The sequence below is a fragment of the Strix aluco genome, chromosome 10 (assembly GCF_031877795.1).
Source record: "Strix aluco isolate bStrAlu1 chromosome 10, bStrAlu1.hap1, whole genome shotgun sequence".
Lineage (NCBI taxonomy): Eukaryota > Metazoa > Chordata > Aves > Strigiformes > Strigidae > Strix > Strix aluco.
This window is the reverse complement of record NC_133940.1, coordinates 28,461,257-28,692,107: the sequence shown is the minus strand read 5'-3', so window position 1 is coordinate 28,692,107 and position 230,851 is coordinate 28,461,257. Positions and strand designations below refer to the sequence as shown.

Below are 230,851 nucleotides of genomic sequence, written 5' to 3'. Positions count from 1 at the left end.
CGTGCCACCTGCTACCATCCCATGTCTGAAGGGGAAGGGGGTGAGGGTTAGGCAGTCTGTGTCATGCAGGAAGGGGTGCTCGTGCTTTTGCTGCCTGGACCATTCACGAGCTGAGCGTCACCGTCAGCTCGTCAGGCAAGTGCCCTCATGGTCCATCTGGGTTCTCAGCAAACTCGCAGTAACAGAAACACTTCATTTTCCTGATACTGAAAAGTATTTTCATTAAGGGAATTTGCATTAAGGGAATTTTCATTCATTTTCATTAAGGGAAGGGGTAGGGAAAAAAACCCCAACTATTGAAGAGGAATTCTTTACAGTGGTTTGTAATGGGTTTTCCTCCCCTGCTAGATGTGGCTCTGCTCATGCTCTTCCTCCTGAAATCCCCTCAGGTAGGTGGCAACAGAGTCCCCAGACGACCTTCCTGCACGCCAGCCAGCAGGACGGTGTTCTCAGAGGCTCTTACTATTTTAGAGGGCTGCACACATTTTAGATGTTGATATGTTCTACTAATACTTGCAAATGAACCAGTAAAAAGGTCCCGCTGGTGCATTTCCTCTCTTCTTGACCATTTTCTGGCTATTTTCAGAAGCCTACCACAAGCAGCTGGGGGGTAACACTCTGATCTCTGTCATCAACAGGAGGATGTTTATCAGCAGTCTGCACAGCTCCTCTGGAGAGCTTTGTGTTTCGCACAACCTCATGTCAGTGAAGTTTTCATTAGTTAATGAGTGCGGAGGTATCCTGCTGGGTACTTCTCTGCTGGGAGATTGGGAGGAAATCAAGCTGGATAGGGATTTGCATACACAGATATGCTGGTGGAGGCACCGCGTGGATGAAAGCTGGCTTAGAAGGGGGTGCTGCCTGTGAGCCACGCGGTGTCTGGTGCCTCTCCGACGGCTTCTGGAGCTCACAGGAGCTCACGGGAAGTCCCGCAGCCTCGGGGCAGGGGAACAGCCCTTTTTTACACAAAAGCTGGCTTTTTATGATGTTATTAGAGGGATGACTGGAGGAGGTAGGAACCACTAGCACCTGTGTGTGTATTTGCTGGCGGGGAGTTCACACTGTTCCTGGTTTATTTTCATGGGCTGCTGCAGGAACTGGGGAAAAAAGAGGCTTAAGAAATACCAAAGTCCAGGTCCTGCCATACAGCTTTGTCCTTTTCTGTGTTTTCTTGTCTCCTTTTGCTTTAATAAAGCAAAGAGGATTTCCCCAACTTCACAACCATGTGGAAGCTGTCCCTGAGGCTTTCCTGGGGACAGCTGAGCCCCAGGAGAGGGGACGCCCATGGCATCTCTGACCTGTGGTGCTGGGGAGCAGACCCTGTCCCTGTCCCCCTGCTGCCTCATGGGCTCTGCTCCAGGTTCTCTGGGGGGCGTGTGGGCTTTTGTGCCACCTTGGCCCACCTCCCAGCAGGGTCCTGGCAGCCCCGTCTGCCAGGGAGCCTCAATTAGCAAGAGCAGGAGCTACTTGGCTTGGAGAGACGGGGTGAATGGTTCTGGAGAGCCTGGCAGCATCAACGCTGTTCCCCTAGAAAGCCCAAAGGGCCTTTGTGCTTGGCCCCAGGCAAAACGGAGTTAAGCCGTGAACATCGCACAGGGCGAGGTTGATGCTGAGCATGAAGAAGGCATTGCCCCGTTTTATATTGCTAAAGATACCTATTTAATGCTCTAAGAGAGTTTCTTTTCTGATTGCACACATTGCAACTAAATATTCCTTGGGAGATGAGTCAGTATGTGCCAATATTAACGGAAATTTTCAATATAATAATTTTTTCTGGTTAGGTACTGCTGTTTTCAGAGGCCCATCCTTTCACGGCATGAACGGAGCGTCCATGGCACACCTGGTGTCGGTATCTGCTTCTCCAGCTTTCTTGTAGCTGATTCTGGTTAGACGGGGATAGCATTTGCACTCGGGGGATGACAGAGTGTCCTTTATTTCTGCCCTCTTCAACTGCACGAAGTGTCCTTGCACTTTAGGGCAGAGTCCTGAAATTATAGCACGGTAGCTATTTTCTAACTGTTCCAAAGTTGACTTTCAGAGGCACAGAAATCCTTTCTCGTATCGTAACGCCTGGCTGAGTCGTGCTCTGCCCCGTCCCGTCCCGGTGCCTGTTCTCTGGTGACGCAGCGCCTGGACGTGGCGGATGGAAACCTGCTACCGGTCTGGGCACGGCCCGGCAGCCCCGCTGCAGGCGGGGGGCTCCAGCCCGGTCGGGGGGGACGGCGTGGGCTGGGGGGACAGCGGCGCGGGCTGCAGCCCCCTGCACCCCCCCGCGCTCGCTCACCTGGAGGGACTTTTGCTCCGTTCCCTTTTCAGATGGCGGGGAACCTGCCCTTGGGGTTCAAAAAGTGAATGTCTGTGCCACACCTGAAACCACAGCACGTTTATAAGCTGCTCTCTGTGCCGGGTATTTTGTGTTCTGTGGCAATTTAATGCTGTTTTTATTTGTTAACATGTCTCTGTAATAAAAAGAGTTCTCTATATTGATATATATTATTTTCTTTGTAATAAGCCAAAAAGCTCATTGCTGGTGCCTTTTTCCCGGGAGGACTCCCAGCCCGCAGCTGTGTTCCTGACAGTAACAAAGCAGAATGTCTCTGCAACTGCTCGTTCCGCCGCAGCTGGGTGAGGTCGGGAAGCAAAGGCGCAGGATGGCCCCCAGAGGAGCACACGCAGCTGCAGGCCGGGCAGGAGGATGTTCAGGTACAACGACGTGGTTGTTGGCGAGGGCCAGGCTTTCTGCTTCCTGCACCTGACACGGGAAAGGCCTTTGCCTGGGCTCGGGCTGCTGCTCTGCGAACCTTTATCCTGCGCAGGGGTGCAGCGAGGGCGGAGCGGACACGTGCCACGTCGTGACGGTTGCGGCTGCGTTACGGTTGCAGTGCTGCCGTCTTTCTCAGTCCCCCTTCAGGAATGGCAGCGTTTTCCCCCAATTACTAGCACCTGAGGACAAATCCTGCTTCTAGAGAAGGATGTTAGTTGGATTGTTGCCGCTGCTCCTTTTTTTAAAGAATTGGAACTGACTACGTTGGCTAAGGAAAATACAGACCTACAATGTTACGACATCGTTGAGACTGGAGAGCAGCGACGTCGGCTGCCTTGGCCAGCGAGACGCAAGGGAGGGTGCCCAGGAGACCACCACCACTCAGAAGTCACCGTATGGGGACTGAAGGACATTTATTGTCGTAACCAAAAAGAGGAGCCTGTCTGGCATCCAGGATAAAGACAAAACCGATTACACTACGCTAGGAGAAATCAAAATACTCACTTCTTGACTGTTTTAGACCGTGCTTGGGTCCCACGCAAGCCCTCAGCCTGTGCTGTGCCTCAGGGCAGACCTTCGCGCTTGGTGTTCAGCTCTTTTTGTAATCTTAAAATCTGTTGTTGTTCTAAGTACAATAAAGGCAGACTCTTGTTTGTTGGAACACTGCTCTGTGCGTGTATTTGGCTTTTGTTTCAGTTATCTGCATGAAAAATGTTATCCAGTGTGACGAGTATTAGCTATTGACGATGCCAGGAGTAAGTGGGTCGTTTTTCAGTGGATGAGGCTGTATGTTGGGTCATTTGTAGGCTATTTTTCACAGTCGGATTTTGCTATTAATCACATGTCTGAACTGTTAATTCATTTACACATCAATTGACTAATCCTTTCATATATGCCTCTTTGGGTCTTTTAAATTGAATTTCATTTGATTAATGTATCCAAAGCAAGGAGCTAATAAAGGCCAGTGTCCTCCTCCTTTTGTGGTTGTTCTCGCTATCTTTATGAGCAGTTGTAAATCCATTCTGCTGGAACTTCTTTATAAAATTGACCTGTGCTCTCTAAGAAATAAAAAAGGCTGCTTATCGGCCCACTTTTTAATTCAAGGCACAGATGTGAATGCAGCACAGGGTCAAGATTTTATTTGCTGTGACACGAGCCAAAGAGCTTGGAAAAAAAACCCCAAACCTCATCAGTCCGTGGCTGGCAATGTCTAATTGCACAGCAGCGGTCCCCCGCCAGCAGTGTCCTGAGCAGCACGAACAGCCTGGCCCGTGTGGAGCAGCATCGTGTTCTGTTATCAGAATCCGGTGCCGTCCCTTTGTGTCACAGTTAAAAATGAATGTTTCGGAGTTCACCCTTAATCAACACTGAAGAACCCTCCACTGATCAGGGCTGCGCTGCCGTCTCAGGTACTGGTCACCGTTAGCCCCGGTGTCCCTGTCAGACGTTGACTTGGCCACCAATGTGTCCCGGGCGGAAAGCCGAGCACGCCCAGGTAATACACAGCCAGTGGATGTCTGGCAGGGACAGTCGCCGATGCTAATAACTGTAGAATTGGTGAAATCTCTGCCCTGGCTCTGAATTCGGAGCACAGGGTCTCCAGACAAAGCTGGCAGTGCCACTTTGGCCTGTCTGTTGGGGAGTCCTTGCGCTGGCTCATGGACACACACACAAACAAGGGCTCCAGGGCGCGTTTGCTGTGGCGGAGCGGCCCATGACGCCTGCGCAGGTCACGGCCCCTCGGCTCTGAGGGGTTCATCATCCCCCAGCCAGAGGAGGAGGAAGGCCGGGCAAGGGAGACGTGGTGGTCGCAGGCGTGGAGGGGCTCCAGGGAAGAGCCCGGGGACACTCAGGTTGGCGTCTCGGGGCGACATGTTTCTACACAGAAACGTGTAGACACACACGAACTCCTGTGGAATCTCATGAAGCTGATCAGGCAGAAAAAGACCCTCGTCCCTCTTCACACCCCGTGGCACTGCCCCGTTCCCAGCGGGACTGACGGAGGCGATGGGGCTGCCCCAGCTCTGCCCCACGGCATCGCCTCCAGCTCAGTGCCAGCCAAGCAGGGGCCAGGGGCCACGAGCAAAGTCCGAGCCCCCCAACCTGCTGTTCAGGAAGAGCCAGGGCTCGGGCAGCCCAAGGGGACGCGGGATGTGCGACTCCTGCCTGGCCTGACCTGGGCGAGAGCTGCCCCAGTCCTCCATCCCAGCGGGGACAAGGGCTCGGGGGGCTCGGGACAGCCCAGCCTCCGGAGGGAAGGGAGGGACGCTCAGGTCAAGTGCTCTGTTCTTGGCAATGGCCTCTCTCTGGAGCACAAACCCACTTAATATCCACAATAACCCTTAAATTTAGAAAAAACAACACTTCTCAGCAGGGAGGAGGACTTACTGGGAGGTCTAAGAGGGCTGCAGAGCTCCCCTTCCCCCTGCCACGTTCATTTTTCTGCAGGTCTCTGCAGACTCCTGGCCCAGTTAGCAAACAGCCCCCGGCCAGGTGCCCTTTCTGGTCCTTTGCGGTGACAAATGCAGTGGGGCCTTTTCTGGAAGGCTCCGTCAGCCGAGCGAGCGGGGCTGCTGGGGGACACGGCAGCCCACGGGGTGCAGCCAGCTGTGCCTGGCGGGGGGGCCCGTCTGCTGCATGATGGGCTCTCACAGCACAAACCAAGTGAGGAATCAATCCTGCCTTGGGTTTTTTTTGGGTTTTTTTTCTGAAAACATCTCACATCAAGCAGCCCTAAAATGGCTCTGTGCTTTAAAGCAGTTTGCTCGCCTTAGTCCTTAGAACAGCCAGTGGGAAAACAGAAGAATGGTTCCATCTCCCGCCCGCAGCCAAAGCCCCACGTCAGTGGGGGCTCCCCGCTCCTTCTCCAGCTGCCGTCACCGTCTCCCATCCGTGGCAGCCCAGGCAGTTCCTCAGGCCCCCTTGCCAGGCGGGCTCAGGTCACCCAGGTGCTGGGTACGGGGTGCAGGGTGCTGGGCAGGTGCTGAGCTGTGCCGGTGGACTGGAGCTCCCGCATCGTGCTGAGGGTTCAGGATCTGGCCATTGAACTGTCCTGGGACTGATGTGTCTTACAGCACTTATTTATTCCAGTCACAGAACAGAAAAGGGTCCAGGAGGCAGCAGGACACGGCTCTCCGTGGGTCCGAAACTGCCTGTGGAATATTTAAACACAGGAATTGTGGCCGGGGACTGACATTTAGACAAACCTGGGTGGTAAAGGGCTCCCAGCTGTGGGTGGACGGTGTGCCTGAGGCCACAGTGCCTGGCAATGAGCACGTCGGTTGTTTATTATGGAAGTCTTTTAAATTTAGTTTAGTTTCTCCAATTTGCATCAGTTTTTGCAGCTCCCCCTGGGACAGAGCGATTACAACTCCAGGCTTGACCCGGAGCTCGGCCGCTGCCCAGCCCCGTGTTGGTGCTGCTGCGGAGCCCCCGGGGCCACCCCAGCCCCGAGCCGATGGGCTCCCGCAGCCCCTGGCTCCCCTCCTGCCCAGCTAAGCCCAGCCCAAGCCCCCAGGGAGCACCACGAAGCGCTCTGCGGCGCAGGTTTTATCAGCTTCCAGCCAGCGCGGGGTGACACACCGGCCACGCCAAGCCTCTCACGTGAGGCTTTTGGGGCAGTTTTTGTTTTTTTCAGCATGTGCGCCCACACCAGCTTCCCGCAGAGCTCAGCCTGACGGTCAGGAAGAGCGTGGGGGTGAAGAAGGAGGCTGGCAGCACGCACCGCACCGCGGGAGCTGCTCTGCCCTCGCCTGTGCCCCGCTCCGCAGCCGTGGGGCTCAGCGGGGTCACCAACTCCTGTGCTCGGCCTGAGGAACCTCCGCCAGCCCCGGGCTCTGCTCCTCACCCAGAACTGCCGCCGGGGTAGACACACAAGGAGAGGGCGAGCAGCGCCCTGCCGCCCCGTCCCCGCCGGGCTGGAGGGACCGGGGGTGTGCAGGGCACGGAGCAAAGGACACCGGACCCGCGGGAGGATGGGGGGGGGGGGCAAAGGGGCACGTTTCTCTAAGCCTCGTGGGAATGGCAACGTTTTATATATGATTTCATGAATCTTCTGCCTTTTAGCAGCTCTCACAGACTCTGATAGAGGCTGTGAAAGCACTTCTTCCATGAACTTCTGAAAATACAACGAAAATAAAAAACATTGCAGCTTTCCCTGGCTTGAAGCATCTCCTGATTTTTTTTAAGCCAATCGCAGGATATTTTCTGGTGGCCCGACTTTTGATTTATGGATGTATAGGCCAAGTAATGCTGCTGACAGCTGCCAAGAAAACGTCTGGTGCAGAGAGCTGGTCCTAAATCAGAGCATTCAGCTGGTTAATTGTGCAGCGAGTTGGGCCAGAGAGAATTATGGAGCTTAAAACTAAGACTCTGATCTTGCAAGCAGTCCTGTGTGGGTGGATTCCTGTGCCTTTATGGGTCTCTGTGCAACACATAAATTGAAGATGTCAGTGCTCCACTAAGTACATTTCAATGCTAAATTTATCATATAGCTGTGTCTACTGAAGTGTGCCTTTAACCTCTCCAAATTCTTCCTCTGGGAAGCCCTCACTGAGGCTCAGTCTCCAGCTTTGAAACTTCTTGTTTGATTATCTTTCCTCTGTATAAAAAAACTACAAGGTTTTACTTACGCTGGAAAATATTTTTCTTGCTCAGATGAAATCAAAATGTTTTCCTTAAGAAAGCAAACCATGCACCTGTGGGTTGGGACACCAGAACTGTTGGGGTAGTGCCTCGGTGCACATTCCAATTTGTAATCATTTAATACAAGGGCTAATGGGAAAAAAAACCCCAGTTTCTTTCCCTGAAATGCTGTTTTGAAGGCATCCATCCCCGGAAAAATTACAGTCCTGAAACGAAACTTTTCAGAGAAACAGGGATCCAGAAAAAAAAAATGGGCAAAAAAAAGCCCTCAAGCTTCTGCTTCAGCTCGTGCCACCTGGGCGCGGGGACCCAGCACCCGGCCCGGGCAGGGGACGCGCCAGGACGAGGGATGGGGTGGCCCGAGAGAGGATGGTGCAGCGGGTGCAACGCTGGGCAGTGCAGAAAGAAGGAGAAAAAGCACACCTGGACTCTTCTTTTGTTTTACTTCATGGAAACTTTATAAACACTTGAAGTAATCTACGCTTTTACATGACAAAACGGCTCCTAGCCGTGCTGGGCTGGGTGAACCCCGCGCTCCCGGCTGCGCTCTCGTGGCACCGCAGCAGGATTGTGCCCCGCAACACCCCCCCCCCCCAGCACCCCTCACCACCGGTCCCCAGCACCCAGCTGCGCTCACGGAGGACGAAAAACCAGCACAGACACATGTGACAAATCACTTTAAAAGGACACAGTGAAGTATGTTTCTAATAAGCTGCTTCTTTCCATTGTTCACAATGTCAGACTTAAAATTTTTCTGCCCACAGACCCCCACTCGGTCCCGCCCTGGGCGCTTCCCACACCGACAGCCTCGAGGGGTGCTCGAAGCGCAGCCCCGGGGGGGTGTTTTGGGAAAGGTTGGCTTTCTGTAGGGGAACGCCCGGGTGCCACCTCTGGGACAGCCACCAGAGCCGTGATGAAGCCGCTGAAGGGCTCGGGCTTTGGAGAGGGGTCCCAGACACCACAGCCCCTGCGCTGGTCAGGGCACGGCTGCTGCCCCCAGACCCAGCTCCCCCCTCACCAGCTCTTTTAGACACCTGACCAGAAAAAGACGACGCGCTCTGTTTCGGTGCTGCGGGAGGGTGCAGCAGGACGGGCTCCCCGCAGCTCTGACAAGCCCTGAGATCCTGTCGTGTGTAATACAGTCTGGGGGTTGAAATCTTTTTTTTTTTTTTTTTAAAGCCACTTTTACGTGCCGCTGTTCAAAGCAGGAGTGCAGGAGTGGGCGGTGGGGGCAGTGCTGAAGCCCGCAGCAGCAGAGGCACTGACACAACATGCGTGTGCCCCACGAACACTAATTACACTCAGCAATCAAGCAGAGCGGCGCTGGAGGCGCACACGGGGCAGGTGTTGGGACACAGCACGGGAAGGGCTGCGGCCGCATCCTGCCAGCAAACCTGCGCTGGGAGGGACACAGCATGCTCAAGCCTGGAGCACCCTGGCAGCAGCTACTGGGGTGTTTGGTCACTGGTTTGGGAATGCTCCCAGCACCCAGGGAAAATCACTCCAAAGAGGGAAACCTGTGGGAGGAAGCAGGGAAGCTGCTCTTTGCCTATTTACAGGTAAACGTGTTGGCTGGAACCACGACTAAGCCTCTACAGGTAACAGGGGTACAGGGGGGTTCTGGCTCAGAGAGACCTTCCAGACCAAAGGGCAGCACCGGAACGGCCACCGCTGAGGAAGGAGACCGGGGCATCTCTTGGATTGGAAAGGAATGCAACAAGCAAACCAGAAACTGGGTGCTCTGACCCATATTCAGCAAGTTTTGGTCCCCACCACCTCTGTGCTGGCCCATCAGAATAACCCCAGCATGGGAAGTTCCTGGTGGGCCTGTGGGAAGTGGATCTGGTGGGAGAGTGGCTCATGCAGGAGGAGGAGAAGGAAGAGGAGGAGGAGGAGGAGGAGCAGCACCTGCAGCCTCCTTCTCCTGGCCCCAGGGCGCTGCCCGGGAAGTGCAGGCGGGGGCTCCCCCAGGAAAAGCCCCCGGCCCAGCCCCGTTCCCCAGGATGGGGACACACTGACGCTGGGGGGGTGATGAAGAGACACCCACGACGCTCCCCCAGTCCCTGCCCCACACGGGCAGCATTTCCAGTAACACAGGCAGCTCCCGACACGCTGAGATAGCGCTCACCCAGCCAGGAAACCCTCACGGACAGGAAGGAGCTTCTCCTGGCGGGGGGGCCGGCCCCAGCCCCGGTCACTCCACCCTTGCACCCAAGCGGGGAGGCAGCCCCGGCGTTGTGACCCCACGGCTGTCCCAGGTCACCCCTGCCAAGGCGTGTTTCCCCCAAAAGCGAGCAGGGAAACGGCCCCCCCCGGCCGCCGCCGTCCCTCCCGCAGCGACAAGGGCCCCCCGGCCAGCTTCCTCCTCCGCAGCCAGCGCAGAGAGGGGCGGCAGGAGGGCCGGGACACTTCGACACAAACGCGTGGGGAGGGTCTTCCCTCCGTTGTTGTCTCCCTCACTTCTAATTTCTTGAGCCACTTCTGCCAGCATGCTCTGAAATCATCGTCCGGTAGGATAGCTGCTCTCCAGGGGCGCTGGCACTGGGAAAGTCCTGGCTGTGGCACATCCATTTCACAAGCACAGAGAATGTCCTGGGTCCAGCTGGGCTGAGGCAGTTCCAGAGTCTGGAAGAAGAAACCAAGCATGCTCTATGCAGCAGCGTGAACTCCTTAGCGCTGACAAAACCAGCACCAGAACAAGCCCAGACCTCGGCACCACGCTGGCGGCTGCCCCGAGGAGGCTCAGGAGGGGCAGATCTGGCTGATTTATTCCACACTGCCACCCCACACCCCTAGTGAAGAGCAGGTCCCACCTCGAGTCGCTGCCGTTCCTTCTATCGGGGTCTCCTACAGGAAGGACGTTTCTCCTCATCCTTCCTTTGCGATTCCTGTCGCCTGCCCTGGCCTCCCACCACCCCAGAAATGCTGAGTTTATGTTACATGTGTGCTTTTGGCTTATTATTTGGTTTACTGTCATAAACACGTACCTTTAGCCTCAGCTCTCATCACCTGGGATCCTGCCTTGTGGTGATGAAGAACTGTGTATGAGGAAGCAGAAGAAAACAGAGAAAAAATTAATACCGTTAGCAAGCTCAAGCTCGGATCCACAAAGCTAAACAGAGGGCTGGGTAACGGTCAGGTCAGGGATATATTTTTCAGTATAACAAATGACCTTGCTGTCAGGACTAGCAGACAACATTTATCAGACTTACACGCAACCTGCCGCGCTTCTGGCAGAGGTTGGTGATCTTTAAAAGCAGGAAGCTGAAGCTTATTTGAGCAGACAATATTAAAACTGAGATCTACTGCCATGAAGCACAACGCTTGCAGTCCAAAGCCCTGCCGACCCCCTGGCCCCAGGGCACAACCTGTCCCTGCATCACACGGTACCTCTGGTGTGGACTACGCCCCCACCTACAGTGTGTGTAGGACCATCCGCTCTCTGGTCTCACACCTCTGCCTGGCTGCTGTGATCTAAGCAGCCCTCCTCGTCTCTGCCATGACTTATCTCTGCTCCTCGCAAAGGCTGAGAGGTCCAACGTGCACTACGCTGACTTAGATCCACGCGGGATAAAAGGAATCCATAGATATATTTAGTACTTTGCAGATTTACGTTTAACTCATCAAGTCTGTTTCTGGATTCACACTTTACACTTTGTGCTCTTTGGTTCCAGCATTTCAGCTGAGACCCATCTTCTGCCCACAAGTACAAGAGGCCAGAAACGTGGGGGGGGCTTCCCGAGGGGCCTGGCTTGGCCTCTGCAGGAGCACAGGCAGCAGGGCTGCTCTTCCTCACACGCCAACTCCCCGCTGCCGGGCTTACTTGCTTGTTCTTCGGGAAGCTGTCTCAAAGAACTTTGTCCTGGAGGCCACCCTGCAAAGAGACAAGAGGTTGCTCCAGCTATCCATCTGATGAGGTGACTTGCTAATTAGATCCCATCTGAGCCCGGGGAAAGAGCAGTAGCACTAGCAGAGACTGGAGACCATCGCATTCGAATGACACATTTGCTGCCGAGGCCGCAGCCGCGCTCCTCATGCCACCAGCTCCCTCCCCTCTGCCCAGGCAGCCCTGGCAGCCCTCAGCTCTCATCACCCCACATGCCGGCTTATAAACCCCCACCCCTCACTTTTTACGGCCTCTCCTTCAGTTTTTACGTGCTTCGTGTTTAGCTTCCAGCTCTCCTCGCAGAAAGCAAAGTTCTAAGCAGCGATTTGGGAGAGCAAAGGCTCCTCATTTTCATACCTCGTGTCACTACGGGCAGGGGGAGGCCCTGGGGTGGCCCCTGTGAGCCCCCGGGCTCTGCTGGGATGGCAGGTGAAGAGAACGCGCGTCTTCACTGGATGCATAGCAGCATCCAGGTTATGGCCCCCCCCGCCAAACCAGTCCTGGCTGCTGGGCTGAGATCCCCGTGTATTCAGTCACCCCTCTTTTCTGTTTTAATTCCCACTGAAGCCAGCGGGGTTTCTGTCTCTTTAAAATCTGAAAGATCTGAAAATGAAGCTGAACCATCCTGTTCCCTTAAGAGAGATCCAAGCTGGCCCCTGTCCTTCCCCGGGAAGAGGCTCGCTCAGAGCCAGGCCAGGGGTGCTCTCAGCTCCCAGGAAGGGCAGAGGTGGTGATGGGACAAAGCTCAGCCCCAGGGCTCTACCTGAGAAGGTTCAGAGCTTTGTTCTTCCTGCGCACCGCTGGCCTTTGCCATGGCCACGCTCCCCTCCCAGGCCGTGCCCTCGGCACAGCTCGACATGACGTCCCACCCCACGCTGGGAACCAAGGTGGCATTTCTCCTCCTCTTCCAAAATGCCCTGTAGCGACACCAGCTCCTGCTCCCACCGCTCGGGCCGAGCTGCCCACCCCGGGTACCACGCGCCCGCCCGGGGTCGCCGCCTTACACGGACGAAGGCGTCTCCTCCGCCGATCCTGCCGTCAGGTCCGGCCTCGGCTCCAGCCTCGGGGGGACGGGAGCCCTGCACGGGGGGTCCGGAGGTCGCACGGGGGGACGCGTTATCACGGGCTTGTCGCTGTGGGATCGCGGCTTAGGGACACCGTCGTACTCGCCTGCAAGGTTGAGGATTACCAACGCTGAGTACGAAGCTCTGGTGGAGATGTTTGTGGAGAGGCATTAAACAGGCTGGTGGGCTTAGTTCTCTCTGTCTGCCCCAACGTCCTCTCTTTGAGAGTGGCCAGTAGCCAGAACTTAGGGAAAGAATCCCGGGAAAAGGCCGTTCCCATTCTGCCTGCCCCGGCGCAGCTCTCCTGGCCCTAGAAAGGGGCCGAAGCTGGACCCTGGGCTGACAAACTGACACAGTTGCTGACTGCAAAGATGATATTGCCTGGGAACGACCAGTTTCCTAAACAAAACTTCTGCAGGGCGAGGGGAATAGCACAGACTGGTGCAATCGCTGCCGCCCGGGGCCGCTGCTTCACTGAGCTTTTATCTTGGATGGTGGCACTACCTGTCCCCTGCCCCTGCTCGGAGTTCCTGCCTCGGCTGCTCCTCCTCCCCCAGACCCAGCGGTTCACTGAACCCCCGAAGCCTTTACTCGAGCCCTGGTGAGCCCCCACCTTCCCGCCGGTGCCCAGACCTCCAGCAGCCCTCGTGATCCTCTCGTCTGGCCATTTATACTGCTCGAAACCATCCCAAGGGCTGGGTTCCTCCCCTTCCAACTTATTTCCACTGCTACAGAGTCCTGTTTCTGATTAGAAATAAGTCAAAGATGTTTTTCTATTTGGTAAGAACTAATTGCTGCAACAACTTAAGCAAGGCTTTGTCAACCCCTTAGTTACTGAACCTCATTATCCCCTGGTGTGCCAGCTTGAACACCAGTCCTTAACCAACTCTCCTCCATACCTGTGTGTGTAAATTCTGATCCTGAATTTTCTCCTTGGTAAGCAGCATAACTTGAATTTCTCAGCAAAAGGCCTGTTTTCCAATCCTTCAGCCTACACCACTTCTTGATTTCTCCCGTTTTTCAAAATTAGCCCCAGACTGTGCACATTAAAGCTCAGTACAGCGTTCTAGCACTGATCAGCATCAGCACAGATGTAACATAACGTCAGTGTTGTCCACACACCAGTGTCTGAGGATGGACACAGCCAGTTTCATTCTGCTGTGCCTCCGGGACACGCTGCCAGCACGTCCTGTGTGATAACACAAAACCAGCAAACTCGGAAGCACTAAGGGCTGTTGGTGTATAAGCCGACTTTAAAAGCTATCTCACTCTTCCAAAAGCAGATTCCCACCTACCGTTTATGCCACAAATTTAAATTAAAGCCAGTAGTGTCAGTCAGAGGAATCTGATGTTTGTGCTACCCAGCCGGGCCGTTCTCTCCACTGCACACGGGAGTCATTTGTCAGGGACGCAGCCCATGTTTTATTTTCTAAATACAGGACTGTGAAGCTGTCAGGGCACGACAGCATCTGAAAACCACTGCAAAGTGCACGGGAAAAGCTGGCAATGTGCAGAAAGCATCATGGCTTTTATCGTGACCGTTGTCCTGAGTGTTTTATAAACCTCAGCACCCAATGGCCGCAGTTCCAGCCCCGCGCACGGTCCTGCCGCCCGCGCCCGGCGCTGCAGGGGAGAACGTCTACGGGCACACAGACCTGCCTTCCTCCGCTGAAATGGGCAACGCCAGCTCAGGTCTGGCCCCAAACTGGTTATTTCTACATAGGATAAATGTCCGTGCAACACTTATGAGAATACAAATAATAATCACTATGTGTATCTAACACCAACGGATGAACTGCTGAAATAAATGTTCCCAGGAAAGCCTCGGTAAGCGGCCCGACAGATAAAATGATCAGAAATTAAAATGCAAAAGTGACTTTTGCCATTTTCCTTGTCTCTGCTGCAGTGAGCACTGGCAATCCAGAGCGCTCACAGCTGCTTAGACAAATTGCTTCGGGTTTAATGCTCTTTACGTATCGCTACTCAAGGCTGAATTTTAAGAGCCCACTGCGCCAGGTTGAGCAATGGCTCAGCTACCCCGGGGACAGCGGCTTCACCTGACACCTGGGGCATGGGCCGGGCTCCACACTGGGCTCTGTGGGCTGTGCCGAGACCCCCCCATGAGCCACAGACCCGAAGTACCCACTGTCTGAAATCAAACGGGATGACTCGGGAGGCCGAGGCTGATCAAAGCCCCGGGCTGCTGGTCTGTGCCCACACCCCGGGCTGTTCCGGCCTCCCAACTCCTCGCGCTGAGCTACCTCGGGATGGCTCAAGGTGAGAAGCCCCCTCACCGCCCGCTCCAGGCGCACGATGCGCCTCAGGCCTCCCCGGGGGGAACGGCACCGGCCCCCTCGCCCCGGCCCCTGCTCACCCTCTCTGCCGTAGATCCCCGGCCGGGGAGCCGGTCTCCTGGCCTGCAGTGTGTTGGTCCTCAGGGCAGGGCTGGCCACCAGCCCGTTGGCAGCCTTGCTGGCTGGTTTCACTCCTCCGTCCTGCAGCCTGGCCACCAGCTTCCCCACCTCTGCCTCGGCACGGGCGTCGGGCCGGCCCTCGGTGGGGGGACGCCCTGGCTCGTCCCCCCCGGGCCGGGGCGTGGGCAGGCGGCTGCGGTGCAACGGTCTGGGGGCCTCCACGCCACTGCCATTAGGGGTCTGGCTGTGCCGCTCTGCTGTGGAGCCAAGGGGACAGACAAAGGGACAGACAAGGGGACAGACAGACAGCCGCGGGGTTAGTCTCTGCCCCGCAGTGATGGATCCCTCCCCCAGAGCCACACAGCTCCCTCCGTGCTGAGGGACGAGCACGCAAACGCTGAGGAATAAAGAAAACTGAAACAATGCTGAACAGCACAGAAGGTACTTATGGGTTTCTTTTAAATTTCCAGTACTCTTGCTCATGAGAAATTGCGGACCATGCTTTTACGCTCCAAAAATCATCTGCCTCATCCCTCCGGAGACCCAGGCACAGGGTGCAGCAGCGCTGCTGTGAACCCGGCTGCGCGCTGCAGCCTCGGCGCCAGCACTCCTGCTGCTGCTTCCAGTTCGGGGAGACACGTAAATGCAAGGCCATCCCCAAGGACACAAGCAGTCTTGTGATTTTAAAGAGCAATTTTGAGATCAAGCACCTTTTGCAGGTGCCAAAAAGTACACTTGTGCTATTAAGCCTAAAACATCATCAAAGCTCTGAAAACTAACAGAGAAAAAGACTTCCCATCTCTTTGGTGATGATGTGATCTAGGGCACAGCTTGCAACGACAATTAGAGCAAATTGGGTGCAGGGAGAAACATGATTTTAAATTGATGTGCCCTTCGATATGGTAATAGGGGCCTTAGAATTTCCTTACACTCAAATGAATTTAACAGCAGAGTTGTACTTGGGCTAGAAAATACTATCACTGGGTCCTGAAAAGGTGCTCCAGTGTTCTCGTGGTGGGTGCAGAAGCACCGGTGGCTGAGCCAGCCCTCGGGCCTCTCGGGACTGACGCGCTCCAGGGGACAAGCCAGCAGCACACAGCCCACCCCAGCCCGGCTCACGCCCTCCCGTCCCACCAGCTCCACTCCGCAGCTCTATTCCCATCACTTCACATTTTCGCCTCTGCTGCAAAACCTTTCCACTGGCCTTCTCACAGTCGAGAACCAGCTGCAAGTACAAAAAAGAGAAATCCCCATGGAGCTTGAGCTGTGAGGTGATGCGACCTATCTGTGAGTGTTTTTTTGCTATCCTGTCTCACTGAACAACAGACCTGTGGAGCGCGGTCCTGACTTTGTTATCCACATTGCTCCTGAAACGGTGGGAAAAGAAACGGGAGGGGGGAGAGGGAGCAGGGAACAGCCGGACTCACCTCCACTTTCTTCCACGGAAGCGCCGAAGAAGACGGGTCTCTCCCTCAGAGGACGTTTGGAAATGGTGATGGGTTTGTGCCGTCGCGCAGCCACCCGGGGAGGAGGCACCGGCGGGGGGGTGGTGTCTTCTGGAGGCCCGGAGTAGATCTGTGAAGGCAGATGTGTTTTGATGCCCCAGCCTGAGACGAGGGGCTGCTGCCTCCCCTCCAGCTGAAGGTCCACCTGCCCGGCACGGAGGTGGACAGTGGCCACCTCCGGCCCCTTCCCTGGGCAGGATCAGACCCCCCAGGCTGGGCAGCCCTCCAAGGACAGCGTGCCTCGGGTCCCTTGGCTCCTGGGGAAGGAGTCTGGCAAAGACCCAGCCCCTCCGCTCTCCACCGGAGCCGCCCATGGCCCAAATCACCGTGGACTGAGCCCAGAGGGCTGGAGAAGCCGGGGCTGCTCCAAACCACCCTGACCTGCCACGGTGCATGAGAGCCGGGCTGGGTCCTCGGACCCACTGGCTCCAGCCCTCAACCCCCGCCGCTCCCCGGGGTCGGCAGCACTGGGAAAGCCCCGCTGGCGGGGCTGGAGTGGGGCCGGTGCTTTGGTTACGGCTCTGCAGGCGCGTCCTGCTGTGGGCTTCCCTACAGCCCAGCTCCTCGCACGCCACTGCAGCGCTGGGCTAATTAACGCAGCACAATCACAAACACAAAAACGCGTAGAAGCAAATTATCCTGGAGCGGGCGAAGGGAGCTTTGAAGCTGACAGTTCCTGAGAAACATCAAGATTTCCGCACCAGCGAGGCGATACAATCTACAGAAAGCACTGAACTAATCACCGCATTGTTTTAGATTTAACGCCAAAAAACCCCTTCACCTCTTGGCTTACAAGGAAGCGTGTGGCACTACGAAATTATCTTGGATGAAATACTGCCATGAACACAATGCTGCTGGGGAGTTTTATCTCCTTTTCTCACTGGTCATGTGGCACCTACCCGGTTGGGTTTAATTTAGAGGTTCTTATTTATGGCAGTGTTTTTTTTAAAGAGCTGAAAAAGAATTAAACTTCTGGGCAGTCTCTTGAAGATCTGAAACACCACATTAAGGACAAAACCAACTGCTCTTGTGTTTTTCCCATGGATATTAACTGAATTGCTCCCTCTATAGAGGGAGTTCCTACGGGCAGGGTAGCACGAGCTGCCACGACGCAAGGCTGCACGGCCCGACCGGGGAGGACGCGGAGCTGGTCCCTCCCGCTGCCGCACAGGACGGCTCCAGCCCAGAGGAGGGGAGCTGGTCCTGGACCCACCGAGGAGCAGAGTCACTGCTCGTCTTGTGATAGAAGAACAATCTTAGTGTGTCACCCAGAAAGATTTTAAAACGAGGAAATTTAACATTCTGATTTGATTAAGTACGTCATTTTCGTAATTCAAACCAAAAGCACATTCTGTCTTCTCCCAGCCAAAGAGCAGTTCTGGGAAATCAAGATGGGGATGAGAGAGAAAAACAACCCTGCTTTAACCTTCTTGATCCCAAAGACCAGGCACAAGTCCCAGAGCGAGGGTGGGCACCGGCCTCCCCACACCTCCCTCGGCCGGGCAGCGCAGGGGATGGCTGGACTTGAGCTGCAGCCACCGAAGAGCAGCAGCTCATGTTTTATTAAAATAACAAAGGATTACCTGCAACAGGGCAAATGTTTTGGAAACATCAACCTCATTCCTATATATCAAGAAGAACCCAATACTGTTTTTTGAAGAAAAAGCAGTGTTAAGCTCCCCATGGACGCTTATACGGGTACCACAGAATGCTGTTTTCATGGGATGCTTTCCAACATCTGAAAACCGTGCTGAAACCCACCGCAAACTGCTCTTTTGAAGATGTGGGTGCAGCCTCTGCTTTCTAAATTAACATCCAACTTAAACAACTTGAAGGAACAAAGATATTGACAGACCCTCATATTTAGAAGGTTTGTACAGCAAAGAAGGTGTTTCCAGAGCAATCAACTTATTTAATTTAACCATGGCACTGATATATAAGCTGTGGAAACAGTAATTATCCACAAAGACTTCGTGAATAGTTACTTTGTCCTTACAGTCTTCATATCACACCATATAAACCACCTCCCTCTCTTCCTCCAGGCTCATTTAAAGTGTTTGCTCCCGTGTGAGCTGCAGACACTTTCAGCTCTCTGACGCTGAACTTACAAGCTCAATCTAATAAACGTTACTAACTTAACCTTATCATTGAAGAAATTAAAAGCAAGCAAAGAGATGCCTGGCTTAATTAAAGATTTAATTCCAGCTCCTGGAGGTGTGTTGGCTCAGCCTGCACCACGGGTTGTGCCAGAGGGGAGGACAGAGGCTCAGTTCTGCAGCAAGTTGTGTGAGGATCCCAACGCATGGACGATTCGCTGTTTTACTGTGGGAACTTACTAAAAGTTCCTACACAGACCTACAAAGACACTGACATGTGATTTTCATGAGCTTCCTGTGCAGGTACTCAAAGGTCTCTCTGAGCTCTTTCACCCCGCTTCTCTGGTTTCAATCCTTGGCACCACAACCGACCCCCCACCACCCCTCAGCCCCTCTTTGGTTGCTCCAACCCTACATCCACTTTTGCAGGAGCCTGCTCCTTCAGCTTTGGTCTCCTCTTCCCCGCACGTGTGCTGCCCTGCCTGCTACCCCATTCTCCCCCAGCACGCAGCATCCTTTGAAGGATGGCTTCAAACCTTCCCCTCCTCCAGGGCATCAGGGATTGTTTGGACACTGTAATGTAAATTATTTTGAAAAGCTGAAGGACCAAACTCGCTCCTTCAAACCCAGTGCTGTTATCGGTAAAGCAATCTGGTCCTTGATGTGCTGACCCAAATGCAGACGCTGATCGAGCTTTTAAATATTAACATACAGCCCTGTCACCCTCTGGCCACCCCGAAAACCCTAAGCCACTGTATCAGGTATCACGAGGAGAACACGCTGATACAGCAGACAGTGGAATCTTCTGCTTTCCGTCAGGAGACAAAGCGCCCAAAGGGCACAAAGCTGTTGTCTACACGTGGATCTCCAGGACCCGTCACAGCAGCCTAACCCAGGCTGGCGTTTAGGCACTGCTCTCGGACACAAATACTCAGCCAAGCTCCCGTGGGAGGCAAAGGCCGCTGAGGCCTCACAGCCCCGCGCAGAGCCCTGCCCGGCTGCCGCCCGAACCCTCCTATGACAGTCCCACCCCAGGCAGCAGCCCCCGCCCTGGCCCTCTGGGCACAGCTGAGTTACTCCCCTCAGCCTTTCAATATTTGTCCACTTTGGGCTTTTTTCCCCGGTATTAATAGTTCTATAGTCTCAGCTTGGACTGTGCCCACTGAAACCAGTTACGCTCTGGTCTAGCTCCTGTCTTCAGCAAAGGAAAGCGTCAAGTCCTGCCATGTCCTGGCACAGAACAGGGTTTTTTTTCAATAAAGATTCCTCTTATTTAAAAAGAAAAGCAAAAACCCCTAGACTCAGGTTTCCTTCAGAACTAGCTAAAGGCAACAGGGAGGAACATATCTGCTATGCTTTGTCTCCCTCTGAAGCATTTCAGAACAGTATATGACATAAAAAAATCCCTGCCCCTAAGGAGACTCCAGGAGGAGCCAGAGCGCCACATCGTTGCCACAGCAACGGTTGGCAGGAAGAGGAGGGAGCTGCGGGAGCTGCCCGGCTCCAGCCCTACCTTCCCAAAGTGCTCGATGAGGATCTCCACTACGATGTTTTGGAACTTGATGTTCATCATCGCCGCCACGGTGTCCTCCTGTGCTCGCATGAGGGTGGGCCCAAATATCACCCCCATGTTCGAGGGTGACATCAGGTTCTCTCGGCTGTGCTCGCAGACGCTGCGGAGAGGAGGGAAACAAGGGACAGGGTTGGCTTTGGGTTGGGTTTTTTCAAGCAGGTCTTACTCTGAGCAATAAAAAAGGACACAGTAAGAATCGATCACTCAATTTTCTTCATTTATTTCAGGAGAATTTGTTTCCCAGCCCCACCAGAGATAAGACTTGTCTCTAGCCATGCCATGCATGTTTGGCTAGGACAACTGTTTGGGAGAGCAACGTGCTGACAGTGTTTTTATTTGATCCCTTCCCGCTCCCAGCTCCCCTTTTAACTGCAATCAGAAGTCATCTGCGCAACACATACACAACAGGAATCATTTAAACCAGAATATCCTATTTATCCAGAACTGACTTTTGGCTTTAATTTTTCCTCTCTCTTGACAGAGGAGGACAACGCAGGGAGCACACTTTGGAGGTTTTCAGTAAATCTCTACACAGGACCTTCCTTCTGAAAGAGCCGCTGTTTCACAGAACAGAGCGTGCTCTGTCCAGCAGCCTTCGAGCTCCGGAGGAACGCGGAGTGGCACCAACTGAGGTGGGCACTCCCTGCTTCCAGAAGTGAACCACGAGAGGGGCTGACGCTGACACGTAATGAATTCTGGGTTTGCCCTGTAGCTCTGGTGTTAGAGGCTTCTGCCAGCACGGAGGGGAGAGGGAACAGAATTTAAGCGTAAACACTTCAAGGAATAAACACGGTGACCACAAGCACAGCGTTAGCTTCATCGGACTGTGCGCCACTCAGCTCTGCCACTTAGGCAGAAAGGTTTTTAAAAACTACACAAACACACGCGGGTGAAAGGCTGGAGCTGGGGGGCAGGTAGGATCCCCCGCCAGCCCTCCTCCCCCCAAGGAGGGGCCACGGCACCGCAGGACGAGCACTCGCCTTCGAGTGTCAGGGCGTGACAATCCTGTCCAAACAGTCCAGATCTGGAAACGGCTCCTCCAAAGGTCCAAAGCCAGCCCTGCCACACAGAAGCCGTTGCTTTTGCAAGCCCTGGTCTCTCCTGACCCGCACACAGGTTGCTCCCTGGCTCTGGCGCTTCGGCATGGCCCATCTCTCCACCGCACCTCTGCTCCTCCCCGGGGTGGGTCAGGCAGAGCCCCCAGGCCGAGCCTTCACCTGCGGCGTGACAAGGAGGGAGGCAAACGCCCCTTCCCCAGCGCAGGGCTGGTGCCGTTATCCCCCAGGAAGAGGCCTTCCCAGCGGCTCACTGGGGAAGCACGCGGGACCTGCGCTGCCCGGTGCCACCCCGCGTTCAGCGCACCTGGGGAGAGCAGAGAGGGCCAGGCTTAAGCCGCTGTGCTGCTCCATGGGCTCAGACACTGAATCCACAGAGCTGGAGGTAAAACCAACACAGGCTTCACATCCAGCCCATGGGCACTCGTCCTACAGCCGCTCCCCAACCCCAGACTGAACGGCCTTGTTAACCGGAATGAGAGGGACAACTTATAGCTCTGCTGTCAGAGCTGTCTGACATTTCATTTTCATTTTATAATTATTTCCTGCTTGGTGATTGTCAGAAAGGGGATGAAAGTGGCAATTAGAAGGAGAAGCATCACTTAATGCAGCGGGTAGCAAGGGTAAGCATACATTTGTGCAGTCCAAACGCAAATTCCTTAGGGCAACTGCAGTGGATACAATTTGGCAAACCTGCCACAAAAAAAAGGCTTGTTCTGCCCATTCCATTATTCCCCTTACTTTGGCTCCAGAAAAAAATGTCTGCTTACTTGACGAGGTGTTGTATGAGGAGCTCTAACATCTCTCTGTTCTTGTCAGGTAGTTTATAGACCAGTGCGTGAATGGCTCCCAGCCTGTAATCCAGGTTGTCAGATTCTGGAAAGAATTAACACAAAGAAAAGTTTGTGCCCACCACTTGCAAAGTAAATACGTAAGAGAAAGATAAAGCCAAAGAAAATCTGTGGGAGCTGTTCCTTCTGCAACATAGGGCTGGCTGGCCAAACCCGGCTTACACAGCAACAGGGTACTCGTTGTGGGAAACAAAGTGACATGGAAAGAGGCAGAATGAAGCTTGAAAGGGAGCTCGGGGTCGTACTCGGCCCCTGAGCGCAGCCAGGGAAGCAGGTTGGGCACGGCCGGGCACCCCCTCTGCACCCTTGCCCCGCACCCCAGCACACTCACGGCACCCACGGCCTCTCTGCTGGGTACCTTATCAGCCCAGACAGCTGTGACTCTGAACTAGGCAGTAAAACATCGTGCAGGGAAAAAAAATTGAGTCCCTGACCCCAAGGGGTCACCCTTAGAAGCATAAATAATCAAGAAACAATAAAATACTGGGTGTGAAAAGAACAGTGTGGGATCTCAGTAGCTGGGAAGCTGAACGGTGCAAGTTTCTGAGGGAGGGCAGGGAAGGGGTTATGGTTTTGCACCCACCCAGCCATCATGGGTTTAACCAGTTCTGAAACTAATAAATCTCAGGCTCGAGCACAATTGGTAGGTGGTGGAAAATTCTCCTTTCCAAGAAAAAGCAAGTGCTACCACCGTGGAGGCCCTGGGGCGTGGAGGACGCTTTAATCCGCAGGGTTTTGGGGTGAGCCACGCGCTTCCCTGTGCCAGCACTCTCACGCTGAGGGAGAGGACCAGCTCCCTGTATCCCTCCCGTCTCCATCTCCTTTGAGATACAGCCGAATCAGAATTATTATGGCTTATTGGAAATGGCCAGCACAAGCGGGGAGCGGGGCACTGGCCGGGCTGGCCCTGTCACTACCCCTGTGTCACCTCTGTCAGCACTGCCTGGGGCTCAGTCCCAAGAGCTGAGCAGAAAAATGTCTTTCATGTACTGGTAGACACGTTGGATTCAACATCCCAGGACAAATGTCAGCACCTAAAGGGAGCACTTATCTATCTGCGTGGCCACAGCACATCCCATTCCCTCACAGGTTTTAAAATATATTAATACTATCGAGAAACGATTCTTCTGGGAGGCTTGTGCTGCTTTCAGGCTAACTGACAGCCCCTGGCTCTCCAGACCCTCTGGGAGCATGAAGCCATGTCAGAGGGAAGAGCACTGCAATAGCCGAGGGGAGGAGGGAAGAAATACCACCACGTCCTTGCATGATGAAGCACTCAGAAGCGAGGGCGGCGCGGGGGGAGCGGCCGGACACCCCGTGTAGGGCTGGCAGAGCTCTGCCAGGTGATTTGGGTGTCCAGTGGCTGGGGAGGGCAGGGCGAGGGGTGTCAGCAGGGCAGCTGCGGGACTTACTGGCGGCCAGGACCAACTCTTTGTGGAGCTTGTAGGTCATGACGGGCTCAGACAGGTTCCTGCAATAACCAGAAAGAAAACTGAGCTCAGGCAGGGCTGTGCGACCTGCTGGCGACTGATCTCGAAGGACCGACGGGCAAATCTGCTCATTGACTAGCACCCCCAGGTCCCGGGGGCATCTCCCCTGAGCCAGTGTTATCTAAACAGCCCTTCCCATGGGATGTGGGGTTTCTACAACAGGCGTATTTCTCAAAAAAATTAAAAAAAAAAAAAATCCATTCCTCTTCCCAAAGCCTTCGCCACTTGTTTGCCCTTTCTCACAGCCAGATGTTCACATCTGGCAGGTCACTTTTCGCCTGCACCAGCCCCACTCTGTCACGCCCCCGGGCAGTCGCGACCTGCAGCCCTACCTGAGGTAAAACTTCAGTGAGCTGGTGATCGTCTTGATGTCCCAGTCGCCGCTCTGGAGATCCACGTCCCCTGGACATTTTGGATCTGGAGGAGGGACAAAGTGGCTTTAAAATAAGGCCCGTTTTGAGGCTCTTAGTAAGCAGCAGCTCTCAGGGAGGGGGTGTTCTTGAGAGAAACGAAGCTACAGCAGCACATCAAGAAAGCTGCTGATTCTCATGGCTGGGAAAAGCAGAACAGTACCAGTATTTTGGGAAGGCTGAGGAGCGGCGCTAACCAGGGACAAAGGAAGAAGCAGAAGGTAACACTTGAGCAGTGATAAAAAGTGAGTGAGGGCATGTTCTCTAGAGTTTGTTTTTTCCCAGCACAGCCAGGACTGGCAGAAATGACACATTTCAGCAGATCCAAGACAAGCTTTCTGATACCCGAAGCAATCTGAGCGCCCAGCTCCAAGCCCTCCTTCGCAGCTACTCCCCTGAAGGCTGTTCTGGAAACATCCCACTCGCTGCACGGGGAGGAGGCAGCTCAGTACACTCTGCTCCTGCCTGCCCTTGCCAAACATCCACATCAATTCTGTGCCATGATGAGGTATGGGACGTGGCTGGACGGTGGGGGGCAGCTGGACTACAGAAATAATCCGCATGATTTATTTTAAAATAGGACTGGAGACAAAAAAAAAAATCTACCTCCTTACTGAAGTTCAGGGTGAAACCCTTCTGCAGCAGTTACCTCTGTGTCGTTGGACTTTCCATCGTGAGGTGGCAAGTGGTCAAGCAGACCAACGCACATGAATAACATGAAAAGCCACTCACTGGTGGGGTTCAGAGGAGAAAACCCCAGAGCTACTCCCAGGGCGGGTGAGAATCGAGAGGCAATAAAAACTTAAGGCTAAGTAATTAGTCATCAGGCAAGCGTAATGGGATAGCTGGCTGAAGTCATGGCTCCACGGGAATCGGGTACAGCCAGACGTCAGCACAGAGCAGCCGTTTTAATAAACAACAATAGTAAACAATAGTAAAAAACAACAGTAAAAGCTTTGGAATACTACATGAACATCAGATGTCTGTGCAGAGAGCCGGTGCGAGCCCGAGGCATGAAGGCATCGATGTCAGCGCGCTTGGAGCCCCAGGGACGGCGAGAAGGGCTCAGCCTTTGGGCACGGGGCACATCGGCCCTTGGGGCTCAGTCCCAGGGCTCGTGGCCAGCCAGGGGCTCGCCGGCCTCGGCCAGCTCCAGCCTGGAGCAACACTGCTGGGCCGCATCAGCCCCTGCCATGGGGAGGTTAACACTTCTGCGGAGAAAGGCTACCCACCAATTTACAGGTTTGTAGGAAACACAAGATTTGGTGCGCAGGCAGGCTGACAACAGAAATGCCTGCACTGCTAACTGCAATGTATACTGCAGGAGGAGGAGGAGAGGGCTTGGGCTCGTCCCTCCTGGCCGTGCCTGCGGCAGGAATGTGTCCCCAGCATGTGGCTCCACAATGCCGGAATATTTTCAGCACGCGACGGGAGGCTTGTCCCCCCTGCTCCAGGGTCACTGCCTCTCTTTATCTCGATGCTGCTCACTGAATTTAAAACACCGGTTGCACCACCAATAAATAAATGCAGTTTAAAGGGAAAAGCTCCAGGGCGGGTTGCAGAAAAAAGCCCCAAAAGGAAGGGGGAGGTGGGGCCACAGGGACCAAAAACCACGCTGGACATTTCCCACTGTGAAACCTGATCCTTGCTATCCCTCTTAAACAACACAAAAACAGGACAATCTAGTTGCACGGAATAATTAATTCTTACCAAAAAAGGCATTCAGCAACTTCTGCACCTGAATATTGCTGCCCACGGTCCGGTAGACGCCCTCTGTAGCAATCCCTGGGCAGGAGAAAGCCAAGGAGCGTCAGTCACAGTGCAGCCCGGCCGCAGGAAGCCCCAAGGCCCCATCCTCTCCCAGGTCCCGGGGATGCCTCTGCCCTGGGAACCCCCCGCCTCTGCCCCCCCCAGCACAGTGGGTTTTCTCAGAGCCAAAGATGAGAAACCGATGAACGAAACCAGCGTGAAGGTGGAAATTCCACCCTAAGTGAATTTGGTATAACGACGTTCCGGGCGGCGCAGGATTCCTGCTCCTCTGACAGGCCTTCTCCAGTTCAAAGGCAAGGTCTCGTTCCGTGGACTAACAGCACTTCGCTGCGAAAACGCAGTGCGACTCGAGCCGCGGGGAGCGACGCGAGGAGGGCGGCACCTCACCTTTCGTCTCCACCGCGTTGATGCACTTCCGCACAAACTTGAAGCCGACCTCGTTGAGCTCCACTGTGTCAGACAAGGGGAGGGTGTTAGCTGCCGCGGCACCAGTTTTGGGACCAGTGATGCCAGGGACCAGTTTTCCCACGGAAAACTACCAGGAAGGGCCCAGCCCCAGCCCCTGCTCAGCACACCGGGCTGCCGTGCCCCAGCGCACAGCCGGGTTCACACGAGCATCCGCATCCCGCCATGAAAACACAGGCATTCTGTAAGTCCTGACAGGCAATCGCTAGGTCCATATGTTCCCCGTTTTTCCTTGAATTCATTCCATGAGTTACAGCATAGCTCCCTATCTCCCTCTGTCTTTAATCATAAAAGCATAAATCAGAGTTCCGCCACATGTGAATTTGTGTCTGATAAGGAGCTGATTAATCATTTCCAGAGCACTGCAAAATCCGCAGTTAAAGCTCTTGCACATCACAGGATCGTGTAATTTCTGCTTATCTACTTGACTAGATTAAAAAGCAAAAACAATACAGCTTGATACGCTGAGTAACGCAGAACACAGGTTTTTGTTCCAGCCAATTAACCACAGGCTATCTCCATGCCTGTCTTGCAGGCACCACGAAGCAGGTAGAAAGCCAGGGGTTTTTTCTATATGCATATTTCAGCTTCTGTAATCACACTACTACTTCTGCTATTTTTAGTAGGATATATAGAAGGATTGTCCAAGTTATAATGGGAAATGTCTTTCTGTTCAGTACAAACTTTTATACTGAATTTCTCCTAAATGGCCATGCTGATGTTTGGAATTTTTTTGGTTTGGGTTATTTGTCCGGAGTGGGGGGGATTTGTTTTTTTATTTATCTTTTTAGCACAAAACATTTTACTGGGAAAAACAGCCACCGGACACATCTGGACCAAGTCCAGTGACAGCACAGGCCGCGTTGGCAGATCCTATGAAATCGCTGCGTTTTCTGCAAGTTGTTTATAACAATTCTCTCTTTGAGCAGCAGCGATGAAAAGCTCAGACGTATCTCAGCTCTCACGTAGGAACGAGTAAAGACGCCGTTAGGCACAGACCCGCTCGGCACTGAGCAGTATGCTACAACTTGGAAGTCTCTCTAGCTCTAATCTATTAAAAATAGAGTGTGTTTACTTTTGTGAAACACTGAGTCACATTCCTTCCAGGCGTGTAATGCAAACACAGTCAAACAACAGGTTTCATGCTTACGCCTCTCATCTTGCTACCTCTACACTCATTAAAGTCAACTCATTAAAGTGCTGAGGAAAGTAAGATACCGAACGCAGGTTTCCCCCCAGCTACGGGAGCCCCAGTTTTCCACAGCAGCACGCTCAGCCTGCCCCGGGGCTGCTGTGAGAGGGGGGACATGGGACAAGGCGGCAAGGTGGGAGCTCCAGGGAGCTGTGTACCACCTCTCTTTTTCCTATTATAACCTTTGCTAAGGGAAATGTCCTCAGAATTGCTCAGTGATCTTTTTTCCTCTCTGTTATTCTGGGTTTTAGAGGTGCAAATTGAACTCCACATCCTGCTAGTTCTGGCTAAATAAAAACTGCACGTTGCAGTTGATAACTTTCACCGTTTGGAACTCATTCTTATCTGGCCTCACTATCGGAGACTGTGATGGGAGGGGAAGAAGTGACGCTGCAGCCATGGGGGGAACACGCAGGCTGTGCAGCAGAGACCCGGGAGGAGGGTACGTGCAAAGGAACGCACTGCCCGACCCCCAGGCAGCCTCGACAGCCCGCAGGAACAGCAACAGAAATGACTCACTTTCTTCCTGTTTCGTGATGGGACTGTGGTAGATCTGAAAAAGAGGAGTGAATGGGAGAGGGAGAAACAAAAACATTATGCAATGTGATTCGATATTTATTTGCAGAAGAAAACGCAGCACCCTGTAAATCACCCAAAGCCGATCGCACACAGGAAGACAATCTCCCAAAGAAATGTCATTTTATAATTAAGCAAGGCACCATTATTTACACAATAAATGAGTTTTTGCTGACTTCCTACACTTCACTGGAGCACCTGTTTTTAGGAAAGAGGTCTCCCCAAAACTGAACAGGAAACTTTGTCCTTTAGGCGCCCTGTAAAAACAGCAGCTGGGTGGTTCAGCACACGGGGGTGCAGTTTTGTTGTTTGCTTGCTTTTAAAAATTCAAGTGTCAAGATATCCCTTCATCCCATACAAAAATACATTTTTGGTTTTTTTGTTGATAGTAAGCAGTGGGTGCCGTTCTTGATAGAAAATCAAGAATCCTTTATACATAATCCGACATCACGCAAACCCAGCGAGATCCAGACTTCCCCTGAGCGACCGGCTGCCTGGCACGAGCACGATGACCCCCCACACTATCCTGTGGCTTTTCCTCTTTAAACGAGGAGAAAAGAGCTGTGGAGGGGGCCTGTGTCCCCATCGCCCCTCCGCAGCCGCACAGCCCTGAGGTCAGCCAGCCAACCCTCGTCGCCAAGCCCTCCGAGGGACAGGCAGCTCTCCGAGGACAAGGGGAGCTGCCAGAAACGGGTTTTCCCGCACTGCACATCACGCTGCCCATTCAGAGGAAATTCTGTAAAGCGCAGGAGCCTGAGCTTTGCTTAGGCTGGGGGAAGGGAACACCAGCAGGCCCAGAAAGGCGGGCGGACACTGGTGCAGGGTGGCTGCTCCCAGGGGCCAGACTTCCCAAACGCTGCTCAGGGAGGGGACAGGCAAAAAAAATCACCTCTGGCAGGTCGGAGAGCGGGTTGTGAGCAACAGAGACATGGAGCGTTCCCGACCCAGCAAGGCCAGTCCTTAGGCAGCCCAGCACAGCTCGGGAACGTGTCAGAGCTTTCGAGGGGGACACCCAAGATCCCCAGTGCAAGCTGTGCCGTGAGCGGAACCGCCCGGAGCCCCGTTTCAGACGTGCCAGGGCTAAGCCGGAGCCTGCCAGCCCGTGTCCACATCCCTGCTCCTCCCCAGGATCCGCCGGCAGAGGACACTGCTCGGCAGTGTATTCGCGCCTGGGCAGCAGCTGTGGGAACACTCACTGGCTCCTTCCCGTCCATGGCCTCCATCCACAGCCTTCGGTTGGCCTCCGAGAGTGCCTGCAGCGTGATGGTCCCAGACCTGCGCAGAGTTTGCCCAGGGACAGGCAGGAAAATGAAACAAAAGTTGGTTTTAATAAACACAAGGAGCAATTTCATCCAGGTTTACAGGGTTTGGAGGCCATTTCATACTAAGCATCTCACCTTTCATTAGTTTCAATGTCAAAACAAAACCTTTTGTCTATAGAGTCAGTCTTTCTCCTTACGCATGATTTCAGTGTCAGGTCTAAGGTGCCCTGGGAGAGAAAACGAAAGCCAAGGTTAGAGCAAAGAAACACAGGAGATTTGGGGTTCCTCAGCCCCCGGCACGGCACTGCCCGCTGAGCACCAGGCTCCCAGCAGGTGCCCTGCCGCACCGACGGCACCGGCACCAGCAGCACGGACGGGCCTTCCCGCTCACACGTAACCGGTTCTGAGAACAGAAATCAGAATCACACACCAGTGACCGTGTGAACATGCAAAGGCAGAGAAATGCTGCTTTGGGAAGCGTTCATCTAGTAACTTGAGGAATTCAAGTACTCGCAGCCACTGCCAGAGGCCTACATGCAAACTGGCTGCAGCTTCACCACCCATTTGCATGGATAAATATAAAATTAGCTCATCTAGAAAGGCAGAAATTGCACACTAGACCGAACCTGCAGGTCAGCACCACTCCAATAACGCTTGCGTTACATGAACCTGCACCTCCGCTGCCAAACCCCACAGGACTTTGGGTCACTGGGGGGGAGAGGGAGGAGAAGCTTCTCCTCAGAGGTGAAGATGAGGTGGGACACGAAGCCCAGCCCTTTGCTCTGTGGCCAGGAGCCCCACCACAGCCGCAGGACCCAGCCCGCTGCCGGCACGTCCAGGGCACGGTGCTGCCAGGCCGCTGCTTCCGAGGGCAGGGCCAGCCTCTCTGGCCACGGACGGGGCACATGGACATCTGTTTGCTTACAGAGAGAGATGACACAGGTGAACCGAAGGTGAGAGCTGATCACAGAATCCCAGAATCATCTCGGTTGGAAAAGCCCTTGAAGATCCTCCAGTCCAACCATGAACCTCACACTGACCGTTCCCAACTCCACCAGATCCCTCAGTGCTGGGTCAACCCAACTCTTCAACCCCTCCAGGGATGGGGACTCCCCCCCTGCCCTGGGCAGCCCATTCCAACGCCCAACAACCCCTTCTGCAAAGAAATCCTTCCTAAGAGCCAGTCTGACCCTGCCCTGGCACAGCTTGAGGCCATTTCCTCGTCCTGGTGCTGGTTCCTTGGCTCAAGAGACTCATCCCCCCTCTCTGCACCCTCCTGTCAGGGAGTTGTAGAGGGCCATGAGGTCTCCCCTCAGCCTCCTCTTCTCCAGACTAAACCCCCCCAGTTCCCTCAGCCGCTCCCCATCAGACCTGTGCTCCAGACCCTGCACCAGCTCCGTTGCCCTTCTCTGGACACACTCGAGTCATTCAATGGCCTTTTTGGAGTGAGGGGCCCAAAACTTCGAGGTGCGGCCTCACCAGTGCCGAGCCCAGGGGTTAGATCCCTTCCCTGTCCCTGCTGGCCATGCTAGTGCTGGTACAAGCCAGGTAATGATTGGCCCAGGATACCATGGCTGGGTCGATGTCTGCAGACACTGCTCCAAGAAACTAACTCACTTGCTTAGCTCCTGGTTTCTGGTCCATGGGCGTCATCCGTAAAGTTTTTGCCTCTTTTTCGTACTGGCAGTAGTATTTCACCCAGGAGATGCCCAGCGCCCCTGCAGAAACACACGGGAAGCTGGAGTCAGAGACGGTGCTGCCGTTGGGCACAGCTGGTGAGGCCCAGCCGGTGTTCCCTGCGTCTCTGTGCTCCCCTGGGCACCGAGACCGCCAGCCCTGCGGGGATACCTCCCCCTCCCGCGCCAGCGTCTCCATGGGCAAGAGCCAGGAGGAGGAGGAGGAGGAGGAGGCGGAGGAGGAGGAGGAGGAGGAGGAGAGGAGAGCGGCGTGGCAGCCGCCTCCAGCGCCCTCCCAAAAGGCGGCTGGTGAAAGGGCGTTTGTGGGACTCTGGGCTCAAGCCAGGCTGGTTTGGCCAAGTCCAGCCAAGAGCTACACTGGCAGGATCCTACGTGTCTGGAATGCCTCTTTCACACACAGACTGCTATTTCTTCCTGTTGATGAAAACTTGGCAGTAAAGACAACAGCATCTTTAAAACACTCCAAAGTTCCTATTTATATCACACTAGATTTATTGTCGCTTTTCTTTGTTGTCTTACCTGAACCCCTTTATATGAAATACTTCAACTGATATTTTTTCTGTCATTTTATTTAAGTTGCAGTGTCAGGAGGAACAACTCTCTTTGTACTCGCTTTACAGGGGAAACATAGAGGCAGCAAACAGCCATTGGCATGCAGGAACATGCAACATTTGCTTGTGGTCTAAAACTACTACCTGTTTTTTTCTAAAAGCAGGATAAGCATATATATAAATATACGTATAAATACATTTGTATCTATAATTCAAAACTGAACTGCTCACAGAGTAAGCTGTCTGCAGACTTAGAGGCTCTGCACAGAGGCTTTTGTCCCCTGAATGTTCATGCTTGTGTGGCCATGGAAAGCCACAGTATTTGTAAAAGACTGACTTTGGTTTAATTTGATTCTGCACAGAATCACAGCAGGTTTTGCTCTCAGCAGCTTAACTCCCAGCGCCAGTTACTGCCCGAGCTGTGCTCAGGTGCCCTCAGAGAGGCTGCGCGAGGGGAGCTGGGCAGGACACCCGGTTCGTTCTGATCGAACGCAGCCACAGTGTGATCTGCCAGAGCTCTGCTCTCCCCAGCGCCTCAACAGAGTAATAAGTCTCCTCTAATTTGAGCGCAGGGCAATTACCCCCTTGCTTACACGGCTCATGTAAGCCAGAGAAAGTGCTGTGCCACCCCTGAGGAAGCTGGCAGCTAAGGCTGCTGGTGATTCCCCGGGCAGCGCAGCACGGGGGCTGAGCGCAGCCCAGGCAGTGGCCACGGGCAGGGCAGCCCAGGCCCACGTGTTTTTTACCGCGTTCAGGCACGAATAAAAGCCATTACATTTCTCCTGAGTGTACAGATAGCCCTCAATGGTCGGCTGCCCGGGGAGCTTGCAGGTTAGGGGGGCTTCCTTCATCCTCTTCTTCAGGTCTTCCAGCTCCTCCCGCGTGCTGGAGAAATGATTCCTCGTCTGTTAAGAGAAAATGAAAAAGAAGCACATCTGAACGTGAGCGAAGAGCGAGCTTCAGGTACTCCTGGTCAAATTTTAGGTGCTCCAGCAGAAATGGATCGGTTGCAATGCATGGAAGGCAGAAGCCACTCCACAAACTCACAAGAGAACTCCAGCTGCAGGAACAACTGGACTCTCAGAGATGACTGAAGAGACAAGGTTTAACACACCGTGTGGGTGTTTGAGGAGCCAGGCCTGGGAGGACACCCAGTCTTTTGGTAAAAGAGACTTAGCCCATTTTAAGGCTAGGAGGAGCAGAAGGAAGCGCCTGAACTCCCCTTTGCACCATTGTTTAGGTTACAGGCGTGTTCTCCTACATAACTAAGGCGTTGATCCCTCAGATCATGCTACACTGCTTGGCATGAAATCATTTGTAAAGAGCCACGTCAACACGGGGTACAAAATCAAGGCATTTTTACAGAACACCACTTAGACCAATTAACGAGCCAGCAGCAATCCCAGCTTGGCACAGATCTGTGGCTGCTGTTCCACGGCAATGAGGGCCAGCCATGGAAGAGAGGGCAAAAGAAACAGCCACAGGTATTTTACCTCACGAGTGCACTTTGCCAGTGGAGGAGCATGTAGTAAGCCGATACCATTAAGATCAAGATTGGAGGCCTTTTCAGAAGACATGCACAATTTCAGCCTCATGAAATAGGAAGAAATTCTCAGGCTGGTTTATGCACAAGGTTAAAGGATACAATTGCAGCAGCCCCTTCTAGACAAACACTGTAATAGCACCTGCTGACTCTCTTGTGCAGGAGGAGAAAATACATGTGAACTGAGAAGGAAATAACGTTATTTGCACCTCCCACAATGCAAACATGGACAGTCTGTTTTGCATGGAAAATCATTGCCACCAGAGGCGTTTAAATACAAATGAGAATAGAAGTCACATGCAAAAAATACTTCAGCTGGGCAGGGACTCACATTCTGCAGGCTGAGCTGAAGCTGCTGTTTGTAAGGGAGGAAATCCTGCGTGAGCTCAACTGTCAGGTTGTTGTAAGTAAAGAGGCTGTGGAGAAAAGCCAGCACCTGCAAAGGAGGGAAAGGACACAGATTAAACTTCTCTTCTATATTTTTAATCAGAGGAAAGATAGACAGGAAGCAGGGTTTCAGAAACTACATATACAATTTATTTCTTTTTTCTTTCTTACAATTTTGGAGTGATGCAAGTCTTCGCATGACTTATCCACCACAATGTCCCCAAAGCCCAGGTCTACCACCCACACATCTGTCTCAGTAAAACACACCCGAAATGAAAGACCCTGCTGGGAGAACACGAGCAGATCTGCAGCTTGCTTGTCCACGAGACCAGCACGATCCCACGCTCGCCTGTGTCCGGCGCCAGGGCAGAGCCACCCAGCCAGGGCAGGGTCCCCATAGGTAGCCCCGAGCTGGGACCAGATAACAGCCTGTGCCAGATAACAGCTCCCTCCCTCTGAAGACAGCTAATGCTTACCAAACACAAGGTGCCCAAGGTAATTCATAACCAGACCTCCAGCTACCTACAGTGTCCAGCCTGTTCCTCAGGATCGACTTACAGACGTGAGAAACAAGTCTGTGGCTTCACGGTGCTCCAGAAAACACCACTAAGGCTGTTAAGCCGCAGCAATCCAAGCGTGCAAGGTTAACTCCTGCTCCATCACAGGACTCCCCAGGGCTGGATCCAACCTGGCAACTCATCCCTTCCTGCGACTGCCAGCAGGTCAGCATATCTGAGCATCAAACAAGGCCTGAAAGAAAAGGAAGCTCCTACCGGTTCAACAATACTGAATTTCTTGCTCTCTTGTACTTCCTGGATCTGGTACACATACTCGAGGGAGGACTCAAAGAAATTGTGTCTCTCTTTGTCAACCTGAAGGTCAGCCTGGGAGAAAGAGGGAGAGGTGAAAAAAGAAAATACATCACATCTAGCTTGACAATATTCGACTAGCCCTTGTCTGTCAGCCCACAAACAGTTCTGTCCTCCCTGCAGACAGTGCCGGCTGAAGGTGTCCTGTCCGGGTTTTGAACACCTTACACAGAGCCAGAAGAGCAGAACATGGGCCGTTCTTCTCAGCTCTGCCCTTTCCTGCCTCCCTTTCATTTATGGATCCAGAACCTCACCCCCCTCCACAAGGACAAGCCTTTCCCGAGGCACGTTTTGTTATTTTAGCACAAGCTCCTTCCCCACCCGCAGCCCTGCATGGGTGGGGACAAGGCCACTGCCACGAGCCTCTCGCCTGACTCCAGCTGCGCCCCAAAACCAGCAACTGCAGAGCTGCAGCACCGGGCGGGACAAGGCGGCGTGCCGTGTTACCACAGCTTACACAGATTCTGCATTGCAAAGATGCTTGTAGGTTGATCTGACAACCGGTTTGACAGATTTGATTTGATCCAGCTACTCTGGTGTGGGCTGGAGCAGCCGGGGCTTTCCCTTCTTGCTGCAATGTGTTTGGCAGCAGCATGAGCTGGAAGGGGCACCCCCTCCTCTGCCCACCGCCCCTGCAAACTCCAGGAGCTAGGCAGGAAACTCAGCTGGCAAAAATAATCATAACCAGTCATTTTTCAGCCAGATCAGTTCCCCAAGCCAGGTGACAGGGTGGCCAAGGCCCTGCCGTGCCAGTAAAACTGGTCACTGCTGTGTACTGTGAGGGTGAGAACGAGCGGTGACAATGCACGCAGCCACCACGACCGTTCAACACACTAAGGAGAACTGAAATCTCCATTTCCCTGGTCTCATCCACAGAATCTAGGCTTTGGGTAGATTTAATTGCTTATCAATTTCAACTGGTTACTGAAAGGGATGATTTCCCTCCCTTTTTTAAGATCTAGAGCAGCTGGTGGTGCTGCTTCTGGACCCAGCTCTGAAGAAAACCTGATACACACCTCCTGTAATTGGGATTCCTTCTTTTTGGAAGACAAATGCAAATGGCGATCCAGCATAGAATAAAACTTCTCACCATCCTTCTCAAACTTTTTCTTTCTTTCCTGTAGATGCAAGAGATGAAGCAGAACCAGTTATTGGCATTTTCCAGGTAAGAACATGCAGCAACGCCAAGACCTCTTCTGCAATTCAGTGTTCCCATGGAAATATTCTGGCCGACCCACCAGAGCAGGAGGCCACTTTCTCTGCTTTCACAGCCCACTGCCTACACAGGATTTAGTTACGCCTCAAGACCAACCCTGGCAATGCCCGTGGCACTTGAAATATTCTGTCGTGTTAACAGTGTGGCTAGAGCCCCAGTGACGAGGTACTGCTCCCCCTCTCAATCTCTTCAGGGCCAGGTAGACTTCAGACATGCTAATACATCAAAAACCTGTTCACCATTCGCTAATGTGCTGATCACACAGTTCAGAAACGACTGCGCAAACATTTTAACATCAAAGACGCGTCTGGGATAAGAAAAGATTTGTTAGGAGTCTGGCAATTTTCTGTTCTGAAGTTTTTATCATGTGTTTTTGAAAAGCATCAGAACGAAAGCAGAAGACTGGAAGGGCAACACGTGGGAGGGAAGTCATCGTCTCTATTAGCCACAGAGGAACGAGAGATCACAAACCCTGCAGCCAGAACGTACCCAAGTTTTGCCCAGGGGAGCTGTTTTACAACACCCCCCGCACAGGCATCACCTCGCGGAGTCCCTGCGGATGCTCTGGTTCCTACTGACCACTGTGCCTCTCGAACGTGCCCACCACAGGCCTGCAAACGCCAAGTGCGGGCTGATTTGTTGAGGAAAAAAGACTTTGTGAAGGAACTACTGTAACAGAGGGGTTTGCACTGGCAAACCTGAAAGGGCAAATGTCCTGAACGAGAGCAAAACTAGACACTTAAGAAGGAAACCCAGAGAGAAGGCAGGGAGGAGCAGAGCTGATAACCAGGCTGTTCGCTCACACTGACTGCGGTGGCCATCAAGAAACAACCGTGAGGGGAAGCCAGGTTGAGAAACACCCACATCAGATGGTAACTGGGCCATCAGTGACTGCTGAGAGGCAGTTAAATTGCTGAAGTAAGGAAATTCCAGCCTGGCAGCAGCCTCAGCGCCAGGCCCACAAAGCGATGACTAGCGTACACATACTACAGGGTACGTATAGGAGGCCCAAACCCTCCGCCTCCCTTTTGACAGCTCAAGAAAGTAGAAAGCAGCATTCGGAAATCCCAGCCCCCTGTGGAATTAATGGTATCTTTCAGCAATTATCTCCTAAAAGCCCTGAAATCCTGTTCTCTTGCTCCCATTCAGAAATTCATGAATAAGCAAACACACACGACAGAACAGAGCAGATGGACTCTGCCAGACTTGGGGATGTCAGTTATTTTCCTCATGAATTCAGTAGTGAGCACAAAGTTTGAAGCTGCGTTTCCTACATACAGCCCTTTCTCTGTCTTTAGTCGGTTCTCCTGCCACTGAGTTTTGCCCCCCCATTCCACCTGCATGGACTATTCAGCCTGTCTAACGGGGTGTCTTCCACAGCAGGATGCCTGGGGGCTCCCACACCCATCCTCTGGCTCAGCACGGTCACCCCCTGCCCAAACATCTGCTTTCCTCTCGGCCCCTTGCTTGTTGTGCTGCTGCCCTGCTGCCTTCCTACGAGAAGGATTTCTCTGCCCCCAAGAGCGTCCTGTTTCTCTAATCCTGGCACGCTGCTACTGTGAAAGCACAATTACTACGGAAAAACACAGAGGCACCGACCTGACTATCCCTGCTCACACTGAACTGTCTGGAGAAGGGCAGGCTTAGACCAGCAAACCTTTTTACAGCTGTAATTACACTGGACCTCCAGAGAACCTGTAATTACCAGAGCCCTGAAGGGAAGTGTATCTTCTGGTCTCATCCTCTGCAACGTCAGGGATACTGCAACTCTGCGTTAGCAAATTCATGCCTTGGAATAAAAAGAGATCCCTATCAGATCCAGAGGAGAGAGAGTCCTCCAAGGGTGAAACCTAATTTAAGCAGCACTGCAGCTGCGGAGCCACTGCCAGGAAGGACTGTCAAAACAAAACACCACCCTCGTGACTAACGCCCCGAGAAGTAAACCCAAACCCAGAGAAACAAAAGTGTTTGCGAAGCAGCAGTGACCGTGGCCGTAAGGTCACACTTCCAGATTGTCTGTTTGCACCATTAGGTGCCTCATCTAATGCAGCCAGGAGCTGAGGCTCGTTTCCACCTCCAATATGAGGAGAAACCAAGCCCACTGTGGGTGGCCACGGTGCCCATGCAGATGGCCACAGGACCATGAGTCCATTGGGGAACCACGAGCTGTAGGTGGTCATGTTGCCCATGTAGATGGCCACAGGACCACAAACCCATGACAAGACCACGAGCTGTGGGTGGCCACGTTGCCCATGTAGATGGCCACAGGACCATGAGCCCATGGCGGGGACCACAAGCTGTGGGTGGCCAGGGTGCCCGTACAGATGGCCACAGGACCATGAGTCCATTGGGGAAGCACAACCTGTGGGTGGCCACAGTGCCCGTGCAGATGGCCACAGGACCACGGCTGCAGGGCTGACCACGAGCCGGGACTGATGCAGAGCTCTGCCCCCAGCTCACCCGGGCAGTGCCCCGTGGGAAGCCACGGCCCGTCCCGCGGCAGAGGGTCATCTCTGTGGTGGAGAGATCGGTGGGAAGAAACGAAAAGCGGTAGAAGAGCTTTTCCTGCAGCAGGAGCTTGGGGGCCAGAGAGCAGCTCCTTCAGGGAGTGCCCCCCTCTGGCAGCGCCCACGGAGGGGTGCGGAGCCCTGGGCTCTCCCTGGAACCGAGGGGATCGGGAATGACGGCCAAGATGGATACGGGTGTGTGGAGCACGGCTCACTCCTGCTGTGTGGAAAGCAGCGCAGCGCACAACAGCACTTCTGGCCACTAGAAGGGGCCTTGCCAATCACTTCCCACTCTGGCTAATGAATATATAACTGAAAAGCAGAAGGATGAACTACAAATCCCTCCTGATTGTCAAGCCAAGGCTTCTAACAGCTTGTTGGCTGCTGAACAGAGCAAGCCAAGATGAAAAACAACACAAAAAAACCACCCAGACTGAAGCACAATCTGGAAACATGAGTACAAATTAATTCCTCATGAATATTCAGCGAAGGGCAGCATTACCTTCCCACTGAGACTGGCCAAGCCCAAGAAGCCACCCAACTTTCACTTATTTGCTGGGCAGGAGGAAGCGAGGCAGTTCCACCCGGCTGCGGGGAAAGAGGGTGCTCTCCCACAGCTTCGCTCTGGGGCTTCAGCAGACGCTGCTCGAACCAGAAACGAGCAGGAGCCCTCGGGGATGCACAGGCGGATCCGGCACCCGCGGCAAGCTCTGCGGAGCCCCGCGGCAGCCGTCCCCTTCCAGCCTGAGCCAGAGACGGAGCAGCCGAGGACTGGGGGGGAAAAGGGTGAATGGACTTACCAAAACTCCCCCTTAACCATTAGCTGCTAATTAGGAGCCTCTGAAATGCCAGTGGGAGAAGAGGCAGAGCAAGCTGCAAGCGCGGAGCCCAGCTGCTTCTCTTCTTCTTAAAGAACAGCAAAACAAACCGGAGAGAAACAGGAGCCTCCACCTCCGAAGGCGCCATCGGGGGCTCGGGCGGAGGATCAGCACCCAGCAGGACGTGCAGGGTGGGACACGGGCGCGCAGCCGGCCCCGGGCGCTTCCCCCTGCCCGCACGGCCCCAGCCCCGCTGCCTCCTCAGAGCAAAGCTGCGACGTGGCTCCGAGCCGAGCCCGGGAAACACCGCGACTTGAAAGCCTGTAACTATCAAACGAATCCACTTCTGCTGCGTTTCCCGCCCTGGGGTGCCCCGTTTTGACGACGGCAACGATAACTCTGCGGCCATCCCAGCAGAGGTACCGCGCTCACAGATGGCCAGTAACGAGCACAAACGGTGACATGTTCACCACCACTCCATACAGAAGCAGCACTGAACAGATCAAACCCTAAATCAGTCTGGGGAAGTCACAAGCGGCTGCTGGAGAGGAGCTGGAGGCACGAGACGGGTGGCCGGTTCTGCTGCGGCTTGCAGCCTTCTCTGGCAAACGGTGCGAGGAGAAATGGGAAAAGGAGAAATATGTTCATATGGAAAAAAGTACTTCATGCCTGAGTTTAACTAATTTTTACAATGCATCAGCAGTTAATACAAGAAAAGATAATTTCCATGAAGTAAAATGCTGTTGAGGGGTGTAGAAAGAGCATTTCTGTAAAACCACACTCAATTTAACCTATTTTTTCCCCTCACCCAGAAAGTTCTCTCACATCTTGCTCCCACAGAGATGAAAGCAAGCGGCAGTTACTGTCCTCCCTTTCTTTTAAAATTATTATTAATGAAATATTAATAACAGAATTAACTAAATGCTTTCAGGAATACATGTTCTCTGCTATGTAAGAACTTTTGGAAAAACACAGCATTTATTCAGCATCCCAGAGTGTAGTAAACATTCCTCCCGCAGCTTACAATGAGTCCAAACAAGCTTTTCCCCTCTGACTTCTTTGTTTTGCTTTTTGTTTTCTTTTTTTTTTTAAAAAAAAGTGGAATCGGAATGAAACTTCTTCTATTCAAATCCTCCTAAACTTAATGACTGCTGCAAGGATTTTAACGAAAACCCCCGAGCAGAGCTCGCAGCAGTCTCGACTATGCTGGGCCCTTTACACACTCACCAAATCGGTGCTGCACCCCCTGCCCTCACCCCTTACCAGCCCTTTTAGCTTTAGGGCAGAGTGAAGTGCCAGGGCTGAAAAATGGGTCAGCTCAGGGGATCCCGGATCCTCCGCTTTTATTCTTGATGTCTACACATACAAACATTCATGATGGGTCCTGGGAAGAGCCACAACCCCACGGGCTGCGGCAAGCAGGGGAAGGGGGCTGGAGGGGGCGGCTGCGAGTGACACCCCGGGGGCTCCCCTGCGCGGGAGCAACCACCCAACTGAGGAGATCCCACTGAGCCCCGGGAGAAGGGGTTAGTGCAGGCTCAGATGTCTCGGCCGGCCTGGCTGGCTGCTCTCCAGCCAGAGCCACCACAAAGCCCCGATTCAAAGGCTTTTCCTATCTGGCTTCAGCATCTCGCGCAGAGAACAGAAAACAGCTCACAGAAGGCAACTCTGCCAAAACAAGGGAAACGAAGCAGAGGGCACAAATTCTCTGTGTCATGTCTCGAGTCTGCTCCACAGCCTGGGCCCGGCCTCTCTCCCCCTGGTGTAAATCAGGAAGGGCCTAGTTGGGCGATGCCAGTCAGCAGAGGCAGGGCAGAAGCGGAGAGGGAGCCCTCACTGACAGAGCCCCATTGTGAGGAGCCTCATTTGTATTTCACGCCTCTGCTGAGGGAGGCCAGCGACACCAGGAGCCTGGCCAAGCCCGGGAAGACTTCGTGCCCGAGGCAAGGCCCCGAGGACACAGCCCAGTGGGACCCGGGCTCCTGTCAGGAGAGCCTCGGAGGTGAGGCAAGGCTCTGGGGAGGGCTGGGGCTCACCATGAAACTGTAGGGCGTTGTGGGAGGAAGCATCATGTCCCCGCACATCCCCGGCGGCGTGGGCGCTCCCGCAAAGGTGCTGGGGCGTGAGCTCCTGCGTGGGAGCAGAGCCCTCTGCCCATCCAGCTGCCCCCAACACCTCTGCAGCTCGTGTTCCTAAGAAACGAAACCCGCAGCCCAACCACAAAGACCTCCAAGCCACCTGCAAGAGTCCTTTTATCCCTTTTAACTGCTCCTGAGCAGCGTCCTGCAGCGGTTGCCACCCCACGCCTCCACCCGCAGCACCCTGCGCTGGCAGCAGGAGGGCTGGAAGCTGCCGGGTGAATCTGTGCCAGCGCCCAGAGCTCCCCGCTGCCAGGGCTACGGCACCGGGCGTGCCGAGACACGACCGTGCTGTGACGGCAGCAGCCAGTTCGGGAGGGGATGCACAGGCGGGACGTGGCACGGCTCTGGGAGCTGAGCGCGCTCCGGGCTGCAGGCAAAGTAATCCTCGCACACCTTAAGGGCCACCCGAGAAGAAAGCAGCCTGAAGGACGTTTTAATAATGTCATCTTCACATTTTCAGGCCGTTGCCCTCTTGATTTGAAGTGTTCCATAAACACAGAGGGAAAAAGAAGCTTGACCTTGCCCCCGTGACTCTTCTCTACGCACGGGCTGGCCCCATGGTTAATGCAGACAGATCCACTGGGAGGGGGTTTTCTCTCGGCCCGGGCACCTCCCTGTGCTGGCAGCCCAGCAGCCCGTGGCCCAGCCCGGGAGCTCTCCCCTGCGCCGGGCGGCAGAGCGCGGGCAGCCGGCGTCTCGGGGAGGCGGCCGCCACGCACCGCCGTACGGCTGGATTCTGAAGGGCAGGATGGTGATCAAGTATCGCTTCTCAAATCCTGTATTTATTAAACGTCAAAGACTCCAGATGGGCTGGGCTGAATCCAAGCCCCAAGTGTTCTCCAAAACATCTCCATTTCTGAGCTGGGGCAGCGCCAGCCCCATTTCAAGCTGCTGCCGAGTAAAGTGGAACCTGGATTTCTTGATAGCAGACAAGGGAAAAATAACCTTTTCTGCTCAACATGTGCAGGATTTGCTTTTTATAGTTTTGTTTCTTTAAATTTTGGTCCATCTGAAAGACTCATTAGATGCTTTATTTAAATATTTCACAACAAAAGCCCTATGACTATAATGAAGTTCTGACTGCCAGCCTCTGCTGCTCTCCCTCCCGCTCCAACACTTTATCCAAAGAAAGTGTTTTATTCTCAACAGCCCTGAATGAACAAATGGGAGAAGAGAGGAAGAAGCAAGGAGTATCTCTTGATCACCGGTCGAAACAAGCACTCCTTGCTTAGGATGGAGACAGCACTGGAACTTGGCCAGAAGAGAGCCCAAAGAATTCAGGAAAAGGTTTTGGAGCCTCTTATGATTGAAAAATCAGACTAAAAGTCACAGCATGGACTCTCTCGTGCCAGCAGCTGAGAGCCAGCATTAGATGAGTAAGTTTCTGAAAGCATGAAGTTGAAATGGAGTACAACTGTCTACTTTTTAAAAAAAACCAAAAACCAGGAGAAAAAACTGAATTCAAACACAGAAAACAAATCTGTTAAATTTAAAAATAAATAAACAATCAAGCCTTACCTTGGTGAATCCTATTTGCTCCTTCCGAAAGTTCTCCAAAGGTTTGATCAGCAAGTCACTGGCGTTTTGTACCTACAGCACGAAGAAAGAAACAGTTTAATTACAGGAGACAGATTCATTTTGTCCTAAATAGAGGCTGAACAGGGCTGGAAGCCAAGAACTCTTAGATTTTAATGCCTCTGACTTGCAAGTGAAGTCACTTAACCCATCCGTATCCACATTTCCCCATCTGTAATACACAGAAAACCCCAATCACGGCACATGAGGCCTTGGGGACACCCTGTAAATGAGAGGTGGGCTCCCCCAGCCCAGTGCCACAGGCTGTGCTTGAGGGACAAGCCACCAGCGACAGGTCCTGCCACCCACCCTGCTCTAGGAGAGCTGGTCCTGGTCGGCCTGGGAGCACTGGACACTCAAGGTACGCCAGGCGTGGGGTGAGCCCTAACCAGGAGCAGCCCCAGCAGACACTCGTCGCAGGCCTGAAACGAGCCCTGTTCCAAAGAGAAACCATCTGGAGAGCTCAGCAAGGCCCGACAGGCAGGGGCTGCTTCTCGGAGAAGGTGTGAGGAAGGGCCCAGGCTCAGGTGAGCTGAAGGCAGGGCTGGGGCTGGCTCCCTGCCGGGGCCTTCGCATGCTCTGGTGTGTCTCACCACACAGCACTGGGCTTGATGGCTCTGAGAACATGGCTCTCAAATAAATGACGGATTTCCCTCTCCCGAGAGCCAGGCAGAAGAGTGACAGCAGGCTATCTGTCACAGAGTAACAGCACAGTAATGGCTAGGGAAAAGGAAAGCCTGCCTGTGTCTCTGCCAGTCCTGTCAGATGTCTGAAAGACGCTTTCCTGGGATGTGCTCTGTACTCCCTCTCCATGAATCCACAGGCAAACTCACCCCAGTTTACACCACTGGCTCCAGCTCAACCCTGGCACTGGGACACGACTCTTCCCGTCCCCGTTTCTACTGCGACAGGCTGTCTCCTGAGCCCCAGAGAAGGGAGAGGGGAAGAGAAGGGGATACGACTCTACACTGCCACAGCCCTTTCAGGTAATTTAAAGCTGATGAACATGGTGAGAGTGTGAAACCTTCTGAGTGAGCTACTGTAAAGGACTGGTCCTACAATGGGAGGGCAAAAAAAAAAAGATTTAAAAAAGTTGGACAGCATCCCTAAAAGCCTCCCTGAAACAGTCCCTTCCACCCACCGCCAAAGGAGCCAATTGTACCTGGGCTGTAATTAATAAAGACCGACCTTACTGCTTTCCTCCAGCTCCTTACTGGTTTCTTGGGGTTCCTTGCCTGCCTGTGTACCTGTGGAGCGGCCGGAGGCGTCCCACCGGCCCAGCCACCACTGCAGTGCTGGCCCAGCCCGCAGCCTGGCACTAGCTCTCGCTGCCGCACGAGGCAGAGAGAAGCGGAGCCAAGCAGCACATTCCTGGCGTGCTCTAAAAGCACTCTGCTGAGCCTACCCTTCGTGTTTTTCCTGGAATTAAGAGGGAAACGGGAAGCCAACGCTCGCTCCAGAGGAGCGCTGGGGAGGCAGAGGGCACAACACAGTGGGAGAGCCCTGCGGAAGCTGTGCGGGCCAGGGCAGGGCCACAGCGGCACCGGTGTGCTCGCACCCAGCAGAAACGAAGCTAAAAACACATCTTGCTCCTTTAAGGCTTCGTTTCACCACAAAACCAGCCTGTTACCAGCTCAGACACACTCTGCAGAGCCAACCTGCTGCCGATGGCGGGCTCCTGGGGCTCTGTGAGAGGTTTTGGACACTGCGGGGGACAACCTCTTCCCTCCTGGCCCAGCACCCCCAGATGTGGTGCAAAGCACAACATTCCTGGTGCTCCCAGCTTCCCTCCGACGGGAAGCTTCAACACCGAGGTACGTGGTGCTGTGATTTAGCATTTAAACATCAAGATGAGGCAGTAATTACCAGAGCACAGTTCAGATCATCTTACCATCATGGACCTCTCCAGCTCTACCTCCTGGAGCAGCTCTGCGAACTCCTTAAAGGACTCAGCTGTAAGGAAAAGAAGAGGCTGGTTGGTGGGGCTGGGATGTGGCACTGGCGCACGGGACGCACCCTGGGGTACCCGAATCTGCTGCACCCCCAGCATCGCTGTCTAAAAGTTCGCCAAGAACCAGGGAAGAGCTGCCCCTTTTTGGCAGAAACCAAGCTAGGCAGGGCCATCAGTAAGGGCTGGCCATGACCACAACGGGTATTTATTTCCACACTGGAGAGGAGGGGCTGCCTGGAGCAACGAGGGAGATAACACCCTGGGAAGGGAAGACGTGTTAATTAGCTTTCATTAGGAAAAGCTGGTAACGCAGGCAGCGGGGAAGGGGCAGCTGCCGGCACCACGGGTGGCAGCAGGACGGGCTCTGCGGGCAGGACCGAGCTGCCTGTCCTGCCTGGACGGTCGTGCCTGGGCGGCTGCGGCAACGCCAGAACGGGCCCGGCACCTCTGCCTGAGCCGTGAGGAGCTGCAGGAGCTCTCCAGGGCCAGGACGAGTCTGTAAAATGAAACCAGCCCGGAATGACAAAGATGATGTTCAGCGACAAGAAGCACAAAGTCCCTGTAACTATGAAGGAACGGTCACAGAACTGACACCACTCCCCAAAATGTTAAAAATTAAACAAAAAGATCTCACTGAGCAGAACTTTCCTAGGAGTCCAACTACAATAAAAATAATACGAAACCTTTAACAAATTGAAACAACAAGGTTTATTTAGCCTGGGGAAAAAAAAGGGACGAGGTAGGAGTAGTTGACTCCCCCCACAGCACCAGGGCTATCACTAAGAGGGCACAGAGCCCTTTCTCTGCCCACCACAGGAGAACATGGGAAGGGACTGAATTTGTAGCAGGGGAGAAAACCTCTCTCCAGAAGAGCAGTGAAACGAGCAACACTGCAGAAGGCTCCGTTCTGTGGGAGGCTGTAAGGCCAGGCTGGGCAAACCTCTGCCTGCCCACGTGTGCTGAACGCTGGCGGGGAAGAACCCGACTGCCTGGGTGTACCTGGGAGCGACCGACTGCGGAGCAGCGCTGGAGTTCTTGTTCTTGCAGCTCAGGCCCTGCACTCACTGCAGAGCAGAGAGATTTAAAGGCTGCCTGAGAATGGCCCAGAGAACCTCCAGCAGGCCTTAGCTGGCAGGGCTAACATGGGGGAACAAACCCAGCACGCACAGCAAGAGCTCATCCCACGGCCGAGGCGAGAGGATGTGTTTGTGCTCCAGCGCAAGCTGAGGGCCCTCTCCCCTCACCCTGGGAGAAGCAGCCGTCCTGCTAAACCCAGCCCAAACGCTGCTGCGCAGCCAGCAAGCACGAGCCTCCAGCGTTAGAGACTCGCTCTGCAGCTGCTGAGACAGACACAAAGGGGAGAAACCACAGCCTCGTGACACAGCCCCTCAGCTGGCACCAGCCGAACAGAACCCTCGCCAGCAGTCAGGAACTTCAGAGGTCTCTTCCAGAGCCCGGCACATGCAACGTCCCAGCAGTTCACCCCACGGGGCCGACACACTGACTTTCGCTGCGGTTACTCAGGACAATGTGAAACCTGAAGCGCACAGAGACACGGGGGAACCGAGCCAGGAAATGAATTATCACGGGGAGGAAGAGAATCCAGCCCTGAATTTACAGCAAAAATGCCAACACCTAGAATTTTCACTAGATGTTCCTTTTTCGGGCTCTACAGGAGGAGTCCGGGCACGTGTTTCCAGGCGACGGGCGGAGGGACGCGGCCGCCGTGTAATGCGGGTGTGTCTGTCACTGTGGACGTCCCTGGGGCAGAGCCCTGCTCCCGACAGACAACAGCGGCCCAGTGCCCACGTCCCAACTCACACTCACAGCCTCTGAAGCCACCACCTGACACGCAGGGGGGTCAGCCTGCCGTCTGCCGACGTATAAAGGAAGAATTGTGCCACTGGTTGTATTTACAGATCAAACACGTTCCCTGAAGTACAATAGGAAGCGCTTGCGAATGTTTTGCTTCATTCCCATATCCTGCACATCAAATGAGCTCCTGTGCTCCCACGCAGACCTCGAAGCTGCTACGGGGATGTCGACGCCCTGCTGCTGCTTCAGGAGTCAGGAGCCTTGCACAGCGGCTCGGCCCCAGCAGGCACTGCAGGCTTTGGTGGAGGAGGAGGAACACAGCTCCGGCTTTTTCACAGGGGGAACCAGGCACCTCCTCTTCAAACAGCAAAACAAACATTCCCCAACAAAAATAGAAGTAGGGAAACGCGCTGGTTTCACCACGGAGTGTTTTACATTTGCTGTGATCTCTTTTCTCTCTCCTCCACCCACAATCCCCCCCATTCAACCTCTGCCATTTCCAGCAGCCTTCCTCGCCCGCCGAGCACGGGGGCCTGCCGCCCCAGCTCACGGCACTGCCTCACGGCACGGGGCTCTTCTCCCTCCCATGAGCAGAGGCAGGGGGAGAGGCAGCGCGGGGGCATGGGATGTCAGAGCTTTGTCCCTTCCAGCCGAGAGGAGGGACGCTCCTTTCGTTGGGCAGCCGTTCGCCTCAGATCCCTCTGCTCCCAGGAGGGGCATTTATAAGGCAACGTTTTCCCCTCCCTTATTCAGATGTGTTTGGAAGTTCAGCACCTCTGTTGCCATTAGATGTGGAGGCTGACTCATTTCCAGTGGGTTTCACCTAGAGGCTTTCCAAGAAGGAAATCAGATTTTGAAGGGAGAGCTGCAATCTGCTTTAAACTGCTTTAAATAAAACAGCGCAAAGAACAGGCTTTACTTCCTTCCCCTTTCAGTGATGGCCAAGAGACCTGACATCAGCAATGTCACACTTGCAGCCGCTCCTCAACAACAGCCTGACAAAAGCTTTTTTTTTTGTTGTTGTTCTTTTTCTCTAGACTCAGCCCCCAGGAGCAGCCCGGCTAATGCCCTGTGTCCCCGGCCACGGGCAGCCCCCTCCCCTCGGCCCAGGCAGGCACCCCCAGGGTTCTGTGCCATAGGCCAGGGTCAGGCCCTTGGGAGTTGGGGGATCTCCTGTCATCCCCACTGCAGCACCCACAGCCCTGCACCAGCCCTTCCACAGCCCAGAGCAGGATTAATTTGACAAGCACTGGGTTTAGGGCATTTAGGCCATTCGGTTGAGCTCCCTGGGTGCAGCCGGCAGCTGTGTAACCTGCAGGGTTGCACCCGGCTGGCAGGGACGTAAAATGATTGTTAATCCCGAAACAGATGCGCGGGGAGTAGTGTGACACTCGTGCCACAGGCTCCCCTGGCGCAAAGGCAGAGATGGGGGATTATTTTCTGTACAACGACACATTTTTCCCAGCAGTTTGCAGCCTGGTCCCTTTTCCAGGGCAGCGTGGGGCAGCTTTGTTTCTGTCAGGTGTTTTCAGCAGAGCAAAGGCAGCTTGAGGAGCAGTGCCTGCCCAGAGTGATAGATGTGGCCGATGCCCAGGGCTACATGTGCTCCCAGTCCGCCTGCGGCACTGGGGAGCGGGACTTGCTGGGAGGCCAGTGCCGCACTGCTGTCCTGCCCGGCAGCAGGGAGCAGGGCTAGAGCCATGGAAAACCTCTGAAAATTACCCACAGAACTGGGAATGTGAAACTCTACCTGCAAAAGTCCAACTTTGTAAAATACCCCTTGGAATAGCTGACAGGCATCTGAGCAACCCAGCTCCTGATGCTGTTTAAAAACCACCAGTGCAGGCAAATTCCTAGAGGAGAGACTTTCTCAGTTACTGAAAGTTTGAATCAAAAAGAAGAAAACTTACCAATATTAATCTCATCATCCGTTAGCGTGTCACCGATAAAGTCAAACTGAAAGGACTGCAATGTCTGGGAGAATTTCTGTACTGCCGATGAGTAACCTGGAAAAGGACAGAGCAATAAGGCTGTGTACTTCTGCAATTGTTACACAGAAGCAGCAAATCTTAGAAATTTAACCTGAATGGAACAAAATTATAGTGAGGTGGTTAGAAAAATCCACAGGCATCATGAATTTAAGCACTTCAGAAAATGTTGCAGTGTGAATAACCATTAGAGGCTGCAGAGAGCATTTCTCTTGTTTTCTTTTTCTCCCTCCAGTGTTGTTGAAAATGTTTCTGCAGTACTAATGGATGCACTGAATTTTACAGCCAGCTGATCGACAGCCTCCTGCCCTGCCCCGTCCGGGAAGGGACACCAACACATTTCCCCTGCAAGAAAACATGCAGCATCCCCCACCGCCCAGGAAGGGTTTCAGAGAGGCAGATATCCCTGGTGCCACACGTGCATCAGCACAGCTCCTCGGGGCACGAGGCTGTCAGCCAGCCTTGCCACCGTGCAAAGGAATTCTTTCATTCTATGGGAGAAAAATCTGTAGAGTCAGAAAATAAACATGGGGGGAAAAGATTGGACTCTAAATAACTGCCCCTCTTTCGGGGGTCACAGAGCGTCTGCTGATGGCCCTGGGACCCACTCCTGGCTGGCTGGGGAGGAACTTCCAGTCTTGAAGCAAAGACACTTCCCGATAGCGGTTGGCAGCTCAGCCCAAATTATTTTTGGACTTTGCAGAGAAGTTTCTGGCCCAAAGGATCCTTTGTGTCTTTGCATCCTGTGCGGCTGCTTCACAGCTTGGTCAGCGGCTCCGCTGTTGCAGAGGCGGGACAGGACGGGGCAGCCGGCCCCGACGCCGCAGCCACCCCCCTCGTGCCAGCTGGGACGGCCGCAGGTAACGCTCCAGCACAGGAGGGACCGAGTCCTTCTCCCGCGGGCAGAGCACAGGAAGGAGATGGGATGGATTCAAGAGCCTCACATCTTCCCGCACAAGGTTACACGCTTGTCTGGGGGGCTGGTCTTTCTCCAACAGCAAATACCCAAGATACAAACAGGAGGAGGCTGAACTTGCCTGACCTTAGGGAATAGGACGTAGACAATAAAACAAAAGCAAAGGAATAATTTTATACTTGATTCACATTGTTATTTTCCCTAATTTTGGACTCCAGCTGTAGGCACAGCCCAGGCTGTGGGGGTGCACAGGGAATGGCACTTTCTGAAATTCAGGAAGCTGCAATTGTGGAAGATGTGACAGCACAGACGTTAACGTGCAACTGGCTTGCACAGCCCTGCTTTGCCAAACCAGGGGAAAGATTGCTGTAACAGAGAAACTCTGTGTAAACGGGCAGCTTTTAAAAATTTCTCTATTTGTTTAAAAAAAATAAGACATGCACAATCGCTTTTGCCATCAGTTGTTAAAATCTGGGAGGAAATAATGGCCAAGAATGAGGTGTGCCTCACAGTGAGGATTGTGTCTGCACAGTATAGGCTACCCCCTGCACTTCCAGCCTGAGGAAAAAGGTGATCTGGGTGTATTTTTGTTTGTTCTTTTCATTGCAGACTCAGTGACAAAAGAACTTATCACTGCGGTGGCAAACATGGGGTTTTCTGAAACACTGCTACGAAGGGCAGAGAAAAATTGGACAGCACTGAATGGGACATTGGGAAAAGAAATCAAGTGGCTGGCGTGGGATCCTGGCAGGTCCCCAGACTGCTCTGCTTCCCTGTCCCAGGGTCAGGAGCACTCAGGGGCCCCCAAGCAACCATGGCAGGTGGGGACAGCCAGGACCCCAGCCCGGGGAGGAGCGCGGCCTCGCAGACAGTCCCCGCTCTCCCCTCAAAAGCCTCGTTCAGCAGTTTCCTCTGGCGGGTCAAACCTTTGCTCCTGAATGGGCAGATTCAGGCCTGAATGTCCCTATTTAAGCACAGCTGCTGGGGGGCTGAGAGCGCGTAAACGGGTGAACTCCAGCACAGAATGATGTCATTGATTTGGTGGAAAACCTCAGCAAATAATTCACTCTCAGTCCCCACAGCGTTCGCTTCAGGCTGGGCCGGAGGCTCTCATTCAGTTGTTGCTCAGGGGAATCTTTGTTCATCCTCCTGCAAACCCTCGTCCTCTTCCCTGGGCGCTGCCGATGCCCCCGCCCAGCCCCTCGACTATGCTGATTGGGGGTGAACTTCAACCCCCGCCTTTGAACACCCATTCCGACCTAGCGCTGGGTCCCTGAGCAGCTCCCGGGGGGGCTCATCGTGTCCCACCCTCCAGCATGCCCAGCCCGCACCCATCCATCCCCTCCATGGGGGGAGGCGATGAGGGGGGGCCCAGCTCCGGCTCCTGTGTCCCCGCATGCACAAGCGCAGGCACAGCACCGCCGGGACAGGGGCTGCCATGCACCGGCCTCCCGTCGCGCACATCGGCCCCGGCGTTGGAGAAATGGGCCTTGGCAAGCTGCTTGCCTTTTGGTTTGTACAGAAACAGGGGTTTGAAAAAGACAAACACCATCTATTTTAACCAGAAAAAAAGAAATGGTATCACTGATTTAAGTTACGTTTTCCTTTCAAAGTGTTGTCTGGCCTGAAAGCTTAATTTGTCAGTTGTCTACTGAAGGAAATCCAGGTGGATGTGCTATAAACCACATCTCACATTAGCTTAGCAGTGAAGAAAAATAAAAATGAGCGCCCCTTAATTAGTCCAGTGCTGTTTCGTTTCACTTGGGACAAGGAAATTTCTTCATTTTGGGGAGCCATCTTCATCCCCACCTTCAGCAAAGCTGGGGGTTGGAAGCCCCGGCTGTGAGCGGTGACTGTGTGCCCACCAGCTGTGCTGAAGGTGTCTGTCCCTCTGTCCCACGGCAAGGTGACAGCCGCTGAGGACACCCCTGGGGTGGCTGGGGCACCGGCAGACCCCCATCCCCGATGGGGGGTTAGGAAAGGAGAGGCCATCCCCAAACAACTGCGGGAGATGGGGGGTTAGGAAAGGAGAGGCCAAGCGGAGGGAGAGCCTGTGCTGCACACGCCTGGCCTGGCTCCTGAGCAGCCTTTAATGGAAACCAGACTCCCCCGGAGCAACGTGACTCGTCCTCGTACACGTACCAAGCCTTGGCTGAACACCGGCTCCCCACAACCCCGACCCACCCGTGGGATGGGCACCATCAGGGGCCACCACGGTACGGCGGGTGTTGTTCTAACGACGGGAAACTCAAACCAGGGTGACCCCGGCAGCTGTCCCCACCACGGGCACTGGCCGCCCGGGGAAGGGATGATGCTGTCACCCGGGGGGCCCGACGCAGAGCATTGCCCCTTCCCTCGGCGGCATCCAAACGGCGGTGTGGTGACAGCGGGGGACAGGGCAGGTCAGGGGGGACCGGGATGAGCCACAGCCACAGGAAAGCGGCTCGACAGCAGGAAGGGGCCACGGCAGTCAGCAGCTGGAGCCGGGCGGGAAGAGATCTGCAGTGTGGGAAAATGGGGCGACGTTGCCACGCTGGCGGAGATGAGCCCGTATTCTCCCTCCTTTTAACAAACACTGGGATGTTCTTCCCCCCGCTGTGCACACCCAGGGGCTGCTCACCCAGCACCGGGAAGGTGTGCAGGGAGTGGTAATGCTGTGCTTCCAGGGCAGGGACACGACTGCGAGCAGCTGGCAAAGCCTCGCCCCCATCCGGCAGCCCCCAAGGACCCTGCCTGCTCTTGGTACAGCTCAGCCCGTTGCTGTGGAAACACACCAAAATTAATTCGATCAGAAATCCTCTAGGACGCTTCTTCCTTACAGCACTCAGTAAGCAATGCCAACTCTCACAATTTGTGGTCACAATAATTTATATTCTTCTCATAAAAATAAAGCCCCATCTCTCTGCACAGAACAACTCGCGCTGGGCAGGAGGGAGGGAAGGAGCCAGCTACAGCTGCACGAGTCGTAGGAGGCACACAAAGAACTTTCTGGTTGTATTTATGTACAGATAAACACACCTCCAGAGACTGCAGCTAGTGAAGGACGTGCCCCACAGTCTGCTCAGCGAAGACCTAGCAGGGATTCTCATTTCAACTGTTCACAGCAACCACAGGTAACCAAAGACCGCAAGCAAAAAAATTTTGCTCTCTTTGCAAAAGCCACACGCCTCTGAAAAAGCACAGCCAGAAGCCCTAAACCAGACTGTGGTTCTGCTTCTTCCCCTCAATGCTTAGAATTTAAAATAGAAGGAAACCATTGCCGCAGGACAGACCCCATGGGGGGACATGGCCCCGCACCACCTCAGGCTGCTGCAGGGATGAGTGGACACGGCTGGAGGAGGAGGCGCTGCTCGAGGGTCCACCAGGCCCGCGAGGCCGCAGAGACATCTCTAATGAGCCCGGCACCTCTCTGAGCCTCCGTCTGTGTGACTGCAATGGTCCTCGGCTGCCGAGAGACGAAACCATGTCCCAAAGACCATGGGAACAGAAGTGCCAGTGACAACCCACTGGTGACAGCTGCAGGGACGGCCGGGATCTCTGTGTGCCAGAAAAGCTGGGCTGTGCTTGTACCACCTCAACACCACAGCGTGATGTCGGGTGGAACGGAGAGAAAGCAGAGTGATTTTTAGAAATAAACACTTTGAAAACCAACAAAAAGCCTCCTGCTGTGTATAAGAGCAGTGGCACATGTACACCTCACACCTGCCAGGAGCAGGCTGCCTGTACCCTTGCCCAGGTTATCCACACCCAGACATCCCCTCGCTGACCCCGCCGGGTCACATTTGTTAGCTGGGCAGCCGCTGGTAAAACTGGCACCGTCCCTAGGAGAAAAAAAAAAAAAAAAATACAAAACCCTGCACCTCCTCACCACGGCAGTCATCGGCCAGTGACAGTTCTAGAGCAAATCCAGTCCTTAATTTAACCTGCCCCCAGCCGAGGGCAGATACAGTGAGGCAGGACCAGCTGAGCCGAGCCCACGGCGGGGGAACAAGTTGCTCCCGAGGCTCCGCGGTGCGGACGTGCCCTGCATGGGGCAGCTCAGCAACAGCTTCAACAGTCCTTAAGGAAAACCCCGAATTATTTTGAGCTATGGCGATGCAAATGAACAGATCAAATGTAAGGAGGAGCTCCACTTTGGCATTTTGCTTTCTTCTTCTCCAGCCTGAAAACAGAAATAGCAAAAACAGCCACAGACTTTTTTTCTTTCGAGTAAGTGAAAGACAATAAAAGTTCATTCTGTACTTAAATAAAAGAATTTTAAGGCAAGGACAAATTCTAGGGTTAGGCTCTGAACTCTGGAAACCCCTTTTTTGGGGGGAAATGTTGTCAGACTCTGATGCACAGTAGCTGAGGGTGCACGTAAATTCCTTCCCAGTGCTTGGGCACCACGAAACATTTTCTGCTTCCTCGTGCAGAGCTGGGCTACGGGACACACAGAACATGAGAAATACCATTTTTCCTCCAGCATGCAAAAGAGAGAGGGCTGTGATCCCTGAAGGGAAGAGAATGTGCCCATTGTTATCAACTCCCGCCAAAGAATTTCCCAGGCAGTTGCATCATGAGGGAGATGGAGCTCATTCACGCCGCCACTCCAGAGAGGCTGTCGTGGACATGGTACCCGACCCACCGCTACCAGGGGATTGCAAACATTTGCCAGCTGACACACACGGTGTTTTGCTCCGAGCTGTTGTACTCACGCAGCATGTACTAACTGCATGAAGCCCCCAAACACCGTCCTGCCAAAAGACCTCAACTCTGAAATCAATGAAGCTGCCCCGACTGAGCCCAGATGTGCCACGAGGAACGCGAGTAATGAGTCCTGACTCACAGAACACTCCTAAATACTCTGCAGCTGCTCAAACACAAAAACATGTGGATTTTTGCAGATGAGGGAAAGAAAGAATCTTCCGGTCAGCCTTCTAGGTAGTCCCAAATCTGCAAAGCATCTCATGAGGAACACAGCACTCTGGTTACTCCATTAATGAGAGCTGCTTACCCTTAAGTAATTAAAAAATAGCCCTGGGCTCTGCATTAACCCATGGCAAGCTGTTCTCGAGTGCCCCCAAGGCTGCCTGGATGCTGTGGGGATTCAGAAATACCGACACGTTTCACAAAGGCCATTTCTCACACACTGACACAGGTTTTCCACTTGCCAGAAGTAAATGGCTAGCATGAACTTCTAAAAATAACTTGCTATATTTAGCTGTGCTTTACAAATCTCTTGCAAAGGAATTAATGAATGTCTAATACTTCTGTTATACATTTATCTTTTCTAATCAGCCCTTTATTGACCGAGTCTCTCATAAACTGCCATTTCACCATCGCAGTCGATCAGGCTCCAGGGAGAAGGGCATGGCTGTGGTTCAAGTACAAATACATTTTTCAGTTACTCTCCCTACCTAGAGGCCTTTTGCTTTGCAAGCTGCTTACCTGCCCTCCGCACCATTACCTAAACTTATACGTCACCTGCCCACTTTTCCCCCCGCCTAGTTTCCGCCTGCTGTCCTAAACATCATTTTTTTATTCTCATAAATTCCCATCCTGGCCCAGGCAATCTTGCGGTAAGCGCACAAACTCGCTTGACAGGCTTATTTTCTTTATTTACTGTTTAATTTAAAGAAAAGACCAACGCAGCAATTCTTGACATTTATCATATATTCCTTATGCTTCTCTTCTCCTGCTGCTGACTGAAGGGAAGCCGCTCCGCCGTGCCCATCCCTCTGCAGAGGACCCAGCCGCCCTCACTCCGCCAGCTCCCAGACAAGGAAGGTAAATGCACAGAGAGGCTTTTCTGGCTGCCACGAGCAGCAGAAGACCACGGATCTCCTCCCCAACAGCTCAGAAGTCAGGCAACGTATCACCCCAAAAAAGCAACCAAAACAAAAAGCAAGCAAGCAAGGCTGGGAGGACAACAAAGTTTTGGGGTATATGGGTCCATTTTGGAGAAAACCAGAAGTGACTGAGGCGGGTTACAGCTTCTGGGGAGAATGATGCACTCTTCCTCTACCTCTGATTAAGTGAGCACTAATTATCCAGCATAACTTTTCTTCCCCAGACCTTCCCAGTGACAGATACCGCTGAGCAGAAGGACAGGCATGCAGCAAAGCCACGTTTTAAAGCAAAGACAAGGAGCACACCGTGCTCCCAGTGACACTCACTGGCTTGTACTGGTTTCCTGGCGAGTGGCTCTTGAGGTCATATTTTTAATGTTTTTATAAAGGACAGTGTACGGACTCATTTTTTATGATTTTTGCTTCCGAAATACCAGCCATGATCTTAAGTCCTGGGAAGCGCAGGACCCTTTGGCACAGCCTCCTCCCCAGCCCGGCTGGGCAGGGACAGCACAGGGGTACCCACGCTCCCCCGCCACTGGCAGCTCGACAAACCCCCCTGGCACCAGTGCTCCCCTCTGCTCCTCATGCTGAGTGCGAGGTGGAACCACACGCTGAATGCCTGAGCTCCTCAGAGCACAAATCTGCACCTCTGGCATTTTTCCGGCCTTTCAAAGTGATCTTGCAAAGCGGGAGGACTTTCTTCAGCGAAACTGGAAAAAGACGCAAGGCAGACAGCCCAGAACACGTGGCTAACTGAAATGGAAGTTAAAAAAGATCAGGAGCCTTAGAAATCAGCAAAAATGTTGAAATGCGCATTAAGAAATACTACAACTATTATTTATTTCAATTGTATAGGTCACGACATCCATCCAGTATGTCAGGGGGGAAATGACCAAGTTTCCTCCATGAATTTGAACCCCAGGTTTACAGACAAGTTGACCCCGAGAAGGGCTCCCACCGCCCCAGACCAGAGGGGCTGGCAAACCCCTCTCTGCGGGCAGCCCGTCTCCTACATTCTTTCACCCCAAACTCACAACAGGAATTCCTTTGCTGGCGATTCAGCTCCTGTCAAAGCCCAACCGTTTAGGAAATGGCTGGGTTTTGTGTTTCGGTTGAACGACGGTGGTTCAGAGAGGAACATGTTTCATGAAGACCACCTAACCACAGCAGTGGCGCAGGGAAGCGACACCTGCGAGCACCTATTAAATACAGCCCCATCTATATCACCATCCCACAGAGGCCAGCCGCCTCTCCTAACAGCCTTCCCCAATCCTGGGGAAAGGGCTTAGTGACGCTGAGTAACAAACTCCCTGAAAAATGGAAAAAAAAAAGAAGCTGAGCCATGGCAAGCAAATGAATGTTCTCCTTCCTCGGGAGGAGCGTGCTGTCGAGGAGGGGCTGCCAGCCCGTCTCCCAGGGGCATGGGGAGAACCTGGCACAAGGCGGCTGGTGGGTAAGGACATGGCAGAGCTGCACAAATCCTCGCGGCGCTTGAGGCCACCCGGAGCTCCCCGGACCCGAGAGCAGCCGCACAGGCTTTTGGCACGGCTGCTTTGGCGTAAGCGGCAGGAGAGGGTGTGCTCCAAGAGCCGTGGCTCCCTGCTGTACAAGCAGTACGAACACGGGGAAAACAAACACGAAAACAACAGACTCTTATCCGGGGCAGAGCATTAGCAATCCCCACAGAGATATCTTATGATCTGCAGAGCCATCAGATGCGTCTCGCTGCAGCCTCCCCACAGCCACCCTTCCCAGGCAGGGGCAAGCGAGTGAAAACCAGGCGCTCCAGCGGACGGGATCAGCGAGGAGCCAGCGGCTCACTCCCCCGGCACGCGATGATTTCAGAGTTTCCTTCGATAAGGGCGCAGCGAGGGCCAGGCAGGAGGCCAGATGAGTCACACGCGGAGCAAGGGGAAGACTCACCAGCGATCCGAAGCGGTTCAGCGTGGGGAGGAAGGTGCATCCCTCCTGTCCCAGGGCTGGGAGCCGCTGCCAGCACTGACACGGCCCAGCCCGCACCCAGGGCATCTTCAACCCGACCAGTACCGGGACAGCCCGAACCCACCCATCCTGCAAAGCAGCCGCCAGAGCCACCCCCCACCTCTGGGCGCCTCTGCAAGCCCCACATCCCATGAGGACTCGGGGGTCGGCTCTGTGCCCCCAAAACAGAGGGTCCCCCGATGCCCTGCAGATCCCCAGTTCATCATTTGCTGGCACAGGAACAGATCATGTCCCTTGTTCTCCATTTTCACAGCTACAAGGTTTAGTAAGATTAGTAAAATTACTCTCGTTTTAAAAATATCTAGCCTCAGCGCTTCATAATCAGTCTTGGCTGGAGGAACAGGGTAAGAAAAGGAGAGAGAACAGACTGCAGAGAGCAACCTCAATTCTAGGCTTTACTTATAAACTTTATCTGAGGCTTTTCTGCTGCTCTTATCATCATTTGAACAACTCGTGACCGCACATTCACAGGCACGGAGAATTCGGTGACATAAAAGGACAACAGCCACAAAGGCAGTTCTTAAACGTGCCCCAGAAAGGAAAAGCCAGCACCTGGGGATCGCCGCTGCCGCCGGAGGAGCTCAGCTGACAGCGCTGAGGGCTCTGCTGGGCAAAACAAAAGCCAACGCGGAAAAGTCCACCATGACCAAAACACAAATGAGAAGTTTCCAAAAGCTTTTTTCTTGATACCTATCAGAAACTCAAATAGAAGGTTTACATATATGAAATGTTTGTTTAATGCTTGGTAAGAACTAACTTAGTAAGAAGTAACTGCTGCCTGCTGAATTTCACCAGCACTTTCAAAGGAGCTTTCCCTGTGGTATGTTCAACATCTGTAAAATAGCCCTGCTTGTTTGCAGGAAAGAAGTTTGTCTTTCTTTTCTCTATCTCTCACAGTTCTTCAAGCTCTGTGCCGCTGAAGGGCAGGCTTCGGCCACACGCCACCGCACAACCAGTGGGGCCACCGCTGCTGCCCCGTGGAGCTGCGCTGGCACACAGCACGACAGAACCACCCGTGAAAAGCTGGCGGGTGGCTGTGGGATGCCACATCTGTGGTTACCAGTGTCCTACCAACAGGATTAATAAATAAGATATTCCAAAAATTTCTCAAGAAAAAACAGCCAGAAAAGCTGAGTCTTCACATGGTGACTCAAGAGGAAACTCTTCGGTCAGCAGCAGCGAGCTGCTGCTGCGAGCCCGTGGGCTGTCAGACACGTTACAAAACATGGATAACGCCCACATCCTCCCCGGGAAGGAGCCAGGAGCGGCAACAGGAGAAGGATGAAAAGCTCTCTGCATGTCTCGTGCGTGGCAGAAGGAAAAAAACCACACTCAAACACCTGAAAACGACTTAAACTCCTGCCCTGGCCCTTTGCGCCAACAAGTTCTCGGGAAGTGTGTCAGGGCACTGCTCGGGCTGGAAAAAGCCAGCACAAAATACTGCGCCTTGGTTTAAGCTGGCCCAGGGCTGGTCCCCAGCCTGTTCTCCAGCCCCTGTGCATGGTGCTGCTGTGCTGGCCACACGGCAAAGCCAACACGACGGCGCCAAGGCGCAGGGCAAGCTGCTCCAGCTTGGAGCAAAATCTAACAAACACCTATCAACAACCCCGAAACAAGGGGCAAGATACGCCCTGCAACTGGAGCAGGCAGATACCGCGCGCGCTCCTCGTCTTTCCTGCCCGTGTCCGAAGATACGGCTTCGGCGGTTGTGGGGAGGGTTGGCTTTGTGGAAGGGTTTTTTGTTCTTTATTTTTTTTGCTACTGTTTTTTAGTTTCTGGTTAAAGCATGTCTGGTGTAGATTTGCACCAACCTGGGGCCCTAGATTCCATGCACAGTGACTACAGCCCAGGAAAACGAGCTGCTTCATCGTCTGCCAGCTGCAAGGAGATCCCCCTCCTCCCACTGCCCGGAGGATGCCCACGGAGCAGGGGTGCTCACCAGGGAGAGGGCCACTACCAACACGTCAGCTGAACTCCACCGTGCTGACACAGAAACTTTTTTTTTTTTGCAGGTTGAGCATCGCTTCAGAGCTGCTGCAGGGGACAGGGAATTTGCACTCCCACTCCACTCAAAGGCAGAGACACCGGCCCATAGAAGTAAAAAAAAAAAAGGGATGTGATTTTTTTCCAGTGGAAGGGATCCCATTTGGTGAGTATCGTTATGCACATCCTATCAGGTCAGCGACACCAGAGTGCTTCCAGTACCACTTCTGTAAATGCTGTGGTGTGTTACCAGTACTGCAGACTTCTGAGGTCTCCCCCACATACAGATACACACACACATACAGTTTATCTCCTCCAGTCCTCCCAAGGTCTCTGTGAACAGCTCCCTCACCCTCCTCCCATCACCTCTGCCGTAAGACAGTGCAAGCCACAGTCTGCAGCGCTGCAGCACAGTGATACTCAGCACCACACTGGTCTCCAAATCCTCAAGAAGACATTTTCATTTGATTACTGCACGCTTCTCTTTTGCCCAGGGTCCTGGTTCCTGGCTAAATCAGCATGTCCTCGATGTCTTTAACTCACTGAGTGTAACTGGTTCAGGTCTAGGAGGTGTCCGGGTCCACAGCAAAGCAATTGACTGTTTTTAAGCTGGGTATAGCTCTGATGTCTCTTCAGACAACTAGAGCTGAGAACTTAGGAGAAAATTTTAAAAGTTATCAGCAGTAACCAGAGCCCTTACTGGACAAAAGCCCCAGCGAGGACGGAGAAGACCAGCAAGGAGCAGACAAGCACAAGGAGAACCCATTATTGCTAGAGGAGAGTGATGTATTTTCCAGCAAGTCATTTTTCCCCTGCTAAAGTCCAGAAACGGCTTAGCACTAGCTGCTGTAGTGCAACGTGCTCCAGGAGGAAGGGGGACAGTGTCCCCGCAGAGTGAGCCACCGTCCTGTCTGGAGTCGGCCCCAGGCAGCTCCTCCCAGTGCCACCAGCGCGGCTGGAAAACCAGGTCCACGGTGAACCAAGGCTTCAGTGACTCCTCAGTGGGAAAACGTCGGGGGGGCAACCAACAGATCTGCCTCTGCGTTTCTCCTCTGCGATGCTTTCCCCAACGTCCTTCCTCTGGAAGTGGCTGAGGAGGCAGCAGGGCCGATACCCGGCTGAGGGCAGCCCCGTGCCGTCGCTGACTCCATCTGCAGCTCCGGGCCGCGGTTCCCCCTCAGCCCCTGCAATGGCCAACACCATCTCCAAACGCAGGGCTGGCAGATTGGCCAAGCTAATGGGGCCACTGAGGCCTCGTTCAGCTCATTATACCCAGCCAGGGCCTGTTCTTTGTTCTGAGAGCTGTGTTCTGAGAGCAGGGTCCGATCCTGCACCCGTTCGAGTCAAGGCTCAGGTACTGAGTGTTGCTGGGAGAGTGCCAGGATACAACCGGGGCAGAAACAAGAGGACAGGCTGATTTTTAAGAAGTCGGATCAGTTCAGCAGCAGCTGCATTACCGACCTGGGCACACGAGCAGCCTCTTCATGCTGGCCTAGCCAGTGGCATCAGAGAAACCGCTTACACGAGTCTTGCTTGGACTCAGACCCCCTGGCTATACTGGGCAGTTTAACGAGCAGCTTTCCACGAGACAGAAGGCCTCTGTGCATCCACATGGACGATTTTGATGCACATCTTCATTAACGTGCCCTACGCTGGCTCACAGCTAAGCTGTCTTTGTGGGACAGGGTATTTTTAACGGAGGCGCCTCAATGCCAAGCCCTGCCAGGAGTGCAGAGCTAGCACTTGCCTGGAGAGCTGCTGCCGTTCCTCTGCCAGCAGAAGGGCACGGGTGTGGGGGACAGACTCGTTCCTCTTCCCCCTTTTCCAGAGGAGCTTTAGGTTTGGTTGGACATAGGCAAATCCCAACGTCTGGCTGTAACAAACTGCAGTGACAGAGTAAGGCCTTTGTCTCTACAGACGCTACATGAACCAGCACACGGGGTTTCTGCAGGACCGGGCAGACAGGCTGCTCCAGGGCTGCTTTAACCTCATTCAAATCTACTTTCTACACTCCAAAGCATTAAACCCTCAAGCACCGCCTCCAACAACAGCACGGAAACCTGTCGAGAACAGGTCTGCCACGCTGAGGAGCGTGGAGGCTCCCACGCCAATGAGCAAGCTCCCACACACAGCGCTGCGGTGCCGGACCCGCGGAATGACGGCGGGACCTTCCCTGGGTGCCCCTTTCAACCCCACTCCCAGGGAAGAGCCCACCCAGTCCCTGCTGTTACAGACTGCTGTGAGCTTTCAGGCATCTACACATCCCTTTAATGTTGCCCTTCCAGGATGAAACCCTTGCACTGCCTGGGGAGGCCAGTTAACCAACATGCAAAGTCAGAGGCAATCTGCAAAGCTTTATGCAGTACAGAAGTCAAGTTCAAACCCACGTATGCAACATTTGCATGAGAACTCACACAGCTCTCCCAGCTTCAAAGGAGTTTACACCATTGCAGCATTCGTACATTATTAAAAAGAGCCTCGGCCTGATGTTTCTCAAACCCTGTTTGATATATATAATTGCAAGAGAAGATCAAAGGCCAGGGGGAATAGATGGTTTTGCATTACCACACACACAGCACAGTGCAGTGAGCAGGAGAGATTATAAAAAAACGAATGTGTTGAGCCACAGAGAGAAAAAGCTGTAAAGAAGCCATTCTTACAACAGCCAGGATGCTAACAGCCAGGATGTTACCTACTCCTGACATCCTTGCTGTGGCCTCCAGCACGCAGCCGGCAGCGAGTCCTGGCTGCGACGCCAGTGCTGGCCACCACGGTGCGGGGCTGCGAGCCCTGGCCAGCCCGAGGGGACCGACGCCAGCCCGAAGGGACAGACAGACACCAGCCCAGCACGCTCGGAGCAAGCTGGACCTTGCAGTTTCCGCGGGGGCCAGCGAGGAGAGCCGAGCTCGGCTGTTGGGGGCCAGCGAAGCAGCCCTGGCCTACGGAGCGCGGAGGAAGGCAGCCCAGGGAGGAAGGCCACCCTCCCAGCCCTGCTCCCTCTCCAGCCAGGGCTGGGCCACAGGTGGGCTTCAGCACTGCCAGCGCAACGTATGGGAGCAGCACCGTCCCCTGGCACTGCCCGTGGCTTTGCATACTCCTGGCATGAAAAAGAAGGGATGCAGCCAACTTTACAACAAAAATAACTCATATTTTTGTCTCAAAGTACCTTATTTGCTATTGCTGACTTTCAGGCCCAAGATTATTACAAACGAACAATATTTTCCTCTGCTTTAGTTGGTTTAATTTCTCATTTGGCACAACCTTATACTCAAGACATCTTACGGGGCCGCACGCATCGCCAACTGTCAGGGCTTTTCAGTCAGCTTCAGCCGCTTGTGGAGGCAGCAACCAGACTGCAGCTGCGCGAGGACCCACATCAGGACGTGGGGAGCTGCGCGGCACTTGGCAGGGCTTCACTCACCGTATTTTATTTATTTCGGCTGGTAACACAGAATCATAGAATACCAGGTTGGAAGGGACCTCAAGGATCATCTGGTCCAACCTTTCTCAGACGTGGGTGGGTGGGTGGGGTAGAACCAGTTTCTCTTAATCCCTTGAAAGGCAAGGGGAGTTTATGGCACTGAAGTGCACCCCTCCTTCGGGCAACAGCCCCCCGCCTCAGACAAGGCCCTGAAGCACCATCTGCTCTGCAGAAGGGGAAACCGAGGCACGCAGCAGAGCCAGGGGAGCTGAAGTTCCCTCTTCTGCCTCCCTCCTCCCCGGAGCTGGGCAGCAGGACTAAAACCACGAGCACAGGCCTTCCCATTCGTGGGGGTTGGGGTAGCTGGGGAGGGGTTTTCTGCAGCCCCCAAGCCACGGCTGCTGCTGGAAGCCCCCCGCTCCCCATGCCACAAGCCCAGCAGCAGCCGGGCTTTCCAGGGATGGGTTCCAGTGCTGGCCCCTAACAACTGTGCCGGGCAGAGCTCTCCCTGCTGAGGAGCAAGAGGCGGGGAAGCCCTGCTGCCTGGGAAAGCACTTACCCGCGGCTCCAGCCGTGCTTCCAGCCTCTGCCTGCGATGGGGCAGGGCAGGGCAGTTCAGCTTTTCATCAGAAACATCAAGGGCAGCTGAAGTCGGCAGGCTCCCGCAGAGGAGCAGCAGCTCGGAAGCGGATGGATTTCCTTACCAAGGCCCACGTCCCCCCACCGCGGGTCCCCACTGCCCTCATCCCCCCGTTTGGGAGCTCAGGAGCAGCAGTTTCGGCTCGGCAGCAGGCGGGAGCAACGCTCCCAGATGTCTTGACAGACGGACTCCCCGGCAGGGCCAGGCCCCAGCCCATCTCCATGCTGTGGCATCTCCTGTGGGAAAGGGGGACAGCGGGTGGACACCCACGAGCCTTTTCTCCTCTCCTAGAGAAAGCGCTGGGCACCTGCACCCCACGCGCGTGCCACACGTGGGAATCACTTTGGGAAGGGGATTAAATGACATTTCATCCCGATTAACAGGAATTATCCTCTGAGGAAGGGCCAGGGTCACAGTGAGCCTCGAGATCGCTGGGTATGAACACCAGGAAACGAGCCTGGAGTATCACAGAATCATCTCGGCTGGAAAAGCCCTTGAAGATCCTCCAGTCCAACCATGAACCTCACACTGACCGTTCTCAACTCCACCAGATCCCTATGTAAAGTAAGTAAAGACATAGCTGCCTTAAAACTGCCCCCGCAGTACCTCACAGCCAGGGCACGCTGGCAGCGATTCAAGGCTCGCCATCGCCGCGGACCGGCTTACAACCAGGAAATGGAAGGGACTATGAGTATTTGTAAAACAAACCACCCGTTTAATCAAAGCAGTGCCCCTACCAGCTAGACATGTACCACTGGAGGCCTTCGATACTGCGCATTTATAATACCACGCTACTTGAAAGACTTGTTTAAAAAATTTGCACTCAAGTTCACATATTTGCTACAAATACAGTCACGGTGAATTAATCTACCAGTAAAAGGGCTACAAAAAAGTCAAAAGACATCCAAAAACCTCAAAGAGAAGTCACCAACATAGCACTTACTAGATGTGGGATGCCCAGCCTGTGCTGCGGACATAATAAAGTGATACCAAGTGGATTTTTTTCTTTTTTAGTCTCTAGAGACACCACTACAACACTCCTAATATTTTACTGCCCAGCAGGCAGGCTGAGACAGCCTTAACTGGCCGGACACTTCCGACAAGAACATTGCCAGCAACCAAGAAAAGAACAACATATGCACTCCTCGTACCACAGCCGACTCAAAACCAGCCGGCTTCACCCAGCATGTGAACCGACGGTGCTGCAGGGCTCCTCGTACAGTCACGCTTGCTTTTTTCCCTATTACTTGACAAATGGAAAATAAAAGACAACTTTGAGCAGTCTCAGATTTTTGAGTCTATGTGGGCTGTGCTCATGGCAGACCTCGTCAAGCCCAGCAGACCCTATGTTCCCGCCACAGGGAACTGCCCTTCTTTTCTGGGCAGCCTGCGCGGGGATCGCTGCGCTTGCAGAATTCGCGCGGCTGCCTGTGTTTGTACCCGGACAGACCGCGCTGCTCCCCAGCCTTTTGTTCGTCAGGCCGAGGAGCCCGCCAGCTGGAGACAGCAGGTGTCTGATGAGCAAAACGGGGGATTGATTTGCTTTAAATCTCATGCAGGGGTTTATCCATGAATAAACCAGCAGACGCACAGACAACGTATACATCTGTAGAGTCACCAGAGGTCTGTACTCAGGGCAGTGAGTTGACACCTCAGGACAGTTTGGCCGAAGGTTTAATCAGAGGGTGCCTCACCCATGAAAAGGGTAAAGCGCACAGGACCTTTGGACAGGTCCAGTCAGAACAATCATTATAATTAGTTGTCTATGCTCACAAAGAAATCTCACTCTCTCTGTCCTGGGGAGACTACCAGCGCCTTGGCGGACCCACCCCCCAGCACTGCCACGGGGCAGAGGCGAATTGCAGCCATCACTGTCACCCGCTCGGATCTACCTCCCTGGGGTGTTCGGGCAACTGGCAGCGAGCAGCCCCAGGTTCCTGCCCACTCTTCCATATGGGCACGATTCAGGGAGGAGGGCCGAGCACTTTTTTAACGTTATCTGTTAACGGAAACAGGGGGGTGACCCCGCGGGTGCGGGTGGAAGCCCAGGCGGGTATCAGCCCCAGCACCCTCGCCCGCCGTGCCCGCTCTGCCGGGCCACCCCCCGCCTGCTGCTTCAGCTGCACCCTTAAAAAAGAAAACAGCACAAAACCAGCATTTCAGGCAAAAAAAAATGGGGGATTCTTCCTGAGGGTTATCTGTCCTGCCTGGGTGTACTCAGTTTCCTTCTGCTTCTCCCCTTCCTCCTTCACCAGTCGCACTGGGACGGCTCTGCTGACCCAGCAAAATCCCCTCCCATCCCTGCTCCGAGCGCAGCATTACGGTTTCCACACAGCAAAAAGGGAAACAGTTTTGGCCAAAGTGATGAAGAAAAAGCAAAGTATTTATGTTAAGAAGCAGACTTGTTAGATTCCCTTTGGCTTGCCTTTTTTTTTTTTTTGCCCTGGACTTAGCAGAGATTTGGGGACTCTTTTGTGGTACATTTTAGCATCTTACAGTCCTGTGACATCTGCTATTTCAGTCATATTCGCTTTTGTCTTCACCATTTTCCAGATGGGCAAACACAGGCTATTCCAGTCATGGCCTTGATAACAAGGAAGCTCTGAATTATTCTTAACAAAAGGTCAACAGCTAAACCTATTAATACCAAATAAAACCCAACCAGCTGGCAAGAAAAACAGCGTATGATCAGAGCCTACCCTGCTAATTTTTTTATTTGTCTTCATCTGGCCTGATGCAACACAGTGTTCACAGCTGCCGTGCTGTCACAGGCGTTTGGCCGTATTTTAATGCACATTTATAAAAGCAGAGGAGACGTGAGAGATGACCCAGGGAAAGGTACCTACAGCTCTTGGAGGAAAAAAAGAATTCTAAGCGGGAGGATGAGTCACTAAAGCGTTAAATGCACAGGACTGTGTGTGGTTTCAGATGGCAGGACCTGGCCCAGGTACCTGGCCTCAGTCAGTACTTCTGAACAAATGACTCAAAGTCAACCCTGAAATCGACATTTAATTGGAAAAAAATTCTCATAATTATTAAAAAAAGAATAAACCACCCACAACAAAAGGACTAAGAGCTATTTCTGGATGGAGCCCTCTCGTTCTTGCAGCGGGCCACCCCGGGGAAGCGGGGCTGGGTGACAAGGTGACCCGTGCTGCCCCGGCCACGCTCCACCCGTCCTTTGGTGAAACAAAATAATCGAGCACCTTCCCCAAACACATTATTCTCCTTGAAGGAAGGCGGTGCCCGGGAGAGCTCAGCAGCGGGTGCCCTGCGATGCTGGCGATGTCGGCCCAGCTCGCCCGGGCGATGGGGTCAGGGCTGTCCCCGCGCTGGGCCAGCTCTGGACGGAACGGGTGGCCCGGCGTGGCGGGTGGCAGGGCATGCTGCCGGTGGCCTGCCAGCCCGTCCTGAAGCCACACCGGCGACCAAGGCCGCTGCCAAGCACCGGGGCCTGGAGCCACGAGGCTCCACGGGAGCGGAGGCGAAGGTGGGCTTCCAGAAACACGGCGACGGGGGGATGTTAAGCAAGAATCGGGATTTCTCCCGTTCGGACCGGGGCAGGGAGGCACCGGCTGCTCCCGGGGCGGCCGTGGAGAGGCCCCGTTCCCGCACCGCCTCCAGCACCGGCGGTGATGGGCAGGACGCGGCCCCCGGCGCTGCCCACCCCGCCGCCCCGCTCACCCCGTATGGCGGCGATGAGCGCGTTGCCGTCCTTGATCACCTCCTTGATGAACTTGTTGGTCCGCTCCAGCTCCTGCTCGTAGCACTTCAGCCGCTCTCGGAAGTCGGGGCTGTCCAGGTAGCAGTCGCTGAACTCCAGCGGCGGGTGCCCCATGGCTCCGCGGCACCGGCCGCTCCTCCCGCCGCCGCCGCCGCCCACCGGCCACCGCCGCGCTGCGGGGCGGGCGCGGCTACGGCCCCCTCCCTCCGCCCCGGGAGCCCCGCACCGCGGCCATGCCGCCGCCCCGGCGGGCACCGCCCCCGGGAGGCTGGGGCGGGCGGGGCCTGTCCCGGTTCCCCCGGTTCCCCCGGTTCGCTGCCTGGGCGGGGCCGACCGGGCCGCACCGGGCGCTCGGCTGAGGCGACCCTCCCCCTCCCCGTTCCCGGCCGCCGCTGCCGGGATTTGTAGTTCGGCAGCCCCCGGGGAGCGGTGCCCTCCGCCCGCCCGGCCGGGCCCGGGGAGGCCGCGGTGGCTGCGGGCGGTGCCGCCGCCCCGGGCCCAGGCCCCGACCCAGGCCCACGCCCTGGGCCCGGCCGCGCGGGGCGAGGGCGCCCCCTGCCGGCGGGGCGGGGCGGAGCAGGGCCCCGCCCTCCCGCGTTGCCATGGGCGTCCCGGCGGCGGGCGCGCGGTGATGACGTCAGCGCGGGCCTCCACGTCGCCCCAACGGCCAAAGATGGCGGCGGTGGAAGGGAGCGGCGGCGCCGGGGGGGCCTTGGTGAGCGGGGGCTGGCGGGCACCGGGCGGGCGCTCCTGGGGCCTCCCGCTCGGGCCTCTGCCGGGCAAGAGAGCGCTCGGCTCGGGCCGCCTTCGCCGAAGCGAGGGGCCGGCTGTGAGGGGAGCGGCGAGCCGGGAGGCCTCGGCGGGCCGGGAGGAGTCGGGCTCCTGCCGCTCCCCTCCCCCGGCTGCTTGCCGCCTGCCTTGGAGTTTGCTGTAGAATTGCTCGGGCTGTTCCCTGTTTGCGTCCACCGCTGGGAATTCGAGCGCTTTAGCCTTCCGCTTGGGTGGAGGAAACCAGTTCTGTCAGCCCTGGCTCGGTGCTCGGGCTGTGGGGTCTGCACGGTTCCTCGTGAGTTGTGTCCCCGTGGAGCCCGTGACAGACACTGCCCGGCTGTGGCTGTACAGCTGTCAGGCATCACATTGCTTAAAAAGCACAAACGAGCTTTTTACTTCCTTTAGTTGTTGCTGTCTAAATAGAGGACAACAAGCAGGTTCTTGGGGGTCGCTGAAGAAAACGGAAATACTTTGCTTGTACATCTCTACTACCTCTTTAGACCGTGCGCTGTTTCATCAGGCAGGCAATAGCTGGGCTCTGTTGTTGATCGTGTTATTAAGTGTTGTATCTCTGAATTCTGAGCAGCTGTTTTCCTCTTAAACCCAGCTGAAAAAACATCTGAAGTGAGTATGAGCTAGTTTGGATTTCTTTATTTCTAAAGGTTTTGAAAACCATTTAGTTTGCAGGTCTCGCAGATGTGTCAATATCTGAAGATATTCCAGTGGAAGGGGAGATTACGGTTCCTGTTGGGTCTCGCTCTCCTGATGAAGACTTCTCCACACTGGACGAGCCTGTTAGGGACACTATTGTGAGTCTGTGCCTCCATCTTGGGTAAAACACGTGTTTCACTGATGTCTTTGGCCAACTGTTTTGCAAAAACAGTTTTTGCATAGCTCTCCTTGTCTTGTACATCATTGCAAGTTTGGGGATTGGTTTTTTTAGAACTAGCCATGTAACATGAATTCTTGGGGGTCAAAAAATGTCTGAATTGCAGCCCCAGAGTTTCTCTGTGATCTCAAAATCTTTGCAAGGGCAAAGGCCTCAGATGGAGCTTGGGAGAAAACTCTCCTGACTAATAGGATTTCTCGTTAATTTTCTTTTCCTAGAGGAGCAAGCAAATTACCCGTGGGTGTTATTAAAGGATAGAGTACTGTGGTTGTTAAGGAATGTAGCAAAAGCAAGCACTGTTTGTAGCAGAGGATGCTGCAGAAATTTTGGGGTTGGATCCTGTCTTGATTTACCATCAATACACCTTTACTTCTATCTTCCTGCTTTTGGCTGGGAACTGTAACTTTTATGAAGGGATAAGTTAAAATGTTGCTTCCTTATTTCAGATGAGAGATCTGAAGGCCGTTGGGAAGAAATTTGTCCATGTCATGTATCCGAAGAAGAGTAGTGCACTCCTCAGAGACTGTACGTATAAGAAGATTTTCAAAGTTTTGAAAGGATGTTTTGCCAACAGACTTTGCCTGCTTGGGAAAAGGAGGAGTTCAGTGGAACATGGGGGTTCAGAAGTGTCTGTTCCGTGTTCTCAGTGTTGTAGTGGGACGCTGAATAGCAAACGGGAAAACTCGGGGTGTTACCAAAGCTCTTCAAAAGTGGCACTTGTGCCAGAATACGTAGAACAGGTAGCTTTAGCAGTTGGCAGGTTTTGAATCGATTATATTGTAGAACATGGCATGAGGTGGTACATAAGGAAATTATAAGGAAGCATGATGTCAGAAATGATACACTGGGAGTTGGAAAAGGTGCTTTATTACTCCCAGGAAAATGAGACTGAGCATCATTCTATGGTATTTATGATTTTATTTTTTCCTTTGCCTACAGGGGATCTTTGGGGCCCTTTGGTGCTTTGTGTCTCGCTTGCACTGTAAGTACTTGTAGTGGGTGCATTTGGGTTTTTATAGTCTTTCACGCTGGAGAAATGAGAATTTAAAAATTTCTGATTGCATGTGTTGAGATCAAGTTCATCTGATCCTTCTCTGGTCTTCTGCAAACACTGCCTGTTTAGATTTTCTTATAAAAGGTGTTTGTGACCTTTCAAGGCCGTTAGGACCTCCCATCTTTCAGTTTAGGATTTAAGGCTGACCCCTCCCCAGCCCCCTGTCTTAAGAATGGTTTTTCTGAAGGTTTCCCGATTCACTTTGTCCTTGATCCTGACGCGTTTGGCCGACTTTGACCCTCACCTGCTGGCCAGAACCTCTGTCCAGGAGCGGCCGTGGAGGTGCCTCATGCCCTGGTGCAGCGAGGGAGAGGCTGTTGTGGGTCACGGGTGGGAGGTGATGGTGGCTCCTGGGGTTCTGGCTCCGCCTGGGCGAGTGCGTGCGGATGTGCCTGGGCTGGGGTGGAGATGTTGGTGAGATCTATCGGTGGAGGCACGTCTGTGTACTCGGTGTGCAGAAACCATTCACAAAAATGGGTAAAGCTTTAGCAGAAGTAGATGGTGTCATTTAAATATTCAAATCAGCGTGTGCTCACTTTTCCAGGCTCTGTGCCGCTCGTGTCCCGTAGTTACTGTAAGCTTTCCGCAAGGCTTTTGTGTTTTCTCATGCACCACACTGCCTGCTTTGAGAGGTCACCAAAATTTTGGTACCTTAATTTTCATCTTTTAGCCTGTTGTCTGTGGAATTATTCTCCTCTATATGCTTGCACATCAGAAGAAGTCAACAAATGGACTGAAATGCCCTCAATTGAGCCACAACCATTTTCCTTTCCTATACAAAATTGAGGGTATTACTAAAAATAGTCGCTCTGCAGCCTAACTGGGGGTCAACGATTTGGGCTCCTGTTGTGTCATCTACTCCAAGCCTGAGAAAACCCAGTCATGGATTGTGAATGTCTCCGTTTGTCTGTCACCTACAACAGGATGCTTCAGGGTGGATCAGCAGATAGTAAGGACGATGGAGGGCCCCAGTTTGCTGAGGTCTTTGTTATCATCTGGTTTGGTGCCGTTGTCATCACGCTAAACTCAAAGCTTCTCGGAGGGACTATGTGAGTGCTGGTTTATTTAGTAGCAGTTAAAATGCTCCTGTGCGCAGAGCTCCTGCAGTGCTTCGGTTCGACTGCTTTTTTTCCCCATTTCTGTCTCGCCTTTCCAGATCCTTTTTCCAGAGCCTGTGTGTTCTGGGTTACTGTGTGCTGCCCCTGACCGTGGCCATGCTGGTGTGCAGGCTGGTGCTGCTGGCAGGTTCTGGCACCGTCAGCTTCGTTATACGTCTGATCGTGGTAGTCGCCATGTTTGGCTGGTCCACGTTAGGTGAGTACCTCTGGGGTTCTGACGCTGCTGTGGGCACCAAGGGAGATAGAGCTGCATCCCTTCTGCTGGGCAAAGCCAAGGGATCATTTAGTTTACGGTGTTTCCTGGGCTGCTGAAGTATTGCAGAAATCGTTCTTCCAATCCTTGTGTTGGCAGAGATTCAGCCTCTGCCTGTGCTCCTGTTGGTTTCCATGGTCATGTGCAACTTCCCTTTGGCAGAAGGATGATAATTTAATACTAAACCCCATGTGAGACAACTGGGTACTGTATTTTGTGATCTATGTTATAAAGACTGCTAGAAAATGCTAATTTCATACAGATACATTTGCGCTATTTGTCCTGTTCTTAATCTGTAAGTCGGACTCTTGTTACAGAGTGTTAATCAGCATTTATCTTTGTGTGATAAAATTTTAATCGGTGATTAAATCTGTATTGAGATCTGTATTGAGCAAAGGATTACTCTGTTTTTGTAATGCAGATCCTAATTCAAAATTGCTAACATCCGCAGGGGATCTTGGAGGTTTAGTTTTATGCTGCTTGCATTTCAAGTATTTCTCTTTTTTACCAGCATCTACAGCTTTCCTGGCGGACAGTCAGCCTCCGAACCGCAAAGCCCTTGTCGTGTACCCCATCTTCCTCTTCTACTTTGTTATCAGCTGGATGATTCTCACCTTCACGCCCCAGTGATCTCCGATCGGAACAGACTGTAACACGGACTGGAGTTTTTTCATGAACGCTGCAGTTAATCATTGGCTTTATCTCTCTCTAATTTATATATATAGATATTGTAAAAAGGCAGGTTATGGGATAAAGCCAGAGAACTGCAAAAATTGGTCATTTGTGTCCCTCTTTTTGAAAGATACAGAGGTACAGCTGCTGAGGGGTTTTTTATTTAGCCCTGCTCTTTAATTGTGTTAAATAAAAAATGCCCAGTGTGGTAGGGTTATTGTGCCTGAGGACCAGAGCAGGAGATCCTGGAATTTCAGGACATTGGGTAGATAAAGGTGCAGTTACAAGATCGCACGACTTGGCAGAATTCTCGCTTGTGCTTGGATTCTCACTGAAGATGAATATGCCTTATGGAATAATAGAACTTCATTGTTGTTGTGTGCTGGGTAGGGAAGAAATGTCGTTGACTCTTTTTTTCATTCACTTAAGAGTGGTAAAATGTATATAAAGTGCATCACAGGACTGTGAGCTTTCACTTTGAAACTAGATGTTAAGGAAAAAGGAGTTGGGTCCATTTTGCAGTTAATTGGAGCTGGGCGGAAGGGAACTGCCTTTGCTCATTCTCGTGGGTTGTGTTTGTTTCATCCCTTTGTATGTCAGGAAAGGGAGTTCCAGCCACACGCCTTCAGCACCGTAGTCACCCCGACTGCTCCGCGTGTGCCCTGGGAGGGAGCGTGATTGCGCTGAGTAGGTACAGATCTTCTCACGTGGCCATCGATGGGAGAGTTAAAAGTCTTGGAGAAACAGTCAAAACTGGTTTGCAACAGGGGCTTGGCTACTGCTCGGTATTGAGAATGGAAGATTGTCAGGAGAGTAGCAAGTAAAGTGTGTATATATGTTAAAAATATATATGATGTGAAGTAGGTTGAGGTGTTGATAGGCGAGATGCTGGGGTGCTAATATACTACAGCAGGACTTACGCCTGAAATTTTTACAGCAGGTCAGAGGAAGGAAAGTAAATCGTGGTGAAGGTGGTGGCTGCTGTGAGGTAGGGTCTGAATTCTGCTCTTAACTGCTGGCACGTGGCGTTCGTCTGGTCGGCTCCGCGGACCGTGCTTCAACATAGATGCATACAAACGTGCATATTGCTGCTTTGTACTTTAATGAGATGTGAGAACCTTTTCTATGGTGTGGATTGGGGTTTTTTTTTCTTTGCTTAATACTTTTATACAAAGGGAGGAGGCTTTCTTCTCCAGTTCCCTGTCGGTGCAGTTACGTGCCCTGCCTGGAGAACCACGTGTGGCTGACGAGCGGGTCGTTTGTATTTCAGCGTGGGGATTGGGGCTGGGGAGCTGCTGCTCCAAAACCCTATGGGAACTGCTTATGTTGTCCCTTATTTTCAGTAAGCAATCCAAGAGGAGAGCTGTGAAACACCTGGGGGTGGAAAAGCTGCTGTTGAAATGTCACTTTTCCTGGAAATGAGCATCACATTTCCTTTTTCCTGTCATAATGCTGATGGACCTGGAAGTGATGTGCGTGGGTCCTGCCGAGGTGTAAATATGCCTAATTTATATTTATATGTAGAAGTGCAGTTCCTGCTATAAACACTATTTGCTAGTTGGGATGGAAGTTTCTAAATATGCAGATTAAAAGTACATTTTTACATTTCTGGGACTGTGGAGAAGAGGGAAAGGAAAATCTGCTGCTCTCAGCAGGGACCCAGGTGTTACGTGTGTGTGACGGCTGTTCCGGGCGGCCCCGGCTGTCCCGAGCTGCTGCAAGGGGACCTGTCGTGTTCCGTAGACATGGCTGTACCACGGAAATGGGGAATTTTTAAACTTCCATCAAATTATTACTGGTATGGAATGTGATTTCTCTTTTAAGTGCGCAGTTTTGCATTCATTGAAACATTCATTTAGCTTTATGAAGCTGAAAAGAAGTATTGAAGGGAAGTAGATAGGAAAGCTACTGACAGCTGCAGTGGGATTCTTTGAGCCAGATCTTTCTGTCCTACTGCAGCACTAGAATTTAACCACACTTAGAGGAAGCCTTGGAATTCTCCCTGTAGTGCCTGTGACTGAAGCTGATACTGTATCTAAAAGATAACTGGAGTAACATTTAATTGATCCAGTATCTTCGAAAAGAAGGAAAATGATTTTTAAGAGGAATTAAAATCCCAGCTTTTTCCTTGTTTTTGACTTAGATATAAGTCTTATGGTTTGTTCTGTATCGTTGCTCTTGGCTTATACAAGGGAGAAGAAAATTATTTTTATATTAACTAGATTTACTTTTCAACTGGTCACCGAAGCTTTTAGTCGAGAGGTGTTTTTAATATGAAAGAACAGGCAGGATTATACTGGTTATATGGTGAAGGTGGGATCTTTTTGTTTGCTTTTTGACTCACAACAATCCTTCTTTACTGTGGAAACCATCATCTTCCAAAGCTGTAATATCTTTAAGTGGGCTTTTATCACTGAGGATGTAACTTGCTTGAAGGTTTTAGCTGGCAGGATGCAGGTAGGAAACTGGATTTTGTGAGTTTTCATGCCTCCCATTGAATAAAGTTACATGTCTTATGAATGGTGTTTTTTTTAATCGTTGTTTCCTCTAGCAGGGAGTAGAGGACATTGATGTCCTCGGCCAGGAGCTCTACCTGCAGTAGCTCATTGTCTGAGTCACTTTGCTCTTCTCAGCTTTGTCGTGTGGGATGTGCTTCGTGCCCGTACCCTTAAAAGCACACGCAGTGTATCTTGTCAGAAATAATTTCCTCACCATAATGTTATAATCGGTTCTGGAAGAGCTTTGCTAGGAGTGACTTGGCCTTTCAACTTGAAGATGATAATCTACTGAAAAACGGAGCCCTTTTATAAGTAGAATGTAATTGCTTAGAAAGACGGAGAGAGCAAACGATGAGCATCGGTGGAAATGAGCATCAGATTGATTGATTGAGGATTAACTGTCTTATGTGACTTGAAAAAATTAAGAAGCCAAAACTGGAATTTGTTCCTCAGCCAAACTCTGACGTTCTGTAGAGCCACTGCTCTTGTGGATCGGCCGGCCCCTCAGCAAACGGGTGGTTCCCAGAGCCACCCAGATATGGGCACACTGAAGCACCGTTGAAAAACTTCAGGTTTAGGCAAGCGAAATACCTGGGGCTTATTTGATATTAGCAGACTGCCCAGAATTCCTGTTGGTGATGGTCCGTGGTCCCTGAGAGTGCCTGGTCACTGAACAGCGCTTTGCCTTGTGCTCCTCCACAATCACGTGCAGGTAAGTAATCCTTCTAACCACAACAGCTATTTCTAATTTGTTAAGAAAATGTTTGTGATAACTCCATTGTCATGCTTTCCAAGGGAAGAAGTCTCTCCCTTGTTTAAAGCCGGCTGAGGGAAGGGTAGCGAGGAGAAAAGCTGATGTCTTGCCTTTGAAGTGTTCAAACTTTTCCGTAAAGTGGATGATTTTCTGATGCATAAACCAGTCTTTCTTTTCTACTAAGATTTTTTTTTTTAATACTGTTTATCAACTGAAGTTGTATGTGTTTGAATTTACTTTTCATCTATTTAATACCAATGAAAAGAATTTATTTGTTTTATCTTTAAAATTTATAAATTAAAGTGCACTGAAAGGCATGTGGGCAATCTTCTGTGTGGGTTGAGGGTTCCGTGCTGTGCTGTGCCATGCTGTGGAGTGGCCGGTGCCCAAGGGCTCCCTGGGTGAGGCAGAAATCCTTTCCCCTCTGTTCGAAGAGCATGGCTGCAGCTGCGGGTGCTGTCAGTGGTTGATGTTCTCCTGTTCCGGCCGTGCCGGTATTTCTGTGGCACGAGGACCAGCGTGAGCCTTTGGTCTGTGTGTGCTGGGCCGTCGCCCTATGCTGGGCAGTGCCACAGGGGATCCCTGCTCCTGGTGAGGGAAAAAAAAAAGCCCTGAAGTTCTTGTCAGAGGCCAGTGGGAGCGGCCCAAGTGCTGGTAGCGCCTCGGTTCCGCTCTGTACCCTGAGAGCGCCTGCACCCATTGAAGCCAAGCCGTGACGCCACTTTGCTCGTGCCGATGTCCCGCCTGGCTGGTCCCAGGCTCTGCTTGGGGCAAAGAGCAGCTGTGCTGCCTGGGCCCTAACTCGGGGCCCGTGCAGGCAGCCCCCCTCTCCCGCTGCCGGCAGCTTCATGGGAGAAAGGGCCCGGTGACGGGCACAGCTCTGCCTGAGCGGCGCGTGCTGCGTGATTAGAGTATGAGGGGACTGAGTTGAGGTGAGGGGAAGGAGGGAGCGGCCGCTCGGCAGGACAGCGACCTGATAAATGAAGGCGATTCAAAAAGTGGGTGCGTGGCCTCAGGCCGTGCCGGGAGGCAGCAGCCAGGACGCCCTGGCAGCACCCCGGCACCCCCTGGCAGCACCCCGGCACCCCCTGGCAGCACCCCGGCACTGTGACGGGGAGCCGTCCTGCCAAGGTGGTGGCAGCGGGGACACAACCAACCCTGCGCCAGGGCCCCCCCCCCTCCCCGTTCCGCTGGAGAAGGCCCAAATGTCACAAGAGGGCGGCATGACCATGCAGTCCCTCAGAGCTTGGCTTTTTCTCTTTTTCTTTTTTTCCCCTCCCCTTGGCTTTGTCTGTTCTGCTGGGATGTGTAGCCTGGTTTTTGTGCCCGTGTTTAGGGAGGACAACTGCTTGTGGGCAGCCTTGGGGAGCTCTAACCCTGTGCGGGTGAGAGGAGGCTGTGTATGTATTTGTCACGCGGGGTTAAGCTTGCAAAGACCTGCCCTCACTTGCAGGGAGCAGAGCACTGCACCGGACTGAGATTCCTCTGTCTTGTTAATTAATCCCAAACCTCGGCCAGAATTAGGGCTGGGACCTTCCCGAGACAGCAGCTGTCGCTGGAACTATGTGCAAAAATATACGAGGAGGTCAAATGTAGCTTATTAAATGGCATTTGATTGTGCAAGCCTGGAAGACAGATGTGTCTCTGTTGCCTGCGATTATTTTTTTTAGCTGCAGAGCATGCTGGCTGCTGGAGGCAGGTAGCCAGCCCCCGGCAGGAGTGTGTCCCTTGCACCAGCCACCCTGGCTCTGGGGGGGGTGTGTGTGCACATGGGTGCTCGTGCCCCTCGCGTGTCGCCAGCCCTCCCCGTGCAGGGCAGGGTTTGGCTTTGGCAGGCGGGGGATTCATCTGCTTTTCCTGCCCCGTGGCCGCGCTCCCCAGCAGCCTCCCCTAAACCAGCTGCGTTTTTGGGCTTGAGCTCGCGCAGGCGCTCGGGCCTGTCCCCCCCAGGCAGCTCCCATGCCCCGGCTGTCCCCTGGAGCACGACCCTTGGCTTCCCTGCACAGTTGCCGCAGGAGCCTCCCTGCTCTTGCCAACAACAAGAGATGCTCGCAATTCCTTGTGCCGGGCTGGCGCCTGCCTTTGGGGACAGGGGATTAATGTCCCAGCCAGGCTCTAGCAGCTCGAGAGCATTCCCCTGGGAAGGGAAAGCTGCCTTGTGAGCATTTGGCTTGTGCCACTTTTGTACATAAAAATGCAGCCTGTATTATATTTCATTTTATCTCCAAGGTGCCTGTATGAAAACTGTGGCGCAGCAGCGGGTTTCTGCTGGAGTTCTGTCTGGCGTGGGAATCTTTGTAGGCTCTTCCCAGACACTTGCTCTTAGGTGCTTGAATTTGGGTTAAAATTGGTTAGGTATACAGGTCTCAAAAAAAGCCGTTTTCCTTCTCTATCACTCAGGTCTATTTGTCATTCGTGTAACTTCTCTATAGAATCTCAAAAACATGAACATGTCAGTTGTGCTCTTTTAAACATATTTAAGTCGCGTGTTTCCCCGAGGCTGACCACGAGCCCTGAGCACTGCGGGGTCACAAACTTAAACCAGTCGACCTCAAACGCAGCCGGGGTGAGGGGAGGGTGGCGAGGGACGGCCCTGGCTCGGGCACTGGGCTGGCGCCTTTGGAAATGACAACGTAAAGGCTGGGACCGAGTGTCCCTGATGGATAGCGGCTACCGCAGGCGAGGGAGGGGGGATGGAGCCGGGTGCCTGGATCCTCCGCGGTGCCTGCACTGCCTGTGGGTTATTTCTGCTTCCCCCGCTGGCATCAGGAGGTTATTTTTTGCCAGTGGTGTCACTGTCTTGACCCGCAGCCCCTGGAGCATGGAGGGGGGTCCCGGTGAGCCCTGGGTGTGCAGTGGCTGGCCTCGGGGAGGGAGGGCACCCCCCAGGCCACTGGTTGACGAGGCCAATGCTTTTGTCTTAATGGAATTCCGTGGTGCAAACCTCCTGTTGTTGAAGCTTTCTGGCTGACAGCTGCGGGCTTATGGATCCGCAGAAGTCTTGGTGAATCAGGGCAGGAGCGCACCCCAGCTTATGCAGCAGAAATTCCACAAAAACATCATTGACTAATTTTTTTCAGTGATTTCACCTCTTGTTTAGGGAAATTGGGGAGTTTTGCAAGTCTGTGAGGGCTAGTCATCCGAAAAGTTTATTTGGCTTTTGTGTGTATACTAAATAAATCAGTATTTGTAAATACATTCACTGGTATTTACAAAACAGACCAGCCTTTGTGGGGAAATGCACAGATTCAGCCTTTGCCAGGACCTTTGAGGGGGCTGGGGATGGTGGGGGGCTTCTTGCAGCCGCAGACAAGGCAAGAGGCCCTCGGGTCCTCCCAGGGCATCCAGTGTGCATCTGCGTTAAGGAAAAACATAATTGGTGTCGGAGGGTGAAGCATCAGCAGGACGTGAGTGCCACAAGTGCCGAGGGACGTGTTGAGGGCGCCCGTGGGACCCGCTGGCTTCTGTATTCCTGTGGGATGGGGGATTTATGCCTCTGACCTCCAAAGGGTTATGGGGGTGCTGCTCTGCTCACTGGCGTGTTTTCTTTTGCCACAGGAGCTGGCACGTGGGGATTAATTGCCGAATTGTTGGTCAGAGAGGGAGGAGGCCTCCCCGCCGCGTTGGGTCTTGGTGTGGCACCCCGGGGTCCCGGTGCTGCCTGGTTTGGTGGGAGGAGCATTTGCAGTCGCGGCAGCACGAGGGATGGGCTGGTTTGCCGGGTGGGTGACACGTGCCCAGGCAGTGTATTCCCAGCTCCTCTATTGCTCCTCAAAGTAGAAGCAGCAACTGTCCTGCTGGAAATAACCCTCATTTAGCATTTGTGCATATGTCAAGGCTGATCGCGTTGGGTGGATCTCTCGTCATCGAGCCTGCGCTGGTCAAAACTGTTTTCCCCGCTGACCGCCATCCCTCGGTGTCCCTCCGGGTGCCCAGTGCCCTCTTCCAGGGCGATGCTCTCAGGCAAGCAGGGCTCCCCGGGGCAAGGGGGCAGAGCGGCAGTTCCCTGCCTGCCTGGGCTGGGGCCGCTGCCAGCAGGATGTTTGGCAAGGTCTGGTTGAGCAGCAAAGGCTGGGAGCCCCATTATCAGTGACCAGATCGGGTACCTGGTCCAAGGAGTGGCATGACTTCTGTTCGAATGGCTCGTTTGCAGAGTCAAAACCAAACAGTTTAGACTCTCGTCTGTTAAAAAAAAGAAAAAAGTAGATCTTAACGGTTTTCTCGTGTTCTCCAGCGCACCGCTGGAGACGAGTGTGCATGTTGGGATTATTTTTAGTGGGGAACTTTTTAAGGAAAGAGCGGTGGTGGCCAGTGGGACAGCGGGAGGCTGGGGAACGTCTTCTGCCGCTCCTTGTTCACGTATCTGAGGAGGCTTCTCGTGGTGCAGCCGGCGTGGTGCCTGGTGCCTCTCCAAGAGCCAAGCCTAGCAGAGCCTAGGCTGGAGCCCAGCACCGGGATCTGTGCTGGGGTGGCATTGCTGGGGTGGGCTGGACCCCGCACCCTTCGCCTGTGGGGGGGCTGCTCCAGCGCAGGGGAGTTCAGCCCTGCCTGTGGGTCTTGGCAGCCTCCCTGGCGATGCTCCCCATGGGCAGCAGTTTTACGTCTCCTCCAGCCTTTCTTCTCTCTCCACCCTGCCTCGTCAGCGCCCGCCCAGCCGTTGAGCCGTATTAAAAGAAAAGGGTCCCTGTTCCCGCTATGCTAATGGGGCAAGCGCCTGCCCTGCAGGAGCTGCTCCCTTCCTGACCTCGGGGAGATGCCAGCGAGTGGAAAATCCCAGCGTGCTGAGGGCTCGCTTGGGGCTGCTCGCTGGCCAGGCGTGGCTTGCCCCCCACTCATGCCTCTTCTGACACCCCGCGTCTTCCCACGGAAGCGGGACCAGCCCTCAGAGGCAGCACCAGCAGTGAGGGTGGCTTCTCTGCCCAGTGAGGAGGTTGCCCGGCGGGCTGCCAGCCGTTAGCTGTTATTAATTGTGTGCCTGGATGCTGCTGAGCAACAGCCGCCACAGCAATAGCTCATCAATGGGACAGGAATAGCTCCTGGCCACCTGCCTGCTCTGAGGCAGCAGGAGATCCTCTGGGGGCTGAGCTGTTGTGAGAAGAGGCTCTACCTGCCCTCCAAAATACTGGCCATGTCCCATGGCTTGCGGAGCAGGTGAGATGTTGGCTGCGGAGCTGGGTCTGGCGGGTGAGCATCCCGGCGTGCGGCTCAGCTGGGGCACTGCGGGCAGCAGACAGGGCAGCGCTGGCATCTGCCCTGTGGGAAACTCTTAGCGAGCCTGTACAGTGTGGAGTTTTCCTTGGAATCAGTCTTTTAAAATTAACTCAGGTTTAAAATGGGCTCTCACGTAAGTCTGAAGGTCATAGTGATACATATTTATATATATAGAGAGAGAATAAATAGAAATTGCTTTTGTTTTTCCTGTGGATGCCTCTGGAGCAGGTACATTAGGAACGTTGGGAAGAGAAATGCAGCGGTGGAGCCTCTGTCCTGGCACTGCTTGGCAGGAACACCTGCTTTGGTGTGTAGAGGCTTCAGCTGCTCGGCTGGGGATCCATTCCCCAGAACCTGTTCTTACCGAGGATGGTATCCTGATATGCTGAGGCAGGATCCTAGATTTAAAATTACTTGAATGCTTTTGGGATGACAGGATAGGAAGGAAGAAGCTACACAACTATGCAGAAGCCTCTGTGGTTTGTCTCCCAGGCCCTGGGAAGGAGACAGCTTTCTTCTATTTGCACTAACTTGAGTGGTTTTTTTGTTTTCGGAGGAAGTGGGAGAAGGACTTAAGGCTGCCAGAGCAAGCAGTGAAGTGGGGTGCTGGCAGGGTCGTTTCTCTGGCAGCACCTTTCTGGCTGTGTAGTTATGGTTGAAATTATGGTTAAGGCTGCGAGGTCTTTCCCGGATTTGGCAGGACAGAGCTGTCTCCATTGGTGTGTCGCGGTACCTCGCAGATGTCCCTTTGCTGCCTGGGCAGCCAGCGCCCGCTGGGACAGTCCCTCCTGTGAAATCCACCTCTGGCCCAAGGGAAAAGCCTGTAAAAACTGTTGAGAAGTTTCCCCAGCTGAGCGATGTGGCGGTGGCCAGGAGCACCGTTCGCAGGATCCCGTGGTGGCGATGCCATTTGCAGCTCTGCCGCGGTGGCGGTGCCCGCTGAGCTGAATGGGGACGTCTGGGAACGGGCACTGGTCCCAGCAGCCTTCGACCCCTGCGGGGAACTATGTGCAATTCCTCAGAATAAAAACTGTGGCCCTTGAGGCAGCGGTGAGTGAGTTACGGAGGGGGGCTGCCTGCCAGGCAGCGGCATCTGCCTTTAGCTGCTGTGTGCGCCCTCCCACGGGTTTAAATGCCTGCTGGGAAAGGTGACCCTGGACAAGTGGCCCACAGAGGTGGGACTTCCCAGCCCAGGGCGTTTAAAGAGGAGAAAAGAGGCCGACAGGCAGAGCTGTGCCTCCGTGCCCCCAGCCCCACTGTGCTGGCCCAGCAATGCAGGGGACACAGCGGAGGAGCTGTGGCTGGTGCCAAGCCTGGGAGTGGGGCCAAAACGTGGCTGAGGAATGAGCGAGGGGGAGATGGAAGGAGGCAGCTGGAGCTGGCGCTGGGACTGATGCCACCCGTATGCTGCTCCTGGGGCCATACTGGGGCCATGCTGGTGCCACTGGGGCCATGCCAGTGCTGCTGGGGCCACGCTGATGCTGCTGGCACCATACTGGTGCCATACCAGTGCCGCAGTGGGGAGCCTGGTGAGCTCTGCGGGATGCTGTGGGTGCCCGATGCCATCTGCTCCAGGTGGGTGCAGCTCCTCCAGCTCTGCTGTGTCAGGGTCTGTTGTGCTCCTGCCCTTGCCTTATCCCCCGCTCCCACTTCCCAGGAGCTGCCACCACTGTCCCCGCTTCACCGCAGCGGGCACCAGTTCCGCTCTAACGGCGGTTTGGGATCTGAGCAGGCTCAGGGATGGGGGGTGGCTGTGACTGGCAGGAGCTGCCACACATCATGGGATGGCCCCGCCAGCGACCCGGGTCCTGCCAGCCATGGCCTGCTGGTGCTTTGCTCACTCCTCAGCTCCTCTCCTGGCTGGTCTCTTCCCCTCCAGAGCACCTCCAGGCTGTCTCAGAGCCCCCCCATACACAAAGCCAGGCAGTTGATCACTGATGATCAACTTGCCATTGCTTATTCTGAAATAATCTTGTAAATCACCAGTTGGTGGGGTTTTCTTCTGTGCCTGCAAGATTATTTCTCACCTGGAGGCCTGTGCACCGATGGCTTGCACCAGCGTTTGTGGCGTTGCCTTTTGTTATGGCCCTGCTGGGGAACAAACACGAAGCTTGCACGGGTGTTTGCGGAAGGAAGCAAAGGAGCTGTGAATAGAATCGGAGTGAATGGCTGGGTCACAGCTGATGACTGGGGAGTGTTTTCTCCCTGTTTTTCTCCCTGTGGAGAGGCCGGGTGCCTGCGCTGAACCCGGCTGTGTGCGGAGGCTGCGGCGGGGGCACCCGGGGACGACAGCGTGACCCCGCGGGTATGGCTTGTCCCTCAGAGGGGAGGGTGTTGGGAGCCCTCCCGAGCGGGTCTGTGGCTGCTGGAGCAGGGGCTGGAGTGAAAACCTAAACCGTCTGGGGTTTGGGTTTCCAACGTCCTACATCTGCCTTTGACAGTGAAACTCCCATTTCTTCTGTGCTGGGGGGTGTTTCTTTCCCCTCGCTCCTTCCCACTGCCTGGGCACAGAGCGCTGCTCGGAGCCTTGGAGGCAGGAAGGAAAGCCTGGAGCTGTTTAAAACTCGCAATCTTCAGGGAATTTCAATCGCCATCCAAGCCTGTTCGCAACCAACTGAATAACGGTGCAGGGTTTGAATCGCTGGCCCGCCTCCGCAGGCAGCGCTGCCTCCTCCCTCCCTCCCTCCCTGCCTGCGCCGAGCTCCTGCCCGCACTGGGGCTCTGCCTGGCTCTGCACGCCGCAGGCAGCAGCCATGGGGGTGCCGGGGTGGGCTCTCCCCGGGGCCAGGGGCAGCGCCGCGGTCTAGGGGGGCTCCGCGCCCGCCCCCCTGCCCGGCCCATCATGCCATTGCTGGATTTTTTCTGGACTTGCTTCAAAAGAGCCAAGGTAAGGAGCGACCTGTTTAAATGGTGCCAGTCTTTCGACACCCTCCTTGTTCCAGGAGAAGCTGCCAGAAGGGACAGTGGGGGGAGGCGTTTTGATTTTTTTTTTTTTTTTTTTTTTTTTTTTGCGCGCACGGTGCCTGACGTCTGCTCCCCGGGGATGTCGTGCCCGCACCCCACATGCACAGGACAGATTAATTTTGGATGGGCCGTGTGCGGGTGCGTTGGTCGGCATGGCCTGTGCTCCCCCCTCCGTGATGGGACCCGCAGCCCCAAGCGCAGGCAAACTGGGGCTGGCCCGGAGGCTCGGTTCGCCCCGGGACCGTGGGACCACGGCTGGCTTTGCCCATCTGGAGGGACAGGGCGGCTGCGAGCGGGATGACAAAGGAACAGGGAGACCGGAGGCCCCGAGTTTTTAATTTCCTGCAGCAGCGGTTCTCGTGGCATCTGGTATTTTTCATTTGGATTTAATTCCTCATCTGCCGCCTTCGTAATGGGCAACTCTCTGACTGCCCCCGTCTGTGACGGTGGATTTAGCGTCTCCCTGCCTGCGCCGTGCGCTGGTAGGTGTGCCGGGTGGATCTTGGAGGTATTGCTAGCATGGATTTCAGGAGCTTCCGACTGGAAAAAACCCACTAAAATCCCTTTTCAGCCAGTGCTGTACACCGGGCTCTGTCAAGTGAGTGGATCTGCCGTGGTGAAATGGATGAGGAATGCACGCTGTTCCCCCGGGGTTTCAATGCAAAGCTTAAAATAGTTGAGTCTAAAAATGACATTTGTGAAATTCATTAATAATATTAGTAGCTGTCTTGTCCCTGCTGTCTCCAGAGAGCTTAGCAAGTCCCTGTTAACCCTCCCAGCCCCTGCGAGCTCCTGCTGTCCTTGTCATGGTGCTCATGGGACCCAGTCCTGTGTCCCCCCTTGCAGAGCTCTGGCCTGTCCCCCCCCCAGGTTTCCCCCTGCCCAGGGGGCTTCAGCGAAGCCAAAAGCAACCAGCAGCCCCCCAGTAACCTCGTGCCGGAGGACGGACCTGCTGGCTGGGTGGCAGGGAGGAGTGACGAGCGGCTGGGAGCTGTGGGATGGTTCCTGCCCTCGCTGTCCCCAGCCCCCCCTGCCTGTAGCTGCTCCTCTGGCTGTGGCCACAGGCTCCCCACCCCAACACATTCCCAGCCCCGCTCCCCGGCTGAGGGGGCCTCCCCATCTGAACCCTCCGGTTTTACTAATTAAGACAATATTTGTATCTGCTTCTTGCTTAGAAAAGGCTTTTGCAGGATGGGGACTGAGCGTGGGCAAAAGTCGTCCATGGGTCTGGGAGTAACTTTGTCCTCTGGTTTTGGGGCTCTTCCTCCCCACTGCCACCCCTGGGCACTGAGGTGTCATGGCCGGGAGCCTGTGATGAGGGAGACTCCAGGCAGTTGGCGACTCCAGAAGATACTGGGCACGGGAGAGCTGGCGCCTTCGCTCGGAAGGGAGGGGCTCTGCCTGAGAACCAGGGTGCGAGGCCCTTGGCTCACCACCCTCAGCCACCCGCCGTGGGGAGAAAGCAAACCTGCTTCAGTGGGTGCTGCCCTTGGGGCGGGGGCCTGGCAGCGAAGGATGGGGGACGCTGCTGGGACTGGAGCCTCCCCCGTGCTCAGAGGCAAGGGCCAAAACCATGTTTCTGCACTTTGTGCTTCCTCGTTAGCTCAGCCCATGAGGCTCTTGTTGAATTCAGCATCGCACGGTGATGAGGGGCTCCCTGCAGGTGCCCTGGTGCCAAGTTCAGGGGTGATTGTGTTCTTTGTGCAGTTCCTTTTGTTTTAATCTTCCCATTGCTCTACCTGCAGCAACACAAGGTGTTCTGGTGGATGCTTCGTTTCTCTCTCCTCCATCCATCAGCAGACTGCCCTTCACATATTTCCACTTAAGTTCCACAGCAGCCACCCCCCCACCAGCACACGGGACCTGGCTGATCCCCACCTGCGTCCCAAAGTGCCCGACAAGTCCCCGTGCAAGGCTCTGGGAGAGGGGCAGCAGGAGCACCCCTGCGCGGCCGGCGCTGCGAGCTGCTCCCGGGGCCGAGCGGCTAGGTGGGCTCTGGGGCCTGGGAAGCCGAAGGGACAGAGGACCTCCCTCCTGATTTCCCTTGGTGAGCACCGACGGCCTCATGCGGGGCTGAGGCTTCTGCTTCAGCCCGGTTTCCCGTTTTTCTCCCCATGCCGGTATTGCTTGGCTACTCGCCGTGAACAGCAGAGGGATTTCTTGAAGGGGCAGACACATGCAGGGCTCTGTCTGTGGGATTAAAGCTTGTGAGATTAAATGAAGTAGAGCTGTGGCTGCTGGAAGATTTTGTGGGGAAAAAGAAGGTGTTAGGGCCAGACCCTGCCCTGCTCCACGGGCATCTACTGCATGTGCCGGCCGCAGGGCTGGTGTCCACAGAGCTGGTGATAAGGGACATGATAGAGGTCCTGGTGATCATCTCCCTGCCCAAACATTTTTGGCTCTGATGTTCTCCTCTTGCTCACACGCTGCCAGACTGGGGCTTGGGCATCTGTGCAGGCTCTCCCTGAGCAGGACAGAGAGGAGCAGGCAGCAGCAGCTCCCGGCCCTTCTCTCCAGTGGGAACAGATTTGGCCATGCCAAACGAGCCGGAGGAGCCCGGTGAGCTCCCTGCGGCAAACACGGGCGTGCTGTGGGGCTGATGGGCGCCTCTCGGGCTGGTGCTGCCACAAGAAGCCCGGCGGCGGTGAGATGGTGAAGCCCATCTCCCCCTGGGTCACCCCCGGCTCCGCTGCCCCGGCAGGAAGAGGGGTCCCGGGTGGCCCGTGGGAAAGGCCGGCTCAGCAGCGCGCTTCATTCCTGCTGCAATCCTCGACGCCCTCCTGGCACCTCTGGTCCCCTCGGCGAGGCTGCGGCTGCGCTGGGGGGAGGCTGCCTGCGCCTGGAGCGGGGCCTGGGGAGGGTCCCGGGCAGTGCTGGGGCCCTCCTGCTCCTCCACCTCCTCTGTGCCAATTGTCCCCTGTGTGCCAGCAAGGCTCTGCTGTCTGTAAATCCCATTTCCCTTGGCTTTGGCCCCGCAGGAGACCAGCCCCAGACAAGGGGCAGCCTGCAGGTGGTGCTCGTGGCCCCTTCCCCACCCTGGGTGCTGCGCCCAAGGAGAGGCTCGAGGAGCAGGAGCCCAGCCTGCTTTCAGCTTTTTTTTTTCCACTTTCTTTATTCTTGGCTTTTTGTGCCTGCAGACACTCTGCTCCCAGAGCAGCTAATGCGATTAAAACACGGACATCTCCTGTGCCATCTGTGCAGCCGCACAGGTACTGAGGGATGTGTTTGGGGGGACCCCAGCCTGGCGCTTCCTCCGCCGGAGCGAAGGTCTGCCCCACCGAGGCTGCCCCAGTGCCCCCCAGCACGGGAATGAGGGCTGGCGGGAGCACAGCAGTCTGCACACTCGAAGGCAGAGACCGCGTCCTCCCAGCCTGTTTTGATCCCTTGCTGTGGATCTGGCAGCCCTCGCCTGCCTACCTGTCCCCTCTCTGGTGGTTTTGCAGTGTCCTTTTCAAGCTGTCGGGCAGAAAGGTCTGTCTCTCCAGCCCCCCCCGGCTCCCTTGCCCACCCCTCTGGTGCAGAGCCCCTGCTCCCGGCCCCTGCTCCCCCTGTGATGGCTTCCAGCAGGCCAGGAGCTGTGGTGATGGGCGTTTGGTGTCGGCCCTGATGGGTCTGATGCCCTCGGGACAGCCCTTTGCCAGAGCTCTGCTCATTGTCCTCAGAGCCGGAGCTGACGCCGTGGGTCCCATATCCTCTCTGGCAGAAAGGCTGGAGTGGGGACCGAGCCCCCATGTCAGTGGTGGGAGTCTGTGAATGTGAAAATCAAAAAAGATAACAAAATGATTTCTGATCTTTTTCTTTTTTTCTTTTCACAGTGTTTCACGCTGCTAGAAGATAAAAAAGATGCAGGTAAGCTGCGACACTGTTTTTTGGGGGTAGGAATGCCCTCGCTGCGGGGCGGGCAGGGGTTAAGAGGACTGTCCCCTTGCCGGTCTTCTGGTTTCTTCTGCCAGCAGCACGATTTTCCCCTCAAACTGCTGTTTTTCAAAGGGGTAGCAAAGGCAGCTGGTGTGAGGCAGTGCTGGCCAGGGCACCCGCCGAGCCCCAGGGGTGCGGGAGGGACCCCCCCGAGCCGTGCCCAGCCCCTCCTTCACCCCATGCTTTCCAGGATGGGCCCAGCTCGTGGGCGGGATGGGTAGAGGTCCTGCATTTTGTAATTTGGTTGGTGTACGGAGGCTCTTGGCTCAGCGACACCTCCAGAAGTGAACCTGGCCCCGTCCTGAGCAGGTCTGGAAGCGGAGGGACCCTGAGTGCTCCTCTGCCCGGTGTCGGCTCTTCTGCTTTTTGGAAAGGCGGGATGTGCCTGGGTATCTCCGAGCAGTTCCCTGAACTGGAGGGCAATGACCCGGCCTCTTCTTTTTCACCCACGTAAGGGTTAGGTGAGCTCTGAGCCCCGCTGGCCCGGGAGCACGGGAAAGCTCTGGGCAACAAAAGGTGCTTTGTGAGCGGAGCTCCAGAGGTGATCCTGGGTGGTCTGTCTTGCCCTTTCACAGGAGAGACTAACAATATGAATATCAAGAGCTTGTTAAAAAGGGCTAAAGAGCCTCGTGCAAGGGAAGGGGCAGGGAAGACTCCTACAGATCACACCCATGGCTGGATTTTGTGGGGGGAGGATGTTTATAGTTTTTTTTCCCCTTGGTTAAAAATGCCTGTAAAATCCAAGTTTCTGCTGGTGAAGGCTCAGCTGCATCCGCAACAATCCCAGCCCAAAGCTTCCTGGCCTGGGCTGTGGAGGGATGCTGAGCTGCCCCAGCGTCACACCAGTGCCGGGGTCGGAGGGTGGGAGGAGCAGGAGCACTCACCTACACCAGCCACCACGTGGTTTTACCCCAGAGGATTCGATGCCTCGACAGGAGCTGCCCCAGGCTGCTCGGCATCACTGCAGCCTGCCGCTGCGCCGAGCCCCACAGAGTGTGGGTGAAACTCTCCCTTTCGTGGGAATTGTGCTGGATTTGGGGCAAACCCACCGTCGGTTCATACCCCCTGCTGGGCCTTTTAAAGCTCTTAGAAGAGGCTGGTGCAGTTGCTTGCTGACTGTCCCCAGAAGGTGCTCTGGCAAACGGGCATCAAAGGAAGCGTTCAGTGGTCTCAGGAGATACCATTCCCTTTCCTAATGATTTTTTATTCTCTTTTGGGTGGGTGCCAAGAGGACTTTGCTCTTGAGGCAGCAGCATGAGGCAGGGTTGAGCTGGTTCTGCGTTTCTCCCGGTAACTGTTGGGAACGTGCCTCTCCCAGCTCTTCCATCGCATCCCCGAGCCCATCCTGGTCCCCGCTCCCCCCACACACCCGGCAAACTCCCTGAGCTGCTTCCCGAGGTGCAGCTGGAGCCATTCCCAGCACCCAGGCCCCATTCCTGGCTCCCAGGCCCCGTCCCTCCTGCAAGCAGCTGGGAGCTGGGGCTGTGCTGCCTTCCCTGGACGCCATCGATGCTGCTCCCCACTGTTACTAAAACAGCTGGGTACACTCAGCTCCCTCAGCGGTAACAGTGGAAAACAGCTTGGGTTTCATCTGCTTGCCTGGAGGTAACGCAGTGGCTGCCAGCCCAGCGGGGCATCACCGATGCCACGGGCAGTCACTGTCCCTCAGACAAGGGAAAAAAAAACCCAGAACTTCGATTTTTGAGACAAACCAGCCCAAACTGTGCGGCATGCTGCCCAGAGAGGGAGCCCTCTCCCCCGATCCCGTGATGTGAGGGCGTAGCCCCGTGTGTCCGTGTCCCGTCCCTGTCCCACCACCGCCCTGCTCAGCGGCGGGACCCCCCATGCGTGTCCCTGCTGTGCATCCCCCGAGTAGTCCCGCCGCAGCAGTCCCCCCAGGGCCGCGTTTCCATGGATTTCCTAACCCTCCGCTTCCCCTCCGACAGTCGCTTCCCACGTATTGTTCTGCGCGAAGCAGAAAGGAAAGGCCTGTGCGCCAGCCCCGCACGCGAGAGCTGCGTCCTCTGAATAAATTCCTGCCCGCAGCAGCGTCAGGCCTCTCCAGGAGTGGGACGGCGAGCGAGATCTGCAAATGTCATGAAGTGGTGGCCTCCTCTGGCTGCGGGGGACGGGGACTGAGCTCGCAGCTTCTTTCAGTGCAGCCAGGCGATGATGATATTACAGTATTTCAAAAGTGGGCTTCTGCGACTGGATGTGGTGAAATAATAGAAAAGAAGCACGAGGGACTCTGCTGAACTTTTGCCCCTGCATGAAATAATAAGCTTGTATTTACCCAGCATCTGGATCTCCAAAAATAACCCGCTAAATTTAGCTGTTGTTGATATGTTGTCACAGCTGAGTCGTTCCTCTTCTCTCTTTACACGAAAATCCCCTGTGCTGGCTCTGTTGGTCTGTAGCCCCAGCGCGAGCCTTTCGTTTCTCGCCTGGCGGGTGCCTGCATGTTTGGTGCCTGTTTTTTTGGGGCAAGAAGACGGGGATTGGGATCTGTTCTTCTGTCATTGCCTGAACGGGTTGAAAGGGAGAGAGACGGGGGGGCTGGCAGGGCCCTCAGCACGGGCTGCGCTCTGGCTGTGGCATTGATACGAGGGAGGAGCCCGGAGGAGCCCCGGGGCTGGCGTGGGGTGCTGGATGGGGCTGTGGGGACCCTTTCCTGGGGACTTGGGAGATGCCCTGAGAAATTGCTGCCTGTTGCATGGTAGAAAATGTGATTGCGGGTCTGGATCCCGAACGGAGAGGTAGGAAGTAGAAAAGCTGAACTGAATGTGATTGTTCATGGTTTTGGCGTGACGTGGGATGAAGGGGAGCCTGCGTGACTCCTTCCTCTTCCCTGCCCGCCTGCGGGGTCAGTCTCGGGCTCGGCTGGTGAATTCCGCCGAAGAGCCGACCTCGATCCCAAAGGAATGTCAGGTCCCCCCCGGGTGCCTGGCCCGGAGCCCTGGTGGTGCTGGCCTGGGAGCAGTGGCACCTGACCTCCTTTTCCACCCCTCTCCCCCCAGAGGGATGGGCTGGCTCCTGAGACACAAGCCCAAAACACGAAATGAGAAAAAATACTTGAAAAGAAAATCAAAACCGACTTGGCCGCACTTGAGTTTTTCCAATAAATTGTCGTGGGGAAACTATTTGTCAGAGGCAAGAGGCCCCTCCAGCCCGCGAGATGAGGCCAGTTCTTGTCCTTGGTCCCTTCTGCCTATAAAGATTTCTGTGACTCTGAAACCCAGCGCCTGCTGCAATAACTGATCCCCATCCCCCAGCTCATCTCCTCGGTCCTTCTGGGGCTTTAATTTCAGGGTCTGGAAGTTTTTCTGTTTCCTGTAGCTAACAAACTGCAGATTCCCCACTCTGAACAGCAGGATCCTATCACGAATTGGGTGATTTTCTTTGAAGGCCAGAAGGGAAGAGCCTTGGTTCGAGGGAGGGTTTTCCCTCGTGTCGGCTGGGCTGTGGGTGCTTGGAAGTGCCAAGGGTGAGCTGGGAAAAGGCCACTTTGGCTGCCCCGTGCCCGGTGCGTCACCGAGTTTTTGCCATGGCAGCAAAGAGTGATTGAGAGAGACTGGAAATAAATAGCAGGCAAGAAGGTACATTTATATCTGCATCCCCTGGCTAGTTTGTGTGAGACCAAAAGGGTCAAGAAGGAAGTTTTGAGTGTGGTTACTTCCCTGAAATTATGAGAAAATACATTGAAAACTGACAGAAAGGTTTGGCTGTACAATGGTTTTTCTTGGTAAGAGCTTTGATGTGTAACCTGCATTGAAATGCAAAGACAGGTAATGTTTCCTGGGTCTGAAATAACCCACCTGTACTTTGGAGAGAACTTTGCTGCAAATGGAGGAGGCGCCAGGCTCTGCAAGCAAATGTGGCCTTTATGGGTGCTTCGTAACACTCACGCGGTTTTCTGTGCAAAGTGTGAGAGGTCAGATGAGAAAAAAAAGGTGTGAGGTGTTTGCAGGCCAGTCTGCTCATGTTCGTTCCTTCTCTTCTTAATGAAGAAACTCTGAATCCTGCCTGAAATATCCGCAGTGCTTTGAACACCAGCGCGCCCTCAGGAGCAGAGCCGGGGCATGGGAGCGTTCGCAGGTACCCCGATGTGTGTGGGACCCGCCTGCTGGGGCTGGGGGGGGCTGCGGGGGGCTGAGGAGGTGGCAGTGGGTGCAGACAGCGATGGGGAGGGCAGGGGTCCGCGACGGGGCTGCCAGCGGAGGGGCAGCCTCGCAAGAGTCAGCGCGGGTGGGAGGCAAAAGGCAGAGCGCGGCGGAAAACGTGGGCTGGGAGGGGCCTGGGCTTTTACTTTGCTTCTGATCTAAAGTTGGGTGAGTTTGGGGATGTTCTGGCCTGGTGGCTCTGCTGTCTGTGTCTGAGCGGGCTGACACAGGTGTTCCTGGTACAGCGGGAGGGACAGGTCATGTCTGATGATGTCCCTGAGGGAAACTGCAGTGCTGGGAGGTTTAATGCGTTTCTAGTGGCTCGTAAGGACGTTTGGGTAGGGCAGAGCCGTGAGCCTTTGACGCTGCAGGGACCAGCCCTGCTCTGGTTGCCAGCTCCGTGCTAGGGCCTGTGTTTCTGTGTGATAAGAGCGGGGGTGTCTCCATGCTACTGCAGCCCCCGGTCTCTCTCCTTGCTACTGGGAACACTGGGGGAGAATGGAGACCCTGGGAGCAGTGGAGGGTGGGGGTCTCAAATCTCCTGGTGCATGAGGAGCCGGGGGTCCCAAAGCCAAGTGGTGACTGTCCTGAGCCGACTGCTCAGATTACCTGCCCGAGGGACTGTCAGGAGAAAAGAACCTCACACTTTTCATCAAAAAAAAAAAGGCACTATTTTGTATTGGATAATGTCTTAGTGGTGCTTGCATCAGTCTTTTTATCAAGACTGTTAAAATGCTTAAGGAGTTTTTCTTCATTTGGAACTCCAGCACTAAAACTGGTTGGATGTGGCTTTTAAAGCTGATAACGGTGCGTGGATAACGATCTTGAAAGCGATTTATTTTGGGTTGTGTGAAAGAGAAGCTGCTGTGGCTCGTTTCTCAGTCAGCTGCAGTGCTCAGTGGAGAATTACATCTTGTACCTGCCCCAAGACTCGTGTTGGAGACTTGTTCCTCCTGCTGTTAAACGATCCCTTTGGGAAAGGCCCAAAACCTGCCGGGTGGACACGGGTTGCTCCTCTGGGATGGGGAGGTCACCTCAGTTTGTCGTAGGTGAGGGAAAATGGAGTTTTCCAAAGAGGTCCCCCCGCTGGGCCCCGCACCAGTGCCATTGCCCGCCTTGGTGCTGGCACGCTGCGGTGAGTTGTAGCCAGGGGCTGTTGGCCTGATGGGGCAGGAGGTTGTTTTGGGATGATCTGCACAAGAGCTGGGAGCACAGCCGCAAATCCTCTCTGAGGGTCTCCCAGAGGGTCCATAGTTGCTCCCTGGAGCCGGAGATTTCCAAGGGATTAATCAGCATCTTGTCTCTTTTCACTTGGTAAACCCTGTCCCTGCTTCCCGAGGCTGGACCAGATTGGAAACCCACTTTCTGAGACTTGCAAACCGCCCCCGTTATCTCTGGCACAAGAACCCAGCTGGGTTTGTTGCACCCCGACAGCAGTTATAGCGTTGCTTGTGACTCCCAGATTGCAAACGTGGGCTGTGGGGACCTGGCCCCTCACCACCCCTGCGGTGGTCCCGTCTGCCTGGGGGGAGGGCCAGTAGCAGCAACCCCCCTCGATGTAACGGGAGGAGGCTCCGGCGTGGGTGAGTGAGGCAGAAACAGTCGGGGTGATTGAGCTGGTTGCTGCTTCTTGTTGCTCTCCAACGTGTTTACCATCCAGAGGATGGAAGCTTTTTGCTCTGCTTCAGCAGTGGCCACATAATCTGGATTCCTCAGATAAATTCCTGCTGTTTCTCTGAGATCTGTGGCTGCTGTTTTAATTGCCTGGAGCTCTGGGCCAGACACAGGACCCTTGTTGCACAGAATCAGCTCCCATGAATGATGCTGTTGTGCGTATGTCTCCGAGTTTCTCTTTGCCTCCCTCTCGCCCTCCTCCCTTGGAAGCTGGGGAATTCAGTGCTGGTGCTGCCCGCTGTACCCATGCAGCTGGCCCCGCGGCTCCGCCCGCCATCCTGTGTGTGCCAGTTAACTCCTTCCCATTGATTTTCCTATCGGAAACAGGGATATTGAAGCCATCCTCCTCCTCTCACCGCAGCCAGCTCGCTCCCTTCGCACTGGTGCTGAGGCTCCGCCAGAGCATCCCCACGGCCCCAGGGCAGCCCAAGGTGGGGCAGGGCGGCAAGCGCGGGCTGGGCCCGGCTCTGACACAGGGTTAGACCCGGGTGAAGCGGGTTGGTGTGAAAGTGCTGCGGGCGACTCCAGGTCTCCATCTGGGGCGGTGGAAAACTGTGGAACATGCCTGTGGCTTGTGTTAGCAGAGCAAGAGTCCCCGAGCGTGTGCGTGTGAGTAACCCCACCCCAGGACACCCACTCCTGGCTTGTTCGCTTCTGTGGTCAGTTTTTATTTATACACCTGAAAGAAAATGTTAACTTTTTTCTCTTTTTTCCCCTCATGTTTATTTTGGTTGTCGGAAAAAGAGCAGCAGAGTGACCATTGTGGGGCCGCTCAGGATGTGTTTTCACCGTGGGTGCGTGGGTTTTCCTGTCACGGTGGGTGGCCAGCTGGAGCAAAGATCCTTTTCCCGTGGATTCATATTATTTTTTTAATTTTTTTCCCCTTCTTTTACTCGTTTGCTTGTTTTGGCTTTTCCGGGTGGTTCTCACTTGGCGCAGGCTGTGGTGGGCCGTGGCCGGCAGGGAGCGCCCTTCCCCACCCCGTGGGGGACGTTTCAGTGAAAATTGGGGCTCCCCAGTGAGGGGCCCGGTGGTGGCTGCCCCCCAAAGCCCCCCCCCAACCCACCCCGGGGCCAGTCCTTGGCAGGGTGTACAGGGCTGGCGTGACCCAACTGTGGGACTGCGGCAGTCGTGAGGGGCTCTGGGTGCCTTTGGGAGCTGCTGCTGAGCCTGGGGGGGTCCTGCTGGAGCCTGGGGACCCCCCCGAGGGGGAGAGGCACCCCCTTTGCACCCCACCGAGCCGGGTGAGGTGGTCTGCATGTGTTGGTGGGCTGGAGGTGCTGGTTCTCAGGTACTGGGGAGTGTTTGACCCCGGGATCTGCGGGTCCGGCCCCATCATTGGGGTTTTCCAGCATCACTCTCGTCCGAGCTGCCCGGCCCTGGCTCAGCGGCGTCTCTCGGTGTCCCTCGGAACGAGCCTTTGTCTCTAGCTGCCGTGTGGCCCGGACGATTTTTCCACTGGCCCTCGCCCGAAGCAGGGAAGGGGTTTCGGTGCCGTTGGGCAGCAGTGCAGGCAGCAGTGCAGGCAGCGCCAATGCCTCGCCCAAAACCACGTTGGCCTCCGGTCTGTGGCTCGGGCTGGGCCGTACGTGCATGCTGCTCTCTATGGGCAGGGTCAGGATTCGACCCGGCCAGCACGGGGTGCGTTCGGCTGAGGGGACTCTGCTGGCCCAGCCCTGCCTGCTTGCCGAGCTCGGGGTGCACTGGGGTGCGTGCAGCTCTCCCGAGGTCCCGTTGGCAGTCCTCTGTAAGAGCCAGGTCAAGGTTATTCCTTCGAGCCTGTTACTGGAGCTTTCCCAGGTTTTTTTCCTTCCCCTTCTCAGCGATGCCCTTTGGACCACCCTGGGCAGCCCCTCTGCCCTTGCCGGTGGCAGTTATTGGGGGGCTGGCCAGGGCACTCCCAGCTCCCCGGGCTGTGCTCCAGCCAGCAGCCGTGTTACCCCTTTGCTGGCCGCCCGCTGGCAGCACACGCACCGGCTGTGGCCCGCTGCGGCAACACGCTGGCAACGAGGAATATCGCCGGGGGTGAAGGCGGCCGGTTTGTGAGGGCAGCATGGGGGGAGCCCCTGGGATGTGCTATTTCTGCTCCTCCTGGCACCTGCCCCGGCCTTCCCGGCACGAGCGGGGCAAGCGTGGGTCCGGCCGCTTCAGCCCTGCCCTGGTGGCTGCCTGTTTATAGCTCAGCGTCTCCGGGAGATTTCCTCTCTGTCCCCACACCCTCCCCGCTCCTGCTTGGCACGAGGAAATGAGTGGAAAAACGCTTGAAATCCTCCTCTGAGCCCGGCGGTTTTTCTAGCGGCTGTCACCGGGCGCTGGGGCGCGGCGCTGACCCACGGCAAGGCCAGGCGAGGGGTGAGCCGGGGGCAGCACGACGGGGGAGCGCTGCCCTCAGCCAGCGTGTTCCCCACGCTGTAACTCACTCTAACGGAGTAGTAACTAATAATAGAGATGTTAGTATTATATATCATTATTATAGGATACTAATAACTAATCTAATAAGCTATAACTCACTATAATTAATAACTAATAATATATAATAATTATATATGACAATATATAATAGCAATAACTAATCTAATAAGCTATAACTCACTATAAGTAATAACTAACAATATAGATGTTATTATATATCATTATTATAGGATAGTAATAACTGATCTAGTAAACTATAATTCACTATAAGTAATAACTAATAATATATAATAATCATATATAAAGACAATATACAATAGCAATAACTACTCTAGTAAGCTATAACTCACTATGTGATAACTAATAATATCCATATTATTATATATCAGTATTAGGTAATAGTAATAACTCATACAGTAACTCACTATAACTAAGTGGAACGGTGCCCCCTCCCCACTTTGGTGGCCAGAACACGCTGCCCGCTCCCTCCTCTTCTGTTTTTTCCCTCGATCCCGCGCGTTGGGGTGCTGGGGCAGCCCTCCCCGCGGCCATTTCGGGAGGGAAGCTGGCTTGGGGCATCCCGGCAGCGCCCCTGGTCTCTCTCCAGCTTTTCTGCTCATCCCACACCAAATCGCAGCCCGCCTCTCCTTGCGCCGTGTCTCTGTGCTCGCCGCTGAGCCCCTTGCTCTCTGCTTCTCCTTCCGCGCTCAGCCTCTTGCCTCCCACTTCTCACCAAAAGAATTCCACCTTCAAGTCCACTTTAAACACTTGTTTTTTCCCCTTAGCCCCAATATTCCAGACCCCGTCCCCATTTTCTCCCTCACCCCTGTGCACACAGGCTGGGGCTCGTCCCGTCGGGCATGACGCGGGTGGGCGATGCAGAACCCGGGCTGTCAGACGCGTTGTGCCCCGGGGAGGATCTTCCTCACCCTGTGCTCTCCGAGGAGTAACGGCCGAGCAAGAAACATCCCCGCAGTGTGAGGGGGGGTTTTGGGGAAGCCAGTGCCGGGGGAGCAGCCCCTCTGCTCCTCGCGGTGCCTCGCACCTCTGCGGGGTTTGATGGGCTGGGAGAGCCGGGGGCAGCCGGCCATCAGTCTGGAAACTGTCCTGGGGCTCCTTTTTTTTTTTGGGGGGGGGACACACACCAGCTCAAGGGCCCCTCATGGGTGCTCAGCCCAGTGGCAGATGTGGGGTGTCCACATCCCACAGCCCCTGGGAGCGGGGGCCAGGCCAAGGCCCCGTGGTTGGAAGGGGGGGGTGGGACATGGCTGAAGGCAGTGGGGGGGAGCGGGGGGGGGCTGGGGGCAGCGCGAAGGGGGCAGCGGGGGACACGGATGGGGTTTGGGATGGGGCTGGGTGTCACACGCGTGGTGGCAGCCCCCTCCTCGCGCCGCAGCCCGACTGGCTCCAGGGTTGGGGGCCGGGGGACCTTCGGCCTCGCAGCTCAGAGTGGGGGGGACCAGCGCCCCGGGTGCTCCTGGGGGGAGCGGGCGGCGGTGCCGGAGCCGGGTCCCGGGGCGGAGCGGAGCGGGCGGCGGGCGGGCCCCGGGGGGGCGGTCGGAGCCGGGGGGGCGGTCGGAGCCGGGTCCCGGCCCCCCAGCCCCGCACCTGCCGCGCTCGCAGCTCACACCGACAACAGCCGGAGCCGCGGCTGGCACCGGCCCGACCCGCCCGCTGCCCGCGGCGGCCGAGGGCTCCTCCACCCCACCCGGACCCACCATCTTCCTCCTCTTCCTCCTCTTCTTCCTCTTCCTCCTCTTCCTCCCCACTCGTCGGGACGCAGCCGTTTCCCCCCCCCCGGGAGCCCGGATTGGGCGGGGGTGCAGCACAGCCTGGAGGTAAATCAGAAACCTGCGGCGGGGGCGGTGGTGTTGGTGCTGGGGGGCTGTGTTTATGTTGGGGGTCTCTGTGTGCGTGCTGGGGGGCTGTGTGTATGCTAGGGGTTGTGTCCTGGGGGGCTGTGTGCGTGTTGGGGGGCTGTGAGGGGAGAGGAGGGGGCGCATGTGGGAAGATCGTGTCCGCAATCTGCTGCCCGCAGCCCCGAGGATGCTGCCCAGGCCCGGCTGTCCGTCCTGCGGCACCGGGGCGCCGTGTGTCCCTTCCCTGACGTGCCCGAGCCGTTACTGGATCCCCGTCGTCCCGGGCTCGGTCCCAGCCGCGTGTGGGGCGACAGTCGGCCGTTCCCAGCGGAGTTGCGGGGTTGGGCGTGCGGGGCCGCCTGGCTCTGTCCCAGCCGGGCTGTTCCTGCCAGCAGACCCGTCGCCGACCTCATGGTGGGGTGCGAACGGGCTGGCTGCGGGTTTGGGGCTGCTCGGGATTTATCAGGGCTCCCCTTCGCCCCCCCTCTAGCTGGGAGTCCTGATGGTCCCACCGGGGGCTGGGAAAGCGCAGATTTGCCGTCTGATCCAGGTGAGCTCACGGAAAAGCTGTGCTGACGTCGGGAGGCTTCGGGTCAGGCCCTGGCGCTATAGCGAGGGGAGGCCGGGCTCTGTGTTCTGGCGTTCGGCGCCGTGGGCGCGTGTTTGCAGTCGCTCGTCGTTTTTAGAGACTTTGGTACAAACGGGTGGGTTTGCCGTGTGTGCGTAGTTGTCACGCTGTGAGCCAGCGCTCGTCTGTCAGCGCTGCTGCCAAGGCGAGAGGCTGGTTTTTTTTAGGGGTTGTGTGATTGCGGCTACCTTAAACACCAGCTCTTTGTGCGCTTGGTTTTGTGGTTTGGGTTTTGGAACAGCTCCTTGGCGCAGAGGGCAGACGAGCCTCTGCTCTTAAAGCCCCACGTACGGTCCCAGGATGTCAGAGCGTGTATCGTGACGTTATTGGCAGAGGCCTGTGTTCTTTTCCATGTGCAAACTTGAATTCTTATCAATGAACATGCTTTCTTCTGTGTACATTTTAACTGAAACCCCGTTAAGAGAGGTAGCTGTGCTGCCAGAGCCGGGGCCGCAGCCCCACGCTGCTCTCTGCCGGGTCTGCTCCTCGCCAGGAGCGGGGCACGGCTCAGCTCAAACCCCCTCAGCCTCCCTCCGCTCTTGTAGGGAAAAAAGTAGCTCCCACCCTTATGCCAAAGGCTTGTCAGCAATTTCCTGATGTGACAGACCGTTGAGTCCCGATGCAGAGCTGGTGTCAAACTGGCTTCTCTGGAGGTGCTCGCATTCACTTCATGTGCTTGCGCTTCCTCAGAAATCCTTTCCTAGTAAGAGACCGACTGAATAGACCCTGGTCTGCATCGCCTCAAACGTCCAACCCCGAGCGTACGCGCGGGACAGACTGCCAGCAGTTTCGTAAGAGAACAAAATATGGTTATGCCTAAGGGCGCATCGCTACTTCCCCTGGGTTTTTGTACTCACTTCACAAAGATCTGAAGGTTGTCAAAGTCAGCTGAAGTCGTGCAGGGGAAGGAAAGGTTGCCCTTTCCCCGAGGGTGTAGCAGAGGTGGCTGCGTGGCAGAGGAACGAGCCGGCGGGCGCGGAGCCATGCGCACGCTGCGGGGGGCTGGGGCAGGAGGGGAGCTGAGGGAGGCAGGCACTGCCCCGCTTCACACTCCTGGGGATCGGGGTAAATCACCCCCAGCAGAGAGCAGAACCCACTCCCCTTCCTTACCCTGCCCGTTCCTTCGCAGTTTGCCCGTCGTGGGGGTTTGCGGTCTTGCATCTGCGCCGTGTGTGGTTCTGGAAGGGCTTTTGCGTTCAGGTGTAGGTGGGAGTTGGATCCTCCAAACGAAGGCGGTGGGGGCAGGAGGTGCCTCTCACGTGGTCACTGCGGCCCCGGCTGCGTGGGGGTCCTGGGACCGCGGGACCTCATCCCCCTGGCCCAGGCTGCGGCACGTAACGCCGGTTCACCCCCGCCAGCCGGATAACAGAGGCGTTGCTCCATCCCCCTGCCCACCAGATTTGGTGAGGCGCCTTGCCGCAGCCCGGGGGTGAGAGCTGGGCCAGTTTTGCAGGTGTAAAAGGCTTTCGGGGGCAGACTGCAGGCTGCAGAGGCTGGGATGCCGTTCCTCTTGCCAGTCCTCGCGTCCCACGCCGTGCCCGTGCCGGTCCTGCCACAGCAGCAGCTCCAAGGCGAGGGGAGGCACCTTGGAGTAGCAGCACCCCAGATTGTGGGTGCTGTCAGCACTGCTCGGGGGGAGCTGAGGCACGTGGGGCTGCGGGGATGTCAGCGTGGAAGTCGGGTCTTCTCATTTCGCAACTTTCCCTCGTCCGCGTGCTCTCCCAGCCCTGCTGGAAAGAGTGAAGGAGGTGTTGGGTTGGATCTAGTGCTGGAAGAAAGGCCGCGCTGGAAGAAAGGCTGTGCTGGAGAGTGGCCGGAGCCCTCCCGGGGCTGGTGGCCAAGGCAGAGGGGCCGGTGGCCAGGGCGGAGAAGCCGGCCGTTAACCTTTGTGCTGCGCTCCTGCCTGCTCCGGAGAGGACCAGCAGCGTGGCTGCATTCCAGCAAGGCCGGGGGTCTCCCGCCCGGTTAATGATTGAGCCACAATAACCCTTCTTGTGCGAGCCTTTCTGAAAGTCACCTCGGGATAATTATATTAACTTTTCCAGGCTGCTGGGCCTCGGCACAGAAATTTAAAGAGGTAGGGTCTTCTACATTTCCAGCAAGAAATTAGTTTTCAGGTGCAGGGAGCGACGGCTCGCGGGGTTTCGTCATCCGTTTGCTTTCTGATTAATTTGGCACGTTACTCGCGTGGTTCAGCACAAGGGGTTGTGGGTGCGGAGCTGTGCCGGCCTCGTTCCCTGCTCGTCCCTCCTCTGCCCGGGGGTTACCCTGGATCCCAACCCCGATCCCACGGGATGCGGGTCCCGGGGCGTCCAGGCCCCATCGCTGGTTGCCCAGCTGCGATGTCTGGGTTTAGTTAATCCTGTGCTGTTTAGTTAATCATCGACAGGGTCCCCGCGCCACTGGGCTCCGCGCGCAGCGGCGGGGCTGTTTGTTGAGCCGGTTGAAGGATCCCTTATCAGGAAAGGGCACTTGTCACCCAGTGCCAGTTACAGGCAGAACAAACATTAACGGCTGGCGCTGGGAACGGGCATTAACAAGCGCAGCAGCTCGGGGGAACCTTCCCCAGGGGGTTCAGCCACTTCATCCTGCTGCGGGGAGGCACGTGTCCAGCTTGAATTCCTCATGCCGTCCCGTGGCCGAGCTCAGCCCTCCCCTTCTGTGGCTTCCCCCAGGTCCATCTCAGAGGTCGTCCCGGTCCATGCCATGGATTGCCGCTGCTGGGCAGGCAGCGGGAGCTTGGGGTGGTCACCGGGATGGGCGTAATGCCAACCGCGGGGCCGCTGCCCTGTGTGCGGGGTGAGAGCGGGAGGGGGGTGGCAGCTGGGGGTCCCTGCTCTGCCTGCCTTGGGGGGACCCCGGCGGGGGTGTGCAGCGTCACAGCCTGAGGGGACGAGCCTTCGGCAGGGTGTGCTCCTGCTCCGCCGCTTCTTTGCCTCCCTGCGTATCCCGTGTGAGTGGGGTGGTCAGGAGGACACCCAGGGGACCAGCGTGGGCTGGGGGGCAACATGGTCCCAGGGTGAGCACCTGCACGTCCACGGATGCTGCAGCCTGGGCCTCCCGTGCTTTAATTAGGAGCAGGAGCTCGGTAGCTGCTCCCGGGATGGCACATGCTGCCGAACCCCAGAGGCCCAGCATGCCAGGGCCTGGGTGTGCTGGGGGGTTTCCTGCCCTTTCTCTGGGAGCGAGAAGCATCTGACTGCAGCATGTGCAGTGCGCAGAGGGCCAGCGCGGGCCGCTCGCCGCGGGTTCGAGGCCCGTGTTCCGCGCTCGCCGTGGGATTAACGCCGCTATTTCAGGAAAGTGGCTGTGCCCGTGGGAGCGGGAGAGGGTGCTTGTGGCCCGCAAGCGTGTCGCTGCTCGAGTACAATTTATTTGCAAAGGTATACGGCAGAGTTTCTATTCTCCTTCTCTTCCCTCCCCACTGTGAATTTTACAAGAATATTTTTGCTGCTGTCAAGGGCACAAGTTCGGTTTCTGAATGCCCTTTTGTCTGGTGTAGCACAGAGGAGTCACGCTCCCTCCCGTTCCTTCTCAGAATGGCACCAAACCGCTCCCGCCGCACCCCTCGCTCTGCTGCTGCCTGTTCTGGGGGGCACGAGGCCGACCCAGTGGCCCCCCCAGCAGGCTGCCGCCTGGAAACGGGGTGTCCGTGGAGCCAGGGCGGTGAATCCGCAGGCGTGGAGGGGTCTGTCCCGCAGCCGTGAGCCTCCCGTGCCACTGCAGGCTGTGAAGCTGCGGGGCTGGGGGGGGTTGTCCCCCTTCCTCCAGCCTTCCCACCCCTGGGGTGGCTGGCGGCTCAGCCTGGGGCTGGGGAAGGAAGCGCTGGCAGAGAGGACAAGAAAGTGAGCGTTTAAAGGAAAAAGGAAGGAGAAAAAGAAAAGGGCTGAAGAGGACGAGGCTTTGCTGCAAGCGCTGGGCTAAAGGCTGGGCTTGGGGGCAGCTTAGGCTGGGGAGGGAGGTGGAGCGGTTCCAGGGGCTGCAGGCCGAGGTTTGCTCGGGGCGGGGGGGCTGGTGAGGGGCGTCTGGGGGTTGATTCCCTCCACTGTGCCCAGTGAAACTGGAAATGGCCACGGGTGGTGGCAGGCGGAGGTGTCACGAGGCTGTGGGCCAGTGACGCTGGGCAGTGACTCAGAGAGCACTTGACCTTGTTTCATCAGTGTCGTTGGGCAAGAGGGGAACGTCTGGGCGGTCAGGGCCAGAGTTTCAGCTTCGTTTTCCCAGATGGAGAATTGCCCCGCAGCTGCTGTATGCCTTCCCGAGTGAACCCCTCCGGAGGCTGTCCCCGGGACAGAGCTGCCAGTGTGACCCCGTGGGCACGGCTGGGGCTGGACACGAGCTGTGCCTGTGTGATTTCTGTGATTTCTACTGGGATGAAGTTCTGGGAGCTATGGTGGTGTCTCGGGAGCAGCAAGAGTTCAGGAAGCAGTGATTCTCCCCCAGCTAAAAATAACGGGCTGCTTAAAAAAAAATAAGGTTTGAAGGACTTCAGTGTGCCTGAGACTTTGTATATGAGACAGGTCATCAGTACCTGCTGCATGCCGGGGTGCCCCATTGCCCTGACCAGTCCCCTCGGCTCCCTCCCAGTCCATCCAGCCCAGGGACCCTTCCCCTGCTGGTGGGAGACGGCAAGATGGGCCATGGCAGAGCCAGCGTGTCCCTCACAGCACTTTATCCCCTCCCTTTTGTTGCATTCAGCATCCTGGCGACCATCTCCAAATCTTTTCATCTTCCACTACAAATGTTGCTGATTCTGATCTTTTGTGGCTGATCTGCAGCAGGGAATGTTTCTTGCCAGACAGTTTTGTGGCCTTTCTTGGTTTCTGTGGCGCACAAATGTTCTCTGCCCACCAGCCAGCTCGGCAGCGGCCGTCTGGGCACCGCAGAGGAAGGTACCTGCGTGGCTGCTGTTTGTCTTCCCAGGGCCTCATCCCGTCAGCAGGATGGAGGAGGGCTGTTGTTGTGGCCGTCCTGTAGTGCGACGAGCGGGCTGCAGAAGTTCAGCTGAATTCCAAGTAGAATGATTTACAGTTGCTGCTGTCGGTTGTTGCAGCGATTCCTCCCCGGCTGCTGGTGCAGAGGCACCTGAGCACAGCACGGAGTCCATGGCCAGGGGTGGTTCCTGGTTGAGATGCTGGAGCCGCTCAGCGGGGTCGCAGGGGTGCCTCGGGCCGGGTGGGTGCTGGGGCGCTGGGGACGTGGGGCCGAGCCCAAATCCCCTTGGCCGCCTGCTCGGGCCGACACCGCGGCTCCCTGAAGGCTGGGGAGGTGGAACCCCAGGTGCCGTGTTGCTGCCGGCAGTGACAAGCACACGCAGCAGGTTTGCTGTGAAGAGCACTCGAGTTCAGAGGTGCTTTTATTGTCCCAGTAAAACCAGGCACGGTGAGGTGCTGGGAGCACTCAGGGCTGCCCCAGTTTGTCCAGCCCAGCACAGGCCTCTCTGCACTTCATGGACTTCAGCTGCTGGAGATGTGCGTCCTTGAATGGCCAACGTCAGCCGGCCTGGGTGTCTGGGTCTGCTGCGTGATGTGCAACCCCTTAAGACCTTCCGTGTGGGCAACTCCGGAGGCTTTTGGGACCAAAATGCTCACTTACCTCTGGATTTCCTTGCACAGCTTATCTCAGTGGAGCCAGAGGAACAACCTTCCTCTCCTGGACTCTGCTCGGCTATTGCAGAAGCGCCCTCCTGCACTGGAGCTCTGCAAAGCCCTTGTTACCGCTCTGCAGAAGTAGGATAAGTAGTAGGATGAGTAGTAGGATAAGTTCTGCTCTTCCCCTGCAGGGATCCAGGCTGTTCACGTTGGTACCTCAATATGTGTGGCAAAAAATCAGCCTGAGCAGAAACGGTCTCTCTTCTCGGGAGGCCGGCAGGGTCTTGTGCTGAGCCCTGGCCTTGTGCTCTGGCCGGACACTTGCTCTCCAGCCAAGTGGAAGCTGACCCCGCTGCTTTCCTTTCCCACGCCCAGGGCCTGCACACACCTCTGCAGCACGGCTTTTCCAGCGCTGCTGCCCTTCCAAAGAAAAATAAAAAAAGGCAACAAATATTTTAGACATTTTGCAGCAACAGCTGAATTGTATCAAACTACTTTGTGCATCTGAGACTTAAAGCCCTGGGTATACATTTCTGAAGGGGCATGTTCAGGGAGTCGTTGGGGTCTGGTGATGAGGGACGGGCTTCGGGAGCTGGGCTGTGCTCTGGGCTCTGCTTTGGGAGAGGCTCAGCCTCAGCTTTCTCCTCAGTAGGAGGGAGATAACAGAATTAGCTTCTCTGTTGACTGTGACCTCTGGCTTCACCGGGACGCTACCGAATCCCGCCGGCAGGTTTTATTCATAGATCCTGTCCCCGTTACCCCCCCAGCAACCCTGGCAAGGCTGGTGCCCATGGCAATGCCTGTGCCACCGCGCTGGCCGGAGAGCTCTCCCAGGGTGTCAGATGCCCTCCCCTCTCCCCCTCTCCCCCTCTCCCCCTCTCCCCCTCTCCCCCTCTCCTCCTCTCCCCTCCCCTCTCTCTGGGCTGTTTGCTTTGGAGCCTCCTCGACTGACTGTTTTGAGACAGCTGCCTCTCTCAGTCCTGGATTTCCTGCATTTCTTCTCTTTTTCTTTCTTGTATTTTGTGTAGGGATGTTGGTATGAAAACAAACTCTTTCTTTCCAGACGGGGAATGGAGCCTGTGCTTATGCAAAATTCAGAGTGGGTCCCAGGCTGTCAGCCTGTTCTGAGGGTCTGGTGCTTTCCTCATCAGAGAGTTTGCCTTTGGATTATGGATTTTGGACCGTTTTTGCTTGAGACCTGGGGATGCTGCGAGGACACGGGGACTTCTGGTGGGAGGCTCCTCTCCTATCGCCAGTCCTCAGCACAGACACCTCCAAACACCCCGAGGCGTGTGGGTGGCTGAGTTCGCAGCAGGGACTGAAAAGGTTAAAGCTGCTTTGCAGTGTGACTTTTTTTTAAAAAAAAAAAAAAAAGCCATTTCCTTGTCCAGAGACAGTTTATTTTCTGGGCTTTCTTCGGGACTCAGGGAGGTGCCTTTTCTTTAAGGCATTTCCTGTAAGTGGGTTTATATTTGGACTGGGGAGGGTGGGGAGGGGAGGTGGGTGCTGGGGAGGGGTCTGGCAGCCCCGGCCGAGTGACCTCAGCTTTTGGCTCCTTGTCCTAAATTGTTGGAGGTGGCGGCCGTGGGACCAGTGGCCGTGGGACCAGTGGCCATGGGGTCAGCCAGCTGCTGGAGCGAGGCAAGGAGCGGGGTCTTGCGTGTCCCGGCCCCTGGGGCTGGGCTGTTGGGGACCCGAAACACCCGTTTGTGCACATGGGTGAGAGCAGACCGGACAGTGTGAAGCTGTCGGTGGAGCAGCCAGCCCTGATTTACATTAAAGCCTCAGTGTTTAAAAACGGAGTTACTGTGCAGGGGGATTATCTGCTCCGGGTGTCCTTGTGGGTGCTGCGCCGTGGTGTGGTGTGGGCTGGCTGCTCCCTTCCACTCGTGGGGTGATAGAGCATGAGGACTGGTTATTCCTTCATCTGCAAAAACCACCAGAGAGGAACTGTGCACTCTGCAAAATAAAGCTGCCCCCCCAGCAGGGCACATGGTTTGGGGAGGGTTTGGGTTGGCCTCGCTGCTGGGGCTGGGAGCTCTGGTGGGTCAGAGAGCCGCTGCCTTGGGCCTGGAGCTGAGGAGCTCTTGTGTTTGTCTTCCCTCTCATTGCTTCTTCTCGCTCAGCAGTGACCTGCTAAGACACGGTGAAGTCCTTCTCTACTGTCTGCAGGGTGTTCAGGTTAGCGTTAGGAATTTCTGGAGCAGGCAGGTTTGTCTTCACTGTAATTCTGCACTGCTGACACCAGAAAACAGCTGTCTGTGCCCAAGAAGTGCTCAAAGCCAAGAAAAGGTGACCTGTCATCCCCTTCCACCCTTGAAGACCATCCTTTCCATGACCTTTAAGGTGATGAAGGTAAGTCCTGCGGGACTCCAAATTCTGATCTCTGTCTAATTCTATTCCCTCCCTCAAGATGACTTTGATTTCCATTAAAAACAAAAAAATCAATCAATCAAGCAAAGTAAGATATAAGATGATCAAAATTTGCTGTGCTCTTGGTGTCTGTAGTGCAGAGTTAACTCTTTTCCTGTTGATATTTGATCAGACCTTAATTCTTGTGCGAGGCCCTTTGAGCCCGCAGCCGGAGCCCCGCTGCCCCTGGGCGAGACGCAGCAGGCTGGGCTCACCTCCGAGGTTCAAGCAATTCTCCCATTGTTCCCCATGCCAAGTTTCTTCTCCCCCATTTTGTTTTCTTTTTATTACTGTGATTTCCTAACATCGGAAGAGGCGAGTTATGAAACTGGAGTTATCCAAACACGTCTTGTTTGAAGATAGCGTTTCATCCAGCAGATGCAGCTTCCTGCTCTCTAAATGGTTTTCATTGTTTCATGTTGGCTCCTGGCCCCATCTCTGCCGGGGCCAGTGGTAGCGTCGCTCAGCTCTGGCAATGTGAGGAGCGGTGGTCCCGGCCACGACACGCTGCCGGCGTGAAAAGGCCGAACTGGGAACACTGGTTTTCTGTAGGTGGCCTCTGAAAACATTTGGGAGGCTCACGGGGGGCTGCCTCTCCGCAGGGGTTAACACGGCAGCGTGCCGGCTGCACGTGGGGTGCTGGCTCGGTTGGCCGCTGTTCCAGCAAGGGATGCTCAGGCTTTGCAGTTTGTGTCCGCTCTTCCAACAAGATTCTGTCCGGAGCGGCCAGTTGGTGCCATTTCTGCTCAAAGACACACCAGGTGTGTGCTCTGGATACCCACCGTGCTGGCACTTGCTCGTGGGACCCACTATGTTTGAACGGGGTGGCCTGTGACCGGGTGCCCACTGTTGAAATGGAGATGAGACACAGCACAGAGAGCAGTTTGAAAGTTGGGCGCTGTCACTGGCGCCGCTCTTCCAAATTTTGGTTGCAAACCGGGATCGTCTTGTGCTGGGCCATGTACAGCGATAGCCGCTGGTCTGAGGGCTGGCATCGAGGTTGCCAAGGAGGAAGGAACTGGGGAAGAGAGGGTAAATAAGGTGCTGCTGGTCGGTGTGATGAGGATTATTCCTAGCACAAAAGAAGCTGTGTAAGCTTTAAATCTTTTGTAGGCACTGCAGAGAGGGGGGGTTTAGAGATGCACCCCTGGGTGCTGCTGTGTGTTGGATGGAGAGCCTGACCGGGGCTCGTGCAGCAGCCACAGGCGTTCCTTGTGCTTCTGCAGGATATTTCTGCCAAATGTGACATGGGAAGCCTGGGGAAGAATTGAATGGGTTTAGTTTAAAGATGTTTTGTTATCGCTGAGCATGGGAGACCTGAGGCTGTGTTTTCTGGAAAGCCATTGAGCCCGCAGGCAGAGCGGCCAGCCAGGGAGCAGGAGGAAGAAGCCTTCGGCACACGTGCTGCACCGTGTTTGCTTGGCGTGGCCGGGTCACCCGGCAGAACTGCTGCGTCTGGGGCGGCGTGAGTAATGCCAAAACCTCCCCGTGTCAAGCCAGACGGGTCTGACTTGGGCTGTGATTGTGCCCTGGCCTCTTCTCCCCTTGGGTTTTGCATCTGTTAGCTTTCTCTCCCTAAAAACCCTGCAGGCTGCTCTCAGCCTGATTTGTAGCCATGCAAGCACCAAAACCGTCTCTCTTTGGTAACCGGAAGGATGCCAGCTGACTGTTAGCTCTCATTTTAAATGTTTGATCCAGAAAGCAAAAAAGTATGAATTAATTTTCTCGCAGAATGGTTAAATAGGAAACGCGACTAAAGAAAACAGTGATCTGCTGCTTGAATAGCTGCTACAACCACAGCAGATGTGTTTACTGGTGAAACAGGAGGCTGGTCCTACTTCGTGTTCCTGCCTGCTAAGACAGGTGGTGGGTGGAATCTGTGTTTTGATGGTGAAAAGCTGGAAATTCCGCTTTGCAGACAGATGTGGGCACTGGGGGGGGGGGGGGGGGGAGGGGGCAGGCAGTCTTGCCCCCCCGCCCCAGCTGGTACGGCCGTGACGTTTGCTGTCCTTCAAGACCCTCATCATAGAAACAAACCTGCGCTGTTGGGTTTATTAATTCTCTAAAGTATGCTTTTAGTTCTGCTTTTTAGAGAAGCTGTGAGACGTGAGAGGGGCCTCATGCCTCTTCATCCTCCCGTTTTAGGCTCCCTGGTTGGGGAGGGGGGGTGGGCAGTTGAGCTGACACTGAGGTAGCGACTGGGGGGCTCCTCCCGCAGCTGCAGGGCTTGGGCGAGGACGTGTTGGTGTCCAGGGGGAAGCACGTGCCTGCCCTGGCACACAGGTTGAGAGAGGTGGGTGAGGTGCCCACGTCGTTCCCCATCCTGCCCTGCCCGATCAGTCCCCGGGCGCTGGGAGGGATCCCCACGGTGGCAGCGGGACCTGTAGCGTGGGATTGAAGAAGTGGTCAAGAAAGAGGAAAGTCAGAGCTTGCGGGTCAGCCGAAGCTTTTGAGCCTCACGCTCCGTTCCCTGGGCACACGGATGCTGTTAGCCCTGACCGTGGACTGGCGAGAAGGCAGTAGGTAGCCTGCGACTCGAGCAGGCTGCGAGGGGCTGAAGGATGCCGGGCAGCCGGGAGCTGGAGGCAGGCTGGGACTTGGCTGAAGGTGGATTTTCGGTGGATTGCCTTTCTCTGCTGGCAGAGCTGTTCTGAGAGGAGCTGGGTGTGCCCCAGAGCTCTTCCTCCGGCGCAGGAAGCCGTGGCGGGGGTCACGCTGTCCCTGGAGCAGCCCGTGCCGGCGATGCCTGCCTCTCCCGCTCTGGTTCTCCACAGCTTTCCCACCTGCTTGCGAAGCAGTGATTTTGGGTTTTTTTAATTATTTTTTAAATTAATTAATTTTATTTTTTGCATGAATGGAGCACGTTTTTGTGAATGTTCTCTACGGGATGTGAAGCTGCAGATGTTTGCTCATTAACTAAGTTCTGCAAAGCCACTGCCGGAAGCAGCACCAAGCACTTGGCAGAGCTCTGGGGTTTGACGTTTTTCCTTCCTGCCCCCTTCTCCGCTACACACACCCCGAGCTCGCCCTTCGCTCTGCGATGGCAGCCCCCACCTCTGCCCCTTCGTCCCTCCTCCTGTGCTTTGGGGTGGCACCTCTCGTTTTGAGGAGGTGGACTGAGGTCCCCCGGGCAGGGTCCTGGGGAAGGAGCCCATGTCTCATGTCTCTATTCTTTGGCACAGCAGCCAGAGAAGGCAAAGGATAATGAGGTCAGAAGTCTTGGTGATTAGTATTTGATAAGGTTCACTGACATTTTATCTTTTGTCTCCATAGAGAGGAGGAAAACATGGTGAATTAAGAACATCCGTCCTGGCAGGGCCAGCCCTCCCCGAGTGCCTGGCTCTGAGTCGGACTGGGCTCCTGTCTCTTGGGACAGGAAGCCTCTGAGACCCCAACTCCTGGCTGCAATGAGCACAGAGACCCCACGTGTCCTTGGGCTCCTCTCCGGCTGCCCACCCGCTTAACCCAGGGAAGTTACCTGTTCTCTGGTGGTATGTGCCGTGCCCTGAACGGGAGCTGTGCTCCTCAGTGTCTCCTGGCAGCATGGGGACAGCAAGGATAAATAGAACTCGACATTGCGCAAGTCTGTGTTTTGCGGATTATTGAGGCGCTCCTGTTTCTTGGCTGGGCTCTGAAGCCCATCGCGGTATTGAATGAGGCACGAGTGGCTTTGACAGAGCTTTCCCCCGTTTTCTAACACTGCTCTCCTTTCGCCCATCTCTGTCTTTGCCTGGGACAGGAGGAACCAGGAGCTGCCAGTGAGCTCCTGCCTGCGCGGCTGCTGCAGCTGCTCCCCTGCCCAGCCGGGGATGGTGCCACAGACCTGCCGCGGTCTGTCCTGCCTGCCACGGGCTGTCCTGCCTGCCGCCGGTGGCTGGAGGGCCGGTGCTGCTTGCCCCTGAGGATGCTGAGGTTGAGCAGGGCCACCAGCCCTTGGCAAAGGAACAGGGGTGGAGGATTTCACAGCCTGCCACTGCAGAGCAGCTCAGTGCTTGATTTTCTGACCACTTGGGAAAGCCGAGTGTTAATTAAGGGCTTTGAGCCCCTTCAGAAAACATGCGTGTCCGAGTCAAAAATTAGCAACTCATAAAAATAGACACAGATGAGCTGTAGAAGGATGTGACCTGATTGATTTACCACAAATGACGTTAGCCTGCAGCTCTATGGTATAAGTTTTCTGAGGCAAAGGTTTCCTCGGAAACATCAACAGGAGAATTGCCGCACGCTAGTGAGACTGAAAAGTAGCGCTTGCTTGAGAGGATGTAAGCATTTTCGGGTGTTGTTTTGAGCGATGCAAAGATGAGTGTGGGGGAAGCTCACCTGTGTGAAACACTGCCGTGCCAAGCGCCGGAGCGTGGGCTGAGGCGGTCCTGGGGGGCTCCGGGGGTGGGCAGCCCCTCGGAGGTGCGGGAAGGGGGATGATGCCGCTTCCAGCCCTGCGGAGGGCTCTTCCTGATGGGTTCCCCGCAAGCCAAGGAGACCTGGGCGAGCACTGTGGCCACCTTGGCTTTGGTCCTCCTGCCCCAAAACGATGGGGAGAGCGGGGCTTCCCCACCCTGCGCAGCCACTGCAGTTGGAGAGTTTCCTTCATGGGTGATCGCAGGTGGATGTTCCAGTATTGAGTGTCTTTAGGACAAAGCTTTCCCAGTATAACCCCTAGAAAGCACCGGCCGTGGGCTGAGCCTTCGTCAGCCCTGCGCATAAACCTGTCATCAGGAGGGGGTTTGTCTCCTGTTAGCAGCAGACTCCTCACCGTGTCTGGCTGCAATCGCAAGTGAGACCGTTGTGCTGGCAGGGCAATCCACAGCCAGGCAAGAAAACCCCGAGCAGGTCTTGCTGTGACAAATCTTTTACTTACACAGGGGCTTCCACATATGGAAGGGGAAGCTGGAAAAAACACGCCCATTCCTGCCAAAAGGTGCTGTTCTGCCAGTAACTGGCCTCTGTTTCCTAAAGCTGCTCCTGCAAACTGTTGGTGTGTTGAATTAGGGCTTCCTGCTGCCTTCTAACCAACGGCCTTCTCCTTGGCCTGACCCTGGGGAGGTCTTGCTCTGCTTCTGACCTTGTTGTCTGCAGCCACAGCACCGGCTCCAATGCGTTCGGCGTCACAACTTCCCTTGAGCAGGAATAGCTGTTGCAAGGGGGTGTGAGCTCCTGTACCCATGAGTCCCTTGGAAGGCCAGGAAGTACTCAGTTAATTTACAAAACTGGAGGAGAGAGTCATTTTAACCATCTCTGAGAAGCATTTCGTATTGCTTACAGCAAAAGTCTGGGATTCGGGACTACCCTTCGGCTACAGACCGGTCCAGTTCTCTCTGTGCATCCCCTGGTCCTCCCTCTGCCTGTGATGGGCTCTTTGGCTGTGTCCCACGAGGCTTCGTTTGCTTTAGCTCCCCAGAAAATGCCGTGTTACACAGAAAGGGCCACATTTTATACCATATCTGTGGAAAGGGGTGCACGGTGGGAGACAGACACGGGACCGAGGCAGGTGAGCTGAGTCTGCCATTCCCGTGGCTCGTCCTCCATCGGGATTCACCATCTTGACTGTCAGGCCAGCATATGAGTCTATAACATCGCTTGAGGCCAGCTTTTGCATCCTGTTTTGTAATATTCCCTGACATTCCCCACATTCCTGGCAAGGAGACTTCTGTATTTTTTCTGAAATGTTCCTTTGTCTCTTTGCAAAACTGTGACATCCTTTAAAACTGCTTCTCAAAATGTCCGTTGGCCTGCTCTCTCCAGCAACTCCTGTTAGCTTCGTAAGGAAAAGGAAGCCTTGAGCTTTGACTCCAGCCTCAACGCTGTCTCTTTCCAGTGGGGAGAAAGGGGGATAAAAGAGAGAGGAAGGGCCGTGGACTCCTGTTTGACTCAGGTGACCTCCTGAAACCTCAGGTCTGTGCTATCTGGTTCCATCCTTGTCCTAAGGTTTCACTCCGACCTCCACGTTCATGTGATGATGATGGGCTCATGAGCTGTGCTTTCACCGTGGCAGCAGCCTGCCTGGACAGCACGGTCTGGAGGCTCCTGGGTTTGGAGGAGAGCTTTGGAGAAGGCAGAAGCCACCACAGTGGTCCTTGGGTTGGTGTCCTACCTCCAGCGCTGGCCTCTTCTACCTCCCAGGGTGTGAGGAGGCAAGCTGAGGGGCGGGTGGGAGGTTTTGCAGTGCTGTATCCCTTGATAGCAGATGAGAGACCTTCCGGGTTTCCCACCGGGAATCAGAAACAAGGTGAGAAGGAACTAACGTGGTGTTGAAGCCCACAGTGTGACCTAGTGGAGAGTTAGACTTGGATCAACACAGCTTGTTACCAGCTGTGTCAGGATCTGTCTGGTGAACACGTCGGCCTCCCTCAGTCACCTTACGGCCAGCCTTCAGCAAGACCTGGAGAAGACCAGCAGAAGAAGGAGAAGGATGAGCCAACAAGCCAACCCACAGGTCGCTGTGCCAGCTCTTCTGGGGCTGGGGTCCCCTTCCCTCACTTCTTCGGGCAGCAGCTCCCCAGGACACTCAGGGAGCCCCTTGAATGGGCTGTGCCAGCTCCCCCTTTCTCCCACAGGCACTGGGACCTTCTCTGTGCCCCAGAAGGTTCGGGGACCCTCTCAGCCTCCTCTCCTGGGCAGCGTTTCAGTTTGCTCTGGACGAGGGGACGCCTGGCTGCCTCTCCCATCGCTTTGAAGCCAGCAAAGGCTTTCTCCTCCCTTCTCTCCCACCTACAGATGTTGGCTGACTGGAGACCCGGGAGGCAGCTGCTGCTCTTTAGCCGCAGCTGGAAATTAGTCTAGTTTCCTTCTGTGGCGCCACGGTACCATTAATGACAGGAAGGTCCGGCCAGGGATAGCAGTGGAAGAGGCTTTTCCTGGGGAGAATTGGACCAAAATCCCCTTGTCAAGGGGGAGGGCTGCCTGTGCCTCCCTGCACACCTTGTCCCAGCACTGGTGTGTGGGTGTCCCCTGTGGAGAGCCTGGCTTGGCCACGCCGCACCTCCAGCGGGCACCCGCAGCCTCGGCTGGGTTTGCTGTCCGCTGACGTGTGTGCACAGAAAGGTCTTTTTCACTCTGAAATATGGTTATTATTTGTTATTGGTTGGCTAAATCCACTGCGGGCCTTTAGCAATACTCTCCTTGCAGGACGAGCGCTTGCTCTGAGTGCCAGGAGGATCAAGACCTCTTGGGTCAGGGGTTTCATTAACCTGCTCTGTCCAAACAACTTTGTGGGGTCCCTGAGCAGCTTCAGCAGAGCACGCGCTGGCAGCAGGGCCGGGCGGCAGCCAAGCTCCCTCAGTTCAAGCAGCACGCAGCGGGGCAGCAGCGCTGCTGTCTCTGAGGCCCGGCACTTCCCTGCATCGCTGGGATGTGAGATCACATTTGGAAGCGGCTTTTGACTCCTCCCGCCTTGGTGGAAATTTTACACATGGTCGCTGGTAACTCGGGTGGCCGCGGAGACGCCGCCCCATCTGCCCACTTGGGCAGCTGCTCTCCTCCCGCTCCTCTCTGGGCTTTGCTCGCCCATGGATTTACCAGCCCGCTCCTCTCTGCCCCCTTCCCCGCTTCGGACCTAAGGATCTCCCCTGCCAGGTCCTGCTCCGCCGAGGGGATCTCACAGCTCATTCAGCAAACTACTGATGCCAAAAGCACCGACTTGGCGAAGCGCAGCTGCAGAGAACGTGCTTTTCATTATGGAGACTAATCCCGTGTCAAGCAGAGCTTCTCCCTCGGACCGGGCTCAGCTTCGGTCTGCGTGAAAAGGTTGGGCGAGTCCTGCCCGCATGGAGGGAAGGAGCACGCCTGGGGCAAGGCGAGGCGCTGATGGGTTGAGCACAGACCGCGAATCTGTAGAAAATTAGGCGATTCAGTCTGCGTATCTTGGATAGCAGGTGCGCCCGGTCTTGTCCCTGCATCATCTTCCAGCACTGGCGAGGGTCTGGCAGCTCCTGCGGTTTGCAAACAGCCGGGCGGGAGAAGCCCCCAGCTGAGGTTTAAGGTCAGAGGTTTGACGAGTCAGCACCTGGCGGGGTGGGAAAGGGCGTTCTGGTGGTGCCCATGGCTCTCCTCCCTCCCGGCTCACCGCGGGCAGTGCCGCGTGCTCCCGCCCCGTCCCGCTCCTGGTGCCACCAAACCGCGGCCCTGCGGGAATTCTCACGCTTGAGCATCACCTCGGCACCTCGTTTTACTGGTTGCAGTTGAAAACTGCAACCCACCCGGCTGGAAGGGGCACCCCGTGCCAGGCCAGGACAGGCCACTGCGGTGTCCCCTCGCTGCTGGTGGGGTACGGGAGGGCCCCCAGCCGCGGGCAGGGCTGCGCTGGGGGGAGCCAGCGTGGCCCGCCGGGCTCACAGAGAGCTGGAAGCGGCTGGGCAGTGTGCCTGTGCGCTTGTGCGCTCTCGCTCCGGCTTCCTCGCGCGCTCCCCGCCTGCTCCCACCCCCGCTGTTCGAACAGCTCAGCCCTTTGCGCGGCCGGGGATGTCCTGTTTGCTTCTAACGAGAAATTAGACGGCTGCCCGGGCGGGCAGGGTCAATGAGGGCAGATTTTATTAGCTCAGTACAGTCGGCCCGCATGGAAAAATCGGAGATCTCCAGTAGAGTGCCTGCGGGAAGGTCTTTGGCTGAGCTCTTGCCTCCAGCGGACAGAGCCGGGGTGGCTGAGGTGGGAGATCAAGGAGCCCGGTGGTCATGCTGATACTTTTCTCTGCATTTAATCCACGGTTTCCAATGAACAAAACCAGGATTAACAGCTTCTGCCATGGTGAGTCTGCTCATGTCCCTGCTTTGTGTTTTCATCCCGTAGAAAGGTTTCAGCCAGCAAACACGCTTTTGGGGGGAGATGGGAAAGTCTGTAAAATGACCTTTTATCTTGTCAGAGGTTTTTTTTGAAAAGTGTTTCCTTTGCAGTGAGTCAGTTTACTTTGGCTTTTATGCAGCGGGGTGAGGGAGGGGTTAGGAGGTGTAATTTGTTTTGTTGTTAAGCTCTTTTTTTTTTCTTTTCTTGGAAAAACAAACCAGATTTGGCTTTACCTTTTTTTTTTTTTTCTTCCCTTGAAATGGTCTGCAGCTTCTGCTGCCGGCTGGGAGAGGAGCTGTGGTGGGGTGCGTTGTGAGCCCAGAGCCCTGATGAGATCAGGCACTTAGTGCTGAGGGTGCGGCTGTGCGTGGCAGGACGGAGAGGGGAAATGGATGCGACAAAGCACGGGCGGGTTTCAGTCGCGTTGCATGTGGCTTTCCTCTCAAGCCCTCTGCTCCCCGCTTATGACGCAGCAGGACATAACAGCTCTGCAGCCTTTTTAATATCGGGGCTTATTTCTCACAGCCTCAGCCAAGCTGGTGAAAGCACGGTGGCCGTGCGGCGTGCCAGCTCCTCCGACCCGTCGGTTGTTCCCTAAGATTGAGCCAAAAAATGCCTTTCGGTGAGGCTGAGCCCCCCTCCTGCCAGGCAGCGAGGGCAGCTGGTGGCATTGGCTGGGAGCCCCGGGACCGCGGGGCCATCGCCTGCCAACGCTCCTTTATTCAAGGCAGTTTTAAGCGAGGGGCTGCGGAGGGTGAGCTGCGGGGTGGAGAGGGAGGTGCCCCCCGAGCAGTGCCCGGGCCGTGCTGGTGGGCGCTGGGCACAGCAAGAGGGGCCCTGGGCTCTTCCTGGGCCCGTCACACTCCAGGTGGGAGAGATCCCGTGGGCAGGTCCTGCCCCGGCGTACACAGACCTGCATTCCCGTGAGACCTGTTAGTTGGCTGCTTTTTGAAACTTAGGTTTTGGGGTTTGGTTGTTTTTTTTTTTTTTTTGATTTTACGCCTTGATTTGTAGTTCTCTGTGAAAGGCCTGCAGGGAGATGTCCCTCTTGGGGACGAGACTGCCGTGCAGCCCAGGGTGGCCACCCTGTAACTGAACCCGAGGTGTGCTGTTTGCCAGCTGAGGGGTGGTGTTGGGGTCCTCTGCAGCGTGGTGGTAAAAAACCTGAATTTTGCCGAGATCTTTCTGCTGCGGGCTGGGATTTTCGCAAGTTTGGCCTTTGCTCGCCCAGGTCCCCGTGGACCCACTGCAGCTGCGGGTGCAGGGACCAGCTCAGAGACACAGTCTGACCACGGCAAACACCAGTGGGCTACTGGCTGAGGGCAGGCAGGAGGGTCTGCCATAGGGGATTGGTGAGGCAGAAGGAGGAGGCAGGTTATTGCACAGAGCTGGAGAAACACTTGATTCTGGCTTATTTTCGTATTGCAGCCTTTAAAAAAGGGAAGGAAAGAGCCCTAAAGCAGCCCTTTGTGCCTCCGCTGAGAGATTAGTGCCCATTTCTCCCCGCGAGGATGTGTTGCTGGGCCGGGGCTGTGGCAGGGCCTGGCTGTCACCTCGGACCAGGTGTGACAGCTCTGGGCTCTGTCCCCACCGAAGGCCGGAGGAGCCTGTGCGTCCCTCAGCTGGGAGCCGGGTGGGTTTAGAATTCTGTACAACATGGAAAAAGCTGCAGAAAGGCCACGGGGGAATGCTGTACCGTGGAGTTCCTCTGCTAACACACACGGGTGTTTCTTCTAAATAAGTGCATAGAAGGAGGGGGAAATTCCCTTGCCTATTAAGTAATTATTCATTAGCACCTGCATTTAAAAGTAGAAGGAGCTGGGGACAGCTACTAAGCACGTAGTGAGGGGAGAACCCGCAGCAGGTTGCGTCGACGGGAGATGTGAATGTGCATCAGCTGCAGACGCTGCGTTGCAGAGTCGAGCGCGCTCTGCAAACACGAGGGGGGCTGCTGGTTCTGCCTTTTTAGCAAAAGTATTTTTGTTTCCCTTTGCCCTTGGCCTTGCTGGGCCTTCAGTGATGGGTTGTGTTGGGTCTCGCTCTGCGTGCTGCGGCGAAAGCAGCGCCGGGATCCCACTCTCGGGACTTTAACCTCAGAGTGCTGGGTATAACGCAGTGGAAAAATGGGCTCTTGCTGTTGTTCGTGTGAAGAAGTGCGTGATGCCACCCCTCCTCATCAGGGAGGCGCCGTCTGGCTGAGGGATGCCGGGCCCGGGCACTGCTGGCTGCCCCCGGAGGGATGGCGCCTGCTCATCCAAACCGCCTGTGCGAGCTGTGGGGGGGCCAACAGGAAAACAACAGCGGAATTCTCGAGAGGGTGGGACGCAGGATGGGCAAGGCCGATGCATTTTCTTCAGCATTGGGGTAGCAGTTTTCATCTTGCTTCTCTTCTGGGTTCCCAGCAGCAGAAATGAGCAGTGGAGATACTTATGCATATGGCAGCGTATATTCAATAAATGAATGGCTGGATCATGAGGAACCTTAAACAGGAGGAGGCACAACTCTGCTGTCTTCTCGGTGTTGTGCGCAGGCTGCCGCAGAAAACTTTTACCTGCTCAGGTACCTTTTGAAACCACAACATCTGAGGCAAGCTGCTGTCTTCGGGAAGGCTGGGAGAGCAGGGCTGGGCTCTTTGTGAATGCAGCCATCGGGTGTGGACGGCGCAGGCTGCCCTCATCCCGCTGAGCCTGTTGGCACAGGGCTGTTGGAGCATGGAGGGGTGGAAGGGGAAGCGCAGGTGGGCCTGCGAAACCTTTTCTTTCAGCTCTTTGGGGTTGTACCGGGGCATCTCGGTGCTCTGCGCTTGGTGAAGGGCAGTGGCTGCTGGAGCGCGGTCTCTCCTACCAGCATCACTTGCTCCTGCTGGTAACAAGTTCCTTCTTTCTAACTTATTGTCACCGGGAAGCTTCTCTCTGTCCTGTGCACACAGATGGGCATTTGTAGGTGCAGGCAGCTCAGCAGAGTAAATACCAGCCCGAAACCCAGGCAGGGAATAACATAACTGGTGCTGCAGAGAGGACAATAACCCCACCCCAAGTCTGATCTGGGCCGAGGTGAGCCCTCGGCCGTGCCGGTTCTGATGGACCTCGCAGGGTGGTGCGTAGGGTGGGCTGGAGCCGGAGGCTGTCTCTCCCCACAGCTTGCTTTGCCGTTGCCTTCTTCAGACGTGGAAACGGGGCTCCGTGCCGGGCTCCCTCCTCCCACACGAGGGGCTTTTTGCTGCCATGTTCCCCGGGGCACGCGAGGGGACGGGTCCCTGCCCCTTGTCCCTCTGGGCTCAGGGCAGCTGCAGAAACGCAGATGGGGGAGGCAGAAGGATGGATCGGGGTCTTCACCTTCCTGGCCCTTTGTTTCTGTTCTCACCAGGGCCCTTTCCATCCCCTTGTTCCCACCAGACATCTGCTCTGCAGCTGCAGCACTCCAGCCAGGGTGTTTAACCCCTGAGCCACCGCAGCTCATGCTCCCGGGGGCAGCCTGAAGCCCAGGGCCGGGAGGAGATGTCCTGAGGTGGCCAGAGGTGGCCTGGAGAAGGAAAGCCACCGTGGTGGAGCCAGATAAACCCCGGCTCGGTCTGTCTCTACCACCCTGGCACGTCCTGCAGCCATGTCTGGCATGTCCGGCAGCCCGGCGGGTTTCTTCCCTCCAGCGCCTGGTGCACCCCGTGCCTCTTGCGCGTGGATGCCGGTTGTTCAGCCCTGCCTTGGTGAGCCTAAATCAACACCCTGAGAGAGGAAGAGACCCTTCGATCCTGCAGAAGATTAACTTTGACTTCTCTGGAGGTGACTGTTAGGCTTTGTTGTCCCAGAGGGGTGAATACTGAAGGGAGAGGAGAAGTTTTCTCCCCTTTCTAAAGTGAAGCAGGTAACAAATGTGTTTGCATTTTGCAAAGGTATGATGAAGTCTCATTCGTTTGGGGCTGATGTGGCTCCTTCAGTGCTTATTAAAGACAGAAAAGGCTGCAGACGTGAATTTAAATTGCCCCGGGTGATGTCTGTGGAGGCGGTGGTGTTCCCCGGGCAGGTCGGACGTGGTTCCTGTCTCAGGTGCCTGCAAGGGGAGAAGCAGCTTTTGGCCGGCGTGGCGCAGGGCTGAGCTCTGGCATGGCCATGGTCTCACAGCTGCGTTTCTGCGCTGTGGAGCCCGAGGTGATGCTTGTTTTGGGTGCAGAGGGCTGAGTTTGAACTTCCTTTAGAACAGAATAAACCAGACAGATGCAAGACCACGGTTAGGCTCGTTTGCAGGAGAGGAAACCAAAGCTGTTGCATCCAGCTGATAACGGCGGTTACATGCAGCCCTGGAGCTGAGCTGAGATGTGAGTGGGGCAGAGATAAGGTGGGGGGAGCGCCCCCGGGGGCTGCAGGCTCTGGGCACCCCCCCATGCAGCCACCTCTGCCCCGGGCTGGGGGGCACCCGCGGAGACAAGCCTGATTTGTACCTGGAAACTTCACTTTGACAACAGAGTGGCGGCAGTTTGTCTGGCGTCCTGGGGCCCTTCCTCTCCACTGGCCCAACCGAGGGTCTGCTGCCCCACGGGGGCTTCCAGGTACTGCCCGAGGGTGATGGGGGAGGAAGGGAGGGCCTGGCCGGCGGCGGCGGGGGGCAGCTGGCAGCGCAGGACCTCGGGGTGACGTTTGAGGGTGGCACACGAGGTCATCCAGAAGCCCAGCGGCTTCAGTCTCCTTGCACCGTGGTGGCCAGAGGGCTTCTTGCCCGGGTCGTACCGGCCGGTGCTCAGGTCCTGGCACCCACACAGACGCTGGCCCGCAATTTCTGTGCTACCTCTGGGATTTACCCCCCGATTTCCCTCGTGCTCACCTGCACCGAGATGTGAGCAGGGCAGTGCCCCCCGCCCTGTGTGGTGCTGTCCCTGGCGGAGCGATGCCCTTGGGAGCAGACAGGGCATTTTGGGGCTGGAGGTGGTGGAGGCATTTCAACAATTCCTCATTGGCAACGCAGCAAGGAACAGTTCCCAAAACTTGTGAGACCTATTTACTGCGTGGAGGTTAATTATGGAAACCCGCCACATCTGGGAGAGCATCCAACCGCCTTCCCCGTTCCTGTTTGCGTGCCCTGGCTGCGCTGGTGGCAAATCGCTGCGGTTTGCTGGATGGTGCTGGGAGCTGGCCGGGCTGGAGGCAGATAACTGGTATTTATGGGTGCTGGGTGCCAAACCGTGCGCAGACAGGGGATGCCCGTGGCTGCGTAAAGCTCCATGAGCAGCAGTGAGCCCCGGCTGTGAGTCCAGCGCCAAGCCGGGGGGGGCAGCGGGGGGGTTTCCTTGGGCGCCTCACGCTGCAAGTGCGAGGTTCAGTCAGCGTGGAGGGGTCTGGGTTTGGCCCTCGGGTGCGTTTGAGCGGTGCCCAGCTCAGAGGGGCAACACCGATTTCTGTGAGCACGGTGCTGGGTGTCGCAGTGAGTTAATTCCTCTTTCACTGCCAACGCCCCGGCCCCAGCACCTTCCACAGCAGCAGGATAGGTGCTTCCCGTGGGAAACGGTTCTTTCAGCTCCTCACTTTTTCAGGCAGTGAAGGCACGTGCCCCTGGTTTGGGAGCTGATTTTCTGTCATTTCTGTAGAAATTAGGCAAGTACTTCTGTTTATGGGCTGGGAAGGGAAGCTGAGCTCCGCTTCTGCATAGTCACTGTTGTAGGCAACAGTTTATTTTAAGGTGGGATGGAAAGAAAACACACCGAAAGAAAAGAAAAGAAAGGAAAAGAGAGCATTCCCCCTGCTAGCGCTGGAGTGTGAGAGCGGGAGGCTGGGAGCCCCCGCCCGCATCTGCTGGGCAGCTGGTTTCACGGCTGTCCATTAGGTAACGTAGGGGCAATTTTATGATGTGGTTTTCTTTTCACACACTCATTAGCTGTGGGGGACTTTTTATGGGGAATTTGGAAACTTTCTGTGAGGAGCTGGGAAGCTGGGGTGGGACTTCTCGTTTTTTATTTTTGATTTTTAAAGCAAAAGTGCAGAGCCGGGGTTCTGGGAAGTGACTTTCCTGCCTGTAATTACATTTGCCTCCGGTGTTGCAGCTCGCTCATGGTGCAGCTTTTATTGCATGTCCCGGGCTCTTCCCCATCTACGGCTGCAGCCCCAGAAGGAGGGATCTCGGGCTCTGAACATCCCGTGGCTGGGAGCCATCCCTGCTGGAGCCACTGCCGGCGGAGTGACTGTGCACGAAGATGATTGGGCGAATTTTGTCCTTTTTATTCCACTTTCATGTTGGTTTTCATCCTTTTCTTCCACTTTCACTAGCAAAATGAGAGCCTCTTTTTCTTCATTTCTGCTTTCTGGCCCCCGCCCCGGTGTGCTGTGGCGTGCCGTGGGGTCCAGACTGCGTGTGCCCCTTTTTGGGCACAGGGAGTGGGGTGCCTTTTCCTTGGGAGATGCCGCCCAGCCTCGGCAGCTGCCAGAGAAGGGCAGAGGCTTTGCCTGGCTGGGGATTCTCCAGTGGCTTGTAAGGGCTGTGCACCATCGGGAGCGAGTGCATTACTGCGGGTTTCCCCACGTCAAGGCGCTTACCAAGGGCTCATCTCGCATGGAGACCGTCCTCTGGAGTGGGAGATGTGACAGAACCACTCCTCCACCTTCCCTGTCTGCATTCATGAGACTGGTTAGCAGCTCTACACTTGTGTGTCTTCGCTCCTCTCTCAAGGTGCCCGGTGGGTTGGTGGTGGTGCTGATGGGGGGATGGAGGCTTGTGCAAATCTTCTTAGGAGGCCCAGCTGAAAACACCAGGCACCCACCAGCCCCTCGGCCCCTCGCAGACCTCTGTGAGGACCCAGGTGGAAGCTGCTGCTGCCTTTTTGTGTCTCTTCTTTGTCTGCTGCTGGTTTCTGGGTGAGGAGCCGTAAGGTGCCGGGGGGAGCCGTGCACCCCGTGTGTGGCTGGCGCACGACTCACGCTGCTGCAGACCAGCCCTGCGGCAGCGGGTGCTTGTCTTTGGGCTCCCCTGGGGTCGGGTTCGGTGTGAGGTGGGAAGGCAGTGGTGTGGGGTTTATCCTCTTCTCTCCTTGGGAAGCGCAGCTTCTGTGCGTGTTTATGTGCCGGTGTCTGCGTGCCTGCTCCTCCCACCATATAATTTGAATGGGATCATTTCCACCACATTTAAACTACAGATTGCAAAGATATGAAGTTGCTAAAAGCTGGTAAAAATTGATGCTGACCAGAGGAGGCAACGAGACCCTCTCCCCGGCCCTGCTGAGGGGTGGGTATGGTGCACGATGAACCTTTATTAGACATCAGAGAATCTGCAGCTCTGGGCTCGTTGCCCCGGTGGGATCCCATCTCCATCGCTGCTGCTCATGGCTTCTCTGCCCAGCGGAGGGTCCCCAGGCAGCCTCCCCCAGGGGCTCGGGCTGGGCTCCCAGCAGAGGCTGCAGATGGGCGCTCGTACTGCCGGGGTCAGGTGTGGGGTTTGGGTCCCCCGTCACCAGTGTCGGGGGGGGGCCCTGGGGACACGGGGGTGACCCTGTGTGCAGCGTCTGGCCGTGGCCCGTGTGCTCGGCGGGAGCCTTTCCCTGCCCGTCCTTTCCTGTCTGTGGGAAGGGCGGCTGGGGGGAGGAATCTGGCCACTGGCCCCTGCCAGGATGGGGATGCTTGGAAACCTTTTCCGTGCCAGTGCTTCGACGTGCGGAGGGCTCCTGCCTGGGGCGGGCAGAGTCCCCCTGCCCTCGGGGGGTTTGCTCCCCACTGCGTGGGGCTCGGAGTGGTGGTGGGGGGATGCAGGAGTCCAAACCTGGGACCTGGCCCCAAAACGGGGCGAGGAGAGTCGCGCTCCCCCCTCGCCGGGAAGAGGCGGTGGAGGGGAAGGAAATGCCGTGCTCTGACTCCTGGTTTCCAGCGGGGCGGTGGGCGGCCGAGCTCAGTCCTGCGCGGGAGCATCCTGCTGCTCCCCAGCCCGGGGGGGTGGCCGTGGCCACGCCGGGTGTCCCATGGCTCCTGCGCGTCCCCCCGCTGCCACCCCGGCCATGCTCTTCTGCCAGTTCAGCCCCTCGGCTGCCAGGGGTAAGCGCGGCACCGCGGCCCCGCTCCCGGCTGCCCTTCCCTCCCCTGTCCTCGCCGGGAGGAGATGCCAGACCCATCCCTCCTTGGGGGCCGTGGTGGGGCTGGGTTGGGAGGTTGGTGTTTCTGCTCTTGGCTGGGGGCACCCTGAGCTGCATCCTCTGGCCACGGTGGCCCCATGGCCAACGACTCCATTGGGAGTGAAGGAGGAGCAGAACGGAGCAGGGGTGGGAGGGGTCTGGTGGGTTCGTTGGCCGGGGGGCGGTGGGAGATGCTCCTCCTTGGATGCTGCCTGCCTGGGGACACGGCGGGGGGATCTGCTCTCCGGAGCCGTTGTCACCACAGACTGTTCGCCTGGGCTGAGTCTTGGTGCCCTCCCGGCTGGCCGCTCGCAGCCGCAGGTCACCGTACCCCGCGGAGGGGCCGGGGGACGTTGGGGGCATGCGGGGTTCCGCGGTGACCGGGCTGAGCCAGTCGAGCTCCAGGGTTGAGGTTTCCACTGCAGTTTCTGGGTCTGAGCCCTGCCGAGGGCCGGACAGGTCAGCCCCCGTGTTTCGCCTGGGCTCGTGGCGCGGTTGAGGGCAGCTGCGCAGCTTGGACCCAGACGCAGACGCTTATTCCAAAACTTCTTCCCAAAACTTCTGAAGTATTTGGGTCCAGGGTTTTGGCTTGGTCCTGTCCTTAACTGAACTGCTTGTTTTGAGCTTTTTTTTTTTCCCCTGCTGTAGCTTTGTAATTGGAAATGCAGCCAGAGCCCTCGGCGGTGGCTGTTGATGGATGGTGATGAAATTGGGGAGTTTCGCTGCAATCCTCTCCAGGGGGATGCGGCCTCAGTCCACTCACTCTGTGCTGGGTGGTGCCTCCGAGAGGGATGGGCGAGACCCTGAAAACTACTGTCGCATTTTCTATGCTTGAGGTCAAATGTTTGTCACCCTCAGAAGTATAAATCTCAGCAGACCAATGGACTGCCGACACCAGGCAGCAGCTTGCTTTGGCTGCTTGAGCTTTGGGCTGTTTTCCCTCAAGTTTTGTAAATTTGAGAAGTTTCCCAGAAAATAGTGCTGGCTGTTGGATGGGGTCCTCTAGGCGATGGCTGAACCATGTGTGAGAGGTGGGAACTGGCCGGGCAGGGGGGTGTAGAGAACCATCAGGGTTTTGGTGCCTGCCAGGATGGACACCAGCTCGAAAGGAGGGTGGGGTGGTCCGGGCTGGTGGGAAGGAGGAAGGAGAAGGGAAGGTTCCTTTGGCAGCCTGTACTGGAGGATGTTTGCAAAAGTGACCAGCCCTAAGCTTTGATGAGCTCTGAACTAATTATTACAAATAAAGATCTTCCTCTCCTGCCTGGCAAAGCACTGTATTTGGTTTGGTGGGTTCAGAAATGAAATGTTTCGTTGGGAGGTTGAAATTGTGCCTTGAGGCCCTGTCACTCCTGTGTTACCTCCTCCTCTTTGCCTTGTGCTGGCGGAGAAGCTGAAGCCGAGCAGTTGCTCTGCAGCCGGTCCTTTCCTCTGCTTTGTGCACATAAAACACGGGCTGGGGAGCTGCGGGAGAGGGGGCTGCTGCTCCAGGGAGCATTGCTGCTGCTGGGTGGGATGCTCAGGCCAGTTCTTTGCTTTCTTTCAGAAGTCGAAGCCAAGAAAGCTTGCGAGTGGCTGCGGGCGGCAGGATTCCCTCAGTATGCCCAGCTTTACGAAGGTGAGAGCTGCCACCTCTGGCTGATCCCCCTCCTGGCTCTGTACATGGTCTTGTATCCTGTATCTCAACCAAATAGCAAGGGAGAGCTGGCAAAGCTGTGGGGAGAGGATGGAGAGGATTGTTTACTAATTATATGATCATGTGTTAAAAGTTTAAGCCCTCGGACTTGGCTGTGGCCTGGCAGGCCAGTCGTGCCATTAACTTTCCTGCATTCCTGAACTTTTCCCCTTCGGGCAGGGCTGCGAGGAGTCCCCGGGGCGGCTGCTGGGGCCAAGGGCGGGCAGGCGTTGGAGAGCTGTCGGCTCTTGGGGAGTTCAGTGAGTGTTTGCAGTGGGTGGGAGCACAGAGGCAGCTTTTCCTTTGTCGGCTTTTCCTCCCTCCCTCCCCACTGCCACGTCCTGCAGGCTCCTGCCCTGCCTCCATACACCATTTGGCAGCAAGGTTGGTGCTTTCGGAGCAGGCAGCCAGCCGTGCCCAGAGCAGCCGTGACCGACCCGCTCCCACCTCCTTGGCCACGCACCCACGGGCGGCTCAGGGTGGTGGGTCTGGCCTCCAGCTCAGCTGTGTTTACTCCAAGCCCGTGGCGGGACGGGGGGGCCGGTGCCGCGGAGCGGTGGCCGCAGCTGGCCCTGGCTGGCCGGGACAATAGTGGGAAGCGGCTCTCCGGCGGGCTGCAGTGATGGTCATTGTTCGGCCGGGCACTTCCACCGCCCCCCGCAACACGTGTGCGGGAGCCACGTTCTTGCTGCCCGGGTGATGGCTTTACAGGCTGCCTCTCGGCTTCTGGTTTCTATTTTGGGGGGCAGGCTCCTTGCGCGGCCACGTGCGGGGACGGGACGGGTTCCTTTCCTGTGGGGGACACCCAGGTGTCAGGCCCCGAAAGCGTTTACAGCCCCGGGGCGGCGAGGAGCGGGTGCTGGGTGCTGGAGTCTATGAATAAACTGACCCTTTTTCCAGCCTCACTGAGCAAAACTTTCCACATCCTCCAAGTGTTTCATTCTGTTTTTCTCCCCAGCTGGCCGGGCTCGCTGTCCCCTCGGTAATTACACTCCATAGCTTCATTAGCAGCTGGGCTTGGACACTTGTGGGTGATGGCCCTGCTCCCTGGAAGCTGGTCCCAGCAGAGCTGTCTGGGTGCGCAGGGGTGAGCAGGGCACGGGACAGAGGCACTCGGGCACCTTGCTTTGGGGAGAGCCCAAGGGCACTGGGCACGTGCCCCCTCGGGGTGCTCCTCCAGCCCCTGCCCCGAGGCCAGTGAGTGTCTCTGCCTGCGCAGACCCGACCCATGGCCGTTGGGGCAGCGGGGATTGAACAAGGTGCTGGATCTATTGTACCACTGTACTCCTACAGCTTTCCTGCCCCAGGGGGGCCTCTTAGCAGCTCCCAGCTCTGCCCAAGGGAGCGGAGAGGCTTTCTTGCCCCTGGGGCGTAAGTGGGAGGAGGGAGTCATCGATGAGCAATCGAAGCATGTGTAATGCTTTTGCATGTTTCTGGAGCACAGGTCTGATGGGGAGCAGCTGAGGGAACTGCGGGGGTTTAGTCTGGAGAAGAGGAGGCTGAGGGGAGACCTCATGGCCCTCTACAACTCCCTGAAAGGAGGGTGCAGAGAGGGGGGATGAGTCTCTTGAGCCAAGGAACCAGCGCCAGGACGAGGAAATGGCCTCAAGCTGCGCCAGGGCAGGGTCAGACTGGCTCTTAGGAAGGATTTCTTTGCAGAAGGGGTTGTTGTGCATTGGAATGGGCTGCCCAGGGCAGGGGGGGAGTCCCCATCCCTGGAGGGGTTGAAGAGTCGGGTTGACCCAGCGCTGAGGGATCTGGTGCAGTTGAGAACGGTCAGTGTGAGGTTCATGGTTGGACTGGAGGATCTTCAGGGTCTTTTTCAACCAAGATGATTCTGGGATTCTGTAACGTAGGGCCTTATGGGACACCAGGACGTCTCCGGGGCGGTGTTAGGGAGGTGGCTGTTCTCCAAAAACCACCCTGAGGTGCTGAGGGGAGAAGCTGAGGGGGTCCCTATCCCTATCCCTATCCCTATCCCTATCCCTATCCCTATCCCTATCCCTATCCCCCCTGTCCATGGAGGGGCAGCTGGGGCTCCAGATGTGCACAGCTGGGAGCAGGGCCGGGTGGTGATACCTGTGTGGGCGAGCGAACGCGCTGCGAAGGACTGGTGGTTATTTCTGAATCAGCTCATCTCACCCAGCTCTGAAGCCAGCCTGGCGCTCTGACCCTGCAGGAGCCATTCCCGTGGGCTTTAACTGTCCCGGACACACCAAGATCCCCGGCACAGTGACTGGGTTGTTTGTCCTGCAAGGAGGAAGGAGGAGGAGGCGATGTGAGGGGTGTCTGCTGCTTGACTCCGATCCCCTCCCAGCGTCGGGGCTGCCGCAAGCCCTCCTACTCCCGGCCCGGTGGGGCGTGTTTCCCCCCCTCTCCTCTGCCTGAGTCATCCCTCCCACCTCTGCACTTGGCTTGTGCTCGCTGCCACGGCACTGGGGCATCCCTGGCCCTCGCGCGCCTGCTCCCTCTGCGTCTTGCTCTGGCTCTTTGCTGGCTGCCTCCGGGGTCTGTGGGTGCAGAGTGATCCCTCGGAGGAACCACTGCGGGGAGCGCGGGTCGAGTCCTGCCTTCCTGTGATGGGTGGCAAGTCCCGGTGACAATGGGATGCTCCAGCCCTCCTGGCTTCTTCCCACTGCTAATCCTGGCCCAGGAGACCCCCACGCCTTTCCCCTCCGCTGCTCTCCCACTTCCCCAGCTCTCCATCCTCAGCCTCTCCCCTTGTTCCTGGCAGCATCCCCTCCTCCCACGCTCGCCGACAGCCCTTGTGCCTGATGGCGCGGCTGGTTCACAAACAGCCGTTGACTTTCCTCTTGCTTTCCTCCCCAGACTCATCGTTCCCTCTCGACATCAGCGCTGTGAAGAAGGACCACAGCTTCCTGGACCAGGACTCCCTCAAATCCCTGTGCAGGTAACGCTCCCTTGCACCCCTTCACAGCCGCAGGCAGTGGAGCCGGTGCGGGGACGTGCCCCAGGCAAGGGCTGAGGGGGGCTGCCTGTGGTCCCCGGGGCTGTGAGTGCTGTGGGGTGTCTGCCTTGCACCTCAGCTGTGGCTCAGAGCCTGCTCAGGCACCGTCGCTCCCCCTGCAGCAAGGAGTCTGGGTGCTTTAGTGTTGAATCAAACAGCGTAGCTGGCTGTTGGTGCCGGGGTTTGGTTTGAACATACATCGCTCCTGGAGAACGGAAACATTTCCCGGGAATAATTCTTCTCTTTGTGAGACTTTTGGGCTGTGTTTTAATTTCACGCTTGGGTAACTCCTGTAGAGCTTGAGTAGGAATGGACTGGTCAGGGCTGAACTGTTAAACTGAGCAGAGGTGGAAGGACAGACCCAGCTCTGCTGTCGCCGCAGCCCACGCTCCCCCTTCCACCCCCAGCTGCCCCAGGAGCTGTGTCTGCCCGGGGTGTGTTTTACGGGGCTTTAATTTGCAAGGATGATCCATAACATCTCTGAGAACAAAACAGAGTTTGGAAACCAGGTCTCTGCATCAGAGCGAAGGGATCTTGCTTGGCTGTCAGCGAAAGGCAGATTTGGGTCAAAGCACCTGTGGGTGAAATCGTGTCAGTGGACGGAGTTTCACCCGGTCGCCAAGCAGATGCTGCCCGTGGAGGAGAGGAAACAGGCAGCGAGGGCTCGCGGAGCGCTGGTGCGGTGCTGGGGGCTGTGCGGAAGTTGCACACCGCTAATTATTAGCGCTCCGTGCGGGTCGTTAGGAGCTGCGGGTGCTCCCGGCGGGGCTGACGCTGTGATTTGCATTACGCAGGTGAAGTCTGTGCTGGTGGGTCCCTCCTCTTCCCGGGAGCGATGTTTCTGTCGGCTGCTCCCGCCGGGGATTTCTGCATTCACTGCTGCCGGACGGAGTGGAGGAGGGAGGGGAAAGGGTCTGTTACGGGTTTGTTCTCCCAGTGGAGAAGCTGCTGCGCCAGGCGGGGTGGGAGGATCCCCTGTCCCGCTTCCCGGAGGCCCGGCGAGCTCCCGGTTTTCCCGCCTGGTGTGGTGGCGAGGCAGGAGGTGACAGAGGTCTCTGACCATCCCACCCTGCCTTGGCTTTCAGGTCCTTTTGCCGCAGGAGCACCTGAGATTGTTTTGCTCTGATAACCCCGGGCAGGTTGTCCCGCAGGATCGCTGTGGCCGGGCTACGTAGGGCTTGAATGTCCCCCGCTCCCTGAGGTGGCCCTGTGCAGCGTTTGCCTAACAAAAAAGTCTAAAAAGACACTGGAAAATGCAGCTTTTCCAAGAAAATGAACCCCCTGGGCATGTTCTCTTCCCCCCTAGCACACGCGTCCTCCCGTCTCACTCCCTCTGCCAGATTTGGTGTGTGTAATCCTGCCGCAGGGTGCTCGCGGTTGGGGGGTGTCAGTGGGGCTGCAAAAGGGCCATTAGTCACATTTTTGGTGACATGTCCCTGGGGTGTGTTTTCTTGGCTGTGCAGATGTGGTATTTGCACGCTGGAAGTGCTTGTTGTAGCTTTCACAAAGGTGCTAATTGAAGTGAGTTAACTGGAGATTACACAGAAGAAATGAACCCCAGGACTTGAAGCTGTAGGCTAGAGGAAGGTGAAGGGCCGGGCTGGGGGCCAGCCCAGCCCTGGGGAGGAGGAAATGGGTCTCCCCAAGCCCGCAGGGGCTTTGCCCTCAGAAATAGCAGAAATGGGTCTGTCAGCCCTCAGGGCTGGGCTCCCCCTCCACAGGCAGCAGGGTGGGGGTCACGGCTGCCCCCGCAGCCATCGGTGGGAGCCAGGACACCGGGCAAACACCATCTGAGAGGTGACCAGCACCCACACAGCCCCGGTTGTGATTGTGGGAGAGCAAATGCCAGGCGCCAGGGTGGCTGCAGGGGTTTAGGCACAGCCAAGGACGCCCCAGAGCCAGCGCGGCCAGAGCCGAGTGCCGCTCCCATGGCCACGCTTCCCAGATCCCTCCTGGCACACAACCACGGGCTTGTGCCGCTCCAGAGGTTTCATCCCTTGGCTGTGGTGCCCGAGGCATGGGTGAGGGGGTGCCTGGGTGGGTGTCAGAGGAGTGGGGTGCCCATGGAGCTCTGTGTGTCCTGCTGATCCCTGGAACCGCAGCTGCTGGGCACACGGGAAGGGCTCTAAGAAGCAGAAAAAAAATGAAAAAGCGAGCGTGGCCCCAGCGGGGGCCAGCACACGGGTAAAGCCTCTCGTGATTTCTTGCAGGAGGCTGATGACCTTGAACACATGTGCCTCCATGAAGCTGGAAGTCCACTTTCAGCGTAAACAGGTAGATCATGGGTGTTCACGGGGCTGGGGGGCACAGGGGTAAGGTGTGTGCACTAGTGGGGCAGCAATCCTGTCTTCAGGAGCAACAGGTCTTCAGGTCCAGAGCTGCCCCAGGGCACTCAGCAGCACCCGGCACTGCCCATGTGTCACCAGCATAGCCCCGGCGGTGCCTGGCTGGATTAGTGGGTGCCTGGATTTGCCCCGAGCCCCCCCCAGCTCCCCGAGGCTCTGGCAGCAGCAGGTGGGAGCTGTTGTGCCCAGGCTGGGACAGCCATGGTGGGCTGTGCCAGCAGCATCCTGCCCTCGGGCTCGGGGACCGGCCGCAGCACCTCTGCAGGAGGAAACCCAACCCCGGAGGGATGGGTGGAACCAGACCCCGTGCCACAAACTATTAATACTAGCATATTGATAACAAAAACTTTAGTATTTCCCTTAATACATTTAAAGCACGCTCCAGCCTCGTGCTTCACACATGGAAATCATTACTGGGTGTATCCCTGCTTGTTCCGACTGCCCAGATTTTGGCTCGGGACGGGGTGCTGCCCTGAACCCCTCGTGCACTGCCGTGGGTGGCCGGGGGTTTGCGGGGAGGCTCGGCAGGGTCCCGACCACCAGTGAGCTATCCAGATGCAGCCAGGAGGCAGCACCTTCCCTCCCCTGGTGTGGTGGGGAAAAATGGTGCGGGGTGGCTCCCAGAGCCCTCCGTTGCCGAAGGTTTGAGGGGGTGTGCGCGCTGCTTCCTTCCCCGCCTGGGCGGCTGTGGAGTGGGATGGGGCAATGCGCCGACCCTCTGCGGCTCCGACCGATTGATTGTCCCCTCTTCTCAACCACCCACAGAATGAAGACTCCGAGGAGGAAGACCTGTGCGCCATCAGCGACCGGTGGGCTTTCCAGAGGGACAGCAAGCGGTGGTCCCGGGTGGGCTCCGTCGACGTCCTCTCCCAGGGCTCCGAGGCGCTGAGCTCTGCCATGCGCCTGGCGTCCAGCCGTGAGAGCGTCCTCACGGACCTCAGCACCAACCCGGAGGCTGCGTCCCTGCACAGCGGCGGCAGCGGCGGTGGCATTGGGGCCGCACCGCCCGGCCCCCCGGTCCCCGCCATCGCCGCCTCCAGCCGCAGCTGGAGTGAGCGCTCCTTGCCCGAGCGGCCCTTGAGCCGTGGCAACGGCTCCAAGGAGAAGCCAAAGAAGCGACGGTCTCGCAGCTTCCTGAAGAGGATCGAGTCCCTCCGAAGGAAGGACAAGGAGAAAGCTGGCCCAGACGAGAAGGTGGCCCCGCACGGCAGTGGCGCAGATGCACTGGGATGGGGCTCCCTGAAGACTAACGGGGACCTTGTGGCCACCAAGGCCAGCTCCTCTAAACGAGGGATATCTGCCTCTTTCCATGGCAAAAAACACTTCTTCTCGGTATCGCACAGGACTAACCGCTTGCTGGGCTCAGGTGGGAGTGAGGCGAACTCCGACCCCAAACACAGCGGGGTCTACCTGGAGGACTACGAGACGGCCGTGACCACCAGCAGCAACTGGGCTGCCGGAGTCAGTCAGCACCGGCCGGCACGCGGCGGGGACTGCTTGGTCTACGTCCCCCAGGACCACAAGCCAGGCACCTTCCCCAAATCCCTCTCCATCGAGAGCCTGTGTCCCTTGGGCGGCAGCTCGCTGACCCACTGGAAATCAGGGAATGCGCCCGTGGGGCTGGGGGGGGGCGGCAGCTCATCCTCCCCGCGGGGCTTCGCCTGCCACCGGCGCCGGGGCTCCTGCAGCTCCCTGGGCAGCCGGGTCAGCGTCTACGACAATGTGCCAGAGTTCGGCAGCAGCGAGGATTTGTGCCAGGAGGACGGGGAGGTGACCTACGAGAACCTCGACGACATTCTGCAGCACATGTGGGGGCTGCAGCAGAAGGTGAATCTCTGGTATAAAGCCATCTCCCCCGACCTGGCTGGGGAGGAGGGCGGCGAGGAGGAGGAGGAGGAGGAGGAGTCAGAGGAGTCGGAGGAGTCGGACTCGGGAGGGGAACCCTCCAACCTGCACTTCGAAGAGCGGTCCATGTCGGATGTGGGCACCTCTGCCAGTGACTTCGACAGCACCGGCAACTCCCTCAATGAGGGTGAAGAGATCGAGATGCGGGAGCGCCGGGACTCGGGGGTGGGAGCGTCGCTCACCCGGCCCTGCAGGTAATCGGGGGCTGCGGCTGCGTCCCCCTCCCCTCTGACGGGCCTGGCAAGGCCTCAGGGGCCACCACGAGCCTATCCCGCACCCACGGGTGTTCTGTGGCAGCACCAGCGCCATTGGGTGCTGGCTGGAGCCCTGGCTCGGTGGTCACCTCTCCCCCGGGGGGGACGCGGGGCGGATGGGGGGACACTGATGGATGTATGGGGCGGTGTGAGCACAGTGCGGGCTGCTGGTGCGCCCTGCCGGCTGCCTGCACTGCTGCCTGCACCCCTGCCTGCTGTGAACAGGCTGCCCCCTCTCTGCCTGCGCAGGCCCAGAATTGAATCATTTTTCCTTTGGTCTAAATGACGGAGGCACTTGCTTCCCCTGTGCTGGTGCTCCCCTGGGCTTGTCCTAAGAAAACTCCAGCTGCTGCCCAATTCTGTGACTTTTCTAGCCCCTACTAAGCTGGGGCTGGAGGGTGACGTGCCTGCAGGCAGGCAGGCAGGGCTGTAGAGGAGCGGGGTGTTTCCGTAGCGGGGGATGTCTCGTGCCCTTCTGGGCTTGAGGATGCGGCGGAGCAGCTGGGCAGGAGCCTTACCGGAGCAGCACGGGCTTGGGCCGGGTTTTAGCAGGCTCCAGAGAGAGCGCTGCCTCGCTGGGGTGTCTTTTCTTCTCGTGAGAGCAGGCGCTGGAGCCGGCCCCTTTGGCGCAGCGATGGTCCTGCCGCCACCCCGCACCGCGAGCGTCCCAGCTCTGCCCCGTCACCCAGCACAGCCCTTGGGTGCAGGCTCAGCGAGCCCGAGGCGCAAGGGGAGAGGATGCTGGTTGTTCCAGGGGAACCGGGGAGGGGGGGGATTTGTGGGCACCCAGCGGGGAGGAAGTGGCACTGGTGGCACCGGGAGCCCTGGGCTCAGCCCGGCTGCCGCTGCGCCTGCTCCTTCCCCCAAAGCAGCGGGTGCCCCGGGGCAGGGAAGGGCCGTCCCTGGGCTGCCCGCTCTCACCGCCAGCCTCTCCCCGCAGGAAGCTGCGTTGGCACAGCTTCCAGAACTCCCACCGGCCCAGCCTGAACTCGGCCTCCCTGGAGATCAACCGCCAGTCCTCTGCCCAGCTCAACCTGCTCCAGAAGTGCTCCCTGCTCCGGCTCACGGCCATCATGGAGAAGTACTCGGTGCCCCACAAGCAGGCCTGGACGTGGTGAGCTGGGGGGGATCGGGGCCAGGTCGGTGCCCCCGCGGTGGGTGCTGCCTCCCAGCCTTGGTCCCACAGCCTGCAGCAGCTTTGGTGTGTGCAGATGGTGGAGAGGGAGTGGAAAAAAGCTGAAACAAAAGCTGGCTTTGCCCTGCACGGCTGTGGGCGTCCTCGCAAGCGTGAGCTGGGGGCTCCCGGCAGTATCTGCATCCAGGAGGGCTGCAGGCATCTGCAGGGCATTAAAAATGTGGCGGCAGCGTCAGAGCGTGGGACAGTGGTTTCCTTTTTCAGCCAAGTATTAAAGCATTTTGGCTTAATAAAAGGTGCTGCTGTTCCTGCTCGAAAACCTCTATTCAGAAGGAGGCAGAAGCGCGTGTATGTGTGTTCCCGGGGGTCCTGCTCCCCTCTGTGAGGTGGTGCTGGGGGGCCGCCCGCCGCCCTGATGTCTGTCTGTCCCACCCCGCAGGACCGTGCCCAAGTTCATGAAGCGGAGCAAAGTCCCCGATTACAGGGACAAGGTGGTCTTCGGGGTGCCCCCCATCATCAATGTGCAGCGGACGGGGCAGCCGCTGCCGCAGAGCATCCAGCAGGCCATGCGCTACCTCCGCAGCCAGTGCCTGGACCAGGTGAGGCCGTCGCTGCCACCTGATTTGGGGCAAAAAACCCACCTTGCAGGGGTGCTTTTTTGTTCGCCTCTTGTGGCGCTTGGCAGTGGTGAAGTGGGAGGGTGAGATTGTCTGTGGGGACTGCACCCCCACCCGTGTCTCCTTGGCCATCCCACACTCAGGGTTCTCCTCGGGGTTGCAGGGAGGGAGGTTTTTGGGGAAGGGGCTTCCCGGCCTGTCCCATGGGACCCTGCCCGGGTCGGTGCCCACCCTGTGCTCACCCCAACCCGCTCTTCCCCGGCAGGTTGGCATTTTCCGAAAGTCAGGGGTGAAGTCCCGGATCCAGGCGCTCCGGCACATGAATGAAACCAGCCCCGACCACGTCAACTATGAGGGGCAGTCGGCGTACGACGTGGCTGACCTGCTGAAGCAATATTTCCGCGACCTGCCGGAGCCCATCTTCACCAGCAAGCTGACGGACACCTTCCTGCAGATCTACCAGTGTAAGTGCTGGGCTGGGAGGAAAGTCGGGGTCTCCCAGGGAGGAGGCATCTCCTCGATCATTTGGACGGAGGAGATGGAGACAGGCCCGCGGGGCTGGATCCTCTGACCGCCGGCTTCGCCCTGTGCCCGCAGTCGTGTCGAAGGAGCAGCGGCTGCCGGCGGTGCAGGCGGCCGTTATCCTCATGCCGGACGAGAACCGGGAGGTGCTGCAGACCCTGCTCTACTTCCTGAGCGACATCGCCTCCGCCGAGGAGAACCAGATGACCGCTGGGAACCTGGCTGTGTGCCTGGCCCCCTCCATCTTCCACCTCAATGTCTCCAAGAAGGAAAGCACTTCGCCAAGGTAAGGGTTGGACTAGCTTGGGCCTCCCCAGCCTCCCTGCAGCTCCCGTCTTACTCTGCCTGTCCTGGGAGGAGGCCACTCAACTGGGGTGAGGTGGGAACAGCACCCCGTGGATCTGCAGTGCGATGTGGGGGTCCCCTGCAGGGGGGTCCCACCTGTGGGGGGTGGAGGCAGGGGGGATGCCCACCTGAGCCCAGCACTGTGAAACAAAGAAATTCACTTAGCAGTCAGAATCCCAACAGAACCGTTAAGCAGGTTTTGTTTGTAAGCAGCGCTGGGTTCGCCCCAGGGATTCCCCACCAGAAGGGCTGCCCAAAACTAGCAAGGGACATCAGCTTACATACACACAAATCATACATATTCATTAGATTTCCTGGAAAGGGATGTCTTATGATAATGAGGTCCCAAAATTCATTTACATACTCTAAGCATGCTTAGTAAAAATAGAGTGAGGGTCTTTGGTGGTCGAGGGAAGAAGTAAGTGGTCTTCTTCACAGTGTTCGCTTCTTTCCAGAGCATGCACTGTGAGGTAAAGTCCGGGTGTCTTCTTCCTAAACTGGCAAGATCACCCTCCCTAGATTGTATCTCTGTGTCCTTTAGTTCGAGTCCCCCTCGTTTAGTTTGCCCAAGTGCCCACTGAGGGCTTTGAGTTATACAGGGAGCGTTTTACTTTGGTCTAGACAGACAAAGAGGCCATGGGAAAACAGTTGAGGCGTCCTTGGGAAACAAACACAAGGAAAACTTCCACGCATCACAGTTTAGTCTTAATCAGAAGTTCACTGGTTTGAGCCCTCTCACCTGTCTGCTCCCCCGCAGGGTGATGCAGAAGAGGGGCACCATGGGGAAGCCCGACCAGAAGGACCTCAACGAGAACATGGCTGCGACGCAGGGGCTCTCCCACATGATCACCGACTGCAAGAAGCTCTTCCAGGTGGGTGACTGTGGTGTGTCCAGCCTGGCGTTGCCCTCCCCGGGTGCTGCCGGTCCCACAGAGTGGGCGTGGGGCGAGATAAGGGCACCCCGCCGCTTTGGCGGGGCAGCGCTCAGCACCGGGGCAAACCTGGCTGCGTCTCGTGGCGCTGCGGGTCACGAGCTGCGGGACGGGCGTCCAGCGAGGCTGTGCCTGTCCTCCCCTGCCCTGGTGGGATGAGGAGTTTGGGTTTTCCAGCTGCCCAGCACCACGCACAAAGTCTGCATAGGATCCCTCCGTCTTTCTGAAGACCCGTGTGCTCTCGGCTTGTAGGTCTCCCACGACATCTTGCTGCAGCTGAGCAGCTCCTATATGGCAGCAGATGCTTACCCCCATCCCCTGACTGACTTGGTGTGCCAGGGGGAAAGCAAGGATTTACACTCCTACTTCGAGCAGAGTGTCCAGAACCTGCTGAAACAGTCGTCGGAGAAATTCAAGGGCTGGCTGAGCACCCCAGGGCCCCTGAACACAGAGCTCTCCTGCAAAAAGGTAAATGCCTCTGCGTGGAGGGGGGGGCTTCGGGTCACACGGGGAAACGTGTGCGGGGTGAGCACTGGAGCCGCGGGTCCCGGCCTGCTGGCCCCTCCTTGGTGCTGGTTCTCTTGTGGGAGGAGGGATCAGTGGCCAGAGTGGGGGGCTGAGAGATGGATAGTGCTGGGATGGAGGGTGCTCTGTGCCCAGCAGTCCTGCGGAGAGCCCACCATGTTGTTTTTACCAGAGCTGGCTGCATCCTGTGCCTCTCCAGCAGCCAGAGCAGCTCCCACCCCACCCTTCACCATCCAGCGAGGTGACTGTGCTGCTCCACGGCAGCGGGACCCATCGCTAAAGCTGCCTGGGGATTTAGGAAGCATTTCTTTGCAGAAGGGGTTGTTGGGCATTGGAATGGGCTGCCCAGGGCAGGGGGGGAGTCCCCATCCCTGGAGGGGTTGAAGAGTCGGGTTGACCCAGCGCTGAGGGATCTGGTGGAGTTGAGAACGGTCAGTGTGAGGTTCATGGTGGGACTGGAGGATCTTCAGGGTCTCTTCCAACCGAGATGATTCTGGGATTCTGTGATGTTAGCATGGCGGGGAGCCTGCGGGCCAGCCTCCCTGACACTCACCTTGACCCCTCAGGTTGGGGACGGGCACCCTCTGCGCTTGTGGAAGGTCTCCACGGATGTTGAGGCCCCTCCAGCCGCGGTGCTGCACCGGGTGCTGCGGGAGCGTCACCTCTGGGATGAGGACCTGCTGCAGAGCAAAGTGCTGGAGGCCCTGGACAAGAACCTGGAGGTCTACCACTACGTCACGGACAGCATGGCCCCCCACCCCCGCAGGGACTGCGTGCTGCTCCGGTGAGAGCCGGGAAGGGCCTCGGCGGGGGGAGGTTTGGTCTTGGTTTGGTGGATCCCCCCTGGCCCCAGCCCTGGGTGCTCTTCTGCGAGTGGAGGGCCCCCCCTGCTCCTGCCCACCCTGTGGCCCCCCACAGTTGGGGGGTGCTGAGCGAGGCTGCTCTGTGCCGCAGGCGCTGGCGCACGGACCTGCCGCGGGGAGCCTGCCTGCTCGCCGCCATCTCGGTGGAGCACGAGCAGCTGCCGGTGGAAGGAGGCGTCAAAGCTGTCGTGCTGACGTCCCAGTACCTCATGGAGCCCAGCGCCACGGGACGCTCCCGGGTGACCCACATCTGCAGGGCCGACCTCAGGTACCGGCAGGGAGCGGTGGCGTGCGGGATCTGCTCGTCCCTCACCTCGCCTGGCCCCAGCAAGGAGTGACAGGTGGCTCCTCGGTGCTGGCTGGGGCCTCTTCTTCCTCCTCACCCTCCTCCTGCCCTTCCCTTCCCCAGGGGCCGGTCTCCGGAGTGGTACAACAAGGTCTTTGGCCACCTCTGCGCCATGGAGCTGGCGAGGATCCGAGACTCTTTCCCAGCCCTGAGTCCCAGCAGCCCCGAGACGAAGATCTGAGGCGCCAGGAGGACGCTCTGTCATGTCTGCTGCGGGCTGGCCGGTGGCTCCCAGCTCTCGGAGGGGAGCAGGGCACAGTCAGCTGCCTGGGGATGGGGAGGCAGAGCTGGCATGCGCGCAGGCACATATTTATAAGCGTCCTTTTACCCCGGGCTGGGTGTTCCCCATCCCACCATCCTGGCTGCTGCTTCAGCTGTGCAGCCCGTGGTCTCCACAGGAGGGTTTGGTGAGCTGAGGGAAAGAGGAGAGCTGTGGGGTGACCCCCCCAGGAAGGCAGCCTGCAGGCAGGGCTGGGAAGCAGCTGGCCCAGGTCGAGCCAGGTGAAGGTGCGCAGAGTGAAGTGAGAGGAGCGAGGGGGGAGCATGGTGCCGCGGCTGTAGGGCTGTGTGGGGAGGTGAAGGGGTAGCAAGGGGCGGACAGCCAGGGGGTCACTGTGGGAACCTCTTTGGTGGTGGAAGAGGCTGCTGTTCTGGGAAGAGGGGGCTGCAGATGGATATACAGGTGTGCCTCAAGTGCCAGCCCACGCCGAGGGACAGGAGGAACCTACTGCACCTTTGGTGCTGAATTTTGTAGAAGAGAAGCTCTCTAGTCCTGGGCCTTGCCCTTACTTGGCTAAGAGCCCTCCTTGTGCACTTGATTTCAGGGGGGCTGGATAGATGATGTTCCAAGGCAAACCCGTCCCTCAAAACCATTCCCCCCCCTCCTCATTTGGAGGGGCAGGATCAGCCTCAAGCCCCAGAGCAGCCTCCCGGGCGGTGGGAGGGAGGAAGGGAGGGAAGGTGGGGTGGCGGTGGGGAGGAGGGGTCCTGCCTTCACACCTCTTGGGGCAGCTCCAGCGAGCACAGCCCGGGTCCCTCCTGGGCTCAGAGCTGCTGCTGCTCCCTGTCTGCTCCCTTCCAGCCCTCCCTCTCCTCGGTGCCCGGGAGCCGACCCGGTTTCTCCCTTCAGGCAGGGACCCGAGTTACCAGACATCGTTCCGACTGGAAGGGCAACACGACCCACACGTGGGAGCGATTCCCGGTGTCAGTTTTGCCATAACACGTCCTATCTGTCTCTCTCTTGGTGAAAAAAAAAAGCAACTCAGCCTGTATTGTGTGTTTTTATATATATATATTTTATATATATATAAAAATATAACTAACATTTGGGGGAGTGATTTTTCTCCTAATATTTTTTTATAATGTTTCTTTTTTTCTATCTATAAATACTTGTACAGTTGGAATATTAATATATACCTGCGGTGGTAGAGCTCAGCACCAGGACTTAAGAGACGTGTATTTTGTATTTAAGGGACTTTTGTTTTGTATCATACGCAACTGCAACAGATTGTTTGACTTGGACGGGGGCTGCTGTTCCCCTCCATGTAATTAATAAAAGTACTAACGGTATCTGCTGGCTGATGAGGAAACCTCCGTGCTCAGCCGTTCTCCATCACGGGAGCATCCCAGAGCTGAGCAATGCGTTTTGTTGTGGGGCCAGAGGTCGGGCTGGGGAGCCACAGGCATCCTTGTGCCGCCGGGCCGGGTCAGGGGCTGCTGCCTGGCCTCGTCCCTGGGGTGAAGCTCCTGTGGGACTCATGTGGCTCCAGCTGCTCGGTCTGCAACCAGCCCTTCACCTTCTCCTGGAAGGAGGCGGTGGTGAGGGTGTAGAGGAGGGGGTTCAGGGCACTGTTGATGGGCAGGATGAAGATGACCACCCAAGAGGTGACAGTGCCTGTGCCAACAAGGACACGACATTAAGTGACCGACGTGGCAAAGCTGTTTGTGAGCCCAGGGCTGGATGGGCAGCCCCCATGGGGGTGTCGTGGCTGCTGCTCCCTGGGGAGGGGCAGGGAAACTAGTAACACTCCCCATCTCCTCTTGCAGCCCGTGGGTGGGCGAAGAGAGCTCCAAACTCAGCAGCACCTACACCAAGGGGCCCCCAGCCCAGGGCCTGCCGTGGCGGCAGGCTCTGCTTCAGGGCCTTGCAGGGGGAAGGGGGGTTCACCTGGTATTTCCACCTGCAGCAGGGAGAGCAGCTTGAGGAGGAAGATGGGTATCCAGCAGAGAGCATCGGTGAAGACGATGAAGAAGAACCGCTTCGCAATGGTGACCTCCCGCGAGCAGACACCTCTCTCCGCCGTTTTGGATGCAGTGATGTGGATGGAGTAGAACATGCTGGAGTAGGCGAAGACGATGGTGATGAAGGCTGCGAGATTCAAGCCTGGAGAGGAAGGAATCTCACTCTGAGCTCAGGCAAAAGCGCAAACCTCGCCAGCCGGGATCGGCAGCAGCAGGACTACTCCTGCTTCTATCACTAGAGGGGGCAGAGACAGCACCTCTGGCTAGTCCTGAGTCCAGCCTTAGCCCAGGGATGCCCAGGGCCAGCTCCAGGGCAAGGCTGGGCCCAGCACCAGGCTGGAGCAGGGACCACCCCCCGAGCTCGGGACAGAGGGCAGAGCTGGCACCCCATCTTACAGGGTCCCAGCAGGATGGGAGTGCCCCGTAAAGTCAGCGATGGTTCTAGTTCCACCCCCCTGCCCCGGGCAGGGACACCTTCCACTGGCCCAGGTTGCCCAAAGCCCCGTCCAACCTGGCTTTGAACCCTTCCAGGGAGGGGGCAGCCACAGCTTCTCTGGGCAACCTGTGCCAGGGCCTCACCCCCCTCACAGGGAAGAATTTCTTCCTTAGATCTCATCTAAATCTCCCCTCTTTCAGTTTAAAACCGTTACCCCTCGTCCTATCCCTATCCCTCTGATCAAGAGTCCCTCCCCCCTTTCCTGTAGCCCCTTTCAGTCCTGAGAGGCCACTCTAAGGTCTCCCCGGAGCCTTCTCTTCTCCAGCTGAACCCCCCATCTCTCTCAGCCTGTCCTCACAGGGAGGTGCTCCAGCCCCCCAAGCATCTTTGTGGCCTCCTCTGGCCCCACTCGAGCAGGTCCATGTCCTTCTGATGTTGGTGCCCCCAGAGCTGGACCCAGCACTGCAGGGGGGGTCTCACCAGAGTGGAGCAGAGGAAGAGAGCCCTCCCCTCGCCCTGCTGCCCACACTGCTCTGGGTGCAGCCCAGCACACAGTTGTCCTTCTCCTTGGGTCTGCTCTCCATCCACTCCTCGCCCAGCCTGTTCCTGCTGATGGAGGCAGTGGGGGCTCTCATGGCACCTGGGACCACCCCGCTCCCACCACGGAAGCCTGTCCTGCCCCACAGCATCCCTGTCCCAGGTCCTGTGGTGGCCTTACCCAGATAGATGGTGGCAGAGTAGCCACGGGCACTGGCCCGCTCGCCCAGGTCGGACTGCAGTGGGAAGCACACCCCGTTCCTCCCGTAGTAGTTCCCAAAGGTCTCCTTGCACCAGAGGGGCACGATGCTGAGGGAGAAGCCCAGAAGCCAAATGGCCACTAGCACCGAGACGGTCTGCTTCTTGCCAGCTCGGTGGTGGCTGAACGGGAAAACAACAGAGAAGTATTTCTCCAGAGTCATGTAGGTCAGCAGCAGGACTGACACCTCGGAGGAGAGCGTGGCCAGGCCGCCCACCAGCTGGCACGGAAGGCTGCCCATCCAGCCCCGGGCGTGCTTGTTGTATTCACCCGCGAACTTGAGGTCAAAGGCTCCGATGACGAAGAGGTAGATGCCCATCAGGCCGTCTGCACCTGGGAGGGGAGACAAGGTACAGTCAGAAACGAGCACCAGTGGGCAAATGTAGCTTTTGCATCAGTGCCGTGGCCATAAAGCCATCACAGAGCCTCTGTGACGCTCTGGGCAGCCTTCAGCTTTATGCATATATATAACTATATTTATACAAACATAGAAGAGCTGCCTGCTGGTGCCTGTGAGCACAGACCTGAGGGCAGGGGCCGAGGTGCCCCAGGCACAGAGGGATGCCCAGAAACCCAGCACAAGGAGAAAGATGGCAGCAATGGGGCCCCGGCTGCACCGCACAGGGCTGGTGTCCGCTGGACAGGCCCTCCCCGGGGAGATGCTGGGGGGCAACTCGTCCTCCCTGGTTCCCTCCTCACCCCCCCCACCGCCAGCTCACAGCACAGGGACTTGATGGCCATGGCGTGCCGGCTGTTCTCGGCCACGAGGAGGGACCGCAGGCAGATGACGACGAGGTTGCCAAAGCAGGTGAGGCAGGCGATGACCCAGACGAAGACGCGCAGGATGACGTTGGCAAGGAGGTTCTCAAAGGAGGAGATGCCGTCGGTGTTGGGCTTGCAGCTGCGGACGTGGGGCGCATAGCTGCAGTACTGGAACTTCTTGAAGTAGCTGTCGGGTCGGGGTGGGAAGGTTTCCTGGCGTGACCAGGAGTGGGAGCAAGCATGGTCCAGCGTGCACCGCCCCTCTGCCTGCCCCCACCAGCTCCCCCCAGCCCCTTGGCCACGTTTTATCCTGTCTGGGTGGAGAAGGCCCCCCCCACCTCGCTAGGCAAGAGCCTGGGGACTTACACAGAGCCAGGGAAGGGAGATGGGGGGGTCAGGGGGAGGGAGGAGGCAGCAGCAATGCAGGGTGGGAGCTGGGATGGGGCGACGCCAGCACAGAGCCCTCCCTGCGATGGCACCCGGGGTCGGGGCAGGGACCCACGGGGGACACAGAGCACGGTGGGGGCTGAGCGAGGGGCTCCCTGTTTGCCCACAACTGCAGTTGGGCTCAGACAATAAATAAGCAACACCCTGAAGCCTTCGCAAAACTGGCTGGAGGCACTCCAGCGCTTTTTGGATCATGTACCACAGCCATGCTCTTAACTCTGGCACTGTCAGCACTGTCGACTGATAAATATGAGTGTTTTCCTCCAACCCACGATTCTTACAAACTAACATTTAAAAATCAATCCCTTATTCAAATCCTTCAAGTTCCATTAACAGGTATTCACATTTTTTCCTCCCTGCCTATTGTTTTAGATTAGTCTTTTCAAGCCTTATAAAAGCCAATCCATATAAGCTTAGCTAATCTCTACATTAGAAAGTGACCACAAAACTGCAATGCGAGGCTCATTTCCGCTTAATTATAGATAAAAGGAGAGAACATGATTGCTTATTAGGAAGTCAGGTAGAAAATGTACCATATTTATAGTGCAAACAGACCCGTTACAGAAAGGAAGATGCACAGTTGCCTTTCATTACAGCTTCTTTAAAATGTGCATCTGGAGAAAATGAATGATTTTTTTCTCCATCCAAAGAGAAGCTCCCAGCTGGCTGCGTGCTCCTGTTCCCACCCTGTGTGCGATGCCCACCCAGCCTGTCTCGCTGTACAGCTCTGGGGTTCTTGGGTGATTAGCTCAGACCCAAGCAAAAGGACCTTTAATGGGATTAATTAACCCCAGCTCAGCACGCAGCCTGGCGTGCCTGGACCTGACTGAATCGCCTTGCCCACCCAACTGATGCAACGTGCACCTTCAGAAATACAGATCACGCTCGGCTGGGGCCCCCACGCTCTGCAAACTGCTCCCCTTGCTCTACATAGGCCCCAGCTTGGGGAGACCCTCTCATCCCAGGGGGATTTAAACAGAATCATCGTGCTCAGGGGCTTCCAGTGGGCTGAAATAACCAGCTCGTGACTGTAGGAGTGAACTGGTTTCCCTCCCAGCGCCCCCAGACACGGGTGTTGGGGCAGCAGCAGCCCCCCGCACCCCCCCCACTCACATGTGGGAGAGGTTGGCCAACTTCTGGAAGGTCAGATTGTGGATGTTGGGGATCTCCAGCCCTTCCAGGCTTCTGCGAAAGGAAACCAGAGCAGGGGATGCTGTGAGTGGCCCCGGGCTGGGCCTGGGGCTGCCGTGGGTGGAGGCAGCGCTGAAGGGTTGGGGATGCTGTGGGACGCACAGGGAGCGTAGCTGGGGCAGGCTCTCAAACTGGCCGGGGAAGATCTCCTTCAATGGGTTGTAGGAAATATTCCTGGAAAGAGATGAGCCTTTGCTATTTTTCCCACCTGGAAGTGAGGGCCAGGGGGTGGCTTTCTGTGCCTTTCCCCTGCCCCCCCTCCCCAAATGGGTACACAGCCCCGAAGCAGAGTGTCTACGATGGCACTGTGCTGCAGGCAGACCTGCCAGGAGGGACCCCGTCCTGCCAGGGCCACCACAGCTCTGGTGGGCAACCAGCCTGTGCAGCAAGGCCACCTACCCAACATGATGCAGGGGAAAAGGGGGACCCCCCCGGGGCAGCACAGCCCCGGTACTCACAGCTGCTGGAGCTCAGCCAGGCCGTTAAACAGAGAGGAGGGGAGCTGCTCTAGTCTGTTGGACGACAGGTCGCTGTGCGAAGGAGAACCGTGTTTGAGGGCACCCAGTCTTGCACCCCAGGGTGCTGAGCACCGAGGTGCCCTGGGCAGGGGCAGAGCAGAGTCCCCAGCCCTCGCCTGCAGGAGAAGAGGCGGGGGGGGGGGGGGGGGGGTGTCAGGGCAGGCGATGGCTGGAAACTCACAGCTCCACCAGCCTGTTCAGCCTGGAAAACGTCCCATTTTGGATCCACCTGAGCTTGTTTCTGCGCAGGATCCTGGAGGAGAAGGAAGGGGAGAGAGAACGTGGGGGCATGGCATAGCCCCACACACCCTTTGAGAGCATCGTCCGACCTCCAGCCTGGCTGCAAGAAACTGGGGGTGTTGCATGGCCTGGGGCTCACCCCTGGGGTGCACCCAGACCTGCCACATCCCTCCCAAATGCACTGAGACACAACCAGCACCTCAGCTCCGTTGTTATGGGGGTCTGAGCCAGAGCCCAGCTCATGGCACAAGGCTCCATCACAGACAAGCGCGGAGCTGAGGGGAGAGCCCACGGGAAGCGTGGAGGGCAAGCAGAGCCGGTTAAAGTGCCCAGAACAGTGCATCAAGAAACACCAGGGGTGTCAGAGCAGTGGGGCAGAACCCTGCAGGATGGCACACACTTGAAGGCGCCGGGAGCCCCGTGAGTGCCACGGCCTGGGGATGGTGCTCCTCGGTGGAGGCTCACGTTAAGCCGAGCTCAGACCCTGACCAGGGCAGCCCGCTCTAACGTGGCTCATGGCGTGGCTGGGCAGGATGGGGGGAGATGGGGGAGTCTGGCCAGGACGGCTCGTCCCACAAAGCCCAAACACGAGCCCCTGTCTCATCTGCTGCCTCTGCTCATGAAGCTGCCTCCCGTGTCACAACCAGGCATGTTTACACCATCCGTCTCACCCGCAGGGCCGTTTCCATGGCACTGCCATAACAGCCCCGGGAAACACGCTGCTGATCAAAGCCAGCGGGCTCGGCCATGGAAGGATGGACAACGGGGTGGCAGCTCACCCACCCGGCATGGGGGGGCTGCGAGCAGCTCTCACAGGAGGAGAAAATGTAGGGGAGCGTATTTTGGAGATTAAATGTCTATTGGGCTTCTCCAAGAAAGGCAGGATGGGGGAACAAGGTCTTTGTGCTGCAATCTTTGGCTGGAAAGGCACAGCAGAGCTTTCCAAAGTGCTCATCCTTGGAGACATAGCGTGGGGGCAGTGGTCAGAGCACCAAGATCAGGCCAGGGGGATCTTCCCCCCCATCCGTATCCCCACCTCTCCACAGACCAGCCTGGGGCAGCTGCTCTTCGCTGCCCGGCCAGGGACCGCGAGGTGGGTGCAGGGTGGAATAAAGCCCTGCCAGAGCGGCACGACCTTCCAATGTGCTGCTCAGCGTCTGTGTCACCCCCGGGATCCCTGCCAGGAGCTGCAGGAGAGGAGGCGATGGCCAGGCCCCCGGGTACTCACAGCACCGTGAAGTCGCGGCACTCCTGGAAGACATCCCTGCGCACCTCCCGGATCCTGTTCCCTTCCAGCTCCCTGCAAAAGGCACTGTCACAACTGCCACTTCCCCAGACTCACCCTCACATCCCCACCGTGCCTGCAGGCTGCTCAGCGCGATTCCCCACCTCCTGCTCACCCCCCCGCTCTGCCCCCATCCGCTGCGGGATGCTCCCAGCCCTTTCTGCCCCTTTCCTGCTCCAGGAGCCCGGCCGGGGAGCGGGAGCAGCACCGGCAGCAGCCCCTGCCCACCCCGCGGGCAGGGTACTCACAGCCAGCTGAGCTTCGGCATCTCCACGCAGAGAGAGGCGCTGGGTATTTGAGCCAAAGAGTTGTTCAGCATGTACCTGCTCGGGAGACAACGAGGAAAAACGAGGTCATGGCACCGTATGTCCACCCGGGACACAACCCTGCACAGGGATGAGGTTCTGCTGCTGCTCCTGGACTGGGCAGAGGTTCACAAGGGCTTTCAGCTGGGCCACGGCCTCAGCTGTGTGGGTATGTTGTGGCTGCGAGGTCCAGAGCAGCGTGGCTGTGGCCACACCAGCTCCCGTGAGCCCCAGGCCACGCAAAACCAGAGAGCAAGTTCACCTCGGGGGAAAAAATAAAGGCAAGGATACAGGACTCATGTAGCGGCTGTGGGAGATGCTCTCCAGTGGGCTGTGACGGGCAGGGCACCAGGAGAACAGTGCACGAAAGCAGCAGCAATTGGCCCTGGGGCGACAGCCAGCGAAGGCAAATTTACAGCCTGAAATCCTGCTGGTGTTTTTCCCAGCACTTTTGCACATGCCTGCGCACGCAGTGTTCCTCACTGCACGTTTTGTGACCGCAGTTTTAGTTTATCTGATTCGCTAAAAAGAAAAAAAAACATGCGGAAGGATAAACTGGGTACGTCATGGAGCAGAGTGGGGGGGAGGTGGGGCTGGGGGGAGCTCTGTCCCACCACAGCCCCCACGGCTCCTCCTCGGGGGACAGAGTGGGGATGGGTCTGTGGATATCGAGTGCTTTTTTCAGAGGAGCAAAGCCCTGGGGTCAGACCCCGTCTTCCCCAAGCCTGCTGCCAGCCCCATGGCTCCCCCATCCCTGGGCACAGCCTCAGCCGTTACCCAAGTCCCCCACACCCTAAAAACCAACTTTCAGGCTTTTACAGCCAACTCCAGCAGTTCCATCTCCTGTAGAGGCGGCGCGAGCCCGGACCAGCAGCCGCAGCCACAGCACTCTCCTTGCAGGTGTACGCCCAGGGAACACAGCTTAAAACATGGCCAGATGTACAGGAGCATCTATGTGCGTCTGTGCACTCACACACACATGTTTTTTCCACTGTAACAGCCAAAACTTCTCCCCTAATACTCCAAACTGCTGCCAAGGTTTCTGATCTGTATTCTGAACTACAGGGAAGGTGTTAAAGTCATCTTCTAGCGACTGCAAAATTGTTTTTACAGTGGTTAAAGCAATTTAATTACCCTGTACTTCCATCGTGGAAACATCTGGACCACGACAACCCCTTGGCTTGAGGTGACCTGGTGTGAAGACACCCAGCAGCGGGACAGTGGTGTGGGGAACCATCTGATGCTGTTTGGAACCTCCAGGAAAGCACTCGGCAATCCAAACCACAGGCACCGCTGCCTGCCCTGCTCAGCAGGACGTACTGAGGCTCTGCCCAGGCCAAACTGCCCAGGGACTTGCCTGTCCCTATCCCAAGCAAAAGCAATTAACACTAGTCTTAATTAGAGCGTGCTGAGAGCAGGAGATGGCACAGAGAAGCAGCAAAGCCTGCCGATTCCTCTGCCAGCTCCTGGAGACGGGAGCGAGACAGACACCTCCCTTGTACCCGGGGAGGGTGAGGAAGCCGCAGCACCCTTGGCTTGCTCCGAAGAGGGCCCGGAGCTGCCTGGAGAAGGGGTGCAGGAGGTACCAAGCAGACCCCACGGAGGGTGGTCTCCCCAAACCCTGCAAGAGGACTGTCCCTGCCCCTACTCACAGGAAATACAGTGACCTCAGCCCTGCAAACGTCGCCGGGACGATCTGGGCAATCCTGTTGTTGTCCAGCATCCTGGAAGGAGAAGGGGAGAAGTGAGAGGAGGGGACCCAGAGAGGGCGAGGAGGCAGTGGGACCCTCCTGTCAGGGGGAAGCCCCTCATTTAACACTCATGCTGCTCCAGTGAGAGGGGGATCCATCCCTTCTCCCTGAAATTTTCCATGGACACCCATCCCTGGGCAGGGGGCTGCCCCCTCTGGAGCCTGATCCCCCCCTCCTTGAATGCTGCCCAGGCAGCCCTGGCTGAAGCGTTAGCTCCAGCTGCAGAGTCTGGATTCCTTCACAGTCAGGGTCTGGTGGATTTTTCCTCTCTTCTGCTGCAAAATAAAGATAAATCAGAAACCACTTGGGGAATTCAGGGCTGTGCTTGGCTTCTCAAAAGTCCTCTGGCTTGTTTGCACCACAGACCACCCTCTGCGAGCAGCTCATCCTCTGTTTGCCCTCTTTGATTTAAGGAATAACTGCACTGGTCCCACAGCAAGTAAGAGGAGGGAAGCCGGGGGGTGCCAGACCTGCCCGAGCTGCTCCTGCAAACGCAGGAGGGGAACGAGGAACCTTGTAAAGTGGCCTTTACAGTTTCTCTTCTGCAGCGATACCTTTATAAGCTCCATGTGTAAAACCACACACCACATGGGCCCCGATCAAACAGAGCCTTTGAGGATAAGCGGAAGGGAAGGATATTAGCTGTGCTTTCAATTCAGGTGTGTATTTTTCAAGGTGATGGAGCTGCAGGTCTCCATGTTTAATAGTGCACTTGCAGCCTTTTCTACACAACCCTCTGGTGGTGCAGCCCGCGGGCTGAGGCTGTCTCTGCACAGAGCCCATCCTCGTGCCCTGCTCCGGACCGGTGAGGAGAGCACAGCACAGCGAGCCCCCGCGGGGACCAGCCAGCCATCTCGAGATTTCAGCCAAGACTACATCCAGTCCGTGCTAAACTTGGCCCCAGTAACAGGGGAGGGAAACTCAGATAGGAATTTCATAAAAAAAAGGCCAACTGTGCCCTGGTCTCCAGGGCTGGTGGAGAGGTGGAGACCCAGCTGGGCATCACGCTTATCGCCCCCACGGCCACCGGCACGTTACCACAGACACCCTGAAGCAGTCATGCCCAGCTTTTTCTCCCCTCAAGGAAATGAGGTTATGGTACATGCAAGGAAAAGTCAGGATCAGCCACATTTTCTGGGACCGGCAGAGGAACTCACAGCCACTCGAGGCGATGCAGGTCCTCAAACACCCGGGGCTTCAGCTGCGCGATCCTGTTGTGGCTGAGGAACCTGGAGCCGGCGTGGAGGGGAGAGTGATCCTCAGACACCGCCGCCGACCAAACCCGCTTCCGCTAAAGCGGCTCCTCCCGAGCTGCCCGCGGGCCCCGGCTTTGGGTGCCCGTGGCACTGTCTCCCTTGGCGGCTCAAATGCAGGATTCCAGCTCAGGCTGGATAACATGGAGGTGGGAGCAGCCACATTTGTGGGGGGGGGGAAACACCTCTGCTCTGCCCCACGTTCACCTAAAACACCTGCAACTCCAGCTTGAAGCCAACTCTTGCAGGAGCAAGAAAAAGGGCTCAGAGCCCAGCCTCGAGCCGGCTGCCCTGCGAGCCTGCACGCCAAGAGGGGGGCGTCCATCCCGGGGCTCCCCTCCCCGGGGCCCCGTAACGCAGACACCTTTACTCACAACATTTTAAGCTGAGAAAGTCCAGAAAAGGCTTTGGGTGAGATCAACCAGATCTTGTTGTTTTGTAAAAACCTATTTAAAATAAAACAGAAAAGATCTTGAAGAAGAAGTATGTATTCTAAAGGGTGCTCAGGGTCTGCGGTCCCTAGGGAAGAGAGGGATGTGCCCACATCTGCCGGGCACCAGCCCCAGGGCTCACAGGGTTGGCTACTGCTTGCCCAGGATCACAGGCCAGCTGTCCCAGTAGCACTTGGGGACGGAGGGCTGGGCTGCAGCCCCTGCTCTGCCGCAGGGACCTTGTCTCGAGTGACCCTGGAGAGGCTGTTTTCCCTCTCCGCCTCATTTACTCCACGCAGAGGGAAGGAAGCTGAAGGTACAGATGCCCGACGGTCACAAGCGGCTGCTGAGAGCTGCTCCACGCAGTTATTGGCGTACAAAGCTGCCGTCCCAACCCTCACCCCGCTCTGCCATGGCCCTCCTCAGCACAGAGGGGACGGGCTGAGCAACCAAAGGGCCCGAGCTCTCCGGAGCAGGACGGTCGCTTGGCACCACATGCCACCACGCACAGGGGACGGTTATTGGCCAACACGGGCGCTGCCCCATGACCTGCACACCCATGGAGTGGTGTGGGGGGAACGTGTCAGCAGCTTGCAGTGCCCCACCACAGGCTCCGGGAGCTGAAAAAAGCTGCTGTCTGGACACACGTAGTGTTCTGTCCCAAACAAAGCCATCCCGACAAGTGCACATGCCTGGTCCTCTACCCGTGGCCCCACTGCCACAGACCCATGCATCCACTGCTCTCCCCTTCTGCCAGAAAAGAACTGCAGCGCAGGATAAAGGTGGCAATACTCACAGCTTCTTCAGGCTCCGGTACCTGGCAAACTGATTGTCCAGCAGAGAATGGATTTTATTTTTCTTCAGGTCCCTATAGCAGGAAAACAGAAGGAAAATAAATCCAGCAGAGTAGGACAGAGGAAAGGCCTTTATCAAATAAGAACAGTGAAAACTAGGCCTCCTCTTCTTGGGCAATACAAACAAAATGCAAGGCAGCTGCTGTTCGTTAACACTACATAGCTAATTGCCCTCCCAATTTGCAAGCATTATTTGCTGCAGATGAGTTGTTCCACACTCTCCTCCCTTCTTAGCCTTTGCTTTGTGTGTGCAAAGGTTCCCCAGGCCTCCACCTCCCCAGTCTCTGGCCCTGTGCACCCCAGCGGGAGGCTTGGTGGGGAAGGCAGGATCCGGCCCTTCCCTGCTCCCAGCTCGGTGCTGTTGCGGGAGGGTTGTAGCGAGCAACCGAAGCTCAGCAGAGAGGGGTTGGTCGGCACAGAAAGGGCTCACCAGGGACAACAAGTAAAAGCCAGGGATGTTATTTGCCACCCTTTAAGCTTGTTTTCCTGGCGGTGGCAGGGGGAGAGGGGTGCTGGTACCCGCTGCTACTCACATCCTGCTCACGTTGGAGGAGACCCAGGGGACAGAGGCGAGGTCCTGCTGGGTGCAGTCTACAGCCCTGGCCCGGCACCCACACCGTGCCGGGACGAGCTCCAGCCCTGCGGGCAAGCAGAGGGGATGTGCTGCAGGGAGGGTCCAGGGGGGACCTGCGGTGTGGGGAAGGACGCCTGGCCCGGGGGAGGATGGCTCACAGCAGGCAGCACCCTCGTCTTCCACTGCCATCCCGCCGCTCCGGGCAGCCAGCGTGTCCCCCAAGATCTGCAGCCAGCCGCTGTCATCCACTGCAGGGCAGAGAGCGGGGACCACCGTTACGGTGGGGAGCAAAGCCCCGGCAGCCATGGGAGATGGTGCTCGGGCGCGCAAAGCCGGAGATGTGGCTCCAGCCCCACAGCTGTACAGGGCAGAGCAGAGCTTCACCCAGCCCCGTCGCATGTCTCCAAGCACAGCCACCCAAACCCCTGCTTTCCTCTATTATTTCTAGCATCCCACCTAGCCCGCTTTAAGGCTATCCTGGGCCAGAAGCTGCGTCCAAGCCACTCAGTTAATCAGCTCCCAGAAGGTATGAATTTGCCCAGTCTCTAACTCATTTACACTCCTGGACGCAGCATCCCTGAGCAAACTGCTCCACAATGTATGGTGCAAAAGAAGGAACTCAAATGTACTGAACCCTCCTGTCCTGTGTGACAGCGCAGAGCCCCTCTGCTCCTCTGCCTCTCCCCCACGGCCCAGAAATAACGGCCCCCACCTTGCAGTAACGAGGGTTTTCCTACACCCCAGCCTGGGAGAATCCCTGAGGGATGGGGGGGGGCACACGTGGCTGCTGTGCCAGGATGGCGTGCAGACACAAGAGCCAGGGAAACAGCTGGATACTGAGGCAGACCCAGGATTCCTCATGTTGTTGCTGCTCGCAGGGGAAGAGCAATCTCTGCTCCAATGCACCCATGGTGCCGGGTCCCGGCATTCCCAGGGCCGGGGGGGTTACCCTGAGAGCACCCCTCTTGCTGCTTACCGCAGTTGTCCTCGTCGGCTCCATTGGCGCAGTCGGTCACGCCGTTGCAGTGCAGGGCCTGGGGCAGGCAGACGGGGAGGTCACCGCAGGGAAACTGCCCCAAGGGACACGTGCGTCCGTCCCGCCAGGAGTGGATCGGAGGAGGCTCTGCCCGAGGAAGAGGGGGTGCTCAGCGCCAGGGCACCACTGCCAGGGGGGGCAAACACCCCCTCTCTCGGGGGACAAATGCACACTGACTGTGCAACGGCTCCTTTTCATTTTCCTAAGCACCTGTTTCTCCGAGGCAGCGAATACAATAAAAATTTAAGCCAAGTTTAAGTTGATTTATAGTAGAACTGTTGAGTGTTAATGCTTCAATAAAAGAGTTTTATCATGTTTATTAGAAATACCTCCTGCTGGCAGATCACACCCAATAATAAAAGCACATGCAAAAAACTAAATAAAGTGACATTTGTGTCAAAACAGCTCAAGTCTGCTCTGTACATCAGTGTGAAGCACCTGCGAGGGGCTGGAAGCTGCTCCCCAACACAAGAGCTCCCCGGGGGTGCTCACAGCAGGCGCTGCCCAGGGCCTGGCCGCAGCGCGCGGGTACCACGCTGGGTGGGCTCCGGCCAGTGCAGGGATGCTGGTATCGGCTCAGGACCCCCATGAGCGTGTGCGTGGGTCCGGCCGACTCCCTCACAGCACCCCGCGTGTGGAACGTGCTGGCGAGCGTTTGCTTTAGGTGCAGGGGCAGCTCCTGCCACGCTGCAGCCGGTGCAGAGAGATCCCCAAGCGCTGCTGAAGGCAGCCCTCAGGCTGGGCTTGAGCCGGCCTGCCAAGAAGCTGAACTATTTAAGCAGTACTTTTAAGCAGGCCCGGCTGCTCCCTGGGTTGCTGTCTATCTTAGCGGGCCCATCCCGGCTCCCGCTGGCGGGGAGCTGCGTGTCGGCACAGCTCCACAGGACCCCTGCGAGGTGAACACCCAACCAGTGACTTCAAACCCAGGCAAAGCCCAAGGGCAGTCAAGAGCCTCTCGCTGCAAAGCGTCCAAAATGGGAAACCTCTTAAAGGAGGGGACAGGAGAAATGAGATTTTGGAGGTGCCATTGGGTCCTGCCCTCGCAGGCAGCAGAGTGCAGTGGCTGGCGAGGGGCTGGGCTTGTAAGGAAAAAGGTGTCTCCTTAAGAGAGTGTTTTGGGGCTGAAAGAGTAAGAAAACACAAACTGGAGAGGCCGGGATGGTGCAGCACCCCTGGCTTTGGCTCTCTTGCAGCCCCACAGAGGGAAGCACATCCCTTACCCTCTCCGAGTCCGCGAATGGAAGCAGACCTGACCCCAGCCCCGAGCTTGAGTCCCTCCAGAGGGATTTTTTCCTGTCTCAGTTCCATTTCTAGTTATCCAGGGAGGCTCGCTGTCGCTTACTGTCATGTCACGCAGGTTTCTGGCTGTTTTCTTAGACTGAATTTATGTAGGACCCAGAGAACAGGAACCCTTCCAGGGCCTTCAGATCCCTATTGCAGACAGTGTATCTGCATGTAAATACTGAGAGGAGAGTTTATACATATATATAGTTATATATATAAACACAGATAACTTCTGTTTTTTCAGCAATGACGCTCAAGCCCCAGAGTCCCAGCCAAACCGATGCTTTCCAGCCACCCCCACAGGAACTCCTGCATTAACCCCCCTCAGGGCTGGAGAAACCAGGGACTGCGCAGGACAGAAATCAGGGAAATGACCCAAGACAGGAGAGAAGTGAAAAAACCCCAACAAACCAAAAGAGAGGAAAAGTGTGTGTTTCAGGCAAGGTAAACTGCTGAGAATACAGGTGATTTTGGGATGATGCAGCCTATTAGATAAACTGCCCTGCCCTGGCAGGGACGGGTCGGGGTGGGCACGGGCACCGTGCGGCAGAGCCTCAGAAGGAAGCGCAAATGTAGCCGGGATTCACCTCAGCATCTGCCTCGACTTTTCGCAAGGGCCACCCGGGTTTGTAAACAAAGCCCACGCATAGCCAAGAAAACAGCTGTGGCCAAATTCTCTGGAAGCTAACGGGCTGAAGGAACCCTGCCTCTGGGCCACATTGCCTCTGTCTGCAAAGAAACTGGGTGAGTTCTGCCGTGGGATGTGGGTGAAGCATCGCCCATCCCGTTCGTCTGGAGCCCCGAGGCTCAGCACCACGAGCACCCACTGCCCCCCGCCCAGGGCTGCACCTCACACAACCCCCCGGGCATTTCCCGTACCGAGGTGGGCTGAGCTGCACCTGAAGCAAACCACAGCAGAGACACAGACAATGAACTGTTTGGTTGGAGAGAAGGTTTAACCCCCCCTCTCTCCCACCGGGTGGGCAGGGAGGGCACAGTTTACATTGCCATCCACAAAAGTAAACACAACAAATCAGACTAAAATGGAAATAGCACAGAGCTCCTGCCTTTCCACCACTCCCCTTCCTGACTTCCAGCAAAAAGTGCCACTTTTCAACCTGGTTTTTGTCCACCGCTCCCCCCGCCTTTCAGACCGTAACATCAGCACAGCAGCTCCATCACCCCCTCCACTCCCGCGCTCGCTCTCCTCTCGAATAAAAGGCAGAATCACAATTTGCAGCCGTCCGCGGATCTGCAGGCAGCATGGGGTGCCCAGAAAAGTGGGCAGTAAGCAGCGCAGAGCCGCGGCACCAGGCACATGCACTCTCCTCGCAGGACAGCACTTTCCCGGCAGAGCACGGCTGTTTTGAGGTAGCCACCATCCCCGTGCCCCATGCCAGGGTCTATAGAGAAATCCCACTATCAAGTTCTCTGCAATACCCCCCTCCCTGCCCAACACCCCACTCAAATGACCCGGTTTCCTCCCCACTTTGCATGACGTGACCTCCGAAGACAGCCACTTACTTGTAGCAGCGTAGAAAAGCGATGGCAAAACGACCAGGAGCAGCCTCATGGCAGCAGCCGCTGGCAGGGCAAACACCGGCCCCAAAAGGCTTAGAAACCTCCTGGGCTGCCAGGCGGCAGCGGGAGGAGGGAAGGGGGACTTGGAGGGGCTGCAGGTCCCCTCCTACTAACACACACGAAGGCGCTGGTGTCTCCGTGGAGCGCAGATGCCAGGGATTCTACAGGTGGTCACCGGTCCCCAGGACACCGGGGCCACCGCTGAAGGTGCAGTCGGGCCCATCTGCAGCACCTCGTGGGCCCCTGCGTGTAAAATCCAGTGAGGGGACGTGTGTGGCGAGGAAGGAAGAAGGAAATAAATCTGGTCCCTCGAGTGGGAGGGTGCAGCCCACACTCCAGCGTGGGGGCTGTGCTGTCCCGCCTGCCCATGGGACACCCTGGGGTGCCCGGCCAGGGAGCCCAGGGCCAGCCTGGGGGGGAGGAGGAGATAGGAGGTGGAGGAGGAGAAAGAGGAGGAGGTGTCGGCAGCACAGTCAGTACCTGCCCCTACCCGTGTTGTGTCCTGATGGACATGACCCAGCAGTGGCATCCGTGGGGGCCCCTGCATGTCCCCCTCAGCCATCCCAGCACAGGGACACAGCCCCGGGGCAGGGGGCAGGGGGCAGACCCGATGAGGCAGCCAACGCCCCCAAGCCTTCATCCATCAGGGCATTCAGACTTGGTGGGCTGGGGCCTCCTCCTTTCCCCACTGCTGCTGTGGCCCCCCTGTCCCCATCCCTGGGACCCCCTCTCGGCACACCCTGCCCCTGGCCAGGAGCGCTCCGGGGGGGAGAGGAGAGCGGGGGGCTCTGCAGCCCCCTCCCTGGGTCACAGGTCCTGCCACTGCAGGGCTGTCCCCAGGCAGCCTGGCTGTGCCCAGCAGTGGCCCCGAAGTGGCCAGGGATGAGCAGTGGCACAGACACCCCTTCCCCAGGCTGGTGGCTGGGGGTCAGTCCCTCAGCTGCATGGAAACCCCACAGACAGTGGGAACACGGGATGGAGAGTCCTGTGGCTGGACCAGCATCTCGGGGTCAAATTCACCCAAACTCTGAGGAGGAGGAGGGAGAGGAAAGAGTGTTTCAGCCCTGGGGAGTGGGAGGGAGGAGCGGGGGTCCAGCTCCCAGCCTGTCTGCACCCTATGGGGCTCCTTGGAGTCTCCTTTCCACAGCATTTCCCAAGGCTTGTTACTGGTCCAGAAAATCTGCAAAAATTTAACCCCTCCCCTGCTGCTGGAAAGCAAATCTTTACTCAGGTCACAGGACCTACAGTCCCGCCCCTCCTCGACCTGAAGACATAAGTGTGTGGGATTAAGACACGTACATATCCAGCCTTTTATTTACACATTCCCACCAATATACTTAAAGCTTATCAATAAACTTACCAAAATTCTTGTTGGTGCTACTAAAACAATGCAACAACTGTTCCCATCCCTAATCCTGGTTGTCACTGGTACTGTCACCTCTCTCCTCCACCTTGAAGGAAAGTGGGTCCCAGAAAAGCAGCCTTCCCCCCCCGCCGCCTCCCCTCCAGCTGCGAGCTGGCCCTGCCTCAGCATGAGGCAGCAGGGAACAGCTTCCAAAAGAGCATGACATCATGTATTTGTGGCTCTAAATCAAATTTATTTAAGATCTAAGGGCACTTTGAAGCATCCCAATCGGGTGAGGCTGGTGGGAGAACAGGAAATGGAAGAGAGGCAAAATATTTCATTTTTTCAGAGAAGGGAAGAAGCTGCTGGAAAAAAGTTCTGTGCATGTAAATCTTAGGCTCTCTGCAGAGGCTTTGTGATTCCGCTGCTGCAGTTTAAAGCACTCACTCTGGTCCTGAGGGCTGGACAGGGTCTGGCTGTCAGGAGACAACCCACTTTTCTGCCCTAATGTTTAAATTCGGGTGTTTGCTGCTGAATGCCAAGGTGCCAGATGACACCGACTGCAAAGCCTCTGAACCTGCAGTCAGGAAAAAAAAAATAAAATGTCTAAAATTAAAGTGTGTTTCAGGGATTGACAACATTTCTTCTGCAAACTTTTCAGGAGCCCCGGTCCCTGCGTGAAGGTCCCTGCACCACAGACTTGGAAGTTACAACCCCCAGCAGCAAATGATGGACCTGGGCTGAAGAACCTGCCCTCAGGAGCCTCCGCGTGGCACAGAGGCCTGGGCTGAGATTTTGGGGTGGCTTGTGGACAACCCAGGGAGATCTGGGCAGCAAAGTCACAAAGGTGTGAGGGTGCAGGGTCAGGACTTTGCTCTGGAGCTGGACCTGGCTGGAGATGCTCCGTCAGGAAGGGGAGCGAGGAAGAGCCTTGCAGGGTCCCAGCTGGTGCAGGAAGGTGTTTCCCTTCACGTCCCGTACTGCTTCCAGCCCAGCAGCAGAGCCTCCTCCCCTCAGGAAGGCCAGCAGGAGCCAAGGGGCACCCATCTTCTCTTATAGACACCCCACATTCCACTGCTCTCCATCCAAGTTGCTGTTCTTGCACCTCTCCGGGGTATCTCCGCAGCCCATTCTTTGCTCTGGCCCTTGACCAACCTTCTGTGCTCTCAGAGCTTTTCAGCTTTCCTCCCCGCGTTCCTGCAGGCTGCCAGCATCTTTACACCAAATCTGTATTTCTTAACATGAGCTTTGTTAACGGGCCAAAATCTTCCGCCCTTTGGCAGCGATCTTCGTCCAGCTCTTGGGGACACCCGGATGATGTACGGGCCTTGGATGCCTCCCCACGTGTATTAAATCTTTGGGCTGTGACACCCAGCCATACATTACAGTACAGAGCCCCCCGAGGGGCTCGGGGAGGACTCGTGCAATTACGTGGCGTAGATTTATACCCCGGGATTTTAAAAGTGTAACCTCTTCACAGTTATCTACTGGGCAGCCCTCGCTCTGCACAGCGCCGTCCCCGCTGGGGCTGCCCTTGCTGTCTCCCTGGATAACGTTACTTTTGAGCCAGTCCAGCCAGTTTTTCCCTTTACTTTGTCTTCCACTGGGATAATTCCTCATGCTCAATCCCTTGGCTCTCTCTCAGGCCTGACTCCTCTGGGGCTTTTGTCCCTTCCACTTGAGGCAAGGCTCTGCCTGCGGCTGAGGCCACGAGCTGCACGTTGCAGACCAGCTCTGCTCTGTCCCGGGTGTAGGGCAGGTCGGGGGTAGCTGCGTGTGCTACACCTCGCAGATCCAGCTGTGCTACACCCTGCAGATCCAGCTGTGCTCTCGGCCAGGCACAGGCAGCATGCCCCTTTGTCAGGGCAGTCCCTCCAGCTGCTGTGGGACCTGATCACTTGGATGAAATTGTTATTCTGGGGCCATTTCAGGGTTTGTTCATCCATCTAACAACGGTCAGAGCTTGCTGCCTTGCTCCCAGCCTGGGAAATGGGATGCTGAGCTCAGCAGAACAGCCCTGGTTCAGTGTTATAATACAGAAATATGCTCATGAGCTGGAGGAATTGCCTCTGGAGGGGTGGGCTGAGGTAGGGGAGGCAGATGTGAAGCTGATCCAGCTTTCTCTAAGCCAACAGCCTCTTCCCACCCTCACCTCCCCACAGAAGGGGCAGGCAGGTTTCCCCTCCCATCCCAACCTGACTGTGCTGGAGCCAGCAGCAGCGTCGTGCCCAAACTACAGGTGATTGCAGTCTCTGAATTTTCAGAGCCCAACTCAGAGCAGCCTTTGAAATATCCCCCCCTCTGCGGGTGTAACCTCTGGTGCTGCCCAGCATCCCCCCCCTCCACTACTGCCACCTCACCAGCCAGAGACAGGCACAGGCTCTGCTCCCAGCTTTGGGGGAGGCAAAGGGTCCATCCAACAGCCCCTCTGCACAATTGACTTCAGACAGACCAGAAAACCTGCAGGAATGAGGCACTGCTGGCGAGACACAAAGGACTGATCAGAGCAGGACGATGTCTGCAGCCAGGCAAGATGCTGGAAGCGTGTTTCAGTCTGGACTAAATCCCCTCTGCAGTTCTCCAGACGAAGCTTGTGGTCCCCACCTGGTACAGTCACACCAACAGGCACGATGGTTTCAAGCATCTCTGCTGCACAGATGTCACCTGGTTCAAGGACAAGAAGGAAATTCAAGCATCTTTAAGGCCTGACCCCAACAGCAGAATGTTTTTGGCAAAAAAGTGTTTATTTCTGTAAAAGAAAAACTTATACATTGCTCCCTGCCCCACCAGTGCTGCTCCTCTGGGGCTGGGCTTCCCACACCCGCCCTGGGGCAACGAGTGGTCCCAGGGGGATCCCGGAGGGATCAGCCCACTGAAAAACACAGATTATCCACCTGCAGCTCCCAGCAGGGCAGCACCTCGGCAGGTCTCTGCATTCCTCTTCTGTCCCCAGTTCTAACCCTCCAGGCAGGAAGGAGATGGAGAAGAGGCCAAAGAGGAGAAAAGACAACTTTAGCTGGTGCTTTGAAAGGTAAAAAAGGAACTTGGGCAAGTTCAATCCCATTATCAGCCTTATTAACAGCAAATTGGAGCTGGAGGCAGTGAACTTGAAAACACCTTCCTCCAAAAAAGTTCATTTATTAGCTGGGAGAAGAGGACAGGGAGGAAGAAGGTCACAGGTTTGGGAGCCTGCCAAGTAACAAGCAAACAGGCAGGAGAAACCTTCCCCTGCTAAACTATGAGAAAACACAGTAATAATTAACAACACACATTTGTACCCAATCTTCTCCCCAAACAGCCCATCCACACACACATCACCTCGTCTGCTTCTCTAACACCGCCCAGTTACCAGCTCCCAGAAACAACGGTGTGGGTAAGTGGAGATGGACGACTCCTTATGGAACTGCAAAGGGAGAATGGGGGTAGCACCCGACAACCCCCAGGAACAGGGGAGCAGGGAGAGCACCTCTGCAAAGCTGATCTGTGATGAAACACTGCAACCTGCAGTGGCTCTGACTTGCCTGTAAATAATCCCTGCCCCAAAAAGATGTTGTGCCCTGGACTTTCCCTCCTGCCCGGGGCCTGTCCTCCAGCCGGCACGTCTGGGTTTGCCGTCAGTAGCTGCTGCAGTCCCTGTTCCCCAAACTTGCACTGCTGTGAAAAACCTGTCACAAAAATAAAAAATACCAAGAGGAGTAGAAAGTGGGGATACTTAGATACTGAGCTGCATCACGGAGAGCATCCCCTGTAAGCCAGAGCCATTGCTGCCGGCTGCTGTGTGACAGGAATTTCAGTGTCTTTCCCATGGGCAGCCCGCTCCGGCTGGGGCCAAGGAGCGATCGCAGAGGCTCATTTAAGCCTCATCTTTCCATGGCTGGGTAAGAAACAACTGCCGTCCCCCACTTTGCATGTGGGGAGGCTAAAGCCCAGAGGAGAAAGGCTCAGAGATGACACAACGACAGCAACAGAGCAGAGGTGTCCAGCCCCAGTGAACAGTTCCCAGGTCCACCCAGGAGCTGAAGCTGGACTCGTGGAGAGAGCTGGCATGATCCCAGAGCTGAGGGGGTGCGAGGAACACCCCAAAGGCTCTCAAGGAGGCAGACAGGGCTGCGTTTCAGAGAGGAGGGCTCTGCTGCCAACAGTGGTGGTGAACTCCATGTTACTGCTGAGACTTGGCCTCTCGCTCCCACACAGCTCCAGGGGTTTTTCTCCCCAAAGCTGTGATGCTGCAGAGACAGGGATCTGGTCCCGACTCCCACATGCCCCCAGCCACAGCACGAGCCAGACCTCGCTTACACTGTCCTTACCCCGACTTTCCCTGCTGCTGCAGTGGAGACACATCCTGACACTGCTGCGGATGCAGCAGGGCCAGCAGGAAGCTGTTGCCCTCCACGTGTGAATCCCCACGGAGTTTCATGTTGTTCTACACTTCTCCTGCGCATTATCGCTTTTTATCATGCTGGAAAGGAGACTGCACAAGTGTGACCAAAACCTGTGGGTAACTGAAGTCAGACAGATCCCTGCTGGAAGGGGAAGGGCCTGGGAGCTGGAAGAAGTAGGAGACAAAGTCTTTCTTAGGAGCAAGGGCATGTTAGTGCTGCACTGCTTAATGAGATTCATACTCAAGGTTTGGCTGACTCACGTCTTTAATAAACTCCGACACTGGTGGCGTCAAGAGGTTAGCTGGGGTGTCAGCTCCAGCTGGGGAGCAACGCTCTGCAGGCTTGTTCCCTCTGCCGAGCACTTCTTCCCTCCGCGGTTTGTGTGCTTGCTCCGGAGGTGGCCGTGCTTCACCGCTGCTAATTCCGTCCTGCGGGCTGAAAAGCCATTTGAGGTTGAAAACCCCTGACTCTGATGGAAGTGTTAGCTGCTACCACTACAAAACAAGACCGAAGAACATTTCCTTGCTGCACAAAGGCCACTGTCTACACATGCTCTGTGAAATAGGGCAAACGCTAGCGCATGGTAGGCCAGTACACCTCTTTTTTAGGTTTTAATGCATCCTCATGTGCAATCCCTGTGCCGGGCAGCATCTGTGCAGGTGCAGTCACAGACCCCCAAGGGCTCCATGCAGGGTCGGGGGGGGGCAGCCAGGCCCAGATCTGTCTCCACTGCCACTGAGATTCTTGGGACCTGCCCCGTGGCAGAGGCAAAGCCCAATGTCACCTCAGCAGGACAGCCACCGAGAGGGAATTGGGAAGTAGAGAACAAAACCATTACAAAGCTTGTCCACCCAAAAGAACTCCTACAGGGAAACGCCTGGTTGAAGCTGAAGAGGAACACTAACTTTTACTCGAGTTAGCATTGGCATCGTAAAGCAGCTCTGAGCCCCGATCCTCTATGACCATCCGCCGTGCTTGGGCCATGAGAGCCAGGGAGGAAGCACAGGAACCCACCATCATCAGAGCAGCCCTCACAGTTTCCAGAGCTGGGCAGAAACATGGTTGCAGGCAACAAAGCTATGAATATTGAAGTGAAATAATTACCCTGCTCATTTAGGGTTTAAACTCTGAGGAAGGAACAGAACCAGTTTCACAAGTGACCAGCCAGGGCAGAGGTGGAGCAGCCTGTAACTGCTCTGGGCTGTGCAATGGTTGGAAAGAAGTGGAACAAATTGCTAAAGCTGTTTAAGCTGGCACACTCAGCAGTTTCTTCCATATTCTGCAAACTTACATGCTTTTTACTTCTGCAGATCATTGCAGAATAAATCCCAGGAAAGTACTGGGGCCATCAAGGCCTTTGCTTTCCAGTCGTCATGCTGAAGTCGCCTGAAATTGCCAATCTTAAAGCAGATGAGAAGTTTGATCACAAGACCTTGTTCTGATGTTGGATTTTAGACATAAATACCAAGGTGTGCTGCTTTTTAGGGCTCATACCCTCCATTGCTTTAGGTGTCTTGAGAGACACAGTCTGCCAGCTGCCTTGCAGGACAACATTCGGGAGCTGCTGCAGCGGGGAAATCCAGACTGTCGGGCCCAGGAGAAGAACTGGCCCCCTGAAGGCCACCAGGTCTGGACAAGGATTAAGCCAGTACTGGCTTTACTGGGGAACCAGCATGACTTTCCTCTTGTTATTGGTTGGTCCTTTAGACACTTTTAGGTAGTTTTTACCCACGTGGATCTGGACTTGCCTTGCAGAGCTACAGATTCCTCTAGAAATTCCTGGAGCTCTGATGCACGTTGGATTAAAGCGCAGCCATGGACGTCCGTGCCCTTGGCTGCTTTGGGCAGCCTGAGACCCCTGAACTCCGAATGCAGAAGGACAGACCATTATGTGTGAACATCACAGCAGAGAGGGCCTGAGCCCAGGGTGAAAGCAGAAAGATTTAAATGCTCTGCAAATCTCACTTCCCAGTCCCGTGCGCATCACGCCTGTTTTGTGTTGCTGGAAGGAGGTGCCAGCAGCTCACCACAGGAAACACCACGGGCTGGGGTGAGAGCCCCATCGCTGTGCGGCCAAAGGGAAGCTGCAAGATGCACCAGAGAAGCTAAACAACCCCAAGCTGAGCAGTGAGGGGATGGGGGGAATAGCAACAGCAGTGACTTTGGGATGGTGCTGGCTTTTTCCCAGCCACAGTGCAAATACTTCATGCCTCAGCTACACAGCAGTAGAGGGAGCAGCAGCACCCTGGGGAAAGGTGCTCAGAGGATGCTCCAGCTCTCATTCTAGTGAGAGCCAATGTGTCATTAGTCCTGTGTTTTCTTAACTAGGAGGACAAAGTCTTGCAGCTCCCATGCTATTGCTGCAGAAGCATAAGAGGATCACATCCTCCCAGTACCCTCAGCTGGTCCATACTCAGCGTGTCGCTGCTGCAGTCAGAGCTGGGACTGTTTCCGAGGGAGCTCCTGAGGCACATCCATAGCAATGACAGATGTCACCCTGCTTGTAAGTGCAATTCATTTTTATGACATCCTATTTCTGCTGGGGCCCATGATAAATGCAATCCATTCCTTTTTTTAAGAAAGGAACACCACCACATCACCTCATAAAGGTAGTGTGTGCTGCCGTAATAGCTGTCAGACACCGAGCTCCTAGCACGCTGCGAGCCTGGTTTTTATCTCTGGCACTGGCAGCTTTATGGTGCTGGAGGAAGAGGCCCGATTTCCACAGTGCCACTGGAAGAGGCAATTCCTCCTTGGGTGCTCTCCAGGGGGATGCTGCTGCCTCTGGAGACCAGCTGGGAGCTGGTGGCATTTCAGCTTCCTTCTATTCTTGCATGTGCTGCAAAGCACTGTCACGATCCCCCTCCATCACATCCTTTACAACCTCCACAGCCTCATTCAAACTGTCCTCAGCTGCTAAAAGCCTCCTACATTTTGCCCACATCACTTACTTTCTTCCCCTTCACTGCTCCTGTAGTAGCTCAACCTCTTTATCCTGTTCTGTCTCTCTTTAACCATCTTTTTCCTATAGGATTTGTATTGCAAGAGTCTCTCCTGCTCCGCCAGCACCTGGACTGGTGCTGTGACCCCTTGGTTTCCCCAGCATGTAGAAGCTCCATCTCAGCATTATTTCCTCTCCTTCCTTCATTCTAAGGTTTTTATTCCCAGCAAGTGTGTGGGAAAGGGGCAATGCCAGATGATGTGAGGGTGGGCTTTACCCCCACAGCCAAATAACAGCCAATGCTGCTTGGGCAGCTACGTGCCCCCAGCTGACACTTTCTCCTTCCCCTTCAGCCCACAATAGAGCAAATCTCCAGTTTTCTCCACATTATTCTCAGCAAATGCCTGGGCGTTTTGCTCTCTAACCCACTCTGCTGTTTCTCCCGGGCTCTTCTTGCCACCTGCAGTGAGAGGAAGCAACGTGAGAAAAGCTCCTGTGCCTTTAGCCAGCTAAGAGCAATGGGCAAATCCTCTGTGGCAAAGTACGTGCTGCAGGGACAACAATCCCTCTCCTCTGATGCCCTGGGGCTCTTGGTATAAGACCTCAGTTACAGGAAATCATCCAGAAAGGCCTTTAATAGCATTTCTCAAGCACTGCATAATGGTCTCCAGGGCCTGAAAAAAGATGGCTGTGGCAGGAGGTGAATCAATCAGTTCCAAGAAACACCCAATACTGCTGACGTCAGCATCAGGGGCTGCTCTGAGCTTCCCCACGCAGGATCCCGGGCTGGGTGAGCCGGGGTCCTGCCAAGCCAGTTCTCCTGGCTGCTGGGGTCCCCAATTCCCAGGGACGTGCTGGGGAGCAGCATCACCCCGGCTTGCGGCCAGCGTCTGCTCCTGACGGGTCTGGGGGACAGGGGCAGCTATTCCTGCTTTAAACAGCCAGAGGACTTTGCTTGGCTGTAAACGCACATCCCAGGGACAGACAGGAGACATCCCTCCTTCCCTCTGCTGCCTCAACACCCCCCCATTCCCTTTTTCTCTTTGTTTCTTCCCAAACTGTCCAGGATTTTTACCATCTAATTCCATCAATCATTAAATCCCTGTTTGTCACCCAGTGCAAGCTCATCACCTTAATTATTTTATCCATAAAACCTGAAAAACCTAACAGCATCACAAATCCTACCTCTGCAGTGTCTCTGTAAAACAAAGCACATGCCTGTAAAACCTGCTTCTCCCAGAGACTATCTCCAGCAATCACCGGCCTGATTCCATGTGCAAAAGCAGTGTTTGCAATAATAATCAAATGCTTAGCAAACATCATTAGAACTAACTTGCCAATGAGCAGAAATAATTATCAGATAATTGCTTTATGGACAGCCAAGCAGGGAAATTAGGAATGGTATTTTCTCCATGTTAAACAGGGAAACACAGGGAGGGAAACAGAAGCACCAAGGGACAAAAGGAGCTGTTTAAGGCCACGCAAAGGGAGCGCTGAGACAAGAAATGCCAGGTCTGACCTTACACCCACCTGCTGCTTGGTTGTCCCTGTGTTGGGGACTGAAACCCCAGCTCCAGAAGCATCATCCAGCCCAAGGCTGGGGCCTGAGCCCCTGGCCCGTGCAGTTGCCTTGCTAGCAAGTCACCCAGCCCCATCCCTCTGCTCCTGGTGTCCTGCCCACAGCAGAGCCTAGCACCACACTACTGCTCAGACCCCACAGCCCCTCCCAAGCACCTCAGGGAAATTTGGGGCATTTATCCTCCACTGGGCAGGAGCCACAACCCAGGTGATGGTGTTTTAACCACTTAACACTGGTGTTGGTGGTTTAACCACTTCACCCCAGCCCCCCCAACTTTCTAGAAGCAAGCCAGGATATTTCTTTTTTTTTTTTTTTCCCCGCACGGACCCACCGCCCCTCAGCCCTGCGCACCCGCGGGGCTCCGCGCAGGTTTCCGCGGGCGGGCAGTGCCATCTAGGGGCAGCGGGGCCGCGTCTTCCCGGGGGGAAAAAACCACCCCAAATAAACCGGTGAAAGTTTGGGGAGCTGCGGATTATGCAAATGAGGACATCCGCTTTCATGGCATTCCAAGATTTTTAGTCAAATTTAATTACCTTCCTTCTTCCCCCTCTCTTTGCCCGTCCCTGATCAAATTAAAACAAACAACCCCCAGCAGAGTGTTTGTGACAGGAATCGTGTTGGAGACTAATTAAAACCTGATGATTGTCACCGAAATGAGCCTGGCAGGCGTCTGTGGAGGACACGCGCCGCGCTTGGCGTCGGATGCTCCCAACGGCAGCTAATTAGCCGCACGCTGCTGATCCTCCGTAACGCTGCGTCCTCCTGCCCGAGGTGCCGGCCAGCGGGGAGGGACCTGCAGGGCGAACGTGTGGCTCTTGATGAGCATCGACAATAATTTGGTGGGCTAATTAATAAACCCGTGTGGCATCTTCTCCGGGATGCTTCTGAGCCTGGCGGGGCGAGGTCCGCGGCAGGGCGAGGTGGTGGTGGGACCAGCATCCTCCTTCGAACTGGAAATGCTGGGCAGCGGGATGGCGTGAGCACCCGCCTGCCTGTCTGTGAGCAGAAGCTGGTCAGTCCCCTTGACGTACGTGGTCCTCAGCGCTCCCTGCCCCAGCCCAGCGCGGGCTCCTCAGTCCTGCCCCAGCCTCCCTGCTCCTGCAAACCTCCAGGCTTGACCTTGGGGAGGAACAACCCCAGTTGTCTCCTCTCGGGGTAAAGTCACGCACCCCCCAGCAAAGCCCGGCCACCCTGGCTGCATCCCCTGCGGTGCCCCGGCCCCCCCAGCTGTCGGGCACAGCCTGTCTGGGGACCGACAGCTCAGCAGCTCCTGTCCCCGGGTACAAATCGCTGTGGGTCGGTGCACGGAGCCACTCGGAACCGGTTTTGAGCCCTGGCTCGTGATGCCTCAGCAACCTGCCTGGTGAGGAGCGGCCCTGGGGAGCTCTGCATGTCTGCCTGTCATCGCATCCGCTGATGGAGGATTAGGGCAGAGGATTGAGGGGCGGATTTGGGAAAGGTCAGGGACACCATCCGCCTTCCCCACCTGCTGCCTGGGTAGCGCTTAGCCGTTGAGCTGGGCCCTGCACCAGGCTGGGTTTCGAGAGGCATATGTGGGTGCAGACGTGTGTCCTGGAAGCAGAGAGCTCTGTGCTGGCCCAGTGGCGTGCAGGGGGCGAAGTCCCTGCTGCCACCCCACCACCCCCCGGTTCCCCTTCCCCTCGGTTCCCAGCACCTTGGCGCGGCTCCGTGTGCACCCGTGGCTTGGTGGCTCCCTCCCGGCACACCCGGCTCCACACGAGCCCGGCGGTGAGGCCTTTCCTCCACACCTTTTCCCAGGGTAGTTTCGGATGGACACTGACCCTTCCTTCAGCACGTCTGCCCTGGCTCCCACACTGTGTCCTCACCCTACCTATGCCCCTGCACCACTATTTATTGACCCCAGCAAAGCACCTTCGGAACTGCAGCGGATTATTTTCCCTCCGAGGACATGTGCTCTTTCTCTGTTGTTCCCCAGGGATGGCTGGGAGCGAGCTGGCAGCGCTGGCTCCCAGCACCTGCTCCCCTGGCCGCGCAGGTCTGGCTGGAGGGGGGGGAACAGACAGACACCGCTACGAGAAATAGAGACGTTTGCATGGCCAAGCGGTGGGGGGGAACAGGCTGCATGTGACCCGCCTGTGACCCAGCCCCTCGGCAGCCTTTCCCCGTCCCTGGGGATGTCCTTGTTATGGCATCGAGGAAGTTACTAAATTATTCCTCTTTCATATTGCTGCAAATCAATGGGTCCTGGCGCTGTCATATACAAAAGGCTGGTTTCAGTATTTTAGCTGGGAGAGTCCTCAAGGGGAGCTGGGCTCATTAATTAAATACATTTAATCAATCTGGCCTACAAGGGCACTGGTTATTTATTCATCAGAGGCTGCACAGTGCAAACCGGGTGATCTGAAAGGCAGTAAATAAACATGTAAATGAAAAGCTGAGACAGCAGAGCTTGCTCGCGCCTGGGAGATTTCAGAGCTGGGTCGGATAATATGGGATCATATGTTTAATTTAACAAAATCCAATAAAAAGTGTACCTGCAACCAACAACACCCCCGGGACGGGGCAGCAGCAGCAGCCGGTGCAGCTGAGGGCCCTGGCTGGGGCTGCTGGGGGCTCGGGGGGGGGCAGGTGCTGGGGGGGGCTGCGTGTGCCCGGCCCCCCACCCTCTCCCCGCCAGCCCCCCGTGTCCTGCTCCCCACAGGCAGGGAGATGTTGGGGAGCAGCAGCAGCCCTGCTCCACGCCTGCGCTCCTCGGGTCGGGGCTCTGGGTTTCTCAGCAGCGTGGTGCTCACATCTTCCTGCGAAGTTAATTACAGGGAGAGCCTGGCAGGAATGAGGGAAGAGGAAGATTTCAGCTGAGGAAAGTGAAAACAAAGGAGGGTGAATATGTCGCTTCTCAGCTCATTCTTTGCAGAGTTGTTCTCCTCTTCTGAGAAATGCCCTGGGAGCTGAGCTGGTGGGAAGCAGATGAGCTTCCTCCAGGTCTGCCTAAGTAAGCCCTGGTTTTACCATTGTTGGAAATTAGAGTAAATTCAGTATCATCTTGAATGCAGAGACTTGCAAATTAGCACTGAATAAAACATCGATGGGCCGAGTGGGGCATTTCTGAATCCTTGATCCAATGGGTTTGCTGCCTCTCACAGTTTGGAAGAGCTTATGTATTCCTTCTTCTGTTTCAGCTTTCACCCCCAAGAAGACGGATTAACCTCCACTGCTCCAGGATTACCAGAGAGCATTTCTGAAGCAAAGACAGGGGGTTCCTGAGGCTGGAGGGCAGCAGGCAATGCCTCTCCGACAACCTTTATGAGCTTTCAGCAGCCCCTTGGGGTGCTCCTGCCCGCAGGCTTCTGCATGGAGGCGGGTGACCACCAAGGGAAAGTGTGGTCAGACCCCTACGGTGTGGATGAAGGTGTGAAGTGAGCCAAGGAACCAGGATTTTAGAGTTTATGGCAATGCTGGTGCAGGGGGTGGAGCCACTGGGGTCGGGTTGGGGCAGGAGGAGGTCAGGGACCCACACTTGCCCTCGGGAGGATCAGGGCTCGGTGCTGGTGCCACGGTGCAAGAGGCAGCTCCCTGCAGGGAGGAGGGGAGGAGGGTGAGGTGCCACCTTGCCTGGCTTGCCCCCACAACCAGAGATGCTCTTGCACATCGTCAAGGGCTGAGGGAGAGAGGAATGGGGTGGTTGGATGAGGAAGATGAGGAAAACCCACCAGAAAGCAAATGCAGGAAGAGCTGAGGAGGAGTGTGGCAGGGGCACAACTGTGTGGGGGCAAAAAAACAGAGAGAAGCTTAGTCTGGGTTGTCTGGATTTGAGGAGGAGCCCCCCCAGAGCACAGGAGCCTTTGGAGCTGGGGTTTTGCTCCCAGCTGGATTTGGCACCCCAGGTTGATGCGCGAAGGGAGGGAGCACCCTGGAGGCAGTACGGGCAGGGGGATGAGGAGGGGTTGTTGGCAATACTGTGGGTGGTCTGAAGAGCCAGACTTCGCAGGGAAAAAGGTAATTCAAAGTGCAGATGGGTATTGAGGGTGTCAGAGTGTAGGGAGGGGCAGTGGATTAGCCAGTTAATCATAATAAATGAATATGCAAAGCTGGGGAGAAGGGTTTTTCCCACCACAGCTCCCTTTCTCTGTGAGAACTCGTCTGACTCGGATGTCACCCAGCCACCGAGCCATTTCCCTGAAGTCCCCAGACATCTGTAACCTGGAAAACCTTTGCAAATGGATGTTTTTCCCACATTTCGCGAGTACTCTGCCCACCAAGTGCCCCTCAAGGAACAAAAAGCCTTTGGGAACTGCTGCTGTAGATGTGAGCGGCTGGGGAGAATGGGAAGGTGGCCCCAGGCCCAGCCTCCTCCTGCTCCTCCTCTTCCTTCTCCTCCTTCTCCTCCTCCTCCTCCTCCTCCTTCTCTTCCTCTTCCTCCTCCTCCTCCTCCTGCTGCCAAGGTCAGGCCAAGATCAGGCAGGATGGCAGAGCTCACAACCCAGTTTAAGTCCTCCTTCACAGCAGCATCACCAACAGCCTTGTCCAGGGGCGATCTGGGGACAGGTCCCTGCAGAGCTGAGGCAGGGTGCTGACCCCCGCCTCAGGGGGCTTTCCCAGGGTGGGCAGAGGCCAGACCTGCACCAGCCCCTCCCCTGCTGGCTCCTGCATCCCCCAGGCCAGGATGGTTTCTGCAGTACCTGGGGTTTCCCCTCCCATTTTCTTGGAAGCCTGAAATGGAAAACTAATGTGGAGAATATAAACTGTTAAATAGTTTCAACCATGAAGAAAAAAGAAAAGGTTCAGTTCCAGGTTTTGGCCTAATTAGTATTTTTCCAAGCTGGTTTCTACCCCCGTGTCCTAGACTCCCAGTGATTCACGACGACCTCATTACTTTTGGGTTAACACAACAAACTTGGCTGCTAGTTGATGGTTTCTTAATACCGGGCTCGTTCCCATGAAGATGTGTCCTATCTAGAAAGAATATGTTTTTATCACATGTCCCAAGTTTCTGGCCAACCCATTCGGTCTCCAAGCTTGCCTGGTGGAAGTGCAAGAGCATGAGGAATGATAAATGCAATCTTTCACTCATTTGTCCTCAAAGCACAAACACACGTTCCTGAAGGATGCCCTGGGCAGGGGCCATGGAGGAGTCGGTGCAGCCGCACGCAGGAACGCGTGGGCACAGCGCAGCACCTGCTAAACCAGCAAAGTGTAGCAGCTACAGCCCATTACAGAGAGAAACAAACCACATTGCCCTAATGCAGCGCGTTCCCAAAACACCTGAACAGAAAATCCATATGCTTGGAAATGAAAGCATTTGTCCTTTTGCTGTCTTCACTGTTAGCTGAAGGAGCGTGCGTCTTCTCCAGGGGCTGCATGCGGGAAGACAGATGGTGAGAGTAACTCCAGTTGTCAGTCCCTGGGGATACGCAGAGGAATCAGTATTTGGCATCTGATTTAGCTCTGCTGCCTCCTCGAGTCACCACTGTCCCAGGCACGGAAAGATGTATGGGCTTCTGAGACAGTTAAATTAAACCTCACTAAACAGAGGGGTATGTGATCGCCCCCTCCGAAATGTCAGCTGGCAGCTCGTAGTGAAGGTCTGATGAATCTGCACTCACTGAATTTGAATGGCTTCCTCCTCCCCCTCCCCAGGTCAGAATTAAGCTGGTCTGGGAGAGGACGATGGTTCTGAAACCAGCAGCAAAACCCACGCGGGCAGAGCTGGGGCCAGCGGGCAGGAACGGGCATGGACCAGCCTCTGTGACTTCTGAAAAAGGGGGAGCCCTTGGGGAACATCCTCTTTCCAGGGGGTTGGGCGGCTTTGTCGGAGCAGACGTGACTGCGGCAGGTGGTCCCTCACCTCTCATGTACCTGAGCATCGTGCCTCGTGGCAAAAATTCTCTTTCCTTTCACACATGTGATGACTGAGGCTTGTCACACCCCAGCCTGTGCCCCGGCTGCCTCTCGCTCTTGCCGGGATGGTTTGGCTTCCCGCTCCAGCCCTGCTGTTCTTGGGACAAACGCCCACTTCCAGGTACAGCCACGACCCCTCTCTCCTCGCAGGAGGGCTGACAGCGTGGCCCAGCCTGCCCCCACCCAGCTTTCCCCCCGCGGGGCACGAGCTGATGCCCAGGGAGCCCCCCTCGAGGAAACATCTGGGGAAGGGACACAACGCCCGCAGCCTGGGAGGGACACGGCTGGCACTGTGTTCCAAGGGAGTGGGGCACAAGCTGAGGGGACCCCCGCTTCGGGGCTGGGCTGGGGGACACCCGAGGAGCAGAAACACTAGAGAGAAGGAGGAGGAGGAGGAAGAGGAGGAGGAGGAGGAGGGCAGACATTCCAGGAGAATCCCCATCTGTAAGGAAAGGGAGGGGGGTCCAAGGCTGTAATACATCCCAGATGAGGCTGGGGAAAGCGCTCTCGCAGCGTGTGAGTCACGGCAGGCGGAGGGGAGAGCAACAGCCCCTTGATAAGAGGCAAAGCAACTTTACATGGCTGTTTAATCTTCATTCGCTGACTGTGCCAGCTGAGAGCCTTGCACAAGGGTCCCCTGGGCAACCCAGCATTCAAACCCCGCCCTTGGCTGCCAGACCAGGCTCGGGCATGTGGCAATGGGACTCTGATGGCCACAGGCCTCCCAGAGTGTGGGGCAGGGAGAGGACGAGCTGGGGCCGGCTCTGGAGGCCTCTGGAAGGGTCCGTTCTCAATGCAGATAGGACCCACCTCATCCACGTTGACGTGAACAGTTGAAGTTAAAGGACCTGGGCTGATGTCGGGTTGGTGTGAGCCCCAAAGCTTCTGTCTCTGAAGATGATGATGTCCCCTCTCCAGTCTTCTCCCTTGAGCAAATCTCCCCAAATGGTTCTGCATTTCCTTCTGATCCTTCTCAAATTTCTATGCCCCAAACTGCTCTTCCTGACATGTCTCTGGGGCAAAGAGGAGGAGAGCCTGGGCTCCTGTGTCTCAACACTGCTGCTGCTGTCTGGGCACCTCAGGCAGTGCTTGGCTTTCTCTCCCATGGTGTTTTGGTGGCCCCACGCTCAGCCTGAGCTCCATTGCGATTCTCAGAGCCTGCCTGGCTGGCCGGTCCTCCTCTTCTTGGGCTTGGTTATTCCTAAGGGCACAACTTCTCATTTTCTCCCGTTGAACTGTGCTTTACTTTTCCCCCAAGACCATTTCTCAAGATCATTTCAAATTCAAATCCTATCCCTGTGTCCTTCTTGCTCCATCACATATGCAAAATAAATAGGCAGCCTCTCGTTCTATCTACCAAGCCATTAATGAATGCATGAGCCCCGCGCCCGCCCCTCCGAAATCCCGCGCCGTGCATGCTCACAGCCTGGAGCGGGCACAGGGTAATCTCTCCATTTTGGGCAGGTTTTGGGCAGAGAGTGCCCAGTTCATAATTATTTCAGTCTTCCTCTCCGTTGCTTGCATGTGCGCCATGAGAGGTGGCATCAAAAGGCACTAAAGACAAAAATATAGGACAACTCCTGCTTCCCTGCGTCCATCAGGCTGTTGCTCTGTCAGAAAAAGAAATCCTTGATGGGTTTGCCATGATTTGTTCTTGGGAAAGCCACGGCGTCTGCTCCCCCCGCCTTGGTACCTTCTCAGGGCTTACAAGCTGTTGGGAGGACGTGTCCCGCTCTTTTCCCGGTGACGGGGTTCAGCTGGGCACCGCTTTGGCCCCGGATCTCTGGAGCATGCTCCAGGGCAGCAGCTGAGGCCACTGGAGCCACCTGCGCATGGACTGGGGGTTCAAGGTCATTAAAACTTGTGCCACAAAGTGACCTCATGGAGCTGACGAGCCCTGCCCCTGTTCCGTGCCCCCAGCTGTGGCGTGGGAATGGGGGGGCTACACCTGGTGCTGCGTGGGGTGCTGCAGTGGCCCTTGGGCGGGCATGGGGCGTCCAGGTCCAACCATGGGTGCCAGCGTGGGTGCTGGAGTGGGTCCAGGCATGGGTCCTGGTGTAGGTCAGGGCATGGGTGCTGGCGTGGGTGCCAGCCATGGGTGCTGGCTGTGGGTGCCAGTGTGGGTGCTGGTGTGGGTCAGGGTGTGGGTCCTGGCTGTGGGTCCAGCCATGGGTCCAACCATGGGCACTGGTGTGGGTCCTGGGTGTGGGTCCAGGTATGGGTGCCATCTATGGGTGCTGACCGTGGGTGCCGGCCATGGGTCCCAGCGTGAGTCCCAGCCGTGGGTCCTGGCTGTGGGTCCAGCTGTGGGTCCTGGACTTGGGTCCCAGCGTGGGTCCAACCATGGATCCCCTCAGTGGGTCGAACCATGGGTGCCGGACGTGGGTCCTGCTGTGGGTCCTGCCGTGGGTTCCTGCCATGGGTGCTGCCGTGGGTGCTGCCGTGGGCGCGTGTGCCGCTCGCTGCCGCGCGGGGGCAGCCGTGGATCGCGGGAGGCGCGGGCGGGCGCGGGGCCGGGCGTGGGTCCTGCGGGGACCCGCTTCACGGGGATCCCGGCTCCTCTGCGGGGATGGGGAGGAGGGGGCTGGGGGGGGACCCTGGGGACACAGCGGAGGGCGATGACGTCATTTGTAAAGCGAGCTCTGAAATCAGACCGATACGGGTCAAAAGGGAATAAAAAAACCCCACGAAGCCGTACACCCACCTGCGCTTTCGGAGGGGTGAGCTCAGTCCGGGGTGGGGGGGGACAGGGGACGGGCCCCAGGGGGGCAGGAGACCAGGAGGGGGGGCAGAAAGGAACCCGTACCCTGACCCCAAACTACCCCCACACCCCGTCCCTCGGAGTGGGGCGGTGGGTTCGGTGTCTTCCCGGAGCTGGAGCAGGTTGGGGGTGGCCACGCCTGCAGGTTGGCCAAGGCCAACACCCCCCCAGCTCAATCCGTGGGTGCTCCTGGGGTCTGTCCCTGCTGTGGCCGTGAGCACCCTCTTCAGAAGCCGTTTCGCTCGGGTTTGTTGCCCTCCTGCCCTCCCTCCCTCCCATCTGTGCCCCCGGAGATGCTCCGGTGGAAGTGGGATCCCTGTTCCGGGGGGCGCGGAGCTCGTCCCACCTGCAGCCGCCATCCCCGCCTGGGACGCTGCCGTTGCCGGGGCGATGGTTATGATGTGATAAACAGAGGGAAATGGCGATGACGCCAGCTGGGAAAGGGCAGAATGAATTTTATTTCACGTTTATTGAGGCACAAATTACCATAAGAAACAGCTTCCTTGTGTGCAGACAAGGGAAACTGAGACCCTTTGGGCTGAGCGGGTTCTCCCTGGGCCCAGCAAACAGGCTTTCGGCAAACAGCCCCGACCCGCTGCCGGAGCCGAGCTGCGGGTTTTCCCTGGAAATGTCTGTTCACCTTTGGAGACAGCCAGCGGGTGTTTGGGAGGCTCTTCGAGCCGGCGTGGCGTGGGGATGGGATGCTCTGCCGTGGCAGAGAGTGGGCTCCCCTCGCCGGGGGGCAGGCCCCGGTGCAGTGCAGGAGGCGGAGAAGGAGCCAGCGACCCCACGGTGGGATGGGGAGGGTCTGCCTCCCCCGGCCCAAACGGGAGGAGGCTCCCAGCTGAGGTTATGACCGACCTTACAGCAGATAACGAAAAACAAATCCCAGATTTTGCAGCTAGCGCTACATTTGCGTGGTGGTTGATGCTTTCTCATCTTTTTCTCCCACCTTCCCGGGCTGCTGTAGGCAGGGCTGGAGGGCCAGAAAGAGGCTCCGTGGCTCACGGGAGCATCTGACCTGGCCTCAGTGCTGCCTCAGAGGAGCTGCCGGACCTGCTCAGCATGGGCTGATGGGCTGGGCTGAGCGTGCGTGGGCCTCTGACACCCGTGTGAGTCCCTGGGAGGGCTCCGGCCCGGGAGGGACCAGCAGCCAGCGCTGAAGGGGCCAGCTGGGTTCGGAAGTGCCTGGCAGGGAGCGGAGAGGGGGCCTGGGGCAGCTCCGGGGAACCCTGCTCCTGCACCGGACAGGGAGCAACTACGGTGGGTGTTGGGTGATGGGCTGACGTCAGCTCCGAACAATGTCCTGGCACAGGAGTTTAAATACATCTGAAAAGTTTTGCTAATGCCTGAGGAGCCAAGTCCATGGCTGCTCCTCAAGGCACTGAAACCAAAGGGTTTTACAGCAGATCCCGACTGGACTCAGGCACCTTTGCCTTCATACCACGGCAATGCCAGTCTCCAAAACTGGCTTTGGCACCTTGCTTCACCCCGGGCATCACCCCGTCCCCTCCTCACCACCAGCCCATGCTGCCGGGCCTCCGGGGATGCTGCCAGCTGGGTTGGGGTGCCCTGTGGCCAGGCTCCCCTCCGGCTCTGGCGTGGGGTCCCCGTGGGAGCTGGGAGCAGTTTGGGTGCTCCTGTGGGGCAGAAGCAGATCAGGGTAAAATGCCTCTGCGGGGGTTTTCTCGCACCTCTTCTTCGTTTTGCTGCAAAGGTGAACCACAACAACCTGCTCCAGGTCCTCTGGAGGAGTTATGGCAAATGAGTTTGTGGAGGAGCAAGTACCTCAGAGATGAATTTCCATCTATAGCTGAAAGTATCCACCACAGGCTCGTTCCCTCTGTATGTGCCAAGGAAGCCCCCGGCAGCTGCCGCGGTGCGGATGGTCTGGCAGGAGCTGTGGTCTCAGAGCAGGGAAGATCTGACAGCAGTAATATTAGACCTGTGTGCAGATGGAATTTCACTCACTGATTTTCAAAACCAGGAGGGACCATATATAATTATCTGGTCCGATCTACAAGAAGGGGAGAGCTGCTCAGAGTGGAAAGGCCAGTGGAAAAATTAGCCAAGAAATGCTGATTAGTACAAAGCTTTCCCATGTACCCCGTTCCGCACGACTCCTACTGTCCTGCTTTCAGGCCGTCCCACTGAGGATGAAACGAAGAAACCCTCAAGGAAATTTAAAGTGGCTGCAGGAAATACCTGAAACTTTCTGCAGCAGGAAGTGAAAGTGGAGAAGGTTGAGTGGCAGCGAGGGGCCAGGACACTCACCCGGGAGCATCCTCAGCCTGCAGGAGCTGCGTAGTCAAGGACGTCAGGAGAAGGTGATCATCCACGGCTGGTGAAAGAAGGGGAAAGATTTTCTTCTAAGAGAAGGGGAAGGATCCTCTACACTTACTCACAAAATCCCTGTTCAGATAATTCCCTGATGAGAGGAGAAATTTGCTGCTGGTTGCCGATGTGAATCATTTACAGATGAAATTATCGGTCCTTTGTGTTTCCACTCAGCTGGAAAAGAGCAGACATCCCTTGAGAAACTGAGGCACAGTCCAGAAGACGTAACTATGCACTTTTTCCCTGTGCCCTGCTTTGCAAGTCCTTTTGCCCAGTATTCCCAGCTCAGCTGCTCTCTCCTCCCCGCTGCCTCCTGCCACCCCAAAGGATGGACGAGCTCGGAAGCAGCTCCCGCCTGCCCCGGGGCCACGTCCCCCAGGCACCCGCCTCCAGAGATGTCCAGCGCCTCTGGCCCCTCTGACCCACCAGAGGCCCTCTAGGGAGAAGAGATGGGGGTGTCCTGGCAGGTGCCTCGAGGGGAGGAGGAGGAGGAAGAGGAGGAGGAAGGCAGCTGCCCGCCGGGCTGGGGGAGGACACGGCATCTGCCGTCGGGAGCCTGTTAGGAGCTGAGCGTCACCCGCTCTCCCCTCTGGTCTCCTCATCAGTGATGAACACATGCACAAAGGGCCACCGCAATGAAATATATATTTATAACAATCATAATTATTATTCTTTCACCAATTTTCTCTTCCGTGGATGGAGCCTGGCAGAGACTACAGAGTAGGCAAAACTGCTAAAGCAGAAAGTAATGGTGCCCCCAGGACGAATAAAAAGCGTACTTCAAACCAGCAGATGCTGCTGAAAGCCCCAGCACAGGAAATATCTGCAGAATGAATCGGGAGTTTTATGGAGCTTGGTTTGCAGGTTTTGTAAGAAAGTTTCACCAGCCCAGAAGGGGAAGGGAAAGGAGGACCAGGGCTGGCACCTCGGGGCGTGGGGCTGGCACCTTGGGGTGTTGGGGCCGGTGTGGGACGGCATCCCCCGGTGATTTCTGGGCCTGGCATGAGCCCTGAGAAGAAATGCAGACGGATCCCCACTCGCCGGTTCCCCAAAGTGGCCGCGCAGGAGCCAGCGCCTCAGTGAATCCCCGGGAAGAGCCGAGTGTTGCATCACACTGGCTCTCAGTGGGTGCAGGGAGGCTCAGCCCTGGGGAGGGAGAGAGAGGGCTGTTCCAGGGGAAGGGACAAGGTGCAAGGAGCAATGAATGTAGGCGGCATCCTCGGTGAGAAATGGGAGGTCCCTGCCCCACGTCCGTCCTCACACTCAGGCTCAGTCCATACCCACATTCCAGCCTCCGTGTGTGCCTTTGATTTGTCCTGGGCAGCGACGCAGGAGTCGGGACACAAACAGACACAAAAGGGACAGATGGTATCACCGACTATGTGTTGCCATGCCCGCTGCTGCTGTCCAACGCCAGAAAAACAAAAAAAATCAAGAAAACAAGGTTCCTGTCCCGAAACGCCTTCAAACTATGCTGGGAAGAGCTCAGACAATCCAGCAACAGCTGGAACAAAGGCATTCCTGCATGTGCTGCTGAGGTTTGGCACGTGTCTTGTAGTTCCAGAATTTTTTTTTTTTATGGTACATCATAAAATAATGTTCTATATTCTATATATTTTTATGGCCGGCAGGAGAGCAGTAGAGGGCAGGGAATGGCGGAAGACTGGCCAGCAGAAGGGGGGCTGTGGGAAAGGAGTCTCCAGAGGAGCAGCCCAAGGCAGACAGGTACCCTGGGGCCGGGGTCTGGCCCAGCACAGAGCGGGGCAGGCGGGGGTGAGCGGGGGCGGGTGAAGCACCCAGATGTCTGCGAGAGGGATGAGTCGGGGTGCAGCACGCCAAAAGCAGACCGATGGGGAAGGAGGCGGGGGCTGAAGCAGAGGTACCACCCTGGTTAGCTTTGCCCAGGGGGGACATGCAAGGGAAATCCCCGTCAGGAAGAGGCTGTCCCCTCCTGCTGCAAGACCGAGTACAGCCGAGGTCTTTTTTGTCCGCTCACTGGATGCTGCATCATTAACAGCAAGAAAAGCACGGCCAGATGAAGCGTTTGAACAAATTGCCTCCAGCCTGGCTCTGGGGTCTCCTCCGAGCTGCCTGCGGGTTTTACTGCTGCTGTGCTGGTGGAAGGGGCTGGCCTGGCTCTGCGACAGCGCGGAAGCACCACACGAAGGTGTTTGCAACACGGACAAGCCCTTAGCTGTAGCCTGAGGGCACAGGAGAATGACCTTGTGCAGAGAGCTGCCCCTTCTTGTGAGTGATGGGGTGAGGGAACATAGCCCATCAAGAGCACAAGATCTGAAAATGGATATTCAGGGAGCAAAATGTTTCTGGGAGTCAAAGAGCAAGGGGCTCTGCTGAGATAATCCAGAGCACGAGGACTCAGGTTATGTCTTCTCCACTCCTCCCCAGTGTCCTCGTGCCTCTGTTTGCCATCTCAGCGGTGGCGGCGTCCAGGGACCGGCCCCGTCTCCCCGGCCCCGTTCCCCGGGAGGAGGCATCGGGTGGGTGTTTGGGATTCGGCAGACGAGCCGAACAGAGCCGTTGTGGGAAGGGCACGGCATGGAGCTGGTGCCAAACTGGAACCAAGCCCTTGGCTTCAGGATGGGGCTCATTAGATGCTTGATTTTTAAGACGTTTGCTAACTTTATGGGTTCTTTTCCGGCCGAGCGTGGAAACTTTTCTGTTGGTCTCTGATGGCGTCTGTGGGCTGGGGCTGCCGGGGTGGGGAGGGAGCGCGGCGTGTCAGGACCTGCGCCGCCGTGGGTGGCTGGGTGGGAGGGCGGGCGGTAGCCGCGGGTTGCATGGACGGGAGCCCGCCTGCCCGCGCCAGGCGTGTTCCTGCAGCCCTTCCCGGGCGATCCCGGCGGGAGCCCAGGTGATGGTTTCTCTTTGGTCCCTGCCCCTGGAGCATCTCCAAGCCTTTGATTTCAGAGGCTTGTCAGGACACTTTAGCAGGCTCCAGAAGGTGCGTGTAAACACAGTGATAAAAAAAAAAAAAATGGTTCCAGAGGCTGTGCTGAGGCTAAAAATGGCATTGAGGTAGCCCAGAGAGAGAGAGAGAAAGAGGTGCTACATCAGCAAATATTTTTCTTTTTAATCCCCTAGGAGCTAACAGCAATGGGTAAGGGGTCACAGCTCGGGAAATGGGAGGGGGTGAAGGTCGGAGAGGACCTCACCCCAGAAGAAGGCAGGAGAGGAGAATGTATCGCTGTAGGCTCAGTGGAAGATGCTTTGGCTGTTCAGCAGGGAAGGAAGGAGCAATTTTTAGATAAAACGATAGGACTGCCTAGACAACCACATTGTTTATTAGTGGGAAAGTTGGGGAATGTTAGAGGGAAGGTGTTATGAAGGTCATTTATTATGGCTAGCTCTGCAGAACAGCACCTACGGGTCTCCACAGCACACAGCTGCAGCCGGAGCAGTACCAGGGCTCGCTGCCTCCAATTCCCAGCAGGTCGTGTAACGGCTCGTGGATTTTCTCCCAGTAAAATACAGCTGGGCAAGAAAGGTCACTTCTTTCCTCCTTTCTTTCCTGTTTCTCACCTTTTCCTCTCCACATCAGAGTGCCTTTCATTTTGTAACATGTTGGCGGGCGCTAAAGTGGAGCCACAACCAGTGAGCTTGGCCGGGGCGGTCGGGAAGACGAAAGGGGTTTTGGCTGCTGAGCTGAGCTGGGTCCAGCATCGGTGGATGCTGAACCTGCCCCTTCCCTGTGCGGCACCACCCGCACCAGCTGCCCACAGGGGATGCTACATCGGTCCCTCCTCTCTCGTCTTGCAGCAGAGGGTCCCGCTAAAGCTCCTCAGTAAAGCTCTGCTTAACTCACTCCTTGCTCCAGACCAGGGCTCACCAGACCTTCGTGAACAATGTGCATCTTCAGACCCCACTCTGGCCCCTCCTCAGACTCAGTCTCCCCCACTTGTCTCCCTTTCTGGGACCATATTTATCCTCCAGCCTTCGAGGAGGAGCACGGGCCGGTGGCTCTGGGTTTGCCAAGCACGCAGCAGCAGCACAAAGCACACAGAAGCCCTCTCAAAGCCGGCTGGAGGAGAAAGAGCTCTTTCTCTGAGCGCTCAGGGTATTCCTCTCCATTCCCCGAACAGATAGGCTGTGGCCAGAAGTTAATATTCCTCTGGCGTGGTGCCCTGCCCGGGGAGGGTGGCAGGCTCTTGCATTTAATAACTTATTTATCTTTCCTTATTGCAGGAATGATGACAGTTTTCATTATTAAGCTGCTAGGTAATAGTCTAGCCTTTGGTGGGAGCTGAATCATCATCCCCTCTTTGCTGACAATTTGATTCAATTACCCTGGAGAGGTGTGACAGGGAGGAGGATGAGCAGTGCCCCGTCGCTGCCGCACCGGCCAGGGCAGCAAGATGCGGGGGGGCAGCCCCAGCGCTCGGTGCCGGGGGTGCAAGGACTGCAGGGTGGGCAGCAACGGCAGCGCAGGTGCCACGCAAGGGCTGGGGTGGTGGCTGTCCTCCAGCTCTCTGCTCTCTGCCCCTTGTTCCTGCAGCAGGACAGACTCCCACCCCTGGAGCCCTCGTGGGGCTTGCAGGAGCAGGGGAGCGCACGGGGCATCAAGGTGAGGGTGATGGGGAACGCAGGCAGCTGCTGGACGGCGAGCTGTGGCCCTGACCCAGCCCCAGCATCCCGCTCAGTGGCTCAGTGCAGCCACGGCGGTGGCAGAGACGTGGGAGAGGGCTCTCCAGCTTCTCCCTTGCCTTGAAAATGCCCTTCTCCTCCCTAATGCCAAGGGATTTGGAAACCACCAGCCCTGAGCCGTATTTTGTGTGTGCGCTATGGTGCTGGAGGGAAGCCACAGAGCGCCTGGTGAAGCGCTTCCCTCCCGGCTCTGCCCGGAGAGTGGCTGCGGTGGGAGTCCCAGGGAGCCGGCAATGCTGGACAGTTTATGGACACTGCGGGCAAAATGAGGATAAAACAGAGAGGAACTGACCAGGGCCTGGCAGTGTTTCTGTGCCTGCACCGCAGCGTGGGGAAGCAGCTCTGCGACGGCTGCTCGGCCGTGCTCGCGGATGCAATGAGGCGGCAGTAATGATATATGCAATCAATTAAATATGACCAATTTTTAATTAGATGTATAAACACGCCTAACGTTAAATGAGGTCTCTTTATAGAGAAAGAATGCAGCATGGTACCATAATAAATGAGAAACTCATGCTCTTCCCAAGTGGGAGCTTCCCAGATTCGCACGTGGAGCCGTCTTTGGAAACCAGCCCCTCTCCTTCCACTTGGCAGAAGCAGCTCCCAGCGGTCAGGGGTGTCTGGGTGTGGGGACTGGGGCACGCAGTGACGCAGCCGCTGGCAGGGCTGGCAGTGGGGAGAGGGGCCGTGTCCCGCTCCTCCGGGAGCCTCAGAGCAGCTGGGATGAGTCCCGGCCTTTGCCCAGCTCCTGCTTCCAACGACGCTTTGCAGCACCTCTCCGTCCTCCTCACAGCCAGGTCCCCACAGATGGGCACGCTCTCAGCTGGGGTGCTTCTCCCCCCACCCCAGATACACACCTTATTATAATGCTGCCGCTACAGAGGAAAAGAAACAGAAGAAAAAAAGTGAACTGGTTTCTAATTATGCCTTGTTTGCTTTCATTTAGAGCTAATTCAGCCCACACAAAAGTTATTCTCCATATTAAAAGAAATATATCTTTTAAAAAAAACATAGATTCATGGCTTCATTAAAAAAATTAAAATGTAGAAACTAAGTAGTGTCTATTTCCACCTTTGCCCCTCTGATTAAAACTATTTGCATTTCAAAACAAACCATCATTAATTTGGACCAAATGTTACTAGGGCTCTTCTTTCTAGTCAGGATAATTAAGCATGTGGCACGGCGGTGAATGACTCCATCTTCATACAAAGACTCAGATTAGCTTCTTCCTCTGGGCTGAGGTGGTGACTCAGAGGGATGCGGAGCTCAGGTTTTGTAGCAGCTCATGGCACTGATACCTCCTGGCCCAGAGACTGAAAGCAGAGTGCTGCACCCCCTCCCACCTGCCCTGACCAGGGCTTGCTGCTGCTATGAGGTACCCAGAGAAAACGCTTCCCGAAGGCGAAGCCTACGCTGAGTGTGCATGTCAAAAATTAAGGGCAAGAAATCCCCCAAGGAAGCTTTTAGACCCAAACCTGTAATGATTCCTGCACAGACATGGAGATCTGGCTGACAGCAGTGGTATTTTGTGCAGGCACAGGGATCTGCCAGCACAGGCTGGAGGCCACAGTAGTTTGTGAAGAATAAAAAAGCCTCAGGAAATCCAAAGCTTATTTGCAGGAAACCCAAACACTTGGAAGAATGGAAAGTCACCGCCGAAGGTGAGCGATCGGCCTCCAGCCCGCCCCTGCCTGCGCATCTCCCCCTCCCTGGCTCTGCTTTGCTGAAGCCTTGGAGGAGCCGGGGAGCACCAGTCGCCTTCGTCCTGGTCCTAGAGCAGAGCTCAGCCCTGGCCCCAGCTTGGCTTCTGCTCTTTCCCTGCATCGTTCTGGTTTTGTTGCGCCGGGCAGGTAGAGCAATTAGTAAAACATAGTCCATGTTGCTGAGGTTTTCTCTCCTTCTCTAGTAGGGCTGAGTCCAGGTGATGCAGGTGGGTTGCAAGAAACCATGTTTCCAACCTTTATTTTCTCCTGAATTCAACTTGAATTTGAATGAAGGTTTCTGGATTAATTACAGGGAAAAACGTACTGAAAATTAAATAGTGAAAAGTCAGAGACTTATGTGAGGAATTTTGAACTGAGCTGCAAGGCTGCTCAGGACTTAGTGCCCACCTCAGCATCGTCTGGGTGTTTTACATTTCCTTCCCAGGGTGCCTTATCCCGGAAGGTCTGGATGGAGGGAGGACACCTAAACTCAAAGTAAAGCAGAGCAGCCCAAGACTCGTACCGTGAGAGCTTCTCGTGAGAGGGCCCTCAGCGTCTGGGCCTCAAAACCATCAGGGCTTCCTATAGCAGCTGTGAAATGCAGCCCAGAGCTGTGGGAGCACAGGTGCTGGTCTAAAACAGAGGATGAAGCTCTGCTGATGAGGGCCGAGGATGGGGACCCCATGGCCGCCCCCATGCCTCGCTGCAAGAGGGGCCGAGTGGGAGCCAGGCACATGCTCTGCCGTGCAACTGCTCCCTCCTCTCGCCTGTGTTTTGACTCCTGACATGTCCTGTGGGCATGTTGACATGGTAATTATGAATGAAAACAATTTACCAAGACTTTTCCTTCATTGCAGTCGCCTACTGTGTGTGTTTGCTACTGGTTTTAAGCCCTGGCCAGGACCTGTGGGCACCCACCGCCCCCGAGGCGCACGGGACTGCCCTGCTCCCGTCCCCCACAGCAGCTCCGGCATCTGTTTTCCGGGGGATATTGGCTAACATTCCTCTCAAATAACATTCCAGAGATATTTACAAGATATGTACAGAAAATAAATACACGAAAAGAGAATTTATTAAAAATAATAAAACCAAGGAGCTGAGGAACGCCTCGCCTGCCCTGCTGACACTGCGCAGCCGCCCACGGACCGCAGCCGGAGCAGAAATGGAGCATTTAGCTTTTACCACTCCTCATGCATCGGTGTGGTGGTGGCATCGTCTCTCCGGAGCAGGGCATGGAGCTTGGAGGAGTCGCCCTCCCCGGGGCTGTACCGATGCTGCTCGCTCCCTGCCTGGATCGCCCATCCCCAGCACCTACTGCTGCTGAGCCTCTCAAAGCTGCTGCACTCACAGAGGAGCGTGAAACAGCTCGGAAGTGCCGAAGAGGAGGAAAAAAGCAGACTATTAATTAACAGCAAATGTACACTTAATGGGGCTTTTTTCCCTTTCTAAACAATTCATCAAAATGATTCCATTGAAATTTAGCTGATGGGGCGCTAAATGCAGCTGGTCTGTCCTGCTCTGGTTTTTTTCTGTCCTGGCTAGAACAGAAAGCTGATATTGCAGCCTCGGATTTGGGATTAACTGCACACTTTGGGGATGGAGACAGTGGGAGTGAATAAGTTAGTGCTTCTGCCCCTGCCAGAATTTAGAAGATATAGGGGCTGTAAGTAAAGGGGTTACAATACTCAAAACTGACATAATACTCACCCCTTTCTTTATACGCGTTCCTTTACTGCCTGCAAGTTCATTTAAATACAGAGCAGAAATTCCTATTGGGCCAGTTTAGGGACTGTAATAAAACCAAGCTAGGGAGGAAGGCCAAGATGGTTATTGGTGATGCCGTTACTGGATCTGTCACGCTGTTACCGAGTAGGCTTGACAGACCTCTGAAATGGCCATGCTTCACAAAAAAAACTCCAAAAAAAAATAAGGTTGTTAAATTTTTTAGTGTTTTTTAAGATTGCTCTTATACAGAAAGAGGGAAAACAGCTGTTTACTGCTTTAAAGGCTTGTTTTTTTGCCTTAGAAGTCACATTGCTTTTGGAATTTAAAGGTACAGAGAAAGGCTAAATGGAACCTAGAAAACTGCCCAATATTTCAAACCGCTCTGCTGCCTCTGTCTGAACTAACTCCGGGTCCAGGCTGAGCAGCGCCTTGGAGCACGGGCTCAGCTTTAGGCACACGCTTAACTTCCCCACCAAAGCTGCACACTGGAGTGTTTGTGAGTCGGAGCCAGGAGATGCTCCTGTACCGCTGCCTCCGGTACGCCACAGACACCCCGAGCTCAGAGGCAGCTACGCTTTTTGGAGACAACAGCGGAATTCATCCCAAAGTCCGGCCCTCTCCGTCACCTGTAACTCTGGTGCTTGCGGGAGGTGCCCTCCTCGGAAGCTGCGGGGGCAGAGGGTTTGCCAACGCTCTCGCTGGGTCAGCCAGATGCCCTGAGAGCGTGATGCACCACGAGCCAGAGGGTCTCTGCCGCCCAGGAACCCCGACTCTCCCTGGAAACCCTCTCATCCACCCAACCTGCCTGTATTCCCAAAGACTTACAAAGCTGCTGATCAGCAGAAGCATTCATCTCTCGGACTGGACTATTATTTTCTGCTTTACATCTTGTCTTGTGTTCCCAGAGGAGGTTGGTTCCATGGGCACACAGGGTCCCACGGCAGGCACCGTGCTCCGACCAGCACAACAACCAGAGAATAGAGTAGAGTAGAGTAGAGTAGAGTAGAGTAGAGTAGAGTAGAGTAGAGTAGAGTAGAGTGGAGTAGAATATTTTCAGTTGGAAGGGACCTACAATGATCATCAAATGCAGGTGCCTGACCACTTCAGGGCTGACTAAAAGGCAAAGCATGTTATTAAGGGCATTGTCCAAATGCCTCTTAACCACTGCCAGGCTGGGGGCACTGAGCACCTCTCCAGGAAGCCTGTTCCAGGGAGGTGGGCTGAGAGCTGCAGTCCAGGGAGACGGCGATGGACAAACAGGATCCAGCTGCCAGAGGAGCAAATCCTGGAGCCTCACAACTTTCCCATCCAGCCATGAAACAATCTGCTGATTTTATTGAAACCAGATCGTCGGCTTCATCCTGCAGTTACGGCTTCAGCCGGTTCATCACGTCCAGCGGCCCTTGGGAGCTGCCCAGCACTGCAAGGGGAGCAGGAGAAGATGACAGAAAAGATGCAGGCTGGTGAGTTCCCCCGGTGCAGCCTTGCCCAGGCTCACCACATGTACACATGTGTTTCCAAAAAAAGGTGGATCAAGGCACTGCCAAGATCTGGAGGGGCTGGCTTAGAGCCCACATGGCTCCCATGAAGTCCTGCCCACCACATTTTTACCCTTTGCCTTGTCCTTCTCCCTGTAACATTCCAGCTGGTCCTTTCCTCTTATACCTCTCCAGATGCCTTATTTGCAGAGAATGGGGCTGGCATCTCCCTTCCCTGGCATTGGGGGTGCAGGGAAGCACCAGCGTGCCCAGGGCTCAGCCCCAGCCTGATGCCCACGCGCTGGCACGCACTAGTCCAGCTGCCCCGACCCAGCGGGCAGGAGAGGCTTCAGCCTGAAAGTCCTGATCTGCCCCAAGTCCAGGCTTGGCTTGCAGCTCTGGTTCCTGTACCAGGAATGGCTGAAGGTCATAACAAATCAGCCAAAATCGTCACTGTCACACCACAGCCACATCCTCTGTGTGAGCCCAGGTTTATCCCAAAGGTCACAACTGAAACGGGTCTGCAATGAGTTCATGAACAAAAGTCACCAAACCCGCTGTATTAAGCCTGAAATGTTTGTCTCCGTTGTGATGGCACTTAGGGACACAGTTGGCACTGGAGCAGCCCTGGGCTGAGAGAGCACAGAGAGGCCGAAACAGATTTCCACCAGTGATGCTGCAAAGCTGGAGATTTTGGACCCTTTGAAATCAGTTGCGTGACTAAGCACTAGTGAGCTAATGAGCTAAGCCTTAATGACTTTCACTAAACCACAGATGCTGCAGCACACCTGGTGGTGCTGCTAGAAAGTCTTAATGGAAAAGACATGGTTTGTCCTCAAGTTTCACAAATCTGGCCTTGGGCCTGAACCTTGAGGAGCTCGGTGAGGGTGTCTGGAGGGTTTGTGGGGTCCCTGAGGTGGCTCCTCTGCCCCCAGGAATGGGGGGAGGTGGATAAATCTATCCAACCATACCAGGCTCCCTTCAATGCCCTGCACAGGGCACAGAGCAGACTTTGGTGGAGAGCGAGTTCTCCCTCGCTTCAAAGATCATCCCTCAGTGCCTGCTTTGCAGAGATCTGGCTGACCTTAGTAGTGGGGAGAAATGGGCAATAAAAATAATAAAAGATGGAACATGAAACCAGCCGACCTGCAGTCACTGTCCTAAAGAGGAGCAGAGCAAAACCCCAACCATCTGAGATGTCAGAACAGATATGCTTTTATTTAAAAATATTACTTAAAGGGTGGCGCTTTTGTTTCATAATATTACTTAAAGGGTGTTAAATTATACAAGGGCAATATGTGATTTTGTACAAACCCTCTGAAGTCCTGAGCTGCACCAAGATGAGCATGGCCTGTCCTTTACAATCTCAATGATTCCTTTAATTGGCTCAATTTACAGTCCTTTGCTGACGGCCTTTTGCTGCTCCACTGTGATGTAAAAAACACTAAGCTGCTTCAGGGGGCTGCTGAGCTGCCCTTCCTTGCCCTGAGGCTGATGCAGAGAAATAGGGACAGCAGCAAATGTGGCTTTGACTGGTTTATAACATTTAAATAAATAAATGTGAGAAATAAAGCACATCCCTGCCTGGTTGTCCTTGCTCCCAAGGGGCCAAGCTTGGGCGCAGCAGGAGGAGGACATACGGATCGGGGAGTGGCAGCGGGACCCTGCAAGTCACTGCTGAGGAGCGTCGTGTTTCTGGCCCTGGCGCAGGGAGAGGTGGGGGGTCCCACGCCATTCCCGGGGTACCCACCTCCTGCACCCCAGGGCGGCAGAGCAGGAGCTGCCCCGCTCGCCTGCCCGGGAGGGTGTGCAAAGCGTGGCCTGATAGAGACGCCAAGGTTTAATTTCTCGTGTGCAGTTCCGGGGAACGGAAAGCATCAGCCCATTAGGGTTGCTAAGGAACTCGAGCGAGCGCCCAACTTACCCAAACAAAACAATCCTGCGACTGGTACTTGAAAATCAACGGTGCCTTCAAACATCGCTCCCGCTCCTCTGCACCCTGATTGCACATTGAAATGTTTGGGAGAGGCTGCAGGGGTGCAGGGGGGGACGCACGGGGCTGCCGGGACCCCAGCCCGCTCCCTGCCCTCCCTCACCATGGGCAGGATTCACCAGGGCGGCATCTCTGAGAGGAAAACTCGGCATGCACAGACACCCGAGGTTTGCTCCTCTGGGTTGGATTATTCATTTCTCTGAGGCAGCTTTGGGGCAGGACGAGGGACCCCTCTCCTGCGGGACACCCAGATCCCCTCTGTCCCTGCAGAGAATTTGCCCAGTCATATTGCAATAACACTCCTCACAGGATAAAGACTTAATCCCGGCTGCTTCTTGCCATCCAGGAAAATATCCCGAATGTTTTAACAAGGCAGTGTGTTATCCACTCCCCCCCGCCCCCCTCGTCTCAGACAAACCGTTCCCAAATTATCACGGGGATATAAGGGAAGTAATAACCCAGGATGACAGGCTAAACTCAAGGACCATTTGGCTGCAGCTAGTTAAATATCTATTTTTGGCACTTTTCCCCCCAAAGTCTGATTTTTTTTGAAACAGAGAAAATTAACAAAACCCGGAGCTAGCTGATTTCAACAAAGTGTTTTGATGAATAATATGCCATAATGGGCCAAAACAAGATAGGGAGTTTATCTCATCCCACTGCACATCACATTTCATGCTCACATCCGCTTGTTTCCAGCCTTCCTGCCTGGGCTGTGATTGGAGAGTCTGTTTTCTTTCATAATCTGCTTCGACTGCTCCAAAATGGAACATTTCGAGGGTTCTAGAGAAAAAGGTTGTTTTTTTCTTCCATCAGTGCCATTCTGTTAAGAGACTTCTGCAGGAAGCCGAGGACAATCAACTTGTGAAGTTGGGAAATTTTCCCAAAATGCAAATATCGTCCCTCCGTCATCCCGATTTTAAATCCCACTGTGGTGCAGGTCACAGCGGTGAAGAGGCAACATGGTCCCATGTATCTGCATCTTCCCAAACACCTAAGCTGTTTCGGGAACCGACTAATCATTTTGTTACATATTTATTAAGATCATCTCTCCTTAGTGTATTGGGTAGAGAAACAAGTGCAAATGGAATGAATGACTGATCATCAAAATCATGTGCCTATTTACTTTTCATTTTGTATTTTTTTATGTATGAAAAAACTCCACAAGCCCTTAAAACCATCTTCTCTCTGATGTCTAGAAAAAAAGAATTAAAAAAAAAGCAAGGGAAACTTGCAGGTGTGCTGTCGGACCATCCCGGCTCCCCAGTCCTGATCTGATCTGGGATGCCGGGACCTCCTGAGGATGCCCCGGGGCAGGAGCGGTGGCCTGGGACGCCTGGATCAGCTGCAGACCTCTGCTCCCTCAGGCGGTGGTGCCATGTGTTTCCATTTATAAATTGATTAAATTTCATATTAGAGCCACTTGAGGATTTTGTGCGCTTGCTGCCTCTCTGGGGAAGATGTCCCATGGCACCGGCTGGTTACAAACATCCTCTGCAATACAGAAGTGCGTGTAGGGGGAAAAATCCAGTTTAGAGCTGGAGTCAACACCGGCCTTTAGCTAAAGCATCTTTTTGGTGATCGGATTAGGAGTACTTGAAGGCTACCTGGAGTGTGCAATAGGAAGCACGGCCCCTCTCCAGACCTGCGCTTTCAGCACCTGGCTGAGCATGGTGCTGTCCTTAGGGCAGCGGGGGTTAGACAGTGCCTCGCTAGAGCAGACTGCGAGACGAGCTGCCGCAGACCCTGACCTTTTGGATTTGGTGCAATAACATCCTCACCCGGTGGGTTTAACCGCCTTCTCCAGGGTAACAGCACGAACTTCCCGTGGGGAGCAGGCAGCTCGCCAGCTGCTGCTCCGGCTCTGGGCAGAGCTGCCCATGCAGGCAGGATTGTTTGTGCAGGGCCCAGTGAGCACCAGCAAGCAGAGAGCTGGCAGCCCTGGCAGGGATGGGCAGCAGCGCAGGGTGGCGAGGCAAGCGGAGGAGATCCGGCCCACCCCGGGCTGTGGCCGTGAGCAGCAGCGAGCAGAGCCCGTTTGCTGGCATAAATGATTTATTGGCCGTGCAATGGGTTTTGCTGCCACCGGGACTGCAGGGCTGGGTCACCAGCATGGGCTGGAGTGGCCCCTTGTGTACAGAGGTGATGGAGGATGCTGAGGCGCTCGTCTGGCTGACGGGCCACTGAGAGCTTGGGGGAATCTCTGCTCCAGCCTCCCAGGGACAACGCAGCCGACTCCCAGGGGCTGGCTGGACACCAGGACTCAGCATAGCCTGGCCTCAGAGCGTGCTCCAGCACGTAGCTTTTGCATTGCCATGTTGCTTGGGCAGTGCCAACATTAATTATAAAATAATGGTAGTCAAGAGGGTGATGCTGGGGAAGGCTGCTCTGCTCTGCACCTCAGCTCAGCCAGAATATGTGTGGAGGACCTGCTGCCCTTCCAGGCAAGTTTAACAGTTTGTCTGGGGACAAAACATGATACCAGACTGCCTTTTGCTTGCAATCTCTTCCTGGGAGCCAGGGGGTGATAAGGGAGGTGGAAATGAGAGTGTGAAACGGGATGCTTTGGTATGAGAAACCTGTAAGGTGCACAGTGCAGGTGCTTGATGCTCAGCACCTAGCCATGCCTCTCAAAAAAGAGTGGAGGGAAAAAATAAATAAAATAAAATCCCAAATCATCTAAGCAGCCAGACACATTTGCTTCAGGAGCATTTGTTCAAAAGCCGTAAGTGATGTACTTCCCTTGACTTCAGTGATCAATGCTCCTTTCCCACATGCACTCCAATTAATAAAACCTTTGTTCTTTTGGCCCTGGTCCACGTGGGCTTTTTAGCATCATGCATTCCCCGGTGCCACCCAGACGCTGTGCAGGTCCCCGCTGGGACCTGAGGGGATGGAGAGAGACCTTCTCTTGCCCTTGCTTGGCCCCAGGGCAGCCCACATGTCCACACAGGGCAGGCCCAGGAGATGCTCTGGTGAAAGAGCACATGCAAATGGTGGAGGGAGGGAGTTAATGGAACTGGCTCCTCCACCATGGGGACAGAGCCCCCCATGTTGGCTTTCGGGGTGGGAAGGCACGAGCAGCGTGGGGTAGCAGCATCCCCACCCCGTGAGAGGTGGGTGCTTATGGAGGTCCCCATGGGTCCCCCTTGGGTCGGGGGGGCTGTGGTCCCTCATGTGACAGTGTGGGAAGGGCCGGTGGAGGCTGGTTTGTGTCCCTGGCCAGGCTGGTGAGACCCTGGAGCCAGAGCAGGGCCAGTCCCGCAGCGAACTCCCTGCATCGGAACGCTGCCTGCCTCTGCACAGCGTCCCACAGGCACTTCTCGAAGCAGACGTTTTGCTCGAAATGCTGTTATTTGTGGAAAAGCCTGCACTTGTGCACATGCGGGCACGTTCCCATGTGGAAGAGCGCTGTGTGTAAATGATCTCAAAGAGAGAAATATCTCCCAGTCACTTTGCATTCGCAGGCAATTACCGTGTGAGAGAGCAAATGGGAGGTACCGCCTAGTAGTGAACACATCCGATTCCTTTGGGAAGAGAATCAGATGCTTTTAAGTCTGGGGATCTGAATATCTAGTGCCATTTCTACTTGTTTTTCTTTGTGCAGCCTCCAGACCTCAGAGGCTTCTTTTCTCTCAGTACCAACATTGCTCCCTGCTGACAAAGGACCACCCGCACCCTTCGGGGCTCCACCAGCCCCTTCTCCTCCATGTCAGCATCTGCCCAGCGGCAGCAGCCTCATCCCCAGCTTCACACCCCAACACTCAGGCCACCAGCAGCAAAGCTTGCCAGCCCCGGGCTTTCTGAATGGCTGCAGACCAAGTCACGCGCTGGCAAAAACGGCCGCGGGGTCACAAGCAATTTGCCGAGAAGAGGGTCCAAGAGGTAATTCACAGCTTGAGTGCTGGCCGGGGGGTGAGGGGCTCTTAATCTCCCTTCCAGTGTCTGGAGCCGCACTTTTGCCCATTTCTCTAATCTATGGACAAAGAATCAGAAGCAGCAGCATTGCCGAGGGAATAAGCGAGATGTATTTTGAGCGAACATGAATGCTGTTTTGCAGCACTGGGATGTTTAACCTTGGCCCGGAGGAATGATCTTTCTGTTGTATAGCAGATAATTAATTGTTGCAAAACCCCCCAAGAGATCAGGCAATCGGAGGGCAGCTCCGAGGCAAATTCCCAGATTTACACAGTGCCTTGAGCCATTTCCACCGCCCCCTGCTGAGGGACCTGCGTCCAGCTCTTGGTGTTCCATGAGTGCGGTGCTGGGTGCTGGGTGCTGGATGGGCAATTTCAAGCGAATTGCAGAGTCCAAGGGCCAGCTCCAGACCACTACACTGAGAGTAGAGTGGGAGATATACCCTGAAGTGGAGTTTAAAGCCTCATCTTTCCTCCTCCTCTGCCACGCTCCCTCCCGTCCCCAATAACTGCAGCAGGGCCCAGTATCTCGTGTCCTGCCGCTTTCCGTGGGGCAGAGGCCTGCACCCTCCCCTCCAGGGCACCTGATGGGATGGTGGTGGCTCCCTGGGTGGGCAGCTCTGCTGAGTGGTGGTATGGTCAGCCCTGGCCTGCAGTTGCAGGGCAGGAGCAGGCAGCAGGTAGCAGGCAGCGGGATGCAGGCAGTGGGCAGCAGGCAGCGGGCAGCGGGATGCAGTGCCCGCTGCGCCGGTGGCTTGCTCCCCGTGCCTGCCTCATTCACCACATTTCCGGCTGTTGTGGGACAAATCAGCTTTTTGTGTAAATCTGTCTGTAGCAAGAAGTCAGCGAGTTTCCCTAAGTGCGTTTTTCGTGTATTTTTAATAAAGGTCACTCTGTGTTTACTGGCAAAGGCAATCAATATTGGTTCATTATTTATAAAGGATCCCACTGGTCTGTAACGACCTGCGGTCAGAGCACACAGCAAGTTTTGTTCACAGCCTCTTCCACCCATTGAAGGGTCCAGATGCCTCCTGCCCCTGCCCAGCCTGAGGGCCGCTTGATTTTAAGCCAATTCCCTCTCCCTCGTGCCCCAAGGTGGGACTGGCAGGAGCCCATGGCTCTGCCAAGGGGCCAAGCTGCCCACACCACAGCTGCTCCAGCCAGGCACCGCTGCCTGCCCCTTCCGCACTGCTGCCCGAGGGATCCCCCCCATTTCCATCCATCCCCTCGCCCCGGGTCAGTCCCGGCAGATGAGGGATGGGCTCTGCCAGAGCCGCAGGCACTGCTGGGCTGGCCCGGGCTGACAACAGGGAGCCTTCGCTGGGCTGAGCTTAGTGGTCCTGCCACGAAGACTTCAGCTGTCGCCCTTCCCTGTGCCCGTCCCATGCCCAGCGAGGAGGTTGTGATTTCCCACAGCCGAGGGTGCCCCAGCAGTGGCTGCCCCCTCACCCCGATGTTCTCCCCCTCCACTTTCCACTCAGAGTAAAGCAGCAGCCACGGCTGCGTGAGAACCTGTGCTTACTGTGATGAGGGGAGAGGGAGGGGAAAGAGAGAGAAAGAGACTAATGCCTTAATAAATTTGATTTCAGAGCAAACGAGATGGCTGCTCTTCCACGGCGCGGCTATGTTAACCTGGTTTTACATTACCAGCTGAGATGGGAAGCATGGCTATTTTTAAGCTCTTAATACCAGTGGAAGAAAAGAAAAAGAAGGAAATGAAAGAAGTAAAAACCCTTCAGTAAATAACGGGGCCTGAGTGGGACTGGGCTGAGCTGTGAGGGCACATCTGGATCTGCTCTCCCTGGTGAACCCCCACCCGAGGTCCAGCCATGGGGGTCCGGGCACCCCCAGTCTCCAGCTGGTGCCACTTGACGGGGACATGTCTCAGGGCAGGATGGGGACACTGGAGTCCTGGGAGGTCTCCAGCCTGTGAGGGTGCACACAGGGGGTCACGCAGGGGCTCAGGGGTGGCCTGGGAGCTTGTCCTGCTGCAGTGTCACCATTCCTCTTGGGGACAGAGGATGTGTGGGTACCCCTTCCTGCCCATCCTCTGCTGCCCTCCCATCGTGCTGGTCCTGCCTCATGCCCTGCTCCTCCATCCCTCCCGGTCCTGATCCTCACCCCCGCGGCAAATGAGCTGTTGTCTCAGAGGGGAGCCCCAGGGATGGACGTGCCCGGAGAGGCACAACTCAGGAAGGACAAGGGTTGTCCAGAGAGGCAAAGCCTTGCAGCGAGCTCCCGATGCAGCACCATTCACCAGAGAAACCTCCCTGCCTTTGCCCTGGTGCTAATGAGCCGGAGATAATTAGAGCAGATTCACATCTGGCCGCAGTGTGTGGTTACCTCCTGCTCAAACAGCCCCTGCGACGGTGGGTCCCAGCCCAGGTGCTCCCCTCCGGAGCCAGCAAAGGGCTTGAAGGGGAGATTTTTTCACTTACACTAAAAGACTTAACACCAGGGATGGCTTGTCACTGCTTTTAGCAGCACAGGCACATCCCTGGCACCATGGAACCATGGGGACCTGCGAGCAGCTCTCTCCTGGCCACAGTTTTGGGGTACATGGAGAGCCATCCCCTCCTGCTACGCCTGCGGCTGCTGCGGCTCAGCTGCCCACGTCCCTCCTGCAATTAATGTCTCCCAGCCTGGGTCCTCTCCAAGCAGCTAATGAGGGGGCAGCAGTTAAGGAGGTGTTAGCATTATGATTTGCATCATGTGTCGTCTGGGCACAACTGGAACATTGTTCCTGCAGCAAGCAAGAAGTTCCTCCTCAATTTTATTATTATTGTTATAATTTGTAGGATAAAATAAAATAGAGGGGAGAGCAAAATGCGTGACCATTTCAAGTGGAAAAAATGAAATGATTCTCTCAAAAACACGGGGAAAGAGTGCTTCATCTCCCTCTCTTTCTCATGCAGAATAAGGAAAAACCGAAGCAAATCCCACAGACATTGAGGTTGCTGAACTTACTTTTTCCTCAGGATAAACTTGTGCAAGAAAAGGAGGTGAACTGCAGCAGAGCAGAGCGGGGCACAGGGGCTGCGCTCGCCAGCGCTGCGGGTCGGGGGGCTGCCAGGTGCCTGTGGCCAATTTATTTAAAGTTCATTGACCTGAAATTGGGAATCAAAAAGGAAGAGAAATCTTAAATAAATGTTCCAGCAAGTTTCATTTGTACCATGGGGAGCTGCACGAGATCACGGAGGGTAAGGATAAACCATCCCGATGATGTCAAAGCTCTAAACATGAGCCCATCCTGCTGCTGGGGTTTGAGATCACGGAGCGAGCAGGGAGCTGGCTGGAGTTACTGTCTGTGGGAAGGAGCTCGGCTGATGACCCTGAACATCAATTTGAAATAATCAACTTGCTTCCCCTTCAGAAAACAAAGTCCTGGGAGGTTTGCAATGGGGAGACGGATTAACAGCGCAGAACTACGTGTCGGGCCAAGCATGTGGCTGTCTGAAGAAAAGGCCAAGCTTACAAGGAGCAATCGAGGTTGGGTTTCCCAAAGAGCCCTCAGCTCTGCTGGAGATGCTCCGGGCTGGATTTTAGGTCCAGAGCAGCCAGCGTCCCTCACCAGAGAGGGAATGCTCTCGGCCCCTCGGGAGTCCACAGGCCATTTACATCACTCTGGGTTTTATTCCAGTTGGGTTTTGGCAGAATGAACACTGGTACGAGCCTGGGAAATGCTTCTGGTGCAGGGCAGTGGGCTCTGATGGACTGCCCACTAGCAGAGGGTGAGATGGCAAAAGCCGCAGGGTAAGTCAGGCAGGTGTTACAGAAATAGACAATTTCTGATAAAATATTCAGCCCAAGCTGCCTTTGAAACTGCTGTTAATTCCTCCTTGGCCAAGCCTGAGATAGCATTTCCCAAATACCAATGTAAGAATGTATTTGCACAGCATAAACCTGATCTGTAGCAACATTTTCCCCTTTGCACTTTGGTCCCATTTCCCCAGGACTTGAGGTTTGAAAAGTCCACATGTGTGAAGGATTTGTCCCTGTGCTAGGCAAAATCTCCATCTCTTTGTCTGCTGGTCCTTGCCTTTAACTGGGGGAGCCTCCAGCCTTGCCGCTCCTCGGTGAGACCCTCTCCCTCCCCGGCCTCTTCCTCTGAGAGAGAGATTTTTACAGAGACACGAACAACATTTTTACAGCTCTGTTACATGCTGACTTTTTCCACTGCAAAACGTTCCTCTCGGCCCAGGTCCATCAGATATCACTTCCCCTTCACTGCTGGGCTGCGAGACACCAGCCAATTCCAGTAATGCCTCTGACAAAGCTGCTTTAATCCTTCTTTCTGCCTTGCTCCTGCTTGTCTACCCCAAGCCTGCTTTCACTAATTAGGAGTGAAAAAGAGCAATTATTAAAAATTGTTCTTCATCAAAACGTGCTCTCTTTCTCCTGTCCTTCTTGTCTGTTGGCACTCCATCCAATTACTCTGTTGTGTGTGACAAGCCCCTTTGGGTCCCTCCTCCCTTGCACCCCCGACTGGGTCAGGTCCTCTTCCCACAGCACATCAGCACAGGACACCAGGGACTTGCTCAGCTCCAAATACCATCACCGTAATCAGGTGAAAGGAGGGGTGGGCAGCCTGGCACGATGGGGATGTGCCCAGCAGACAGAGCCCTCCCGGGCAGCTGAGGTTGGCTTTGCTGAGTGCTGATGCCCTTCTGGTCCCAGTTTAATACCGAAAGCCCTTGGCATTGCAGCATGATCTGCCTACTCTTGGCTGGAGAGTAAACTCCTTCCTAGAAAGATGGGTTGGAGGAAAGGCAAGGGTGGGTGGCTGTCGTCTGTGCCCTGGAAACGCTGCCCAAGCTGGGAAGAGGCAGATTCATGAGCCAGCGTCTCCCTCAGTGCTCAAAGACACCCCAGAGCTGGCCCTGCCCACACCCTTCCCGGCTCCCGATGGCACCATGCTGCCTGCGGCCAGCTCATCATTCGGGATGAATGAACATGGCTCCTGCCAGCGACACTCACCCATGAGATTGTGTTACAAAACAATAATAATAATGATAATAATAATAGGAATAATACAATAGAGCTTCCTTAATTTACACTAAATGACTGGGAGACCCGTTGTGAGTTAATGAAATCTACGGCTTAGCAACCAACGGAGCAAATACCGCTTTGCATAGCCAGGGTAATTCATCACCAGATGTACTTTGTTCACCCATTTTGACAGTTGTAGTTTATTTTTAATTATTGATGCTATCTCATAATGTCCCAGTAAATCTGTGGAAGTGAATTCTGTAGCAGCGATGAGGTCTCTGTAATGTGAAGCTGGAGAAATGATGGGAGGCCTTTGTGGTTCTCGCAGCAGGGGCTGAGGGATGCACAGGCCGGCGGAGCCCGGGACGCTGCTGTGGAAGCGGAGGCAGCACCTGAGCCCCCCCCAGCCCAGTGCTCGTGCTGGGCACAGGAAACCCCAACACCAGAGATCCCAGTGCTGGGGCTGGGACGCACTGAGCAGAAGCTGCTGGCTGCCCTTATTTACCTCTGCAATATTGAGCAGGTCTTTTATGAACAAACCATTCTCCTACCAGGCACAAATTGCCTTTGTGCTCTCGCCAGGCTCCCGCTCCGCAGCTTCCTCCTGCCCACACCGCACCCAGGGTCCCTCCGACCTGGCACATCCCTCCCTCCCCTGCTCCCCAGCCAGAGGTATTTTGCAAACACAAATGCATTAACAAGCTGGCAAGAGCCCCTATGAATATTTCATGTTTAACATGCCCTCGTTTCCTTCTGTTTAATGGATGCTCTCCCCATTATGTCTCCGCTTGTTTGAGCAGGATACCTTTTCAGGGGAACATAAAAGCCGCTCCCTGGTGAGGTGGAGAGGAAACCACTTAGCTTCGTGATTCAATAGCCACAGATGCAGACGGGTCCAGCCGCCCACCCTGGCGTGGTGGGCAGATTGGGTTTCCTTTAACAGCTCCTCTTTCCCTCTCTCAGCTTTTTTTTTTTTTTTCTTTTTTCCCACACTGAATTTTGCTGGCACGTGCGTCAGGAGAGCCCCACGCCTCCCCCAGCTGCTTTCAGGTGGTGGTTTGTTGTGGGGCAGCAGATGAGACCAGAAACCATTGTTCTGGGCAGGGAGAAACCCCACAGGCGATGCGGGGAGGTGCCAGGGTGGTGGCACCCAATCTCCACTTCCCTCCAGCTGACGCCTGGGCGCGGGGGACCGGCCAAGGGACCCCAGCACCAAGCGGGTACCCAGAGCTGCGGGGCTGTCCCCCAGACCACTGTGGATTTAGTGGTTTGGGTGGTGGAGGAGAAAGACCAGTCCCCTAATTAAAGAGGCTGCCCTCAATTTTCTAGGGGCATTGTTGCCTTGGCCACTCTTTCCCTGGTGATGGCGTTTGGCTCAGCTCTCACTGGGAAGTGAGGGGTTGGAAGGTGCCACCATCACCACAAGTCACTGCCAACCAGTTTGGGCATGATGTCAGTGTGGTGGTGAGCAGGCAACACTGGTGGCATCCCCGGCGCTGCAAAACTGAGAGAAGATGCAGTAGCTGAAATAAAGGCCAAGAAGTGAGGGAAAGAAATGAATTAATGTGACAAGAGGTTTAAAACTTTAAACACAGGCTGCTGGTGCGGTGAGTGGGAGGCAGGCCAGGGGGTCCCAGCTCCTCCCAAATCTGTGACTGCTTCATTGTCCCGGTGCTGAGCCCCTGCGGTGCCTCCCCCCTTCCTTGGGGGCATCGGAAGCATAGGAAGCCACGTTCCCTGAGATGCCAAATACCTTTTGCTCCCCGGATCTTCCCCATGCTGGGTTGTTTCAGGCAGGGCAGAGGGGCCTCGGTGACAGCTGCTGCTGGAAAAAGCTCAGGGAATCAAAAAATGAAAAAAGGAATTGATCCGGGTTTAATGAAATGTTACATTTCACTTGCAGGGAAATATTTGTTTTGTTCTGGAGCATTAGGTTTTAAAAAGTAGGATTGAAGGGCATTTTAAAAGTGAAGGATTTTGGAGAGAAAAATCGACACATTTCATTGTTGAAATGTCAAAGGGAGGTTCTTAATCTCGAAAAAAAAGAAAATTTAATTTCAAGATCTCAGTGTGACCAAAATGAGTACAGAAAGTGCAAAACTGGTGTGGTTGGCTGAGAAAAACTTGTACTCGAGCAGAATAATTTCCCATCTCAGAGGCTCCATTAGCAGCTCAAGTCCCTGACCCCAATGGGCAGGAAAGCCCAGAGAGCCCCCGGCCCTGCCCCGGCCACGATGCTCCGTCCCACACCCCAGCACGGGACGAGCCCTCCTGCATCCAGCCGCTGCCAGGGACTGGGACGGGTGGTGGGCAGACACGGAGGGGGACAGCAACAGCAATTAGCTCTTCAGTTTTGATACAATTATAAATTACATGAAGTAGCAATGAAAACAAAGTCCCGGCCAACAGCACGTTCCTGCCAAGCCGCCATCGAGGGACTCTGGCTCGAGTTAGATTTCCTCTGGTGACGGGGTGTTGATAGACCCCATTTGTGTGTGTACACGATGGGAGGGCTGCGGACAACCTGCGCGAGCCGGGATCGCTGTGGGATTGCCTTGGGGCCTCCCTAGCTCAGCCACAACATCCCGGGCACGAGGATCCAGTAGCGTCGGGGAGTCCCAAGATGCACATTTGTGCTGGAGAGTTTGACTCAAACCCCACCGCTACCGACTGCTGCTGCCGCCGACGAGAGCGTCACGCTGTGTGGGGACACGATTCTCCCATTTTGCCGGCAGCCAAGCCCCGCTCTGGCTCACACACCCTCCTCATCCTCCGAGCTTCATGGTGTCCCGAAACGTGGTGCCACGGCGTGTACCCGAGGCACCCACTGCCCAGCAGCACCGGAAGGTCACTGCTGCAGGTCAGGGCTTATCATCCACGGGAAAGCCCTGACAAAACTCAGGTGAGGGCTCTGTAAGTAACCAGGAGCACAGGATCAGCCCCTCACTCAGTGACACACACATGGGACGATTCAGGGTCCCACGTGGAGGGACCTCTCTCTGCCTGTGGGTGCCTTTTTCGGCGCATGTCCCTGAACAGGAGTGATGTGGGGGGGTCCCGGTGAGGAGCTGGGCAGAGCCTGGGAGAGGACCCTCACATCCTGCAGACCTGTGGGTCTTTGCAGTGGGGGGAGGGGGGTGGTGAACCTCCGGCCTGTGGCTGTCCCCAGGGATTGCTGATATTCCCCACACACAAAGCACCAGTCTGATGCCAGTGGGGACATCCTGGTGTCACCCACTCCCAGCCCAAAAACCCACCTGCCTGCAAGAGGGGTGGGAGTGCAGAGGAAGTGGGTCCTCAGGCCCCGGGTCCGGATCCTGAGCTGCTCTCAGATGGGGGGGTGCAGCAGGGGGGTCCCAGTCCGGCCCTGGTCTTTGGGCACTGGGGAGGGAACGGGGTCCCCTGTCTCACTCCATAGCCAGTCGCCTCTCGACTCAGCCTGCTGACAGCCAGACTTTGGGGCCCCTCTTCACTCCCACCCCATTCCCCTCCATGCCTGTTCCTCCCCCACCCTGACCCTTTTCTTTTACATGCAAGATTTTAATCTAATTTTCTCAATGCAAATCTTAACAGGGAAAAACCTTGAAATCGAATCTACAGAAGTCTCCTTTCACAGTTCAGAGATTTGATTAAATTGCAAGCTCTGTTAATATTTGGTGCGACGGGGGGGAAGAGAGAGAGGAGGTGGGGAGGAAAGAGGGGAGAGGAGCGAGTGGATCTGTCGGAGGGGCAGCCGGGGCCTTTTCAAATAATCTGTTTACCCCTGCAGCTAAGGAGCCCATTAGCAAGCGTTCTCGTTTCTAATTTCCCATCGTGCCGTGTCCCGCAGACCTCGCTGTGTTTATTTGGAGAAGCAGAACAAAATTGTTTGTATAATTAGATCTGCTACAAGGGCTGCCCTTGAAGGGTCCCCAGCAGGAAGCTTTCGATTGCAAAGGGCCCCCGCCACCGCGGACCCCCAGCCCCAGCCTGCAGCACGGCCAGGGCGGCCAACAACAACACGATCCCACCGGGATGGGCTGCAGGGCCTCCGTGGGGCCCGTATGCGTTCCCTGCCTGCTCCCTGCCTGCCCACCCGCGGTTGTACAGACCCACATTGTTCGGGGCTGCCCCCCGCGAGCGATTCAGGCTGCGGATTGAGCTTTTCCCAAGGGATAAAGCAAGGGGCTGCTCTGGCTGCCCGCTCCCATCACCTCCTGCCAGCGCCGCAAGGAGGGCAGCAGTGTCAAGGGCAGGACCAGGGTCCCATGAAATGGTCACCAGCTGCCCATTTCCAGCAGCCAGGTGGCCAGCTCCCCATACTGGGGTTGCCACGGGGATGCCGTGCTCCTGCATCCCACCACGGCCCCAAAATGGGACGTTTTCCATCTGTGTTGGTGTGGGAACCTTCCCCCTTCCCCAGCTGCTGGGTGCGGGAGGAGCTGCCCCGCTCCCACCGAACCAGCATGGAGCCACGGATGCACTCATGGCTTCCCGGGCACCAGCTCCAGCAGTGGCACCACGAGCCAGAACCGCTGTGACGCGTTCCCGGCAAAGCAGGGACGCCTGACAGGTTCCTCCTGTTCCTCCTGGGATCCCATCACAAGCTGGAAAAGATGATTATTTTTGTAGAAGCGGCAAGCAGTGAGTAGGTAAATCAGGGCTGAAGGAGGCAGGCCCAGGGCCAGGCATCCCAAGCAGAGACCTCAGATCTACTCACATTTCTTTATTCGAAAAGTATTTTACTGAAAAAGGATCTTTTTGCTGTTGTTGTCAAAAATTTCAGTGTTTTTTTGTAGATGAAGGAAAATGCTTGAAAGACTATATTTTGAGAAAAGGTTTGGCATTTGAAAAAACCTGCTTAAGAAAAAAAATTATAATTAAGAATATCTTCACTGAAAAAGATAGAAACTTTTTGCCCAAGAAACAATGACTTAAATGATAAAAATAAAATATTTTTATTCTTTGTGGGGTAGAAGAAAAACAGCCTCCACCCTTTGTTTGCTCCCAGCATAGCAGCTTGCCCAGGCTGCCACAAACCTCCCTGTGCTGCTGGGCCGGAGCCAGCCGGGCTGGGGTTCATCACTGCCGGCCCCCCCGCCTCGGCAAAGTGGGGATGGGGACGCTGCAAACACAGAAGAGGAGAAACGTTGGCAGGATTTCCCCTCAAGTAACTTGTCTCCTCTGGAAATGTCACTATCTGCTCTGCTATGGGCTTAACTAATGAAAAAAGAGGCTTTTATAAATATTGCTGCCGAAATGCAAAATATTGCTCTTGCAGTGTGAGGTTTTACAATTGCTCACTGTGTATCTCTAATAAGGTTTTCTCAGGGAGGTGACTGACCCCAACAGACGGGCACACATGAAAAGGCAGTTGAGGCGCCTGTGTTTGGCACATTTAACCACATCATCTCAGACCATCTGACTTGAAATACTTCCTAAATAACCCAAATAAATAAATCGGATCATGGGGCTCAGTACAGATGATTATTTGTGCCGTTATCACCTCTTGGATGCTCTCAACATGCCATTTCCCACGTGAGCTTCACCAGTGCAGTGGCAGGGAGCAGCTGCCGCATCCCGGCATGCCCACCACGGGGGCTGCCAGGCTCTTGCTGGATGCAGGTTCTGCCTCTCGGAGCTCATCCCACCTAAAGGCATCGTGCGTGATCTCCGGGGGCTGCTGGCAGGGCTGGAGATGCTGGGGACCCAGAAGCACTGAGCACCTCGAGGGCAAGATATGTGACTGGAGGGAGCAAGAGCCCCTTGGGAGCAAAACTCCTCTCCCATTTTCTCTCTTCCTCCCTCGAGGTGGGTGGAAAGCAGAGGCCACGTGAGCAATTTAATGGAGCAGAACTTGGCTTTAATCTGTTCCCATAAATGTTTACGATCCCCTAATTATTAACATTTAATGCTGTATTAATTCATTGATGGGCTTTCATTTTGGTTTTTAATGGCTCGGCAGTTTCTGCTCTCCCCCTTTGCTCTTTTGTTCTTGAAAAGAAGAAGAGGCAGCAGCGTGCAGCGGGGTGTGACGGGATGGGATGGCTCTGCCTCCTCTGCTCCTCTTCCAGGGATGAAGGCCCTGGGGACCCCCAGTCACTCTTCCCTGAGCTGAGGAGGAGGGCTGGGAGAGGGGACAGATCCTGCAGCCGTGGTGGGGGTCCCCCACCCCAGGACCCCCCATTTCTGGGTGACAAAATGGGACTGAAAATGCTTGCAAGCTTCAGGCTGAGCTGGAGACATGGTGGGAATTGCAGAGGGGGAATCTTGGAGGAAAACCCCTGGGATGGAGAGCACGCATGTTTTTTTAAATGCTGTTTATTTGAAGTGTCCTGCTGAAATGCTTCCAGCACTGCCCAGCTCACACACGTCCCTCCCGCCGTCCCCTGCCCACTGCTCCGCTCCCTGAGATGTTTATTTAAGTCTCCTGAAAACTTTATCTGGAAATCAGTTCCCTTCTCTTCTCCTTGTCCGCCTTTCCACTTTCTTTTCCACCCATTCATCACTTTGAAAAATGACCTGTTTTCTCTCCCTCGCTGGATGCCTCCTCCTCATCCCCACGCTGCCTGCGGCCGCGGCGGACAGCTCCCTGACAGCGAGGGCTGCCCGCTAATTAATGGTGCTTCTCCGGGGAAGTCACAACTACATCCTCGGGGGGAGGTGGGGGTGACAGATGGTCCTTCTCACACCAGGACATGCTGCGGTCCCTGGGGCATCGTTGCGGTGCCACCAGGCAGCCAGGGGTGGCAGAGGGACCTGCCCCGTCCTGTCCATCCCACAGGGACCACAGCGATGGGGGAGAGATGGGAGATGGGCTTGCAGAAGACCCTGGCGTGGGGTTTCTCCCAGCCTGGGCTGGGGTCCTGGTCTTTGCTGAGCATCCTCTCACCTGGCCGGCTGCTCCAGCTTCCCACATTGTGAGAATTTGCCAGGGAAAAAAAAAAAAATCAATTAACTAAACCCAAACCCTGAAACAATTATTTGTCCACTTCCCATCCTCATTTGGGAAACATAAAAACACTTATTTCAGGCTGACGTGCAAATGCACATGCTGTTTGCGTTTCCATGACTAATTTCATCTGCACACAGAAGCCCCCTCCCCTTTACTCTTTCCCACCTACATCTGTTCCCCACACTCTGGGCCTGGCCAGCAAAAGCCAGGAAAAACAGCAGAAAAAAAGGAGAGAAAGATGGGAAAATGCACAAAAGCTGTGGAAAAAAAAAGTGTGATGGGAGTTGGAAACTTCATTTTCTATCTAGGGCTCTTGGTGTGTAAACTCAGCTCTGTAAAGCCGGGATTAACAGCTCCGGTGTGCCAGCGCTGCCCCTGAGCCTTGCCAGACTGCGCCTGGCTGCCCCTCTCCTGCCCGCCCGCTGCCCTGGCACCTTCCTCCCGCCATGACCTCACCTGCATGCTCAAGCATTCGCTCCAAATGCCGGGTGCTGCAGCAGTGCATGGGGTGTCCCCTCGTTGCTCCAGTCCCCCGCAGCATTTACCTGGAAAAAAGTGCCATAAAACCCGACTAAGCTGGAGCCTCGCTCCATGCCGTGGGACCTGCAGCTGCCGGCACAGCCGGCTGCCCCTGCGCCTGGGTTTTCCGAGTCCTCATCAAGAAAATCCCATGTGGGGCTGAGCTCGTGCCTCGGTCCTGGGGAACGGTGGGGGACAGCGAAGCCCTGGCAGCCCTCAGTGTCCAGCCAAATCTTCACCTGCTTTTCTTTGCGGCTGGGCCGAAGGCGAGGAGGGTGCCTGCTCCCATCCCTGCCTCTCCACAAAGAGCCCAGGTATTCATTTTCACAGTGAAGAGCAAACACCCTTCGGTCCAGCTCTCTGGTCCCTGCGCTCCCCGGGCTAATCCTGAGAGCCATCTGCCCTTCTCCACTGAATCTCTCTTCCAGGCACATGTTGACCGTGGCATCAGCTATAACCATGTCCTGCCAGCGTTGGCTGGGTGGCATGGTGCTCGGGGAGGGTGGGTACCAGGGCTCTTTCATTCCCATGGTTAGCCTCCTAATGGTATAAAATAATAGAGACTAAAGGAATTTTTTTTAAAAAGCTGTGAAAATCGCCCCGTGAGTTGCTTTTGAATTGAAAGGGAGCAGACCTGGAGCGTCGGGGTACGGGTTGCTGAGCATCTGCACTTTGAGACGTTCAGATGAGAGCTCTGCACCAGGGACTGGTGCTCAGGGCTGGGAACAGGGAGCAGGGACAGAGCGAGGGGGGGGACAGCCCCTGCAGCACAGCACCCTGCGGGCACGGGCGCAGGCACGCTCAGGTGCAGCTGTGCTGCAGCCCAGGGTGTGGTGGCGGGGGGAGCTTCCCTCTGCCCCCACCTGCCATCCAGCAGCTCCCCAGCCACTTCTGGCAATTGCCCTCTCCAGGGCCGGCCGCTCCAGGGACTTGCAGCAAATAGAGACGAAGGTGCAGCCTTCAGGACAAGGAGCAGTGTCAGGTCCCTGCCAAAGCTACTCTGTGTTTGGAAATGGTTTCCTTTCTCTTGATCACACTTTGATTCTTTAACTGCGTTTTTCCTGCAGTTTGTCTTCATGTCAGCAATTAATCTCTTGCTCCTAATAAGGAAGCATGAATTTCCTTGGTAAGAAAGTCAATCAGTTTGGGCAGGGGCACAGGTGGGATGCAAGGGGCTGGTGGCCCGGGGGCTTTGCTGGGCACGCAGGGAGGATCCCCACAGATCACCATGAGCAAAGAAACTGCTTGTGGGATGGATGGGACCACATAGGTTATGAGTTGGTATTATTGTGCAGTGGTTCTTTAGGAATGCAGATAGCCACCTACATAGCTGGACGCCTATTAGTCCATTATAGCAATGTATTTTTGTGGTTATTTATTAAAAAGGCCCCTACAGACAGAAAGGTTCTAGGGACCGCTGGCAGCCGTTCTCACTGCCCTCTCTGCAGACAGCAGTCACAGAAGAGCACCCTTGCAGGGAAGGCTGCTGTGGCGTCGGGGCCTCTCCAGCTGTTCTCTTTACAGTTTTAAAAATATAACTTCAATTGCCATTAAGCAAAGTTTTATGCAGGGCAGCAGGGAACTCTCTGTTTTATCTGATGCCTCCCTGCTGCTCCCATCCTGGCAGTCAGTCAGAGGGCAGCCAGGGACAGGGCAGGACCCAGCCCGTCCACCCCAGAGAGGCTCAGCCATTCCCCCTCCAGCCCTCTCCCACCCAGCAGATCTACCTCTACCCTCCACACCTCTTTTCCTTTCTAGTCTTGGTTACTATGACCTCTGGCTGGTTTTGTGTCCCTTGGGATACCTTGGTTACCCAGCCCTGGGGACTCCTCCATCCATCCCGGCGCAGAGGCAGGTTAAAGAGGAGACAGAGTCGTGGCTGTTTGCAGATCTCGGATCTGAGACTCCGTGGGCAGGGAAGGATTTCCCCTGCCTCCCTCCTGACAGCTCCAGAGAGGTAAATTTGTCCCATGCAGCCCCGAGAGCCTAACCTGGGATGAGCTGTGCCCGCTGCATTGCCGCTGCCGAAGGCGGCAAGGGCAAAGAAAAGCTCTGTCTGTGATAGGACGCAAAGGGCAGCTCAGACTAGGAGAGAATGTGTTGCTTAGAGACTTGGTGCTTGAAGAAAATAAGCTCAATTGCAGAGAAGCTCCAGAAAACAGAGCTCAGCCTTTGCTTAAGTAGTGAACAGAAAAATCCCCATCCCTGGGCTCCTCACAAAGGCTCCCCAGTAAAAGACACCCCTCTGCCCCACAGAGGGAAAAGTCACTGGACACACGGGGGGTGCCAGCCCTACCTGTCCTCCCTCCCTGCAGAGAAGAGGTGACATTTCCAAGGCCCCAAGAAGGGCTCGAGCATCAGAAGACTGGAGGAAGGAAAGCGAAGGCTGGTGGGCTGGCGGCGTCGGGCTCTCCTGCCAGCTCCCCGGCGTCCCCGCCAGCCCAGGCAGCGCCGACAATGCCCGTCTGTGAGGCACAGATGCAGCCACTCGACGCCTGACGCCCAGCTCCTTCAGCTCCCGCTGAAAAATGCTGATACCAAGTTTGATACCAAGTCGGCTTTAATGGGAAGATTATTTGCAAGTCTTTTCCTGGCAGCAACAACAGCAGCAGCAGTAGCAACAACAAGAGTCTCTCTGCAAAGAGCTGAAAGGCTGCCAGGCAGATTTTCAAGCAAAAAGACGGCATTAAAAGGAAATTCGCCATTGCACAGCCCCCTCCGCGTCTCACCAAGCAGCTGCAGCAAATCCTGGTGCTTTTGTTTTCATCTTCGCAGAGCTCTGTGCCCATTTCTTGTATCCTGAGTCCACCACCTCTTAATTATCTTTCAAAGCCGCAGCGGCGGGGAGGGATGGCAGCTGGGATCCTTCCTCCGAGTCGCGCTCCAGCACGTGGCTGGGGAGCGGGATCGGACGTGCACGAGAACCGAGCAGCTTGGAGCAAACCCACCCACCCCGGGGTGTAGAACCCTTTTCCTGGGCACATGAAAAGCTCTGCCTTTGCTCTGTTGTCAGAGTAAACATGTTCTCATCTCTCTAGCACGCTGCCTCCATCGAACGTTAAGGTTCTTGTAATGATTAAATTGGGAAAACTAACAAGCCCTCCCGGTAAAGTAACAGCACAGCGGTTAATAAATTAGATGTGCTTAAGAACAGTGGGCGGGATAGAAATACGATTTTACCTGCATCTCTTACGGGGAGGCCGATGGGAAAGCAGAAGGATGCTGTCCGCTCTCGCAGATGGCACGTGGAGGCAAACCGAGGTGTCCCCCGGGGAAGGCACTTCCTGGGGAGGGAGGAATGGGGACGGAAGGGACCTTGCCAGGTGCTGCACAGTCCCGTCCGTTCCTTGGGACTGGGTTTTTTCCCAGCAAAACCCATAAAGGGACAAGTTTGCTTGAGTAAGTATTCAATGAGGCCTCTCGTGCTTTGCTCAGATGGTGGTACCACACACCAGTGGAACAGGGCAGCTGGGGAATTTCCCCTGGTTTTCAGGAAAATGTTTATCTGCTTGAAAAGTCCCTTCACTGTTCCTGGGTGTGAGCTGAGCCACCCTCCAGAGCTTTAGTTTTCACCCAAACAGACCCATTCCTTGGTGGCTGTGTACAAACCCCTGCGGTGTGCTCAGAAGGGGAACGCGGCACAGATATACCACTTCCAGGGTGTTCCAGAGAATATAAATATTTAAATTAGATGTACCAGTCTCTGTCATTTCTTGTGGTGTAAAAACAAGGGAAATGTGTCCAGGGAGCATTTAGGAGGATGAAAGACAGAAGTGCTAACAGAAAACACTTCCTGTATAGGATAGAATTAACATGAGGAACTTGGCATGTGAGTGAGACGGGGCGCGCAGCAGAAGTCGCAGGGGAATTAGGGGCTTTCAGGGGTGATGGGAGCCCCGCCACCCGCCAGAGAGATGCTCTGAGCGTGCAGAAGGGAAACCTGCATTTCCCTGGTGGGGGAAACTCCATTGGTTTAGTGGGTTTTTATCTGGAATATAGTGTGCTGGAAATTCGCTTTTCAGAAACGCTAAAGCATCGGTGAGAACCTGATACGTTTCAACATTCCCCTCGCACAAAGTTTTAGTTTGTTTAGTTTTGCCTTGACCATTTGGCCACTGCTGCCTCCCAACCCCATCTCTGCTGTCTGGCAGGGCCGGGGAGCCGGGGATGCTTGGCAAAGACCCAAATCTTTGATACAGGACTTGCTGTGATCTTGCTGAGGTACCCGATACTGGATGCTGCAAGAGACGGACCCCACTCTCTGCTCGTAGCTGGGCTGTGGTGTTGAGGGGGGTCCCTAAACCTGACATCCCTTTGTTACAGGTGATTCTCTGGGAAAAGGTACCCACCAGCAGCAGGAGGCCTGAGCAGCTCCTTCCTGCAAGCCTGAGCTGTTTCACGCAGAACCCCTGGTTAGGAACCCCAGGCTGAAATCGGGGTGATCCTGTAAAGGAGGATGGAGAGTGAACCCGGTTCAAATGAAAGCACTTATGGCCATGAACCTGGCAAACAGCATTTAGAGCTCTGTAGCAAAAAACAAAACAGACCCAGACGGCACATATTTTCTTTCCTTTGAAAGGGAAAACACAAAGTTAAAGGATTTACCCCCCCCCCCCCTTTTCTTTTTTTAGAGGAATTAAAACAAAAATTCACATCTGGAATGACAACTCCTAACCCTACCCCGTACCCCCCAAATTAATCAGGCCCTGTAATGGAAATGCTGACAGACTCATAACTCCAACCTTTCAAACACAGATCTGGTATTAAACTGCCCCTGCAGCCCTCTGAGGAGCAGTACTCGAGCGACAGCATTTCGCAGGCACTGAAGGAGACGCAGGCAGTGGCGTGGCAGCTGGTGATGGGGGACTCAGCCCCTCTGCCCGGCCAAGCTCAGTGCCTGCTCCTTCTTCAGCACGGGGCTGCTTGGTTGTGTGCCACAGGCCACCTCTTGCCTGCAGCCCCAAGCCTGCTGCCCCGTGCTTTCGGACTCCTCTCCCTGGGCACACACAGGCTGTGGCTCAGCTCCCAGGGCTGCACCCGGGGTGCAGGCAGCAGGCACTGCCTCTCTCTCCGTGCCGGTGCGCTGCCCGGTCACCCCAGCTGTCCCCGGGTCCCTGAGCCATGCCCACCCAGGACAGCGAGGCACCGCACCATCAGCTGGCCTGCCGGGGCTTTCGGGACATTCCCCCGAGCGGGGCTCGGCGCGCGCCGGCTGCACTAAACCTGACATGTTTTTTCCCTTCAAAGCTGCTGGTCCCTTGCAATTGTTTAAACTTTGGTAGCATTAATGTACAAGCTGTAAAAACAGAGCCTGATGCCAAGAGACCCATCTGACACGTCTTTGAACTTTCTATCAGCCTCCGGCAGATGCGGGTCTCTCCCTCTGTGGCTTCCCCAGGGCAGATCAATCCCTGGGTGACCAGGCCAGCGTGGGGAGCGGGGGGCTCCGTGCCCAGCTGTCGGGAGGGGGACACGGGCTCAGCGATTTGCAGCCTGGGATATGTCTCAAGCAGAGGCAGGGAGGAGGCGAGCATGGCCAGGGGCACCCTGCCCATGGCCAGGAGCAGGCTTAAGGCTGGATTTGGGGCCGGAGGGAAGGGAAGGGGTCTGGGAAAGGAGGATATGGGAGGGGGAGGACTGAGCAAAAACACTGGGAAGGGCGAGTGCTGGTTGCAGAAAGTTGTTTGCATGGATGGTCTAGCAAACAGCTTGGCTTTCACTGTGCCAAGGGAGCCCCTCAGCCCCGTGACAGCTTTTCTGAGCTGCTGACCCTGTCAGAGACGGGAGCTTCTGTCACGGGAGGGCAGGACACGATAGGTGGGGGCTCAGGTTTTGCCTCTCTCCTTAGAACAGGCTCCCAACTGCTGACAGCACCTCATGCATTCGTGACAGTGTCTTTAGGGTGATGGTTAGTGTGGTCACAGCTTGGAGGGAAGGGCTAGGGGGACAACGTGGTCACCCGGGCAAGGGACGAGTACAAGGCAGTGCAGAGGAACAGGGCTTTGCGGGTGCTGGCAGTGCCGGAGCCCCGGTCCTGCGCTGTGGAAAGTGCCTGGGCAGCGCGAGCTGGCAGCAGCCATCCCCCCCGCCATGCACTCAGGCCTGGGCTGGGGTAAACCAGCTCCGGCCTCGGGTAAACCAGCCCCGAGCTCCCAGCAGACTGAGCTGGGGACTGGGATGTGATGGGCAGTTTGCGGGGGGCTTTGCCAAACAGTCCTTGTCACAGTCACATCATCGGTCACACCAATGGTCCCCGCAGCCCCCTGGGAGAGCGGCCCGGCTGGCCAGAGGGGCTGGAAATAGAAAGCTCTATTGTTTTCCCACCTGTCCAAGTTACAAAGGGCCAAATGGATTTTCATGAAATGTTATTAAAAAATGAAAAGGGTTTGGCTTCCGGGCCAAGGCCCTGCTTGCCAAATCAGCCCCAGGCAAAGTTTTATGACTAAGTATGTAATAAAACCCTTTGAAAGAGGGGCTTATAACCAAAGTCTCCACAGACCCTCTCCACTCAAGGGCAGCACATGGTGGATTGCAATGCATTCATATCCTGCTCGGTCCTCTTCAGGAGGCATTTTTCCATGACAGGGACAAAATTACCCTCTAGACAGACGTGCTGGTCCCTGCAGTGTTACAGCTCTGCCTTCCTGGCAGTGGGAGGTGCTGTGGGGGGCTCCCAGGCAGGCATGGACCCTTCTTCTATGGGGGAGCACCGAGGGACTGGGCACAGAGGGGACAGGGCTCCAGGCACATCCTAGGACAGGCCAGCTCCCAGCTAGGCCTGTGCTTGGTGCATGGGAAAGGAGCGCATGTGCAAGGTGATGTGCAAGGCCATGTGCAAACCTCCAATGGGCAGCTCTGAAGGGTTTGTCTCAGGGCTGGAAGGGTGTGAGCACCAAAGGGTTTGGGAAGGTCTCTGGGGAGTGAACCAGAACAGACTCAGCTGAATGATAGATCAATGCGAGGGTCACATATATTGTGCCTGGCACACACATGGTCCCCAGAAACGTGCTCCATCTGCACAGAATTTTTGTGTGCAAATCCTAGCTTTGAATAATTTGTAAATAACATTCTCATTATTTTGCTAGCTCTAATTAGGACAAAGGCGGAAGAACTTAAGTATTTACGCTGACTCCCAGGGAAACTTCATAGAGCAGAGCAACTCCATAGACTTCAGAACAGCATCCTAAAGGGAGTGATGGAAACCCTGAGCTGTTTAAATTTAGACTGGAGGAAGCCCTGGAGGTTAATGCACAGGCCTGTATTGGCCCATGTAAGATAAAAAGGCCTTTTTCATTTCTCTCCATGGCATTGCAGTGAAGGACTACAGGGCAGGCTGCAGATTTCCCTTTCCTGCAATATATCAGGCTGGAATCTTGTGCTCCACTCTTTGTGATCAGGGTTTAAACTGGCGTTTAACAAGATCACTACAGCTGAGTAATGAGACATCACTTTAGTGCTGCAAATACCAATCTGCAGCTAAAAACTGTATGTATCAATTGACGGCTTTGTTTCCACAGTTGTCTTGTTAGATGTCAATCACACGGCTAAGCAAGCCTGTCCAGCAGCTAGATACAAGTGTGAGGGATGTAAGTGTAAGTGAGTGGGTCATGTGTGTTATTTGAAGTTAATTACAGCAGGAGAATGACAGGAGCTGGTGTTGGACAACATGCCTTGGAGTGAAGCTGGCAGGAGATGCCAGCAGCCAAACAGGAAGGTTTGGGCAAACCTCCCGGCCAAGGCTGGCAGGGGCTGGGGGCTGTGAAGCAGGGACTCAGTCCCGAGACCCCGTGGGGCTCCTCGGGGGCTGGCTGGGCTCAGCCAAGTCGCAGTTTGTTCCTCAGAGCTGGCCAGATAAACCTCGTGGGTTTTGGCTTCTGCATGATGTCTAACGAATGAATCCTCCAGCTTCTCTTGCCCTCTCCCTTGCCTGCAGAAGTAATCAGATATTGGGTGGCAAAAGTAGCCGTGAAAGTATAAAAACCCTGTGTCCTGCAGAAAATGGGCTCTGAGAGGGGAAACGGGGCCAACCCCAGGTAATACCGGGCAGGTGGGGAGGAGCAGTGCTAACACACTGGCTGTCAGCAGAGCTTCGGCCGTGCCAGGCGGGTGGAAAGGCTGACGACATGCTGATATACGGGTTTACCTTTCTCATCCAAGCCACATTTCAACAGACGTCCTCTTAGCACAGTGTCACATCCCGGCTGAGCGTGAGGTGTGCTGGAGGCACTGGGGACGGAGGGAGGGGGATGGTGACAAGGCAGGAATGCAGGTCAAAGCAGTGGAGGGGTTTAGCTCCCCACTTCTGTTCTCATTTTTAATTTTCCCACTGCAGGCTCTAGATGACCCCTCCCCACTCCTGGTGAATGGGCTCCCCCTGGCCAGCTGGGGAGAATTTTAATTCAGCCAAAAGAATTGTCCATGGCATGAAAGGCAGCAGACCCTGCGAGGGAGAGCAGGTGGGGGGTGTAAGAAGAGCTGAAAACAGCCTCTCATTGGGGCAGCACAGGGGGCTTGTGGGCGTCCCGCACCAGCCTTCCCCCTGGAAAAGGGTGCAACTAGGGCTGACCCCAAGATGAAAATCCTTTCCCATGAAAAATGCTTGGCTTTTCTAATAACAGAACACATTCCTGAAATTGGGTGAAACGTCATTGGTTTCCTCGACATTCCCCATCTTTCAGTGACTAAGAAGTACCAGATAATCTGTAACGAACACACACGTCATGCCCAGACTGTGGGGAACTGCTGGCATGTGGCATTTATTTAGTTATTGTAAGGAAAGGCAGAGAATTTAAGGTTTGCTGCTAACAATTCACCACGCATGAATGCCTGGAAAAAAAATCCAGCACAACTTCCCATTCAGAAGTCTGGAAAATGTAGTCCAATAGTCCTTCCGTGTGCCCAGCACATCTCAAGGGTTTTGAGCTGCAGTTCTTTGGGCTGGGCAGTGAAACACACACTCCTGAAGCCCTCCAGCATTTAAAAAATAATCTCACATAAATGTCCCTATGCAAGCACTTTATCTCCTGCACTGGCTGTCACAACCTTGCTGCTGCTGCAGATCTTGACTGACTTTTGGGTAGATGCATGTGGGAAAAGAGACAGTCAAAGACGGTGGTCTCTCCTTTTCTTTTTTTCCTTTTTTCCTTTTTTCCCTTTTTCCTTTTTTCCTTTTTTCCCTTTTTTCCCTTTTTTCTTTTTTCCTTTTCCTTCTTTCTTTCTTTCTCCTTCTCCTTCTCCTTCTCCTTCTCCTTCTCCTTCTCCTTCTCCTTCTCCTTCTCCTTCTCCTTCTCCTTCTCCTTCTCCTTCTCCTTCTCCTTCTCCTTCTCCTTCTCCTTCTCCTTCTCCTTTTTCCCCAACCCACTGGAAAGAGGATTGGTGTATGGCTGGGAAATCCTATGGATGAGCTGCCGGTGGATCCTGTGGCTGAATTGAAGGTGAATGCTATGGGTAAGCTGATGGCCATGCTTCTGCAGAGAGCTGCATGGGTTCAGCGTGTGGGGGCAGGATGGCTGTGTTGGCCCGCTGGCCCCAGGAAACATTTGCAGAGGAGAGTGTATGTGATGAAGCTTCCTCCACCCCTGTTCTCACACACACCAGAGCACAGGATGATGCCTGCGAGGTGCCCAGTCCGGAGCCCGGTGCTGCTCCTGCCTTGGCCCCGTGCTCAGAGCAGGTATTCCACTGGCAGCTGGGCAGGTCCCAGCCCCTGGCCCAGTTCCAGGCTGGCACAGCCATTTGTCAGTGCTGGAAAAGATTTATTGCTAATTTTGCGGAGACGTCACTGCATGGTCCCAGGAATGAACGAAGTGGAATTTCAGCAAACGTGCTTGCAAGAAGAGCAGAAAGAAACCCAACCCCCATTGTTAAACAATGAGTGCATTTTTTTAAACAAGCTGATTGCTTTGGTAGGATTCTTGGAGGACTTTTGGGACTGCCTGAGAAATCCATTGTGCAGCTTGAAGGAGATATTCCCCTCGTTGGGGACCTCAGGCTCCTTGAGCAACCACTCAGCATTTCCCACTCATGATGTAGCCTTGTGAAATTGTTTTAAGAAGCAGCAGAAGAAAAGACTTCATCTCTCTAACCCGAAAAATACATGGAAAGAAATTATTGTGTTATGATCAAACTGGCAGAGGATGGCAATTCTGCTTCTCAACAGTTTCAAGAGCTTAAAATTGATTGTTTTTTCTGCTGGAAGCAAAGTCTGACCTCCTGTAAGGCCTTGCAGAATGGGATGGTGCTGAAACGTCCATTTCCAAATCAGAAGAATTGGGGTTTTGATTTGTGAGCATCTGCCTCCCTCTCTTTGCTCGGAGGTGACCGCAGAGTCCTTGACCTAACCTGTTGAAAATGGCATCAAAATCAATGTGCCTCCACAAGAGTCCTCACTTCTGATGAAATCCTGTATTTAGACAAAAATAGCCTTGATCAAGAAATGTTCCCACCAGTTAGTCCTGACTTCTCCAGCGCTGCTGAGGTGACTGACAGGCTGCAGCAGAGCACAAATGCAACATCCCATCCTAAAAGGTGAAGGGATGATTTTGGTTTCCTCGTGCGAGGGTGTAAGGAACTGAAAGAATTAATGCCTCAAACATTCATCAACACAGAAAACCTCAAGGACAAGCTGTGGCCTTTGTGCTTAGTCTAAGGAATGTCCCCCAAGGAAGCGGGAGTGTATCGAAGGCTGCACCCCCCACTCCCTTGCAGTTGCATTGACAAACTCCTTAGATGAGCCTCAGAGTGGGGAAAGTGGACTGAGTGAAAGTAAATGTTTCTCATCAAGCCCAAGTACCGCTAATCACCGGCTCCATCCCGGTACTTAGTGGCTCTATTGTGTAGCCAGACACCATGCAGGCCTTGCTAAGGACTTTGCACTTTCACCATTGAAGAGGTGATAAGAACTGAAAAGAGGTGAACATTTCTGCCCCAGAAGCCCGAGGATTGCTCAACAAGCAGGAAGGCAGCAAAAATCTGGGAACTGAGGAAAAAACAAAGGTGGTCAGGACGAGCACGACCACGACTTAATTGGACAAGGGGGTTGGTGGACCCCGTTCCCCCTCAGTGCAGGCACAGAGCCCCTGCTCCACCTTATCCTTGTCTCTCATGGAAATGAGATCTTGGAATACTGCCTCTCCTCGTCAAGTATGATAATGAGCTGATGAACTGAGAAGGCGACAGAAAACTTTGCTGGGTGTGCACCCACCACCAAGATCACCAGACCTGAGACAACGCTGGATCCAGGGGTGGTGACCAGATTTCTTTGACTCTCTCTCTTTTCTTTTTCTTTTATTTTCTTTCTTTTCTTTCTTATAGATTTATAAGAGACCACATTGATTATTATTCTTTTCCAAGTTTAAATTGTTTTCTACCGCAAGTAAAACATTCTAACCAATCATTTGGTGTCATTTCACTTTAATTTAACCTGAGGGGATCACAGACCCCTGGGCTCCCAGTCTGGGCTGTGACATAGGGCAGGGTGGGAGGGCAGGTCTCTGCCCCGCGGGGTCACCAGCTGGGCTGCCGGCGGGGCAACCATGGCCACGGAGAACAGCCACGCTGGTGCATCACTCCCCCCAGATGCGAGTTCACGCAGGCTGCTGCTTTCCTGGGTGGACGTTCTGATGCATCTCCCGTGCGGCGAGAGGTTGGTGAAATGAGACAAAAACTCTCACGGACCCGAATGGGTGATGGGTGTCACTTGTGACACCAGCAGCCAGGCAGCTCAGAGCTCAGCATCCTCCAAACACGTGTCGGCGTATGTGGCTGCTGGCTGATGCTGCTTTGTGCTTCCCGGGGAACTGGCTGTGACAGTGACCGGCCCTGAGCAAACGTCCCCCTCGATGGTCACCCCGCGGAGCCGGTGGTCCCCAGCGGCACTCGGTCCTTCACCCTATATAGTCATATAGTATACTTCATATTTACTAAATTTCATGGTTAATAATTATGCTAGTAGCTGTAGTTACTGCAACCTGAAGATAATCATAAGATTGGTCAGGTGAGACACTGAAATTTATAACAAATAAGCTTTGTTCTCCAGACCCTAGAAAATAACTAGAACGTCCTGGACCATAAAGGCAATGTATGGAATTGTGTTGAGAATCAGTTATCTGACAACCTGACAAAGTGGTTAATCGATCTGTTAGCTTGGCAATGAAACCAACTTCTGGATGTTCTGACAGTGAACTGCCTTCATTATAATACTAAAAAACACACCCACAGGTCAAAAATCCCCCTGTCCAGGTTAAGACCCTGCCCCTGAGCATGCAGAGAAATAGAAGCATTAGGCAAGCTGTATTATAATTGTATGTTAATCACTAACAATCAGTATCTAATAGGTGTGTTATGGAGAAGTACTAACTTCTGATTTTTGTATATGAAAGGAGCATGAAAACCCACTGTTGGGGTGCTCCATTTGTGGGAAAGTCCCCTGAGCACCCAGGCCTGAATAAATAGAATATCTCTCCTGAGCATGGTAAGATTGGGTTACCGCACGCTGGGCACGAAGCTGCTTTTCGGGTAACGGGAGGAGGCGGCACAAGCGAGTTGGTGCGATGGCTCTGACAGGGACGTGTGGATGGTGTGAAGCTGCTGACACTCGTCGGGTTGGACGGGGTCAGAGCGGCCAGTGCTGGCCCAGGCACGGTGACTTGCTTTGGAGGGAACGTGCTCCACGCAGGGGACTTGGGCTACGAGCAACCGGCACCCTGCAGCCCTGTCAGCCCTTGCAGAGGGAGAGGGGGCATGTCCATAGGAGGGATGGGTAATCCCCCCCTTCTCATGCCCCTGAGGAGGGGGGCAGGTGGGAGCACACAGGCCTGGCCGTGCTGGGGTGGGCAGCAGAGCTCCGTGAGCCGCGGGAGAAGGGAAGCGAGTGTTTGGAATTGTTTGGCACAGAAGGGAATGAGCTGAAGACAATGTCAAGCTCTGTAAATATTTATCAGATGAATGAGAGCAGGGGTTTGAAACATTAGACAGCTGAGAAATGGCTGTTTTAATAATTCTTCTGATAAATTAAAACTGAGGGCGGGGGGCCGGGGAGCAGGTCAGGGGAGGAGGGGAGTTGTTTAGAGATTCGGGGCTTGAGAAGCCGTCCCAGGCTGAGATGGGGCTGCAGCCAGCGAGCCCGGGCCTTCACCCTTGGGGACGAGGATGAGGAGCAAAGCGTCTCTTGCCTACCCTGATGCCACAGCTCTCTGCTGTCTCCCATGGTCATGGTGTGCGCAGGGCTGGGTTTGGGGAAGGCACAGGAGAGGCAGAGGCAGAGCAGTCCCTGGGCAGACCGGGGCTGCTCGGTGGAAGCCATCAGAGTAACGGTAGGACAAGAGCGGAACCGTGAGCTGCCTGGTGACTGCAGACCAGCTGGCTGATCCCCCTCCTGCCTTGGCCACTGCTCTTCAGACTTAGGGATGCATAAGGGAAAAAGACCCAATTCTCATTGTTCGGACCTCAAATTCATCCTGCAGTCAGGGACATTGGGAATTTGGAGGCAGGGCTCTGGTTGTGCCACTCTCGACATTCAGCTCTCCCCGTTGTCTCAGTTAGGCGTCTAAAGCCCCGTGCTGAAGGAATGCAGGACCAGACTAGCCCCTGCCTTGCGATCCTCCCTCTGCATCTACTTGGAGCCTTGCCTGGGCGAGGACACGGGCCTGACTCACAGCTCTCGGTGAGGCACAATCAGCTTCTGGCAGGGAATACACAGAATCGCAATGCTGGGGCTTGGCAGGTGAGCGTGGGGGAAGCTAAACTGCAAGTAGTTTGCTTTCAAATCTGTTTGCAAGTTTGGAGCCTGCACGTAGAGTTGATTAATTGCTGGGGATCTTGGAAGGGTTGTTTTTTTTAAAAATAGTGTTATTTTAAACAAAACTTTGCAGTTCCCCTTTAAAGGAGACATCTGGGCTCAATGTGGCAGGCAGGGAAGAGGCAGTGAGAGCAGAAATGATCACAGGGGGAAGCATGCACAGGAAAAACACTGTCACTATGGGGAAATCACGAGGCAGCTCCCTGCTTTGCCAAGCCAGTGCCTGTTTGTGGGGCTCAGACCTGGGCATGTGCCCTGGCTGGTTGTTTGCATCGCCCAGGGAGCTCGGCAGGATGGGGGCTCCTTTGGCCAGGGACCTGCTGGGATCTTGGCCCCCGTTTTTCTGCAGGGAGGTGAGGCGAGGTGAGATCCTGCTTCTCTGCAGCTTCCAGGCGAGAACGCTTCAGAGATAAAAAATTGTAACTGTGCTTATGAATAGTTGTGTTGTGGATTCACCAGGAACACTTGTATTACTGCCGGGTAGGCAAACAGGGGAAAAATATGGGGGAGATAAACCTTCCCGCCTCAGCTCCTAAAGCATCCTCCGACTCCCTGGAGCTGGGTAGAAATATCTCATCAGTGCAGGTTGCCCCATCAATGTTCTTTATGGGACGTCTCGGGCCTTTCCTGCAGCATCTGGTAGCGGGCGTTGGGAGGGATGGGTGTTTAGACTAAGTGGAGCTCTGCTCTGGCCCTTTATGGCAGTTCTTAGGCTCCTATATTATCTGGGCTTTGGGGCAAGTTGAAGCACAGCTGAGACAGAGGAATAAAGCAAGGCTTTTTTATTTATTTGTCTTTTAATGCTCTGCCATATTCACCTTTCAGGAAATTCCCGTCTGCCTCCAAGTGGCAAGCTTCTTTCCTGGGCTCTGCACACCGGCTCCACATGGTTTCATTTTCCTCACCAGCAATAATAAATCTGTTAGTGAAAGCGTCTGCTGGAGGTGTCTGCTCCCCGATAGAAAAGCCTCCATCGCCTACGCAGGATGTCCGTGTCAACAGCTTACAAATCCTGCTCCCGCGCCGGCCCAGGAGGCGAGGGGCTGGGCTGGGGGCCCTGGGATGGGGCTGCCTTCCCTGCTGGGATGCCTGGTTGGATGCATTGGCAGAGGGTTCCTTTCAGGGGAAAAATTGCTTCAATTAAGTTTGTTAACAGCATGATCTGCTCTGCCCAGGCTGCGGGAGGCTCCTCCTGCCCCGCCAAGGGCTGGTGCTGCCCCGAGTCTGGGGACAGGGCAATGCCCTCGTTTGGGTGCCACAGGAGAAGCACGAACCCGCCCCCAGAACAGCAGCCCAAAGCTTTCTTGGGAGCTAAAGGCAATTGCCAGACTTCGTACCATCAGCTGCAAGGTCTCCATAGCCAGCCTCCCCCAAACAGGGGCCTGGGAAGCTGAAAATATTGCCGGGGTTTTCCTCATTTTAGCTGAATTCTCAGCTCCAACAGTGAGAAACGTGTATTTGTAGTTAATTGAAAGCTGAGACTAACTCATGACCCCACGACTCTGGGAGATGGCGCTTTAATAAAGCTGATAAATAAAAGCTTTCTGATAAAAATCACTTTTTTAAAATGCAACACAATTGTTTTCCCTCCCTCCCTGCAGCCCCCCAGGCTCAGGTGTAGCCTGAGAGTGCCTAAGGACAAAGACGGGTAATGAAACAAGGAGGGTTGTTGGTTTTTCCCCAGCAGAAATTGCCTGTGGTTTGCTCTGAGGCTGGCAGGTGCTCTGAACTGAGGCTCTGGCTTTTAAAAGGACTCCCTGGATTTGAAGAAAACACTGCTATACTTTATTCATGTAGATCTTGTTGATATCTCATGAAAATTATTCTGGCTGTACTCATGGTTAAGTCTGGAAGTGGTGATACATGAGGGTAAATGCTTTTCTCATGCCAAGCAAAGACTGGAAATCCTTGGACTGCCAACCCTCCGCTCTCTGCTCTCCCTCCTCCCCAGCCTCCGGCAGAGGCAGTGCAGGGGCTTGCTGGGCTGGAATTGCATTTTCTGCATCAGCAGCCCCACCCCAGCAGGGCTTTGCCTGGGCAGAAGTGAGGGGGGGGCCCTCCCGTCCCCCCTCCTGGTGATGGGGGTCCTTGGCCACAGTGTCCCAAGTGAAAACCAGCACATGTCCCTCTTGACTGAGCCCAAGTTCAGTGACACACAGCTCCCACTGCCTTCATCCCTCCTCCTCCTCTTCCTCCTTCCAGCTGCCCGGTGTTTTCTTCCCAACTTCTTTTCTCCAAGCTTTCCCCACTGCTCCCTTTTCCAAATCTGCACCCGTGTTACAGCTAAACTGCTGGGATGCTCACCGAGGGCTGACTTTACAACGTGGTGTTATCCTTCCCTCTGCTCCGGGTTTTTATCCATCTTGTATAAGCAGAGAGCTCTTCTGGGGAAAGGAGCTATTTTTACTTCACTTCTTACACTAACCTGAGTGCATTTCTGCTGGCATGAAACAAATTCCACGTGGAAGATAATTAACGTGGCACAAGAGCTGTGCCAGGAACTATACAGACACACCGAAGGAATGAGGCCATTGCCCTGAAGATGCCTTGGAGTAGGAAAATATTCACTGGCAAGAAAAGCCATCTTCAGCAGTTTATAGAGGCGTTTGTCCTGCCTTGTGGCAGGGGAGTGAAGGAAAGAAGCAATACTTGGGGCAACTATTTACCATCCCTCCAGACACGCAGGATCACAGCCATGATTCCACAGCCCAGCTCCATACAGAGGAACCCAACACATAATTTAAGGTCTTCTAAGACCGCTGGCTCTGTGCCCTCCGGCGCTGCCGGAGGGGTGGTGGGATGAGCAGGACAGTTGTTCCTGGGGATGATGAATCCTGCTGTCCACGTCCCCACCGCCGCGCCGGCAGAAAGATAAGCAGCAGATAGGAGAAGTCGTTTTCTAACAGCACAAATCAATATTTATTATAATGAAAAGGAGAGATTGATATCAGGAAGGGTGATAATAATAAAAAAAAACAAGTCTAAAATTATTATTTGTATGTATGGTCCAAGATGAAAAAAAATCCCCAAACACAGCCTTTGTTGATTTCTTTTGCTTTGTAGAAACAGATTCCTCTGATATTCTTGCTCAGATTTTCCCAGGCACCCTGCTGAGGTTTTGATGTTCGACTTGCATCAAGAATATTGAGCATGAAATCTAAACACTACTTCTGGTGACAGCTGATGGAGACACAGAGTGAGGGATAATGGGGGGCATGGAGGGGGCCTGTGCTGTACCCTGGGGGGAGCAGGAGCACCTGGATGAAGAACAGTGACATGGGGACCAGGGAGACAAGGAGCCATGGGTGTCTTCAGGTAGGACAGAGCATCAACCAGATCCACATTTCAGACTGTCTTTGAGGTTGTCTTTTTTACATGAGGGTTGCAAACATCAGAGGCCAAACCTGCTGGGGAGGATGGGGAAATTCCGGGGCAGAAGGAAGAAGGCAGCCCTCCGGACGGTATTGTGGGAATGGGACTGAGAGGATGCTTGGGCAAGTCATTGTCACTGGGCCGGTTCCCTGAGCTCCTGCTCCCCAAATTCCTGCTCTTTGCACCAGGCGCAGCAAGGGAGAGCAGGGACCAGTCAGGAGGGAGATGCCTGCTTAATAAGGCGAGCATTAGTGAGAGTGGAAAGCTTTCTGATTAATCAATAAGTTAAATTACTGTTCATTAAATTTCCACAATTCTTGTCTGTCTGTAATGGCATCCATTAACTAATTGATTCTTCTGTGTACTGTACCTGGGTCTCCTCTGGTGCTGTTTCCAGTGACACACTTGCCATCTCCTGTTGCTTATACTGCAGGTACTCATCTGGCCACGTCCGGCCTCTCCAGCAGCACTTCTGAAAATAAACAGCATTTTGGCCTCAGGAACCTCACAGCTAATCAAGGCTGGGAGCTGGGTCTGACTCTTGGAACACGCTGATAAATGGCACTTTTGGATGATTCAATTAGCCTCCCCCCCATCGAGTCATTACGTCACTGTCCCATCACTGGGCTTGTTTGCTGGGTTCCTTCACTCCAGGGTACCGGGAAGGGTTTCCCCACCGTCCCCTGGACCCAGCTTCTCTCCTCTCCAGATTTGCCAAAGCTGCTGCCTGGAACTGCCCTTCACGGCAGCGTTTCTTCCTTTACATATTTCATCCCTGTTCAATTTACTCTTCTGAAATGCTTTAAAGCTCCGACGTTTGCTCCTTCAAAGAACTTGAAGCTTTTCCTCTCTTTTGCAAAGATTAATTATAGCTTCAAATACTTGCAGTAACTTTCTTCAATTACTGTATTCCTGCTCAGTAACTTCTTGAGGATTAAAAGTTCCCCTGCCTTTTGTTTGATAATATCTTGCATTGAGCCAGGCCCTGACTCCACCAGCAATTGCAGCTGAAAGCTTCATAAAGTCAGGTTAATCTGATTAAAAACCTGCAGTGTGAGGAGAAGGGGTATTTTATTGTCTCACAAGGATCCTAGCCCATGTATAGTTTACAAGCGGAAAGGGTTATTTTCCTGCAATCTTGAAGCAGATCTGAAAGTCAAATGCTTTATTCTTGCTCACACATCATCACTTAAGTGCCATTTTTTGCTCTTCATAAGTCACAGCTTCCCTGGGCCAGGCAGGACTGCGGCAGGAGGTAAACGGTTCAAGCATGTGAGAGTCAATCCAGGGGCTTCTGCACCAGAAGCTGGTAGAGGAAGATGGGCGACACGTCAGCATCACAGCACCGTCTCCTCCAGGTGCTCTTCAGGGAAGAGTTGGCGTTTATGTTTATTACAAAAGGCGATGCCAACACTCTGTAGGAGGCACAGCTCTACTGAGTTAGAAATCTCCGTTGTTACGTGGTCCTGTTTTGGTGTCATTGCACCTATCACTCGGAGCTGCCCCTCTGGGCTGACTGCAAGTCCCATGGCATCCAGCTCCGCAGCGAGCCTGAGCAGAGGTTTGAAACCCCAACATTTCCCAAACCAGCTGCTTCTTTCCCCAGTAACAGAGGTGGTTGCCAAACCCTGCCCCGGGGAGGGGAACTGGAGATGAAGCAAACCTGCGGAGCCAGGCTCGTGGCTGCCCGTCCCCTTTCCGTGGGGAGAGGGTGCGAGGCACGGCTGAAGGCTGAGGTTTGGTGGTGGCCAGAGGAAGTACCTGCCACAGAGCAAACCACTCTGGCAAGAGATGGAAAAGAAGATAAAGGAGAGTTGGAAAAGGAGATGAAGAAGAGATGAAAAAAGGGATGAAGAAGAGATGGAAAAGGGGATGAGGAAGACTGGTCACGGGAATGAAATCCAGAGGGCCAGAGCAAATAGACTTGGAGCACCTGGAGCAAGACAGGACCGACTCCTGTCCCCCCGTTTCATCCAGACCTCGGCTGTGCAGAGACCTGGAGGGTCACCCCTGTGGGTCAAAGTCTTCTTCCCATGACGAGCCAGGCCTGGGTCTCTGTACTTGCCCAACAGGGTCCCCAGGGTGGGACCAGCCCCTCCCTCAGTCGGCTCTGGTGAAGCTGAGCTCTGCAGAGCCTGCCCAGTGTGGTCAGTGTGCCCTGACATGGGGGAAATCCTCTGCTGGCCCCTACAGACAAAATCCCGCGGGGACTGCAGCCCTTCACACCGCCGCTGGGCACGGCCCGGCCTGGCAAAGGTGACCCGGGACACGCTTCACACCGGGGATGCTGCTCTGCCCCCTCCCCGCGGCCTGCGGGAGCGTGGATGGCAGCCCAGGCACATCCTCGGCTGGAGCCCCCTCCCCGCTTTGGTGACTTCTTGCTTTCATGGGGGTGAATCTGAAGCGCACAACGTTTTTCTTCCCCGTCCAGGCAGTGAAAAAGACCTAGAATTAATTGATTGATACTTCCAGAGACAGTGAGATAATAACATTGACTGACATACGCTTGTTTCTTTCCCTCTTTTTTTAATTTCTGCAAAGTTAATACAGGATTCAGTGAACTTTCCCCAGAGGATGAACCACTGAGTCATCTGGGTTGGTTTGTTTGGGCTGTGTGGACCAGCCCATAATTTGTGCTGTGAAGATGGACCCCCAAGCTGTTTCTGGTGAAGGGAGGATGAAATTTATATCATCCCAATGAACTGATTCTCTTATCTGCGTTGTCTGCTCAGCATCTAATGAACTAATGAAATATGCAACAATTCAGCTATAGAACAGACCTCACTTTTAAATTAGCACTAATTAGAGATAATTATCTTGGCTGGTTTGATGTTTCTATGTAATGAGCCCGGGTTTGCTTTTGTTAAGAATTGGTGTGGTCAAATATATGAGACAGCACACTGAATTTCCACAAGTGCCTTTTATTCCTGACTTATTTTAACATCTCCAAGAGGGCTGCTCCTCCTTGTGATGCCATTTCATCTGGCTGTCTTGCGGATGTCCTCTCTCGATGGTGGGGAGGGATCTAATGGAACGGCCGGGTAAAATCACTGCAATCAGTAGGGCCGACACATGGCTCCTGCTATAGTTGGGCCTTGAGCTCACTAGCCATGGCACAGGCAGCCAAAGCCCCCCCATCCCCATCGCTATCTCAAACAGAAGGTCCGAGGACAACCTGAGCAGCTTGGCAGAGCGGGACCCAGCAACCTGCTGCGTGAGTCACGCTCTGAACACAAATGTAACAAGGAGTCCCGGAGCTCCCTTAAAAACTACCAGCTCCCGCCTGTTCCCTCACTCGTAGGTGATGTACCCTCTCTGCGCAGCCGCCCGCCGCTGCTCAGGTGTGTGTGCTCCATCTGTCTGTCTGTCTGATGCTCCAAACACCCCACCACCGCCTGCCAGTGCTGCCGTCTGCACGGTTCTACCTCCACACCTCTCGTCAGGTGTTTCTAGAGCACCGAACGCTGCAGTGTCAAAGCGATCAATCACACGTAGCTGGATTAGCTTTCCTCTGTGCTGGTTTTGGCTGGGATAGAGTTAATTTTCTTCATAGTAGCTAGTAGGGGGCTGTGTTCTCACTTTTATCCTTCCGATTCTCTCCCCCATCCCATCACGGGGGAGTGAGCGAGCGGCTGCGTGTGCTTAGTTTCCAGCCGGGGTTAAAGCACGACGCTCTCCTAAAGTCAGTAATTTGCCATGGATCCCGCATTTTTCAAGGGAATTTTAACAGCCTGGCTGGTGACAAGCTGCCAGGGCAAAATGCTGTAATGTGTGATAAAATTCCACATCCCTCTATTGCAGAGCAAGGCACCCTTTCTTCCTGCTCCACTGCTCCACGCTCCCATCACCGGGGGACACAGGGCAGGACCTAACCAGCCCCAGGCTGCTGCCCGCACCCTGCCAAATAATTCTGTCAGCGCCTGTTTTATGGGCCCAGAACTGGAAAAAGGGAAAGGTGCTCTTTGCATTTTGTTAGCTAATGAAACGGTGTGTCCACCTGCCCAGGTTCCCCTCTCCCCATGGCACAGCCAAGCCGGGGCCGCGTTTGCCTCCCCGCCTTGGCCCGGGGAGAGCAGCAAACACCGTGTGCTCTCCCATCGCTTAATTGGAGCAATGCCACGTGGTCCCCTGGCACCCGGTGGCCGACTGGTGGCAGGCGGCCAAGGTAATTATGGCTGAACGTCCCTCTCCAAGTCCCCGGAGAGTCTTTACGAATCATCGGGTAACAGCTGTAGTTCACGAGAGCGGGGTCTTTGGGGAGCTGGTGTAATTACAGAGATGGTTAAGCCCTCTCCGGCAGTGCTTGGTCATGCTTCCTCTCTCTACCGTGTCAATAGGGAGGGCACAACCCCCCCAACGCCGGGGCTCCAGCCCACCCCGGGGCAGGGCTGGGGGCTCCTGTCCCTGCAAGAGCTGTGGAGCTGTGGAAGCAGCAACGGGGCAGCCCCAGAGGGCTTTGGGTTGGGGAGGGAGTGGGGAGGAGGGGGCTCGAGTGTTGGGCTCAGCCACTCACCACCTCGCACCCACCAGCACAGCAACACCTTCCTCTTTATTAACAGCAATTATTTCCCTTTCCCATTTATTACGATTAACACTTGGAGGTTGTGCTGGATCAAGTATTGGCTTCTGCTAAACATTTTTATAAACACAGACACATACATATCTATACACGTCGCTCACATATGTAGGGATTTTTACACACACACACACACACACACACACACACACGCACTTCCCAGACTTTCTAGCCCAGTATGGGCCCAAAACCGAACCAGTGCTCTGGGGACCCACACACTGCTCGTTTCTGGCTGGAGGGAAGAGCGTGAAGCTGAGAGGCTGGTTTCTCTGCTGGTAAAATGGAGCTGGTGGAGTTCATGGTAATTTATATCTGCTGGCCCTTGCTCTTGTGTTAGTTTGGCCCTGGGCTCCCCAAGGCATAAAAAGGTCTCATAAATTCCTAAAGCTGACAGAGGACTGTTCGGCTTTGCTGGATCCTGCAGAAACTAAATGTGCCATCTAAGGTAGTACCGTGTACCCTGCGGCTACAGAAAAATGATCTTGGCTGGATTTCCATTAAACCACTCAGCGAGCAAGAGTGAGTGATTTGGGGCTGTCCAGAGCCGGTCGCAGGGTGCTGGGAGGCAGTTGGGGCTCTGCAGAGCCGGTCTGCAGGTGCTTGTAAAAAGAGAAGAGGGTTTTGCAGCCTCTTATACTACACAAGCCAGGGGGTGGGGCAGGTGAGGGGCTGCAGGACCCCCTGGGACAGACTCCTTCGCAGCAGCAAGCGCAAGATGAAGCTCCTTGCCGTGTATCTCAAACCTGAACTGCGCTGCTCTCGTTCAAGGAGACCACAGCAACACCAGGCGTGAGAGCACATGAGCCCCGAGGCCACGAGGCACCTTATGAGAAGTACACACACTTAGGAGAGGAACAAGACCCTACAGGGTAAAGCAGAGTGAAGCAGAAAGTCTCAGGCTGCTCGGAGGCTGCGCACAAGCCCAGTAATTCCCCTGCCCCTTCCCTCGTCTCAGCAAAACAGAAGAGATGCAAGACTGAAGCAGCCTGACCTGTTCTTCCTCGGGCAGGCGGGTGGGAGGAAGGGCAGTGGCTCAATAGACAAACAGGTTTCAGGCAGCGAGAAAGCGAGGATGGCCGGCAGAAGCGTCACCTAAAGCAGCAGAAGGCTCAGACTACACAGCAGCTTCTTCCTCCTGCTCCGCTTCGCAGGCAGGTGCCTTCTGCCACTGCAGCCCCAGCAGTGGCACCGGTCATGTCCCCCGTGTCCCCTGTCACAGAGCTGAGTTTGCACAAACAGGTTTCTGAAAGCATCAAAATGCAGCAGTTTCCACATCCCCTGGGGTTGCCCCTGCCCCCAGCTGGGAGAAACCTGGGTTTGACGTGAGCTCTGAGCCCCTCCGAGTCCTCTGCCCGGAGCCATCACAGACAAGCCTGGCTGGGGGGGCCCAAGGAAGATGTGTGTCCTGTGACCATGGCCTCTCCCTGCGCCTCTGCTGGCTGGTCCTGAGCTGGGCTGGGCTGCTGGGAGAGGGGGAGAAGTGCAGACTACAGCTGGAACTCCTTTTTTTTGGTCACAGGTCATTGAAAAATCCTGCAAATCCAAACTTTCCACCTCTATCAGTTTTGCCCCCCTCACAGAAGGGCACCTTTCCCTCTGACCATCTCAGCACCTCAAGAACTCTATTACCTGAAGAACTGTTGCGAGGGAATTTATTCTTTATGAACGAGATTGCAGTAGGAAATTAGTGCTTCAGACTGACGCTGGTGGGCCCCAGATGAGCACCTGGAGCTAAGGCCAAGGAGGTGCCAACATTCTGTCCAAGCTGGAGACTCTCACAGGCCGCTCCAGACACTATTGTCCTTCTGTCCCAGCATGTCAGAGACCTGGGCTGCAGCTCCCCCTCACGCAGCCTGCCTCCCACCCAGGCAGCTGGGGACCCCAGAGCCCCAAAGGGAGGGCAGGCAGCAAAGCCACGCTCCTTCCCTTTCTTGCCTACGAGACACCTTTGTTGCTGCCACCAGACGCGTAAGGGTAAGTGAGAACCCTCACTAATGCCCTGGGAACGGTCAAGATTGTCTGTCATCACTGATTTTGAAGCTATTTGGAGAATAGCTGGTTCCCGTTGGGAGCAAAGTCAGCACTCTTGCTATCTTCAGGATCTCTGGCCTTAGAGACAAGAGTTTTACTTTTCAAAATGAAAAACAAAGCAGCAGTCATAGGCATGGTAATTGCTTCCGATGCCACCTGAGCTGTGGATAACACAAGAGGCAATTTAAGGCACCTTTCAGAGTTCCCCCTCCCTCACACACATTTTCCCTTGTCCCCTCTCCAATGCTCAGCCCTACCTGTGGCATCTCCCCACCACAGCCCCCTCCCAGTGAAAGCTCACGGCAAACCCAGCTGGGCCGTGCCTACTCCTCCCTTCTCCAGACCTCGGCATCTCCAGGTGAAGAGGGAAGACACTTGCCTTAGAGGTGGGGAGGAGTCACAGGGTCCTCGAGACACCCCCAGTGAAGGGTTCAACACCACTGGCACAAACATGTCCCAGTCACCCACCTTCAGAAGAGGCTTCTCTCTCCAGCTAGTTTTCCAGGAGGGACACATCTCAGAGGCCAAAGCAAAGCCACTTTGCTCAGAGAAGCACAGCTAAAACTTGGTGGGGTCATAAGACAAAGACTTAGTTAATTAGACCAGCTGGGGACAGGACACCAACACTCTGTTTCTTTCAGAGCACGAGTTTTACATCGCATCGAGGCCCCAAAGAGTGACTGTTTTCCATAGACATGTCCTCCTCAGCTCCTCATGGTCTCTGCCTGCTCTCCCTGCCACCCGAGCAGCCCCTCGCTGCCCTGCTGGGGAGGTTGGCTGGGCAGAGCGGGGCTCTGGGCGCTGCCTGCCTGCTTTTCCCTCCTCAGATCAAAGACACAAGTGTCATCTGCAGCCGTAACCAGTAGCAAATCGGTGCTGGTTTGTGTACAGAACTGCTGTCTTGTACCACCAGACACCAATGCTGCTGTGACAGGCCCCTTGTCGGGATTTGCATTTCAGAGGAGCCCACAGTGGGTTCGATGTCACACGTCTCCTCTGCTCATCGCATTTGCATACAGCTCACAGCAAGGAGCACCGTCCCCATCCCTCCCCGCCCAGTGGGTTTGGTTGTGTTGGGTTTCTTCATTCCTTAGTGTGCTGCGTCGGTGCCTTGCTGTTCCATTCCCTCACCCCGCTTCCCAGCTCTGTGCCATCCAGCAGCAAGGTAAAGTGACCCCTCCATAGCTTTACAGCAGCTTGCAGGAATTTAACTCACTGGGTCCATCTCTGGTAGCAGGCGATAGGAACTAAACGCGACACAGCGCCTTCATCACAGTGCCTGGGGGTCCCATTTCAGGGCTGGCAAAGCCATAACTGATGCTGAGCAACAAAAATCCATCCCAGAGTTTTAGTGAAGAAAAATAATCAAAGAGCAAAGTCAGGATGTGCCTTTCCCCGTTCTGTTGCTTATTCCTCAAAGGAGATTTCTCAAGGCTTTAGTGCCCCCAGAAAAGGTCCCTCCTGCCCACCCACCCTAGTGGCTCCTTATCCAGGCAGGCGCATCCTGCCCGGTGCTGGGTACTCACCCCGCACAGCCTTGGCGGTGCCAGGGCATCAGCTGCAGAGTGCGGGTTCAGGGATCCCTCTCCCTGCATTAGGGCTCTGTAAACAAGCCTGTGCTTGGAGAAGAAAAATTGGCAGGTTCTCTGCTTCTAGTAAACAAGCCGTCAGCTCACCGCGTCCCCCCAGCACACGCGCTCCTCGCTGCATCTGTCTTCCCTGAGCGCTTGGCACATTTTCTCCTAAGCAATAGGTGATTTCATTTTGTGGAAGAAGAGGGAACAGTTTTCTCAGGTGATTGTGCCTCGAATAGAAACCTTCCCTTTGAGCTGGGCCATCCAGGAGAATAATCTTCCTCCCCCAGCCCTGCCTCGAGCAGCACAGCAACGCTATCCAGCAATTTCCTTTGGCATCAAAGCCGAGAGCGGGCATGTCACCCAGAGTTAACAACATCACAGCAGCATGGATATTCACCTCTTGCAGAGTGATAGGAAGTGGAATTGATTGCAAGAGATCAGACACTGAGACTCTCATTAACTTCTGCTAACACCTGAGCGGCTGACAGACACTTGCCTTTTCGGATTATCTTCTGCACATTTCCAGCCAGTGACCCTGGGTCCTCTCCAGCCCCTGTTTACTTAATACCTCACAGCATTACCAGCATGGTGGCTCAGCCCCATCTGCACCATGCTCCCACCCCAGCATCCAACCCCTGGAGCGCACCCGGGCAGCACCACAGCTCTGCGCCATGCCGTGCCTCCCCCCGCTGCCCGTAACGCGGGGGAAGAGGATGCGCTCTCGCCCCTCAGGAAACGGTTCCCTTAGAGCAGCTGGAAAAGCCGAGGCAGAGGCAGCCGGAGCCCAGCTGTCCTGATGACGATGTCAGGCTGAATTTGCACGCAGCTGGTGGAGGAGCTCCGAGGTTTGGCCTTTCTGGACACACTGGAGCATCTGACGTTATGAGGTAACGGGTAAAACACCTGCGGACACCGACTCCCGCGGGCAGCCGCCCCTTCTGCATGACCCCCCTCCTACAGATCGAGGCTGCCAGGGGGTGCAACACACATCCCAGAGGAGGTCCCGGCTGCCACACCAGCTTCCCACTGCTGGGGCCGGGCCCCACAGCGATTTATGCGATGCCCAAACCCGCAGGTTTCTCCATACAGGGCCCTCCTGGCTGGCTGTGAGCTGTGGACCCTTCCAGCCCACCCCACAGCTCTTGGCAGGCTGAGAGGCCAGAACTCAGGGCTGAAAAAAACGAATGAGAGGGAGCTTTAAGGCAGGGAGAGGAGGCAGGAGCAGAGCAGGACCCAGGGAGCAGGGGCCTGGTTTGCACAAAGCCATGGCGGGGTTTGCAGGGAAGGGCACAGGCAGAGCATCCCTGCTCCAGCCCCAGCACGTGGCTGGCCAGGGAGGCTATTTCCAGCTCTGCCACAGGGCTCCCTCTTGCCTTGCCTCCAAGAGTGGTAACACAACCTTTGGGAAACATGGCAGGTGCTCTTTAGTCTCCCCCACTGACAGCTTTGCTGACAAGAAGCTTTATTTCCTCAAACCCTTTTGTCTTGTCTTTTGTTCTGGTAGGGTTTGATATTGCTCTCCCCGCTGTCACAGCCGCTCCAGGCTCCTCTCCACCTGCCCCATCACAGCCTCCTTTACCAGGGGCAGTAGCAGGTTAACCTCGTTAAAAACATCACGCCTCCCTCCAGCTCTGTACTCTTCTGAAGCCAGGTTATGATTACAGGGCACCCTTGAAAGGCCAACTAATACAGCCTGGGAAGTGGAAGGTGCTCCGTGCAGCCAGTGCATCTCTCCAGGCAGGAATCTCCCACAGCTGCTGCTGCAGAAGGCGAACATCCACACCCCTGATGAGGATCCTTCCACCCACCCTCCCTCTGCCTGCACCAGGGAGATCAGCTCAGAGATACAAGAATTACCTCATTTTTCATTGTTTTTTCCCCTCCTTTCATCCCCTACACATGCTGCTTTTACTAACTCACCAAAGAAACCAACTTTCTCTGGGAGCTGCACCCTCCTGCCCCCCAGGAAAAGCAAAGCGCACAGCTTCGCTGTCAGTGGAGTGGCCACAGAGTGGCCGTGTCACCCGGCACGCCCATGGCCCGGGAAGGACAGCAAGCGTGCGGGGAGGCAGCTCCAGGCACAGCCCAGGAGCCAAGTCTGCGGGAGCCAGCACCGCACCCAGGGCCCCATGGGTCAGGAGCAGCGCACACTGGAAGAGGAAGAAAGAAAGAAGGTGCTGGAATATCATAAGAGGACAATGGGTTTTCATTATCCTAACCTAGAGATGCCTGCCTTTAAGAAAAAACGAAAGCCTCAAATTAGTATCTTTTAAACAACAGTGGAGGAGACACAGCAAGTAAGTTCCTCTTCCCTCCTTCGCAACAGCTGTCTCAGATCATCCTGCTAATTTCAAGTTACTACAAACTCCTTTAATTCCCTGCCAGAGCTTTCAAAAAAAATTTTTTTAAACCACAGGCTAGCCAACTCCACAGCCTCAAATTAAACATACAAGTAAGCAATGAGAACAGAAATTTTTTTTAAAAAAAAAAAAGGTCAGGCTGTGTTTCACAACGCACACAAGCTACTGCCCAGCAGGAAGGAAGATGGGGAGACAGTCCCCTCCACAGAAACGCTCCCCCAGCCTGTCCAACCCCCTGGGGCTCTACAGAAGGAAAGGACAGGGGAGCTCACAGGGACTAAATGGTGAAA

The 230,851-nt window shown here is 55.5% G+C and overlaps 4 protein-coding genes across 14 annotated transcripts; 2 read left to right on the top strand and 2 right to left on the bottom strand.

The window, feature by feature from the left end:
* Nucleotides 1-8,081: 8,081 nt before the first annotated feature.
* Nucleotides 8,082-67,087, bottom strand: OPHN1 (oligophrenin 1). Of its 4 annotated transcripts, none has more exons than XM_074834895.1 (25): nucleotides 66,555-67,087; nucleotides 47,998-48,093; nucleotides 44,213-44,274; nucleotides 42,265-42,336; nucleotides 35,081-35,182; nucleotides 33,969-34,079; nucleotides 33,140-33,244; nucleotides 32,041-32,170; nucleotides 30,635-30,735; nucleotides 29,153-29,244; nucleotides 28,952-29,030; nucleotides 27,699-27,732; nucleotides 25,910-25,972; nucleotides 25,463-25,537; nucleotides 23,675-23,759; nucleotides 23,265-23,323; nucleotides 21,772-21,877; nucleotides 19,887-20,046; nucleotides 16,200-16,347; nucleotides 14,733-15,026; nucleotides 12,992-13,102; nucleotides 12,299-12,464; nucleotides 11,232-11,282; nucleotides 10,396-10,446; nucleotides 8,082-10,033 (listed from the first exon to the last, which is right to left on the bottom strand). In XM_074834895.1, exons 1-24 carry the CDS (start codon nucleotides 66,706-66,708, stop codon nucleotides 10,404-10,406), a joined length of 2,499 nt encoding a protein of 832 aa, XP_074690996.1. In that variant the 5' UTR covers nucleotides 66,709-67,087; the 3' UTR covers nucleotides 8,082-10,033; nucleotides 10,396-10,403. The 4 variants fall into 4 exon arrangements, with proteins under 4 accessions (XP_074690996.1, XP_074690995.1, XP_074690998.1 ...); XM_074834894.1 differs by having other exon boundaries at nucleotides 14,733-15,029; nucleotides 66,555-67,085; XM_074834897.1 differs by lacking the exon at nucleotides 66,555-67,087 and adding an exon at nucleotides 62,790-62,933 and having other exon boundaries at nucleotides 14,733-15,029.
* Nucleotides 67,088-67,208: 121 nt separating this feature from the next.
* On the top strand, nucleotides 67,209-74,920 carry YIPF6 (Yip1 domain family member 6). The gene is made up of 7 exons (XM_074834898.1): nucleotides 67,209-67,309; nucleotides 68,046-68,174; nucleotides 68,701-68,779; nucleotides 69,194-69,236; nucleotides 70,232-70,357; nucleotides 70,465-70,622; nucleotides 71,191-74,920. Exons 1-7 carry the CDS (start codon nucleotides 67,226-67,228, stop codon nucleotides 71,307-71,309), a joined length of 738 nt encoding a protein of 245 aa, XP_074690999.1. The 5' UTR covers nucleotides 67,209-67,225; the 3' UTR covers nucleotides 71,310-74,920.
* Nucleotides 69,200-138,286, top strand: STARD8 (StAR related lipid transfer domain containing 8). 8 transcript variants are annotated; one of them, XM_074834892.1, is made up of 15 exons: nucleotides 69,200-69,236; nucleotides 86,594-86,627; nucleotides 123,832-123,903; nucleotides 126,790-126,871; nucleotides 129,139-129,202; nucleotides 130,039-131,372; nucleotides 132,373-132,546; nucleotides 133,007-133,166; nucleotides 133,450-133,648; nucleotides 133,782-133,992; nucleotides 134,809-134,923; nucleotides 135,236-135,451; nucleotides 136,075-136,292; nucleotides 136,463-136,639; nucleotides 136,781-138,286. In XM_074834892.1, the coding sequence occupies exons 5-15, from the start codon at nucleotides 129,146-129,148 to the stop codon at nucleotides 136,896-136,898; spliced, it is 2,979 nt and encodes a 992-aa protein (XP_074690993.1). In that variant the 5' UTR covers nucleotides 69,200-69,236; nucleotides 86,594-86,627; nucleotides 123,832-123,903; nucleotides 126,790-126,871; nucleotides 129,139-129,145; the 3' UTR covers nucleotides 136,899-138,286. The 8 variants fall into 8 exon arrangements, with proteins under 8 accessions (XP_074690993.1, XP_074690987.1, XP_074690986.1 ...); XM_074834886.1 differs by lacking the exon at nucleotides 69,200-69,236 and adding an exon at nucleotides 82,595-82,701; XM_074834885.1 differs by lacking the exons at nucleotides 69,200-69,236; nucleotides 86,594-86,627 and adding an exon at nucleotides 95,802-96,780.
* Nucleotides 138,082-151,426, bottom strand: LOC141927708 (relaxin receptor 1-like). Its single transcript, XM_074834958.1, has 18 exons — nucleotides 151,276-151,426; nucleotides 150,778-150,924; nucleotides 149,960-150,049; nucleotides 149,761-149,866; nucleotides 149,170-149,241; nucleotides 148,317-148,388; nucleotides 147,847-147,918; nucleotides 146,591-146,662; nucleotides 144,882-144,956; nucleotides 144,577-144,648; nucleotides 143,290-143,361; nucleotides 143,049-143,120; nucleotides 142,693-142,764; nucleotides 142,513-142,584; nucleotides 140,910-141,139; nucleotides 140,113-140,523; nucleotides 138,885-139,100; nucleotides 138,082-138,611 (listed from the first exon to the last, which is right to left on the bottom strand). The coding sequence occupies exons 1-18, from the start codon at nucleotides 151,424-151,426 to the stop codon at nucleotides 138,424-138,426; spliced, it is 2,262 nt and encodes a 753-aa protein (XP_074691059.1). The 3' UTR covers nucleotides 138,082-138,423.
* Between the last annotated feature and the right edge of the window lie 79,425 nt (nucleotides 151,427-230,851).

Bases quoted from the DNA above. Each gene is read 5' to 3' on its own strand.
- STARD8 (XM_074834885.1), top strand. From the start codon at position 96,105: ATGGGTGCTCAGCCCAGTGGCAGATGTGGGGTGTCCACATCCCACAGC. The intron at 133,993-134,808 runs GTAAGGGTTGGA...GCTCCCCCGCAG, and splicing joins AAGGAAAGCACTTCGCCAAG to GGTGATGCAGAAGAGGGGCA. The intron at 136,640-136,780 runs GTACCGGCAGGG...TCCCTTCCCCAG, and splicing joins ATCTGCAGGGCCGACCTCAG to GGGCCGGTCTCCGGAGTGGT.
- YIPF6 (XM_074834898.1), top strand. From the start codon at position 67,226: ATGACGTCAGCGCGGGCCTCCACGTCGCCCCAACGGCCAAAGATGGCG. The intron at 68,175-68,700 runs GTGAGTCTGTGC...TCCTTATTTCAG, and splicing joins AGCCTGTTAGGGACACTATT to ATGAGAGATCTGAAGGCCGT. The intron at 70,623-71,190 runs GTGAGTACCTCT...CTTTTTTACCAG, and splicing joins GTTTGGCTGGTCCACGTTAG to CATCTACAGCTTTCCTGGCG.
- OPHN1 (XM_074834894.1), bottom strand. From the start codon at position 66,708: ATGGGGCACCCGCCGCTGGAGTTCAGCGACTGCTACCTGGACAGCCCC. The intron at 33,245-33,968 runs GTAGGAGCTTCC...CCTCCTTTGCAG, and splicing joins AATTCAGTATTGTTGAACCG to GTGCTGGCTTTTCTCCACAG. The intron at 27,733-28,951 runs GTGAGTGTTCCC...CCTCTTTTTCAG, and splicing joins CCATGGACGGGAAGGAGCCA to ATCTACCACAGTCCCATCAC.
- LOC141927708 (XM_074834958.1), bottom strand. From the start codon at position 151,426: ATGGGGGTCCTGAGCCGATACCAGCATCCCTGCACTGGCCGGAGCCCA. The intron at 146,663-147,846 runs GTGAGTTCCTCT...TTCTCCTTCCAG, and splicing joins CTGCATCGCCTCGAGTGGCT to GATGCTGGACAACAACAGGA. The intron at 144,957-146,590 runs GTGAGTAGGGGC...TCTCCCGAGCAG, and splicing joins CTGAGGTCACTGTATTTCCT to GTACATGCTGAACAACTCTT.